Below are 288,358 nucleotides of genomic sequence, written 5' to 3'. Positions count from 1 at the left end.
GTAGGACAGGGCTGAATAGAATCAGACATGCCCGGGGCACACAAGGTGTCCTCGTGCATAAGCCAGTCCAAACCGGTCCTGGGACTTTCCAGACCCAGGCCTTGCGAGGAGCTGGACAAAGGAAAGGGGGTGTAACCACCCCCTTCCTGGTCCCACCCAGAGGAGGGACCTAGCAGGTGATCCACCCCTCAGATTGCGAATAGGAGTGGGAGCAGTGCCATAGCACCTCAGATCATCCTGAATCAACTTGAAACTAAGAAGACGACTGGACTTCGACATTCTGCTGCACAGAAGACTGAAGAGCATCTCCCTTGTGGCCTAGGAGTGGCCACCGTGTGAACACAGGCACCATCAGTAACTCGACGTCTGCTTTGCCGCCGCCTCCCGCCGGAGCCCAGAGCCTGACGAGACCCAGACTCCCAGACTTCTCACAGCCCAATCCACAGTCCTTGCAAAGAAGGGACCCGTGGAGGCACCGAGAGACGTGGGACCGGACATCTCGAAAGACCCCCGAGAAGCTGACTGCGCAGCACCCGAGGTACCCTCAATGCTGTGCTTTGGGGATTGAGAAGCCCCACAACCGAGCAGCCCTTGCACTGAAGATCAGCCCCCCAGCATCTCCACGATCTGCGTGGGGCCCTTTTGCATTGTGCCACTCGACGCGCCATCCCGGCCACTTGAGACGTGGTCAGCGGCCATTTTGGCAACGAAACCTACAATCTACACTGCGGGTCTGGTTGCTCCAGACTTGTCCTCGCTCCTGTAAAAAGGAGCACCCGCTCTGACCTTGCTGGTCCGAGTGATAAGCCTTTTTCACTTCATGCGTGGCTTGCATTAGCCAAGGCCTGTTTGCTTCGATCATGAAGCCGACACCGCCAGCAGCTAGAGCCTTTGTGGGACAGCTCGTGACCGACGCCTGGACGTCCTCGACCTCTTCATGTCCACGTGGCTGCAGAGAGAAGCTACACCTCATCGCCTGTTTGCACCCGACATCGCCTGGTTCCATCCTGGTTCCACCGTAGTCACTGGCTAGTGACTTTGAACATTGTCCCCTCTGCTTTCAGGTCTTCACCACTTCAGATCCACCCTTGGATCCACCGGAACTCTTCCCATCGAGCCGCCTGCAGCCTCTTCAGCTCCAAGCACCATTGACCTGCGTGACGAAACCCGACACTACTTCGCACCTAAGCACCCGCTTCCTGTGGGTGAGGTAACTCAGCAACGCCGGTGTTCCTACACTGGTACACCCTCTAGTGTCTGTGTCTAAAGTTTCACTCCTCTAGGTCACTCGGAAGGTTCCTTAACAACTAACTTTGTAACTTTTACGCACCATTGACTTAACATTGGTATATGCGTGCACTTTCCGCACTGTACCCGAGTCCCGCGGGCCTTTCCCGACTTCATCACTGTTAGTCCCGAACAGCTCCAGCGATGCCCTAGGCCTACTTCATTTCAGCTAGGTGGTTCTTATACCACTATTTTAGTATATGGTTTAGGTGGCCCCTAGGGCTCATCCATATTGTGCAACTTTTGTATATTTAAACTGTGTTTTGTTTTAACGCATTTGCTTCTGTGCTCATAAAGAGTATAGGGGATTTTGTAGTAAATAAATATATATTTATTTTCAATATGTATCTGTGTGGTGTCCTTTCATTTGGTATTCAAGGGGATTGTGTATGGTAAAACAGCTTGCTTCACATGCCTTTACAGAGTTTAGCCTAAGACTGCTTTGTCCACGCTACTAGGATAGCTGGTCTATAAGGTTGACTTACAACCAATCATCATAAGGGTTGCTTGGCATGATACAAGGTGATCACTAGAACTAATGAGCATCATATACCAGGCCAACTTCTCACATTGGTGGGCAGCAGTTGGGATTTGAGCTTGATGTTGTTTTACCATTACAATCTTTGAGAGTATCATTTGAAAGATCATACAGGTACCTGCTAGGTACATATAAAACAAGACTAGTATACTTAAGTTCTACTGAACTTAGTTGTTGTAGAGGATAGGGAGTAGCACACCCTGACTACAACTACTAGATGGGTTTAGTAGGTAAACACCAGTGTAGGTAGATTGCAACATATCCACCCACACTAGAGCAATGTCTGGAGCAGAGGGTTCCACTGGGAATGTCTCTGTTGAGAGTGACCCTCCAAAGGCACCATCCACATTTGCTATATTCTCCTTTAAGGAACCAAGGCAGCTTTCTGCCTTAAGAGGTCTTAGGACAGGGTCAATCCCTACTACAGACCACCTTAGAGAGCTTTTAGACCAGTCTGAAGCTCTAAAGACCTCTAAAGCAGACCCCACAGGGAATGCTGAAGGAGGCTCTCCCACTGAAGATGACAATACTGATACCCCTGTCCCTATAGTCCAGGTAGATGAGGATGGCCAAGTCACTGGAGATATTCAGCCTAATGAGGAGGAAGATGAAGAGGAGACAGAAGGGGGGAGCAGTGACTCTGATGATGGAAGAAATAGTCAGGTGCCAGCCAGCCGGCTTACCCAGGCTAACTTAAGTGTATTTGGAACTGAGTCAGGGATGAACCCACTCAGACCCCCAAGTGGACTTAACCAGAAGCATAGGAGGAGGAGGAATCACTCGGGTGAATCCAATACCTCCCAGGCTTCTAGAGGTTCTCATGGTCACTCCAGAAGGGGGATGACTAGCCCTCAGAGAAGGGAACATGAGGCCAAAATGAGAGAGGCTGAGCTTAGGATCCAGAAGCAAGAATTAGAGGTTGCCCTGGCCCAAGAGAAGCTTGCTAGAGCAAGACAGCCTAGAGAGAGTGGATTAGGATCCACTGGTGGCAGCACTATCCCTAAGGATAAAGACAGGTCTTTTGATAGTAGAAACCTGAGTAAGATTGTGCCCCCCTACAAAGCTGGGGATGATATCCACAAATGGATGACTGCACTTGAGAGGGCCTGCAGAGTACAGCAGATCCCTCAGGAGCAGTGGGCAGCAACCTGTGGCTCTCCTTTGAAGGTAGAGGCCGAGACAGACTCCTCACAGTTAGTGATGGGGATTCTAGAAACTACCTGGTCCTGAAGAGTGCTCTGATTGATGGGTTAGGCTTAACCACTGAACAGTACAGGTTAATGTTCAGAGAAACCCAGAAGACACAGACTCAGGACTGGTCTGAATTTGTTGAATGTGCCACTAAGGCTCTGGAGGGCTGGTTGCTGGGAAGTAAGGTTACAGACTATACAGGATTGTATAATTTAATTATGAGAAAGCAAATCTTAAGTAATTGTGAAAATCAGCTTCTACATCAGCACCTGGTGGACTCTTATCTGACCTCTCCACAAGAATTGGGTAAGAGTGCAGACAAATGGGTCATAACCAGGATCAGGCCTAAGAACCAGGGTGGTGACCAAAAGAAAGAGACTACCAAGCCTCAAGAGAAGGGTGGGGATACATCGAAAGAGAAGACTTCCCCAGGGCCCCAAAACTCCAATGGAAAGGGTGGGCCCCCCAACACTTCCTCTACAGAGAAAAAGCCTTACTGCCATGCCTGTAAACAGGTTGGACATTGGAAATCAGACAGCTGTTGTCCAAAGAATGGTAACAAGGAAAAAATACCTCCAGGTAAAGCTCCAACACCTCCTGTCACTGTCAGCAGTGGTCCCCCGGGTGGTGGGAGCGCCCCCAAGAATTTGGGTGGGTTTACTTTTGGAACTCAGGTGAATTCTGGCCTAACCAGGTCCCCTACCTCAGATACTCTTGTCTATGAAACTGGCATGGGGTTTGCCAATTTCACTGCTTGCCCAAACACTTTGAGCAAGTATAGACAGGAGCCCCTAATCAATGGCTTGAAAGTTGAGGCCTTCAGAGACACAGGGGCTAGCATCACCATGGTGGCTGAATGTCTAGTCCCCTCTAGGCAACTTTTACCTGATGCCACATATCAGGTAACAAACATAGATGGAATAGAAACCAAACATCCCATGGCAGTAGTCAATCTTAGCTGGGGAGATGTCACTGGCCCAAAGAGAGTGGCAGTGTCAGCAAACTTACCTGTAGATTGCCTACTTGGTAATGATTTGGAAATCTCAGCCTGGGCTGAGGTTGAACAGCAAACCCATTCTAGAATGGTAAATCTCCATGGAAAGGTTAGTGGGGCTGAAATGGCTACAGTCCCAATCCAAGATGTCCTTCCTGAAAAGGTTGGTAGGGCTGAGCAAACCTCAGCCCCATCTTTAGCTAACTTCCCTGCTGAAACGATTAGCAGGGCTGTGATGGTAGCAGCCCATACCCAAACTGAGTCTCCTCCTGAAAAGGTTGGTGGGGCTGTGATGGCCACAGCCCAAACTCAAACTGATACCTGTGTTGTGAAGCCTGAAATAATGGATCACTCCACACGAACAGAGAGCATAGAGGAGGAAGAGAAATCTCCCCCTCACCAGACATTAGGACAGGATCAGCCTCCTCAGGGAACTGATCTTACCCCTGATGAAGGAACTGCCCCAGAGGTTGTTAGGCCTAGCCTGACAGAGCCCCTGATGGCAGTGGACCCTTCTCAGGTGGGACCCAGTCTGGAGCAGGTAACCTGCCCCTCTCTACCTTGCCTTAGTCAGCCCAGGGCTGCAGAGGACAAGAAGGACAGTGAGCCCCAAAGGGCCCCCTGTTAAATAGAGCTCCCCCATCAACAGATTAGGGGTACCGAAACTAGTAGCCCTAGTGAGTTGGAAACTTTAAAAACTCCTGAGGGAGCCCCCTTAAAAGTAGTTAGGGACCTCCCCCAGATGGATGTTGTTGGGCACAGCCAAACCTGGGACCCTGAGGGCCTAAACCTGAAATGTCCCTCCAGTAAGCCAAACAAAGGGACCCAGCCTCCAGCTTTAGGTAGCCAGAGGTTGACCCTGAGAGCACAGTGCAACTCAGTCAAAGAAAGAAAGGCACACATGGTGGAGAGTGATTGGAGGAAGTTGAGTCCTACAGAGGAATCTCACTTCAGTACTCCATCCCAACACCAGCCTTTGACTTTGCAAAGACACACCACAGGTAGAGATTCCCTATGGTGGAGACCCTCAGATACCCTTAGGGCGAGGGATTGCTTAATGGACCATGAGACAGGGGGTAACCAAGCCAGAGCTGGTACTTCCTTATATGGACACTTAGGCAATATAGGCTTACCTGGTCAAGGATAGCCTTATCTCCTTTCGTTTGGGGGGGGGGAGGGGGGTTGTGTAGGAAGGTGGATATCTGACTATGGTTACCCCCAAACCTTTTGCCTGGTGTTTAGCTGGTTTTTGACATAGTTGGCCTGGGATCCTGCTATTCAGGGCCCCAGGCTAATTGCTCTCTCCTTAAAATGGACTCCATGTACCTTAGGTGCATACACAATTGGAACTGGTTCACCTTATAGGCCCCTGTAACAGTGTACCATAGGTACCCAGGGCATAGGTGTAGCCAAGGCCTACCAGGGGCTGCAGCAAGTATTGTGCCACCCCTGGCCTGGCCTCTATATTTGACACAACTGGCTGATCACTCAGCTGGGGTAAGTTGGTGTAATCACCTCTTACTTAGGTATAGTATCCCTATATCTAACATTAACTGGACACATGTTAACCTCTAAGCCAATCCTATGGAAGGCCCCTGCAATATTGGGGGCAGAGTGCGTGGTTTCATGTGAGATGGTGCTCTAGCATGAGCTGAGCCTGTCTGCAGCTGTTGGGAACAACTACCTTAGCTGTTCCGGGATATTGCCATACCATATACTCTTAAGTGCATTATAATCCTCGCGGTTATATGCTAACTTTGGTTTGGCTTTATCAAAACATGTCGAGTAAGGTGTCATACAATTCGGAATACTATCCCCTCGACAGTTCTGTCGACGGGGATAGCATTCCACCCTTCTAGAGGGACACGACATGTACATAGCCTTAACCCTGGTTAAAGATAACCAGAGCCTCAGCATCACAAAATGGATGCTGCCACCACAGACACAAGTCTGACCTCCTGCTGCTGGGAGTCCTTCCAGCGAGGGAGGCTTGGACAAAGGGTTTCCTACCTTGGGAGGTGCGAGCACCACCCCAGACAGGATTTTGTGTATTGGGTAGGACAGGGCTGAATAGAATCAGACATGCCCGGGGCAAACAAGGTGTCCTCGTGCATAAGCCAGTCCAGCCCGGTCCTAGGACTTTACAGACCCAGGCCTGGCAAGGGGCTGGACAAAGGAAAGGGGATGTAACCGCCCCCCTTCCTGGTCCCACCCAGAGGAGGGACCTAGCAGGTGATCTACCCCTCAGATTGGGAATAAGAGTGGGAACAGTGCCATAGCACCTCAGATCATCCTGAATCAACTTGAAACTAAGAAGACGACTGGACTTCGACATTCTGCTGCACAGAAGACTGAAGAGCATCTCCCTTGTGGCCTAGGAGTGGCCACCCTGTGAACACAGGCACCACCAAGTAACTCGACGTCTGCTTTCCCGCCGCCTCCCGCCCGAGCCCGAGCCCAGAGCCTGACAAGACCCAGACTCCCAGACTTCTCACAGCCAATCCACAATCCTTGCAAAGAAGGGACCCGTGGAGGCACCGAGAGACGTGGAACCGGACATCTCGAAAGACCCCCGAGAAGCTGACTGCGCAGCACCCGAGGTACCCTCAACGCTGTGCTTTGGGGATTGAGAAGCCCCACAACCAAGCAGCCCTTGGACCGAAGATCAGCCCCCAGCATCTCCACGATCTGCGTGGGGCACTTTTGCATTGTGCCACTCGACGCGCCATCCCGGCCACTTGAGACGTGGTCAGCGGCCATCTTGGCGACGAAACCTACAATCTACACTGCGGGTCTGGTTGCTCCAGACTTGCCCTCGCTCCTGTAAAAAGGAGCACCCGCTCTGACCTTGCTGGTCCGAGTGATAAGCCTTTTTCACTTCCTGCGAGGCTTGCATTAGCCAAGACCTGTTTGCTCCGATCAAGAAGCCGACACCGCCAGCAGCTAGAGCCTTCGTGGGACAGCTCGTGACCGACGCCTGGAAGCCCACGACCTCTTCGTGTCCACGTGGCTGCAGAGAGAAGCTACACCTCATCGCCTATTTGCACCCGACTTCGCCTGGCTCCATCCTGGTTCCACGGTAGTCACTGGCTAGTGACTTTGAACATTGTCCCCTCTGCTTTCAGGTCTTCACCACTTCAGATCCACCCTTGGATCCACCGGAACTCTTCACATCGAGCCGCCTGCAGCCTCTTCAGCTCCAAGCACCATCGACCTGCGTGACGAAACCCGACACTACTTCGCACCTGTGCACCCGCTTCCTGTGGGTGAGGTAACTCAGCAACGCCGGTGTTCCTACGCTGGTACACCCTCTAGTGTCTGTGTCTAAAGTTTCACTCCTCCAGGTCACTCGGAAGGGTCCTTAATAACTAACTTTGTAACTTTTAGGCACCATTGACTTAACATTGGTATATGCGTGCACTTTCCGCACTGTACCCGAGTCCCGCGGGCCTTTCCCGACTTCATCACTGTTAGTCCCAAACAGCTCCAGCGATTCCCCAGGCCCTAGGCCTACTTCCTTTCAGCTAGGTGGTTCTTATACCACTATTTTAGTATATGGTTTAGGTGGCCCCTAGGGCTCATCCATATTGTGCAACTTTTGTATATTTAAACTGTGTTTTGTTTTAACGCATTTGCTTCTGTGCTCATAAAGAGTATAGAGGATTTTGTAGTAAATAAATATATATATATTTTCAATATGTATCTGTGTGGTCCTTTCATTTGGTATTCAAGGGGATTGTGTATGGTAAAACAGCTTGCTTCACATGCCTTTACAGAGTTTAGCCTAAGACTGCTTTGTCCACGCTACTAGGATAGCTGGTCTATAAGGTTGACTTACAACCAATCATCATAATGGTTGCTTGGCATGGTACAAGGTGATCACTAGAACTAGTGAGCATCATATAACAGGCCAACTTCTCACACTGGTAAATATACAATTGCATGCAGATAAGGGCAAGGTGAAATGCCAAATAAAGCTTAGGCTCGAGTATGTAATCAGCAAAACACTAACTCAGAGATTCAATCCGAGATGATAGTATAGCTCTTACGAAGGAATATTAGAAATAATTTGTTCAATTCAATTCGAACCTGTACAACTCTAGTTTGCCATCAAGCCTCTATATAGAAATTAGTATCTAGATTTCATAGCACTGTCTTGGGTGAGTGATGAATATAGGTGGCAACTGTTGGATCCTCAAAATGAAACTCAAATCAAGGGCACCATTGATAGTCTGGCCAACAGGAAGGCCCATGTTTTGTAAAAAGTTTAAGAGTATTTTGGCCACCATCGACTTGATGCCCCTTCGGGAGCGGTGGAGCTCTGGCTGCTTCTTGCTTCTATTAGAGAGGGTGTCGCTACAGTCCTAAAGAAAAAAATGTCAGTGCCACTGTTCATTCTCTTTTGAATTTGGAGAATAAAATATTATTTAGTGTTATTGTAAAGAGGTTTATTTACACATCTGTTGAATAAATTGGACATCTCAGATCAGTCTGGGGTAATCCTGGTAGGGCTACTGTGCATAATTTGTGCACCATGTTGGAAGTCAGGCACCAAATTAGACCCGAGCCGTAAGCAGTCTCTGCGTTTCTAAATGCCAAGAAGGCCTTTGATTCATTGTAGTAGCCCTTCTTGTTGACAGTGGAAAGTTGGGTTCAACAGTTGTGTATTTAATCCTTTTCTGATTGTCTGGGGCACGAGGCGGGATGCCCATTGTCACTGACATACACGACAGCTTCAGCACCCAACCGACGAACGCCACGACCGAACCAACGCCCCCCACCACCACCCTCCGCGCCTGGACCCACATCAGCACCGAAGACACCGTCCGCATGATGAACTCCATCCACTCCGGATCTCCGACCGACCCTTGCCCTCACCACATCTTCAACAAAGCCGACGATGTCATCGCACCCCACCTACGGGACATCATCAACACCTCCTTCACCACCGCCACCTTCCCAGAGAGCTGGAAGCATGCCGAACTCAGTGCTCTACTCAAGAAACCAACAGCGGACCCCACCGAACTCCAGAATTACCGTCCCATCTCGCTGCTCCCGTTTCCGGCCAAAGTCATCGAGAAGACCGTCAACAAGCAGCTGACCACCTTCCTCGAGACGAATGGTTCCCTCGACCCCTCGCAGTCGGGCTTCCGGTTCAACCACAGCACCGAGACCGCCCTCATCGCTGCCACCGATGACATTCGAGCCCTGATGGACAACGGAGAAACAGCGGCCCTCATCCTCCTAGACCTCTCCGCGGCCTTCGACACCGTCTGCCACCGCACCCTAGTGCAGCGCCTCAGCAACGTCGGAATCCAGGAGAAGGCACTGGAAGGATCGTCTCCTTCCTCAGCGGAAGGACACAGAGAGTCCGCCTACCACCGTACAAGTCAGAGGCCACCGAACTCATCTGCGGCGTACCCCAAGGCTCCTCGCTGAGCCCAACCCTCTTCAACGTCTACATGAGCCCCCTCGCGACCATCGCACGCCAACACAACCTTAACATCATCTCCTACGCCGACGACACCCAGCTGATCCTCTCCCTGACCAACGACCCCGCCAGAGCCAACCTTCACGAAGGAATGAAAGAGGTAGCCGAGTGGATGTCGACCAGCCGCCTGAAGCTGAACTCGGACAAAACGGAAGTCCTCATCCTGGGATCCTCGCCCTCCGCCTGGGACGACTCCTGGTGGCCCCCCGCCCTGGGCACCGCACCCAAACCGACAGACCACGCACGCAACCTGGGCTTCATCCTGGACTCCTCCCTCTCCATGACCAGGCAAGTCAACGCCGTATCCTCGTCGTGCTTCAACATCCTGCGCATGCTACGGAAGATCTTCCGGTGGATCCCCACCGAGACCAGGAAGACGGTCACCCAGGCCCTCATCACCAGCCGACTGGACTACGGCAACGCCCTCTACGCCGGAACCACCGCCAGGCTCCAGAAGAGACTCCAACGGATCCAGAACGCCTCAGCCAGACTCATCCTCAACGTCCCACGACACAGCCACATCTCCGAACACCTGAGAGACCTACACTGGCTCCCGGTCAACAAGAGAATCACCTTCCGTCTCCTCACCCACGCTCACAAAGCCCTTCACGACCAAGGCCCGAGCTACCTCAACAACCGCATTAACTACTACGCTCCCAAACGACACCTCCGATCAGCCAGTCACGCCCTCGCCGCCGTCCCCCGCATCCGAAGAGCGACGACAGGAGGAAGGTCCTTCTCCTACCTGGCCGCCAGGACCTGGAACTCCCTCCCGACCGACCTGCGCCTGACCCAGGACCACCTCGCCTTCAGGAAGAAGCTCAAGACCTGGCTGTTCGAGCAGTAGCAGCACCCCCCCCCCCCTAGCGCCTTGAGACCCTCCGGGTAAGTAGTGCGCTCTACAAATGCCTATGATTGATTGATTGATTGACTGTTGCTACTGAAATAAAGACTGCTGGAAAAGGGAATTGCATGCTCAAAGGGGAGCGTCCTTTGCTTCTAAGAAGAAAGCTATATGCTGATGATCTACGTTTATTCAATAATCCAGAACTGAATTTATCACCAATTTTTCGAGAATTTATTCAATTTGGAGAATGCACTGGTATTGGAATTCATAAGGATACATCTAAAATATACTGGTTGACCCAATCTACAAAGGAGCTTCGTCTGGATTACCCCTTATGATCGCTACTGACCCTGTAAATTACTTGTGGAATAATTATGCAGAGAGGTAGAGATTGCTGAAAATTATGGACTAACACTGGATGCTCAAATACAACAAGTGTATATAGATGGCTTAGGTTGCATTTGTCAATTGTTGGTAGAATAGCTCTTATTAAAATTGTAATCTTGCCAGGATTTTTATATTTATTTCGTAACATTCCCATCCCGCCGAATTAAGCCTTGTTTCTAAACTACAGGCTATGCCCACCAAGCTCATTTGGTCTGGGAGACAGCTCGATTAGGATGACACATGTTTGCCTTTTGATGGAAGAGGTCTCAGTCCACAGTCAGAGCAAATATTTTCTTGCTGCTATGGCCCACTTTGCCATATATTGATTCTACCCAGATCCTGATATGCCTTATCTGGTGGTAAAACGTGGTCAAGCTGAACAAGGTACATTACAAATGATGTTAGTCTCTAAGTCACCATAAAACGGCAACACTAATCCAGATGGATCTATGTAATCATTGGGCCTGACAGGAGGTGGATAAAATGGCTGGTCTTCTTTTTATTGTATACACTCTCCTTTCCTTACGACCTTATGTTACTCAGGATAAAGTGGTCATCGAATTGATGCCAAGCAGAACCATAAACCAAGTGGGAAATCTCTTTAGAGATGGCATCTGTCTGTCTCTAGATCAGTTCTGGTGTAATCAAAAGCCAAATCTCCTAGAACTGTTGGCATAGTTTAGGATGCGATAGGCAACATGATCTGCTTTCTTTCTGGAACAATCACCTGAATTTACTCCTTTGATGCAATTGATTTCTATAAATCAAACATTGATATAATATTGGTATAGACTATGCTTATTGTGTTACAACCAGCATCCAGGATATCGAAGAGTGACCTGGACATGAACTTAGGCAGTGGATGTTGGAAGTTACTGCTTCACCTGTAGAGAACATATATTCCTGAATTACCGGCACAGACATATGTTTCAAATTATTACACCAAACAAGAAATGGTATGCAGTTCCTGAGTGGGTCAAGAGTGATTGTAGTAGAGAGAGGTACATATAGGATAATGTAATCCTATATCATGAAGTAGTGGGGGGAATTATCACTTCGGAACTAGGGCCCTCACACACCCAGCCAGCTAGGTGTCATGCTTCATCATCGGGTCTGCTCCTCGTCGGGTCGACGCTGCAATACCCGACGGGCCCCCAATGAGGGGCTCTTTAGTGGCTATCTTTTATTCCTGCCGTTTGGTGAGGTGTGGGTGAGGGGCCTAGGAAAGTGTAGATGTGGTGTAGTGAAAGCGTGAGCTAAAATAGCTTGGGTAGTCCAAAAAACAATATTAATAAGATGGCTCCTACCTGATTACAAGGAGAAAGAATGGCAATTTATCTGAATGTAGTGTTTCAAGATCCTAGCTCTATACTCTAATACGGTCAACATGTTTCTTGCCTTAAGTGTCCTAAGGGCCAGACAGCAATTCATCAGGACCATTTGTGAACTATCTACACCCCGTGGTAGTTGTAGGCCAACCTACCTACCACGTCACAAGGTAAAGAACCTTAACAGTGTTGAAGGAAATCAACAGGCTCGAATAGCCAGGCCTTAACAGTGTACAACGGGGCTGTGACACCTTTAGGTGCAGTGTCATGCACCTCATGCACTTCACTCAGTTGATTTTTATATAAGTTCTAGTTGCTGTAGATGTCGGCAACCAAATTCAGGTTTCATCGATTTGGAGTGGCATTGTCCAGATATTTGAGAGCTTTGGTAGCAGGATATTTCTGGAATATAATTGGGGGATTACTAAAATTGTCCTAAAGCCAACACCTATGGTTATATCACTGGGATATGTTATGGAACTGCTGCATTCATGTGGATGGCTTACTCCATTGCTTCTGGCATGTGATATGTTGCAGTGTCCTTAATGAAAATGACCCCAAGGACTCTTGACCAGATAAAAGATACTCTTTTCTCTAATGACACTATGGAGGCTGCAGGAATATATGTGTAAGAATGAAGCAATGACTTGAAACTTGCAAAATGATCTTGTAATTCATGTGTGTAATCTAAATAATGCACATATTTGTCAAAGCCCTGAAAAGGTATGTTCTACGCTGTTGTATCTTTAGTATAGTTTGTGTTATATCGTGAGCTGGGATAGCTTCTAGTTCAAAAATGTTACCTATGTCATGATAGAATTGTTTGTGCAGGCTCTATGTATAAGTTCCACATAAATCTGTTTGTTTGGCTGTCTGGCTGGGTAGGACTGTATAAGACCGTTTTATCCAGAATAAATATATTCAGTTCCATCTGTATTTGTGGAGCGTTTTAACTACAAGATTTTGGTCCAAGGAACCCAGTTGTATAGAATCCTTCACACTTGAAAAGCCATCTCTAAGCAGCAGACACATGCTAAAAGGGTATTTGACAAGTGTTTTGTCTGGCTGCCCCAAGCACTAGTTATCCACTTTAATAACGTCCCCATGTGCCGATCAACGTTTAGCTGGGCTGTTTCACAGCCCATGAGCTCACCGTGTATTACTGCCGGCAGCACGACTGCGAGCGAGACTAAAGATACGGTCCAGCACAAGACCCACGTTTACTATGAGGGATTACTTCAGGGAGGCAGGGCAGCACGATAATGAGCGGCACAGGAGTTAAGCTTGCGAGCACTGCCTTGCACCAGCAACTAAGTACAATGCGGCATGTGAGCCACGTTTACCAGCCCGGAAATAGAAGTCTGCCTCAGTGTATAATGGAAAGTGACAAAAAGCAGTCAAACACAAGCAGCACTCCCCTGATTACTGATTTCTTAGCCCACATTGAGAATCTCCGCCGCATTGTCCAACAATCTTTGCCTTTGCTTGGGGCTCCTCCTTTCCGAAAATAAAGAGGGGGAATAACTATCGTGAAGGACTAATGGTTGAAAGAATAAAATAAACTATACAAACTGAAATAATACTAGTTCTTGCCTCTAAAGATATAATGATTCAGGCTACTAAAGCATACACCTGTTATTATGGATCTCACAACCTCTTCTGGTATAGTACCTCCACCATTGTTATTAACGCATACAGAGTCTCCAACAATTGAATGGGAAGATTTGATAGACCTATTTGAGAACTACTTGGAAGCAATGGATGGTCAGGGTTTTCGGCCATCGAGGAAAAAGGCAAATCTGTTGAGCACACTACGCAAAGGGGGCCGGAATGTAAAAAAGAACGATGGGACAGAGATGTTAGTAGCTATGAGTTGCTATGGTACCTCTAGTAAAACATCAACTTTTCACACAAATTATATAACAGAATGTGTTCTAGGCGTGGGAGTAACTTTCACAGTTCAGAATATAAAGGGTGCTTCGCTGAGAGAATGGACTGCAGGAAGTGTGGTCGCAATGGTCACTTTGCGGGTATGTGCAAATATAATCCCAAACCTAAAGTTGCTGAGATGCAAGAAGAGTGTAAAGGAAGTGTGAGTGTGATATATGAAAAGGAGTATATAATTGTATGCATTGATGATTCAAATGAGTGTTCAGGGAGACTTATTAGACAAAAAGCAGACTTCTGGCTCAAACACGAAGTTCTTCAGCTCATGGTTGACTCCGGCTCTTCATACACAATTATAACCAAGAGTATGTTTGTGCATGAGTGGCCTAATGTGTGTCTGTTACCGAAGGATAAAACTCCTTGGGGGTACCAGGGAGAAAAGATTGATATTGTTGGGCATATGTTAACTAAAATTGAGTTATAGGGTAGATCTCTGAAAGGTAAAGTATATGTGCCAGAATCCGGCACTCCAATTATATTTTGGCAGCACCACAGTATGATCTTCATATAATTATCAAACTGAGAGCTCCCAACGAGGTTATGGTGGTAAATGACATTTCAATTGATGAAATTATTTAGGGGGCTAAATTGGTATTTGTGATGGATTAGGCAGTGGCGGCTGTTTAGTTATGGCGGAGGAGTGTCCCCCCCCCTGCTGAAAGGCAGCAGAGGCGAGGACATAAATAAAATGTTAATAAAACCTTTTTATTATCATTTAATTTTGCGTCCTGCAGGCTGCCTGCCAGCCGAGCTGAGGGAGGGGCAGGGACAGCCACAGTGACGCTGCAGCACCAGGGAGGAGGGGGGAATGGTGGCCTCTGTTAAATGTGCATGATGGTTTGGCCAGCGCTCTTAGCCTTTCTCCACCTAGCTGTGTTGTACAGCTAGGTGGTAAAACCAACACAGGCTCCCAGTCTATGTCTGAGCACCGAACCGAGGCACTCAGACCAATCTCAATGCTGCTCACATGCTGGGAATGCTATTCCCTGCATGTGATTAACACTGGGATTGGGATCTGGGAGCCTTTGCAGTGTGACCAGGTTCTGACAAGGACACGAGGATCAGAAGGAAGGCGGTGGCCGTCGGAGCAGGTAAGTGCAATTTCATTTATTTTTTAATTGTCTTTTTTGGTGGTACCCTCTTCCCTTGCCCCACCACTTCACACTAGGAGGGGCCACTCCTGGAATTAGGAGAATTAAAGGGATAGGTCCAAATAATTTAGCTAAAAGCTAATGCAGTTCCAGTGCAACATGAATTAAGCAGAGTACCCTTTGTAGTAAGGAGTGAGGTCAAGAAGATGCTTAATGACATGGTGGGTAAGGGAATCATTGAACCTGTTAAGAGCTCTGATTCTCCTGTTGTGACTACTAAGAAGGTAAATGGTGAATTAAGGCTCTGTATTGATGTACGTGTTGTCAATTACAATGTTGTGACTGTTGTTGCTTAAAGGTGGATGTTTTTTTCAGCAAGCTTGACCTTAAAATGTGTAAAGCCAGATCAAATTGCACAAAGATTCAAAAAAACTTACAGCCTTTATAACTATGGAAGACATCTTTCAGTTCACATGGATGCCGTTTGGGCTATCTTTGACTGCAAGTGTCTTTCAGAGAACGACGGCTGAAGTGTTGAAGGGCATGTGTAGTGTGATATTTTCCAGGATAATATCTTGGTGTTTGGAGAGACCATAGCAAGTCACAACCTCACTCTCAAACAAGTGTTAGATGGGCTTACTGAAGCAGGGTTAACCATCAAAAAAGAGTTATGTACATTTCTGGCGGAAGAAGTTGAATATCTTGTACATGCTTTCTAAAGGTGGGGTGAAACCAAAAAAAGATCTTTTGAAAGACATCAAAGATGCTCTGGTTCCATGCAATTAAGATCAGCTTAGATAGTTTTTTGGTCTAATATAATTTTACTCTAAGTTTATAAAAAAACTTCGCTGACAAGACAGAAGATTTGAGGAAGCGCCTGAAGGAAGGCTGTGACCTTGTTTTGAAAAAAAATCAACAAGTAGCTTTTGATGTTGTTAACCCGTTAACCGCGGTGGTAATTCTGCTGCAGTGCGGGCGTTTCCGTGCGCGGGCGGGGCCGCGTCGGCCAATGGCCGACGGCAGCACTGGGAAGGTAGTGCTGCCGTCAGGAAAGGGTTAAGATGAAATGTGAAGAGCTGATGTGCTGGCTCCATTCGACATTGGTCTCAAAACAATTATTACAGTGGATGGCAGTGCAGTAGGAGTAGGTGCGGTATTGTCTAAAGGCCATGCCTGTGGAGAAAGACCAGTGGCCTTTGCTTCGCGGTCTCTCACTCTGTCAAAGGAATTACTTGGTCATTGAGAGGGAGGCTCTAGCTGCAGCATGGGGAATGGAATTTTTCCAGACATATATTTGGGGTATCCAACTTACACTACGTATGGATCATAAACCTCTGGTTAAAGTACTTCTGCCTGGAGGGGCAGGAAAAGGGTCAGCAAGATTGGCGAGGTTGACTTCCCACCTTCATGAATATCATTATTCCATTGAAAATATTCAAGGATGGCTTAACATTTAGGCTGATTGCTTGTTGCATCTACCATTTGAATGACAATTGATGGATAAGGTTAATGTGGAAATGTGGGAGAAAAAAGGTGCGGGGGCAAGTATGGAAGATGTTTTTAATTGCACTCAGGGTCCTGGCTCAAAGGTGGATTGGCACCAAGTAGTAGTGGAAGATACTAATCTAAAGGAAGTGGTGTTAATGATCAAGAAGGGAAGCAGGTGGGAGAGTTCGTGAGTGTGCAGGGGTGACCAGATATAACAATTTTGGATGATCTATCAGTGGTGGGGAAGAAGGTGGTCATGAGAAGGGGCATGTTTATTCCCATGATGAGTCTCCGATTTAGGTTTGTTGGACCCGGCCCTTTTGGCAAGTTCACCCCGAGACTTTTTGCTTTTTCCTAGCCTGTTTCTGTGACCTGGTGTTGGTGATTATAGGCCTCTGCGCACTTTTTCACTGTGGTACAGTGTAAAGTGCGCGAGCGCTCTGTGTATGTGCGGTGAGTGACCTGCCCTCCCATAGGAATGAATGGGGAATATGTATGCCCATGGTAGTTCCTGATGTGTGGGGAGTGCAGGGTGGAGTTTGGTATGTGCAAACTCGTGAGATTGAATGCTGCGCAATGATATATGCGGCATGATTGTGTCTAGTGTAGAAGTGCCACTTTTAGAAGTTGGCATATTTGTGTAATTTGTATCTGGCGTGTGATTGGCTGGAGCCAGGCTCCAGGAGTGAGCCTGGGCCTGCTTGGGGATAAGCCTGTCTGCTCGTGCCAAGCTATCAAGGGGGTGAGCAGGGGTTATCTTGGCGTGTGACTCCCTTGCCCTGACTAGAATGGTGGTTTCTGCCTGGCTTTGGCGTCAGCCTTAGCCATCCAGAAATAGCCAGTTCTAACAAGGTTGTAAGCCTAGCTCATGAGGGCCATTTGGGAGAGACTTTGTGAAACAAAAATGGTTATGTGAGCATATTTTGGTAGCCAGGGATGTATGGAGATGGTGAAGCATGCATGGAATGATGCGAACATTGCAGAGAAAGTAAGAAGAGGTTAAGAGTTGATAGGCATGTGTAGGAGTGATCAATGATCCTCGGATGGAGTGGCACAGTGTGTGCATGGATTTTATAGGAATAATGGGGAGTTTGGCAGGAGAACTCATATTTGCCTTGGTAATGGTCAATGTCCATTCTAAATGGCTAGTATTGAATTTCTTTTGGGAAATCACTGCTAAAACTACCATAAGAACCATGGAGGAAATCTTTATGGAGGAAGGATACCCCTGCTAAGAGATTGCTAATAATGGAGCGCAACTGGTTTCGGAGGAGATGAGGAATTTATGGGGAAGTTGCGGTATCAAATGCTCTCGCACCAGCATATACCACCCACAAACCAATGGTATTGGAGAGAGCTAACCGTATGGTGGAAAGAGCTATTCAAATGGCAGTGGCTAACAGAAAATATATCATATCAACAGTTATGGACTTAGTATGGGCTTACTGTACAACTAAGAATGGTGTTAGGGGAGAAGTTCCCATCAAACTGATGAGGGGCAGGAAAGCTGGTACTAAGATGCTGCCAGCATGGAAGAGATGTTTGTTGAGCGACGAAACTGGAAACCTTACTCTCAGAGGAGAGGGGAAAAAAGGGGTGGGGGAGGAAACATCCGCAGGGCAGATTATGTAATTGTGAGATCGGGCAGGGTGACAGGTGATTTGAAGACATTTTGAGGGCCATTTAAAGCTAAAGATGGGCATAATTATTTTGTGGTATTGGAAAATGGAGAATGGTAAAAATTGTAGGAAGGTGCATGGCTAGTAGTGAATTTCTTTTGAGAAATTACTACTACTATTACTACTACTATTAGATAACTTGGAACCTCCTGAGGCACAGCCGGGTGTAGAAATCGCTCACATTATCACTTTTTAAACTTGTGTGAGAAAGCTGTTTTTAAAATCACTCACCGACCTACTTGGCACCCGATCTATTTGGTGCAGGCATCCCAGCACAGCGGAACCAGCGCTGACGCGGGATAGTCTCTGTCTCTTTTGCCGCCATTCCCCACGCCTAGCCACAAGACACGCCCACTTGTGAGGCCACGCCCACCGCACCAACTATTTAAAGCTCGCTGATTACAAGCGTCGCATTAGATAACTTGGAACCTCCTGAGGCACAGCCGGGAGTAGTAATCGCTCGCAGTATCACTTTTTAAACTTGTGTGAAAAAGCTGTTTTTAAAATCACTCACCGACCTACTTGGCACCCGATCTACTTGGTGCAGGCATCCCCGCACAGCGGAACCAGCACTGACGCGGGACAGTCTCTCTGTCTCTTTTGCCGCCATTCCCCACGCCTAGCCACAAGACACACCCACTTGTGAGGCCACGCCCACCGCACCTACTATTTAAAGCGCGCTGATTACAAGCGTCACATTAGATCGGGTCCATGGAGTGGTGGCCCGACTCGCTTGGTCTGTGCCCCAAACCTACTTCTTCAGCCAAAAACCTTGGGGTGATGATTGACCCTACCCTGGACATGCGCCAGCAAGTCAACAGGACGGTATCGACCTGTTGGGGCATAATTCATGTTCTCAGGAAAATAAGGAACTATCTCTCCCAGCCGGCAAGAAGACAACTTGCTGTCGCCCTTTTGGGATCGCGCCTGGACTACTGCAATGCGCTGTATGCTGGACTGAATAAGAGTCAGATGCAGCGCTTGCAGGTAGTACAGAATGCGGCAGCTAGATTTGTCCTTGATCTTCCCCATCGCTCTTCGGCTACGCTGGCCAGGAAGCAGTTGCATTGGCTTCCGATTAAGGAGCGGATTGTCTTCAAGTCCATGTGTATGGTCTATAAAGCCTTGGCCAAAAGCAGCCCCACAGGGATCAGAGCCATCCTGACATACTACAACCCTGGCAGGAGCCTCCGCTCCTCCAATCACTCTTTCCTCCACATCCCCCGTACTCGGAAAGCCAGATGGGGTGGTAAGGCTTTCTCCCTCCTGGCCCCTAAATGGTGGAACGATCTTCCATTAGAACTTAGGTCCCTCCCCTCCCTCCAAACTTTCAGAGCAGCCCTTAAAACTCGCCTCTTTGTTCAAGCGTACATGTAAGTGCATTACTGCCCGCTTTTTGATCTTTTTTTTGCTAGGCGCCTTGACACCCTCGGGTTTTAGTTTGCGCGGTATAAGTTGCAAAATAAATAGATAACTTGGAACCTCCTGAGGCACAGTCGGGAGTAGAAATCGCTCGCATTATCACTTTTTAAACTTGTGTGAAAAAGCTGTTTTTAAAATCACTCACCGACCTACTTGGCACCCGATCTACTTGGTGCAGGCATCCCGCACAGCGGAGCCAGCGCTGACGCGGGACAATCTTTCTGTCTCTTTTGCCGCCATTCCCCACGCCTAGCCACAAGACACGCCCACTTGTGAGGCCACGCCCACCGCACCAACTATTTAAAGCGCGCTGATTACAAGCGTTGCATTAGATAACTTGGAACCTCCTGAGGCACAGCCGGGAGTAGAAATCGCTCGCATTATCACTTTTTACACTTGTGTGAAAAAGCTGTTTTTAAAATCACTCACCGACCTACTTGGCACCCGATCTACTTGGTGCCGGCATCCCCGCACAGCCGAACCAGCGCTGACGCGGGACAGTTTCTCTGTCTCTTTTGCCGCCATTCCCCACACCTAGCCACAAGACACGCCCACTTGTGAGGCTACGCCCACCGCACCAACTATTTAAAGCGCGCTGATTACAAGCGTCGCATTAGATAACTTGGAACCTCCTGAGGCACAGCCGGGAGTAGAAATCGCTCGCATTATCACTTTTTAAACTTGTGTGAAAAAGCTGTTTTTAAAATCACTGACCGGCCTACTTGGCACCCGATCTACTTGGTGCAGGCATCCCCGCACAGCGGAACCAGCGCTGACGCGGGACAGTCTCTCTGTCTCTGTTGCCGCCATTCCCCACGCCTAGCCACAAGACACGCCCACTTGTGAGGCCACGCCCACCGCATCCTCTCACTGCCCCATAAACATGTGCATCTACCGGAAGCGCAGCGGACGAGCGCAGCGGGCGCGACGATTGCGCGCCGGAGGCGCGCTTAAGGCAAGCTTGTCTACGCTCGTCCGCGCCGAGTCCGGGCCTAAGGCCATACCCCCTACATCATAGTCTCAAAAGACTAGGCATTACAGCGCTGAATCCCTCCACAGTTTGAGGCCCCCTGTTGTGGACTGCCCCCTGCATTCCGATCACGCAGAAGACATCCCACAAACCTGTCCTAAATGCAAATTAAACCTTAAACCTAAGCTGGCCCTAGACTTGACACACGAGTACTGTATGTTTATGTTAAACTGCAGATCCCTGCCTAAACACAGGGCGGAAATTGCACTGTTGTTAGAAGAACGCACGCCAGACATAGTATTCCTGATGGAAACGTGGCTCGCCACAGACTCCGACCCTGCCCTAGTAACTGCTCTCCCGCCAGGCTTCCAAATTACTCGGCAGGACCGACCTGAGGGGAGAGTAGGAGGCTTAGCAATCATTTATAAAGAACAGTTTCACTGCCGAGTTACTCCGGAAACAATCCCTGACTGCGAGAGCTTAGCCTTCAGTCTCGAACTTTCTCCTAATAACTACTTCTCAGGAACACTAATGTATCGCCCCCCAGCCCCCCCTAAGCAGTTCCACAATCATCTCTCTTCGATTTTGGCTGAACGAGTCAGCACTACATCTAACTTCACTCTGTTAGGTGATCTCAACCTTCATTTCGACTCCGCACTGGATCATACAGTTACTACGGTCGTAGATGACCTAGCTGCCTTGCAATTTATCCAACATGTCAGGACCCCTACTCACGTTAAGGGCCATCTGCTGGACCCCGTGTTCAGCAACTGCGTAGACCTGGTAGCTGGACTACCAATTCCCCTCCCGTGGACGGATCATCTACTGGTCCCCTTCACGTGGACCACACTTAAGCCTCCACCCACTAGACCAACGATAAGACTCGCCAGAGCCTGGTTACGCCTCCCAATCGACGAATGGACCCTTAAGCTCGCCAGCAACCAACCCCTCTACAATGAGATCCTTGCCTAGCAAATCAGGCTTATGAAGATTGGATCACACAAACCCTTGAAGATACCCTCCCTAAAAGTAAAATCACGCTGAAACGCTCTCAGAAAACCGCCCCCTGGTACTCAGAGGCTCTCAGGGAAAAGGAACGCCAATGCAGAAGAACAGAAAGACAATGGCGTCTAGATTATTCTCCGGAGGTAAAAATTATTTACCGAGACTCAATCAATGACTACAAAGCAGAAGTCAAAGCCGCCCAAGCTGCATACTACTCTAATAGAATTATTTTAGCCAAATCAAAACCCAAAGAAATGTTTCAAATCGTGAAAAAACTTACCAATCCCCACCTAGCCTGCACGAGACAAAATCAACAGTCCATTGTAACGACATAGCAGAGTTTTTCCACCAAAAAGTCAATAACATCTACTCATCCTTCCCCCCCCTCCCTAGCTACCACCTCTTTAGCTCGTACCAATACAATTATGGCACACCCCCCATTACAGCCTCCACCCACACTGGACCACTTCCCCCTTCTAGATCTTGCATCCCTAGAATCCGTGGCTCGGAATGTAAAATCTGGATCCCCTGACGATCCAGCCCGCCAGACATCATAATGTCAGCATCCCAGTTCACATTGCCAACTATAATGGACCTCCTGAACGTATCCATCACCTCCGGCACTGTCCCTCCTGTCTGGAAACGGGCCATGGTCCGAGCCCTGTTAAAGAAAGCCAATCTGGATCCCTCAGATTTTAGCAATTACCGGCCTATCTCCCTGCTCCCCTGGGGAGTAAAATCCTGGAGAGATACATTAACCTTCAACTGGTGAACTATCAACAGTTAGACCCCACCCAGATGGGTTTTAGACCCAAACACAGTACTGAGTCCGCCCTCCCTCTGGTCACTGAGGAATCCAGAAAAATCCTAGATCAAGGAGGATCAGTGGCAGTGATCCTCCTCGACCTTAGCGCGGCATTCGATACGGTCAGCCACAACATCCTGCTGAACCGTCTGTCTAGTGTCGGAATCAAGGATACAGCATGGCTTTGGTTCAAGTCTTTCTTGAAGGACAGATCCTTTTGAGTATTCGATGGTGAGTCAGTGTCCACTAGCAGACCATTGAGATGCGGGGTCCCACAAGGCTCCTCTTTAAGCCCTGCGCTTTTCAACATCTATATGAGGCCACTGGCTGAGGTTGTTCATCCATTTGGGGTTAAGATTATTTCTTATGCAGACGACACCCAGCTGGTGGTCTCACTGGCGCAGGGGGCCGACATGCCAATGCTAGGCGGGCTTAGAAAGTGTTTAGAGGAGGTAAAGAGCTGGATGTCCTCATCATCCCTCAAACTAAATGGGGACAAAACGGAGCTGATGCTTCTGGGCCCCTCTGACCCCAGTCTCTTCAGCTCTCTGTGGCCCCCCTGTCTAGGCACCCCCCCAGCACCTAAGGATAACATCAAGAGCCTCGGGGTGTGGCTGGACAGATCCCTTTCATTTAACATCCAGGCTACAAAACTCTCGGCTACCTGCTTTGGCCTTCTTAGGATGTTAAAGAAAATTCTCCCCCTTCTACCCATGGAGGCTAAGCAGGTAGCCATCCAGGGTTTGATACAGTCCTGCCTAGACTTTAACAATAACAACGTCCTCTACCTTGGTGCTCCAGAATACACCTTGCGTAGACTTCAGACAGTGCAGAACTGTGCGGCTCGCACACTGCTTCAGCTTCCACGCAGATAATCAGCTAAAGCTGGTCTGACCAGCCTACATTGGCTGCCAGTGCGTCAGAGAATCCTCTTCAAGGCCATGTGCATTGCCCACCAGGCCTTTTGGGACACAGGTCCCATGATCACCCGTGAACTAGTCACCCACTATCAACCCAGCAGAAGTCTTCGCGCGAGCCAGGCCTTCATGGCTACTGCCCCAAGAATATAAAAGACTAGGTCTGGCGGCAGGACGTTCACCTATAATGCCTCCAAGACCTGGAATACACTCTCCCTACTTCTTAGAAGCAACCCCAACCTTTCTTCATTCCGCAAACAGTTAAAGACATTCCTATTCAACCTCCCTCAGTAAATTTCTGTCTAGCAATTCATCCTGGCCACCTCTGTTGGTTTCTAGCGCTTGGACGCCCCCGGGCAGCAATCGCGCTCTATAAATCTACCTTTCATTTCATTTCATTTCACTTCTAAAACTACCATAAGAACCATGGAGGAAATCTTTATGGAGGAAGGATACCCCTGCTAAGCGATTGCTAATGATGGAACACAACTGGTTTCGGAGGAGATGAGGAATTTATGGGGAAGTTGCGGTATCAAATGCTCTCGCACCAGCATATACCACCCACAAACCAATGGTATTGTAGATAGCTAACCGTATGGTGGAAAGAGCTATTCAAATGGCAGTGGCTAACAGAAAATATATCACATCAACAGTTATGGACTTAGTATGGACTTACTGTACAACTAAGAATGGTGTTAGGAGAGAAGTTCCCATCAAACTGATGAGGGGCAGGAAAGCTGGTACTAAGATGCTGCCAGCATGGAAGAGGTGTTTGTTGAGCGACGAAACTGGAAACCTTACTCTCAGAGGAGAGGGGAAAAAAGAGGTGGAGGAGGAAACATCCGCGTGGCAGATTATGTAATTGTGAGATCGGGCAGGGTGACAGGTGATTTGAAGAAATTTCGAGGGCCATTTAAAGCTAAAGATGTGCATCATTTTTTTGTGGTATTGGAAAATGGAGAATGGTGAAATTGGAGGAAGGTGGCATGATGTGGTGAAGCGAGTCTTGTGAATGTGTAAGAGGGGATGGTTGTAGTAGTTTCATATTAATGGATGATGGCGTGATCTTGGACAAGCATGTCTGAGAGATCCTTACGAATGTGGGTGGATGAGAGAATGTAGGGGGTGGAGGTTCTGCACGAATACTGAATATCTGAGAGACCTCTTTAAATAAGGACCATGTATAACCTTGGGTTTTATGGTAAATTAATTTTCTGTACTTTTAATTCATTGTATTGTAGTTTTTACTTTTATTATTGCATTTCATTGCTTTGCAGTTTTATTTTATTATTGCTGTGTGTTTTCAGGTCTGTAAGGGGGAAGATGTGTTATATCTTGATCTGGGGTAGGTTCTAATCCAAGAATATTACCTGTGCCGTGAAAGAATTGTTTGTGAACGCTTTATGTAGAAGTTCCACACAAGTCAGTTGTTTGGCTGGCTGGTGGGGAAGGACTGAATGAGGTCATTTTATCCAGATTAAACTTTTCAAGTTCCATCTTTATTTGTTGAGTGTTTTAACTGCAAGAGTATGCTTATTTCAATATTGACCAAGTACGACTATTAAGACAACAATTTGCAATGAGACAATGCTGTATGGAAGAGATGGGGTTGGTATGATTGTATCCGAAGGATACTGGTGTTCTGTTCCATGTGGGTGTTACTGCCTACCTTGAAGAATGATACATTTTTGTCATTGTTTTTGGTGTATGTTCCGGGAAAGACGCGCAATATTGGAGGGGGCTGACACAGACGCGCCAACATAAATCCCTGTGCCGACAAAAGTGAGCAGAAGTGGTGATTCTCAGATCTGACGAAATAAGTGTTGCCCTCTTTACTGACCAATCTATTACTCTATGTTCTTGTTGATACTCCGGAAGCCTAATGCACACTTCACGCGCACTAGAATGCATGTATCTACAGTTGAACTGTCAATGTACTGTCTTGCTGCTGCTGTTTTTTGTCTCTAATAAAAATTGTTATATAAAAAAACCATAAAATAATAAAAACATTTAAACCCAAATCCCTTATGCCTTTACTCTGGCTTCCTGGCAAAAGTTCCCAGTTTATTGGCACTGCATGTACCACTCCAACATATTGTGCCATGGCATCCGATTTTGCCACCCTCCGCTTTTGCTAAACCTAGTTTTTTTATACACAGTTGAAATGGTGTGGAGGAATATCAATGAAACCATTATTTTTATAACTTTGTTGCAACGTGTTGCATGACTACTTGGGTTGAGAAGAACTTCCTGGTTTTTGCCTATCAAACATGTACATGTAAGTAGGTTATGTGGGCAGCAAATGGTTGTCCTGAGTTGAACAGCCTGAATGTCTCCTGATTTCTCTATGTCCTTAAAATGTTTCCCACTTTCTTCCTTCTAGATATCCATCCCCTTTCCACGCCCTTGCCTCTTGTTCCCTTTATCCCTTTCTACTCATTTCACTATTGTACATCTTGTCCAAATCCATTGCCTCCCTTCCTCTTCATCCTCCCTCCTCTCTTTCTCTCCTCATTCCATCTGTCCCTCGTTTGCTGCTCTCCATACCATTTCATCTCACCCATTACCACTCTCTCCTAAGATTTTGCTTCCCACAGAGTGTTCGATTTGACCAATCAGGTGTGAGTGGCTTATATATTCCTGTTTTTACCTTCTTTCTTGTCTTTGTAGCTTTGTATTTACTCCATAAGCATACCTAACTACAATATAAGAATGTAAAGAAAGTCCGACTGGATGAGCTACACCCAGTCACACTTGACATCGGACAGCTTCAGATCTTTGGTGCATCCACCACCTGCCTATTCCACTGTCACTTTTGATCCAGCGGGTTACCAGCAACAGGTAATCTAATACCACATACTCACCTGGGCCCACAAATTCATTCACAACACAGTGGACAAAGCCGCTGGGGTCATGGTTTTGTAATTCTCTAGATTAGTTATCCTAGTCCCTAACTAATCTTTCACTGATCAAAAAGTTCTTTTCTGTGGTCAATGGACCATTAGTTCGAACGAGTTGATGGTAAAATGACATATTTTTTCAATATACTCACACCTTGGAAATGATCAGAGTCTGGATGTATTTTTAAATTTTATGTCAGATTAAATTCATGTGAACCACTTACACAGTACAGAACAAACTCTGTCTCTCACAGGAAGGAAGATTCAAATAATCAATCAAAATGCATTCATTTACACTTTGCAATGACACTGCATGAAAGGAAGAGGATAGAGAGAAAAAGCATATAAGCGCATACCCAGATATATTTATAATTACCTAGAATGGTGTGAATACCAACTACCAGGCATAGGAATTGGCAGGGGTCCCCCAGGAAAGTTCTGGCAAACAAAGACTTCAGGACAGGACAGATGACGTCTCTATCACTGATGCTTGCGTAGCACCCCTCTGACACTCTTCTTCCTTGAGATTCTTCCGCAATCTTCTTCTAAATTAATTTGCTTAAGATAATTGGCTCTGTAATTCGATTCTTCTTCAGCATCACTCGTCACTCTGACAGCATCCTGGTCTGTACTTCAGCATCTCCTTCTGGAACTAACTAAGAACTACCTTAATTATACCTTTCTGTATGCTAGTACCACCCATTAATGTTTCAAACTTGAGAAAATTCTAACTCTGATTGGACAGGCAAGGGGAGGTGATCATCACACCATGCTTTTTCCCATTATTTTCTTTCAGCTCTTTGTTTAAAATCAAGTTTTATACATCAGTCTTTATTCCCACCCGTATTCACAATGTAATTGTCACATATTAGAAAAAAAACTGTAGTTTCCATCCATTTCAGTGGACTGTCGTTCTGGTTCCCATGAATGTATCCATCAGGGAACCTTGAACGATGTTCAAGTTGACATTGCGTCTTCCAGCTTGGTTGCACTATGCATGTGCGGTACAATGAGCGGAAATAGACTGTGGTTCGTGTTTCTAGGCCCATAATAAGCACTACTGAAAGAGTCAAAAAGACAAATATTAAAATAAAAAATAAATGATTTCACTGTATACCACCTATCTCTACTCTAATCCCATTTACTTATTTTTACTCTCCCCACATTAATAGAATAGCTGGGTTTTAGTTTTTCATCAAGCAGGTGGCAAGCATGTGAGTTTCAAACGACCATTTTGTTAGCTACTGCGCAATTGCAGAAAGTTCCCTCCAAGCGAAAGATACTTCATACTACGTAGATGCAGTAGACGCATGCACAATAAAGATTTTCGCTTGGAGGCCATTTTAGAATCACCCTCGGGTTACTGGTTTATAAGTCACATAGGCAAGCTTCATTCTTATTCATGAATGTTGTGTAATCCATGTTATTTCCACAATACAAGTTTAGTACAGGGTTGGTGGTTACATAAGAAAATTGCATCCAAGCAAGCCTCCTTTTCACGAGTCCTTGCTCATTCACCTTCTTCCGTCTCCTATCTCTTCTCAGGTTCTCAAACCTCTCCCTCTTCATACCTCTCCATCCTTCTGCCATCCTTTACACTTCCCCTTCCTCTTTCACCATGCTAGGTCTTCAGTGCCCAATCTCCAGAGATTGGAGCCCTGCTACTCTTAGCGTAATTAACACACATTCTGAATTAACTTTGCATAGCCCATGCCCAGGTTTTTATAAATGCTAAACCTCAACACGCTCTTTCTAGGACCTCCCTCTATTTATTCCTGGCTTGTTTCAGTGTGTAGGTTAGGATGGAAGTCATCAGCAAGCCCCTGAAGGGTCGCTCTACCCATTCATGATCTGATCTCTGAAACTGGGAAAATGCACCATGGGCGGTGCAAATCCGTACCTCTCATGGCTACCTTCATCACAGGGAGGAACCCTGGTTGTTGGAGCCCAAGTGAACGAGTAACGATTAACAGAGAATGCACATTCTGTCTCCAATGGATCAGCAATTTTATATATATATTTGTGTATGGATGTATGTATTCAGGCATGCAACTGCAATAGGGCTGAAAGGCCTGCAGCCCCACCCCCCTGTCGTGTATGTCAGCCCTGGCTCAAAGAGCTCTCCCTCTCCCTCCCCTCCCCCGTTCTTGAGCTGCTGTGGGCTGGCCGGTCTGATGTCTTATCGCAGCCGCACCTGAGTATTTCACAGATGTTTAAAAGACCATTTACCTGATAACGAGGCTTTTGTTGTTTTTTCACCCGTTCCTAGAGGTCCTCCATCTCCACTCTGCCTATTACTTAAAGGTGCAAATTAATTTTGCTGCCACAGTGTGAGAATGCATTTCCTGAAAAGTAATTGTAGGCTTTGTTTTTTTGCAGTTTTATATAGCTCAAACTCCACCAGAAGGAATTGAAGCACTTTTGCATGAGCACCAGTTACATCATACAAGGACACATTGCTTGAAGTATTGGGGGGGGGGGGAGAGGGAGGGAGGGAGAGGGAGAGAGAGACACACAGAGACGAGGTTTGGCACCCAACCCCTATTTATACAGTATGTTTTGATGTTTGTTTTTTACTCATACTTTTATAAAGGTTAAACCTGCGTGCCTCCCTACTTGTAGGTTTGGCCGTAGTCAAGACTTTTTGATTTTACTGAAAATATTTTTATATATCTCAGCAGGGCCTCTTCATTCATTGGTCTCTTGCATGCTATTCACATATTGCCTCAGCAGACTACAATATACAGTATTAGGCTGTTTTTCAGCCCACTCCAGCCATTGGCTGCCTTCACTGTGAGTGACAGCACTCTGCTCTTTCAGAAGGAGCACACCAGCCTCAAAGTAGTTCCCTTCAGTCCCAGAAACTACTTTGACATTTTTGCTTTTTGGCGCACACAAACATTTTTGCTGTAAGCTATTTATTTCATATTAGTGAGGGTCCGCAGCTCCCCCTACAATCAAATTTGACCCAAAACATTATAAAACAGAACACACAATGACAAACCCTTGAGGCTAGCAACCAGTGCCAGACCGATTGGCTTTGCCAGTTCTTGTTTGAGTGTACTGTTAACCAAGATCTTTTGATTTTAATACAACTATTTGTATAATGTTTTAGTTATAGGGGCTTTCAGTCTGCTCTCTCATCCCATTGGTCTGCCTGTGTACCATTCACATTTTTGTTCTGCATTCTTCAGCATACAGCATGTGGCACAAGGATCACCCACTTAAGCCATTGGCTTACATCTCTGCCAGTGACAGCATTTTGCTATTGTATAATGTACACTTACACATAAAAAGCAGTCCCCTTGAACAGTTTTACAAAAAACATTCATAAATATTGGCAAAGCCAAATGTTAAACCAAAACCATGCCTGTTGGCTTTGTAAATGCTTGTTTGTTATTTAAAAAAAAATATATATATATATGTGTGTGTATATATATATATGTATGTATGTATTTGCAAAACAAATCTACAGCTTCTATACTACCTTATGTTTTATATATTGCCATAACACTATGTTTTTACTTACCTATCAAACATTAAGGCATATGGTATCTGAAAATAGGGGATTCAAAATAAATGTATCCCAAAACTGTGGATCAGTAATTGTGGGTGTATGCTGAAATACAACATGTACATGCTAACCCAGATCTTTTCATCTCTTCGAGAAGGGAGTAGGCTGTGTCTCATAGACCTGCAAGAAATATATTTACACATTCTGTTTGGCAAACTAAACTCTTTCCTTTCATTTTATTATTTTGATTAATTCTAATGTTGTTTTAGGATATTTATTCCACTTACTGTTAAGAAAACTGTACTGCCTCAAAGAACCTATTTGCTCATGACTGATTAAGTACTTCTATGTGCAATAAAATCACCACATTTCTAAAAAAACATTGTTAGAATTATCACAATTAGTGTATCCATTAGACTCCTCAGTGAAATACATTTTTTGATGCAGTGAAGAGTGATTACAGGAGTATTGAAGATCTCTGTCAAGGAGGAAAGAAGAAGAACCACCCGCATAAGAGGGGCCTCCAGAATGTCAGATAAGAGGAACTAAAACATCTCCAAAATTATTTAGTAGTCCTTTAACCTAAACTGTATCCCATATAACTTCGTAATAATGACAGGTGGGCGGTGATCTCAGTACTTCCATACATCTTGTCAACACTACACTAAAATCACCAGGTCGTCATATGTAGTGAGAGTTTAACGTTTGCTTTAATTATACTGTAAGCTTTGTTCTTTGCCCCCAAGTCTAAGAGCAGCACTTGCTTGCTAAGAGCAGAGTTGGAGATTTCTTCAAAATCCTAAAGGCTTGGAAAGTGGTCCAACTTGTCCTCTGTGCCAACATTAAGTAAGTTGTCTAATAGCACAAATCTATTGTACTGTGGATCTTTGTGTGAATCCTCATGGATTACACCCCTGTCCCTTTGTTTTATAAGTGCATTAGTTGATGAAGAAGGTACCCATTGTGGTCTGGTTATCTTGTTTAGGTATTACATTTACTTATCAATACCATAATCTCTCCCATAGCTATTCAGCACATAATAAGACAGGGTGTCTTAACCCTTTAAAGCCTTTCCTCTGTCCACCTTCTGTCATGGGCTTACCCATTAAGGAATGCAATTCACAGAGCCACTAATTCAGGCCTAAATGCTTTAATCCCATGTGAGCAGAGAGTTTCTTGTTCCTGTCTTTCCATTTCTTCAGACGTTTAAAATGAAGGCCAGGCGTCTAGACGACAATGCCTACACTCCTTCTGCCATTGGTATTGCAAGGTATGGTGAACACACTAAGAGGTATACTAGTGGAGTGTCTGCCTAACCAAGGGAGATTGGTCCACTACCTTGTTATATGTTATTTTGGGGCAAATAACACTACAAAGGAAAGGGTGGTAGTGTTTGATACAAAAGTATTTAATCTTTCCACAATATGTGGTGAGACCGCACCCAGCTTGTTAGTGAGACATGCCATTTGGATACCTGATAATGGTCCCCCCACATTCCAGATATGTTTGCAGTTCCCACATGTTGGTAGAAATGTGTCAACACCATTTACATAGTTGAATATTCACTGTCCTCCAATATCTCTCTTTCCATGGTAGAGGTGGCACTCTTGGGAAGAAACCACCAAACCATGTGAGAGTTTCTTAAAATGACATAACTATCCTCCCAAGTAGTACCATTTTGTACTTTCCCCACACTGGTAGTAATGTACCCCACCATAGAAAATCACATTTCCACCTTGCTGAGAAAAATATGCTGGAGAACCATGAATCAATGTATCTTCTTTTCTGCTAAATAACTAGTGGCTAGGGAGAACAGGAATTTTATGTGTCACAACATGATACCCCACACTCCCTCAGAGACCTCCCTTAGCTCAGTTTCGTTCTTGGAGACGAGACCCTTCAAATGGGGTTTTCTTCACTAGACCTTTGCGCCTCTCTGATCAACAGAACGTGTGTGCTTTGATATGGTTTGTAGTATGGGGTAGCACATGTTCAACAAATGTGTGGCCTCTTTGGTGCTGAACTTGTGTAGTATGGAATGAGTGTTGAATCTGTACTGCATGTTTTGTTTGCATGTCCGGCCTTTGTCCAGTTTCTCTCCACATGGCTGATGCTTATTTGTAAGCAACTGGGCACTGCTAATTATTGCGTTGCTCGGAGGGTATTGAGAGCTGACTCTTTCCAATTGTATGCCAGTGCGGTAGCGACATCTTTGGGTTAGAATCGTCATTAAATCTTTGTGATTTTAAGATATGACTCATGGAACCGGACTTTTACCAACTCTTTGGCCTATGCATCAGCATTACTAATGTGAGAAGTGTTGTTTTTGCACTTTTTATCAGATTTACGCTGCTACTGAGATTGTTCTCTTTTTAATTTATTGCATGTTTTAAACAATGGCACATTTCATTGCATTATATTGGAAACCTTTATGGCTTTGCCGAAATAGAGTTCTATATGACTTGACTTGAATAAGTGTTAGGTTTCTCCTGCATTTGGGTTCCATAACAGGGGTGGATCTTTCTGCCTGCTGTCCAAACCTGTTTGAAGTTGGTATATATTTGGGTTGCCTCTGCTGGGTGAACTGAATTGGGTATGAGGAGTTTCTCTCCCCCACCCCAACCTCACCAAGGCAGCCACTAAGGTGTAGATAATTGATTGGGTTCTTCACTCCTCATTTCACAGGTGATGTAATTAGTGAGAAATGAATGGACTCGTTGCACCATGAGTTCGGATACCCTGCCCTCTGTTTGAGCCTTCCTGGTAAGTTTGAGTGGTCTACAGTGACAAAGAAGTTAAGGCGTATCAGACGATGTTTGCGGTCATCCTCTATGGAAAGGAGAACCTCTTCCCCTTTTTTGACAGTGTAGTTTCCGGCCCTCTTGAGGCATGGGATCCAGGCTGTTGGTCCTGGTGAAGGTGGTTAATTTCCATATAATCTTGAAATCCCCTTGTTACTTATCTCTGTATGATTTTGCTGATGAATAATATTTTGGTTAAGCATGTGATTTTTTTTCAGGTAGTGTTGATGACTTATTTTAGGGTGTCATTGACTAAACCAGATATGTGGAAGACATTGATCTGGTTAGTGGTGTCAGACAATAGAATGTTGATTGATACGGAGCTGGCAGTCATTGTTTTCTGATGAATGAAAGTCATTTATTTGTTTAGCATTAGCTTGAAACAGGAAAGCATGGAATTTGCTTCTGACTTTGTGTTCATATCCATGGATTTTGGTGAGAATTGATGTTTGGCACAGTTCTGCTCATTCCTAGAATCAACATAAAAGGCTGCCAACCAGGTGCTCCTACTGTAATGACTAACTAAGGCGACAACTTGGTGCTTCTTATCTTGGAGAAGATCTGCTGGTTTTCCTCTCTTGGATTGAGCTTCTTTTGTAATAACTACCACATACTGCTTTGCAGGGCTTCTAGGTTCTTGGCTTCCCGCACAGTGGTGCGTCCATAAGACCCAATCTGAGACAGCCTACTTTCTGCCTGGTCAACAGGGTAGGTGTAATGCTGCTGAGTAATTCTGGAAACTTCCATTCATTCCTGAACAAAACTTTGGCAAATCAAAGGTTTTTTGTTTGCAATGCAGCTGCAAAATCTGGCTGTGTTCAACATTGTGTCCCACATCTTTAAATTATATAAAGATATCCCGATTCTAAATTGTTATAACAACTTTGTAGGTATGCTATACAGGTGAAACAGCATATCCCTCTATTCTGGTTGTCCTGGTCCCACATTTCTGATAATGGGTCACCATTGAACTTGTACCAAGGTCTGAACTTCTGTTAGCCATTCAAGGAGGTGGCTGTCTTCAAGTGCATTGAAACACATCTTCCAGTCCAGCCCTCCTGCTTCTTAGGCTGCAGGTAAAGGGAATCTGCATCTTTCAAAGATGGTACTTTTAATTCAATAGAAAGAGCCTTTTGATAGAGGTCTGAGAGGAAAATACTAAACTTCTTAGAATTGACTCTTGGGTAGAGGTCTAAGCTATGTTTACATAAACATATTTTAGGTATTTTAAAGGTATATTTTTAAAATACCAGAACTAGCTTTTGTAGTTCTGAATTGTCAGCTGTGTTACAACTCAAATATGTGCACCAGTCTGATTTTGCTTTCAGATTCTTGCTCATGTATTCAGTTAGTAGACACAGAATTCTGGTGAGTAGCTTTTTTTGTTTCTTTTTTTTCAATACAGCTCCATTTCTACAGTAGCGAGGCCCGTAACATATTACAAATCTAAGTGCCATCTTAAACGAGCACCAAGGCAAGTTCTGTTCAATGTGCTGGCTTAAATTTGACTTGTGACATCTGTTCATCTTTCTTAAAATTAAACTGTATTTTGTTGCAACAGGGGTTGTGCTTGAAGGGATTTAACGTTTGTGCTACAGATGCAAAAAAAAAAAGAAAACATAAGAGATTGTCGCTAAAGCAACACCTTTATGACGTGAAGTGTTTCAGATGTTGTATGCATCTTCCCTGAGACAGAACGAAGACATGGAGTCAGCCATGTTGGATTTAGCAACTGACAGTTCCATCTCCAGCACTAAAACTTCCAGTATAGAATAGTATTCGGGAATAGTATTAAAGAAGAGAGCCAAGAAAACAATGAGCTCTCACTGTACAAACCGGTTCATACCACCCCAACTCACTCGTATTTTGAGGGCGCCATTGATGCAGCACTTTGCACCCTGCTAATTTGTGAAGCAAACTCAAGTATCAGCTGCACTCAAACAGAAGGGCCTTTAAGTCCAACTGAGGCTTTCACAACAATCAATACAATTAAGTAATGTGAGGCATATTTGACTCCACAAAGATGACAGAGGATTAGATTTGCAAACCTTGAAGGTTTTATTAAAAGATTAGTTAAGTTACAAATTCATATAATCAAACTAGTTGCAGGTCAATATCCAAAACATGAATGGATTAATTAGAGTAATTCAATGCATTTCAAAATTATGAATGAAAAAATAAACTGTTCTATAGTTGTCTCAAAATAGCACAAAGCAGACTCATTTCCCAAGAAGAGAAATCCCGTTAAACTGAGCTTGCTAAGATAGAGAAAATGTATAAAGTTTGGGAAATATGGAGCAGAAGGTGACAGCGTGAAATGCCTCTGAAAGCAGGGCAAATAAATCAAATAAACCTTCTAGCAAGTGGGGAGGATATCTGCCCATGAGTCAGTTGAACTCCTTCAAGCATGGGAAAAACATCTGCCACAAAGGAAAGGCATCTCTGTCTAAATAAAGCTAGAAGGAGAACTGCACTTAAACACTGCAAACACAGTTGTAAAAACAACGGAGATATAGCAGTTTCATTACCACATAAGCTTTCAGACCAGCCAATCAGGTGGAAACAGGAACGATGCAGTTCCAATCTCATTAAAATATATTAAACATCTGACAAGCAGGCTCCAACTGTGACCTTCAAACTTAGCAGATAAGACATACTGGCTTCTCACAAGTGCTGCTGAAAGGCTATTCAATTAAGACATTCCAAACAATCACAAGGAAGAACACATTCTTCTCTGCATGAAAAACGCGTTATTAATGTTGCTTCCGCTTGTTGACAAAAACATAAATATCCATATTTTACAAGCAGGGTTATCAACTAACATGAGCCCTTTTTAAAATGCAAGTCTACTTTAACCAGAATCAATTTTTACGTGGAAAATTAAATGAAATGTGAAGTTACTGTAAATATATGCACAAAAGATTTATTAATTCAATATTTCTTTCCCCACCCTCCAAAGAATTATTGAACCCCCCTGAAAGGAAAATTCCTCCATAAATGTCAATAAAATAATTCTTTAAGGACTCCTCTATAGCCCTCCCCAAATGTTTCATATAGGTTGACTTCTATGACATACTCCCCCCCCCCCAACCCTCACAGACCCCTGAATCCCCCTCCTTGGTGACAGATGACAGTTTGAAAGGGGTGAGCTTTGGGAAGGACTGGAAGGTAGACAAGGACAGCTGTCATGAACTCTGACATATGGTTGCATTAGTTCTGCACTGCCATTCATTTCTTATGCTGGCAGCAGTGATCCTGTCACAAGCTGTCAGTCGTGGCGCAACGATGCAGTGCTGTCTTACAAGGCGCTTCGGAGTCAGTGACTAGTTAGTCAGTAATGCTTCAGAGATAGAAGAAAAAGCAAAACAGCCCCTGGACGAAGACATTTATTCTCAAACCAGATGAATGACTGTGAAATCTCTCTTTTGTGTCCAGTGCAAATAAAGACTGTTTAATAATAATAATTGATGCAAAACAGCAATAGTGGAAAACGCAGACAAACTGTTTACAGAAGAGAGAGCACTGATTTTTTTCAAGTCAATTTTATCATCTCACTCGTAAGCTTTTTATTAAGCATATGGCAGGTCAAACAATTGGCGTTAGAGCACTGTACAGCACTTGGGAAGAACAAAACCTAAAACACGCATTGGCAAGGACAATAGGCCTGGATTTAAGATGCCAATGCATGCAAACTTACTGTATGAATGCTTGCTTTTCAATATGTTACTATATTAAAGTCAGACCGATTGGCTTTGCCAGTGCTTGTTTTGTTATAAGCGACTGGACTGTGTGCCCTTATATGTGTGTACAAAGATATATGTGTACTGGCGTGAGCGATTCGCAGACAAATCCTGCCAAAAATATTGAAAAGACTGCTTTAGTGAAAAAACAAACAAAAACGACTTCTTTCTGTATGCAGTGTATGAATGAGATGAAAATAAAATGTGTGATGATTTAGTGTACTTTTGAGATATAAAATAGTCTCCTATGTATTTCAATGCCAGCACTCCACAGAAGTCAGAAATATTTATACAAGGGATAATAGTATGAAGTGGAAAATATATACTCCTCTGGAAAGAAACAAAGCCCACTCTGTATTTTAGAGAGTTCATAATAGTAGGTCGTAGCGACAGCTATGCTATCAAGCCAGTTTTAAAGCAGGAGGAGAAGAGTGGAATCAAACCATGTGCAAAACATGTTGTATAAAGCAACCAATAGTGCCAAATGACTAAAACAAGAGAAATACATAGGTCGAGCACCCAGCAGTTACATGCTAATTCAGGAGCTGTCTTTTTAATATAAGTAGCAATTGTCAAGGTGGATTTAAGCAGGGGCGCTAGAGGGCGCGCACACAGAATGGCCGCCTAACGGTGAGGCTCCTGTACCCTGGACCAATTATCCTTCATTATTCCTTACTTGCTGGCGATAGAGCGGGTCCGCAACTCACTCGACTTGCTACAGCACCGCTCCCCCTGACTCGGTCCAAGTTTGGAGCGGATCTGAGCAGCGGCGCCTGCATACTCGCTTCGCTCGCTCCCTCCTAGGTTGCCGCTGGAACTGCTGTGCGGCGGGTGACGTGCCTCCGGGGCCAGGACGGGCCGGGTATCGCCACGAGGCGGTAGGCCTTGACGGACGGACTGCCGACCTCGGCTCTCCTGTCTGCGGCTTTGTTGCCGGCTCCCCCCCTGCTCGCTGAGGACTCCTACCTGCACCTGCTGGCAGTGTCTTATGGTCTTTGCACGGACATCCATCAACCCTTGGATAGGATCGGCGCTGCTGGGGATCGAGAAGCGTCTACGGCCTCTTGCCGCTGGGAAGCGAATCGGAGCCGCCACTGCGACCTGCCGGCGATTCCTACGGAAGGCGCCCGCGGCTGCCGTTCTGTGCCCCCAGGTATCGTGCTGCAACGCCGTGCTCCGTGGAGACGGCCGATCTCGCTGGGGCACTCGGCGCGGCGCCATTGAGAGAGACTTCCGCCATTGCTTGTCGCTGCTCCCTGCGCTTATATACTTTGCTTGCCCAGGGTCCCCTTGACACTTCCTATCAAGGCTGGCTCTGGCCCTGGGCAGAAAGGTCTGCTGCGCGCTGGCGCGTTCAGATGAGCGGAGTGCAGTTGGAGATTATTGCGGGAGATAGCTGGTCTCACCCCTCCGAGATCCTGCATTACTAAGCACGGACTTTGTCAAGGGCCTGGGCACAGCGCCACGCGGCTGGAGTTAACGTCACTGTGGACACCCGGCGGTTCGACTGCAGGTTGCGCCTTGGTGACTTGGCACATGCACACTGTGCTCCAAAGCTTTACCCTGTGGGGGCCCATTGCTTGAGCCCAACCCTGTGTGCTTTTATGGGGCCCTCGTCCCAGAGTTTACCCTACTGAAGAACTGTGCCGCGAGTGGTTCCCTCCGTTCATATAGCTCCTTCCATCAGCATATCGCCTTACCTCCATCAGATACATTGGCGATTTAAATATATTTTAGATGCCATCAGCATCGCAAATTACTGGGGACCTGGGGTGCGTCTCGGTGGTCTGTCCACTGTCTGGGACTCTTTAGTGGTCCTGTAGTTTTCTGGCCAGGAGCGCACCTACCGAGCGCTGTGTGGAGACGCGATGGTTCGACAATACACCCGCCAACAGAAACTCTCCTTTGAGGCTGCAAAGAAAGTACAAAAAGCGTCGGGCAAGAGACCCAGCATGAGGGGCGCGGGAGCAGCCGGCACTGCTCCCCCCCCCTGACGCCCAGGATATGCAACGAATCCTTCAGGAGATGTTATGTTATAACGAGTTTTATTAAGCGCTCAGCTACTCGGACCGGGTGTCCCGGCGCTGTCAGACCCAACACAACAGGTGCAACAGGGTTTTGCCACAGTGGTGGACAAGATGGACAGGATATCGTCGAGGATGGACACCCTTGTGCACAAAGTCGATCGGCATGAGGAGCGGATCGCGGCTACGGAGCAACGTATCTCAGACATCGATGACGCCGCAGCTTCCCATACCACCCAGATTGCCCGGATGGACAATTTGCTGCAGGTCATCGCAGCTAAGAATGAGGATTTGGAGGCCCGCAGGCGCAACAACATTTGCGTCACGGGCATACCAGAATCCACTGCCACGGGTAGGATGGAACTGTATGTGGAGAAGCTGCTACAGACATCCATCGGAGCCGAGGCCTTCTCATCACAATTCATAGTTGAACAGGCGCACAGATCTCTAGACCCGGTGCCCAAACCGGGTACACCACCGAGGCCCATAATAGCCCGCTTGTTGAACTATCGCGATCGCGATGCGGCATTGAGAGCGGCACGCGCCAAGCAGACTCTATCCTATGATGTCATCAACTTCTCCATTTACCATGACTTCACTCCAGTGGTCCAGGAACAGAGACGCAAGTTTATAGAAGTGAAGAAGAAACTACGTGCTGCACAACTGGACTATGCCTTACTATATCCTGTTAAACTCCGGGTCAAGGGAAGCAGCGGTTCTTTACCAATCCGCAGCAGGTGGAGGACTACTTAAAAGTGATCAAGAGGATGCGGAATGGTCCGCGCGACCGAGGCGCGGCACACGGCGACAATCCTCCGGACTCGGATGCAGACGCCTGACCTTTCCCTGATGCGGCTCTGACCGGTCTGGGTGTGGTGCTCTGGGGTCGCTGAGACAGCATTCGCTTTCTTTGATGAACATGTCAGGTCGATTGGACATGGAGCTGCGACCTGCTCCCAGTAGTAATGTACTCCAGGGTTTACTGCCCCTCCTCAGCCCCACCCAAGGGCGGTACTCGATGTGAGGCTTGAGGGGGGTGCTGTGGTTGTGCGTTCTTTTATGTTGTTCCCCCTACGGGTACACCCCACACATGGGTTTTGTTTCTTGAACGCGACTAAACTCTGAGGGAAGGGAGGTGGGTTGGTGTTTGGGGCACTTTTTTGACAAGTTGGGATTGCTGTGTAGGGTAGGGGGGAGGGACGGGGAGGAAGCGGGCGGCTGCTGGCATGATTGCGATGCCGTAGTGGGAGGGGGCAGAGTATTGTTGAGGGAAGGGTTTTTCTTTACAGGGGGGGATGCAGTTGTTTGGACTGTGTGGTGCTTTGCCTCATCTGAGCAGTGTTGGTTCAATGTATACTGCTATGGCATGTTATAATTATACAATGTCTTTTACCTTATGGTGGGGGTAGGGCCTACTGCACAACTGAGTTGTCTGTCATGGAATGTCAGAGGCCCTAATAATGCCAGAAAATGTCGAAATGTGATTGCATACTTGGACCGTCATTGGGTCCAGATCGCCATGCTACAGGAAACGCACCTGTCACCGCAGACACGCACCACCTTCGCAGGCAAATGGGCCAGCGCCTGCACCTTTTCATCTTACTCCACATACGCAAGAGGGGTGGCTATATTGATTAGACGCAACGTGTCATTCCAGGTATGTGGGGAGCTATCAGATGTGGAGGGTCGCTTTGCTATATTGTGGGGATGCCTAGGCAGAGACACTATCACTTTAGTGAACTGTTATGCACCTAACGTAGATCTGCCACATTTTTTCACCACACTGTGGGGTAAGATCCTTGACGTAGGTTCCCGGCATGTTATCTGGGGAGGCGACTTCAACGTGGCATTGTTGCCCCACCTGGATAGTGCAGACAGAGTTGCACATTATAAGCCTCGTCCAGGGAGGCCCTTATGGGTGTGATCACGGAAGGTGACCTGGTGGATGTATGGCGACACTTACACCCTCTTCGGACAGAAGGTACACACTTTACATCACTGATGGGCACATGGGCGCACTTGGATTATCTTTTTCTGTCTAGAGAGATGAGTGCTGGGGTGACTCACTTACCTAGGACATACTCTGATCACAGCCCGGTCTTAATGCTCCTGCGGGTGCCTGGCTGGGACAGCCCCCGGCCACACTGGCGGCTGCAGCCTGCGGCCCAATTGGACAAGGTGTTCCACGCTGAACTCGGTGAGGAGATAGCAGCTTTCTTCCCTCATAACAAGGGGTCTGTAGACTCTGTTGAAAACATTTGGGAGGCATTCAAGGTTACGGTCAGAGGCTACTGCATATCGAAAAGCTTCGGAGTGCTGCGCGATATACAGCGCACAATATGCACCCTTGATCGAGACCTAAAAGACCTAGAGGTTCGTATGGCAGTGGGAGACCATGCTGATGCACATGCGGAGTTCAGAGATAGACCTGGTAGAACCCTAGCGGTACTGACGCGTCCCCCTTACACTCATACTACAATTCTCGAAGTCCTGGATGCACAGGGCCAAACAGTCAGGGACACAAATGACATATTGACCGTTTTCACGTCTCATTATCATGCACTCTACACCACTGCCACGACATATCCTACGATGAGTTCCTCGGAGACGTAGCTCTTTGTTGGATCATTGACGCGGACAGAGCCATTTTAGCCGCCCCTTTTGAATTAGATGAAATCAGAGATGCCATTATGTCACTCAAAAATGGCAAAGCACCTGGCCTCGATGAGATACCTGCCGAGTTCTAGAAAGCATATATAGACATAATGGCCCCTGTCCTCCGAGAGGTCTTTGAGGAGTCATTGGCTGATGGGGTGCTCCCCCGTTCCATGCGGGAGGTCGTGATTACATCACTTCTGAAGCCTGGCAAGAATCCCACTACCTGTGACTCTTACCGTCCACTCTCGTTGTTGAATTGCGATGTAAAGATACTGGCAAAGGTGCTGGCCACCCTGCTGTCCCTCCTTATGACCCAAATTGTATTACCTGACCAATCTGGATTTGTCCCTAATCGCTCCACCTCCCTCAATCTACGCACGCTCTTCTCCCTGATCCGTGCGGTGCACCCCGATGTCCCTGTTGCGGCGGTTTTTATGGATGCCACTAAGGCCTTTGATTCGATCGAATGGCCATACTTGTTCACTGTCCTAACTCGTATGGGATTCCCTAAATTGTTTATCTCCTGGGTCCAATTACTGAATACGCAACCGTCAGTGAAGGTACTGATCAATGGATGCCTCTCTCCTTCAATCGCGATCACGAGAGGTACCAGACAAGGCTGCCCACTGTCCCCCCTCCTGTTTGCGATAGCCATCGAGCCGGTGGCCTGCACACTGCGTCAGTTGCACCGAGAGGGCGCCTTTTGCTGTTTTCAGCGACAAATCAATGTGTCATACGCAGATGACATGACGCTTTATGTCAAAGATCTGGTGCACAACTTGAACCCTCTGTTGAGGGAATTCGTTGTCTTTGGCAGACTTTCCGGTATACGTATCAATTGGGCCAAGTCGCAATTCTACCCCCTTACGAATGCAGTCGCTCACTTCCCGCTTGACTTTCCCTTGGAGTGGTGTCGATCTGATCTCCGCTACCTTGGTATCCAAATCGCTCGTGATAGGGACGAGACATGGCCCCTGAATTACGGTGTCGCGGTCACGAAGCTCGTCGCGTCGGTTGATCGCTGGATCTCCCTCCCCCTTTCCATGGCTGGGAGAGCATCCCTTATCAAAATGGTGGTGCTACCCCACTTTCTGTATCTTTTTCTTAATATTCGTTACCACCCGGGTGCATTCTTTTTTAAGACATTGAGAGCAGCACTATGTCGACTATTCTGGGGGGGGTAAACAGCCCCGGCTGCGGTGGTCGCTGCTGACTCAGCCATATGATAGGGGGGGCTTCGACATTCCTGACTTTGAGGCTTATTATATATGTGTGCAGGTGCACTACGCTTATCACTGGATGATTCCCACACCCTTCATGCCTCAACTGGCGGTCGAGGACTGGATCGCGAATCCCCTTCCACTGAATGGGCTCATACATTGCCCAGTGCTATCCATAGAGACGCCGTTCACCACTGTCACGTGCACTATGGACGCCTGGCGCCGCATGGCAAGGTTACTGGGATGTATCTTTGCATATTCTCCTCGGATGCCTCTGACGTGCCACCCCAAGCTTGTGCTCCTCCAGGAGCAGGGTTTCCAGTCGCTCTGTCGGTGCCTGCAAGTCAGCTGTTGGGGTAACCTCTTCACCAATGGCCAGTTCAACTCTGCGGATCTCTTCTTCAAATCCCATAACCCTACTCCACTCGATTCTTTCTATTATATGAGACTGCGTCAGGGGATGAGGGAAATTCTCCCTGACTTTCCCAATGAACCTGAGAACTTTCCTCCTTTGCACTACATGCTATGCTCACAAGACGGCTCCCACTTGGTATCGGGCATGTATCGTCTTATCCTAGCGTCCAGCCTGGGACTGGAAAACCCGGCCTGGTCACACTGGGCTACCGAAAATTCAGGTTCCGCTTGTCCAGCAATGATAGATGCGAATGCTGTCGCGCGGAACACGTCGGATTCCTTCATCTGTCCTGGGAATGTCCCCCGGTCCATGCCTACTGGCAACGGGTGCATGCTGCCCTCGAGTCCATGACCGGAGAATCGATAAACCCAGACCCATTGCTGATGTTACTGGGGTATACACCACATATCCCTGGGACCTGTAGGAAACTCCTTGACATTGCTCTGCTTCTTGCAAAACGCCATGTGGATGTAGATGGGGTCGTGGCAGGGCCCCAAAGTGTAAGGACTGGATTGCAGATATGACTCATTGTCAGGAACAATCCGCTATTTTTGCTGGGACACTCCCGAACTCCGGCAGACCTAACGACATCTGGGGCCCCCTAGTCGCATATTTGCTAGCCCAGGGATCTGATGATAATGTTTCGAATGGTAGAGAGGCACGGTCTGGTGATGATGTGCAAGTGGCCTCTGCTTGAATTGTCATGTGTGACTTGATGTCAATGGATAATACTTCTAGACACTGTTCTCTCATGTCAATGTATAGATGATTATTACACATGTATTGCTCTTGCCTAGTATCTCTCTGCATGGAAGCCTAGCCGCCGACCACTGTCTGCCTTTGTGGCGAGCTGATCTACGACACCCCTGTAATGTACTGTGCATGAGATGACTGATGTCCCTATTTAACATGCATCGTATCTGACCTAATGCTCCTCTCCTGCCGTATGATATTGCTGTGTTAACATGCTCTGACTGAAATGTATGCTACGGATACTGGCGCAATGTATCACACTGCCACCTTTTTCTTTTCTTTGTTCTGTGTTGAAAACTCAAAAAATAAAGTATTAAAAAAAAGTGGATTTAACCAGGTGAGCAAAGAAAATTGCTAAAATTTAGAGTGACAGAGTTTTTTCTGAATTAAAAGGTTGAATCATGGCAAAGTGGAATGTGAAGCGGATCTCTAAAAAGACTGCACAGACAGAAAACCGATTCCAAAGTACTGTGTGAAACCATCAGACGAATATGTGCTTGCATAGATCGTTTCAATATGTGTGCATGAAAATCAACAGCGTGTTTGAAATACCTGAAACAAGTAGCTGAGCATAACTGCACAAGCTTGTGTGCCAAATGATACAGTGGCGGCTCGTACCCTAAATATTTAGTGGGGCAACCAACGCAAACCCCAAAATCCATTTTCACCCAAAATTACACATTCCTATGATCGATCCTGACCCCTCAACCCCACTCCCACCCACCTGGATCACCCCACAATTGGATCTCCAAAACACGCAATACCTGCAACTTTAGGAACTAGACCCAAAACCAGTGGCGTAGCTACAGGTTTTGCCACCCGGAACGATCCCTGTGCCTGCCTCCCAGTGATGGCTGGAGCAGGTAAGAGCAGGGGTTTGATGGGGAGGTGGGCGGCAGTATGGGGGTGCTGTCGGCAGATGAGGACGAGCTGAGAGGCTGAAGGGAGAATACATAAAGAAAACTTACCTTGCTCTTGCACCCGCCCGCAATCCCCACCCCTCCCCTCCACCCCCCACAGCACAAAACACAACTTTTCATACATAGATGGCTTGAGCTGATAGAATTTTCGGGTGGTTCGGCTGGTCCTTGATTGAAGTGGCTCCTGTCCCCGGTAGCTGGAAATGTCTACTGTGTGTGTGAGAAATTTGGCGAGAATCGAACAACGGGAAGGGTTGTTTCTAGCCGAGTTTGTAAATGTAAAAACGGGTGCATTGGGTACTTTTATCGATTTAGTACGTTTCTGGGCTGAAATTGAAGGGTGTTCCTGCTGGTATTGGAGGGAAAAGGACAGTGTCTGATGCTACACTATATAAATAAGTGACATGATGCTAGTGTGTGAACACTTGTGGCCGAAGGAAAACGGGCAGCGTCATTACACACAAAAGTGACATGCTAGACTGTGCACAAGCACACCTCAAGGAAAACAGGGAGTGCCTTTGCCAGTCAAAACATAAATAAGTGGCATACCAGGCTATGCTTACTTTTCCGTATTGCAAAAATGCAGTCGCAGCCAGCATTAGGGGCGGTGGAAATGGAGTCGGTGCACCCCGGAGGGGATGAGGGGGTAAGCGGGAGGGTTTTAAGGGAAAAAAAATATATAAAATAAAGTAAACTTACCGTCCCAGAGACTCCCGACTCCCGCCGTCCTGGTTTTGAATTCCATAAGTGCACGTCATCAGGAAGGCTGCAGGCAGCCTCCCTCCCATCCACAGCAGCGCTGTGATTGGTGAGGCCGCTGCCCCACCCGGGTCATTTTTTCTCTGTATGCTGCAGCATACAGAGAGAACAGGCTGAGTGGGTGGTGTTGCTCGAGGGCAGGGGGGAGTGGCTTGTCCACTGTTGTTCATACTGACTTTAACTACCATTTGTTTCTGCCTTCTGGCATGGCGAGAAAGCAGGGGGGGCGGCACCCAAACACCCATATAGAGGAGCCGCCACTGCAAATGAACTCTGAAACTAAGGATAAAGAACTGTAAAACCTTATGAAAGACTTAGAGGTCATTAAACTGACAAAGAAGGAACAACTTATATCAGCTCTCACCTCTAATATAGTGAGGTCTGCTGCAAAAAGCCTCAATTAACCGGTTAAGCCTGCTGATGCAGGTGTGATGTCGCAAGTAGTCACTGAAAAACATGAGCACAGTAACTGGCGTGTGTTAATGCTAATGCCAATGTGAGAAATGACCATAGTGCCTTGTTATAAATAAATTGCTCCATCTCACCTCTGCTAAAACGGAATACCGCTTGCTGAATTGCAGGGTGCTCGAGCTGTAAACCATCGACCGTCTGTAAACAGAAAATGTCGGTCTGATGAGAATTTAAAAAAAAAACGCTGTGGAAACACTCACTTCTATCTCCCCCTTACAAAACCCCGAACTTACTTGTATATTGAAAGCAGCGTTCCTAACTGTATCGGGAACTCTTGCTATCTCGCGTCTAAGGTGTGCGCGAAAGTTAGTGAAACCGGCATGTGACGATGAAATAAATGGAAATCAACGAAGGACTCCTGCTGACACCCATGCGCGGCGGCCATTTTGAAATGGAGTCGTGATGTTAGTACAATCTCTGTGCTCTGACCAATGTGTACCTATCCAGCCTCATGCGAAAATCCTAGCAAAAATGTGGTGTCTCTGAAATGCAACTTGTGTGCTTGCTAAGAACCAGCGTATTGTACGGGTGTTGTGTGCATACAATAAAGTTGCGTGTACAAAAACACTGCCTTGAGACACCAAAATATAAACAACAAAACATTGCTACGTATAGACTGAACTGTCACAATATATGTTCTACACTGTATACAATTGAAAGTTTCGTATAAGACATAAAAACATGCTGATGCTAATGGCAACATTATGATGATTGCAATAACTGTTGAGATGCTGGTACCTATTTACAACCATTATGTAGTGCAGATTCTGTCTAGGGCAGGTTGTCCAAGTTTTCATGTTCTTTCAGAATTTGTGGCCGGGAAGATCCACTTCAGAATCAGCACACCGACCATGAAAATTTATGTATAACTGAGACAAGAGAAGATTGTCGTATTTGTGAGTGCATTACCACTGTGTAAACGCACGTCAAAACATTTAGACGTTTCTAGAATCAAAGAGCAAAGGCACAAAGCACCATCTGTGGGTACCTGGCTGCACTTGACTGGGTCAAAGTCAAAAGTTAAGGCTGACTGTGATAGAGTGCAGTTTGGATACAGGGACCATATTCGGTCCGATGGAAAGTTTTGCCAGCTGACTTAGAAAGGTTATTTGAAATTGAGGATCCTGAGTGCAGAAGGCAGCAGGCTGTGGCCAAGTTGGGTTCAACGAGGCTGGATATCCATCAGACAAAGTCCTGGTGAAGCTGTAGTCTTTTGGTGGGAAAGCTCATAGTGGGAGAAATTCCTACTTGGCACCCAGGTATGGTCCCAATGAGGAAATAGAAATTTTTAGGTAACTAATGTGTCCCCCACTCGCACCCCTTCCAAACACAAGTGTCCCATGTATGCCATGTAATTCCTTTTCCGTGCCTGCTAGTAAGACGTATATGCATTTGCGTCCAACGTCAACATGTCAGTTATACAGTTCTCCAAGAAAATCACGTTAATTAGGCTTCTAGGCCTATGGTGCCAACGTCTTTACATGGTACACTTTTGAATCTCGCACACGTTTTCTCCATGTTTTCTGGCCCAGCCGAGCCAGACCCTTAATCGAGGCTCCGAGTTCTTTTCTGCCTCTGAAAGCTACAGTTTAGGTATGCATCCCTGACCTCTGCCTTACTTCCTGCTCGGTGAAGCGGTGCCCGGCTCGGCCTGGCCTGGCCTGCCTGCCAAAATAGTATTTTGCCTACAAGTTATCTGCTCAGCCTCCTCGAAAACACATTCCAGTCTTGTGAAATAGGTAAACATATTCCCGGCTGCAGAGCAAAGGGCCCTGCCTTCCTGTCTCCATGCAAGTAATTTACTGCTCCTGTTACCATGGTAGGCCCATGGCCCCCGCACTACGCATGAAGATCCATATGCACGCACTAGTATTCAATGATGAACGGCCTCTGCCCGAGAGACCTTTTACTTCAGACACTACATCCTCCAAACATAAGATACCAGATATGCTATAAGTACAGGTCGCTCTGACATCCCAGACATTAGTCTCCTCTACTAGTGCTAAAGTCAAAGCCCCCAGCTCTCCCCAGTTACACGTCATGCTCAGTTGCGCGCGCATCTGTAACAAAAGTTTCTGCTGATTCTGCAAACTTTCTCTAAGCATCCACCCACATGTGACGTTTCCTGTGACGTTTCTCTGACATGTTCAGTGCACGCCCACGTGTACGCCTTCTTACACGCCTCCTGTTACGCACATGTGTTCTTATCTTTCTCTTTTCACCTGTTACGCCTACTGTATTCATTTCAATTATACTGTTTCACTATATATATTGTGTGATGTTAATAAAATGTTGAATGTCCCTTCCTGAACCTTAGTGGTGATGGAACCCGATGTCCCATGCCTCGAGGCATTTCATTAAAGCCCGTAAGACTCAGGTACCACGGACTCTGCCTCTCATTTGATTGAGCTATTCTTATTGACATTTAATATAATCAAAACTTGTACGGTATAATTATTTACCACATAATCTGGCGCCCGAACAGGGACCCCCCCTTCCCCACTCGCCGGCGATGTAACGCAGGCCCCTGACCCCTTCCATAGCTGCGACGGATCCAGTGCACACCTGCGGGTCTTCCTGCTATCTCCCTCGGGCCCACGGAGGAGACGGAGACTGCGGTCCGGCATCCAGACGAGGCGGTGAGGAATGCGGAGGATCCCGACCAGAGCCCCTAGTCGAGAGAGCAAGGCCCGAGGTATCCAGAGGCCCACCTGTTCCGAGGCGCATGCGTAGGAGAAACCGTAGCTGACGTAGTCCAATCCAGTCCAGTCCAGTTTCCGAGGCCTTCAGTTTTTGCTTCCCGGTGAGTACCGTTATTGGGAACGCATCTAGACAGGTTCATTAATTTGTGCCCGGTCAAGACAGGTCTGGGTACACAGACCTGGTCCAGACGTGTTCACTTAGGTGAATACGGTAATGACGTGTCTCTTTATGGGACCGGTATTGTCTGTACTGTTTAGCAGTGCATCTAGTGATTCAGTATTCTAGTATTGTATCTCGAGATTTCAGTATTCATGTTTTTCTATGTACCAGGTAAACATCAGTCTTAAATGTTTTAATGTATTTAATGTCGTGGTATGAATGATTGTTTGCTATTCATTACTGTGTTTATGGTGTTCACGTTCAAGTCAGTCCGAAAATGCCACTGTTCTCGAAATTACGTCAGATAGGAACTAGGAAAGGGATACTCGAAGAAGCGGTTCCCGTCCCGCCTAGGGACACTCCAGGACATTTTATGTACCACAAGCATGGCTTAGATGCCATACTGTACCTAGATTTGTGGGTGGATTATACTAAAGATCTGGAAGAGAAGTATAGATGGCCTGTCTCAGGGACATGGGATGCTGATTGCATCATGAGAGTAGAAGAAGCATTATGGAAAAAGAAAGCCAGACAATCCCAGAAAGATGCCATAGAATTATGGCGTAAAGAAGCGCATAGAAGAACAGAGAAAGAACTCAGGAAAGCAGAGAGAAGCAGAGAAGAATCCGAAAAAGCTAGAGAAAGAGAGTTACTAGAAGAAGGAGAACGAGTCAGAATAGAACAACAAGACAGACAAAGAAATGCCCTTATTACAGGCATGTATCCTGTTCTTGCCGAGGGCCTGCCCAAGGCGACCCCGGAAGTACCCCGTAACTTGCCACCACCATTGGTTCCGACTAAATTACGTCATAAACAGACCGCAGCAGACATTTTCCTTTCCTCCTATTTAGATGATGTTGCTCCAGCATATACTAATGTACACGTACCACCTGCTAATAATGTACAGCAGCCTATTCAGTCTGCTCAAGACAGGACCCCTCCACGTCTCCAAGACTCGACTACCGCACCTATTGTCACTTCCCCTACTGCTACTGTTCCTCCTGCTATTGGTCCTACCAATCCTTTTGCGACAGATGCAACCCAGAGTCCGCCTCCATTACATATACCTCCTTTACCCGCTATGACACCAGTAGTTACAACACAGCCAGTTCATGTTTTCGCTTCCGCTTCAGGAGGCGCAGTAGGAGGTCAGCCTGTCACCCCACCTCAAGTAAAACGACTTGACGAAAGAAGCAGCGTCATTCGCAACCCTTAGACAGTACCTTACAGATTGCAGATATGATCCTGTACCAGGCGATGACGAGATGATGCTATTCTCAATACGTTTACGACGAGTCACAAACTATCTGTCTCTTCTACCAGATATGAAACAACATTTAGATAACATATATAATTTCATTAGAATAGGGGAGAGACCTGAATGCATACACGAGGCCATGGCACACAATAAGGTTGAGACACAAAGAATGATCTTACAGTTTTTGATAAATTGTTTGATAAGGGAACGAGATCGGCCAGGTACAAGGCAGGAAGAGATGGACATCCTGATTCAATGGAGTAACAATATAGCTGATGGTAAACATAATAAACAAAGTTGTGTAGAATCCATGTATAGAAAGATCCGTAAAGAAATTGTAGTAATTCACAAAAAAGAAAAAGCAGCCAGAGAAACGGAGAAAGAGGATGAAATCACAGAGGATGAAGATATAGATGATACAGAAGAAAACCGAGAAATGATAGCGTACGTAGGTAGAGCGAGACCTTTTGACAGACCCATACGCCTAGAAAGCAAGAAACGTTTTCTTACTCCTATACCAGAACGATGTTCTCTTGAACATTTATTTCAAAACACTGATAAAGTACTGAAACAACGAATAGGTTACAGTGAGCTTAGTACCATGCGTGAACAAGAACTAGCCCGATCAGCAGTACAGTGGGCTGGAAATAACAGCGTATATAAAGATGATTCAGTAGCACAAACATTTTTGACTCTTTCCCCAGACGAACAGCGACTAGCTGGTATGTACATGATCCAACACCTCATTTCACTATATGAGAGTCAGCATTCTGATCCAGGTCCCCTATATAATATATTGGAAGAATTACTCCTAAAAAGATGGAGAGGCCTAGGTACCGATTTAATTAACATTATTCTAGAACAACGCCATAAATACAGAACTTTCCTGACTCCACATTTCGTTCCTGTTCCACCCCCAGTAAGACAACCTTTTTATATAGACAGACAGAATCCCTTACGAGAAGTTCATCCCGTCCAGGCCCCAGGGGGTGAGCTACAACGAGTATTCGTATACACACCCTTGACTAAAATGGAACTATTGGAAATGAAGAAATTAGTGCCCTGTCATGATAAAGATCCAGCAGGGTTTCACCGTGAATTAAAAGACATGCTACTCATGGGGGATTATACGTATTCCGATATTCTTAAAATGTTAAAGGTATTGTTGCCCGCTGGCATTTATGAAAAACTCAAAGAAAAAGAATGGGAGGTGGGAGATACAAAGATTAGTTGGACTGAATTAGAAGACGAAGAAAATAGACGAGTCCCAGGTACGGGTCTTGGTGACAAAGCTAAAGTACTACCAGGATTATTAGTACAGGTCTTGCCGAGGTTATTGGCAATAAAAAAGGAAGACTGGGATGCAATCTCAGCCTGCAAACAGAAACAAGACGAAGACACTAGTGATTTTTATTCCAGATTCGAGAAATGTTTCATTATTAATAGCGGCCTGAAAACAAGTAGTGAATCATATCCACATCTTTTTGTGACCAAATTAGTCGAGAATTCCTTACCACAAAGTTAAAAATAGAGTACTGAAGGTCGAGAGTACATGGCAAGCAAATACCCCTTCTCAAATGTTACAAATGCTACAGTACCACCAGAACCGAATTAGAGAGGAACATGATCATGAACAGAGACGTATGAAAGACACGAAAATGAAAGTACTAGTTGCTCAGTCTGTTCCAGCTGACGGTCAGAAAAAGGGTACAGCACCACCAGGTCATTCTGCAGCTCCCGTTAAAGGGAATTGCAACTATTGTAAACAGCCAGGTCACTATATAAACGAATGTACCGTTCTGAAATATAATATTGCTACAGGCAGGACGAAAGAAAGACCGCGTCCTCCCAGACAAGAACATGTTCCGCAGAATATTCCACAGAATACGCAACCTCCACAGCATGCACAGCAAACAGTAGCTGTACCCCAACCCCAACCTATTGCTGCCACGCAACATGTCACACAGCAAATGTACCAGTATGCACAGTCAGATTACCCCGATTATCAGCAGTACTCATGAAACAGCCTAGAGAGGGAAGTTGGCTTGCCTCTTATCGAGGTTCCTGTAGATCAAGAGGGTCCCTATGTACATAGTCAGGTATTAGGGAAAGACAGAAAATTTTTGATTGACACAGGGGCGAGCAGAACTACCATCAGTCATGACGAGGTTCCAGGGGCACCCCTCTCAGGCTCACAGAATGTTTCCCTGGGTTTTTCAGGAAAGCCTATTGTTAACGAAGTGTCAAAGCCAGTTTCCCTAGAAGTTGGTCCATTGTCCCGTACTACAGACTTGTTACTTACGAAAGCATGTCCTGAAATTCTGCTTGGTATTAAAACGTTGAAAGCATTAGGAGCAGTGATATGTTGTTCTCCGGAAGGAGTGAGATTATTTTTACGTGATTTCAAAGGTCATTATGTGTTGAGAGATTTTGATCCAAGATTGCAAAATGTACCACAGCATTTATGGGCACAAGGTCCAACTGATGTAGGTTGTATGCACATTACACCTTATCGTGTTACACTCAAGCAAGGAGTTGTACTACCCAGAATCCGACAATACAAATTGCCCCCCGAGGCTGTAGCAGCCTTACTGAAAATTATTGACGAACTGATTGCCCAAGGGGTAGTTATAGAAACTGATTCCAATGTATGTAATTCTCCAATCATTCCGATTCTTAAACGAACTGACCCAAATGCACCACCAGTCTACCGATTGGTGATTGACCTTCGCGAATTAAATAAATGCATCATTCCCCAGTACCCAGTAGTGCCAGACATTTCTTCCTTATTGACTGCCATAGATTCTGAAGCAGCGTTCTTTACTGTAATCGACCTCAAGAACGCCTTCTTTAGTGTCCCCATTCATCCGGAAAGCCAGTATCTCTTCGGATTCTCTTTAAATGGCCGAAGCTTCAAATTTGCACGTGCACCTCAAGGGTTCACGGAAAGTCCTAGTATTTACAGTCAAGCCCTGAAACGACAACTAGACAGTATTCACATGCCTACTGACACTGCTCTGCTGCAATACGTTGATGACTTATTAATAACAGCACGGACCGAACGTGACTGCGAGCGCGCGTCACTGACTGTCTTGTATTTCTTGGCCGAAAAGGGGCATAAAGTGTCCCCTTCGAAGCTACAATTCTGTGCCCAGCAAGTGGTATACCTTGGGCACTTGCTGTCCAAGTGGGGGAGACAGTTGACATCAGACCGTATCCAGTTAATTGCACATCTGCCACAACCCAAGACACAAAAGGAGGTACGGGCCTTCGTTGGCCTCACTTCTTACTGTAGACAATGGATCCCTCAGTATGCATACCTAGCTAAACCACTCATACAGTTGACAACACAGGAGGCAGCGACTTCGACAGTCCTCCCTTGGACTCAGGAACATACACAAGCTTTTGATGACTTAAAGAAAGCCTTATGTCAAGCACCTGTTTTAGCGACACCATGTTACAGCAAACCTTTTACACTTTTTGTTACTGAACGCGATGGCACAGCATTATCTGTGCTTACACAAGATCAAGCAGGACACCATAAGCCTTGTGCTTATTTTTCTAGTACATTGGATCCAGTGGCCCAGGCTCTGCCTGCGTGCCTCAAATCAGTTGCAGCAACAGCCCTAGCAATCAGACAAAGCGACTCAATAGTGTTAGGACATCCCCTGACAGTACAAGTTCCACACTCCGTGGAAATTCTTCTGAACCAAACCCAGACACAACACTTGACCATAGCAAGACTGACAGGATATGAATTGACATTGTTTCAGCCACACATAGAAATCAGACGTTGCAATACATTAAACCCTGCCACATTGTTACCCTCGAGCACAACTGACCCGATACCACATGACTGCGTAGAAGTCATCAATACAGTAACGAAACCTAGACAAGACTTGACAGACATTGCATTACCCGACCCAGACCTGACACTTTATGTGGATGGTTCATGTATGAGAACAAGCACAGGAGAGTTAGTGGCCGCCTATGCAGTGACCACTGAGACTGAAGTCATAGAAACACATCGTATTGACACATTGTCTGCCCAAGCGGCAGAGCTCATTGCTCTGACCCAAGCCTGCATCCGAGCCAAGAACCTGAAAGTAAATATATATACAGATTCAAAGTATGCATTTGGAGTTGTTCACGACTTCGGTATCCTCTGGCAAGAAAGAGGTTTTTTAACTTCTCATGGCGCCAAGATACAGCATGGTCCCCTCATTCAAGCTCTGTTAGAAGCAATACACTTACCTGCATCCATTGCCATCATGAAGTGCAAAGCACATACGAAAGTCACTGACACTATTTCCCAGGGTAACGGCCTGGCAGATCGAACAGCTAAACTCACAGCTCAGACTCAAACAGACATACCGACTGATCCGACAAAGACGGAAGTAACAACACAGACACATTGTATGACAGTGAAGGATCCCACTCTAGATGTACTCGACATACAGACACATGCCACTACAGACGAAATCAAGAAATGGACTGAACAAGGAGGGATCCAGACAGATCAGGGATGGATGACGAAGGGAAGAGCCACATGGTTCCTCCCCGACTCTATGGTTCAAGTTATCATTAATACAGCACATAGTCCAGCACACTTAGGAGAAAAAGCCATGTTAGACAGCATTCAAAACCTCTGGTTCAACAAGCATTTGCGTGCAGCAGCAAAACAGAAAGTGCGTACCTGCATGATCTGTTGTCAGTTCAATCCAGGCAAAGGCATTCCCGTGGAACAAGGGGGATTCCATCCTCCTGACCATCCTTTTGAAGTCCTCCAGATGGATTATATCCAGATGGACCGATGTAGAGGATTCAAATATGTCCTTGTAGTTGTATGTGCCCTTTCCAGATGGACAGAAGCATATCCAGTCCCAGATTACACTGCCGCGACCACTGCCAAGCAGTTGGTTCGTGAATTCTTCCCGCGATACGGCTTGCCCCGTGTCGTGTACTGAGATAATGGACAGCCATTCTCGTCCGAACTTATGAAACAGGTATCACTCCTGTTAGGTTACCAGTGGAAATTTCACTGTGTAAGACACCCCGAAGCAGCTGGTTTAGTTGAACGTCACAACCAGACTCTGAAAACACGATTAGCAAAAATCTGTGCAGAAAAAGGTGTAGATTGGATAGTAGCCCTGCCAGTTGCCCTCTTTTACATGCGTATGGTAGCTCATTCTAGAACCGGACTATCTCCTTATGAGGTAGTTTTCGGCCGACCTCCCAATATGTGGGGAACGCCTATGCCTCGAAAAATAACCGATGTCGACAGTAATATGCTGACAGATTACCTAGCTTCCTTGATGTCTGCACTACTATCTTGTCGTTCACAGGTCGCGGCTGCCTTCCCGGACAACACCCAAGTAAAACCACATGAAATCGTTCCGGGGAATTATGTCTACGTCCGCAACTTCGACCGCACAAGCCCTCTGGAGCCAAGATGGAAACAGCCAAAGCTGGTGTTGATGACGACGAGGACTGCAGTAAAGCTGGAAGGTCGCAAGGGGTGGCTCCACTCTAGCCACGTGAAGCGGTTTTACGGATTGTGTCCAGAGACTGAAATAAAGGACTGCCCCCTTTCAGACACTGACTCTAAACTCCCCCTGTTAGAGAAAACTCCCCAACAGGAGTACCGAGCAAAGTTGAGGTCTAGTAAGTCCCCCTCGGGTGAAGCGGTTAGACAGGTTTCTGACATGAATAAGATAGACCCAAGTAGTCAGAGAGATAGGCGAATCGAAAAGAGAGACAAATATTGCAAACACTTGCATAGCAGGTGCATCATAACGTTAATTTTCATGTTTTTTCTGAGTGTCTTGATTATATGCATAAGCTTGATGCTACATGTTTTCTTTCCTCTTGACTCACATGTACGTACTTTTTCTAATGACACAGTAGAGCACACTTTCAGTGATCTGCCCCCTCATGAATTATCTTATCGATTGGCAATGCGCAACAACACTTTCATTCGTATGTTACACCATTCTCACCAGACCAGCAATGCCACGAATTGCTGGGTATGTGGCCGACTCCCACCTTATCAGAAATACAAGGGAGCTCTGCCTCTCTTTCCCTATCCGTTTTACCCATAATGGTTCATGTGGAGCATGGTTTGCTTTAATGTCTTCTTTAGACAGTAAGTCCAAAGTTTCCCAAGGCAATTGGATATGGGGGAATCTGAATACAGTCATGAATAAAGCATGTTTCCCAGATGCAGACGGTCTTTTCCAAAGGAGAGGGACCGACCTAGAAAATGAAGTGTATGAATTAGGTAACTTTTCCCTCAATCTCATGATTCTGAACGTTCAGTCCGAGACTAATTCGAACTTGCCGTTTATAACAGTTCTGCCAGAGAAAGGCGAATTATGCGTTAAAAAGAATGGTTCAGTACATCTAGGACACAGTGATTGTAATACTGTGGTCGAATTCAGTGATAAAGGAAAGTCTACTTTCAAAGCTTCCCGCCATTCCTATTTTATTTGTGGTCAGACGGCTTATGTACGTCTGCCCTTGGATTGGGATGGAACGTGCTATATTGCGTTCCTATTACCACCTGTTTTTCTAGCCCCACCTGATTATCATAGAAATACACGCCTTATGCATGTCAGACACAGAAGCAGTAGCGGTCGGCAGTAGGTGTTTCTATAGGGCGGTGACGTGGGCAGGAGGAGGGGCAGGGTGGGGGGAAATAATGTATGGATTACGGAGTTTTACAGGTAAGTAAACATTTAAATACATAAAATGAATTTCGTTGCGCACACTGCATCACCAAATGTGATGCAGTGCGCGCAACGAAATTCGTTTTATGTATTTAAATGTTTACTTACCTGTAAAACTCCGTAATCCATACATTATTTCCCCCACCCTACCCCTCCTCCTGCCCACGTCACCGCCCTATAGAAACACCTACTGCCGACCGCTACTGCACAGAAGAGACCTTCCTCCTGTTATTGATGATTCCGAATCAGCATGGGACCAGTATAAGGATTATGTTAAAGGATACTTCTGGTTCATAGGTCCTGTCCAGAACAGTAAAATAATACGCAGGTTAACAAGAACTCTTGAAGTAGTAGTGAACGAAACTACTTTTGCTTTAGGTAACCTGACCGAAGAGCAATCTGCTATGAGAATTGTTGTTCTTCAAAATCGCCTTGTCCTTGACGTCATCCTGGCCGATAGGGGCGGGGCTTGTAGAGTGATCGGATCCAGTTGTTGTATTTTCATTCCTAATAACGCACCATCAGTGTATAAAGCGATTACAAGGCTTCATGAGATAGCTCATCAGATACACCAGAATCCAGGCACCTGGACATGGTCCGGTTGGCTCTGGAGTGTGATATCCGCCTGGGGATGGAAAGTATTGTCATTCCTAGGAATAATACTACTCATAGTATTCAGTTGTTGTCTCTGTCTGCAATGTGGGCCAGCGATTTGCGGCTTGTGCGCCACAGCTTGTATTCCCCGTCCAATTTCACGTTCCCGTTCCCGAATAAAGAAAGAAGAGCAGATGATGTTATATGAACAGATAGATGGTCTCATGAAAATAGACATATCCTAAAGGGTGAAGTAGGGGCCAAGGAGGGAATGAGGAAATAGAAATGTTTAGGTAACTAATGTGTCCCCCACTCGCACCCCTTCCAAACACAAGTGTCCCATGTATGTCATGTAATTCCTTTTCCGTGCCTGCTAGTAAGACGTATATGCATTTGCGTCCAACGTCAACATGTCAGTTATACAGTTCTCCAAGAAAATCACGTTAATTAGGCTTCTAGGCCTATGGTGCCAACGTCTTTACATGGTACACTTTTGAATCTCGCACACGTTTTCTCCATGTTTTCTGGCCCAGCCGAGCCAGACCCTTAATCGAGGCTCCGAGTTCTTTTCTGCCTCTAAAAGCTACAGTTTAGGTATGCATCCCTGACCTCTGCCTTACTTCCTGCTCGGCGAAGCGGTGCCCGGCTCGGCCTGGCCTGCCTGCCAAAATAGTATTTTGCCTACAAGTTATCTGCTCAGCCTCCTCGAAAACCCATTCCAGTCTAGTGAAATAGGTAAACATATTCCCGGCTGCAGAGCAAAGGGCCCTGCCTTCCTGTCTCCATGCAAGTAATTTACTGCTCCTGTTACCATGGTAGGCCCATGGCCCCCGCACTACGCATGAAGATACATATGCACGCACTAGTATTCAATGATGAACGGCCTCTGCCCGAGCGACCTTTTACTTCAGACACTACATCCTCCAAACATAAGATACCAGATATGCTATAAGTACAGGTCGCTCTGACATCCCAGACATTAGTCTCCTCTACTAGTGCTAAAGTCAAAGCCCCCAGCTCTCCCCAGTTACACGTCATGCTCAGTTGCGCGCGCATCTGTAACAAAAGTTTCTGCTGATTCTGCAAACTTTCTCTAAGCATCCTCCCACATGTGACGCTTCCTGTGACGTTTCTCTGACATGTTCAGTGCACGCCCACGTGTACGCCTTCTTACACGCCTCCTGTTACGCACATGTGTTCTTATCTTTCTCTTTTCACCTGTTACGCCTACTGTATTCATTTCAATTATACTGTTTCACTATATATATTGTGTGATGTTAATAAAATGTTGAATGTCCCTTCCTGAACCTTAGTGGTGATGGAACCCGATGTCCCATGCCTCGAGGCATTTCATTAAAGCCCGTAAGACTCAGATACCACGGACTCTGCCTCTCATTTGATTGAGCTATTCTTATTGACATTTAATATAATCAAAAATTGTACGGTATAATTATTTACCACACCTCACTGGCCACTTTCAGCATCTTCTCCCAGTGAAGATTTCTATCTTCAGACTTAGAAACTTTTTTGGAAGTTCTTTCAGTGGGACAAATCTGAGTAGTAAGGCAATGTCAGTGACACCATTTCAGTGGTGGTCCAATGGTAGCCTCTGATTCCTTTGGCAAAAATCCTTGAAAAGTCACAACGTTTTTGGTTAGGCAGGAGGAGTACTCTGACACTTATCCTCAGGGCACTATTTGGGGGTCAGAACACCTTCTGAGGTAAGTCACAAGTGAGGTCCAAGACAAGTTCAGTTGGAAATGGTCATCTGGCTCTTCAGGAAGATGGGCTTCTTGTAGCATTTTCTGACCCCATAGCTTAAAATGAGGCTAGCCAACCAGTCTTTGGTGTCCACCCTTCTCTTTTGAGTACAAGGGTATACAAGTGGGAGATGTCTTCTTCCTGAAGTCAGGATTCAGCAGGTGCACTTTTTCTTCTATCTTCCTCAGGTTCACCAGTATTCAAGGGGTTCCAATTTATGTGTGGTACTAGCTTGTGGCTGGGGGTGACACCCTAACCAATAGGGTAACAGTTCTGTTCTTAGGGGTAGCTCTACCCACTTTCTCACATGCCAGAATATTTCTGCCCTTGGTCAGACCTCTGGGCACACCCCTGTCGTGTATCTAGCAAAATGAGGACCTAACCAAGCAAAACCCGTTCTGGAACAGATTTTCCTCCCACTGGGATTTGTGCCACTCTGGCTGCTTGAGCAATGGCAGGGACCGGGCCTATGTGTGAGTTACATTTCCTGTGACAAGGGCTGACCCCTTGAAGCTTGTACAGTTGGTGGCCACATCCTCAGGCCTTCTGTTAGGAGATGGTCACACCTCCTCCCAGCCAAGGCCCTTTTGCTCCCTTTCCTGTGGAGAGTTGTGGAATATTTTATAAAGTTCAACTGAAGGCTTTAGGCAGGAAAACTTTCTGTAAGGGACATTTTCAAAATAGTAATTTTAAATCTGACATTAGCATCAGATCGGGTTCTAAATTCTATCAATATGAGTCGTTGAATCATGGGTTTAGCTATTCCCAAACCACAGTTATTTATTATGAAGTGTTAAAATGGAACACAGTGCTTTTCTATGGGAGAGCTAGCCTTGCCACAGTCAAAACAACTTTTATATATTTTTCACTGCCAGGATATGTCAAACTTGAACACAGGTCCAGCCTTTTAAATATCATATACCCTGTCATTTGGGCATTTACGCCCTTCCTTAAGGTTGAAATATCAGTATTAGCCAGGTGTATTTCGGCAGGTCACATTTGCAGTTTAAAAACCGCACAGCTAGGCGCAGCAGCAGTCCTTAAGTCATGTTTTCACTTGTCACTTTAGTAATGGCAGAATAATGGCTGCAGTCCATTGGTGACATTTAACTTACAAGGCCTGGGTACACAAAGTCCAATATACGAGGGACTTCCAGGTAAATTCAATATGCTAATCAGGGATTAGCCAATTCAACATGTTTGTAGGGGTGAGAGGACATGCACACAGCACTGGACGGCATCGTCCCAGTGTTTAAAATGTCCGTACAGCAGCAACATTAGTCCAACAACTTGCAAAACGTGACCATTCCTTACAGTGCACATCATGTTTCTTCCTTACATCGAAAATGGAGCTCAAGTATCACTGTGGCTTATTTTTGTGTCATCTTCAGACTCTGTACTTTACATCAAATTAGATTTGTTGTCTCTTTGAGGAAAGAATATTTATGGGTTTATTACCTTAGCACTTTTATGTCTTCTCACTTACCAAGATTTTAGTACCAAAACAATATAAAACTAAACACTGAAAATGTGTTTTATTCCTTTAAAATTACCTTTTTTTAAATGTCCCAACCAGGCCAGGAAATTTGACATGTTCTTTTCACATCTGTATTAGTTGTTATATCTTATGAGAAACCTCTGAGATCCATGCCTTTAAAATTGCAGTCATGTTCCACGGTGCAAATAATGTAACGTATAAAAACTCAAGGCTTCAAACTCTGAGTAAGACCCTGAGTCTATTTGACACGTCATCTCTTATACTGATTTGATGACAGGTGTGTTTGACTGTTTATCGATGCATGCTTTATTGGATAAATGTAGGCTTTTGTATTGCCTCTTTCTTTGCTTCGCAGGTTTAGTTAGAAGGACACGAATATGTGTTATACATTAGGAAACATATCTAATATATCTTTCGAGGGTGTGTGGTTGAGCTGTGATCACGAAAGAAGGTATAATAGCTTGTAATAGCACTCTGATGAAGTGACATAATTACCTCTGTTAACTAGTCCCTCGTCTGTTTTTTCCAGGTACAAGAAAAGACAGCTTGAGTGGCCAGAGTTGGTAGGTTGATACTATTTAAAATTAATATAGGCAGTTTATCCGTCATTCTGTGCTTTCATTCCCAGGTCTATTCTGTGTGCCCTGGGGCACGAGGGTCAGGGCATACTTAGGACTGCACTCTTTGCCTTACTACCATCCCAATGACGCTCCTTATATACCCTGAGCCCCCATCAAAATTTGGTAAACTGGCTCACATATTAATGGTATTCACGAATCACAATAGTGGGCACACCGTGCGATTCACCCCTTCGTAGCATCTCCCCATACCTTCCATTACCGTCCCCCTTTACAAAGTAACACCAGGCAAGTATATGGTCTTCACTGCGTAGTCTTTATTAATTTCAAGTAAACGTAATCCTTACTTGGTTGATGCTCTATCAACCCTTGACCATTTATTAGCTTATTTTTTTAAATTCCACACACATGGTTATAAGGCCATAGGGTTGTGCAATGTATACCATACAGCCAACACTTGATACATTTTGTATTTATAGTAGAACTCTCCAGAAAGGCACACTTGATGCTGGTTGCGCCAGCAGGCCACAACCAATTCTTTGTGGGGTTGCGCGAACAGGCCACAACCAATTCTTCTCAGCTCTCCAGTGGAATAACTACAGCTGCCTATCTCCTAGACGCGCCCACCAAATTTCTCACCACAAGCGCCACCGGCATCTCGGGTAGAGCTGGAGCGTCCAGGACCACCAGCAGGTCAGCCCCCTCTCCCGCCAGCCCGGAGCCCCATCGAACGTCCGCCCTGTTGTTCCAAGATCAGACCATTCCCGCCAACCCGGATTCCCTGCCATTTTTCTTGCCAGGGACACCGCCACAGGGCGAAAAGCTTCCTGGCATACTCTCCCTCCCCCCACCAGCCGCTAACCCTTCTTCCTCCAAAGCTATGGCACCTAAGATGGTTTGTACGAACAATTTCAAACCTGCTTCTTACAGATTCCCTCCATCCACCAAATATATATCCCCTTGTGCTACCTGTATCAATTTATGCCCGATGACTCCTATGGGTGAGACTTTCAAGAGTTTTACCACCTCCTGGTTTAATTTCTTCACTGACCTGTTCACGGCCCCTGCTGGTGCATTATTGGGCCAGACCCTACGTGGGATCATTTCTGACCAAAATATTGTGGCCCTTGGAAAAGCCTTCTGAACCTTCGACAGCGTGTAAAAAAGCTCATCCTTCACCCTTCTCCGGCCAGCTGGGATCATGTCATTCCCCCCTGAGTGTATCGCCAGCACATCTGGGATGGGCATGCCCTTATCCAAGGCCCTTCCCAGCTGCCCAATGACCTCCTTCAAACGCTGCCCCTCTGTCCCTACCCAGTGGTGATCCATACCTTTCCCCTGCTGTGCCCATTTCTCTCTGGCGTTCACCCAAAAATACCCTGCTCTTCATGTATGAGAATGGCCGCACCAGCATACCTGCGTCCGCCGCCCTGAGACCTCTGCAGTTAAATAAAATAAATTGGGAGAAAAGAAAAGATGTCCTCATTAGCCGACTGGCCCTTATCAGGCGCTGTCCCCCACCCCTAACTTAAGTTAGCTGCGGTCTCACGTATCTCTCAAAACAAGACGACTTCCATCTGCCTACCCGCTTGATGGTATCCAAGGGGAGGCCTAATGCGACCGCAGTATTCGCAGCCCCAATACGGAAGGAATGCAACGTGAAATGCACCGTATCCTCACCAAACGTAGCCAACGATTGCTTGCATAGGTTAGTAAACTGAAATCTTGTGAGGGGAGAACCATCCTTGGGAACCAGCAGTCTACCATCACCCTCCCTCGGCAGTACCTGCATGAACTCCTGCCACAGTGTTACAAGTCAATAGACCGTCCCTGGTGCTGCTCGCATTCGGACCAAGAGCCCATTTCCCAAGGAATCTGTCTTTGATCTCCTCACTCTCACCCCGTGATTAGCACATCTGTCCATCTGATCCCTCCCTTTTGATCAACTTTGGAGGCCGGAACCAGCTCCGATATACGGAAAGCCCCAAAGAAGGCCAAGGTGTACGCCAGTCGCAGCAGCCACTTCTCATAGGCGAAGCTGCATACTTGCGGCAATACTTCCAGAATCCTCATCAATCTATTGGTGTCTATAGGCCTCCTGTCATCCGCCGCCACCAGGGCCAACCGCTCTCATCCTTTTACAGCCTGTCTCCCTCTAATGTCTTTCATGGGTTCCACAACCCCTTTCAAACTGGCATAGAAGGCAATTGCAGACAACTGCCTCCTGACCAAAGACAATACTTTTCCATTCTTCCTCTGTTGAACCATAAACCGGAGCACCCCTGCGGGGTAAACTGCTCTGCTATCCCAGCTCCCATCAGTATTGATAAATAAGCCTGCCATGCCCTGGCATACATACTCTGGGTCTTGGGGGCGATGGACGACGCTATCAGCTCATGGGCACCGGGGTACCAAGTTTCCACAGCTGTTCTGGGAAGAACGTCATCTGTCTGTCCGCTTGGGGCCAATGGGTTCTGAATTCTGTCAACTTAAAACGAGACAGGGCGTCAGCTACTGTGTTATCGACCCCTGGCACATGTTTTGCAGTAAAGTAAACATTACGCAGCAAGCAACCCCGCACCAATTCCTACAGTAAACGTAGCACCCACGGACATCTAGCCCTCTGGTTATTCACGGCCATAACTGCTGACATACTGTCCGACCAGAATGTAATGCCACCGGATCCTGCAGTGAAGAGATAAAGAGGGCTTCCCCCTCGAGGCCAAAGCCCTTTATCTCCTTCGTTCAAGGAGGGTCGCTAGCCCCTTAGAGACACCCCTCCAGCATTCCTGTATTCTGTTAACGCCCCTCTTCCCTTCTGCCGCTACCTATGACCCGGATGTTGTCTCCTGCCCAGGGTGCCACTAAGGGCCTCCCATCCCTAGGCGTGGGGGGGGCTGCCATAATGTCTGTTACCTATCACCCCTTGCACACGGTTGACTCATCCCACTGAATGTACATAGTCAGTGTTAGGACATTATAAAAACTTAAACTTACGTTTTGATTTCCTTTTTCTTAACACTTGAACGCATTTTTCTCTGACAGCTACTGTAACTGGTGAAATTACCCTGTTTCCAGCAGTTTTTGTGCATGGATGTGTCGGGTTTAAATTATATACTCGATGAAGACTGGGGAAGAACACTGGTGTGTAAATCTCTATGAAATTGGTACTCAGGTGGTATTCCGTGTGTGTACAATTCATGTGCATGGGGCTTAGCTGGTCACTCATCTGGCACACTCTTTCAACACTGGCAATTGTAAGTTAAGTTTAGTACCGCGTCTGCCTAGTCTATGTGCAAGTGCGGAGTGAATGCAGGCATGTGCCACTGAGCTTTACCTGATTCACTCTGTTATTTAAGAGTTGATTACAATACATTTACTGTTGGAAAACTTATTTTTTTGTGATTTGGCTGAACAATATTTTAACACAGCTTATTTCTGCGATGTATATAAATGTATTAAAACTGGAGACTGGCATGACCCACCACACATCATGATGCCAGTTATCCACTGGTGTGCTACACTTGTGCCTTACTAAATGTACTGAATGACATATTTTGAGCGAATAGCTAGACAAAATCGTAGTATGTATATAAAGCGTTGTGTGTATGTATATATATATATATATATATATATATATATATATAAAGAAAGATTCCTCCCCAGCCTGCTCTGCGCTCGCAGACACCGCCTCCACGCCAGCAAGGAAGAGGACCGGACCAGCAATTCAGCAAAGATGGTAATTTTATTGCAGATTAAAACAGAACCAGCGACGCGTTTCGGGCGGAAAGCCCTTGATCACGCTGCAACATGTTTATAATCAATTATGCTCTTTTTATAGGTGTATGCAGTGAATTGGGCGCCACCCCCTGGTGACGCCCACCATGATCATGTGGTAAATACTAAACAGTGACAATGCACTACCGCTGATACATAGTTGCTATTGCTGAATGGACATACAAGAAATTATAATTGGTTAAATCCAGGAAATCATCAACATATATTCAATTATATACAAATATACCAAGGTACAATCCTTACATGTTGAATTTCATAAAAAAAGAAATATCTCTCATATGTGCAAATAAGCAATCTAATACCTTTAGCAGCAAGATAGTAAAGTGCGTGTGCCTAAAAGTGCATAAGTGATGAGAAAATTGTGATAAAGTGCAAGAATTAGCGGAAAACATATGGAACTACCCCTGAAACAATTGTTAACAATTAGGCATCATTTCTCAATGTTTAAATACAAAAATTCATCATCCTAGTTTCTAATTATTTCTATTTGGAAGGTCAAAATAGAACAAGAAGAACCATTCTATCAAGAAGCTAAAAATTACAGTATGTATAAAAAGATTTCTAATTCATATATATACATACCTATACACATCCCCACTTTTATATCCACCACCCCACAAACCTAGCCCATTTTATAAAGAGTGAATATTTCAATGGATTAAAAAAATCCTATGTGCTTGTATGGAGCAAAACAAAGCAACATAAATGGCAATAACTGTGTATATATACACACCCAACTAAAAAACTATATACACACCCAACTGAAGAACCCTCTCATAATTATTTACAAAGTGCATATCTGTGCAATTCGATATATACATACGCGCTTTCATGTGCAACACTAAGCCCAAGATCAAAATAATATCAATATCAAAATTCTATACATGGTACTCACAAAATGGTAAAAATCACTGTACACTTAAAAGATAATACATCTTGTCCGTCATTAATATATTGTACGTGATATGTGAATAAGAATGTATGAAAATTATGTATATATAATGATGCCTAGTACCTAAAAGTTGCCAAGTAAAGTGCATAGATGTCCCTATGGGTGAAAGTCGATGTGAGTTTCACCAGTTGTAGTTGCAGAATAAGGGACATATATATGGGACTTCTAATAGGGAACCTAACTAGAAGAGCCCTGAATCAGAACACAGATGAAGGTGGAATCAGAGGCTGGCAAGGCCTAATGAATTTATAAAAAGTGATGCATTTCCTCAATATTGTTGAGCCCGTTAGGCCAGCGGCTATCGAGCTCCAATATATATTTACCGCTACCTATGACCCGGATGTTGTCTCCTGCCCAGGGTGCCACTAAGGGCCTCCCATCCCTAGGCGTGGGGGGGGCTGCCATAATGTCTGTTACCTATCACCCCTTGCACACGGTTGACTCATCCCACTGAATGTACATAGTCAGTGTTAGGACATTATAAAAACTTAAACTTACGTTTTGATTTCCTTTTTCTTAACACTTGAACGCATTTTTCTCTGACAGCTACTGTAACTGGTGAAATTACCCTGTTTCCAGCAGTTTTTGTGCATGGATGTGTCGGGTTTAAATTATATACTCGATGAAGACTGGGGAAGAACACTGGTGTGTAAATCTCTATGAAATTGGTACTCAGGTGGTATTCCGTGTGTGTACAATTCATGTGCATGGGGCTTAGCTGGTCACTCATCTGGCACACTCTTTCAACACTGGCAATTGTAAGTTAAGTTTAGTACCGCGTCTGCCTAGTCTATGTGCAAGTGCGGAGTGAATGCAGGCAATGGCATGTGCCACTGAGCTTTACCTGATTCACTCTGTTATTTAAGAGTTGATTACAATACATTTACTGTTGGAAAACTTATTTTTTGTGATTTGGCTGAACAATATTTTAACACAGCTTATTTCTGCGATGTATATAAATGTATTAAAACTGGAGACTGGCATGACCCACCACACATCATGATGCCAGTTATCCACTGGTGTGCTACACTTGTGCCTTACTAAATGTACTGAATGACATATTTTGAGCGAATAGCTAGACAAAATCGTAGTATGTATATAAAGCGTTGTGTGTATGTATATATATATATATATATATATATATATATATATATATATATATCCAAACAGAGAATTTCTGGGTACACAAATAAAGCGATCACTCGGAGGTCTGCAAACACCAGAAATTGAATTTAATCCAGGTCACGCGTTTCGCTTGCACAGCGACCAAGCTCGCTGTGCAAGTGAAATGCGTAGCCTGGATTAAAATCAACTTCTGGTGTTTGCAGACCTCCGAGTGAACGCTTTATTTGTGTACCCAGAAATTATATATATATATAACAAGTTACCTAATAACGCTGCGTGTTTGGGCATTTTGACGTATTTATATGCAAGGACACTACTATAAACATATTGCATAATGGGTGTAGCATCGAAGTGAAAAGCAATTGAAAATCACCCTAATGCAAGACAAACAACATGGAGATGAGAGGAGCAAATTGGCCACTCAACAACATACTTTCCTGTCAAGCCTCCTCGCACGGGGATCCCAGGAAAACTGCTTTGTTGTTTGCGAAAAGCTTGGCTAGAAGAAAACGCCGATAACCTATCATTTATGCAAGGCTGGTGGCAGTGTATCATAATTTGATGCGCGCAGACAGCTGCCATCTAACTGCTGCCGTCTGCTAAAATCACAGCGATGAATTACTTGCATCTGTAAATAATGGCTTGTTTTCACATAAGTGTTTTTCAGATATTTGTTGGCCTGTCTCCTAACAGAAACCTGTCTGAGAGTTTTTCTGTCATTTTACATATGGTGTTGTTCTATTAACCTCCTAAATGCGGATCCTTTTTAGAATGTGTCCAGCACCATCTTCCCAACAAAATCATAATAAAAAGACATTCATTAAGAAGAACGTTTAATTAAAGCACTGTATCCCTTGTTAAGTTCAAATGTCACTCAAATGATGCTTTCTCCTATCACACCCTAGGGTGATGAGACCACTTGCAACAGTGGCTGACTGCATTTTGAGTGACTCTATTTGTTGGTGCACATGTATACATCCACCTAAAAAAATACCGCCCCTAAGTTAAAAGGTTGAAGGTCCATGTATTTGTCAGTAACTACGAGTGCCTAAGTATATTAGGGTATCACCGGTCTTCTATAACTCTACAGACATTTTCTCAACCCTGCAAAATGGACTCATCTTTATAAACCACCTTTTGGCATAGGTACCCATAGAAACAAGCACTGGCATAGCCAATAAGTCTCGCCTTTGGGACCTTATAAGTGTTTAGCCATGCAATAGTTAATGTTGTTGCAGGAAGGATATTGTGCTGCATAACTATATACTTATAAGGTCCCAAAGGCGAGACCTATTGGCTATGCCAATGTTTCTTCAATATTACATTGTTCATACTTGACACCACATAGACTCCATCAAATGTTTCCTTTTGCATCCTCAGAGCGTCCCCATTGCCATGCTAAAGAGGCCTACTTGCTGCACATGTTGTGTTCTCGCCCCAGAGTGTCCAGTCACTGGAAGGGAATCACAGCGATACTGGTGGAACTGACGGGACTGCACACCTGGGATAGCCCTACACAGTGTATGCTGGGATTGCCTTTTGACAGACCCAGGAGCTCTAAGTTATTGACTGGGGCCCGATTCACAGTATTAACTTAAGACAAAATCCTAAACTTGCCACTTTTGGTATTCACAGAATGCACTTACTACTTTTGGTATTCACAGAATGCACTTACTACTTTTGGTATTCACAGAATGGATTTACGACTACTAACTTTACGTCCGCACTCGGGCCGGAGATTCCGGCCTGAAAGGCGGAGCTTCCTGCCCAGAGGTGGAGCTTTCGGGACGGAGGTGGGGATTCCGGCCATTGGAGGAGATTTAGCCATGGCCAAAATCTCCACCTCTGAGCCGGAAGCTCTCGGGGGAGCCGGGGACGCTGCCCACGTAGGGTGGTGTGGGATGGTGTCCGTTACTACCCTGCCAAAACAAAAGTGGCTTGGTGGGACTCCTGTGGTGCAGTGGGGGGTCAGCCGATACTCTCGAGGAAACTAGTAGAGGGCTAGCTCTAGACATTGGCCATCCGCCAAAGCTATCTGGATAGTCTTGTTCAGTGTCCGCATCAGTTGCTCCACCTCCCCGTTTGCTTGGGGCCACCTTGGGGTTATTCGGCGGTGTTTGATTCGGTGGGACAACAGATATTCGTCAAGTTCGGTGCCATTGAAAGGTGGGCCATTGTCGGTTCGCAGTTCGCCAATGAGACCGTGGGTGGCAATTATCTTCTCCAGCTTTGGTATGACTTCCGAGGCTGCGGTGGAGGACAGGATCTCCACTTCTGGATATCGTGAGAAGTCATCCACCACCACAGACATGTACTTTCCGCCTGGAAGGCTACCGAAGTCAGCACTGGCCCATTCCCATGGGGACATCGGACCATCCTCGGTGATCACGGGTGCCGGGCGACTTGGCAGGTTGGTCACCAGACACACGGGGCACCGTTGGACGATAGCTTCTACGATCTGGTCCAGGCCTGGGAACTAGAGTTTGCTCCGAAGACGATTCTTCAACTTCACTATGCCTTGATGCTTGCCGTGCGCAAGGAGAGACGCTTGTTGAGGGAGGCATTCAGGTAGCACGAGGCGAGGGCCTCTCAAGAGACAGCATTCCGTGGAAACTGACAGTTTGTTGCAGACTTGGTATAGTGCCTTCAACGTGGCTTGAACTTAGGGAGTGCGGAATGAGGTCGGACTTTGAAGAGGCTTCCAGTTTCCTGATGCGAGGGCTTGAATGGCGATTTGGAGGCAGTCGTCGTCCTTGGTGGCTCTCGCTACTTCATCTAGGGAAATCGGGAGTGGTCTGGATCTCTCAACAATCATCCGGACATATTCTTATTCTTCTGTGGCGGCAGCCTCCGCTGCTTCCGCCTCGGTGACTAGGCGAGCATGTCGCAACAGGAAGTCGGCGGGGTTACGGGTGCCTGGCCGATACTCAATGGTAAACTGTAATTCCTGGAGCTGGAGTACCCACTTCTCGATTCGGGGGGAGGACGCGTGGAGGAACCATGGAACAGCAGAACTAGAAGTTTGTGGTCCGTTATCACTACGAACGGGTGTCCATACAGGTAGATGTGGAAGTGCTTGCACCCCCACAAGATCGCAATGGCCTCTTTTTTGATCTATGAGTAGCGCTGTTCCGTCGGTGTAAGGGCTCTGCTCGCGTAGGCAATGGGGGCCCATTCCCCACAGGCTTGTTGTTGAGCTAAAACGGCCCCTAGGCCTGTTGGGCTGGCGTCCACCACTAGTTGCGACTCATGCCGGGGGTCGAAGTAGGCCAGGGTCGTGTCCGCGGAGAGTGCGCCTTTGGTTTTCCGGAAGGACTCTTGTTGCTCTGGGCCCCACTTTCAAGCGCTTGTGGATTTGGTGAGGTCGCAAAGGGGGCCAGTTAGGTCTCACAGGTTTTTAATGAACCGCCCGCAGTAGGTGACCATTCCTAAGAAGCTGAGAACGGCGGTCACTGATGTTGGGGCGGGGGCATCGTGGATGACCTTGACCTTGTCTGGATATGGGCCTATCCCTTGGCCAGAGAAGCGAAAGCCAAAGAAGCTAATGTCCTTGGGCAGGAATTCGCATTTCTCGCGGTGGAGGGTGAGGCCTCGGTCTTGAAGTTGGGCAAACACCACCTGGAGGCGTCTGATGTGTTTGTCGAGTGTGGGTGCGTGAAATAGGATATCGTCACTGATGTTCAGGACGCCTTCCAGCCCCTGCAGGTCGTACTGGATGATGTTCTGGAACACCTCCGCAGTGCTTGATATTCTGAAATTGAGCCGGGTGTATTGCCAGAGCCCGGCGTGAGTAGAGAAGGTGGTGATCGGGCGCGAATCCGGGTTGAGGAGGATTTGGTGGTACACCGACTATAGGTCCATCTTTGAGAACCACTTTGAGCCGGACAGCTCCCCAATGATATCATCTATAGTCGGCGTCAGGTGGCGTTCACGCTTGATGGCGAGATTGGGAATGCGCATGTCCACGCAGATGCGGACCGCGTCAGGTTGCCTTGGTTTTTTCGCTACAATGATGGGCGACACCCACGGGGTGGGACCGCTTACTCTCTCAATGATCCCTGCTCGTTCTAGCAAATGGAGTTCCGCTTCAAACTTGGGCCGTAGATGGAACGCGATGCGTCGGTGCCGGAGGGCCACTGGGGCGACTGACTTGTCTATATGAAGGTGAATGGCCGGTCCCTTCAATCGTCCAATACCGTCCAATAGGGTCAAGAACTCTTGCATCAGATGGTCGAGGCTGTGGGCATGGACAGTGAGGGCAAAATGGATTAAACCAAGGTCCTGCGCTGTTCTGCACCCCAATACGAATCCTGAGCCTTCCTGAGACACTTAGACTTTGGTCTGTTGGCGGGCGGTGTCGTGGGATAGGTTCATCCGGAACATTCCGCACAGGCGAAGCGGGCATCTGGTGCCGTAGGCGTACACTTGCACCCTGGTGGGATGGAGTGCTGGGGTGTTCACCAGTGTCCGGTACACGCTGGCCGCCATTAGGTTGATTGTCGCCCCTGTGTCGATCAGGGCTGCTACGGCTTGGTCATGTACGTTGATGGTGCATATGGGCACTGCAGACGGCCCGGCCGCAAGGGTGTTTAGCATCCGGACTACATGGACAGAGGTGGTGTCCGCTTCGTCGTCATCCATGTCGCTGCTGGCGGGGCTGCCGGGGGTGGTTCCACTGTTCTTACTCTCCGGGGTGGGCCATTCTGATTCTTCCTCGGTGTTGACTGGCACACACTCGCGAAGTGATTGACTTTTCCGCAAGCGCTGCAAGTCTTACTCTGTGCTGGGCAGGCTCCATCGTGGGGCCTCCGCACCACGCGCAGGCGCGGCTGTGCGATGACTGGGCAGGCTTGGGAGTCCCTCGCCGGGGAGCTCTTGGGCCGGTGTCTGGGACATCGGTCTGTAAGGCGCACACCGGCTCCGTTTTGACCGTGACGGCGGGCTTGGATTCCATATGACTGACAAAAAGGGACTCGGTTGTTCCTAAAAATAGATGAAGAGTAGTATGGTCAATGAGGGAAGAAAATTAATAAAAGGGTAGTGCTCAGTGGAGGGCTACCCTGGGCATCCCATTAGTTGGAATTAATGGCCTCACACACTCTTGCAAGTGTCATGCTTCATCATCGGCCGTTGCTCCTCGTTGGGCAGGCACTGCAATGTCCAACGGGCTCACCTCTAGGAGGGGCTCTTTATCAGAGATCTTTTTTCCAACAGCCTGTGGGTGAAGTGCAAGTGAGGGGCCAGGTGAAGGGTGGATAGTGTAGGTGGGTGCGTTAAAATATAGCACGAGGTACCGGAGATCAATTTATTCTGGTGGTTCCCATGCTATATGTTAAAATCAGTGGGTAGCCTATGATCGCCAGAAATAAGGTTCCGTATCACGATCTAGGACTACAATGTGTTCTGTGAGGTCGACATGTTTCTCGCTTTTGCAATTATGCTGCGATTCTTCAGGACCTAATATAATTATACATCTATCACAAGGGAAGACCTAGTAAAGTGTCAACCTATAATATATATATTTTCTGTTGTACTACCTGGTTTAGACCGCTCTTGCCTAAAGGTCAAGGAGTACAGGTGTCAACAGTACCCGGTAGGTGTGACTTCAAGGGGGAGAGCCAATAGGGGTTTAATGGTTCTCGAGGCCTTGGTCAGGGCAATTTTGCCTACCCATCGCTACCGGGATCCGGATATTGGATTCCATATGCACAGCTCTGGCCTTAGACAATTCCTTTGAGAGCCCGAGCGTACATGGGCATGTTGTCTTCTTGCAAGACTCTTTCACGCAGCTTTGAGGACGCGCAGCCCTGGATGAATTGGGCGCGGATTTCATTGTCTGCATCAGGGAGGGTGCACGTGCTGGCTAGTCTCTTTAACCTCGCATAGAAAATATCAACGGACTCCTCTGGAAGTTGGCGGGCTTGGCGGAGTAGGAACTGCTCGTAGTCGGTGCTTGCGAAGGGTTCAAAGTATGCGGTAATTGCGTTGCGCATTGTGGCGTAGTTTCTGGGCGGGCCGCCTTCCCATACGTCCTTTGAGATTTCATGGATGTCTGCACCCCCTAGGTGTAGCAGCATGGCACGCCGCAGTGGAGCCGCAATTTCTGCCGCTTCAAAGAAATTCTCAAGCCGCTCTACCCATTTCTTCCACCTTGCAGCCTGTGACGGTGGAGGGCCAGTGATGGTGAAGGGCTCCAAAGGAGGCACAGTGGTCATGGCCACAGAACCTGGGCGTGGGGGATGTGGGTGAGACTTTTATCCACAGGTGGAGTGCACTGGCGTCGGGCCGCAGCAGGCAGAGTGTGCAGAATACTCCTCTGACAAGGGACACGTGAAAAGTACTTAGGATGTACGCTTGGCAGCCCAGGGTGGGGCACACAACCACGCGTGATGCATGAGAAAATGTGGAAGGCCTTTTATTTTTTATTTTTTTTCTGCCCCCGTGATTGGTGTCCAACCTGAGGTCTGGCAGCTGGGGCTGATGTGGGGCCACCGTCGGGCAGGGGGGGCCGGCCAAGATTGTTGGTGCGCGTGGCGCACTCACCTTGAGCAGTGTGGCCCGTCCGCGGGCCGGGAGACAGCGTAGGCCGCAGCCGGGTGCGCGCGCATGCGCGGCCGGCGTACGGGAAGGCAGGCTGCGACGACGGGCAGAATGTGGCCGAGCGCTGACAGTGGGAGAGCAGCGCTCCGTACCGGGGACCCAGGAAGAGCAGGAGGTGCGAAGGGGGGGGGGCCAGGCCCGCAAAGCAGGGCCACAGCACTACGTGGAAGGTGCCGGGGAGACGTGGTAGGCCGCTCGGGGGACCACAGTGGGCCGCTCACTGGATGACATTGTTTGGGTACGAGTGGGCGCGGCGGGGTGTCAAGACCACCTCGTCGCCAGTGTACTGTTTTGGGGGGGCCCAGTAAATAAGCACACACACACGTAAGGTTTGCACTGGTGGCCAGCAACTCACTGACTCACGCCCAGAGCCCTGGGCTATTTATTAACTAGACAGCTTAGATTTCTAACCCAATCTTTACTTTCATCTTAATGCACATTTCTTCATTGATCTTACTATGATAATTTATTTCCTTTTTTCTCTTTCTCCTGGGGGAGGTAGTAGGTTGAGCCTCATGCTGCTCCTTAGGGTGGCTGCCAATTCAGCGGCAGCAGAACATTGAGGGGTGTTCCCTCCCGAGGGTGGTGAGGTAGCAGGGGGAGGGGGTGGGCTCCCTAGGGGGTGGGTGGGTGGGAGGGGTTTCTTTTGAGAAAAGCAACTTGAGAAGGACATCTGGTGGAAGTAGTTGGGAGAGGTTCACTTGTTTTATTTCTGCAGAATGATAAGATTTATATGAGTTTTGTTTTATGTTACGGCTAAGATGTTTGGCTTGAAACGTTGCAGGTCTTAATAATAAGACACCTGGTCCAAGAAGAGTTAGTACTGTATGACCCACATTTTGTTTTTTTATCTGAGACCCATATTGCTTATAAGGACAGAAAGTTATTGGGACAGCTTGGCTATGAGGTTATTATTTGCTCAACTTTCAATGCTTCAATTAGGGGGGTTGCCATTCTTAAAGATAGACTTCTCAGAGTAGAAATTTGTGAAACTGTTTGTGATAAAAGCGGACGATGGGCTATTGTGCAATTATCAATTGAAAAATGTAAATTTGTTTTCTGTGTGGTTTATGGCTCAAACTTTGATGATTCTTTTGTTTTTGATCAATTGAATATGGAACTTTTGGAGTGGGAAGGAGAACTTGTCATTATGGGTGATTTTAATTGTATAATGGATTATCAGCTTGACACCACCAGGCACGGTGCTTTTCAACGCATGCGCAGATCTCGTGCTGCTATCATAGAAATAGGACGCATCCATAATATCAAAGATGTCTGGCGTAGTATTCATCTTAATGTGGCCGGCTATACTTATTATTCTGCACCTCACAAACTCTGCTCTCGCATCGATATGGCTTGGCCGTCTGATAATGTTGTGAAGACTAGTTCTATCGAGCTATGCCCACAAGTCACCTCAGATCACAATCCTATTTTGCTTCTGTTCAATATAGCACAAATCCATACAGGTCCTTTCTTTCCCTAGGCATTTATTTACAAACACAGTGTTTATCTCCCAGCTCAAGTCACATCTTATAGATTTTATTAAAACTAATCTCAACTCTACTTCATGTATTATTGTTTGGGATGCCTGTAAAGCTAGTATCCGGGGGTTCACCCAGCAATTTCTCTTTAGACAAAACTCTGAGCATCGTAAAATAAATAAAACACTGACTAATAATATTCTTTTACTAAAACTTTTATTGGCTGACGCTCTACGCTTACGCTCTTCTAATGTGGTGGAGCAAGGGTTAAAGCTAGGACACTTAAAAGCTACTTTAATCATTATTATTGTACTTTCACTACTTTGATTAAATGGCGACGGAAGGTGTGGACTGGGACACAGCATTGTTTCGACCGGGTGGGTCGGGCTGCAGGGGGATGATCGTTTTTCTGGGCTGCTAAGGGGGAGGGATACCATCGAGGTTGGGTGACTGGGTGTTCTGGCGTGTCGAGTGCTACTTTATGTCGGTGAGTGTTCTGAGTATTCTGCAGCGACGCCATTATAACTGTATACTATGCCGGGGAGGGGGGGGGGCCGGGGGCCTGAACTGGGAACCCCCCACTACGTTTTTCTTTTCTATACTTCCCTTCTCTCCTATATTTCGGGTTCACATTGGGCGACAGGCACGCTGCTAAGGGGGAGGTCGTAGCCGGAGGCAGGGGTGCAGGGTGGGGGGTTTGCGGGGGGTAATATTGTCTTTCCTTTTTCTGTTTCTAGGGCCTCTTTTTTCTCTTCTGCTTCTTTCAGCTTTCTCTTACCTTCTCCTTCTTTTCACCTTTGTTAGGAACCAAGTAACGGGCTACTCTCCGTACGTTCTGGTGATGCGAATTACAAGGGGGGATGTTTTTATAAAGTTTTGTGTTAAGGCGGGCACCTGCTGTATTGGGGGGCGGAATGTATAGTTTATTGTTTATCCTGATAATTGTGCATTGGCGCTATCGTCCTGCCTGCAGTAGTCCTGACCGTTAATATCCTGACTCTTGCTAACCCCTTGCTTTTGTATTATTTGATTGTGCGGCAATAGATCCTGTTTTTCTTTAAAATTCTAAAAGAAACCTCTTTAATCCTGGTGCCAATTTGGTACGGACATTATCCTGAGCTACACCGGGGCATTTGGGTGGCGGAATGTTGCTATGCTAGCTGCTCAATTGTTTTGCTTTGACCGCCTTTGATTTATTGGCCGACTGCGATGGTATCGTGCCTGTGATTGTAACTGTTTTACGTACAATAAAGGTTTACCAAAAATGAAAAAAAAAAAAAGCTACTTTAAAAACAATACTTTGGGAAAAAAGTAGTGTAAAATTACACAAATTTCATATTTCTCAATATGAGAGTGGAGATAAAATTGGGAAACTTTTAGCTTATAAAATTGCTGATGAGAGAGCCAATACTCAGATTAAAAGTCTAAGTGGCCCTAATAATATCATATATGACCAACCACTACAGATATTAGAAAGTTCGCAGAGTTTTACAAAAAACTATACATGCCAGAAAACCACCCCACCTTGGCTAGTATTCAGGATTATCTGGATTGTAATATCTTAGAAAAGCAAGATTTCCCCGGGCTCGATCAATTGTCTGAACATATTAGTCTGTTAGAGATCCGGAAAGCTATTTTTTCCCTGCCATTGGGAAAAGCGGCCGGGGAAGATACTTTACCTGTAGAATTTTAACAATCTGTATCGATGAACTATTACCCATCTTCCATCAGGTCATTAGCTTTATTGGCGACAATGAGAAAGCCCCGAGTTCCTGGAACACTGTTAAACTGGTCTTTTTTCTGAGAAAAGGCAAGCCGGCCGACGAATGCGGGTCATACGACCCATTTCGCTTATAAACACAGATGCCAAGGTACTTGCAAAAGTGCTGGCCACTCGATTGGCTCCATTTATACCAAAAATAGTTAATCCACAGCAGCATGGGTTTGTAATAGGTAGGGATACTACAGCTCATATTAATATGGCCATAACTGCCTATGACATAGCAGAGATAGATTCCACCCCACTTGGTATGATCTTACTGGACGCTGAAAAGACTTTCGACCGAGTGGGGTGGGATTATCTCTGGTCGGTAATGACTACCATTGGTTTTAGTGGTCAATTTGTAAGATGGACCCGTTCCCTATATGATAATCCTACTGCGAGAATCAGCTTTGCGGGTTTGACATCAGCCACTTTTTCTATATCTCGTGGCACCCGTCAGGGGTGTCCCTTGTCACCCCTATTGTTTGCCCTTTCGATGGAACCATTCCTTCATGCTTTACAATTACAATCTTGTATTATTCCTTTTAGTTTGGGCCCTCATTCATTGAAAATAATGGCATATGCCAATGATATTGCCATTTATTCCACTGATGTCGTATAGGCTCTACATGCAATAACTACTGAGGCTAGTAGATTTGGAGATGTTTCCAGATACAAATTAAATCTAAATAAAAATCAAATAATTGCTAATTATAAACCATCAGCTGTATTATCAGGGCTATGTCAGACTGCCATCTACTTGGGGGTTAAAATTTAATCAAAAATTAGTGAGATAGTCACAATCAATTATGACGCTTTAGTTAAAGCTACTGTTTTGATATAAAAAAAATGGCATAAGCTCCCCTTAAATATTATTGGTAGGATCAACCTGATCAAAATGAAAATACTCCCTAAATTTCTTTATTTATTCCGGTCCATTCCCCTTTCACTCAGCAATTTTTTCTTTAAAAAACTGGACGGAATATTTAGTAGTTTTATTTGGGGATATCGGAAAGCTCGTCGGTCCATGGTGTCACTTAAAGGTTCTTTGGATAACGGTGGGCTCAATTTTCCTGATTTTAAATTATATTTTTGGGCAACCTTTCTAGGTCGTTACGGTGTCTACTTAATACAGACAACCAATTTTATTTTCATATTTTTATGTTAAATTCAGATTGTAATATGTTTTTCTTTAGAGTTAATGACCCCAATTATTTTAAAAGGGTTAAATTCAAGACCGCCAGGGATACGGTTAAGATCTGGTTTAATATTCTGGCTTTTTGAAAAATCTCTTTTTTTCATCCCAAACTTTTGTTATGGGTTAATCCTGGACTTCCAGGGATCTTTAGTGACGGTACGGCAAATAAATGGCTCGCACATGGCATAAAGACAGTGGGGGATTTATATGGCATTCACGGTTTTCTGAGCTTTGAGACACTTAAAATCCTGTATACAGTAACAGAATCAATGACGTTCAAATATATGCAAATTTATGCTTTTTTTATTCGCAAGATGAAAATACGTGAAATATTGGACTCTGACATCTGGGATTGTTTTTATTCACTTAAGAATGAATCTTTATTCAGTATAGGTTATAGGTGTCTCAATACTTATAAAATCAGTGATTGTACTAAATTTTCAGACAAATGGAGCACCAAACTGGGGCTTAATATCACCCCAACTATGATCACCTTATCTCTTCGCAACATCAATAATCTAGTTCAATCCTAGAGCTTAAGGCTTCAGCAATTTAAAACCACTTGTATGCTTTATCATGCACCTGAAAGGATATCTAAGTGGTCTACAAATATTTTGTTCAGTGATCGAACTAAATGTCCCAAGTGTGGTCTTATTGCTGCGGATTTGGAACATATGTTGTTTTCTTGCCCAATGCTATCCTAGTTCTGGCCAGCTTTGGACAAGATAATGAAATTAAAATTGGCCTGTTCTCCCCCTCTTACAGTATCTTCTGTATTACTTGATATTCATACCATCTTTATCCCGCAGCAAGCTGTAGTTACTATTGTATTATCATGAGCTAAATTAGTTGTTGCACATGCCTGGATTTCGCCTAATCCCCCACATATCATGGAACGGTGGTCATTGGTCAATGAATTTTATTCTATGGAGCATGCTCTGGCTAAGCTTAGAGGTACACATTCTTTAATGAAATATGATAACATTTGGGGTTCCTTTATCATCTGAATGTTTACTTTAAATTTTGGTATCTATTTTGGGGAAAGTACCTGCAACGCCATATTTTCCCCTATCTTATTCATTTATTGTATTGATTTGTTTTGTAATTGCTCTAATTTTCACTCTGCTAGTGTGTCTTTTCTCTCCCTTGACTGTTTTGTTTTATTAATTTGTATCTCTCTCCTTCGAGTTGTGAATAAAAATTATTTTTTTTTTAAAAAGGTGATGACAGCACAGAGGGACAGAAAGTGCGAGTGGAGGGGGGCGGGGACTGAAAGAGAGGGAAATGGTGGCATCTTAGGAGTCTGAGGACTAAAAGAGAAAACAGGGGCCGGGGTGCACAAGTGATACTTCATCAGGGGGTGGTTTTGCACCGGTCTGTAACACGAGACCCGAAAAGCGGACAGAGGCTATTTACACAATGGACCCTGCTCACTCCTCGCTCCCCCAAGCAGTCGCACTACGCACTGTTTTTTTTCGATCTACACGGATTCTTATATACGAAGGTACTGCACATGATTCTTCACAAAACTCCGTGCAGGCACATCTGTGTGTGCAAATGTGTTGTTCCAGCGCATACTATCTATACAACATACAGTTACATCTTGGAAAAGCCCTCGATGGGTGTGCAGGAGTGGGGACGCCACGGAAAACACTGCAGAAACAGCTAATGAAATGCAATCGGTGAACTTTTTTTGACTATGCTCAAGACGTTGAAAATTCATACTCTAAGTTGCGAATGAAGTCAATCTATCTGTGAAGCACTGACTAAATGTTTGCAACAAAGGAGTGGCATGTCACAATTATCCATGAAATTATTGGTAATGTACTCCAATCAGGGCACAAGTCCTAAACCAGTGTAGACTTCCCAGGCTGCTGCAGACACCGTGCCGCTAATGGCCTGCCATCCGAGTCGGTGATGAGTGGCTGACTCGGAGCGGCATGATAAAGCTGAGCTGTCCGGTAGGGTAACATCGAACGTTGCAGGAATCAAAGCCGCCGACCTGCACTACCATCAGCAAAAGCATAAATACTTGCGGCGCAGCAGGTGAAGATCTAATTTTAATTTAAGTAAACACGATCGGAGTCCGCGAAGGGACAGGGAACTTCAGAACCATTGTGGGAAATAAACAAGTATATGCTGAGAAAGAAAGTACCTGCAAAGTTGAAGCCGGTTGGAAGCCTGAGCGAGTCACTGCAGTCATCAAGGCTCTGTTTGGTGTGCGGCTTAAGTGAAAGAAGCGCAAATTAAAGTAAGACGCGGCGGGGGAGGAGTGTTAAGAAAGGAAAGACAGATGGAGCCTGATTTGGCGCTTTGGCTGGCGGTTGTGCGCGTGCACATAGCGTGAACGCAAACACTAGGCCAGCCAAAGCGTGGGGTAGCACTTTGAAAACCCCCTTACTAAAAGTCGAGCAGCAGCACATGCGCTGCTTTAGGCTCGACCTAAAGAGCACAAATAATTAGAGCAGCAAACCTGTATTTGCATATGCATATGTATCTGTTGAAGCCCTTCCCCCTCAGCTTTGTGAAGGACATTTGAAGCAGTTGCATCTGACTGGAGAGTGCCAGCTGGTAATGACTTGAGGTACTGCAGATTTGTGAAATTTTTCTAAATAGTATTATCTGACTTGAGAGGTACATTAACCCCTTCCGTGCGGGCGGTTTTCCCCGCCCATGCTGACTCCGCCTTGCGCGGGCGGAGTCATGACGGAACGGTTCCGTCATCCGCACAGCTCACCCGTAGTGCATGACGGAACCGTTCCGTCAGCAGCATGGAAGGGGTTAAGTAACCACTGAAAGTACTGTTGTGAAAGACTTTTGAAGCAGATGCATCTGACTCGAGAGGGGCATCTAGGAGTGGCTTGTGGTACTGCAGGGTTGTGAATGTTTTGCCAGCCTCAAATGTCTCAAACATCCTATCCATTTGTCCTTTGCCATCATGTTTCGGATTCAGTAAGATCCCTCATAAGAGGATCAAGGGCTTTCATCAGGGAGGTAAAGGTACCCATTCTGTCTGTCCTTATCCATTGGAAAAGAAGCACAAATGAATAAAGTAGCAAAAGTGTATATGTTGAAACCACACTCAGTCACATTTGTGAAGGACATTTCAAGCAACTGCATCTGACTCAAGGGCAACCATTAGTAACCACTTGAAGTACTTCAGCTTTATGAAATAATTTCCAGGCTGTTGTATCTGACTCAAAAGAGACACCTATTAAAGACTTGAAATACTGCAGCTTTGTGAAGACTTTTCAAGCAGTTGAATCTCGAGTGGGGCAATTAGTTATCATATGAAGTACAGTTGCTTGTTAAATACTTTTCAAGAATTTGCAAAAGAGTCAACAAAGGCATCAAGTAACAGGTTGTGGTAATGCAGGTTTGTGAATGTTTTGCTATCATAGTTTTTCCCATAAAAGACATAATGAAAATGCATGCATACGTACATATAAATGTCGAATGGGTTGTGCATAGCTGTCTTTTCACATTGGTTTTAATAGTTGCCATTAATAGTTTGTTTCTTCCTAACAGAGCATACATCCATGTATCTGCAGAGTTTAACCATAGGCTATCTTCACTATAAGCAACTTCAATTTACTCACGCACATATACACATCCCTCTAAAAAATACCTGAATGTTAGAAATTAGAAGGCACTCGTATTTACTAGTGGTTGTCAATAGCTACGAATAATAAGATGTCATCACATGCTTCTGTAAAAACAAGACATTTATTAAAAGTTGCAGATTGACTCCTCACCATACTCCAGCTTTGGCATATTTATTTAAGCTATGGAAAACGACCATAAATAATTATAGATCCAAACATGTACATGCAAATGTATATGTTGAATCCACAACAAGAAAACTTTTTGAAGGACTTTTAAGCAAGAGGGACACCTAGCAAAAAGTGTCAGCACTGCAGTCTTGTTGCTTTTTTTCAAACAGTTTTCACTGAAGAGGGGCTACAGTAAGGACTTGAAGTAATGCACCTTTGTGGAAACTTTTCAAGCAGTTGGTTCTGAGTCAAGAGATTTATCTAGTAGGGGTTTGAGTTGCTGCAAGCTATTCAAAACACCAGCCCTATTGGCTTTGCCAATGCTTATTTGTAATTTGGAAAAGTTCACATTTAAACTTCATAACTATTTTTGCAAAAAAGGCATCCAGGCCACATCTGTATCCTTTTTTATTATGTTTATTATTCTAAAGGTACCTTGAGTTTGTGGATTCTATTAAAGGAAACAGAAAATAGCCAAAACGTATCAACTTTTTTTCTTTTTTGGAAACAAGGGGAAAAAGTGCTTTGCAAAGAACTGTATGTTTCTTTCTCTAAAAAATGCATCAACAGAAGATTTACTGCATGAAGATATCGGGATCAAGAAGAATTGCATATTTTGCAATTGTCTAATTAGTAAAATGTTCCTATTTTTTTACAATTTATACTTACTTGCAGTTTATATTAGGAAGGAGGTGTGAAATCCATTGGTGTACATTTCTGTAAAGTAGACAAAATCCAGAATTTACAAAGGGGCCATTTGTGTATATTGCTCATGGTTTTCCCAAATAAACTAATTATTGAAATCAAAAACAAAAGAAAATAAGTAGGGAAAACAGAAATAGATGACAATGTTTTCATCTGTAATGTTTTGCCTGAGTGGCTGTTCTGTCTCTCAGACTTTTTCAGTTGCAGGGATATATAGCGTTTGCTGCAGTTTTGCAAACAAGTGTTACCTAGAGCCATCCAACTAGCTATTACTAATATTTCAGTTTCTTTGTGTACTGAGCATGCAACACATTACAAGATAAGCTCTAAGGAATGAAAAAGGGTATGAGGGAAAGTTATACAATTTTCTAATGTGACCAAGAATCTGAGTTTAGGAAGAGGGTTTAGTTGTACAACTCTGAATTTGGGGTTATTCATAACATCATCTGATTGAAAGGGTGATTTACAAAATGTGGCTGACTCACATATAAAAACTAAAAACAGGATTAAAATTGAATATATAATAACAAATGTTCTAAAATTCTGTATTTCCACACTTTTCCCAATTAAAACGGTACCACACTTGTGGGGGAATGCTAATGATAGGAAAGACCACCAAATGCAATGTGGAGACATCAAGATGTTTTCTTTGAACATCTTGTTCATGTTAGCTGCACTATTTGGTCCTGTGATGACCAGCACTCAGGGAACTTAACCTAAGACTGATAACTAGATACTTGGGTCTGGCTAATGTGGATCTAACCATTTTTCCTACACACAATGCACTGCAAACCTTAGCTACAATTACAGATGTTCATGACATTTCTGAGAGGAAAAATTGAATTCTGCAGTGATAAACAAAGGTTCTACTACCCAGCATTCCCACACTTCTCCTTGTAAAAGGCTCATCAACTCTATCAGAAAAGGGCTCTAAATGCAATGTGAACACATTAAGATTTGTCCTTGGAACTTCAAATATCTGGCTATTTGGGTATCTGAGATATTTGGGCCCGTGGTCAGTCAGCACCCAGGGAAACCTACCAACCCAAGACATTTATGAAAACTAGACACCCTGGGAAGTCCAGGCTGGTGTAACTTATATTGCTCTCACAATTGTTTCATTACCAGAGTGCCCTACAAACATAAAACTTTGGTTGTAATAACAGGTTTTCCTCATGTTTCAGGAGGGAAAGTTCTGGATTCTTTGGTAATCTACAAAAGTCCTACCATTCAGGATTCCCATACTCCTCTCTATAAAAATGGTGCATTGCATGTGTGGCTGACCCTGTTATATCAGACAGGTGTGGATTAAAACTGTGAACATATGTTCACTTAACGGTGAATTCATTGTACTACAATGTTGTCTTCACATCATTACTTTATTGATCTGTTCTTGTCTCAGAAAATAAGCCCACCAAAACTTCTGGAATACCTTTTACTTCGGGAGAGGTATAGAAATAAATATTGCTAAGCCTTTTTTATTATGCCTATGTGGTATGGGTTTTTCTGTCACATAAATGTGTGGAATTTGATTTTTTTCATCCATACTTTGATATCTGTGATGCAGGCTGGCTACGAAAACACACATTGATCTGTGCACACCACCCCATACTACCCCAAGTGCCTACTTTTCAGAAACATTTTAGGTTGGTAGGTTTTCATGGGTGCTGGCCAACTCTTGGACAAATATTCCAGGCAAACCTTTTGTGAAATCACCCTTGACTGCACTTGGGTTCGGTGTCAGACCTTTCCTCTTCCACACAGAAAACACATAATCTGATCCTCCGATCCTCTCATCTAGCCCTAGGGAATTTCCTATTATTGTCTGCCATTTGTATAGAATATAAGTGCTTTGAGCATGGAGAACTTACCGACAGGCCTGTATGTGTTGTTGGTTTGTAGTATGAGCTATGTGAGTTGTGGTGGGGGTAGTGATCTGTGTGTCACTCCAAAATTAACCATCTGCATTCTACCTACATGAAATCCCTATGAACATACAACTAGGCTGTGCTCTATCGCTTCATGTTTCTTTCTCATTGTGAGTCCTAACATTGTGAAGGTTTCCATTTGAACATCTGCTAAAGCTTTCCCATGACATAATCTTAGTCTATGGTGGACTTCTCTTTCTTGCTCCTTTACCAAGGTCACTGTGCTTGGCAGTAGATATCTATAGAGTGGAATGTGGCTCCTGTTTGGCATTGTTACTGCCAAAATCCAGTCTACAATTGCCGGTGGGTGGCAGAGGATATCTGGTGAGCCATTCCTCAGACATGGTGAGCATATATACATTTGAAAACTGTGGTAATAAATGCTGGGGGAGGCTTCCCTAAGTTTCCTTAAAAGAATTTCCAGAAAGACTTAGAACAGTTTTTAGAGTAAGGCAGACAGGGTACTCTGTCAAAACATGGCAAATGTTCCATTTTCTATATGTGCAGTCCCCTGACCATCATATACTTGTATTATAGCAGATGAAACATCAACCATGTTTTGAGGGAGGATGACGGTAGCAGCAGTTGACCAATATGGCCAATGTGGGCGAATTCATTAGATTTAGTGATGACACAGTGACTCAAATCTAATTTAGGAAGACTACATTATAGTATGGTTCTCTTTAGATGAGAGCTATTAGAAAGACCGTCCAATTCTAATGGAACAATTTGAAAGGCTGTATACGCAAGTTACATAATGGGCATTGAAGGTATGTATCCGTTCATGGCCATTTACAGTCAAATCCTAAATCTTCGACTGACTGCTCCACTTCAATCAGTTTTCCGACTTCAATTTTGTGTGGTATAAAGTGAAGCAAGTTGGAATGCATAGACCTGGCTTAGATGGATACTGGGTAGATTAGTAACAAATCTCCCACCTCATTTCCTGTCAAATACAAACTACATTTACAATATGATTGACTCATCTTCTCTGTTGCAGGAGAGTGGTCCGAAAAGTGTTGATCCTGCAGCCTTGCAATGTACTCTGCAATAGATGAAGTAGAGGCTATTACTTCTACAGCAGTGAGACTGAAGATAACAGCCAACTCAAAGTCAAGAAATGACACCAGTCTTCCTGTGGTAGTATGACGATAGTCAACAAATACATTGTATATTGGCAAATGGATCGAGTGTAATGCTAACTTCTTGTACCATGTGCGGGTTTTACGAGTTGCATATCACATGGTTAAAGTAGCTGGTCAGTTTTTTTAACTGCCCCAATGTACTTGCTGTAATCAAGAATACCGTTGAACTTGTGCACCTCTGCCAATTGAGCCTAAACCATGACCAGAGAAGTACTCATCATGAGTTGTAGTGAGTGAAATGCACTTTCCATTTATCTGAGAATGTATCAGCCAGAAGCTTGTTGCAATGCGATGCAGTTGGCTGACCTTTTGGAGATTTGTACAAACAAGCTTTTGTGGGAATCCTTTGAGATGACTTTGAATTGTTCCATGTGCCACATTGCCAACATTTATTTATTTGGAGCTTGTATAGCGTGCAGCTACCCCCAACGGGGGGGTCTCAGCGCTTGGACGTCAAAGAGGTGAGTAGACTCAAGTTTATAACTTTATTCGAATGTTTAAAAAACATCATAAAAGTATACAATTTAAAACATTACATATACATTGTACAAAAAAAATGCAGAAACAAAGATAACATTGTCGCATGCTGCGGGGATTGCTGCACATAAAATTACGGAAAAACCATGCTAAGTCTAGCTCTGATAGATTTCAGTATAAAAGTGGCAGTATAAAAACATGAGTAGACTCAGTAAAAAATACCAGCGTGAGAAGAGCCACGTCTGGAGGTCTCGACGGAAGATTGATTCGGAGTTAGCCAGTCGTAGACCCAAAGATAGGCTGTTCCAGACTTTTGCAGCAGCTACCGCAAAGGCTCTTCTGCCCATTCTGGTGCGGCGAAAGCGGGGGGAGATAAGGAGACGTAGGTGGTTGGATCGAAGAGCATGATTAGATTGGGCCTGTCTGAGTCGAGCTTTCAGATAGGCCAGAAGCGTATTTTGAAGTGCTCTGAAGACTAGGATCATAGATTTGAATTGGATACGTTTTGCCACAGGAAACCGGTGAAGCTTCTTCAGGAAAGGGGAAATCGAGTGGCGATAAGGGATATTGAAGATCAGCCTAGCTGCCGCATTCTGGACTATCTGTAAGCATCTAATCAGGAAGGCAGGGGCCCCTGCGTACAGGCTATTAGCGTAGTCCTAATGCAAGGTAATAAGTGCATGAATCACTGTTCCATATGACTCCTGAGGGATGAAGGGGAAGATTTTCCTGATCATGCGGAGTTTCCCAAAGCAGGCTGCAGACACTTGATCAATTTGATTTTTACATGAGAGTTCACTATTGAATCTGACCCCTAAGCTCCTGACTGACGTCACAGGTACGGGAGGAGGAGATAATTCTAGAGGCCACCAGAGGGAGGGAGGGATGGAGGAGGAGGGCTAGGTTGGTTAAAAAATAGCACCTCCGTTTTGTCCAAATTAAGCTTGAGGGCATTGAGAGCCATCCAGGACGAGACGTTGCGTAGGCAGCCTCGGAACTTGGAAAAGGTGGCTTCGGAGAGGTCCCTAAAAGAGAACACTAACTGGGTGTCGTCAGCGTATGAAATCACACGGACTCCGCAGGCTTCGACAATTTGAGCTAGGGGAGATAGGTAAACATTAAAAAGCAAAGGGCTGAGTACGGAGCCCTGTGGGACACCACAATTCAGTGGTTTTTCACCAGAAACAAATGGCCGTAAGGAAACTGATTGAGTGCGATCTGAGCCAGGAAAGGGGGGGGGCCTGGATACCAAGGCTGAGAAGGTGCTCTATCAAGATGTTATGGGAAACCGTATTGAACGCCGCAGACAGGTCAAGGAGCACTAGCATGGCTGCCTCGCCCCTGTCCACGGATTCGTGAATGATTTCCGACACCTCCAGCATGGTGGTCTCGGTGCTAAAACCGGGTCTGAAGCCAGACTGAGAGTCGTGGAGAGGGAGGTTGGTTTCAAGATAGGTGGCGAGTTGTTCCTGGACAATTTTTTCAAGATCCTTCGCCGGTTTAGGTAAAAGGGAGATGAGACGGTAGTTTTTAAAAGCTGAAGGGTTGGCATCAGGTTTTTTTAAGATGGGTTAAAGCATGGCCTGTTTCCAGGCAGAGGGGAAGATTCCGGTCTGTAGTGAAGTATTCCAGATGGTGGTCAGTGGAGAAATAATAAGGGGGGCGACTGAGCTAAAAAGGGAGGCTGGGCAGTAGTCAATGGGTGAGCCAGACTGACAGGAAAGCCATTTTTGAAGAGCAACTTCGTGAAAAATTGGAGAAAACGAAGTAAGTTAGAGGGCAGTGGAGGGTTCAATGATGGGATCAGGGTGGTGCAAGGAGGGGTCGAAGGAACATTGTACATCTCTTCCCAATTCTTGGTTTCAAACAAAGGTAAGGGTGCACAATTAGATGACAATTAACAGCTATTGACATTATGCAGCTTGTGGCTATAAGGCTGATAGCAGCTGTCTCTCTCATTTAATCCTACATATGCAGTCAAATACGCCAATTACCTCCATTTGCTTCATGCTCCTACTTCACACTCATCCTGAACTTAGAATGTAGGAAAACAGCGGTAGTCAGTGTTGGCTTTCTGATGAACGGAGCAACCTCTGCAGTGCATGCAGAGTGCTAAAACAATATTGTAGCCAAGTGGCGAGGGCTAGATTAGGCAAATGTCTTGAGTGTCTAGCCAACGCCCAGATATGGTAATCATGGCAATTTAGTCAGGAGGATGAAACTGTGCTATTAACAATTATCCCAACCTAAGACTACTTTTAGGTGAAGTATTTTGCATACCTCCTCTTGGAAGGTAATATGTATGCAAAGATCAATTTGGTCCATTTTCTCTTCCCAGCTACTGCTTCGATAAATATCATTAAACATGTTTCTTGCTCTAGAAAGCACTCTGTTTTGTTTACTATTAGTAGATTAGCATATCACCTTATTACAGTCCACTTGTGATGTATCTAGTTACCTCCAATAAGTAAATTACAACAGTTGTTCGACTGCATTCTCTTTTTACATTTGAGTTGTGACATCATAATTCCTGCTGCCAGAGCAACAAGCTAAGATAAAATGCATGTCATGGAGCAATAGTGCAGCTACTCTTTACCTGCTTGTGTGCTACGGACGTGCTGGACACATTCTCAGCACCGGCACTCGGATGCTGAGGATATGTCCAGCTTGTCAGCGCTCCCTACATGGGTGAAGCACTGGCACGCTCCCCGTGGACCCCCTTCTTCATGGCCCCACCGGGGATAGCAGGATAAGTGCTTCCGCTGCCATCCCTGACCCCTCCTTAGCGATCTGATGACAACAGCGCATGTACATGCATCAACATCATCAAAAGCTGTCAGGGACGTGCTGGAAGCCATTAACCATTTAGTAGATCCCTTCACAGAGATCTATGTTTCAGGGATAGATATATCTGTGGATGCTCAAAGGACGTTTGATTTCCAGACAATATATTCCCAGCAAGAAAGCATGTTATGGTATTAAGCTGTATATGCTGTGTGAAAGTGCCACTGAATATGCACACACTTTAATGGTGTAAACTGGTAGGGATTCTTCAATTGACCCCTTGGCTGTCCTTCCACTTTTGGAGTCATTGAGGAAATTGCGTGGGAACTTGCCAGAGCACTCTTTCACAAAGGTCACCATTTATATGTGGACAATTTCTACACAGGTGTACAAATATTTAAAGACCTGTTGAGAGTGGGCACTGTGGCATGTGGCACAATCTACTCTAACTGTAAAGGCACCCTAAACAGCTTGTGTGTAAAATAAAAATGGGGACAGAAAAGTGCTTTGCAGGGTGTAAACTTCTTGCTGTGCAATTTTCAGAGTGAAGAGATGTCTACATGCTCACAGCTATCCATGATAAAAGTACTGGGCCTGTGACTGTTTGGGGTCATGTTGCAGAAGTGCATTAACTAGACTGCATTCTAGAATGCATCAAGCACAGGGGAAATGTAGATAGAGTAGATCAAAGGTTGGATCCTTACAGTGTTACTTCAAATTCCTATATCTGGTACAATAAGTTGGCTGCTCATCTATTTCAATTAGCATCTTTCAATGCTTCTATTGTTTTCAAAGATTGTTCTCCAAGATCCAAGATGATTTTTGTACAGCTTCAGTAGTCTGTAATAGGCAGCCTTGTTGCAGTTGAGCAGGCAAGTGTTCCTGGAGTTGAAGTGGTGGAGGATGTGGCTAGATTGCCACTTTCCTGAATACATTCCTCCAACACTCAAAAAGGACACTGCTTGTCGGAGATGTAGAGTCTTTGTCCAAAGAGTATGAAAGGAGAGTCCTATGTACTGCTCTGGGTGTCCTCCTTATCCTGGCGTTTGTGTACCCACATGTTTTAAATTGTACTATACACAACTCAAATATAGGGAGCAACCACCACAGTTTAAGGGACTGACTGTGGTCTGTATTGCTATATTTTTACTGTTTGGATACCTGGTTGGCAGTAGTTTGATGTGCTTAGTTACACCTGTTGTGTATGCTATCCTAGCTGGAATTTCATGTTCTACCAGCAGGTTGGTTCTTTCTATTTGAAAACAAATGTGTTGTTCTTTAGTTGGATGTTTTATTTTTTTCTGTCTGTGCTTTGTGTGTGTAATCTCTTCATTGTGTCAGTGTTTTAGAAATTAAAGTGGTGTGGAGCTTCATGGTGATGTCTGATGGTGTGTGTGAACTGTTGTTTGGCTGACAGTGTTTGTGTGTAGTGACTTGACACTGGTCATGGCACTCACAGTGGCAGTCAAATGCCAGTCCACTCACTCTGCCAACTGCCAGTTGGTGTGATTGCTGTGTCAATCCTGTAGGCCTATGAAAGTGATAGGCCTTTGAATGGTACTGTTTGCTGATGTGAGTGCTGTAATGTGGTGGGCCCATGGCTGGTGATATGAATGGTTTTGTGTATGTGATGCATGCAAGGTGGTGAATGGCCTATAAATCGTTTGGTGCCTTGTCATGATATTTTAGTTCACTAGCTGTGACTCACTGGTTCAGAAGTTATAACTTTAAATGTCCTTATTAGTAGTGATTGCTATATTTTAATTTCATAAAATCTTCTGTTAATGAAATTTGAATTTTGAACTTTTCAGCCCCCCTCGTGCCAAATCCAACCAGGATGTGTGTGCACTTGAGTTGTAGATGGTGGAGCAGTAATACTTGTCTTTCTATCTTACTCTGCCAGGGTGTATACTGTCTCAAGAGAAAATCAACCAACCACAGATATTTTCAATAACTGGGGGGACTCAGAGTGGTGTGTCTCGCATGGTTGCCACACGGTTTCTTATCCAGAGTCTTTTCCAATCCTCAAATATATGATAAAAATAGAAATGTTCTTCATATTTCTGTGACTCGAATTACTGGAGTCTACGGGGAGCTGCAAATTTAATACCACCCACAGTTCCTATATGTATGTCTCCCGATTAAAAAGGGTACTTAACCTATGTGGGTGGGACTAGTGCACGCAAAAGTGTGGGATTCAAGACACAATGTTGCAACAGCAACAAAAGGTGTAGCTACAGGGTTGCGGCCTGGGCTGGGCAGCCACCCAGGGCACCTACAAAACCCAGGCATGTTTGTCTAACATTGCCCATTTTCCTTGCATTTCCATGATATATTCTTCTAGAATCAGACGAAATCCATAGATTTTCTACAACGCAGTGTTCCCCCACTTGTACCAATAAAAATACTGCCCCACTTGTGTGTCTAGGCCTAGTGCTCATGACAGGAACAGTCCTCGCAAAGGCACACTAGTTGACCTTGGTTTGATTTGTTCCTGTCATGGGCACTATGCCCAGCCACACAAGTGAGGTATCATTTTTATTGGGAGAATTGGAGGAGTGGTACATGGTGGGAAATCTGTTGCTCCCTCCAGATTCCAGAACTATCCATCACAGAAATGTGAGATAATTAGTTTTTTTAGTCAAAGTTTGAGGTTTGCAAGAGATTCTGGATAGAAAAACCAGGTGAGAGGCATGCAAGTGGGGAGAGGATGTAGCCTTGCGGCTAAAGCTGCTGACTTTGGAGCTGGGGAACGGGGCTTGAGCCTCGGCGTGGACTCAGCATCCTGTGATTCTGGGCAAATCCATAATCTCCCCGTGCCTACCAAAACTGAATGTGTCCTTGTGTAATGTAATTGGTGCTCATGTACAGCGCTCCAATACATTTGGGTCGAGCTCGTGCTATATAAATCTGCAACAACAACAAAAAAAGTCACCCCACCCTGGATTTCCCTGGGTATCTGGTTTTCAAAAGTGTACAAGTTTGCTAGGTTTCCTTAGATGCCGGCTAAGCTAGGGCTCAAAATCCAGATCTACCCACTTGGCAAAAAAGGTCACTTTTCAGTGGAAAAATGTGATGTGTTCATATTGCGTTTTGGTGCCTTTCCTTTTGCGGCCACTGGCCCTCCCCACACAAGTGAGGTTCCATTTTTATTTGGGAAGCTTGGGGGAATGGTAGGTTGTAGGGAATCTGTTGCTCCCTGCAGATTCCAGAACTTTCCATCACAGAAATGGGAGGAAACTGTGTTTTTTTTTTAAATCAAAGTTTTATGTTTGCTGGAGATTCTTAGCAAGAAAACCTTGTGAGAAGCATGCAAGTCCCCAACCTGGATCTCCCTGGGTGTGTAATTAAAATAAAAATGACAGGTTTTCTAGCTTTCCTTACTTGCAAGCTAAGATAGGGCTCAAAATAGCAGCAAGCCACATTGAAAAAAAAGGATAATGTTTCAGTGGAATAAAATATTATATGTCCAGGAAGCATATTAGGGCCTTTCCTGTCACAGACACTAGACCTACCCACTCAAATGATGTACAATGTTTTTTCAGGAGACTTCGTGGAATGCTGGATGGTAGAAAATGTGTGGCTTCCTTCAGATTCCAGAAGTTTTCCTCACTGAAATGTGAGGATAGTGTGTGTTTGTAGTCAAGCTTTAAGGTTTGCAAGGGCTTCTGGGTAGAAAAACCTGGTGGGAGTCACACATGTTACCAGACCCTGGATACCCCCAAGTGTCTAGTTTTCAACAAAGGGCGGGTTTTCTAGTTTCTTTAGGTGCCAACTCAGCTAGGGCCCAAAATCTACAGCTACCTATATTGCATAAAGGGGTCAGTTTGCCTTGGCAAAATGTGATGTGGCTATGTTGTGTTTTGGCCCTTTCCTATAAAAAGCACTAAGCCTACCCACACAAGTGAAGTACCATTTCTATAGACAGACATGCGGGAATAAGAATAGTAGAATATTTGTTATTATGAATAGTATTTCTCTGCATTTGAGCCTGCCAAATGTAAGCCAGTGTGTGAGAAAGAAGACATTTAAAAAAATGCCCTCTGAGTTACATGATAGTATTGGTACCCACAAATTCCGAGATGTACAAATAACCACTGTTCTTAAACTCTGTATTTAAAACATATATAGGTTTCCTTGATACCCATTTTTCAGTCTTTATATTTTGCCATATGAATTGTTCTATGCCCTGTACACAATGAAAACCCTTTATAAGATGCAATTCAGTTGTTGGCTTCAGGTACCTCAAGTTCTTAGAGAATCTACAAACTCTATATATGCCCACAACCAGAAGGGCATAGCGGGCATAATGGTTCATTGCTTTTGTAAATTGTCCATCGTGAAAGGAAGTTTCAAATGAAAATGTTGTGACAAATAGACGTTTTTTCCTACTCATTTTCAATATTTTTTCATTCAACTGTTTCTTAGAAAAAACCTTTCAGGATCACCACCAATTACCTCTGACTGAACTTAACATGCTGTCTATTTACATAACTGTCTGAGCTCACACATTCACTCCAGTTCTCACCACAAACTAGAAATACGTTGAAAGCACAACATTTAGGAAAAATGGGCTACCTCTGTTAAAAATGCCAATACTATGGTAAAAAAAAAAGAAAATTGGGGGGGGGGGGGGGGAGAATCACCTCTGCCTGCTACTCAAAGCTGGGAAAATAGTGACATTCACACAGCAAGCCTTTCATTGATGCCATTTTTAGAAAAAACTCAAACACTTTTTTGCGGAGCTCTTTTTCCTATTTTTCCCAAATCCCCCCACCATTGAGCTATATTTTGGCTACTTTCTCAGCCCCCTCTGGGAGAATCCACATGCCCTGGATCCCTTTGAAATCCCCAGGATGTTGGAAAAAATGAACGCAATTTTGTGTGGATACCTTATGTGGAAAAAAGTTATGAAGGCCTGAGCGCAAACTACCCGAAACAGACAAAAAAAAAACATGATCTGATGTTTTGATTTTATGATGTTTTTTCTAAAAAATAACACTGATCAGAACAAAGGAGAAATTTATGGTAACTTTATTTGCACAAAAAGGAAAGAAAAACATCTTTGTGTTAATTCTTCAGCGCTACAGTCTTTACTGGAGGCGCTTATTTTGATATGTTTCATTTTGCACTACAGGTTCTGCTGTTATTCTTCATTTCTTCAACCATACTATCTCTTTCATATGAAGGTGCCTGATACCAAAAATGTAAGCTTTCTGTGAGAAGGATGGTGACCATGTTTTGTAAGGAAAAAATAGCTTCTGCTATAATTTATGTGAGGTAAAAATGCCTTCATGGGATTTATTCACGTTTTGTAATTTAGATTATTAATATACTGAGTTGGTAAGGTCAACTGAATGAAAGCCTTGAGTGGTGGTTAATTCTAGTTATTGTATGCCTTAGTCTAGCGATGACAATAAATCAATAGATCATAATTATTTACATATGAATATAAATCATCTATATAGAAATGGATAGAACAGAAAATGAAAAATGAAAACAATGAGAGAGGGTGTATATAGAAAAATATTTCATTATATCTTACTCAAAAAAGGGTAGTTTTTGTGAACATTAAACAAACAATGTAACAGAGAGGTGACATTAATAATTGAAAAAACCTTCACAGTAACATTCGTAACCAACTTTCTTCTTGCTACAGTTTACAACAATTTATAGAAGAAAAATAATTATGATCTCTTGATTTATTGTCATTCCTACACTAAGGCATAAAATAACTGGAATTAACCACCACCCAAGGCTTTCATTTAGTTGACCTTACCAACTCAGTATATTAATATTCTAAATTACAAAACGCGAATAAATCTCTAGAAGGCATTTTTACCCTACCATTTGCTTTGCCCAAGCCCTCAAGAGTTGTTTGGGTTGCCCATTTCATTTTGTATTATACTTTATGTGAGTCACTCTGAAGTTCTATAAGTTTATAAAGGAACTCCTGTGTGACTTGCAATATCCTTGTAATGTATGACTGGGTATTTTAATTCATATATCATGGGAGTCGGGGCTTTCCCAGTCACCTGTGCACATCAGACAATGGGTGGCGCTAAAAGAGCTATTGAAGAGGTACACGTGCCTCCTTGGCAGAGATGCCAAGTGGCAGCTCTTAAGAGAATGTAGTCCACGATTGTTCAGATGAGCAGAAGGAAGACAGAATAAGATCTTTAGATGCTGCCAAGCTTAGCTCCCAGTCTGCTATTGCTTAAAATAATGTCTACAATCCCCCACATGAAAACTAATTTCTATCATTACAGCGTCATACAAGCAGCAGCTTGCGCATCCTTCAGCGCGCTGGAGCCATGCCGGATGAAAGGCTGAATGCTCCTCTTCTGATTAGGGTGCACGTGCACCCACTGGGGATGGGAGGGAAGCCTTTTCACTTTATCTGAAAGTCAGAGGAACAAAGAGCACTAATTGCCTCTTCTGCGCTGCCTCTTTCTTCGGTGAGCACTTAATACGCCTAGCGCAGAGCGACAATTGGCTCCTGAAGAAAACGTCTCAAAGTTATGACAAACCGCCATATTGCGCTCTTGCAATGCCAGCACAATAGTCGTTGACTCAACTGTTCAGCACTGCTACCTACTCGCAGAGCCTGAAGCAGGACTTTGAGCCCTTTCTAAGGAAAATGATTTCTTCAGGTATTTTGACGGTATACACCGGTGTCACATTACCATATATTGTTCCTGAAGTAGTGTGAAATATTTGTAGTCAACTGTTTGATTAAGGAGATTTTTATAACAATAGGAATAAAAGCAGTACAGGTAACAGTACCGAACCAATATGTTTAGCTTGTCACCACAGTTCCATTTAAAGTTATGTTTTGTGTTATGTTACTGGTTATTTGTGTAGGTCTGCACTTGCTTATTGCTTGGCCTCTAGGTATTTATCAAATTTAAAGTGCTGAAGGACTGAGGAGTGCCATGAATGTCCCAAATGCTTTTTGTGATTTAAAAAGCAGGGTTTGGACCTCGTGGTTGAAGCAGTGGGATTTGCTTCACTAACAACCCTTCTGTGTGTTGATAAATGTGTATCTATCCTCTTTGTATGAATAATTGTTCTTTTTTGTTGTCACATCCTCAAAGGTTGTTAGCTGTTTGCCCCAATGTCCCACCGATCAGATCTGCTTTAGCTGTGATGAAACTGTATGCGAAGGACCCCTGTCCTTTGTTTCAGGGGGAGGAGGGTCGAGCCAATGAATCAGATGACTGGAATAGGCTTCTATGAAGAGTCTACTTCCAATTCCTCTGGTCATTCGAGAGGAGTTGCTGAGATCAGAAGGGTCTCTCACACTTAGGAATTCTGGGGCCATATTGCCGGACTGTCGCAAGGGGAGCAATTGCGTTTGCACCTGCTTTGCGCTCTCATTGAGCACTTTGGTATTACAGAAGGGGCAATAGATGCTTGTCCATCCCCCTTCTGTTAAAACCAATAGCGCTGGAGCACATAAAGCATCAGAACTATTAGAGGGTGTCCCCTCATTTGCATGGGGGTGTGACCCCAGGCAAATGAGGGAATAACTTTCCCTCTGTGTCTGCGCTGTATTACAGATGTGGGCGCAGAGACAAAGAAGCTGTCAGGTGGCACACTGTCAGTGCGCACCCTGATAGCAGCCTTCTGGAGGGGCAAAAGGAGGTCCTTTGGACCCCCCATACGTCCCCTTGCAGGTGGGTGCAGTCACTCACTGCACCCGCCTGCAAGGGGATCTCTGATCTCTCTTCAAAGTGCAGGGCAGCTGCTACCTGCACAGTGAAACACGGAGCTGCTTCAAATCAGCCGCTTCATTTTTCACCTGAAAGCGTTGCCCAAGGGCAGCGTGATTTCGAGGCTTGCCTGGGGCAGCGCATTCACTAGTATGTGGCGCCTTTTTCTGGTTAGCGCAGAGCGCACTTTTTTAAAAGTGCGCCCAGCGCTAAGCAGGAAAATGTGCTGCATCCGTAATACGGCCTCAGGCTGTGTTCCTTCAGATATCCAGTTAGATAAAAATGAATATTTTAATTATGTTTACAAGGCTGAATGTATTGCAATCATTTGAGTTTTTTTCCAGTTCACTGTTTTGAATGGTTTCTTATTCTAAACCTTCACCAAGTCATAGAAGTTTCCTAATTTGTTATCTATCACTTCATGTGTGTAAACTCTCGCCTTTGTAATTGGAAACAATTTTTGTTCAGAATGTTTGTTCACTACTTACTGTCTCGGTCTGCTCAGAAGACCATGATGAACCATGAGAGCATAATGTACTGAATCATGTACTGTGTTGTAAACATTATCACTTTTGAGTCAGAATGAGTTGAAATCCCTTCTAACGTAAGCCCAGTCTTGATCGAGCGAGTATTCACCCCACATCCCTTGTAGGTTTCTCTGCATAGCTTTTGGAAAGAGCAGCTATACTGCTGCTTCAGTACTCTGAGGAGAAATATGGTACCTTGGGCCCCTTCCGAGGAGGGATTAGGTGTGGGTAGAATATGCAAAAGGGGTCATCCTCTCTGTCCTTAAGGAAAGTGGATTACAGCTTAGTTGCCACACTGAACCTGATGGCTATCCAACTGTGGCTGAATCCAACACTGCTTCTTTGTCACGAGACAGGAATTGTGGTGTTTTCTTATAATGGCTTTCTTCTTTTCTTGCCTAGCTCCATTTGAGGCATACCCAATACTGGTTATGCAAGGAGCCCCCAGTGCTGAGTCATTTCTCCACTCCTAATTAGTTTTTACGACTGCTAGCCTGATTAATGCATTATTTTGAGATTCATTTTATCATGTGTACTGGCAATACTTAGCCCATCTTAAGCTTTAAAAACCAGTCCGGATTTCCCCATGTAGATCTGGTCTCAGCTCTCGTGATTGTCAAGTCCTCAATGACCTACGACCAGGTCCTGCCCTATGGCTCTGCACCAGAGTTAAGAAATCTGGAATGTTCTTATCTTTGACTCACTTGGGAGTACTTAAATTCTGGTGTTATGCTAAGCTTCTGAGGCACTTTCAGTCTTTTCTCTTTTTGCCCATCCGTGACAGGGCTACGAATGTCTTCTTTCTGACACACTAAACTTTGGGAATGCTTTATGGTTAGCTCTCTCCGAACAAGTTAATACACATTCATATAGGGCATCCAAAATTCTGAAAAACACTGATCACTCCACTGTTTTCCAGTACCTCAACTGATTTTCTTTGTCTCGCATACCATGGCTTAAATACATTAAACGTAGCTTCCACGAGCTGGGGCGCCCGGATATAGGGGCTCATTAGGATCGCGAACGGACTTGAGTCCGTCCGTGACCCCAGAGTAGGAGGGAACGTCCGCATGGGCAGCGGCGCTCCCTCCGTGCAAAATAGGATGTGACCGCCAGGGTGGCGGTCACATCCTCTATCTTTAACATTGCGGCGGGTGCAGCTTCAAGCTGCACCCGCCGCAATGTTAAAAATGCATACATTGCATTTGTATGCAGAAAGCGGCAGGCACCGCGCGGTGCCTGCCGATTTCTGCATACAAATGCAGGGGTGTACCATGGGTACCCCCCATGTGCACCCCCCACCCCCCCTTCACCCAGGGGCCTCGCAACGGGCTCCGAAGTCAAATTCCGTAAGCTTTTCCACGGCGGAAAAGCCGCCGTGGAAAAGCATCTCTTTTACTCTATCCTAATATTGTTATTGTTATTGTTATTTTAATTTTATACCGCGCCTAATCACCTGCAGGTCTCTAAGCGCCAGGAAAAGATGGTACAGGACAACAACATAACGAAGTCAGAGCAAAGAGCAGCATTCCGGTTATGCTATGCTCAGGCTTCTCCTAAACAATAGCGTTTTTAAGCTCTTTCGGAATCTTAGGAGGTTTCCTTCCTCGCGCAACCCTCCAGGCAGACTGTTCCACAACTGGGGAACCAGTACTGAGAAAGCTCTCCCTCCCTTCGTCGCCAGCCTATAGCGAGAGCAGGTCAGCAGCTGCGAGTCCGAGGACCGAAGTGATCTCGTCGGACAGTACAGCTGCAGGCGCTCCTTGATATAGGCTGGAGCCTTACCGTAAATTGCCTTATGAGCTGTACACAAACTCTTAAATTCCACTCTCTCTTTAATTGGAAGCCAATGTAGGCTTTGTAGTAGGGGAGTGGCTCTAGACCTCCTAGGAAGTCTAAAGATCAAACGGGCAGCATCATTCATCAAAACCTGGAGCCTGTTGGTGAGGGTTTTCGGTAAGCCAAGATAGAGAGCATTTCCGTAATCGATTCTGGAAATGATGGTGGCAGCCACTATTGATCGCATCATGGGCTCTGAAAGGATAGGGGATAGCTTCCGCAGTTGCCGAATGATATTAATACAGCTGCCTACCACCGATGCGATCTGAGCAGCCATCGACAGGTCGGCATCCAGTTTAATCCCTAAACTTTTCACAGCCAGGCTTGGTTTTGGGGCAGGGCCCAACTCCATAGGCCAGTAAAGGTCACTCCAAGGTGAAGAAGTGGATGGGATAACCAAGATCTCAGTTTTGTCAGGATTGACTTTTAAAAGGTTATCCGTCATCCATTGCACCGTGAACCTCAGGATGTTCTGGGATTGGAGTTGTGCCTCCGTGGTGTCATTTATACTTAGCAGTAGCTGCGTGTCATCAGCGTAGTTAAAAACTTTACAGTTCATCGCAGCTAGCGAAGCAATCAGTGGTTGCAGGTAAAGGTTAAATAGAAGCGGGGACAGGGCAGACCCCTGCGGTACCCCACACTCCAAGACCCCACCTCTGATGTTTCATCCCCCAGTTGTATCTTTTGGGTCCTTCCTATAAGGAAGGATTCCAACCACTGAAAAGCCAAGCCCTTAATCCCAGAGTTCTTCAATCTATCCAAGAGCAAAGCATGGCTGACAGTGTCGAACGCCGCTGATAGGTCTAATAATATCAGGGCGCTCGCATTCTTACAGTCAGCTCGACCTCTTAGATCATCCAGCACCGAGAGCATCACTAACTCGGTGCTGTGGTGGGCTCGAAACCCTGCCTGTCTATCATGGAGTAGGTGGTGAGATTCCAGATAGCAGGACAGGGACTGAAGAACGTGCTGCTCAAGGACTTTTGAGAGAAAGGGAAGCTGGGAGATGGGTCTGTAGTTTTTTAACACAGCAGGATCCGACCCCAGCTTTTTCAATAGAGGTCTTACCCGCGCCTCCTTAAGTTCATTCGGCAAATATCCCATGCCTAGCGATCTATTGAGGAGAGAGATGATATACTCCTCTAATAAGGGACGTGCGATGCGAAAGATCTCAGGTGGACACGGATCAGCTGGGGAGCCAGATTTAATTTTGCCCATCAGTTGTTCCAAAATTAGTGCATCCATCTCTGGAAACACATCAAAGGAGCAGTCATTCGCATTTTTAGATGTTAGGCTGGTCGCAGTCCCTGTTGCCGCCACACTCTCCATCTCTTGGACAATGATCTTCACCTTCTCCAGGAAGTAGGTCTGGAAGGTGTTGCAGTCAAAAGGGGCCTTAGCATTGTCCGGCTTTTTACTCAGCTCGGCCAATACTTTAAAGGTTTCTTTCTGGATGTTAGTGGCCTTGCTTAGGCGCAACTCAAGGTAGTCCGCTTTAGCTTGGATCATAAGTTTTTTGTATTGGTGGAGGGAGGCCTTATAGATATTCCTATCTACGTCCTGCTTGGATTTCCTCCATAACCTTTCTAGTCTCCTTAGCTTTGTTTTGGTTTCCCTTAAGAGTGGTGTAAACCAGGGAGCTTTCCCTGATCCCTTTATTTGCTGTGTTCTCACTGGCGCTATCTGATCGATCGCTCGAGTCATACATCTCGTTAGGTCGGAGTATTCTCGGTCCAGGTTACAGTCCGACTCAGAGGCCTGGGGAGGTGCCAAATGAGCCTTGGTCAAAGACAGCAGGTTGACTTCAGCCCATTTCCGCGTTTTTCTAGACCCATGTGGGCTGCAAACAGCCCCACTGTTAAGGGGGACCTCACACGAGACCAAATGGTGATCCGACCAAACACAGGGCGCTGCCTCCCTACATATTAGGGCAGCGTCTGTAGTCCACATGAGGTCGAGAGTGTGGCCTTTTACATGCGTTGGAACATCCACCACCTGTTTAAAACCCAGGGCAGACATTAAAGTGTCTAGCTGACGCATGGGTGAGTCCCAGTTGGGTTTGTCCCAGTGTAAATTAAAATCCCCTGTTACCAGGATTTTTGTATATCTTGACCTAAAGTCAGATATGATAGGACAAAAGAGGTCAAAGAATGTTGGGGTTGCCTTGGGCGGGCGATAGACAGACAAAATCACCCAGCACACATTGTTTACAGTGACCTTTACCCCGATCAAATCGGCTAGGTCGATCGTCTCTGTTACTAGCTTTTCCACTGTCATGGTCTTCCTGTAAAGGATAGCTACCCCGCCCCCCCGTGAGCCCCCTGGGCGGTTGTGCCACATTATATCATATCCGCTTGGAACAGCGGCAATGATGTCCGGCAGTGAGTTCTCATCCGTCCAGGTCTCCGAGAGGGTCAGGACATCGATCTCACTGTCCTGAAGCATGTTATATACCTCCAGATGGTGGCAGTGAAGCGAGCGGGTGTTCAGACTAGCTATTTTTAAGATGGAATGTTTCCCCACGGCAGGTGTACACCTACCGTTCCGGGATATACCATAGTGTTTAAGCAGCATTGAGACCGCCTGGTCTACCATGGGCTCACCTCTATTCAAGGATTTCAGCTCCCCGGGGGGGTAAATGTGACGCTGACCAGCCGTCCCAGCCCCTGCGCCCGTCTGTGCGCGGACGGGCGCAGACGGGCTGGACTCTGGCGTGACTCCGGTGGTGCTCCGGCGAGCCCGCCGCGCGTGCCCGCCGCGCGTCAACATGGCCCGTTTAAATACCGGTCTAGCGTCCTTGCGACGACTAGACCGTGTGCAGCTCCTCTGAGCAGCCCCCCCCAACCCAAGATGGCCGCTGCAGTGCTGCTTCGGGGAAAAGGACCCGCTCCAAACGCGGTGATTAACGATTATAGTGCAGGTGAGTGGGTAGTAGTTCAAAGCCAGTAAAAACGGCAGCTATTCACAATTTACACAAACATAAAATCACAATTTTTAAAATTTCGTTTTCCGAGCTCCTGTGAGCGTGCTGCGCTCTGTAGTGCTTCTGCACTGTGTCCTAAAGTTTCCAAAGTGTCTGATAGACACCGCCAGCCATGTTACAGCTTTTCCGTCGCGGTTGTAAGTCAACCGCGGCGGAAAAGCGGCATACTGAAACCAGGATCCACCAGCCATCCTAATGTGGCGGTGGGTCTTTGGTGGGTCCGCAGAGGATTTTCCGCATCCTCCGGGCCGGCGGTGGCTTCCGACGGCCTGGAGGATGCGGAAAATCCTCCATCCTAATCAGCCCCTTAGTCTTGAAGCCTGAATCTATTGTAAAAAAGGATGTGGAGTTAGTCAAGAAAGCCTTCGTTAGTTTAAGGAAACTAGAAAGAGATGAGAGAGAGGTGACAAAACCTAGTGTCCAAAAATACTTGATGTTAAAAACAAGCCCATCTATCGAGCCTTATCTCCTGGGCCCCCTGTCTATACATGAGCGTTTTTTATTGTCCAGATTTCGTCTGGATTTTTTCACCTCCTGCTTGCTGTTCCTAAAGGGTGCAGTAAAGGCCAAGTGTTAGCACCCTGTGGCTGCGACGGAGTGTCTCCACAGGATTTGCTACACTTCATGTTTTTCTACAATTTTTATGAGGTACCCCGGAGATACTTTTTAGTCTCATTATTAAAGACGCTGAACTTTAACCAGGCAAGCCCTGCGCTTCTATTCCTCCAATAGCGGAAGGCAGAGTGTCTCTTTTTTATCGTGGGTTACTTGAAATCTACGGTGAGAACCAGGACCTGTCTGGACACTTAGTGACCCATCTGTGGAGTACATGTGGTGTAGAGGCTCGTGTTATTTATTTTAACGGCGTACGCTCAGTGTAAATGTATCTACTGTGTATGTCACATTTGTTAGATAGCTTACTTCACAGTTAGCTTTTTTAGGCAGGGTTTTTCATCGTGTCCCTCCTTGCCTTCAGGGGCTATGATTGGTTTTATATGTAATTTTATTGTATTATGTTCTTAATGACATTTGAATGCTTTGGAACTTTTATGGTTTTCTGAACGTGAAACCGAATAAAGTTTATTTGACTGATTGATTGATTTTCTTTGTCTCTTTGTAATGTTCACTTCATGAACCATTTGAAATGTTAACTTCTTTGAAAGACCAGTCTTTTTGCTGGGCTTTTGACTGTTTTTAATGGTCTCTTCTGTTGCACTCAATCACTGTCTAGTGCACTGGATAAGTCTGGCATCTCAACCACCACTAATCCAGAACACTCCTGACCCTATGAAGATGCACCACCTGAAGACAAAGCCCCTGCTGGACGAAATAAGTCTGTTGACTCCTGCTGGAAGAAGAGGATTCACTCTAGGATTCTTGCTGGCACCCAAGGACTCTCCAAAGGTAAAGTGATTGTTATCCTTCAGGGACGCAAAAAGCAGAAAGACTCCTGATTTCAAAAAGACTCAGCTGACCAAAGAGGACTGGGCCTTACAGGAAACCTGGCTAGGGAGATAACTGGCACCTAAAAGCCAGATATGAGGACCTAGGGGCTGCAGGACTGACGAGAGGAACTTTCCCAGCAGTTAGAGAAAAGTCAAACGTAGTCATTGTTTCCATCTCCTGTGGACTGGGACAAGATACTGAGGGTTGGAGAGGTGGGAGAGGAAACCAGGTTTTTTTCTGCTTGGATCTTTTTGACTAGCTGAAAACAGGTTCAGCTAGACCTTGTAGTAAAGGTATCAAGCCTAGTGGAGGCCTGCCTGGATACAGCTGCAGGATTTTGACTTTCAAAAAAGTGACAAAATGGCAGTAGTGCTGGAACAATTTTTGAGTAGGGGGGTCCAACATTAATGTTAAATATTTTCCTTAATAACTATTAAAATACAACTTTGCCATTATATTGGATTTTTTATAGCTATTAAAAAGAGTCAATTGTTTCCTAACCGAAATTAGCAATATTAAATTGAATAATGTAACCCAGTGATTTTCTATGGAGCAGCCAGCCTTGCTACAGTGAAAATAGTTTCTGGGACCTTTTCACTGTAAGGAAATGTTTAACATTAAACTTTGAAAACAAGGAGAGGGGGCTCAAACAGTCCAAAGAGACAGAGCGCCTATATATACAAATAAATAAAAAAGTTTCCCTTTGGACTCATCAACTTCCGTTTATTCCATACACTCACAATGCCATCACACAAATGAATTTTATATGTGGAACACCTCCAAAAATACTACTAGAAAACAATAATAAAAAAAATATGAATTTAATGAAACATCCAAATAGAAATCACAATGTCAAGACATTCAATAAAAGTTCATTGCAAAAACATTACACTGATTTCAATGTAATTGTGAGATACAAATTGATACCTCAAAGTATATATCCTATATAAAGCAAAATTAAAAATAGCATGGAAGGATCATAAAGGAGGCAAAAACAACTGTGCCTTTACAAAGTTAATTTGAAATAGCTTTGAACAAGGCACGGGGCAATAGTATCAAGCCTCTGTGTAACATGTCCCAATTCAAATTTAACGGAAAAGTTAAGCGTCAACACGTTTCAGTGGGACCAACATGATAATGCCACCTTCTTCAGGACTTGAAAATGTATTGTTCCTTCCTTAAGTACAAAACGTGTATCTAACAAAACATAAATATAACACAATTAAATTCCCATCATACAACAGCTTAAAAAAGTTATGCTTATTTAGTACAGATAGCCTTATCTAAACATATTGCAAAAGTACACCTAAGTATCATCTATAGCTCATATTAAACTCAAGAATGGCATCATATAGTATAACAAGGCTGCATATCTCATTTACCACATATTGAGTTCAAAATGGGATGATATAGCATCACCAAACTGCATATTTACAGGTGCTCATTGTTTAGAACAACAGTTACATCATAATTCCATATATATCCTATGGAGGTGTTCCTCTACCCCGTAATTGATGGCATCACTCCACCACACCACATCCAGCTTCTCACTCATCACCCATGGTTGTTCATTATATACTATTATGGAAACAACCATTTCTCTTAATGCCAGGTCATGGTCACCAATAAAATTAAAGACCCCCACCCCTGGTGTATGTATATATAAAAATAGGGCAGTGGGACCTGTTATTCAACAGACGCATAGCTCTCCACTCTCTTATAATACTACTGAATTAAAGATCAGTACCTTAGTATAAATCCTGTCGTATGCTGAGATCAGGAAGATCTGATGCCTCGAGGTAAACTGTACTTTAAAAGTGCGCGTGCCTATAAAACACACACATACTACCCTTGATGTCATGCTTCATGGGTCAAAGGATACATTAAAATAATAGTACAGTGGGAGCATCGGGTTAGCCCCTATATGTTGTCCTCACCTAAGTATAAAAGTATAAAAGGGGGTCAATTTCCTTCGTGTTCAATGAATGGGGGTGGTGATGGACGGAGCATCTGAACCAATCAAACACTCACACCCAGTCAACAGATCTGGGTTTAATCCCTCACCGTTCTTCTCACGGTTTCTGGCATTACAGCTGTCTTCAGCCAGGCTTGCTTGAATCCAGTGGCAAAGTGAACAAGCTGGCAGAAGACGGCTGTAATGCCAGAAACCGGTCCTAGGAAGCTTGTTTCCTGTCCAGGGAAGGCATGGCTTGGCAGTTCGGGCTGGACTATTCCCATGAGGCACAGGGTCAGACTGATTTGCATATGGCCATGTCTGAACTGGGGTGGCAGAGTGGGCTAAAGAACGGTGATGGATTAAACCCAGATCTGTTGACTGGGTGTGAGTGTTTGATTGGTTCAGATGCTCCGTCCATCACCACCCCCCTTTGTACCGCTTTGTTCACCATAAGTTGGCAGGGTATGCTCAGACGTGAGTCCCTTGCTCACTTTTCCACTGGATTCAAGCAAGCCTGGCTGAAGACAGCTGTAATGCCAGAAACCGGTCCTAGGAAGCTTGTTTCCGGTCCAGGGAAGGCATGGCTTGGCAGTTAGGGCTGAACTGTTCCCATGAGGCACAGGGTCAGACTGATTTGCATATGGCCATGTCTGAACCGGGGTGGCAGAGTGGGCTAAAGAACGGTGATGGATTAAACCCAGATCTGTTGACTGGGCGTGAGTGTTTGATTGGTTCAGATACTCCGTCCATCACCACCCCCTTTTGCACCGCTTTGTTCGCCATAAGTTGGCAGGGTATGCTCAGACGTGAGTCCCTTGCTCACTTTACCACTGGATTCAAGCAAGCCTGGCTGAAGACAGCTGTAATGCCAGAAACCGGTCCTAGGAAGCTTGTTTCCGGTCCAGGGAAGGCATGGCTTGGCAGTTAGGGCTGGACTGTTCCCATGAGGCACAGGGTCAGACTGATTTGCATATGGCCATGTCTGAACTGGGGTGGCAGAGTGGGCTAAAGAACGGTGATGGATTAAACCCAGATCTGTTGACTGGGTGTGAGTGTTTGATTGGTTCAGATGCTCCATCCATCACCACCCCCTTTTGTACCGCACCTTATTTTTGTGGCGCTATTGGGCTTGTCAGCCGCGTCTCAATGATTCAGGGATTAGCTTGTTGTAGATGCACCTCTTATAAAATGAAAACGCTGGGCTCTAATGAGAACATAAAGAGACCGAGCTATTGTATAGCTATTCATATGTACCATGTCTTCTACTTCAGTCCCCATATTATTAATAAACGTGATGCATCTGGTATATCACTGAGTTAGGATTCACTTATTTTTAAAAAGGGAGCTTTGCTGAATACTGCTACACTCAAGTTTTACACCTTATATTTTGAATCCATCTCCCTCACTCAAATTTGGTTACTTAAGCCTACCCTGTGTCAGAGATGGCGGTATCTTTTCTTTCTAAAATGTCGACCCAACTAGTACGCACCACTTAACTAAACAAAACCCTACAGCAAATACTGGAATTTATATATTAATATACTCGTACTATCTTAATTTGATGCCCGGCGATATGGCTACCCCCATACTTAAGCACAGGACTCAATGCATGGCGGCTATAGGGGTCTCGGTAAGGCTACAACACCCATCTGTTATTTAGCCGTCCATGAAACCAAGTGAAGCTGTCACACTAGTAAACGGCATACTTACCTTGTTTCTGCTTGCTGTGCAAGCTCCAGAAGTGTTGAAGAGAAGCCTTCCGTATACCGCGTATCTTCGCCGGTGATCAAACAATCACTCAGCGTACCCGGCCCTTTTAAATATGTCACCCTTTGCGCCCATAGTAAAAAAAAGCAAACAGGGTACCCGGGTCAATGCGGCGCGTACACACAAAATGGGCGCCATCTTAGAATGGAATATTTACAGCGCTCCTAGTGCAAACGGTCATATTGAACACCACATACCAGCATCACCCTGGGTTCCATCGGTATGTTCATGATTCTTTTTTAATTTTTTTATTAAATTTTTTTTAGGAAAGGTAAATGCTCCGCAAGTTATGCAATTCACACCTCCACATCAGTGCAAAAATAACAGCAGATCAACTACTCAGTAATTGAAAACTACTGATTGCTGGACAATCTCCAGCGCGATTTCGTGTGTTGATAACTGCTAATGAAAGAGCAAGCACGATTGGGTATACGCACTATAACAGATGGATCCAACACATTGCTCTACAGCATATTGATTACATTAATGAGAAGAGATAATAGTATGGACTATCCTTCAAGCCTCATCCAGTCTTCTTTAGAGTTTAGTCCCTTTTCAATGGTATTAAGGCAGGAAAGGTACCATTGTTCAGGATTCTTTCTTTTCATTTCCATGTTGCCACCTCTTGCATAACCTGTGATTTTTTCAATTATGTACCACTCAAATTCCGTGAATTTGTGCTTAACTGACCTGTAGTGTTCCACAAGAGGGGCATTCTGTTTATTGGTTTTCAGAGCCTACCTTTGCTCAAGCATAGGTAAACTTACTTCCCTACCCGTCTCACCCACGTACGCGAACCACAGGGGCAGCGCACCAGGTAGACAACATTACTGCTTCTGCAGTTATGTATGCTCTTGGCTGTCATGGTGAAGCCATTGTGGGTAACTGATTTAGCGACCTAACAGTGGTCACACACACACTGCACGTGCCTGCTCTTATGGTTCCCTAATGCTTTTCCCATTTGCAGTGTAAGCTGCATTTGGGGTCTGTCTTTTCTATATGTGTGCACTAGGTTCTTTCTAAAGTTGTCATTCCTCTTGAACGCGAACAGGGGTTTGGGAAGTTTAATATCTTCACCTTCGTTAAGGATGCTCCAGTTCGCATTGACTGCATTCTTCACTTTATTACTAATGCTTGAGAATTGTGTCACAAACACTAACCTATTCTTATTAGTATCTTCTTTTTTCTTTACTTCTTGGTGATTACCTTCAAGCATGCTTTCACGGTGACAGAACCGAGCCCGTTTGAAGGACTGTTTTATGAGTTTTTTTGGATAGCCACGATCCAAAATTTTGCTTTTAAGGTTTTCTGCATGCTTATAAAATTCTTCCAGGGAGGTGCAATTTCACCGCAAGCGGATAAAATTGACAAAAGGATTATTGTCCCTTTGTGCTCAAGGATGGTAACTCCTGTAGTGCAAGAGTATGCTCTTGTCTGTGGGTTTGGTGTAAAGCTCCACGGCAAGGATACCACCAGTGTTCTTGATCGAAATATCTAGAAAATTAACCACCTCATTGTCATATTGGGCTTTAAACTTGAGGTTGGGATCCCACAGGTTTAGCCACTCCAAGAATTCGAGAAGTACAGTCTCTTCTCCAGCCCAGATAAAGAAAATATCATCAATGAAGCGGCGCCACATCAAGATGCTTTCATAAAATGGCGCTGCCTCATTGTGAATATGTTTATCCTCAAAACTCCCCACATACAAACATGCCAGGCTCGGCGCACAGGTGGCCCCTATGATCGTGCCTTTGCATTGTAGATAGAGATCTTCTTCCAACAGAAAACTATTGTTTTTAAGTACAAGAGTTATGCATTCGTTGATAAAATGTGTATTGGCACCTCTCACCACCTCTTGTGTCAATAGTTCACTCACCACTCTAATCGTATCGTCCTGGGGGATGTTGGTGTAGAGTGCTTCTATGTCAAGGGTCACCAGCCATTTTTAAGGTTTTGTACATTCTTGTTTAGCTTTATATAGGATATATGCTTTGAGGTATCGATTTGTTTCTCACAATTACATTGAAATCAGTGTAATGTTTTTACAATGAACTTTTATTGAATGTCTTGACATTGTGATTTCTATTTGGATGTTTCATTAAAAGCATATTTATTTAATTCTTGTTTTCTAGTAGTATTTTTGGAGGTGTTCCACATATAAAATTCATTTGTGTGATGGCATTGTGAGTGTATGGAATAAACAGAAGTTGATGAGTCCAAAGGGAAACTTTTTTATTTACTTGTAACATTAAACTTTACCATGTACTGCTTTTAAATATCATGAACCCTGCCTTATGGGCAATCAGGCATAATATGGGGTGACTTCAAAGTATTTAAAAGGAAGGGTTTGACCTGCTAAAGGGTTTTTTTTGACAGTAAAATTTGAAGTTTTAAAAGTACACAGTCAGGCTACAATGGTAGGCCAGAAGCCATACTTGCATTGTCATTGTAGAAGATAGCACAATAGGTGTTGCAGATTGCTAGTGGCATTTACGTTACAAGCCTTGGGTACACTTTGTACCAAATATTAGAGAGTTGAAGGTTAGGTATATACTAATTTCATTATTTTGAAAGGGCAGCACACGCACCAATCCTGCAGCCAGCAAAACAGTTACTGCAAAAATTTGGGGATATACCAAACACATGATGATCATATTTTACAAACGCCACATCCAGAGATTTTTTCCCCTGGATTTGGTAGTTATTATTATTATTTTTCTTTCCTTCGCTGCCAGGATATACCTGGTGGCGATAGACAGAAAAAAAAACATCATACCGTCTACCCTAAAGAGCATAGGTGGTGTAATGATCTTTCGTCTGAAGGCCCCAACTACATTGGGCTGTTAGTGGAAGCCTTTCATCGATGCGGCCAACATCGTCTACAGTGAGGTAAAGGTGGTGGTACTTCCAGCCCTAAATAAACCAGGTGGATCATCGGTTCAGTGGACAAGGTACTCTGTCATGTTTGTAGTAGAGCACCTTGTCTGCCAAACTCTAAATTTGAAGCTGTGTCAAAAGGTTAAAACTTTGACCGGCATGACCTGCTTGGTGAATTGGTGAATTTGACCTCTGCTCTAGCATGGTCAGCCTGAAACTTCGCGCAGGTTCCAGTAAGGTGCAAACTGTTATTTGTCTTTGGCGCTCTACTTATTCCAGGAACGATTTATATTTAAAATGTTAAAAATTAATATCTCCTCTTTCCCTTATCCTGTTTAATGATCACTTTTTTAAATTGGCTGGGTAATCTTATTGTGTTGTGTTCTTTGCTTAATAATTGTTGATTCTGCTTCAAGTTAACATACACTTATCTGTGACATATGCTGCAGGCATATGATAGCTGTGACATATGCCTGCAGCATATGTCACAGCTATCAAAGGTTGAGCAGAGAGCTTCTCAGCACTTGACATGCCCTAACCAGGTTGTGTTTAATAAATTGGTAGTGATCAACCCCACCATATTATTAACATAATTTGTGATGGCCACTTTATTAGTGGTAAAAATTAAATAGGGCTAATGATGCAGAAGATCCAACATTTTGCACAAGTATTTATCTATTTACAGTGACAGCTCCTCTAAAGAGGAGGAGCGTCGTCCCACTGCACATGGAGCAATGTAAAAGAAAAAAGCAAATGATAATAACTGCATGTTCTCCACCAAGGCTGCATTACAGACTTGGTGGAGAACATGCTAAGGCTTCAAGGCCCTGTCTGAGCGCCGAACCACAGAGCTGAGACCAATCTCAACGCTGCATTGCAGCGTTGTGATTGGCTTTGGAGAGCCTGGGTTCTTACCTATCACAATCCTGCATTGCAGCATTGTGATTGGCTGTGGTAAGCCTGGGTGCTTCCTGGAAGAGAGACAGAGGAGAGACACGGCAAGATCAATTACATTGTGTGCTGCGTCGCCGATTTGGCTTTGCAGCACGTGCAAAGTAATTTGCTTTAGTTATTTATTGATATACACAACTGCATTGGGCCGCATTCCGGAGTTTACTACCCCACAACCTGCCCCTTCCCCAACACCACCTTCCGGTGTCCTGATCCCTAGATGAAGCCTGTAGTCAGGGTTCGGAGCTCTCAAAACTGCTTCCCCGGGATCCACAGGGGAAGTGTGGTAAAGAAATAGAGGAAGCGGGGCAGGGCCACATCTATCTTTCCCATTACTGACGGCGGTAGCGTCTTCTAAAAACCCATGGAGGCCTTCAGGGATCCAACCGTGTTGCCCATATTTCCCTCTAGCAGGTCAGCCCCAGTGTGCGTTATCCTCACCTCCAGGTAAGTCAAATAACTTAACTTCAATTACTCAGCTGCCAGGTGTCCCGGGGTGTCTTTCTTCCGCACTATTAGTAAGAGCCTAGACTTTTGCCAATTAACTTGCTTTCTTAACTTTTTTAACTTTCTTTAGGTTTAGGTGGAGGTGTGCTGCAGCACCCCAAAAAACCCATGCGGAAGTTCAGAAGGTGAATAAGCAATAAAGATGCATTTGAAGTTCATGTTTATGTTGTCACTTTGGTGTGCTTTCAAAGACAAATCTCGAATGTCAGGCTATGTGTTCGAATACATTGCTGTTTATTTTAACTAGGAAACTGGTGTTTACATTTCTTTCTCTGACTACAAAGTGAGAAGATTTTGTAAAAGTGATCAAGGTGATAATCCTTCTTGGATGGAAGGAGAAAAAGCAAAGGCTATGGTATGTCCCTTTTTTCAAACACACAGTAGAATTTAAAACCAGTAAATGAATTTCACACATATTTCAAAATGTATCAGCAATTAGGAAAGCCCAAATGCTGCACATTTTTTGTAATTCTGAAGTGTGATTGAGACAAACATTTCAATAAGATCAAAACAAATGTAAACTCTTTACTAGGTGATCTGATAATGATAAATATTAGCTGAAATCCGATTTCTACGCATTTTCATTTCTGCACCAAATAGTTTTTTCAGTAAAACTGCACGTCTATGCAAATTCAGTGTCCATTTCAACGGAAAATGTGCTGTCTATAAATGAAAGAGTGCTAAAGCAACAGTGCCCCTAAATGCACCACCACTTACATACCACACCCTACCACTCTCCTCCTGAATGGACATGCCACATTTGCTACACTTAATTTTTGTGTGACGCTTTGATATTTAAAAAATCCCCATGACTTCAGTGATGTAACATTGATGACAGCACCTCTACTCTGTAAATTGTTCCAGCACGACTGCCTGTCTGTGCACTTGCCGGGTAAAGGGCAGGATATGTTGTCTGTTTCTATTTCCAGTCATATGAGGTAAGCAGTATACCAAAAGCCCTTCGTAGTTCAGTCATTCAATTAAGTCTTTTGCTCATTTCCAAAGGTGATTAAAGCTCCATCTCGTTTGCAGTCACAACTTTCTTCTTGCAGATCATCACTTATAGTTATGTGTACTTTAATTAACTCCAAGTCGCTGGGGAAGATGTCAAAGTAATACATGATCTCATTAATGAGCACAGTTTACATTATCTATGTACAACGGGAAAGTGGTTCAGATCAGATCACTCTGGTCCTGATATTAACCCCTTGCATACTGATGACGGCCCATCCGGCATGCACTACGGCGCTCATGTGCTGATGACGGCTGGGGGCCACCATAAACCCGCCCACTCGCGATTTTGCCGCACAGGCGCGGAATCGCGGCAGCATGCAAGAGATTAAAGAAGTCACTCATGCAGGCCGCAAGATCATTCATGTGGATCGGCATGAGCATCGCAGGGTGGGGTTGTAATTATCTATATAAATGTTAAAATACCTCTAGGATCGAAATGAAATCGATAACAATGTAAAAAAATACTTGCTCTTAACATCTTTCTTGATGCTACTTCAAACTTTAGAGGAATAATAATCTATAGACTCCGGAGATATTAAGGGAATTATGTACAAGTCCCTATTAGCCGTTGCGTCGCTTTCTATGACGCAAGCGTGACTCAAACCACCAAATAATTTTTATGATGCCACCCAAAACCACTTTGCTTGGCTATAAATGACCTTATAGATATGGAGTAAGGCAACACAGTGCAAATCTCTGAGGTATCTTACTATGCGTTAAAGAGACATTCCATAGATGCTGCGGTGGGTGTTTCCATGCAACACCCATGAATTTTGACGCATCCTCAGATTAAAAAAACCATGTATGCACCAAAACCTTACACCACCCCCACAGGAGGTGCAACAAGGAGAAATATCTTTATTTCTCCTTGTTGTTTCCTCTTTTAAGTAAGCTGCATTCTGCATCACACATAGAAAGAGGAAAAAGCCTCCCAGGATTGTTTTTGTGCAAGGGTGCCTGCCATAGATATGGCCCATTCTTGAGTCTTGCCCTTCCACTTTGATACAGGGCAGCGCAATAAGGTAACTTGCTGTGCTGCCCCGCGCCAAATCCCCATAATTATGCCCCTAAATTCCTTTGTGGATTATTTGATCGACACCATCACATATTTCAAATTCTTTCTAGAGAAGTAATTAAAGTTGGAGATTTTAATGTGTGGATCAATGTAGTGCTTAATTTGCAGAAGAATAAGTGCTGGGCCCAGATCCTTTCTTAGAAGGCCCCAGCTGGCTCTATTGAAGGCATATATGTCATTTAGGGGTCGGCGCTGTAACCCATGACTTGACCATTTCAATCTCTGGAAATGCCTTTGCGACCCCTGTCCTCAGAGGTAGCAAAATCAGTGGCAAAAGTCTGCAGCAGCTAGTCCGTATGGGTGTTGGTGCTCCACCCTTGTTTTCTGCCCTTTTTTTAATTATGGTAATTGTGAAAAATAGTGTAAAATTCACAATTAGTCTAATAAAAAATGGAGCACCACGGGCTGGAACAAGATCTCAGTGGCAAAGGGTGTAAGTAAAAAACATTTTTTAAATGTTTGTTGTGTGCATGCTTATGGCCGAGTGTGTTGGTGTGAAAGAGAGTGAAGGTGAGTGAGAATCAGTGACAAAGAGTGAGTAAGAATCAGTGACAGGTAGTGAGTGAGATTGAGTGTCAGTGAGTGTAAGTGAATCAGTGAGTGAGTAACAGTGCGTGCAAGGTAATGACTAGAAGTGAATGAGTGCAAATAAGAAAGAAAGAGGGAGTAAGTGAGACTGAGTGAGTGAATATAAGTGAGCATGGGTAAGAACGTGGAGTTTTGCATGTGAATCAGCAGTTTGCCCTGGCATAATAATGGAAATTCTTGGTTTATAGAGGCACCCATGGAAGATTACTGCTGCTGGCATACTGAAGCCATTTGTTAGCATGAAATTACTGACTGTGGCATGCTGGAGTTAATTCTTGGAACAAGTCACCCTTGGTCAAATACTGGCACTGGCAATGTTATGGCATATGGTGCAGCCATGGGAGACTGGCATACTTGAGGACACTTTTGGAAAAATGCTGGTACTAGTTCATTGGATATACCTTTTGACATAAGGTAGGAAAACCATGGTATATGGGAGGAGGCATCCATGACAAAATACTGGCCCTGGCATACTAGAGGTCATTTTGACACATGTAATATGGATGGCATTAATTATAAACGTCGGCACTGCCACATAGAGTGTATTTTTGGGCATAGGTGAGCACCCTTGGTATATAAGAGGCACACAATATAATATGTGGGCCCTGGCACAAGAGAGGTGATTTTGTTTTACATATTGGGGCAACCATAGCACATTCTGAAAGCAATGGGCTCAACTTCTCTGGCAAGTCAAGTTTTATTGGCTTGGCACACCATCAAAGGACTTTAATATGAAAGTATTTGTTGTACAATGATGATGTCTGGTTCCAAGGTATATTGGATAAGTAGGCTTATTAGGTAAGATGGTATGAAGAGCCCCACGACGAGCAGCCCCACCAGGAGCTGCCTTGCTGCTGCTCAGCCCATCCTCCAACTGACTCCCTCACTTACCAACATTCCACAGCATTCTCACACACCAGCATTCCACCACCACAGTCACACTGGCTGAGCAGCAGGTGCCTGTGACTTTTTAGCAAATTTATGTGAAAATTGTGGTTTTAAATACACTATTTGAGCCCATTTTGTTTAATATTTCCTCTGGGGAAATACCCCTCTGATCCCTCCTAGTAGAGGTCCAGCTAGTTACAAGTCAGGGCTAGTATTACAACTCACCTCTTTAAAAGATCATGTGTGTGCCCTAATGTAGGTGGTTTCTAAAATTGACATTTTTCTGTGCTACGTTATAGTAATCATGCAGTTACAGAACTTTAGTGATGCCACTTATTCTGATATCTCCAGGGTCTAGGCCATGTGACACCACTTTCTGGGGATATTCAGGGTCAACTGTCATATGATGTCACTTCATGTGATGGTATTAAGGTCAAAGGATGTATCATGCCCCTTCTGCTACCCCAGGTATTTTGATGAATCAACACCCACAATGGAAGGTCAGTCTGACGAATAACAAGACTGCATGGTCTTGATGTCCCCGCATGACTCTTTAATCCACCACCAAACACTCCCTTCCCCTTCATCTGACACTTGCTGGCTTCTTCCTTTGTTATGGTCTCTCCATCTTTCTCTTTCTCCTTTTTCCCTCCTTTTGTGTTTCCTCTCTCATGTCCTGGATTAAAGTCTGCTGAGTTGAAATACCCTTGCAACCACCAGCTCAATTTAAGCACTAGGTCAATGACTTGGACATGAAAGATACCCAGAAGTTTGTAGACAGTTGCAAAGGGTTAGAATTTCGACTCACAAATGTAGTCACAGTCGTCATTTTTACTAATTAAAAATACTGTAACTTCACAAATTCACTCGAAGCCCGCTATTTTCTACCGTTGTGGCCCTTGTCCAAACCATGCACTCCACAGCTCTAGGTTCAAGCATTTCGGTAGGGCACTGGGTACGTTTAAACACAAGCAAATACAATCTTGGAAAACAACTCCCTAATCATACTGAAAATGAGGCACTTACTGTTGGCTGGATTACCTGAGCGCTACATGCTAATATTCAGTTTAAACCATTGTTCATGGTCATGAGACCATTCTAGCCAAACAAATGATACACTCCAGAACTGGCTGACGCAAAGCGAAGATGTAAAAAAAGTAGAAATTGCATGGAGGGAAACGTCCTCATTCACATCAAACTAAATGACAAAGCAATCTTTAATCCTACAAGTGACGTGTTCAACATTGTTTGTATTGGTTATTATTCTAGTAAAATTGATAAATCTTTAAAAAAATGCATTTTCCATTACAAAAGATGTTGCTTCTCCTGAGAGAGGCGCACTTCAAATTCTGCCCTCACGATCGCCCTACAATTATTTCTCAAATTTCTTTCATGACAACATTTTAACTATTAGGTTCACCTTGGATTAAAGCAAAAGGAACTAAAACAAACACGGTCTTTGGCAATGACCATTTTTATCACCATCCAATATCTAATAACTCTCTTTCAGGGGCGGCTCTAGGCTCATGGTGGCCCAGGGCAGGGAACGTAGGTAGAGGCCCCGGCCGGGGCTCCCGCACCATTTCTTAAGAGCCTCAGGGACCCCAGCCGGGGCCCCCGCACCATTTCTTAAGAGCCTCAGGGGCCCCAGCCGGGGCCTGTGCACCATTTATAAGTTCCTCAGGCCTAGCGTGGTGGCCCCTGGGGTTTGGGGGCCCTGTGCAGGTGCACAGCTTGCACATGCCTAAGGCCGCCCCTGTCTCTTTTGATACTGTAACAGCTGGCCAGATCTATTTAAAATCCACAATATCATTCCTGCTGGACTCCTGTCCTGTTAATTATTTCAGGCTACTTTCTGGCTCTTTGATACATAATTTGAACCCTTCGGATAATCTTCATTTAAATTTGAGATGGTTCCACCTCCATGGAAACGAGCAATGGCTACCCCATTACTGAAAAACCTCATTTGTATCCAGTGAGAACTGCCAACTATTTATTTATTTATTATTTATTTATAAAGTTTAGTTCGATATCCTTATTTCTTTTCCTAGCTAACATCACATTATGTATTGTCAATAATCAGCTTTCTAAATTTATCAAAGAGAATAATGTTCTAAGTGACAATCAGTCTGGTTTTCATGGCTCTACTACAGACATCCTATTGGTCTCAGGAGGAGACGGTATTAGTGGCTTCACTGCTTTAATCTTTCTAGATTTGTCCGCGGCTTTTGGCACTTTGTCTCACTCTCTACTTATACATCGTCTTAGGGACATTGGTGACATAGACAAAGATCACAGGTGTTTCACTTCTTTTTACTGGATAGTTTTCAAGGGATGTACGTTGTTACAACGCATGCTTTTACCACGCATGCTTTTACAAAGCAGGTTTTTCAACGCAAGTCATTACAACGACTTGCGTTGGGGGGTGCTGGATAGTGAATAGTTTAATTTACTATTCCAACTCCAGTCCCCGTGGATAGTAGGGAAGGTGTTGGATAGTAAATTAAACTATTACCTATCCTAGAGCGCCCCCCAGCGCAATTCGTTGTAATGACTTGCGTTGAAAAACCTGCATTGTAAAGGCACTGCGTGGTAAAAGTTGCGTCGTAAAGGATGTTTCCCGTTTTCAAGCAGTATCCCCGAGGCCTTACATTTCATATTTCTTTTTGTAATGATTTGCGGAGTCCTTTAGGACTTGGCATGGCGCCCTACCGTCTTCAACGTATATGGGACTCTTTTGACAGCCTTGATCCACTCCTATCTGTCATGATTTGGTTGACTACAGACTTTTTCTGCCTTAGTACAGAAAAAACAGCGGTTAGGTTGTTTGGGGACATTTCATACTGGTCTACTGACGGGTAGCATGATTAATTAGAATTACCCTTGTGCCTTCTGAGTTGGCAAAAAGCATAGGAGTACACTTTATTTTAAGCTTTTCTTTAAAACACACATCACTGAACTATCAGCTAGTTGCTTTCCTGCTTCATGGACCTTAAGGAAAATTCTTCTTTTGCTGCCAGAAATCAGCAGGAAGATAGTAGTGCAGGAATTAGTGCTTTGCCTACTAGATTACTGTCAATCTCTTTATTTGGGACTTCCTCCAAATATAATGTCAAAACTACAACGTAACCAAAATGAAGCCATTCTACTATGATTAGGTAAAAATATCCACATCTCAAGTAATTTTAGGACCATTTGAACATAGCCTTTTTAGGTCTCGCCTACGCAGCGTGCATGAGCTGTATAGGAGGACCTTTAGCCGTCGTTCTGGTCATTTTTAATCACACACTCGTGCTTGTGGCAGCATCCACCTTGCGGGAGCGAGCAGGTGCACGCTACAAGCACGAGTGCAGTGCTTGAAAATTACCATACTGCTCTCCCAGCTCAACATCCTTGCGCTTTCACTTTCGTTCGCTGCAAGCAAGCACGCGCGCACCACTCGCAGGTTCACCTCCTGCTCCCTACCTCATCTCCCTCTCTCTCCTCACCAACACGTCCCTCTCTCTACTCGCCCACTCGCTCTGCCCTCTCTGTCTCCTTTTTGAAGACCACTTGTTCTTTCTTACAGCGTGGCACATCGGCAATGGTGCCAGCGCCTCAACTTTTTAAAATGCAGGTTAATTTAACAAAAAATATATATATATATTTATGTTTGCAATGCGGGACACTGTAAGAATAGTGTCCCGCGCCTTGCTTTTGTTAGGTCTTTTTTTGATGAACATACTAGGATCCCGTTCTTTTCAGGCAGCCCACGCTGCCTGACAACCCCTCTCCATGCCGATTTCACAACAGCAGGGCGCGAGGCATAGGGTGGAACTTGTGTGCATGTGGCACAGGGTGGAGCACGCGTGCATGTAGCTCTGAGCAAGCCCTCCCCTGCAAATGCTTGTGACTATGGGTAGATAGGGGCTCTCAGCCCACCGTAATCACAGTTAAGGCAGAGCCTGCCTCCCATCACCTCTTTGAACCAGTTTCTTCTATTTGAATAGAGCTGAAAGCATACTCATTACGCCACCCCCCCCACAACCCCCTTTCACAAGCCAGCCAACTTAGGTTGGCTGGCTCCTACCTCCAACAGCATCTTTACTGTGTGCCCATGTGACAAACACCTATTCCGTGTGATACGCTTTGTCAAGGAATTTGGCACTATACACATTCCGTGTAATACACAGCAGTGTTTTGTGTACTGGAAAGATTTTTTTAATTTTAAGATGCTAAAAATAGAATAAAGAAAAATTCTCCTCGCAGTGGCACCCTTCCAGATCTCACAGGCTCAGCTCGTCATATTCTGCAGGGGACCCGATCATTTTGCTTAGGCCATGGAGGAATCCTGAAGCCCCCACTATGCTGCAGTGTGTGATCTTGTGCTGACAGGGGAGCAACTCGGGGATGAAATCTAGGGGCTGAATTAACGGCTTAAAAACCTGTGTTTGTTGGGATCTAACCCTAGAACCCCCACTAACCACACTTGAGTGTGTGATCTTCGCACATTTAAGCTCCCTGTGTGCCTCAGTACCCACATCCGTCAATACTGTAAGCGTCTACAAAAGGCTACAAGCTAGTATGAAGTACTACAAAATACAACCTGTCTCAAATTCACATCACTTTTAGAGACCTCTTTGAAAATTGGCGCACACATTTTCCTGACCATGTCACCTTAATCAAAGGCGTCAAAGGCGTTAGACAAAAATATATAATTTTAGCTTATTTCTTGTATGTGTTGATCACTTAGCCATTTAGGAAGAGTTGAGTTGTGACGTCTTGAATGGGAAAAGTAGCAATACTAATATTAGGTTATAGAACTATAGCTGGCCAACACGTTTTTTATTATGCTGTGCATAAGAAGTGTTGTTAATACTAAATTCTGAACTTGTGCGTTATCGTCGTTGGGAGGATGAAAGGCCGAGTCCACCTGTCGAGATTCCTACGTTTGATCAAAACCATATCTGCATGAAGTGAAAAAGCCTACTGGGTTTATGATTTTTGGAGCGCAGCCAGCATAAAAACCTTATCCTTTCAACATGCTCTTGTCTTATTTACCCAATGTAAAGGCAATGAAATGCTTAAAAAGGAAGATTATATGATGCCGCCAGGATCACACAGTTTGGTACGGATAAGCCTGGAACAAAGTTTATTTATTTTTTATCTGGATACCGTTTTCGTGTCATTATTTCATGTTGGCTTGCTTTTCACGAAAAGCAAAATGAAACACAAAGGCTGGGGTTGAACGAGGAGCTGTGGGGGGAGTCGGTAGGGTTTGCGGGGAATAGTATACTAGGAAGAAAACAACATGGGGATTGGGAGATAAATGCATGGTGAGAAGCACACGATGAAGTCAGGGTCGCACTTGGACAAAAAATAGGCCTAGGCAGCAAAACAAACAAGCATTTGCAATGCAGTGGGACTTTTCCGCAAGTTTGAGCTATTGGCATCCTAAATGACAATGCTTTTTATTTATGATTTGGTTTTTAAAACATAAATAAAAGGCATTCTCATTTGCAATGCCAATAGAGTAAACTAGTGTAAATGCGAGACCCATTGCATTGCAAATACTTGTGTCCGTTGTCAAAGGTCTGATTTGCAGAATCGGGCTTTTGGGGGGCATAATTTTACTTTTCTGTATGTGCAAACATCAAACTGCGATTTAGTGAAATGTTACCAAATCGCAATTTAGGTTTGTGACTAAAGTCCGAATCGATATTTAGAAGGGGTGTATTAAAAACGTTCTTTCCAAATACCGAAGCTGCCACCACATTGAAGTCCAACCACTCAGGGGCCCCATAAGACCCCTGCCCCCACCACGCCTACTCCAGGAAACTGCAATCCATCAGCGCAATGCTCACACACATTCCGAATGCCTCCACTTCTTCTGTGACCATCCCAGATACTTGGAAACACGCAACTGCGCTCCCATTGCTGAAGAAACCCTCCACGCACCCTTCATTGCTCACAAACGACAGGCCGATCTCCCTGTTACCATTCCCGACCAAGGTCTTAGAGAAAATCATCAACAGATAATCTCCCTGAAAGCTAACTAAACAATTGCTTGGTGAAATAATACATATAAATAACTTAAGCATCATTTGGGTGAGTAAAGGAAAGTTCAGTCTTTTTTACTTTCTCCTTAACAAACTGAGTCAATTCTGTTACTTTTCTCAGATGTTCTCTTTGACCGAGGAAAGAGGACACCTGATCTGAACTGTCAAACAGTGTTTTTTGGGGTTCAATTTCTGCCTAGTTTAAACTGTGTTGCTTTTGAGTTCACAAGAATTTCTAATCTTCTCTGTTTTCAAAAAAGACTGAAAACATATGACTTCTGTAACCTATAAATTATTTGATGAGTTTATTGATGGTCTCTGCTCCAGTAAACCCTACGGGGAGTTCCTATGGTTTATAAAACAAAATAAATTACGTAAATTATAAACAAAAATATTCATTTTGAGGCAACGGAAATACTACACAACGACAGTACTTTCAGAGAAAAGATATAGCCTCGCTACATTGAGCACATTGTTATTATTTGGATAGCGGTGGGTTAACGCTACAGGCGACATTAACCTATCACCATTCCTACGGACAAGAATTAGCTTCCCTTCCTTGATTTACTCATCAAAATCAAAGATGGGAGATTCGAAATGGCCTTCATACTTTAAACCTACAGGTAAGAATTCTCCCCTAAGCATTTTGGGTATATGTATGAAACTGATTTTTAGTCACAAGCGCTACGATTCGCAAAAAAGCAGTGTTTGCGACAAAAAATTTGCAAAACGCGATGTATAAGGAAAATCACATCGCAAAATGAAGGAATTGCAAAATTTGCGATTCCTTAATTTTGCGTAAGCATTTAAGGTTATATTGCGATTCCTTAAATGCTATGTATCAAGCACCCAAGTTGTGCGATTTTTCCCTAAGAAATCGCAAATTACCACCAACTTCAAGTTGGTGGTAATTTGCGATTCCTGTCAATAATGCACTTTTTGGCATGTTTCAAAGTGCCATGTGGCGCACATACATGCCCTAAGGGCATGTATGTGCGCCATATGCACACACATGCTCATTTCAGTGGTGCATCTGGGTGTCCTTATGACACCCTTGCATCCTTGAAATTATTTTCAATTTGCGATTCTCAAATTGCGAATCGCAAATTGAGAATGATTTCCCAATCATTCCTATGGGCCTCCTGTCCCATAGGAATGAATAGGAAGGTATTCCTTAATTGTGATTTCGCAATTTGCTAATCGCAATTAAGGAATACTAAGAAATCGCTAAAAATTTGCAATTTTTTTTAATACATTCCGTTTTGCAATTCTCAAATAGTGATTCCCCAAAAATCGCTATTTGAGAATCGCAAACACGGATGTTGAGTCTAGAAGCAATTTCTGAGAGCACGAAGTATTCGCATTATTTATCCACCTATGGCGCACAAGCGATGCAGCTAAGAACATTCGAGACACCTGGTTACATAAACATCTGATGAGGATCGCATGTAAGAGAAAAAGATTAATAACAGAAGACTCTCTTGGGAAGTCATTATAGGAAAGAAACAGCAGATTAACTTGCGTTGCTAGTTTTTCTACACTATGAAACCACAAATAATGCTTTGATTGCCTTTAAAAAGGAAAAAGTATTAGAGACATCATTAGCCCTACAAGCTCAAGGGACAATATCCAGGCTGTTCAAGAAAGACATTCATAGGGACTTCCTCTCATCAAGAGACACTTCCTTTGTGCTGCATGAAGTTTACACAAAAACACATAATACAAGAGCCTGGATCTAGAGGTGAGCAGCCCAAATGTAATCTTTCTCCTCAAATGCCCTTGTAAATTTAAGTAGCTAGGAAAGAAATCAGAGAAAATCAAGAACCAAGTTCTAGAACACAAAAGTAGTGTCAAATGTGTTACACGGACAGCAGAAACTCATTTTATTAATGACTAACACTCTGAAAATGATTTTAAGATCAAAGTATTAACTCTTGCAAGCTATTACGTATAGAGCACAGGTGGGTTTTCTTAATTTCCACAGTCAAGATAGTCTTGAGCAATGAGATAACTTAGAATCGCATGCAAAATCACTTGCCTATTACTGATCACAGTTTAGGCCCAGTGCTCTCTTGGAAGTTAACAGCCTTTGTAATTCTCTCTACTTTCTTCTTACGTGAAAACAAAGCAAAACTCACGAATGGAGCCCAGTGCCCGTTTCCTTCACTATGTTCCCTATTAGGCATCCAGGGAAGTACAGCTTCCATCATTCCTTAGGATATCCACAAGGGATACTTCTTCTGCTTCTGCTTACCTTTAACATAATAAGTAATTCTTCTAAAGAGTTATAATTTTTGAAGTTTATAGGATAGCCTCCATTTGAAATATCTATCACTAGACACTTTCACTTTGAAATCTTTCCGTTTGTAATTTTGCGATGTCACACTACAGATTAATATTCGCACTAGCCTACATTCCCCATAATCTTGTTCTTGGGACAATCAGCATAACCAAGTACCACCCATTAGGCTCACTTGGTGCCTACAGGGTTCTATCTTTAATATACCAACAGGAGCCTTTTGGCCAAGAATAAACACGTTGAAGCTCTCGGGCCTACATTACCAACAAACCCAAGTGTAGGAACTTATGGAATGACATCACGTCCATTCAGTGCGTAATGTACTGCCCTTCTAGGCTTGCAACACTTCTTAGAAACACGCCATACACCAGGTGTCATACTAGGAAGGAGCTGTGAGCTGATGCGACAATCTGTCTACAAAGGCATAGTCTTAATGTATTTGACAATCAAAGTAGGAGTAGTTCCTCATAGGCCAAGTGGTCACAAAGTGGTCATTTGACACACTTTTGCAGAGCCCCTCTAAAGCGTTCACCTAAACGGCTAATTCGGATCAAAAGATCTCCGACAAAGACCCCCCAGGCCAGTTAGGCATTGCAGTGCCGGCCAGACGAGGAGCGCCCAATGATGAAACATGTCACCCTAATAGGTGTGTGAGGGCATTAAGATCTGACCTTGTAGTCTCCCTGCGACAGCAGTACTAGCCATGTGGTCTCACCACCAGAGACGGCCCGTGTAGGGCGTTCCACCGGGCGATGACGTGGGGCGGGGGAGTGGCAGGGTGGGGGGTGTAAAATATGGTAAACGGACGATTACAGGTAAGTAACGTAAAAAAGAAATTAAACGTGTTTTATTGCGCGCGCTGCAAAGCCAAATGCGATGCAGCGCGCTCATCAACATTAGTTTTATTTATTTTTTACATTACTTACCTGTAATCATCCGTTTACCGTATTTTACACCACCCCACCCTGCCCCTCCCCCACCCCACATCACCGCCTGGTGGAACGCCCTACACGGGCCTTCGCTGCTCACCAATTTGTGACCACTCGGCCTAAGAGGAATTACTCCTACTTTGATGGTCAAATAGTTTACTTCTGGGAGGAGCATAGATGTAGGATCTCTTTAAATAGTGAGCTCTTTATCCCCCTTTGATATAATAAAGTCTTAATTGATACACCACTGATTCTTTGTCCAACCTACTAAATAATTCATAGCTACTCACAGAGTTTACAAACCAATTAGAATGCCAGACATTCTTTTGCAACATATTGTACAAAGGTCTCATGGGACTCAATTATAGTTTTAACATTTGGAGCAATCCCTGGTAATGAACTCAATCAACATAAACTTGCATGATAAAAATTAAAATCGTTAATTAAGTACACATATAGTTGCACGAGCCTCCCTTTTCTTCTTCACAGATATATATTTATCTTATCAAATAATATAGTGCTATACCATAAGTGATAACGGTCCATACGGCGCAGAGCGCAGAAAAAAGTGAATTTTATATACAGAATTACATAAATACACTCTAAGCACCCAGGGTTCTTGTGTATGTTCCAAACACGAATTCTGCTGAAAGTTTCCATGAGGTTTTAAATATGAATCGATCAGATTACAACCAGAGGTGCACTGTCAACATTTTGACGAGTCTCTTTAAGACTAGGGCCTTCTGTCTATGCCCCTCTGTGTTAATTCTGAAGCCATTGTGAGCATGATGAAGGGACGCCACTGCTACGTCTTCCTATGCATCTAGCCATCGTAAATGTAGTGGTATGTAAGGACACTCTAAAGCGTTAAAACACTTGGGGGTATGTATTTGAAGACAAGCGGTAATTGCATGTTTTAATGGGGCCAGCACAAGTTTAAACGCTCAGAGGATAACATTTTTGTCTCAGATTGCAAAAAACACTCAAGGAACTATTCCACCCAGATGAATTTAATAGCACTAAACTGACCGCTCTTTGAGTAAATTCTATAAGCGATCAGGCACTTTATGCCCATTGTGTTGCAAAAATATATTCATATGACCGATTCAGTTTTAAGGTTTATCAACCTGTAAAGATCCAATTTCCCGTCAATTTGATGTAGATCAAATAGCTTTATTTGAGAATCAAGGCAGATACCTCCAGCACAGCTTCTCAGCTCAAAGATCAACTCCTATAATCAAAAGCTAACATTCTATCCTAGCAAAATAGCTAACATTCTAATGATGACATGCAGATGCACTCAACTCAACATCTCCCTACTTAACATACACTAAATAAATTATACATTTTTTTCTTCATATAAATCATATTTAAGAATATAATAAATTTCCATTTTTTACATTCAAAAGACATCAATATTTAGAAACATGAACCGGAGCACGACATTTGCATATGTTTCCAGTACTCCAAGCTGATCCATCGGATAGGGTAACAACATTTCTTTTTATAGACTTCACTTGAATCGGTGCAGAAAATTTGCTGTCACCCTTTGTAGTTACACCACCACGTTTTATAGTCACCCAATCACCAATCTCAAATCTAATATCGTTCACACTCTTCCTATCATTATAATATCTAGCTTGCATTTTAACTACTTTATCTTCCACAGCAGTTCTGTCCACCCACACACAATCTTTCACTTTCAACCAACCAGGAACCTCTTCGACACCAGATTCACATCCCTTTAAAGATATAAATGGAGAAACCCCTAATATTGAATGCAGCGTAATCCTGTAAGACCACACCAACTTTTTTAATTCTTCACGCCAAGACAATCCATTAGACAGAGACAACTGAATATTATCCATAATCAATCGGTTAATTCGTTCCACTAAACCCTTAGCTTGTGGCCTAAATAGAGCAACCCTCTCATGAATGATCCCAAATTTGGAAAGAAATTCCTGCATTTCGTTCGACACCAATTGCACACCATTATCTGACACTAGTGTCTTGGGTATCCCTTCATTCATAAACACCCTTTCCATAAAATTAACAACTCTTTGAGTATTTATAAATTCTGTGCTTTCCACCACAAACCATTTAGAATGGTAGTCAACAATGACCATCAAAAACTTGCTACGAGTACCAAGCTTAACAATTGGCCCAAGAAAATCAATTGCCACTCTTTCCCATGGACGTTTGGGAAAAGTTGTAAACACCAATGAAGGCTGCCTTACAACTTTAGTTTTATCCGCTTGAGCACAAGCGTAACACTCTCTTACTGCATCCTCAATATCTCTATCCACTTCAGGCCGCCAATACGAATGTCGGACCCTTCTCCTAGTCATATTCCTGCCTAAGTGTCCCTCATGAACAATATTTATAATTTTCCCTCTCAGACTTGCTGGTGATACAAATTGATATCTCCTCAATAGTTTTCCTTCACTTACACTCAGTTCAGCCACAAGATGGTAGAAACTTCTGAATCTTACATCTTCAATAATGTTTTGATGCCACCCATGAGAAACACAAGTAATCACTTGTTGTAAATTTCATTTGACATTGCATTTGTCCATTCCTCCTTGCTGAAAGCATGTTCAACTCCTTTAACATCATGCACTACATCAATCATGTCGTCTATATTATTTTACACACCCTCAACTGGCATTCTAGATAAATAGTCTGCTACTACATTCCTGAGACCCTTAACATATTCAACAACAAAATTGAAATCAAGTACAGACAAGATCCACCTTGAAATCCTAGGGGTAACATTTCCTTCTAATCCTCTGCCTACTTTTAAAAGATGAACTAACAGTTATGATCAGTTCGCACATGAAAAGGAAGACCCCATACAAAGTACTTAAAGTGCTTAATCCCCCAAGAACACGCTAAGGCCTCTCTCTCTATCACAGAATATGATAGTTCCGCATCTTGCAATCTTCTGGAAGCAAATCCAATGATCTTTTCCTCACCATTACTCAACTGAGTCAAAACAGCTCCAACCCCTACTGCACTTGCATCAGTAGTAACAAAACTCTAATCCTTAACATTAAAACGCCCAAGAGTAGGAGCACTAATGAAGCTCATTCTCATTCCAAGTAAAAATAACTTATTTCTTCATCTGCAGTCTCAGTGGTTCAACAATTTCTGTAAAACCCTTGACAAATTTTGAGCAATACTCCGCAAGTCCTAAAAACGACTTAAGCTGATCCTTATTTTTTGGAATGGGAGAGTCTCTATCTGCAGCAATGATACATTTTTTAGGCTTAATACCCTCTTTGCAAATTTCATGTCCAAGATACGTCACACTATCTTTTCTTAACTGACCTTTTTCTTTCTTTATGGTCAGTCCATTATCATCCATTCTTTTCAATACCTCATTCAGAACAAAATTATGGTGTACACTGTCTTTTTCTACAATTAAAACATCATCCTGAAAACACAGAACATCATTAATGTCTCCAAAAATCCTCTCCATCACTCTCTGAAATACCGCAGAGGCGGATGCTAAGCCAAAAGGCATCCTACAATACCGATATGCCCCTAACGGCGTCACAAAAGAGGTAAGATGTCTTGATCCACTTTCCAAATCTATCTGATGATACACCGAAGACATATCGGTTCACACTAAAAACAGTACCACCACCCATAGCTGTTAGCATTTCAGAAATATTTGGCAAAGGTTGTCTATCTACCCAAATATTTCGGTTTAAATCACGTAAGTTCACACACAAACAAATTTTGTTTCCATCCTTTGGCGCTACGACAATCGGCGCCAACCACTCGGAGGCCTCAATTGGTTCAATAATTCCTTGAGCAAGGAGTTTTTTAAGTTCACATCACAATGGTTCTCTCATTAAATGGGGTACATTTCTAACTTCGTGTACTACTGGGATAGCATTTCTCTTTAAATAATTTTGTGCAAGACGTTTTTCAATTTCCCAAGGTAATCAGAGAACACTCTTGAGTACTTTTCGAATAAATCATTTTGATAGATAGAATTAATATCGTGCACAACAGCAGACATAACAGGTTCTTCAGCTTTAGAGTTGAGGATAATATTTGAATCCTTTTGATGGCGCCAGCCCAACAAATTCAAACCTTGTTTGGTTAAATACACCCTTCCATATACTTTCTTTCCTTTAAAGAATATTAACATCCATTTGAGGCCAATTATATCAATCGTTTTCCCTCCATACCCGACAGCTCTGATGTCAGGCTCATTCCATGAGTTAACATCAGATTTACTTTTCCATACTTCATTATACGTTTCCATGGATAACAAATTGTAAAGACTCCCTGAATCAACTAGCATATTAACATCAGATGAGTCTAATTTTATGATGCAGAGAGGCTTGGTCAACAATTATGTGCTTTCTCTAACCACATCACAATCCAAAACTGAATTTTCAGAATGTGATTCTAAATCATCACAGTACACTTGATCATATTTAGTAGAGTCACTGTAACCTTCAACACATAACATAAGCTCCCGCATATTATCAGTAACATCACCCACTTCATGTACTTGATCTGATTGCATCTGTCCCGACTGGATCTTGGTCCTACACTCTTTGGCAAGATGTCCCCTTTTCCCACAAATTCTACACAAGGCATTCCTCGCAGCACAATTGGGACTAGAAGCAATGTGAGCAGGTGCCCCACAACGGTAACACTTAACAGTCCTCATGTCAAATTTTGGAATATTATTGTTACCTACAGATCTACCAATTTTGACAGGATTTTTTATAGGATATTTCTCTATTTGCTTAACTAATTTAGTTTCATCAACATAGGCTTGAGTTTCACATTTCCTATTATTCTGATCTCTACTTAATGAATCACTACACACTTCCATTGCATTAATCCATATCGGAGTATGTTCTAGAATTTTAGAGATTTGAATTGCCTCTTATAGAGACGAATCTTTAATGAGAAGTTTTTCTTGTATTCTCTTATTGTTAGTACATCTTACTATCTGGTCTCGAATTAGAGAATCTGCTATGTTTTCAAATTGGCATGTACGAGATAGACCCCTTAATGCAGCAACATAGGTAACAATATCCTCATCAACTTTCTGTTTGTGACTAAAAAATGTATGCCTCTCAAGGACTACATTCACTTTAGTAGTAAAGCGTAACTCTAACATTTTCATTGACATTTCATATAGATTAATGGGTTGACCAGGTCCCATTCCTAGAGAGATCTCAGGTAGATCTTCATATAATCGACGCCATTCAACTCCAAGATGATGGAGTAATATAGCTTGTTTTCTTATGGGTCCATATTTATCTGCCCAGTAGCCAAAATGTAAGTCAAAAATATTTTTTTCCAATCCTTCCAAGGGATTGCCGGATCACCTGGAGTAGGAAGGAAACTTGGAGGAACAGACATGGATTGATCACCCATAATGATAAAAAAGAATAGAATTAGAATATATTTAATACAAGGTACCTGGAAGGAAAGTGTTGGTTAAGAAAACAACAAATCAAAACAATAAGTTAATATAAAAAGATAAAACAATAGTTTAAAATAACAAACCAGAATATTTGATGTCTTCTATTTATAATTCCTTTCCAGTCCTTCTATTTATAATTCCAAAGACTTCTAAACTGTTGTAGTGTTTTCCAGTTCAATACTTCCAAACTGTAGAAATCTGGTCTCCTCTTTTCTTCAAATTCAAATATTCCTCAAGATAGATGCAGTTTTCTAAAGTCGCGATCGTATTTTGATAAAAATGATCGTAAAGTAATGTTTTTCTAATGAAAATCCGCCCAATCTCTTAAAATGGCCACCAAAAGAATCACTCGGTCCTCTTTTCAAGGGAAATAGGGCTTGCTTCGAAGAAAATCCAGTATGGCCGCAAAAAGAAACACATGGTCCTCTTTTCAAGGAAGGTAGAGCTTGCTTCGAAGAAAATCCAATATGGCCACCAAAAGAAACACTCGGTTCTCTTTTCAAGGGAGTTAGAGCTTGCTTCAAAGAAAATCCAATATGGCCGCCGAAAGAAACACTCAGTCCTCTTTTTGAAGAAAGGTAGGGCTTGCTTAGAAGAAAATCCAATATGGCCACAATCACCATATACCAGTTAGGAAGCCGTTCAAAGACTGCAGTCTTTAACACCCTTGATATTTCTCAGGCAAGCATGTAAATCCTTAAAGTTTCAGTATTAAAACATCCAGGTTCTATATTTAAACAAATCTTCAGAAGTTTTAGTAAATATTAAGGAAAATAAACGTTTCCTTTCTTTATTGGAAATCCAGATTTTCCAATTTCGAATTAAATCTTGGAAAGTCTAGTAAATATTCTTTCATCCAACAAATTTTACTCACAGTATATCCAAAGGAGGTAGGAAACGATTTCAGCAGTTGTAGGTTCCAACTAAATCTCAACAGGTAGATAAATCTCCAATAAGTCCATAAATCCAGGGGTGAAGGTATCAATGTCTCTGCCCCCTCCGCAGAGAACACCACCACGTTGCCAATGTAAAGATCCAATTTCCAGTCAATTTGATGAAGATCAAATAGCTTTATTTGAGAATCAAGGCCGATACCTCCAGCACAGCTTCATAGCTCAAAGATCAACTCCTATAATCAAAAGCTAACATTCTATCCTAGCAACATAGCAAACATTCTAATGGTGACATACAGATGCACTCAACTCTACACAACCTTTTTAATACATCTTTTAAACAGTGCATTTTTATGCAATGGTTTTTACTAACTAAGCATATAATAAAAATGTATATTTTAAATTTTTGAATTTTTCGCTGTGTGCTACTGCATTAACGAGAATGGAGCACTGTCTCTAGATGCTCTCTGTAGCCCTTCCGTGGTTGCCAATACTTTGTGTTCTTGTCCAGGAGAATCAGTCTGCCATGGACTGTCAGAGCAGGACTCAGTCCCAGCAGCATCTCATCAAGTTATTACACTTTTCTGAGCACTGCGCCGTCTTCACTATCACTTATGGTGTAGCACTATTTTGTTTGACGAGATAAAATATTTTTTTGTGAAGAAGTAAAGAGAAGCTCACACAACTTTGCGTGCATTTAACGAATGATTGTTATATCACTGATGTAAGTTTATGTTAATTGATTCTATTACCACGTATTGCCCCGAATCATAAAACTAAAAATGAGTCCCATGTAAAACTTGTTAAATATACTGAGACTATCCTGGTACTGGTGAGTTTGTCCTTGTTAATGCATAATAGACATTTTTTCACTGCACCTATGTTAAAATAGATACATTGATCCACTGACATGGTGGGTTAAGAGTATTTGATTTTAACACCTCTCTGCCCTGTTTAAAATCATATATGCTGGCTCTTGTTTTTGTGTTACTTTGATAAAAGGGAATGATAGAGTGGACCATAGCATCTGGATACCCTCATTTGTGACAAAAATCGCTCTACAAGTCTTCGATTGATTGATTGAGAGTGTGAAAATATCCAACCCACCTCACCACAACATTTATGGTGTTTCATCCCTTGTATATTATTTTTATTGCTACCATTTCCATAGGTTGTAGACCAAGCAGTCCAGTTTTTATTGGAAATAGGTCTCTACCGCATTGCTTCCCTACAAACACATAGTTAAAAGTACATCAGACTTGAGGGCGAACAAACATGTAGGAATAACACTTGGGTACCATAATCCTGATGAATGCACCCGACACGGCAGTGTTTAGTGATGCCAGAAACATGTTAACGCACATGATAGAGACATGATGGCTTTAAGGGTCCTAATAGCCAATGAGTCATACTTTTTAAACTTGGCTAATGAGGCAACAAATAAATAATTTAGCTGCCCACTTCTACACAATTTAGATCTGCCATGAGACTTTCACATAGGATAACAAAATATCCCTACATTACTAATTCTCTGCAAAAAAGTAGAGCTTACGTTGCTGATGAGGAGCAATCCCTTGCGAGGAGCAATGCAAACCAAATGTGAGTGAAGTGTTCACATACTTTTTAGGTTTTAGATCTTTTTTATTATTGTTAAGACAAAACATAAGATACATCAACACAGCCCACCTACATCCACTGGCCGGTGGTGATTCATCCAACTATAAGGCATGGGCGTATCAATCGAGTAGGGTAACACAAAAATAATAATGTCAAGGATAAAACAGTATGTGTGCAGTGGAAAGGGAGGGGATATGATACCATTCAGGACATGTGTTGGCTGAGATGAATGAAATTGCTGGTGCATTGGCGACGATCATGAGGAAGGGTCAACTGCTGAAGTTAGTTGGAGAAACCGCAGATTGAATGGACAAGAAAACTCGCGATATTCCTCCGACAGGTATTGAATACATGGTTGCCACATCTTATCAAATAGGGGAAGGGTGTGCATGATGACTGCTGTTAACTTCTCCATTCCCAGTATCTCCCAAAGTTTATGTAGCCAATCTAAATGTACCATAATGACCTTGGTACCCCATTTAGAAAGAAGAACCTGTTTAGTGGCACCCAGTGGCAAGGCGATAACCTTGCCTCTACATTATTTCAATGGATATGTTAGAGAATTGGGGAGACCTAGGAGCACAGTCAGTCAGTATTAAATATAACCTTCACTGCCACCAGTACTCCATCCCAAATGGTTTCCAATTCAGGACACTGCCATAGCAAGTGTGTAAGGGTGCCCTACTGCTCACACTGGTGCCAACAATTTCCATCTTTGCTCGGATCCCAGTGGGCGATCCTAGCTGAAGTGAAATACCAGTAGTGGGCTATCATCAGAAACATCAAGTTACTAGTAGTGTGTCATGGTGCACTCCGGGGGTCCCACTTGAACACTGCCGAGACTCACAGCCCTGTGCAGACGGAAGCGGTAGAGACAGAACTACATATCCCATGATGCCAAGTGGACGTTCCATTCATGACTTCATACGCCACGCTGAAGCCGGGTTGAAGGCTTCATGGAGTTCTAGTCCGGTAGCGATAATTCCAGGAGTTCCAGTTGAAAGGCGGCTCAAGATACTGGTAGGGGTGCGGTGTGCACCACAACTTTCACTGATATCTCATTGCATTTAGATCCGTTCCAGAGTGGATTGGCCTCATACAGGCCCTTTTGACGAGTCTGTTCTGACACTTGCAGAGGCTGTAACCTGTGACCTTTTGTTGTTCCCTGAGAGCGCCTTGCTCACGCGCTAAATTACTTTCCTGATAAAGGCTTGTAGCCCCGTTGGTTGAGACGGGTCTGGTTCTTGCGGGGTTACAAAGAAGCCATTTCTCGTGTCTACAGCCCTCTTTGTCAGAGGGGACTTGTGGCCAAGCAGCAGCGCTGCTGCGCGACTGCCAAATTACCATTTCCTGAATACCATATTTGTGTCTATTTTTTTGGCATGTATGAAGTCAATACAGCAAGTTAATATGAGAGACTAGTGGGTTTATTCTATAGAATTTGGAGCCAAATATTTGTTTCTTTATTGATGGAAGTACATTCTTCATATGTAATTCTGCATACTCAGTATTCTTTATTTCTGGACCAAGCTTAATTAAGCCGTTGTTTGCTTGTTATCTTTCATAGCAGGGGCAGGTTGATCTCCGTGGAAGATAGCTCATTTTCCCCTGTTCTATATTCCACTTATCGTCTCTAGATATACACGGACACCATATTGCCATACTTTGTCTGACTTGATTTTGTGGGTACATCTACATATAGTAATATCATTCTTCTATCTAGATGTGGTAGAGGCAGTTGCTTATCTGGTTCAATACCTTGGAACAAAGCACAGTTATTTTCCTTCACAGATAGATAGAAGGGAAACCTAGCCCGTGATGTATGCATATGTTTTCTGTCACATTAGAAGCAGCAGCATGGGGTTATGATCATTGTGTGTTTTCTTGTTACAGATCTCCTTCCCTGCTGATCCCTCCCTTTCCTTCCCTCGCCTGATCTCTCGAAAGAGTCTGTGGCTATAATCAGACCTTTGAGCTATCAGGAGGTGGGCCCCATATAGCATTGTACGTCTCTGAGGATTACAGGACCTGCCATTGTGTTAAAGGTAGAGGTAGAGGTAAGGGCGCGGTGCAAAATGTAATTCTTTGTCCATAAAAGAATGCCCACATTCCCCCTCCCATCTATTGCTCAGCAGATTTCAATGGATTCAGAGGTGAGAGAAGAAAAGTGTAAATGTCAGAAATGCTCTTGTCAGAGAGATGAGTAAGAAGCCATCTCTCAAATGGTGTAACCACCTGGATAGGATTAGGACGAAGCCAAGGCTGCATCACCCAGTAAAAAATGGTTATATATTGCCACTGAGCCGTGGCAGAGAGACCAATTGCTGATTGAAGTCCATCAGACCATCCACATCAAAAAGGTCGCCTATTCACTTGCAGTTAGACTCCTGACAGTCTGTGAATGCACTCCTCTTTAGTGCTGGGGGAACGTCTGCATTGCCTATTATCCAGGTTTGTGGGGACAGAGGGGTAGAAAAGCCTTTTTCCAATTGTACTCTATCCCAAACCCCCACCATGGATCACACCACTGGGGAGATATAAACTCCAGCCGGTCTATGGGGCTTTGGCAGCCAGGGCGCCTTCCAAATGTGGATGCCAGCGACAGCCTGGTAAATGAAGCACCAGTGTTTCTCAGTGCAGGGTCAAAAGCACGCCACCATATACCACAGCTGTGCAGCCTGATAATAGCTTTGCAGGTTCAGGAACCGAAGACCACCAGCCGATTATGGAAGATACGCATGGACCTTGACCATCGGTGCACACTTGCTCTCCCAGATATAGTCCCAGATAAGGGATTGCAGCTTATCTAATATTCATGGGGGATGGTTTGTAGGGGAAGAGTTTGAATTATATAACAGATTTTGGCAGGATTGTCATCTTGACTGCCACCAGGCGTCCCAACTAAGGTAGGCCATGGCACTTCAACCTAGTAAGATTCTATTTCTTAGTCACCAGAAGACTGCCATTGGTATGCCAGGCCATGCTTTTGGGATGTTGAGTATATCGGCAAACCTAGATACGATAGTCCCTGATCTGCCCATCTAAAGGGAAACTAGGAGGCAAGGGTAACCTGCACTGTGGTAGGGATGGTGAGATTAAGAATGGAAGATTTCTGTAAGTTAGTTTTAAAATCGGACACATCACCAAATGCTTCCAGTTCTGCCATTACTGCCCTCAGCGAAGTATGAGGATCTGTTAGAGTCAGGAGAATGTCATCTGCGTATAACATAATTTTATGCTCTCTACCTTCCATTCGAATGCATGTAATCTGGGAGATGCCGCAGATCCGTTCCGCAAAAGGCTCCATACATAGAGTGAAGAGCAGGGGCGATAGGGGACAGCCCTGCCTAATTCCATGAGTGATGGCAAAGGGTGCAGAGAACAACCCATTCCCCTCACCCAAGCCCTAGGGGAATTGTAGCAGCAATGGACCCATTGACGAAATCGGGGGCCAAAGCCCATATGCTAAAGGACAGTATGAAGGTAGGGCCAATGGACCAGATCAAAAGCCTTTTCGGCATCAATTGACAAAAAGAGTGCTGGTACTTGTGAACATAGCACCTTATCCAATAAGCGCAACACCCGTTTTTTACTGTCACTATATCTCCGCTCCGGAACAAAGCTAGTTTGATCGGGATCAGCCAACCCCTGAACGTAAGGGGCCAATCTGTGCATCAGAATACTTGTAAAACGTTTTGTTTCGATATTCAAGCGTGAGATCAGATGATATGACACGCAGTGCAAAGGGCCCTTGCATGCCTGGGGAATTGCAGAGATAGTGGCCAGGCGCAGCAATTCTGGCAGCTCCCCACAGGTGCTAAGCATGCTGAAGAGGCTTGCTAATACAGGTTCCAAATGTGTGCCAAAAGCCTTATAAAATTCAGCACCATAGTCATCTGGCCCAGGAGCCTTACCTTGTTTTAAATGCTGGATGGCCAACGAGACCTCCTGTGTGGTAATATCTTTGTTAAGGGAGGTGATCCCGGCTTCTGGGATCGTAGAGAGGGGAAACCTCGACAGATAAGCTACAGTGTCAGAATTCGACGGGGTGTCCGCCTCATATAAGGCGCATAGAAGGCCTCAAAATCATGGGCAATGTCCTCATCTCGAGACCGTGGGGAGCCGTTGGGCCCTTCACAGTTCAGTGATCCTCCGATCCACAGCTTGTGCTTGGAGGCGGTGTGCTAGCATGCAACCTGCCCTATTAACCCCAGCATAATATTTCTGTTTTACCTCAAGGAGTGCGTATTACACCCTACCCATGTCCAATGCCCCCAAGGTTGCTGTCAGCTGATGATGAACCGCTAGCAAGACGGATTGGGTGTGTGAGATTTCCAAATTCTTGACTTGCTTTTCTAGCTGAAGCACCTATCCCTATTGTAGCATGTTGCTTTCGCAATAAAGTGGCCACGCATAACCACTTATAGAGTTTCTAACAGACTCAAGGAAGAGGTGCCTGGTGTATTGTTAGTCTTTAAGAATGAAATTAAGGCTGGCGAAATGTCAGTGAGTATATGGCCATAGGTGAGGAGTGTTGCGTTGAGCCACCAGATTTTGGGGGCCGGTGAATCTCTATATGGTGTATATCATAGTATTATGGGAGAGTGATCAGAGAGTGCCGTAACTCTAATATCCATGGATACCGACTCCGGCATTATATGCGGAGAGGTGAGAAAGTAGTCAGTTTGGGCATATGTTGGGTGTGCGGCAGAGAAAAAAGTGTTTTCAGTGGTCATGGAGTGAGTGTACCTCTTTATATCTGTGAGACCAGCTTTCCTCAGCCACTGCCTAGCAACCAATGTAAAGCCTCCACCCTGACCCATCCGAGGTGTGGGACTATCACTCGGAGCATTCATTACTATATATATTTTTAAGAGTTTTATATAGCGTACTAGACCCGACGATATCAGGTATCAGAGCGATTTACATGAGCACCATTCATTTTTGTTAGGCATGGGGAGATTAAGTGATTTGCCCAGAATCACAGGATGTTGAGTGTCGTTGCTGAGACCCGAACCCAGTTCCTCAGCTTCGAAGTCGACCGCTCTAGCTGGGAGGCTACATCCTCTCCCAAGTACATATATTTGCCCACCCACAGTTACCTCCATATTCGACGTAGCTAGCATCTGAACCAGGGCATCCCTAATGAATGATTCTTGGTGGTCTTTGGGTGCAAATATTGTAGCCAAAGTGAACCCAATCCCTTTCACGTCTATACACAAGGAAACAAATCTGCCTGGTATCTAAGTATAAGCCTGTACCACCCGTTCTGGGAAATGTGTGGCTAGAAGAGTCACAACTCCAGCCTTCTTGACCGTCCCAGATGAAAAATATTGGCTATCAAACCAGAAGGAGCACATCTGCCGCAAGTCCACCTGAAGCAGGTGAGTCTCCTGCAGAAGATATATGTCACATTTGTAGTCTTTGATAAAAGAGAGGAGCGCCAGGTGCTTTACTGGTGCATTAAGTCGTCTAACATTAAGGCTTAGTATAGATATCACCATTGGTGTGTGTGAGTGATAAGGCATGCTTGAAACAAAATGAAGCCAGTTCGAATGACACATACAGTAAAAGGCTTCTTGGACAGAATAGGGGATACAACAGAAAAAAGAAGGGAGGAGATATAGAGTAGAGGTGTAAGGCAACAAGTCAAGTGCACCCTCAGCTTGGGGACAACAATAACTGGTGAATGAGGGTCCATGTCGTGGGCGATCCACAGCTCCATCGAGTTGTGGAGCTCTGCCATTAAAAATTGTAAAATTGTAGGCTTGGAACAAGGGGAAGTCACTGCAAACCTAGATGAGATCTTGACCTAAGAAGTAAGTTGGGGGCGGGGGCTCCCGTGAAAGTTAAACAGGTGCATGACCACAGTAGAAGTTAATGATTACTGTCTACTTTTAGTGACATTGTTTCGGTGTAGTTGCCTGAATAGCCTAGCATTTGCCCTGTGACTATCAGCCTTGAAGGGCTTTCTCACTGGCTTCTTCCTGTGATGGGTAAGGTGTTGAGAGTCAGGGCCAGCAGCCGCTAGGTCCCGGTATGGTGAGATGGTCCACAAATCAGACAGAAAGGTGGCCATAGCTGTGAGTGACCAGGCATCTTCAAGATTGCAGACTGTACAAACCTTGTCCTGCCAAATATATTGAAGGCGTAAAGGGTGACACCATTTGTATCTGATGTTCTTCTCCTATAGAATGTCCGTCAAAGGTTGGGGGGCCTTACCACTTGTATGGTAAGCATGGAGCAGTCTTACTAAAGCCATAACCTCCAGCCCTCAAATTCAATAGCCGCCTTGTCATGGCCTGCATTTCTAATAGTGTCCTTCTGGCAATAGTAGTGTAGACAAGTGAGTATGTCCTGGGGCTAACCCGGTGCGCTGGCTGGGTATCCGACCCGGTGAGTGCGTTCAAGAACGATCTCCTGTTCCTGAAGCAATGGCACCTCAAGTCTGAGGAGACGGACGACAAAGTCTTCAAGGTTACCTGAAACTGCCTGCCATGATACACCCTTAATGCATATATTCGAGCACTGGGACCTATTTTCAAGGTCCTCGAGCTGATAGTGTAGCTCCTGGTTCTGGTCCCGCAGATCCAATAGCTCATGACAGTGGCCATCCATATCCTCCTCACGGCGTCCTGTCCCTGCTCTAGTCACCCTCTGGTCCAGCTCCTCCCAACGTCTTTAATCTCTGTGGCCAAATCCTTTTTGAGGCCCGCAAAGCTGCTCCAGAAAGGCTTTTGTAATGGGGGCATCCCCAAGAGTCCTCTTGTCTGCCTGATTACCTTCAGCGGGTGACGCAGAAGCGATCATCTCAGGTGTCTGGTTTGCCTTGTTCGCCGAGTTCTTGGCAAAGAGATCTTCAAGAATGGTCTTTCTTTGTGCTGCGCTAATAGGACATAGTGGACCCTTAATAGAAACGGGGTGACCCAAACAAGTCAAAAGGACCTGGGTAACAATTGGTACAGGAAACAAATGGTCCTAGACAATATTTAATGTAATCAATTAATGAAAACGTATACTAAATAATCATGTGTGATTAAATCCTGCAAGAGAAAATGAGAAAGAAATACAAGTCAAATGTATTCACAATATAAACCAGTACCCAATGATAAGTTTCGGCCAAAAGCACACAACGTTAGCTTAATGGCAATTTATTCATAAATATTACAGAACAAAAAAGAACTCCCACTTGGATTGTGGAGAGGAGGTAGTTACTGCCAAGCAGTGTGTGGAAAAGTGATACTTCATTGTTTCCACCCGCCCCTTGAAGACCTTCACAGATGAAGTATCACTGTGAAAAGAAGAAATAATAACAATGAATATGTCCTGAATGACTTTAGGGGCAGGCTTTCCTCATTGCTTAGGATAGTTAACCGTAGCACGGTAAAAACTTAGCAGAATCATTTCTGAATGTGTGTTGTGCTGGGGCCCATGGCCCCACCACCACACACAAAGTTCCACAGCAGCGGTAGGCTGCAGCCGCAAATCCCTACCTGCTGCCTCGGGCCCACAAAGCAAGCACGCCGGCCGGAACGGAGGCCGAAAGGGCACTGGTAGTGGAAGCAGGGGGATATGTCACCCCGGTATTCAGGGAGAGGGTGAGGCTGATGTTTTACTCCTTCCGCTCGTCTCCACCACACGGTAGCCGCCATCTTCCCTTCAGCCGCATCGCTTCCGCTGGAACTGATGGCTTCTCGGGCTGTTCACGGCATCCAGTAACCCAGTCCATGTATTTAAAGTTTTATAGAGCGCAAACTAGACCCGAAGGTATCAGAGCACTTTACATGAGCATCAATTGCATTACAGACTGAAACATTCTTTTTTTATATAAGTTTTTGATAGGCACGGGGAGATTCAGTGCTTTGCCCAGAATCACGGGATGTTGTGCGACCCTGCTGAGACTCGAAACCGGTTCCCCAGCTCTGAGGTCAACCGCTCTAGCCGTAAGTCCACATCCTCACTTAGTCAGGCACCAGGCGAGATGGGGCTACAAGATCCAGCTATAAGGCTCCCATGCCCAGCAGTTTCATCCCTTCAGTAGAATATGTCTGGTGGAGCCCTGGGAAGTGCGACTTACTCGTCTGCCATTTTCGGCAGACTCTCCTCTTCATGTACACTACATAAGTGTTTTAACTCTTCATTTCCTTGGACATTAATCAAGATTGAGTGTAGGTCTACAATCCATTTTAGTGAAAATGTAAATGAAGGTCAAACATTTTAAAAGATTTGTGGCAGCATACCTACTGTAAGATTTTAGGTATGTCCTGTCCCTAAAGTAATCAGTAGGCACTTGTTAATAACTGTGGTGGGTATTTTGAATTACTAATGATAATCTATGTTTCAGGAAGCTATTGCATTCCATTTTGAAAGGGTAAACCCCTCATTGTTTACGTGAATATCAAAGAGTTGCAATCAAAAAACTGGTTTAGACAGTGGATGTAGACTTGGAAAATCTCTTATGGGATGGTACAGAATAAAACTAATTTCCAGTCTTCTCTATTATATACGAATAACATTCTATTTTAAATAGTGAAAACGTAGACAATCCCTAAAAATAAAAAGCCTTATCCCCCAATTGGGGCTGAGATATGACAGCAAACATTATTTTACCTCTCAGATAGGTAGGCTCCATCTGCTCTTTGTCCAAGGTTTTTATTTGCCAGGTTTGACGGAGGATAGCTCAGTGAATCTGAGACAACACAAAACACAGCAAACTCAAAAGTGCACTAGAATGGATGATACTCGATGGCAAGGGGAATGCAGTAGAGTGTCATAGAGTGGGGAGCAATAGAGTGCAGTGGTATAGAGTGGCATATAGTGGAGTGGCATGGACTGGAATGAAGTAGAGTGTCATAGAGTGGATGGGCATAGAGTGGAGTACAGTAGAGTGGTATGGAGTGGAGTGACATAGACTCTAGTCCCATAGAGTGAACTAAAGTGTAATAGAGTAGAGTGGCATGGAGTGGTGTACAAAGGAGTTGTAAAGTGACATGGAGTGGCATAGAGTGGAGTAGCGTAGAGTGGAATGTTAGGAACTGCAGTAGAGTGAAGTGGAGTAACGTAGAGTGGAGTCGAGAGTCATACAATCGAATGATGCGGAATGGAGTAGAGTGGCATAACGTGTTGTAGAATGGAGGGGCTTGGAGTGTCATAGAGTGCAGTAGAGTGTTGTAGAGTGTAGCAGCATGGAGTGGAGGGGAGTGGCATAGAGTGAAGCAGTGTCGTAGAGTGGAGTGATGTAGAGTGTTGTAGTGTGGAATGGTGTAGAGTCAATTAAAGGGGGGTAAAGTGTGCTTTTAGCAGTGGATGGACTCAGGGGTTTTCTGATGTTCAGCCTGTCAAACAGCTTTGAGGGAACGCGCACATTTTTTAATGAAGACTTATATTTTTTCACCCCGTTTTCCAATGTTGCCGAAGTTGATTAGACTTGTTTGTTATATTTTTCAGAACGGCCTTTAACTTCTAATACACCACTTCTAGGCGATTCCTACATTTGACGTGAATTTAGACCATTCTTATAAAAAGGCTGTGTGGTGTAAGTAGAAACTTAAACTGGATGTGCTCTGTGACCAGCAGCCATCACTGAGACATGGCCGAACAAAGTGAAGCCATGCAGCAGTATGATGGGCAGGTTTTAGCAGTGGATGTCAAAATATATTTCTGATATTTATATAGCAGTTGTCAGAGACTTGATGTTTCATAAAGTGTTACACAACAAAGCCGTTATTTACTAATTGATGGTAATTGTTTTATTGAACTCGGTAGGATAAAAAGAGGACTAGTCTCCTTTGGGGTGAGCACCTTAGGCCTCTAGGCTATCCTGAGCTTTCTGCAACAGGTGCATTAAAACACTAGGCTGCTTAGTGGCTACGCATGGAAAGAAGGGGGTCCCCTCCACTGAGTCAGTCAGTTCGGTTCAGTTCATAAGCTTTATTCGATTATTCAATAAACAATCATAAAAACACACAGAATATTAAAAGCGTCACATTAAAATTGTTAAAAAGAAAAAAGAATTACAGTATATTACAAGAATTAGAACAGTTCGATTGGAAACAATACCATGGACATAGCAGCAGTTAATTATACAAAAGGCAATATTAAAATTCCAGGCTTTTTCTAATGGACACTGATTTTAGAATAAAGGTTGCAGTAAAAAAACAGATATCCGAGGAATCAAGTGCAAATAATAGTCTCAAGGCATTAGCAGCTGTAAACACAGTATTTCTTAAAAAGAGGTTTGAGATAACAAATACGGAGGTGCAAATACAGGGGGCAAATTAGCATAAAGTGCATTGTGCTCTGTTTGGTGGTTCCATCACACGGGCATGGAGTTGAAGTATAGGTTTTCATCCGAGGGAATGCCACCAGGTTATGAACAATGCCTAATCTCAGCCTTGTAAGAACAAACTGATGTGACTGTTTGGTAATTACTTTTAAATACTTAGGCATGCCATAACCCTCCTCATTATTAGATAGATAAAATACATGAGTTGTAAAATGGCTACATTGATCTTTATGCATATTAGATTTGTTCCCCAAAAAACACTTTTGACCTCCTGTTTAGGTATATTGATAGCACATAAGGGGTAACTGAGAACATCCAAATCAAAAATTACCTTATAAGATGTTAAAACATATTTTAACCAGGGGATCTGGCGGACTTTGTCCAAGCGAAGACAGTCTTGTATTATTCGCCTGGTAAATCCAGTTTCGTCCTTAGCCAAGATTGACCTCCAGACCATAAGGGGTCTCAATCCTGTTAGGTCAGTCAGGTATTCCAACCCCACCTCTTTATGAATCAGTTCGGTGGATGCCGAGGGAGGGAGACAGAGGAGTCTCTTGAGGAATGTATTTTCAGCTACTTGCAAGTCCCCTTGATTCCAATGTCCCCACACTCCCGAACCGTAAAGAGCAATTGAAGCACATCTGTGCCGGTAGACATTCAACATATCAGGAATGCGACGACTGCCTAATTTAGAAGCAAAACGAAATACTCCTGAGGACCCCTTGCCCATCTTGGCCTTGATATTAAGTAACTCTGGGGCACACGACCCCCTGTTGCTAAAAGTTATACCTAGATAGCAAAATTTATCCACAACCTCAATTCTATGTTCCTTGAACTGGAATGATTTAAGTTGATTCACCTTTTTCCCGCAAGCCATGATAAAAATTTTAGAATTATTGATTTTTAATTTCCTCCCCTGAATAAAATCATAAAAGTGATTCATTACTTTTTGCAGACCTATTGGAGTTCTCGAACGTAGGACAGTATCGTCTGCATAAAGCAGTACCGGTATTGATTGGCCCTCAACTTGAGGAGCATCAGCTTGGACCTTCTTCAAGTCGGACTCCATAGAATTTATAAAAAGGGAGAAAAGTAGCGGGGCCAAGACACAACCTTGCCTGATGCCGGATTTAACCTTGATGTTCTTCGTGCATTCCCCCGCTTGCCCAAAGCGAATCTGTGCTGACAACTTGTTGTATAGTCTGGCCAGGAAGTAAATTATTGCAGCCGGGGCTCCCATTTCGAGTAAGGTGGACCACAAAAGAGTATGATCCACCAGATCAAAGGCACTGGAGAGGTCTGCAAAGCAGAGAAATAAAGAGCCCTGTTTAGCTTTGGTGTATTTCCCTATGATGAGATCTAAATTAATACACTGCTCGATAGTGCTGAGACCCTTCCGAAAACCAAATTGGGAGTCCGCAAGGATATTATTGGCTTCAGCCCATTCCTCCAGTCGTAACAGTAGGACCCTGCTCATCTCCTCTATCTCCCTTCTTATAAATCGGCAAAATTATGGATTCGCTCCATGTAGAAGGTGTGCTATCGTTAACGGAGGCATTAAAAACCTGGGTCAGGAGGGGGCTCCATAGCGCCAGATCAGTCTTATACAGGTCGACCGGAACTCCGTCCGGTCCTGGGGCCTTCCCCCCCTTGCTGTTACAGATAGCATTATCAACTTCTGGTAGTGTAATCCCCAGAGGTTGTTTAAATCCTATAATATCGGCAAAACTATCATGGTCCTCCCTGGCCGGATCGAAAATTCCTGTAAAATATTGGACCCAGTTATCCTCACTAACCTGGGCTGTTAAAACTGGGAATTCCTCCTTTTGGAGGAATGGGCTGTTGACAGTACTCCAGAATAACTTGCTGTCTCGCAGCTCCGCCGCTTTAGTCAAGTTATCCCACGCTTGCTCCCTAAGCTCCTGTTTTCTACGGGTCAACTGGTGTTTATAGGTTGCCCTGAGAAGTGTAACGGCTTCCCTGTCTCTAGGGTGGCTTGACAATGCCTTCTTTAGTTCTTGTAATGAATTTGTGCAGGCTCTATCGAACCAACCTACCGCTGCCCTCTTTGATTTACCCTTAGTAATGGTGAGGGACCTTTTAATTATATTGCCGAGTTTTTCAAGATCGGCGATAATGCACCATGGGGCAGCATCATCGTCAAGACAGCGGAGTAGCTCTTCAGAACCAGCTCCCACTATTTTCCACAGCAATTTATCAGAGTTGTCCCCACACGATTTGATCCTAATACCATTTTGCCTGCAAGGGGTAATTTCATCAACAATCCTACGCTTAAAAGTAGACATAGTCCCCCAAATAGAAGTCGACATAGTGATGGCATTGTGATCCTAAGACCAAAATCAACAATAATAGGAACCGCACAGAGTGGGGCAATTTGTACCGAAATCAACAAGTGATCGATAACGGAGGCTGAGTTCCTCCCAACAAAAGTCGGTACAATATTACCCTCTTTATCCACAGCAGGTTGAAGGATTAACAAATCAATATTTAACAAAAGGGTATTAAGGGAGTCGCCGTAAGGTGTATGGATAAAATGGGCCCGGTTCTCTCCGTTAACCCCGTCAAACCCACATACATTTCTAAATGAGTAGGGACAAGTCCGAATATTGAAATCCCCTCCCCAGATAATGTCATAAGGCTTATGAGTATCTCTACAAATTTTCTTAACAGCTGTCTCAAGTTCATCTACAACACAGGTACTCTTGGGGTCAAACATATTGTTATAATGATTAATTAACAGGGTATCACGGCCCCCTCTTTGTTCCAACCATAGTATTTGCGAATGAGATCCTACAGTAGAATGGGATTTCACACGTACTGGGAAGTTAACAGACAATAAAATTACGAGGCCACCTTTTGCCCTACCCATAGTGGACTCTTGCGCTAGACAGTTGTGGGACACAACGCCATCAAAGTGAATGTCTATCGTAGGTCTCCTGTAAGCAGAGGATATCAAACTTGGAAATGGATTCCCTCCAACCGAGAGACGACACCTTCTGTCGCCAACTGGCAATATTCCAGCTCATAATTTTGAAACCAAGGACACAAGGCTCTGCGAACCCAGGATCACTTGGGAGTACTGAGATTGATAATGGCTCCTCTAAATTGACCACAGAGGCTAATGGGTGGGGGGTGTCCACTTGGTCTACATCCTGCGATTGCTCCAAGGGATTAGTGGTGGTAGGGGAAGATAACTTCATAGGGGCTACAGCCGCTGACAAGCACTCTACAAGGGGGTTTTCATTTAGCTCAACCTCTCCAACCAATAAACCTTTACAAGGGTCGGGGATGGGAAATCGTGACGTAGGAGATGACTCATGGGCTGGGGATAGTAAGTCAACTCCATCCAAACAACTGAACCGATTAAAGTCACAAAAGGGAGCATTTGGGGGCAGGATAGCCGGTCTTACATCGTATCTTCTTTGTCTACCCCTCCGCTCAACCCTGGTCCAGTCATCTCTACCTCTACCATGGTTCATATACTTAGGTGGAAAAAAGAAGGACACTGGGAGGGTCTGGATGGTGGAGTCAAAGGATCTATTAAAACCCGCACAGATATGCGAAACGGTTCTAGGGTCTCTAAAATTAACCGTTATGCAATCCCCATTTATGGTCTTAACAGTTTTACCCAGCCAAGGCACCCTTCTTACCATGATAATTTCATTGTGGAGGTGGTCCGGCAGCGGTCTATTCCAATTGAGCCACCTAACAACTTTACTTTTTAAGGAATTGAAGGTTTCAGCTTCTCCGGCTTCCAAGGTAGGGGCTCCCGCTAAGACTACCATAAAGCGATTTAATTCCAGTGGAAGGTCTGGCAAACGTGGTCTAGGGACTCTAAGCTCTTTAACTGGGGAACCTGTTTGACCATCAACCGTTAACCCATTTGCTTTAACATTACTCGGTTGTGGCCCAGATATTTTCTGAGAGGGTACATTATTTACCTGGATAGGGACCTGAGGGGCTATGGGGGGGCAGGTTAGTTTTTGGGCCTCGTTAACTAGTGGGGGACCGGGGATAGTAAGGGTAGTTGGCATGGTACTCGGGTTACAGGGCTTGTTGGAATTAGCTAGTATGGCAGCTGTGGCTTTCTCTATATTTGAGAGTCTGAGTTCTATTCGCTCCATTTTGGCTTCTAGGGGGAATAAGATCGATTTGAATAGGGCACCCAAACTTTCAATTGATACATCATTACTAAGCAGGGGTTGAGTTAAATTAATTGGAGGGGAGATGGTGTCATGTTGTAACTTCGCTGATTTTGACTTACTTCCGGCTTTCTTATTGTAAGCCCTCTTACGTTTTGAGGTAGCTCCTTCTTTAACCCCCTGAGACAGAATGTTACTGACAGTATCATCATGTTCAGAAGTAATGGATACATGATTATCAAGGACTAAATCAATTTCGGGAAGTATTTCATTAACCAAGATGTTCAAGTCCTGTGTAGCCTGTTCGTCAACTTCAGATATAGAAGCTTGGCCAGCCACATCGGGGGTAGCAGTAACGATGGACCTTTCTTGTGTTTTAGCATTAGCGATTGTTCCCAGGGAGGGTCTCTTAATAGCCGATAGTTCTTTGGACAGGCGTTTTTCAAGGACAGTAATTTCAGTGTCAATGATAGAGTTGGCTCTAATGAGGAATTTTTCCATACCTCCGACTGTAGAACCTCCAGCTAACGAGGTCTTACTCCTAGTTTCACGTCCAGCCATGTGGTGCCGGTGTAGCTGACAAGGGTAAGGCTCAAATGCAAGAGGGGAGGCCCGGTCCGGTCAAGACCGGGCATAAAGGGGCCCACCCTTGGCCCGGGCTTCGCCCAGCGCCGTCCCGCGCACGTCCCGCGTGCGCGGGCAGAGTCACAACTATATGCGAGTGGGAGGGGCGGGAAGAGTCGCAGGTGCGCCTGCTGGTGAACGCGCTCCGCCTGCTGGGACTCGCTGTCCCGCACCCTCTGTCGAGTGAGTGGCAGTATCAATGGGACTCCAACAGCGTGAGCCTTACGAGACTCTGGGACGCCTTTCTCCCTTACACAAAGGTAACTGGATCAAATTATGCCTCCACACGGCTGAGTCAGTCTAAAAAGACACTGAACACTTCAGATCATCCCCCTGAACTTGGGCAAAACGTAAACCGATGAATGTAGCAGAGAGTTTGGGGGCAATAAGGGCTCAAAAATGCAGAGCATTACTCTACAGACAACAGCAAACAGGTAACGCATGTTATCACAAGCACCTGCATTCTGCAGAGATTAATTTAGTATACCCCTAATTTCGCCTTTTTGCTCCCTAGTACCATTGACTTGGATAAATAAGGGTAAATAAGGGTAGCAAGCAGTGTAAGGCCGAGTAAGCAATTGTATGCATGCGTTTAACAATATACAGTATTTATAAAGTGAAGCAAAATACACTTCTAAAATATTTTAATGTGCATCAGTCAAAAATACAATGAATCTGGACGTTCTTTTGGAAGTTTTTTTTGTTAGCATTCTTCATACTGTTGGTTTTGAGTACCCCATCTAGCACTAGCTGCTGCGGCGCCTTTGCATCTCCTCATGGGCTGAACGTGCTGGCGGGGATCAGGGAGAAAGATACTGCCTGCTCCCGACTTGCGATGGGGGGGGGGCGGTGATTGTGAAATTGGTCCACCTGGCCTCTATCGATGATCTACAGGGAGGCCGCCGTCCACATTTTCACAAACCCACTCCTCTCCAGGCCCAGTTTGCACACATTAGTGTGTCTGCATGCTACCCAAGCCAATCCCATATCTCGATGGGATGGCCACTGGAGCACGCGGAAGGACATCTGTGGCCCCTGAAGAGAATAGTTAGACAAAAGCCCACCTAGCCCCTGCTTCTGGTCTCCAATGGTGCCTCTCAAACCTCCTCAACCCATGGGCTGGACATGCACAGTCAAATATAGATCCAGAACTGACCAACAACATCTACCTTGGAAACCAAAAGATCCAACCTACAGTTGGCTGGCAGACATTGGCACACCCCCTGGTGCCCGCCTGACCAATCAAATGATGACTACAAATCGCTGGAAGTGCCTTTCTTTGGGTTCAAACGGATATTTCTGCTTTCGAAAGGATGGTACTTTCAAGATATTTGTCTCTGCATGCCCTATTTTTCAAGAGCAGTGATGTGCACCGGGCAGCATCGCCTCTGTGTTTTGTCTTCCAATATAAAATCGGGTCAGCGATGCTAAATATATATGTATTTTTGGAGCGATTATTAAAATTGCATACATGTTATTGCATTCACAATCTGTTGAGACGCACGTTCATTGCCTGGAGCATGCAGAGCAAACTGTCAGTACAAATACAAATGATATATGCTGCAGAAGCTAATTAAATTGTGGTTGATTTTACAAAGTTGTTAATTTCAAGATACAAACGGTGGGTATCGGTCACTAGGAAAGAAAAACTGACATATTCCTAAATGCATCGTTCAATCAGACACATTTTGGAAAATATTTTAGAACTAAACTGACCTTACGTGTCTTCTTACTCAGAAACTACGATTTCAATGCTAAGTGCATCCAAGGAGCTGATGTGTGAAGAAGTGAAGCAGAAATGTTCCAGGCAGTCCCATTTTGTCCTTATTTCACTCGCTTTACTTGCCTGCCATTCTGCGTGCTCTTTTAAAGCTATATTCTTGTTTCACAGCATGTCCCAGTTAGAAAGCTTAAAGTCATTGGAAAATCTTTTTTTAAGCACATTAAACTGGTTTATCTGTCTTTTTGGATGCTTAGGTTCGGTTTCTTTTTTCTGTTTTGGGGGTGTTCAGCTTCTGTTTGTATCACAGCGCCTCTGCAATATTAGTCTATTTGTATGTGTTTTCTTATTACATGCCAATAAAGATTTTATTGAACAAAAAAAAATATAAAATTGTATATAACTGCGGGTCAAACAAGATCAGCAATATTTTGAGGGCAGGATTTGGATTTGTCAGACAATTTAATTATCAGATAGTTTGCTGTGGGCAGTATCTGATTTTCTTGACAGTAATATGCAGATCATGTAACAATTTTGTGTTGGTTTATTTAAACTTGTAGAGCAGGGGTCTCTACCCTCTTCTTTAATAGGAGCTACTGATGTTCAATGAAAATCATCCTGAGCAACTAATATTAGTGTTGTAAAAGTGACCACCTCAGACAAGATTACATTAGTGGCTACCATATGCAAGATTACCAGGCGAGATCACTTCACAGCATCAGACACGGTTGCCAGCAGTAATGTAAAAACGTTTTTTTCTCTATATGGAATGCCTCTATGTGGGTAATTCATAGCAACCAAAGCTGCAGTGCCCCTAGCACCAAGGAAATAATATGAGTAATTCACAAAAAAAAACAAAGGTTACAGGGACCTTATAGTTAGGAACTAAAAAAAAAGAAAAACATTGAAATTAGCTTATTTTCTTTTCTCCTGTTGCATGGGCCCCTGATATTATTCAACTTTTACACAAAATGTTGACAAGACGTTAAGGGCCAGATGTAGGAGACCAAATAACGGTCAGTAATGTCCGTTACCGACCGGTATTTGGTGTTTCACATGTAAGGGGCTTGAGATTTACAGAATCAGTAAATTTACCGATTCGGTAAATTTACCGAATCGGTGAAATACCGAATTGGTAAATTTACCGATTCTGTAAATCCAGATGTAGGTGGCACAGTAAACAGTGCCACAGGCCCTTAAGAATTAGTTATTTGGAGGAGGAGCTACGTCACCAACCAAGATGGCCGCATAGTCTCCCGGCTCCGCCGACCTCCGTCTTTCGGTCTGTTATCCTGTTGACTATCCTGATTTCCCGCACCGGATCCGTGTGTGTGATCTGATCTGCTTTCTGGTGGTGCAGTCCCGGAGTTTCTCTGCAGTTGTGGAGCGGAGATACGTCGATGGTTGTGTGAGGCCTAACCCAGCGGGGACGCCGGGGTCTCGAGTGCAAGCTCTGCCGGGTCCAAGTTGAACAACAACGGACTGCCGAATGTGGTAGGGTCCGCTCTCCGGAACATTCGGACTTTTGATTGGTATGCTACTGCCAACTGCCTGGTGTTTTGATAGTAGGTGAGGAGACGAGTGATGCACGGTGATGTGTCGCGGGGGTCCCTGACCGGGGGTTCGGCAATCGCTCGTCGATCCCCCCGGGTCGGTGCCTCGCTGCGTATTGATGGTTGCTAAACTTCAGTCCCTCATGGCTTACTCCTGCTCCGTCTAATTTTGCCCCGGAGAAGGCGCCACTCCGTGGGGACTATCATGCTGGAGGAAGAAATGCAGCTAGCGGAGCAGGCTAGACCTGGCCCGTCATTGCGAACGGTGCTGGAGGCACTCATGGCACTCAGGGGAACCATTGCAGTCCGTGCAGTTTGTTGTCTGCGACTGATGGCCTCACAGTTCTGAGAGCGGACCCTGACTTGATACCCACGCCCCAGCAAACAGCCTGCATTCTAATATCTTCCTCGGAGACTTGTTTTGACCCGGCGCTGGAAGCGGTGCTTGCTCCTACTATACTGGACCTACCTGACTGTACTGTGCCCGATCGCCCTATGGAGCCGTTGAAACCCCCGATTGTGTATCCCCTGGAACATTTGCAAGATATCCCCATTCTGGAATTGTCTACTTTTTATCCTTTGCTGTTTTGGACCTTGTTTTCTCCCCTCCCCTGTCGGTCTCTCAAGATGGCGGATGGGCTACAACTTGGCTTCAGAGACGGGGAGGGGCGCCATTGTCACCAATCATCCATGTTGAGAATTGCCGTACCTTTTTCAGCTTCGTGGACATGGCTTTCTTTAATCAATGACTTTAGTGCATTTGATAGACGGGGCCAGGGTTGAGATTGTTATTTGGGTCTCTCACTGTCACATAGGTTTACCGGGACTGTGTCTTTTTTGATCTAACGGAGTCCGGGGCGGGGTTAGTCATGACGTGGGAAGGAGACCGGGAGTCCGTAGTAACATGCCCTCCTCCGATTTCCCTCACAAGTAGGGTCTTTTGCATTTCTTTCTCTCTCCCTTCTATATTTCGGGTTCTATTATTGGGCGACAGGCACGCTGCGAGGGGGGTGGCCGTAGTCATCAGCAGGGGTGCAGGGTGGGGGGGTGTGGGGATGGGTGTTCGTTTTTGTTTTTGTTCTATGGCCTCGTCTCTTCCCTCTCTTTTCTTGTCCTTTTTTCCTTTCTTTTTCGGGTTAGTGTAGTGGGTTCGGCTTTCTTGCATCCTGGTCTCTATACCTGCACCTTGATTATTCGGGGTTTTGGTGCTCTGGGGCGGTCAGTACTGATGGAGTCGGCGAACAAAATGTGCTAGTTTATCCTGATGACTCATGTCTCAACTTCGTTGACTCAGTGGATAGCGAGTTTCTTTAGAACACGTTGTTTCTCTGCTCGCCCTCCTCTGTGTCCCGAGACCCTGTGCGATACCCGACCCTTCTACTTATTATTTAAAAATGAAAACCTCCTATCCTGTGTTTAAATCGATTTATCTTTGCAACTGGTACGCTTTGAATTGAGATCCTATGATTAGCGGCCAGCCCTGGGGGTTGTAGGCCCTTGTCTATATTTGATTGCAAATGTACAATAAAGGTTTTCACAAAAGAAAAAATAATTTGTTATTTACCACCCAATACTATTGGGTGGTAAATAACGAATTCCTGTGTACATGTACATCTGTGCATGTATACCTGTGCCATGTGGCACACATACATGCCCTTAGGGCATGTATGTGTGCCACATGGCACACAAGCCAGAAACAGGGGTGCTACAGGGTGTCAAAGTGACACCCTGTCCCCCTTGGCAATTCGGTATTTTTACCGATTCGGTAATTACCGAATCGGTATTTGCCATTGATTCCTATGGGCTTTAAGGCACATAGGAATCAATGGCAAATACCGATTCTGTAATTACCGAATCAGTAAATTCCAGTTCCTACTGATTCGGTATTTGATACCGAATGATTACCTACATTAGATTTACCGAGTCATGAATACCGAATCGGTAAAATTCGGTATTTATGAATCAGTAAATCTAATTTACCTGTATCTAGCCCTGAGTGCGGCTACTTTGAGGTTACTATGGTTAATCATTAAGGGCCATATGTATGAACACATTTTCTCATAGACACAGAATGAGTAAAACCCTTTGATACATCTGGCCCTGAGGCATTTAGGTGCCCATGGAATGACTTGCGTAGTATGGAAACTCTAATTTCCCATTAAAGGGATTTGATTTGTAAAGACCTAGGACGAAGCAAGTTGTAATCCCCTTAGGATCCTTCTTAGTGGCATCTTTACAAAAGTCTCCTTATTAGACACTGGAAGATGTGCTAGAAAAGTTCTTTACTATGAATTTGTGCTTACGGTTTGCCATAAGTGCAAGCAAAAGATTAGGGATATTAGGAGCTTTCCTTTGTCACGACTTTTACTTAAAAATTATTGAGAATAGAATTGTTCTCAGAGTGTGTCCTAGAGGATGAAATAATCAGAGTAACGAGGATTTCTGGTAAATAATCCACACATACATACTCAGAAATGTACACAAACATATTCATATAAGCTCACTAGTAGACATACAGATGCGCATGTAACATGGTTTAATGTACACAGCTGTTTACTTCCTGACCCCAGAGGCCTAAATTAAAAAGATGTACACGACTGTATTATAGATATGTGCAGTCTGTCACACTCACTCACCTTGGGTCAAACATAGAACCAATATCTTCTCTTTCTCGTTTCCACTATATTGCCCTCTTTCTCTCTCTCTCAAACACAGACATGATCAAACAGGCACCCATGAGCTCCATAGCAGTCAGTTAAACTTGCTGATACTCTCTCTGAGTTGCCTCAATTTTTTCTGCTCAGTTGGGTGTGATGTGAGAACCAAGCCTTACATCCCGTCACACAGACAATGGAAACACAATAACTGAATTTAATCACACTTGGCTAAAGAGAATGCTGAATTTTGCCCACACTGAGGATATAACAAAAACTTTGAAGGTTATATTTGAAATGAAAGTTGCGGTGAAATACATTGAGTCATTAACATATATATGTGTTTTAAAAATACAACGATATATCAAATAAAGGAAAACAAACAGATAACTTAACAACTAGTGAGTTACTAACTAAAATGCTAATTTAATTTGCTGCAATAGCACCAAAGTAGTGGAGTGTCACCATTCAGTCTAATTCGTCTTTAAATCTTCCGTCCACATTGTAGTGGCATGCCACTGTGGCATGTTATTTGTCAGCCTGTTTTATGATCTACTGGTGTGTTTTTTACGGTTGATTTCCCTGATAGTACCACAAACATTGCAGCAGCAACCTGCAAGCACATATTCATGCAGTCTCCCATACCTTACAAACTACCTTTATAACATGTCTTCAAAAGTTCAAAACTGCTCAGGAGCAGTCCGTGCAGATAAGAGCGGTGGGGCGGGGTGGGAAGGGGGGACTTGACAGACGACGACGAGGGAAAATTAATTATTTATTTTTCCCTCTTTGTTGTCTGTAGAATCCCCCACCCTCCCCGCCTCACCGCTATTACCTGCACGGGCCGCTCCTGAAACTGCCCTAATAGGAAAATGTTGGGCACATTTTTAGTTATCTGATTCGCTAATGGAGGGCTGAAACATTCAGCGTGCTAGTTGTTGTTTACGAGTGCACGCTCCGGAAGCCGACATCGTGTAGCGTGTAGCTATAAATAAACATGGGTGGAGCTGCGCTAGGCAGTGCACGCCTAATCTCTAACACTGTGTGGACTCCCCGTCATTGCTGCGGCGCGCGATAGTGCTTTGCCCGCCCCGATCAGCGCAGAAGGGCAGATCTTCACACAAGCGACAAGGAGCACCACAGGGGTTTGCAGCACGCCCCTACGCCCAAGCAACCAGCATAGCCAGCAATCCCACAGTGCCACGTGCAGCACGCACGGCGCCGCAAGACAACACAAAGCCCAGACCCATCGGAGACAGCGGAAAGCAGACAACGCCCACACGAGTAGGCCGCACAGGATGTGCCGAGGCCACACCCACAGGCGGCGTTCACTCGGCTAGGCCCAGCCTCGGGCAGCAAGGCCACAAACACAAAGGGGTACTGCGCAAGGACCCAGCGACGCCAACCGCACTATGCACAGCGCCACAAAGACATTGCAAGGGCACATCGTCCCTGTGGAAGCACCCATCCATTTCCTTGCCACTTCATGGGGGATCAGGAGAGCAACACCCAACCACCGGTTAGGGCTGTGCCACAGCACCCTGCCCCGGTGGGGTCCTGCCCCCCTTCAGCGAAGCAGCGGACCCAGCTACAGCGGCGCCAAGATGGCAAGTCTGGCTAGGCTGCATAGAATACTACTTTATTGCCATGAGGGAGATTGACAGTGCAGTGAAGCGCTCGCTTCTTCTCCACTACGCAGGGGAGGAGATATACATGGTTTTCAAACACCTCCCTAACACCGGACCCCCTGAGGATTATTCAGCGGCAGTCACTGTGCTGAATGTGCACTTTGACCCACCACTTTACCAAGATTTTGAACATTTTAAGCTGTGGCAAGCAAAACAGAGAGAAGGAGAATCCATCGACTCCTTTCACGTGAGTTAGAGAGCTCGCCAGCACCCACCTGGCAGGGGACAGAGCAGCAAAAGAAATCAGAGCGCAGACAATCCTTGGCATCCACAGCAAAGTCCTATGAGGCCTGATCCTCAGACAGCTGAATATACCCATGAACGATATATTACTGCTGGCACGATCACACGACCTCTCAGCAGCGCAAGCAGAGGAGATGGACCTGGCGCTCATGCAAGGCAGTGACAAGGGCGTCCCCATCAAGACCAAACGGGCCAACGCTGTCAGAATGCGCAAAAAGGCCCTCAAAGCAAGAGATCGCCCACCACCTACCGCTAAGAACCGATGCGGATACTGTGGGTATGACAAACACCTCCCGCAGTCATGCCCAGCACAAGGGAAGACATGCACCAACTACAGGATTGCAAATCACTTCGCCTCGGTGTGAAGGACAAAGACACAACGGAAGGAAGGGGCACAATCAGGTATGAAGATGGTCCGCCAGCTGTCAAGTGCCTCACTGGCGTCCTCGCCAGAGAGGAAAAGAAAGGAACAGACCACTTATCAAGAGAATGAGTAGTCATCTGATGAGGAAGTGGAGACATACCAAGTCTCATTCACCCCAGCCCTGAAGAGACGAAGACGACCTCAACCTAGATGCATGGTGCAGATAGCTGGGTCAGAAGTAAATGCAGTGATTGACACAGGCACGTCAGTCACCGTCATGGGCATCCAACAATACAACAAGCTAAGACCCAGGCCAGAACTCCGACCATCCAAGACAAGAATCCTCGCATACGGGAGTGACACACCATTGCCCCTCTGAGGGAAAATGACTGTGCCAGTGTGGTCAGGAGACAGCAAGATCGCAGTAGACATCCACGTCATCAACCAGGAGGCCGACACATTGCTAAGCAGCCACGCAGCAGAAGAGCTGGGACTGGTGACATTCGCTAGAAGCGTTTAAGAGGACCAGACCAATGGCCTGCTCAACCAATTTGAGGGCCTGTTCCAGGGGCTACAGCGGATAAAGAAGGCCCCCATAAGACTGCACATAGGCCCGACTGTCAAGCAGACGGCCCTGAGGCACAGGAGGATTCCCTTCCACCTTTGACTGCTGGTGTAAGAAGAGCTGCAGAAGCTTGAAGACCAAGGGGTCATGGAAAAGATCTCTGGGCCCACGCCTTGGATGGCCCCCATGGTGATCGCCGAGAAACCGGGGAAGATAATACTCTGCATTGACATGCGCCTCCCCAATAAAGTCATTTGGCGCGAATGTCACCTAACGCCAACCATGGACGAACACGAGCAGACGCCAGGTAGCAGTGGGGCCCGGAGGATGAGTCAGCATTCCGGGCAGTCAAGAACGCTCTCCTCAACCACACCACGCTGGTGTACTTTGACCCCACCAGACAGACTGAGATACTCGTAGATGCCAGCCCCGTAGGGCTAGGGGCCTTTCTCACCCAGGAGCAGGAGCCCGGGCGATGGGCCGCCTTAGCATATGCCAGCAAAGCACTCTCTCCAACAGAAAAGCAATATACCCAAATCGAGAGGGAGGCCATAGCAATCTGCTGGGCGTGTCAACATTTTTACCTGTCTATATCTTGACACTCGTTCAAAATCATCACGGACCAACAACCCCTGATACCGCTATTTAAAGGCTTAGCACCCCTGCCACGCATCAAGAGGTGGGCCATTGGACTCCAACAATACGAGATGGACGTAGCATACCGGCCTGGTGCCAAGAATTCTGCTGATTTACTCTCGAGACACCCAACCTTAACAGCGGACGGAGGTGACGGAACAAATGATGAATTCACCGAAGCTCACCTGAACATGATATCAGCACTCATGTGCCCGCAAGCCCTAACTCTAGAGGAATTCACAGAAGCGGCTGAAACGGACACTGTGATTGCCATGGTCCAAACCACAGTGCAAGGGGGACACTGGAGTTAATTCCTACAGTCAGGCCCTGAGAAGGAGGGCCTCATACACATGTGGAGAGTCAGAAACGAACTTTGCGTCACCCAAGGAGGGATCCTGCTAAGAGGGTCTTGCGTTGTAATCCCAATGGCTTTCCAAGCACGAGCGACACAACTGGCCCACGGAGGGCACCAATAGGTGGAGAAAATAAAGCCTGCATGCGGGAAAAGGTCTGGTTCCCGGGCCTGGACGCGCGTGTCAACGAGATAGTCTGGAGATGCCCCTCAGCCAAGTGACTAGCGGCCCTGAAAGACCTGCGCCAATCCACACCGAAGGACATAGGGGGGGCCATGGGAGAAGCTGAGTGCGGATTTTGAAAGTTTTCCAGACGGCCAAGTGACCCTAAACGTGGTTAACAGCTTCTCAAAATACCCTATCGTGGATGTTATCAGTTCAAAAGAATTCTCACATGTGGGCCCCGCCCTAGACAAGATCTTTGCCATGTTTGGGTGCCCGAAAGAACTCAGAACTGACAATGGACCCCCTTTCCAAGGGCACGAGTTCCGGGAGTTCATGCAGCATCATGGCATTCGACACAGGTGCATCACACAACAATGGCCTCAGGCAAACGGTGAGGTTGAATATTTTATGAGAACCATCAACAAGGCGCTCCGCATCACTGTAGCTAAACAAACAGACCCGAAACAACACCTCCAGAAGTTATTGAGGGAATACCGAAGCACCCCCCAAAGCTCCACGGGCCAAGCACCCTGGGGGCTAATGTTCAACGGCAATCACTGGTATGGCCTCCCCACTGCCCCTGGGTGGACACCCCCTCCCTTTGACGAAGACAGCGCCCTCAGGGAGAAACGCAACAACACCACCAGCAGAGCCAGGAGAGCAGTGTCTCGCCAACTGCAATAAAGGGGACACTGTCATCATAAGAGACCAGAGACCCGGAGAGAAGTTACGTACTCGCTACGAACAAGGATATTGGACAGTGGTCGCCATGAAAGGAACCATGGTGACAGTCAGCAAGGAAGGAGAGACTGTGACATGCAACATTTCATGGTTTAGGCGAGTGACCATCCCGACCCCCCTACTGACATGTACAGCGACCCCGGCAGACCAAGCGGTAGCCAAACGGAGCCCCAAAAGACAAAAGGCTGTCACCCAGAATCTGTCTAACCACCAAGGGTTCTCGAGGCCACCCAAGAGCCCACTGAGACGGCCTTCTTTCCCGGTGTGCCAACATCTGAACCAAGCTCCAGCCGGGGCCAGTCCATGTATGCGCTGAGGGGCAACCCCCAGCCGAGCATTTGTTTGAAGGACTTTGCCTGCCAAGTAAGTGGACTGCAATATACATGGGGTCAGTCAAGGACTGAGCTGGGATAGAATGCAACATTCAGTGTGCTAGTCGTTGTTTACTGGCACACACTCCGGAAACCAACATCCCCTGCGCTCAAGCCGAAAGGCGTAGCGCATAGCTATAAATAAACATGGGCGGAGCTGCGCTAGGCAGTCCATGCCTAATCTCTAACACTGTGTGGTCTCCCCGTCTTTGCGCGGCACTCAATAGTGGTCTGCCTGCTCTGATCAGCGCGGGAGGGCAGATCTTCACAGGGGCCACATTTATGTTGATGCCTGTGTCTAATTTCTGTCCCAGTTGAACCCAGTTTATAGTTCTTACAGCAGGCAAAAATGAGCTATACCACTGTTAAAATAATTTCTTATGCTGGAATACAGCCTGCTATGCCAGTGATGTAGCTAGCCCTATGGGCGCCCGTGGCGGTCTCAGCCTTTGCCGCCCCGCGGAGGCTGCAGTAAAGCCCTGGGGCAGGTGGGGGTTATGGGGGTGCTGGCGAGTAGTCTCTCCTTTTAATGCCTACGGCAATCGCATTGAGGAGCGGGGGTGTTTGCGTTGCCGCCCGAGACGGCAGGTGATAGCTGGGGGAGGCCACCACCCCAACAACTCATGCCGCCTGGAGTGGACCCCCCCTAAGCTACCCCACTGTGCTATGCTTAACAGCAGTTCCCATCTCTTGCTAGTCCCTAGTGTTGCCAGTCAAGTTAAAAAATAATCTATATTTTTTAGCATGTTTAGACTCGTTGTGTCCACTGACACTGAAACTCACCTGGTACACATACAAAGTTAACATTTTTCAAACAGTTTGAAGATACAGACACACTAGTTTCCCTGCTCCCCATGACTTTGCATTGTCTATGATGTGGACATTTTGGGTATCTGTGAAAAGTCATGACTATGTTTTTATTTTCCTTCATACACAAAAATCCCCCATTTTCACAGCGGTTCTTCAAAAGTTATTTTCTATGAAAATAGAACATGCAACATCAAAAACATACTTTTAAACTCCTCTAACTTCCCAGCCATTTACTTCTGTGACTCAGGCCCTGGGTGCCTAGAATTCTGCATGCCCACGAGTGCATATGCACCAGTCGGTTACTCATTGTCATGTATTCGCCTAGTTTAGTTTGTCCCCAGATTGCACGTCTATCACTCAACGCTGTGCTGGAAATGATTTTCCCTTCGCTGCCGAGCACATATGGCGCTGCACAAGGGAGTCGTGGCCTATTTAGAGTTGACAAAGTTGTGCACAAAGGACAACATGTTCAGGGCATTTTCCATCTGTGCTACTCACCCCCTGTGCATAAAATCACCACTGAACTCAGGCAGTTAGTTCACGTTGAGTGAGGAGGCTTTGGAAGTTATAGCTTCCTCTTTCATGCATACTTTTATAGACATTTTACAACAAGTTAGTTTTAAGGGTTTAACATTTCGAAACTTTTTTGAACGCTAATTTATACACCGCAATTTTGTCGCTAATGAATTTATGAAGACCAATGTGTTTGCCCATAATTAAAAAATAATAAATTGTAAAATAAAACAAAACGTACAGTAAGATGCAAAATAATGTTTCTTTTTGTATGCTTCCACTTATTTAAAATTGAAAAGTTTTCTACTACTTTTTCTAATTGCAGCATTTTAAGTTTTGCACCATGTAGTCCATGGTAAATCCAGCAATGGAAAATTTCCTTGGTGCCCCCTTTCCCTTGATGCCCTATTTTGCTTAATGGTTAATCCAGCCTTGTATATAAGGAGGAAACCACAATGTAGGAAGCGGAGGTGGCCGCTGAAATACCTAAGCAAATAAAGCAGACACCGTACACATACATGCCTGGCACACTTGATCGTACCAAAAAAGGGTTGGGGTACCACAGAAGAAAATAAATATAGTGGCTATGGTTTAAGAAAAAAACATGAAAAATGACTTTCAAAAAAAGGGAAGTATTGTAAAAAGCACAAATAGACAACTGGTAGAAGAGCAACTCACCAGTAGTTGATATATACAAAAGAGTCTATGTTGTGTACAAGAATGTTGTATCTTGATGTTGCTGGACAAATATTTACAACCATAATGTCTTTGGCTCTAATGAGGTCACATTCCATTGTTCCCTTTTGTGCATAAATAAAGTCACCTATGCAGTGATCATACTGATCCATACTTTGCTAGTATCGAGCCTCTCTAGGATGGCTTCACGATCTGTGGAATGCATTTACCCTTCAGGACTCAGCTGGCGAGAGAGCTCAATACTCTGAATTGGCACGTCTTGCATGCATTCAAAGGAAGGCAAGTCAGTCGGTGGTGGGAGTGTGTGTGCTGTGTGGAAAGAGACTTCATGACTTTCAAGGACATGGTCCACCAGGGACCTGAGTCTAATCCAGGAAACAGCATGTTCCATGAAGCCACGAAACTCCCACAATGTTTGCCAATGGCCATTTTGAAGTTATCACTTATAAGTCCTCATGGTCCAAAGCATCTTTGCTAGGTTAACAAGATGCATTGTTGCTGCCGTTGGCACCTGATTGCTAGAATATTTGAAAAAACCTGGAGATCGTTTGTTAGTGTTTTTGCAAACGATTGAAGTGTGAACCAAATACAGAGAAGTATTCCTAGGAAGCCAATCATATTGTGGGTATTCAAGCCATTTGTCTAAGAACAGTTTCAAAGATTTGCTTAAAGGAGTGAAACATTTATATTTCCTTTTGCAAATCTATGCTTATCTACATGATGAATTGGAAGAATCCTCATCTCTTTAAAATCACTTTGGCCCATATGTACTAAGGTTGTGTTCCCATAAACATAAAGTGGAGAAATTCCTTCATATATCAGGCCCTTTGATACTTTCTTGTGAGGCCTATATATTCTCTTAAGGTAGTTGTAGTAAATACCTCAAGGAGTCCAAGTAGAGGTTGAGGAGTTTATTGAGAGAGACAGCTTGAACAACCACCTTCAGCAGAATACCAGTAGAGACTGTTCAGATCAGCACACAGAGAATGTTACAGTGAGAATGTACAATAACAATTCCAACATGGAATACCACACACCTTCCCCCCCAAAAAAACAAAAGATAAACAGAATAAAATAAAATAGTAAACAAAACAGAAAGAAAAGAAAAAAAAACTTCAACACAAGTAATCTTCCTCATAACTAAGTCAGGAACATCATTGTCTCGGGAAACAGGATTTTGAGAAATGGAAACAGTTTTTTGGACAATGGAGTCACTAACATTACCTTCATTAGCAAGTGTGGGAGAAACATCTTGAGGAGAGATATCAACCACAGGAACAGGAACATTTAAATCTTGACTCTCTTGCATAAAAGTGTCTAACATAGCAGAGTAAGGGACATGGTTTTCAACAACAGAATTCTTTGGTATGTTATCTGAAGTGGAATCATGGGTACTAGAGGAAGATGATGAACATTGATTTCCTTCCAAACTCAAATTTTTACACAGAGACACTCTTCTGAAATTCCATACTTCCCCCCCTCAATACGAACTGCTTTAGCGAAAATTTCTATAACCTTGCAAGAATCAGACCATTTGTTCCATTTATTCCCAACAGACCTTCCAAACTTGACACGTACAAAGTCACCAACTCTGATCTTCCTACTACGGTTGTTTAAGGATAAGAAATTGCTTTTCATTTTTTCTTGGTATTTCAAAACTCTATCTTTAACTTTATCACTGTCAAAAGAAGTTTCACCAGGGAATTTAATTTTCATTCACCAAGGAAGAAGTTTTGAACCAAGCTTTCTACCTCTAAGCATCTCAAAAGGAGACAACCCTGGGACCGAGTTGGGTGAGGTTCGATAAGACAATAACGTAGCACGCAAAGCTTTTCTCCAATCCAAATCACTCTTAATGGCCTATTGGATGGAAGCGTTCCGTTTGACCATTGGCCTGGGGATTGTAATTAGACACCCTTTTATGCACAATGCCACATCTTTCAAGAAAAGACACAAATTCTCTGCTGACAAATTGTGGACCATTATGAGACACAACTTCAGCTGGAATCCCTTCCCTACAAAAAACTTCATCCAGGAACTGAATAACCTGTGTAGAACCAACTTTATCCACGATCTTGAGTTCAGGCCATTTAGAAAAGTAGTCGATTAAGACTAAAGCAAACACCTCTTTGTTAGGAGAGAAAGAAAGAGGTCCAATAATATCAATGCCTAATTTTTTCCAGGGACAGGTGACAAACTCAATGGGAGAAATATCTGTGGACAAAGGTTTGACAGTCTTGTCACTTTTGGCACACGGAGAACAAGAACTAACCCACTTATCAACCATTTTATCAATCCCGGGCCACCAGTAAAATTCACGGATACGTCTCTTGGTACTGGACATTCCCATATGGCCTTCATGTGCCATAGAAACAATCTTTTCTCTCAAAGTAAAAGGAGGAATAATCTTATCACTTCTAATTACGAATCCTTGGTCAAACATAAGTTCATCCTTAACTTTAAAGAAAGAAAGAACATCACCAGAAAGATACCTTTCTTGGGGCCAACCATGCTGCAAATAATCCACAACAGCAGATAAACAAGTATCATTACACATTGCTTCCCTCCAAGCAATCTCAGATATGCCATCAGACAGACCTGCACTGTTGCATTCATTGACATCATCAATGTTGAAAACTACATCAGAATCAGATTGGTCAGGGCAAATGGAATTGACTAACGGTAACCTGGACATGCAATCGGCATGTACATTCAAACGACCAGGGATATACTCCACAATACACTGAAATTCTTGCAGTTTTGCAGCTAGGCGGGCCAAACGCGCAGTTAAAGTTCTGCCACCACCGGCTGCCAACATATTTATCAAAGGCTTGTGGTCGGTCCTTAATCGAAACCTAGTTCCCCAAATAAACTGTCTAAAATGCTCACAGGCCCAAGTACATGCTAAAAGCTCTTTTTCTATGGTGGAGTAATTATATTCAGCACCACGCAATGTCCTGGAAGCATATGAAACTACATGTTCATCCCCTTTACCTTTCTGGATTAGCACAGCACCCAAACCTACATTGCTTGCATCCACACATACTATGCATTCATTACCCAGGTCAAACGGTCTAAGAAAAGGAGCATTCGCCACTTCTTGCTTCATCAAATCGAAAGCAGATTGTTGGTCGTTGCACCAAACAAATTTTACATCTTTTTTTAACAGAGATCTCAAAGGGTGAACTTTTGAAGCGTAGTTCTGAACAAACTTACTGTAAAATTCAGTCAGACCTAAAAATGACACCAACTGTTCCTTGGTCGACGGTGCCGGTGCTTTTACAATGCTCTGTATGTGATTGAATTTAGGTTTGATACCTTCTGAGGAGATCTCGTGACCAAGATATTCGACCTTGCTTTGTCTGAATTTACATTTTGACAATTTTAATGTTAAACCGTTTTCTTGAACACACTTTAAAACTTTCTCAAGATTCTCATCATGTTCCTCATAATTCTTACCATAAATAAGAATATCATCTTGAAAGGCGATGGCACCCAAACAACCCTCCAAAACAGTCTTCATGAGCCTTTGGAAGACAGAAGCCGCACTGGCTAAGCCAAAAGGCATTCGGCAATATTGAAACATACCTTCTGATGTGATGAAGGTCGTTAGAAACTTTGACTCTTCATGCAACAATACTTGATGATATGCACTAGTTAAATCTAGAGTAGAGAATACAGATGCACCTGACAGGGTAGATATGAGCTCATGAATATGAGGCAAAGGATGTCTGTCTATCCAAATCTCCTTGTTTAAACTTCGAAGGTCAACACACAGACGAAGTTCGCCATTGCTCTTAAGGGACAAAACTACTGGCGAAACCCATGGGGAGGATTCAACAGGTTCTATGATTTCCTTATCAACCAAATCAGATAAAATCCCCCTCAATTTTTCACGATAAGCCAAGGGAACATTTCTTACTTTATGCCGGACGGGGATAGCTGATTCTTTGAGAATAATACGGTGTTTAAAGTTTACAAAAACTCCCAAATTATCAGAAAAAATGGATGAAAACTTGTGCTTCAATTGAACAATAAAATCATTCTCAGGAGGGACGACATATACAAGAGGAGAGGCATTAGGATCAAGTTTAATGCCTAGATCATGTTAATGAGGCCAACATAATATGGATGCCCCTTTGGTGGCAACATAAACTTTTCCTTTGGTCGTCCTGTCTTTAAACTTAATATCTGCCAACATGTACCCTACAATATCAATTTTCTTACCAGTATACCCGCCAGGATGTACGTCTGGTGGTAATAATTTGGTCGAGTTCCAATATCGGTTAAAAACATTTTTGCCAATTATGGTGTACCATGCACAGGAATCAATGAGCATGGGAATTTCCTTACCATTGATAATGATAATATCAGTGGGAAACCCTTTACATTTTGAATCACTCACACACAACAAGGTATTGATTTCAGAAGGTTGTTCTGTGTCCTCACATTCTTCGTAAGATAAGAAATTTACTTTTTGAGAAGATTTACACATTTTGCTAAAGTGACCGGATCTTTTACACTTTATGCAAATCTTGTTCCAAGCAGGACAACCTCTGTAGTTACCTACGTGATCATTTGCACCACATCTATAACAAATAATTTGAGATTTTTTTACAGGAAATTTACTTTCTCTTCCAGAAAAATCCTTTCTGGAAGGAACAGAAGTCTTCCTGAAATTATTGAAATTTTTTACTAATGAAACTTCGGGATAACCACCTTACTTTTGGCATCCTGACTTCTGATTTCGTTCACAAACAGTTCAGATTGCTCAATACCTATGGCAATGTTTAACACGGCACTGAGGGAAGACTCAGTGCCCATCCACAGACGTTCTTGGATTTTTTAACTTTTTGTGCGCATCATAATTTGATCCCTCAGGACCTGTTCAAAATTTATAGTTTCAAAAGCACAAGACCCAGCCAAAGTGCGCAAAGCGGCTACATAGTTTTCTATAGATTCATCTTCTTTTTGTACTCTAGAATAGAATTTAAATCTTTCCATTACAGTATTGATCTTTCTTCCAAATCTAGTGCTTAATTGCTTTATGACAATTTCAAAAATATTTAAATCACCAGCACCAACATTTTCAACAGGAGGTAAGTTTTCTAATTCTTTGAGTCCTGCACCACCTAAACAGTTCTTTAGTAACGCTAACTTTCTTTTTGGAGAACAACCATCCTCCTCAATAACTTCTACATAAGCTAAAAATGTGGGATACCAAAGATCCCATTCTACTTTCGGATCTCCAGCTGTAGGTAGAAAAAGTGCAGGAGAGGTAATGTTATTTGACATTGTAAATCAATTAAACTTGTAATTTTTACAAAAATGTCAAGATTTAAACAGAAAATACTAAGAAAAGGTTACCCAAAATAATAAAAGTAGTCACCGTTGTCTGTAGAGAAGAGCAGGAAACACAGCAAGTAATATCCAATAAAAAAGTCTTTTCTTCTTTTTTTTTTAAAAAAAACGATGTGGTTAAAGTTATGTGTTAAATAAATGGGAAAGTAGCGCTGTAAAAATACAGTAACCTGCGATGAAAACGAGGGGAAATAAGGTTTTTTTTTTTTAGTTATTTTCCCAAGAAACGATCATAGTTGTTGCTGTGGAAACGGTGAATAACAAAGATGGCCGCTGAAACGCACAAGCAAAGGGCGTGATGCGTGAGGACGCTGTGGAGATGACGCGTATATTGACTCTTCACTCCGAATTCGTGTAGATGAAGCACGGGCAGCAGCGCGCGTTCGGTGAGTTTTTTAAATGATGCAAAGAGAGTTAGTCGATCGATGCAGAATGACAAAGGATTGAAACAAAATGCGTTAGCAGAAACTAAACGCGTTGGTCAATTAGTGTTAGGTAGTTAGCGTTAGCCAGTTTAGAGGGAATCAGGAACGCTCCTCCGATTGAAGAAAATCAAAATAAAAAAAAATCAAATGGAGATAAAGTACAACTCCCGCTGGTGCGATCAAAGCACGAAAACAAGACAAACTGCCGCTGGTGCAATCTCCATACACATATAAAGAGAGAGAAAAAAAAATACCTTACATTTTCTTGAGCTGTAAAAGTGAACGCTGTCTCTATCTCTTGACTTCTTCAAAATAAGTCTTTGAAAATGCAAGGTTCTCTTCTAGACCTTAGATCATAGATCCCGATCGTCGCCAAATTTATGTAGTAAGTACCTCAAGGAGTCCAAGTAGAGGTTGAGGAGTTTATTGAGAGAGACAGCTTGAACAACCACCTTCAGCAGAATACCAGTAGAGACTGTTCAGATCAGCACACAGAGAATGTTACAGTGAGAATGTACAATAACAATTCCAACATGGAATACCACAGTAGTCATATGAGATTATTTATACATTGCAATTTTAGAAAACAATGTTGAATATATATTTGAACAAGAAAGCTTGTTTTTGCTTTATAAATGGCAGAAGGAAGATATACTAAACCATTATGCACACTGTATCAGTAGCAATTAAAGAGTCTGAGGTGTAGAGATATTTTAAAGGTGTATATTATGTAACAGCATCTGGTAGACACTGTAATCTATACTAATATAATAAAGAGAGAGCCCAAACCTTTGAGGCGGGTAATCCCAGGAACCACAGCACCAATTACAACACCCAATACAGCGTTGGAAACAGCAGTTTCATTTGAAAGTCATAGGCTATGCAGGTGCCCACCATATACATTTAAAAGGTAAAAGAACCGTGCCAGCACAGTAGTCCCTTGTGGGCGTGTCTGCGTTGTGCTGTGGGCGTGTGCTGGGGACGTGTGGTACGTTCCGCCCTTCATGCTAGGTCTCCTATCGTGTGTTGTGGGAGTGTGCCGGGGGCGTGGACGTGTGCGGGGTGGAATTACGGAAAAAAAAGCGAGTGTTGTGCCCAATATTTCATTGTTTTTCTTCCCAGGTTCTGTACATTCCAGCTCCGGGTGTCCACCCTGCTCCCTTTAAATACCCCTGCACCCCATAATCATAACCCACCCTTACTCCTTATAATACCCCACTAACCCATCTTAATCCTATAAATATACCCTGTACCCCAAAACCCAAACCTATCCCTAAACCCTAAAAATACCCCTGTACCCCAAAACCCAAACCTGGCCCTGAACCCTAAAAATACCCCTGTACCTCAAATTCAAACCTACCCCTGAACCCTAAAAATACACCTGTACCCCAAAACCCAAACCTAGCCCTGAACCCTAAAAATACCCCAGTACCCCAAAACCTAAACCTACCCCTGAACCCTAAAATACCCCTGTACCCCAAAACCCAAACCTAGCCCTGAACCCTAAATATACCCCTGTACCCCAAAACCCAAACCTACCCCTGAACCCTAAAAAGGCCCCTGTACCCCAAAACCCAAACCTAACCCTGGACCATAAAAATAACCCTGTACCCAAAAACCCAAACCTACCCCTGAACCCTAAAATACCCCTGTACCCCAAAACCCAAACCTAGCCCTGAACCCTAAAAATACCCCTGTACCCCAAAACCCATACCTATCCCTAAACCCTAAAACTGGCCTTGTACCCCATAACCCAAAACTATATCTGAATCCTTTAAAATACTCAAACACCCCAAAACATATACCTCGGCACCCCAAAACATATACCCCTATACCCATACTTACCTTATCCAAACATTAAAAAAAACATGCTTTTACCATTCATGCATTTACAACGAATTTCGTTGTAAATGTATGCGTGGTAAAAGCATATAAAATGTAATGCCATGCGTTATAATGGCATTGCGGAGCCATGGTACTTTCGTAATGAAAGTATGCGGAGTGATGGTATGCGTAAAGAAAATTGCGGAATAATGGGTGTTTACCCTCCCCCGGTAAGTACATTGGTGGCACGGCGGTCCACATCTCGAGCAACATACTCATATTTTTCACCACCAATTTGAAAAATGCACAGGTCTCTCTCATTGATGGCCAGCACCGACATACACTTTTAGACACCACTCCCGCCACAAGTTCTAGAATTCCGAACTTTAGAGCTGGGGAGCTACGTTCGAATCTCGGCATCAGCTCAACATCCTGTGATTCCAGGCAAATCGCTTTGTCTCCCCGTGCCTACCACAAATGAATGTGTTTTCTATAATGTAAATTGTGCTCATGCCATGTTGTCGAGTTCGCTCTATATAATATTGCAAGGAAAAATAAAGTAGGGAAACTCGAGTTCACACACTACTGAACGCGCACTCTTAAGTGCATCAGCAGTGCACTGTGAATCGGAGCGTTTCACAGGCCTATCACAGAAAAGAAATGCTATCAAAACAAAATCCTACAAAACAATATACTACTGGCCGGCAGCAATTCATACCCGGACAATGTCGGGACGGGCTGCTAGAACGTTTATAAGATGCCAACGATCATATTTTCTTTAAATAGCTACTATGACATTGCAGAAGTTAGTGTCTTGCAGAGTGATGTGTTAGAGTGAAGATATTCAGTGTGAGCAACTAAAGATCACCTATAGATTTAAGCATTACTAATGACAAAAGCTGCCTTGAGCTACAGACATAAAACTGCATTTAAAAAGTGGCCATAGACATTTGGTGCTGGAAAAGTGAAAACATGAGGCCTGGCCAGATGCTTTCAGTTTAATGTATCATGTAAAACCATGCACAATTCATTCATGGTTGACTTAAATGTGTTTAGTTTAGATTTGAACTCACTATAGAATGTAGATTTAATTTACAAAATGTGTTTTGAACTTTTAAAGTAGCATATATTTGTACTGAATTAACATGCATTTTAAAGTGTACAGAAAAGCTCAAATACAGCTCTGATTTAGTTTGCTTTTGGAAGCATTAGCACTGTCCTTGAGATAAGAACGGGATGTTTGCCTCCCTTTGTCTCCCTGAAAGAAAGAAGCTTCTTATAATTTACAGCCTGTAGCTTGCTTTTATCAGTATTCAGTTGTTTAAACATAGCCTCAAAGCACACATTTTTCTTATTATTATTATAAAATGTATTCACAGTTCCCGGTCTAAAAAAGCATATTCACGTTAGAATAAATGTTTTCTGTTTAGTTAAAAATTAAATTATTTCTTTAGCAGGAACTGCAGATGAAATCATTTAGAGCAAAATTCAAATGTGTTACAAGAACTCGCTTGATTGAGGACGTGAGCAGTCAGTCAAGGGTGTCTTTTCTGCACTTTAATCAAAAGACCAATGTCACATGTTTTGAATGGTTTTTGCTGAATTATATATGCGTTCCTAGGTGAGAGGTGGGGGTTCTTTTTAGAAGGATTTTGAGTTCTGCAAGGGAGGAGGTGCTGTGGGCAGCGTCTGGGAGAGAGAGAGAGAGACAAGCAGATGGATATGTAGCTGAAGGAGAGGAGAGGAAATCAGCTATAAGGGAACGAGGGACAGATTTAGATGCACGTTTTTTGCTAAGAACCTCAAGCTTTATGCTTTGACTCACTCCACAGGCCACGCCCACTGTCGGGAGGCCACGCCTCCTGCGACTGGCATCTACATTAGTCGCGCTGACTTCTAGTGCGCGGTAGAAGTACTTTGCTCCTGAGGCGGAAGCCGGGAGATAACGCTCGTGTATATTCTTTTAAAAAACTTGCAAAATTGTATTTTTAACTGTGTTTCACTCACCCTGCTCTTCTGTATTCGGGCATTTCACCCCTGAATTCTTTGTGTTAGCTACCCCCACGCAGCGGATCCTAGCGCTGCTGCGGGATTTAAAACCTCTTTCGCTGCCATTCCCCACGAGACCACAGGCCACGCCCTCTGTCGGGAGGCCACGCTCCCTGCTCCTGGCATCTACATAAGTCGCGCTGACTTCTAGTGCGCGGTAGAAGTACTTTGCTCCTGAGGCAGAAGCCGGGAGATAACGCTTGTGTATATTCTTTTAAAAAAAAACTTGCACAATTGTATTTTTAACTGTGTTTCACTCACCCTGCTCTTCTGTATTCGGGCATTTTCCCCCTGAATTCTTTGTGTTAGCTACCCCCGCGCAGCGGATCTTATCGCTGCTGCGGGATTGAAAACCTCTTTCGCTGCCATTCCCCACGAGACCACAGGCCACGCCCACTGCCGGGAGGCCACGCCCCCTGCTCCTGGCATCTACATTAGTTGCGCTGACTTCTAGTGCGCGGTAGAAGTACTTTGCTCCTGAGGCGGAAGCCGGGAGATAACGCTCGTGTATATTCTTTTAAAAAACTTGCAAAATTGTATTTTTAACTGTGTTTCACTCACCCTGCTCTTCTGTATTCGGGCATTTCACCCCTGAATTTTTTGTGTTAGCTACCCCCACGCAGCGGATCTTAGCGCTGCTGCGGGATTGAAAACCTCTTTAGCCGCCATTCCCCACGAGACCACAGGCCACGCCCACTGTCAGGAGGCCACGCCCCCTGCTCCTGGCATCTACATAAGTCGCGCTGACTTTTAGTGCGCAGTAGAAGTACTTTGCTCCTGAGGCAGAATCCGGGAGATAACGCTCGTGTATATTCTTTTTAAAAAAAACTTGCAAAATTGTATTTTTTACTGTGTTTCACTCACCCTGCTCTTCTGTATTCGGGCATTTCACCCCTGAATTCTTTGTGTTAGCTACCCCCGCGCAGCGGATCTTAGCACTGCTGCGGGATTGAAAACCTCTTTCGCCGCCATTCCCCACGAGACCACAGGCCACGGCCACTGTCGGGAGGCCACGCCCCCTGCTCCTGGCATCTACATTAGTTGCGCTGACTTCTAGTGCGCGGTAGAAGTACTTTGCTCCTGAGGCGGAAGCCGGGAGATAACGCTTGTGTATATTCTTTTTAAAAACTTGCAAAATTGTATTTTTAACTGTGTTTCACTCACCCTGCTCTTCTGTATTCGGACATTTCACCCCTAAATTTTTTGTGTTAGCTACCCCCACGCAGCGGATCTTAGCGCTGCTGCGGGATTGAAAACCTCTTTCGCCGCCATTCCCCACGAGACCACAGGCCACGCCCACTGTCGGGAGGCCACGCCCCCTGCTCCTGGCATCTACATAAGTCGCGCTGACTTCTAGTGCGCGGTAGAAGTACTTTGCTCCTGAGGCGTAAGCCGGGAGATAACGCTTGTGTATATTCTTTTTAAAAAAAACTTGCAAAATTGTATTTTTTACTGTGTTTCACTCACCCTGCTCTTCTGTATTCGGGCATTTCACCCCTGAAATCTTTGTGTTAGCTACCCCCGCGCAGCGGATCTTAGCGCTGCTGCGGGATTGAAAACCTCTTTCGCCGCCATTCCCCACGAGACGACAGGCCACGGCCACTGTCGGGAGGCCACGCCCACCTCCCCATAACTATGAGCATTCCTCATGCGCGCAGCGGGCGCGCCGCCAGCGCGCCAAAGGCAAGCCCATCTGTGCCCGTCCGCGACCGGCCGGGACCAGGGGCCACGCACCCTGCCCCAGCTTTAAATTATACCTCAGCTCAGTTACTTTCATTTAATAAGATTCAATCCATCGCCCCCTCCCTGCTTCAGCGCACAATCGCCCTGGGTATCTCTGTCCCTTCACCCTCCTCATCCAGATCCACGTTGCTCACTCCCCGGCCACACGTTCCTCCCCCTCCTGCCCCTCCTCCCCTCTCTCCCCCCACTACGGCCTCTGCCTACCTGCTAAACACCAGATCGGCTGGTAGGCACCAGCTCGAGCTGTTTAACTTACTGGACAACAAGGCCCCTGACTTTCTGTTTCTTACAGAAACTTGGTTCTCGGCCGATTCCCTCCCTGACCTACTGTCCACTCTCCCCGACTCTTACTACGCCCTTCGGGCGGACCGCCCAGCCGGTAAAGCCGGTGGGGGGGTGGCGATGATAACTCGCTCCAATTTTCAGTTCCAGCCTCTTCCCCACCTTCCCATACTTGGCGTTGATTTTTTAGTTGCCCTCTGAGTTAACCTTTTGGCCTCCCTCACAATAGTCCTCATGTACCGACCCCCACTGAACATGCCTTCTTTTGTGCCTGCTTTACGGGAACTCTTGGCTACGCTTGTGGTCAACAACTCATCTGTGCTCCTTTTGGGAGACTTTAACTACTGGCCGGACGACCTCAGGGAAGACCAATTCTCCAAGGACTTCTCGGCTACTCTTCAGTGCCTTAACTTCCTTCCCCACGTTCACTCCCCTACTCACGTCCAATGTCATATATTAGACCAAATATGGTCAGCTAGCTGTACCATCCTTTCCTCCACTGTCCTCCCATGCACCTGGTCTGATCACTTTTTGATTTCTTTCTCCATTGAGCTTGAAGCACCAGAGAAACTCCTCTTGCCCAAGAACATCTCGGCTCGCAGTTGGAATCGGGTTGATCTCAATTCTCTCGGTGCCTCTCTCGCTTCCTCCCCCCGATCTTCTTAACCTTTCCCTTGATCTTCAAGTAGGCGCCGTGAATCATTGCCTGTCCTCTTCTTGTGACCTGGTTGCCCCCCTCAGGAAAGTCAAGGCTTGTCGCCCCCATGATGCCCAAAAGTGGTTTACGGACGAATTGAAAACTCTTAAACTGGACCTTCAGCGCTCTGACGGCCATTGGAGGCGCAACTACTGTCCTCTCCTGCGAGCTAAATATAAGTCTCTTCTAGCTAACTATAAGAGGGCTATCCTCTCAGCTAAAACCATTTATTTCTCGGAGAAAATCACCTCATCAGCCAACAAACACAAGGAGATTTTCTCCATAATTCGCAATTTAGTTGCTTCTGATAGGGCCAACCCTAACCTTATCTCTTCCCAAGCTCTTTGTTCATCCCTGAATGATTTTTTTCTGGAGAAGATTGCAAAGATCAAATCTAACATCCCTTCAATATCTTCGCCACCCCCTTCCCCTGCTCTCCCCCCACTATCTTCCTCTCTTGACCAGTCCCCCCCCATCTTTCTGGATTCCTTCCTTGAGCTTCTCCAGAAAGTGAAGTCAGGCTCCCCGGCTGACTGTGTTCCAGCTCGCATTCTGAGAGAGCTCTTCACTCACTGCCCCAATCCCCCCCTTTCCCTTCTTAATGCTTCTATCTCCTCTGGCCTAGTCCCGAAATCCTTTAAATCGGCCATAGTCTTCCCCATCCTAAAAAAGCCCGGCTTAGACCCCTCCCTCCCGTCCAACTTCAGACCCATTTCCCTTCTTCCATACCTTGGGAAGATCTTAGAGAGCTATATTACAACATGTCTCTCCACTTTCATCGAGGACAACCATCTTTTGGCCTCACACCAAGCGGGATTCCGCCCGGCCCACTCCACTGAGTCAGTGGTCCTGTCCGTTCTAGATGAACTAAAGAGCAAGGCTGACTCAAATCTACCCCAAGCCTTGGTGCTCCTTGATTTGTCCGCTGCGTTTGACACGGTTGACCACTCCATTCTTCTCGACTGTGTCCGCGCAGCGGGCGTTCGGGGCACTGCTCTCTCTTGGCTCGCCTCTTTTCTTACAGAACGGACTCAGGTAGTCCATCTTTCCGGTTTCACTGCCCCCACCCGCTTGGTTCCATGCAGGGTCCCCCAAGGTTCCTCCCTGTCCCCCTTCTCTTTAATCTCTACATTCACCCCCTCATTCTCTCTCTTCTTGACATGGGGGTCTCCGTGTATAATTATGCGGACGACCTCCAGTTAGTATTTGATCTTTCCTCTCCCTTAGATTCCCTACCTAAATTCCATTCTTCCCTAGCTTTTATCTCTGAGTGGATGAACTACAACCAACTCAAACTCAATCTGGACAAGACGGAGTTGGTCCTGACTGTCCCTACCACCTCCCCTTGGTCTGCTGCCTTTTGGCCCTCCACCTTTGGCCCCCCGCCCATACCAGCGGCTTCTGCTAAGACCTTGGGCATTAAAGTCAGTCGGGACCTCTCCATGCATGCCCATATTAGTTCAGTTGTCTCCTCCTGTTTCCTTTCCCTCTGGATTATTCGGAAAGTGTCCCGTTTCTATTCTTCTGATGCTCTTAAACTTATTATTTTGGCAATGATTCTTTCTCGTCTCTATTACGGGAATAGCCTCTACGTGGGCAATCCGGCCTACGAACTACGCCGCCTTCAGGCTATTCAGAATCAGGCCGCCCGTCTTATCCTTCACCTTCCCAAGTCCCTCCACATCACTCCTGTTTTGAAATCCCTTCACTGGCTCCCCGTTTGCCAGAGATCCCTTTTCAAGATGGGTTGTCTGGCCTTCATGGCTCATGCCCGCATTGCCCCGGCTTTCATTAATTCCCTCATCAGTCCCTACACTCCCAACCGTGCCCTCCATTCCTCCAATCAAGCCCTTCTCAGTGTTCCGCGCTTCCGCAGATCCAAGACTGGAGGCACTAGATTCTCTGCAATTATTAATTATCGATTGAGCTTCATGCTACACTCACTCTTGTTTTGTGTTTTATTGACCTCTTCATGAGTTCTGACTCACATAATTTATGTCTCATTTTTTCTTAGAATAGGGATTCCTTCCTTTATGGAACGTGCTGTATTGCAATCTATAATCTGCTCTGTATGATTCTATTTTCTCTATTTTCAATTCTGTAACCTGATTGATATCTGACTAGTGAATGAAGAGCCAGAGAAACTCAATTTTTTATTGGAAAATAAATCTCTTCAAAACCACTCACAACTCTCATTATTGTCTGAAATATTTATTTGCATTTTATTTGCTCATATTAATTTTGGTGTCCTGTTGGTCATCACACGGTGGAAAAGATCTATCGCTTTGTGCGGAAAACAAGGGTGGTGGTGTTTTTGCAAGGAGAGATTACCGTGAGATTTCCGCTCCATTATGACACTGTAGAAGTTAGTGTCTTGCAGAGTGATGTGCTAGAGTTGAGATATGCAGTGTCTCTGTTTTCTTTCTTATCCAATTTTCCTTTCCCAACACTAACCAACATATTCCTCTTGTATATGGTTGGCTGTGAATGTGTAGACGTGTGAAAACATTAATTGCTCCTATGTGATCCAGACTACAAGGTTAGAGCTTTCTTACATTCAAATTCACATCTGTTGATGATTTTGCCTAGATTGCTGAACCTAGATTTCTTAGCATCAGTGCTCACAACTTGCCATCTCATGTATTCTTCATTGTGACAGGAGTCATGTATTGTGAGACTACTGGTGTGGAGATGGTTGATATCTGATTCAGCTCCTGTGGTATATAATGGGCTGATTTAAGTTTTTTGTGCGGTCTGTCCAATATATATCTAATCACGCTGACCCGCATTGCGTGTTTAAACTTGCTGCTGGGACGTAGTTTGTTGGCCGGACCTCAACGATACTGCTATGGGTTGCATCCTGACTGACTAGAATCCAGGGGTAAGCTGTTGGGTCCTGTGACCGCAGAGGACTAGACATCCCAGAATCCCCTCTACCAGCCTCACCTGTGGCCTCTCATCACTACATAAGCGTGCAGCAGCCCTGCTGGATGCTGGCAGCACTGACCTGCACTGTGTGTGTGTAAACCTGCTGCTGGGGTGCATTTTGTTGGTCGAACCTCAACAATACTACTGGGGGTTGCATCCTGACTGCCTGGGATCCAGAAGAGAGTCGTCGTGTCCTTTGGCTGTAGAGGAATACACGTCCCAGAATCCCCTCTACCACCTTCACCTGTGGCCACTCAGCGTTACATAAGCGCGCTGCAGCCCGCTGCATGGGACGTGTGAGGGATGCGCCCGGTAAAAGCCTGGGCTAAGGGCAGGCACATCCTGCACCCGTCAGCATCAGGAAGAGACAGGGCAGGGCCACCCGCCGGCCTGCTCATTGGAGCACAGGTGTTAACACTGGTAAGCGCATTGGCAATCTTTGATTTCTACTGCTAGCCTCAACCCTCTATAGTATAAGCAGGTGGAGGACACTATAAGGTAGCTTGTACATAGTAGACATTGTTAAGCAGAACCTTGTTGCTTGCCCTACATGTATGTCGCTTAAACTACCCTTTCTGATTCATTTGGGAGAAACATTGGGAAAAGGAAAGCACGGAACAGCCTACAAGGAATGGCAAAAAGTAAAAGGACTGTCCAACATGCTGCTGGAAACTGTGTGATTGATGAAATTGATAACCTTATTGAAGAAGTAGAAACAATGAGAAAAAGGCGGACATTAACAATAGTGGACCAAAGATCGCGGAGGTATTTAAAAAAGGGACAAAATCGGTTAAGCCTAAGAATGACAAAGTGAGCAAAGTTCCCGGCCATCAAAACCAAACACTGAGTGCTATCAATGAGTTGGGACAGGCTATAACAAGTATGGAATGAAAAAATTAACCTGGAACTAATTACTTTTTTGAGTTGCCCTGTACAAGTCGATATAGTTCACTTGCTAGTAGGGCCAGTGACAATAATGATAGAAAAAGTCAACAGGATGAAGGGGCCCATAGGGATAAAAGATCATGTATGGTAAGAGGTAGTGATTCTATACAGGAACTGAGAGATCTTGTTCAGCAACTAAGGGGTAAAATTAATAACCTGAGATCCCAATTAACTCAAATATATTCTGGATTAGAGAAGATGGGTGCGACTACACTCGTAGGCAAAGGGAACGCACAGACAGGGCCCAAGAGTTGCAAGGGAGCAAACAGATCCACAATAAGAGGCCAAATGTGGGGACCAAGCCTGCAGGAGAATACCCCTTCTGAGAAGGTTCACACAACTATGCAGGACAGGCTACTAGTGTTATGCAAAATGGTAGAATTATAGGGGAAATAAGGTTTGCTGGCGACCCCAAAGTTTTACACATAAGTCTCAGAATTGTGCCCAAGAAGCTAATCAATTCCTATTTACTGAGGTCAGTTCTAACAGAAGAATAGTACATCCCCGAGACCCTATGACCACAGGTGGAACTCAAGCATTTGGTTACCCAGAAAGAGAAAAAACTTGTCAGCTCAGGTCAATCCAAAAGTGAACACATCAAGGAGTTTGTATATGATCAAGGTCCTCAAACTCCCTATAGGAATGCAAGAAAATAGTGAGTCCCTCAAAAGCGAAGTGATCCCTTGGGTTAGGAGTCACAGATATTGCTTTTCCCTGATTAGAGTTGATTTATTGGAAGTGAAACATTGCTCACGGCCCTAGACTTAAGTAGAAGAATACGCCATGGGACCAGTGAATATGGAATGGTCACTAGTCCACCAAGGGGATCCCAAATTCATTTAAAGCATAATTTACTCCGGGCCCATAAAAAACAAACTAATAGCACACAGAGTCCTATTGATGCAAATCAGAATAGGGGCCTAACTAAGAGAGGTTGATTGACTCATGAATTATATTGCATCAACAAACAGGTCAACACTTTTTCCTTTACACATATACAGTGCTGTTCATTTAAGGGGTTATGTACCACTGCTGCCACACACATTCAATACCCCGCTCCAGAATCAGGTCAAATGCATTCCAACCCCTGGGGAGAACAGGGTCATCGGATAGAAGGTAGGATAATCAAATGCTGCTACGGCTTCATGATAAGGTTGACTGCTCACATATTAGGCTGATATAATTTAATCTAGTAGTAATTAAATTGAAATTGATAGACCCTGAATAGGGAACCTTTATTGATAAGTACCACTAATATATATTTCAAGACACATGGGCCCCACAATATAAGTCAGGATGCATTAATTTTAGTGTAGGAGCCAGACCTCCAGCTGTGGTTGTCAGGCTGGTGGATTAATGGTGTGGAATAAGACCTCACTCGCCTGCAGGATCAAAAGATTAAAATGTAATTTTGCGGATATCCTGGGCTTAGATATCAATTCAATGAAGGAACATTTTGGAATAAGGCTGTTTAACCTGTCTTATCGTCCTGGTAACCCAAACTATGATTCATAAACACAAGGAGTACTCTCAGACTGTTTAGCAAATGGAAATACAAAGAATCATTTGGGGATAGCAGGAGATATGAACACAACTTTTTAATTCATACAGTTTATACAAAAACTGACATTAGAAGAGGGTCATTCCAAGATTGCTGAATCCAACATTGAAGAGATGTATTAACATTGCTTTGTAACTGGCTTCACCTATTCTTACGAATGTGCTAAGAGCTTTCAATGGGCACACTAAATCGATAGAGGGGCTAAGTATACATTTAAAAGGGCAAACACCAAAAGTAGGATAGATTACATAATAGTTTATCTAAATTAATGGCAAGATATGGATGAAATAGTGGTCATTGACAGGAATGACATTTATCACAATGGTCTGATTCTTGACCTGAAACTAGGGGGCCGATTACGATGGAGGATTCTCTGCATCCTCCGGGCCGGCGGAAGCCACCGCCGTCCCGGAGGATGCGGAGAATCCTCTGCGGAGCCTCAAAAGACCCACCGCCAGATTAGGATGGCGGTGGGTCTGTGATTCCGTCTGCAGCTTTTTCGCTGCGGTCGGCTTCCGACCGCGGCGGAAAAGCAATAACATGGCTGGCGGTGTCTATCAGACACCGCCAGCCATATTAGGATGTTGTAAATGTCATGCTTTTCCGCCCATTGTGGGCCCCCTGGGTGAAGGGGGTTGGGGGTGCACATGGGGCCTGCCGCTTTGTGCACGCAAATGCGATGCATGCATTTTTAACATTGCGGCGGGTGCAGCTTGAAGCTGCACCCGCCGCAATGTTAAAGATAGGGGATGTGACAGCCACCCTGGTGGTCACATCCTAATCTGCACGGAGGGAACGCCGCAGCCCCTGCAGACGTTCCCTCCTCCTCAGGTGTCGCCGACGGACTCAAGTCCGTCCGAGATTCTAATGACCCCCATAATCTGCATGCATTAAGTAACTGTAATCCGTTTATGATGGATCTGCCAATTATAACAACTAATGATGGTAGAAGATGAAAATAGCCTCAGGTCCAAATAAAGTGGGATACTATTGCCCAACTGTATAACGCAGTTGCCAAAGCCCTCAATCAGATTGGGGATACCGTGTAAAATGAACTGGCAGTAATGGATACACTTAATGATCTAATTATATAAATTAGAAGTATTTTGTACTGAACATTTAAAATAAACACTGTCAGACGTAAAAAGGCAAAATGGTTTAACAAAGACTGTAAATTAGCTAAAGCACACTTAGTAACTGTAGTAAAAATGGGGATAGACTAGCCATAACTAAAAGTAAGAAGCTTTACAAAAAATCACAGAAGATAGCCAAGAGAAGCTGGGAAGAAGAATACTGGTGAGAATTGCCAGGGTATCCTCATTAAAATATAGTTGATCATTCTGGCATCTTCTTGCAAAAGGAGTACCTTTTCTTGTAAATGAAGATGATTTCCATATACAGCCAAATAGTTTGGACTAGCACTTCACCAAATTATATTCAGTACAAACAGAAAGCTTTCCACAAGAACGTAGTAAGGATAACCCAAACCTAGCTTGGACATAGTATAGTATGATCCCAGTCACATTTACCATGGTGGAACCTTTTCAGCAATTACAAGTATGAGAAAGGGGAAGGCACCAGGACTGAACAAAATCCCACGAGATTTATGTAGTTCAGAACATGTCCTCTGGGGCTCTCTATTATAGGATCGCAAATGCGCTAATGCCAGATACATGGAAAGAGGTGAAATTAACCCAATATATAAAAAAAGGGGATTAATGGAACCCAGCTAATTACAGACCCATTAGCTCAATAGATATAGCACAAAATCTTTTTAGCAAACAGTTACGGTTAAAAATTCAGGCATGGATGGAAGAGAAACAGATTTTATCTCACCTACAAGCAGGGTTTAGGGCTCACACAAGCCCATTGATCAGGTGTTTTGTTTTTTACAGACTTTATGGAAATGGGTTTTAATTAACAAAGGACACCTTCATGGAGTATTTGTAGACCTCAAATCTACTTTTTACCTGATTCCCCAAGAAAAATTGTGGACTGTAGTAAAAGAAATGGGAATGCCCATGGAGCTGCTTAATTTAGTATTTCGCCTGCACAATGGGAATTATGCCCAAGTAAGATGGAGTGGAGAAGGCAAACTAACTGAACGTATTGCAGTCTCCTGTGGGGTTCATCAAGGCTGTGTATTAGCCCTCCACATTATTTACATTATACATGAATGGGCTTACAAACAAGCTGTTTGATTGTAATGGAGATCCCCCCAAACTGGCAGGTCAACAAATTCCTGCTCTATTTGCAGACAACATGTTGCTTATTTCAAAGCACCTATGGGCTGACAAAATATCCTACACCGGTTTACAGAGTCGTGAGAGGTATTTGGCTTAGAAATACATTTACTTAAAACAAATTTTATGACTTTTCGCCTCCATAAGTCATTTAAAGGGAAAATTAAGATTGGTTCATGAAACCTAGACGAGGTCAAGGAAGTTTATTATTTAGGTGCAAAGTTGTCAAATAATCTATCATGGTCTGCTCAGGTCCTGAAGTGCCAAATAACTTTTCAGCACATGGAGTTGACAGTCATAAAGAAAATAAAGCACTCAATCTACCACCTGATCACCCCTGCCCTAGAAATATATGGCACCAGGGACCTTGGAACTGCCTTTATGGTGCAGAATTGTGGGGGACAGACCAAACAAAAGGTTTGGAAAAATCTGAAAACAAATTTATGAGAGCTTTATTATCCATGCCACAGAGTACTCCACCTGTCCACCTGCGCCTTGATCTAGGACTTAAGAACATATCACATGTTGCTGCACTAAAACCTCTAATTTATTGGGTTAAAATTTTGATGTGGAAATCCCAGATCTCCATTAAACAGGCTGTGTTAGAGGTTAAAGCTATGAGTAAAGAGCGAGTAAATCCCTGATTTAGATATGTCAAGAGCTGGCTACCCAAATTGGGCCTAAAAGAACTGTGGAATAATCCAAGTGAACAGAATAAGGAAAGCGTAACTAAATTGACGTCAAGATTTTGGGCCTATACTATGGACAACTGGTTATTTACAACGGCAAATGGCAATTCAAAAATTCATTTTAATGACATTAAAAGCACTTTAATATTTGAAATATTTATGGATCGCATAGAACCCCCCCAGGCAAGATCCTTGTTTTTATCACTTAAATACAGGGTTTTACCGGTGAATTCTGTAAAAGCTAAATGGAAGCAACACCTTACTATATTGGCATAACCAGTGTGCAATTTTTCCTCTGAGACTGTGGAGCACTTTTAGTTTTTTTGCCTTGTCCATGTGAAAACCAGGAGGAAGAGGTTAATCCCAGTATGTCGGTTACTATCTGTCTCCTGATTAGTTGATGTAGTTTGCGTCCTATAATCAGATAACACTGAATGGCTTGTGTTTGCAGTATCACTGTATTTAATATATGGCACATTTATTGTAAAATGCTGATGCTTACTGACAGTTGACAACTCTTCTATTTGTGTATCTATGCTTCGTTTGTAAAATAATTTCTAACTGGCTCTTATTTTATGAATGGGTTTCTGTTGTCCAAGGTTTATGTACCAATTATTTAAATCTACAATAAGCAAGACCTTTCGCCTCTTTAAGACGTTGGGTTCTACAATTTTCCCTAGCAGTCTTGAATGAATTCTTGTAATATTATGAATTGCTTTTTATCTTTTAAATTAATTAGCAATGGGAATGTCATTATTAATTTGGTTATTTCACCTTACCCTATCCTGTTTCCTTATCTCCGTCATAACAAGTGTACTGTATAATCCAAAATGATGTAATATACTTTTATTATAAATGTTTTATTGTTATTGTTTTATGTGTATATATGATCATATATGATCGAATAAAATACTACTATTGTACTATATCTAATCACAAAGGCACCAAATTGTGTGTAATACATTTGTGAAATTGCAATTGAAAAGTGCTGTATTGTATGTAAGGTCCTTCCATGTTTAAATACTTTTGCGTTGTATGTTTGATCACAGACATAACAGAAACTGCATATAAATTGCCTGATAATATTGGGCAACCGCCAAACGTTGATAATGCAAAGAATATTATATTTCTAATCACAAGCCTGGACCATGTTGCCCCATCTGTTTCTTTCTATATAGAATGTGAATAATGGTAGGTTTGACGCAAGCCGCCCCGTTTTATCACAGTACAGTTTTGATGACCTTTAGCACAGCATTCTTTGCTGGACTGAATGTTGTGACCTAGGCAATATTCTCTGTTTCTTTTTAGGCTCTTGAGGTGTTGATTCATCTCTTGGGTAGTCAGCCTAGGGGTGTACGGCTATCAAAAATCCCTACTAATTCAGTCAGCAAAATGACAATTTTGGAAATGCTAGAGCTAAATCTCCAAAACACCTTTTACACTCATAATGGTCTTAATAAATCTAAGCCACAAGTCCCTACAATGTGAGCCAAATATGATCCACTTATGCTTGCCTCTGAGTGAGGCAGATATAGAGGCATTGGATCTAGAGTAAGGACTCTTCTGACTACATGTCCTTTGTAACATATTGGAAAGCTACAAACATAAAAAATACACTGAGAAGCTGAACATAAACAACTATACTCTCAAGCTCACATACCATACCTCGAGGAATCAGGTCGAATATCTGTACTGAATACTCTACATGAAGAACAAGACTTCATAAATGAAACTACACAAAAAGAACACCTTTGCAAACTCCATACTGAAAGGATAAGGCATTCACTCAAGATGCACAATCAAAAACATTTGCAGGGAATAACTACAGCAGATAAAACAGTAGTGATGAAGAATCTTTTGAAGACGAATCTTAAACCCAAGAAAAACCTAAAAAAAAATGTTCAACATATAATAATGTTGATGCACCCAATGAGCAAAGCAAATGACCCATTGTAATACTAGGAATCTATAATACATTCTCTGCTTTACAGGTAATAAAGTTCTACCATTAACAAATTCTTTGGACATAACCTTTTTCAATTTTTTTTTACAGTGTCTGCTTTTTATTTTTTAGGTCTGATTTGCCAGTGTATCACTTAAGTCGCTTATGTTACAATAACTAAACATGTATAAAAATAAATGCATAATATAATCTTTACCTATAGTTCAAAAGTTCTTTTTTATGGGCGTCAAAAGGGTCTTGTCTCTCCTGGAAAAAGTTAAGGAGGAAAGCTAGTAAGGGGGGTCTGGCGGCCCCTGATTTTCAATATACTCGTGGGCCTTTTTGTTAAAAAATTGTAGGATGTTGTTAGGTACCCCGACCTCGTCAACGATCGGAGAACTTTTTGGTGTAATGCTCAAAAGCAGTAACTGTAATGAACATGGATTTCTTTATAAGTTTGGGGACCCTAAATTCTTCAAGAAGGTCAGACTAAAGGTTCTACGGGATTTGGCAGAGCTTTGGTTTAAAATTAGGAGGCTACTAAAAATTCCATATTATAGCTATATGGCCTCGATTTGGGATGCCTCAGGGTCACCACCGTGGACGAAAGATGCTCTGGCTCTTCCATTAAAGGCGGCGGGTCTTCAGATGTGAAAAGATGTATTTCCGGATGGTAAATTGATTTCTTGGGGACAATGTCAGCAGGAGTGGGGGCGAAGCTTTTCAAAATTCAAATACTTGCAGATTCTGAGTTGGGCTAGTAATACAAACAATATAGTTGGAGTTCAAAATGACTTTGAAGAGAAACTTTCTCTGGATGGCTCCTTCAAAAAAGAGGTGGCCCTATGGTATTGACTGATATTGGAGATGGATAACGGTCCCTTCTTGCTTCCTGAGGTTCTATGGGGTGAATGCTTGCCAAAGATAACGACGGAGAACCAATGGCAAGTAACAATGGCTATGTTATATAAAATAGTCAAATCTGCTAACTTAAGATGAAATCATTTGTTTACGATCCATAGGGCGTACTGGTCACCCCGCAGACTATCGAAATTTAGAGCTGGTGGTGTTGTGAACTGTCCCAAGTGCAAGAGCTCCAACGAAGATGATCTGCACATGTTTGTGTTCTGTCCGAACATAAGGCAATTCTGGCTGGACGTGAGTAGCTGCTTGTCCCAAGCTCTAGACTTGCAGATCGAGGTTAGCCATGAACTAGTAATTACTGGGAGACATGACCTGCAAGGTAAGGGCACAGATGACAATGTCAAACTTATTTTTTATGCCATCTTGCTAGCCGAAAGAGAACTATGTAAATTGTGGGTTTCACCGATATCTCCTGTAATATTGGACTGGTTACGAGCTATGAGACACATTGCTAAATTAGACACCTCCGATCATACAAAGAAAAAGCGAAGATTTTGGGTACCTTTTCTTCTACGTTGTGGGTGAAGGAGCAGCTTTGGGGATAGGAGGAGCCATTTAAATAATATAAATTCCGATGAGTAAGCCTTCGCCTATCTCGCTGGTAGTCACTTCTTACCCAGGACGAGACTAGAGGATGAGGTGGCGGTACTTTTTGAGAAAGACATATTTGGCTCTGTGGTCCACCGAAAGAGGAGAAGTCTGACTCAAGAATAGGTGCGGCATATGCCACTTTCCTCTTACTGGCACAATGAGATAAAAAGCCCAAGGGCGGTTTTCGGTTAGTAATGGGTGGTGAGAAGGCTAATGAGGGAATTACAAAAAATGTTTTTAAAAGTGTACCTCGGGCAGTTTTAGGATTTGGCAAGGGGAATCAGAAACCAGACATAGACTAATCGGGGTTGTATTTTTCTGGTGGATCGTGCCAAGATCGTACACCAATCTATAATCAGTATCAGACCTAGGATTGCATGTTCTCAATAAGCAAACAATTTTAAGTGTTAGGGTGGGAAAAAAGGTTCTTTAATATTCCATCCTAATAATATGCAAATTTCTGTCTGAACATTACTTCTCTGAAATATTTAACACAAGTTAGAACCAAAAGCACAGCTATTCCTCAAAACAATTCCCTGCGTTTTAAGTGATGTGTCTGATAGCAAATTAATACAAAGGTATGAGGACATGCGCCATGGGGTAGGTAGAAAAAAGATTTCTGACACATTTGTATCATATAAATAAATATTGATTTTATCAATAAGTAACAAAAAGCACATCGGCATAACTGAACAATGGATCTTTTTCATTGTTGCATAAAGTCTGTGCTTTTAAATAAACAAAAAACAATTATAAACAATCTCAGATCAACTGGCTTCAGTGTTTCATTAATACAATGTCGGAATGCAGTTTAGTGGAGTTTGCAATTCCATATTGTGTGACTGGGTGGCCACTCTATGCATCTCAGGTCATTTCTGTTGGGAGAAATCAGTATCTCCCAGGGCTTGGTGGCTACTCTCATTGTCATGTCCGATTTCCCACCTTGTTCTCTTAAGTGATAGTTTTTGGGGTTAGGGCTTACACTCATCCAACCAACTGAGTATCAATAATGTTGGATTGCAGTAAAAATCGGAGTCAGGTAATGGCTTATAGGGGTTTTCCCCATTCCCTCTGCTAATGGAACCACTGTGGTGTAAAACACAATATTGGCTCTGGGGCCAGATACTATTTCGTTTTTTTTCTTAGTCTATGCAAAACTCCAAATAGTGTCTTGCTCTTTGCCGATGATGGAGCGAGGTCAGAAACAAAATTTTGTATACCCCTCGTAAAATCCCTCTCTCATAACAGTAACATGAACTAATTTGAGTAGTTTGAAATACTGATCAACCTAGAGTAAATTTGCACCTACACAAGTACACGTGGGAAATTAATTTTGCCTATGTTGCAACCATAATTAACTAATAAAGTGATTTCGTCATGTCCTAAACTAATAAGCAGCTTTAAATTAATCCAGAAGTGGCATGAATGTGCTTTCTGTTTGTCTATTTGTGGCAGAAACTGGAAGATGGGTAAGAAAATCACGCATAATTGTGGCTTTAATTGCTAGGTAACAACTAACAGGGATACCTTAGTAAAGGTGGAGGTAAACAGAATGGGTTTTAATTCAATAATTAATAGCTATCTGTGTTTGTTTCTATAATAGTTCCCGTATGGGCCTTTGCGGCCTGTATAAAAATGGAAGTTTACATGAAATCGAGCTTGAGGTGTACCACGCATGTGCAGAGCTGTGAATGAAAACTGCAGACAAAGCTTGCAAAGCCTCTAGCTGAATGAGATGGGTCAAGGACAATATGCCCTGAAACACCGAATGACTGCCAACAAGATGGAAGTCCGTAGTGAAATCATGGGAACTAAAGCAAACATTGAATTTGAGGACACGAGTGACATGAACATTTACAGAGACAATGGCTATATTAAATTTTGCTGATGTCGCGGAAGCTGAGATGAGGTTATGCTCATCCACCCCTTGAAAGGACCAATCAGATGTATTTGACACCCCAAATGTTTCAGAAAATTAGATAGTTTAGCTAGTAAAAAGGGTATAAAAGAGGGCGTTCCGATGAAGTAAAAAACTTTCTTGCCTGATGTATCTTGACATGCTCCCAGAATGCTGATTGAATCCTGATGCGTAAGAACTTTGCTGTTTTTCTTGAAATTTTGAACTTAGCCTGAATGGGAAGGGAATCTTTAGGTGAGGTTGATAGTTAGGGAAATAGAATGATGAGCTTGGGAACTATTATGTTTTCTTTAAATAACAGTGTCCTTTGAATTTAAATAAATGTCCATTTCTAAACTTTATTAATAAAATTAAATGTTTGAGACGTACAATTAATAAACCTGAATTCAGTATAATTTAAATTGCATGGATAAAAATGATTCCTGGCTAAGAATCTTTGCTAAATAAAAATTTGATAAATGAAGAATTAAGCTGGTCTTGTTCATCCTTAGACTAATTTTTACTAGCATGATCCATTGAAATTAATGGTGGTGTGTCTGAATAAATCGATTAAATATCAGAGCCATGGTAAAAGAATTTGAAGTGCAGATGTATATTTTGTAAATAGGATAGTTTAATTTAGACACTCCACCTTGATCCAGCCACTCTCCTTTGAATCTCACCAATCCATGAAGTAGAGAGAAAGTGCGTAAGTGAAGTCAGTGTTATGGGCCCCACTGACGAGTAAATGTAATAATTGTGACTTCAGAGAAAGGTGATGAGGATTTTAGAAATTATTTCCGGAGAGGCGCTGCATCACTGACGCACAGAGTTGTGGGGAAAAAAGAGCAATGAGTTAGAAAATATTCATCTCTAAATTTTTGTGCAGAAGGCACATCTGTAAAAATATTTTACCATTACATACTCTTCCTGTTGCAGACATGCACAGTGTTTGTAGTTTGATAAAAATCCTATGATACCCAGAGCCAGCAACCGAGCAGTGATTTGAAATGATTTTCACTATGTACATGCATCATTTGCTAACAAAAAATATGATGAATAGAAATTGAAAGCTATATTTGTCTGAACTGTACCCAAAGGAACTTAGATTAGGGCTAGTGGATAATGGTGCCACCTGAAATTCTGGATTAAGCATTATGCCAATGGATTTCAAATAAGCTATTACAAAAGTGTTTTTGTGTAACTACAATAGGAAGAAAAATTCATTAGATAACAGCAAATGTACTACCATGCTGCATTCCAAAAGTCTACCTATTAAAATGGTAGTGCACAACTGTATTGCACAGAACAGTAAAAACTCTAGAACAAGAGTGTGTAAAGTGCATGAAACATGCTTCTAATTAACTTGATTGTTGGGGTGTAGGCAGCCCCCCCACTTGGGCCTGAGGTTGGCTTAAAACTAGAGAATGCTACCAACCCAAGACATTTCATAAAACTAGACACCAGGAGGCGTTCTAGTTGGTTTGATTGCCACCACCTTTTCCTACTTGGAATGTCTGCAAACTTAAAAGTTCAAACATTGGTTGAAAAATATTTCTGAGACAGAGTGTTTTTAAGTGTGTGGGTGTTTTAAGTGGCCCTTTTTGCAGGGTTACCCTAAACTTTATGCTTTCCTCCTCCTTTTTGTCTGACCTTTTTCGTTGGCTTTTGGACTGCGTAACAGTGCTAACGTGCATGTGCTCACTTCCCTAAATGTGTGGGTAATTGGTGTATTCCTGTTTAGCTTATTTAGTTTACTTGTAGGTCCATTGTAAAGTTGTATACCCAGGTCCTGTGAATTAAAAACTACTAGTGGGCCTGCAGCACTGATTGTACCACCCACACTAGTAGCCTTTCAAGTCCGTCTCTGGCCTGCCATTGCAGGGCCCGTTTGTGCAGTTTGCTGCCACTTCGACTTGGCATTTAGAACCACTTGCCAAGTCATAAACTCCCCTTTTATTACACGTAGGTCACCCCTAAGGTAGGCTCTAGGTAGCTCTATGGGCAAGGTGCTGTGGACCTAAAAGGTAGGACATGTACTTTTATGTTTTAAATGCCCAGTCAGTGACAAACTGCTAAAATTGTTTTTCACTGCTGTGAGGCCTACTTCTCTCATAGGCTAGCATTGGGAATGCCTTAAAACACTGTAAAGCTGTACATCCTTATTAGAAAGGAGTACCTAAATCACGTTTCATATCTTTGAAATGGTAATGATAAATCCTTTTTAGTGGCAAAGTTGAATTCGACATTACTATTTTAGAAATACCACTTTTAGAAAGAGGACATCTCTCTGCTCTAAACATTGCTCTGTGTGCCTGCAGCCTGTCTTGAAATACACTTTGTACATTCCCTCTAAACAGCCACAAACACAGGAAGGTGAGGCTCATGTGCATTCTGAACACTCATATGCATTCTGATGGGTCTTCCTGGGCAGTGAGGAATGTGAAGGGCTGACACCTACACTTCAATACGTAGTGTACTATCCAGACATAAAGCACGGATATACCCCCCCCCCCCCCCCCCAGGGTTAGCCTGGCAGACAGGACTGGGTATGAAAGCTATCCTTGTGCACTTCAGAGAGTTCTTTTGGAGTCACCACAAACAGCAAAGGCAGTTATGGGTACAAGTACTGGGTCTCTATCCCCCTAAAATCACACTTCTGGATCTTCAACTTAACCTCTGTCAGAAGGATTGGTATGTTGCTTAAAGGTCTCAACTGGACTGCTTTTCTGGAAGGACTGCTTTTCTGCTTGTTGCCCAGCTGTCTGCTTCTCCCTCCCTTCAAGTGATCTCCAAAGGCTTGCTGGCTTGCCTCCTATGTTCTGAAGTCTCAGGGACACAAAAAACTTTCTACAATTCTACTGGTGCTACTGGACTCTGCCTTCTGTGAGTCCTACCCTTTCCTGAGGGGCCTCTTCCAAGCTCTTTTCATCAAAACGGATGCATTGCATCGAATGTGTGAGAAATTCTACTGCATCGCCCTACTATCCCGATGCAGAGGCTGCCCAATGACAGAGTCAGAGTCAGAGTCAAAAATACTTTATTCGATTATTTTAAAATCATAAAAGTATACTACACACACATTTATAAAAGAATACACATACATACACAAATCAATGATACAATACAATTACAGGCAATTGTTAAAAACGGTTAAAAATGGTTAAGAACAATTGTGTGGGAAAAAGTCAGAAACAATTAAAGCATTAGAAATAATTCATGTACCCAAAAAACCATCAGATTAGATATATAGGTAGTTTCATTACCATGTTACTTCATCCTGAAAGCCTGAACACAACAGGGAGCAAAAATGAACAATACATGATGGAAAAAGTTAATCTAAACCTTGGCTATTCCATAATACATTCCGTCATTGAAGTATTCAGTAATCTATGCCGTTTGGCGCGCATCGCTGCTACCAAAAAGTTGGCAACCCCAAACATCACGATAGGGGTCTCCATGAGTTGTAGGAACAACAATGCGGGTTTCACTTGCTTAAATCCCTTGTCCCTCAGGAGTGGTAAAATATATTTTTTCCTTCCCTCAACAAAAAAGGGACAAAAAAATACAAAGTGTGTCAAGTCTTGATCAGTGAAGGCATCACATTTACAAGGAGCATTATCCCTAGGCTTATTCCATTTCAGATATTCACCCAATAGGAGATGCATCTGGTTAAAACGGAATTTCGTCAGTAGCCACCGATGATATGGCCTATTCACTACCATTAAATAAGGCTGAATGGTCATGGTTGATATTACTGTGTAGTGTGCCCTTACTGTAGTTTTCTCGATTTCCTGGGCTTCACGATGGGTGTTTCTATAGTTCATAAATTGGACTTTAATCCATGTGACATCGTCTTTACACAGCCTTTCCGGGTTACAATACAATTCCGGACGGCCCAATTGTGTAACTACGGATTTGATGTGTTTCAGCCATTTTATGTCTTTGACTCTATCTCTCCCCATACAGTCGCTGATAATTTTACGATTTAAAGTCAGACTAGGATTCATCCATAATTTCACCCAGAGGAGTAGTGGGGTCAGGTTAAGGGCATCCTCGATATGTCCTTGCCCTAATTCCAAAAGGACAGAAAAAGAGGGTGTGGACTGTGGTAGACCCAGTAGAGAACGCATGGACTTGTTCTCTTCTTTCTGTATTGGGACAAGATCCTTATATCCCCAAATCCCAGCCCCATATCTAGCCAGAGCCAGGGTTTTGGCTCTATACAGGGAAAGTATGGCTTCAGTAGGTTTCCCTCCCAGTCTCTTTGCGAAGTTCAATATGGCTGCAAATGACCTTCGTACCGCCATCGCTTTATTAGCAATCTGGGGGGTCCAGGTGCCCAAGTCATCGAAAATTACACCAAGGTATGTAAATGTTTTAACTTTAGACAATATCACACCATTACATCGCAAGGTTTTTGTAGTTTTCTTTCCTTTCCCAATTGACATAACGTGAGACTTTTCCATATTTACTACCAGATCTAATTTCTGCATAAAGGCCCCAAAAGAGTCAAGGAGCAACTCTAATCCAATTGGGGTTCTGGAAATGAGGACCGTGTCGTCGGCATACATCAGTACGGGCAGAGGGGACCCACCCATGCTAGGTATATCTGGTGTAGCAGTTGATACAACTGAATACAGTGAATTGATATACAATGAAAACAACATGGGGGCTAAAATGCACCCCTGTCTAACCCCTCTAGCTGATCTAAACCCAGCGGTGCATTTACCATCTATTGTCATACGCACTGATGCAGTCAGATCACTGTGCAGGTAGGCTAGGAAATTTACCAGTGCAGGGTCCAAACCCATCTCCAGAAGAATTGTCCAGAGCTTCGACCTATTAACTAGGTCGAAAGCTGTGGACAAGTCCATAAAAGCCAGATGGATTGACCCCCTAGCAGCAACAGTATATTTACAAATAGTCATATACAGATTAAGACACTGTTCCTCAGTACCCCTCCCCGTTCTGAACCCATATTGGGTATTGCATAAAATTTCATTTTCTTTTTCCCACTTATTAATTTTGTTTAAAATGACTTTGCCTAGAATCTTAAATGACGAGTCGAGCAACGATATCGGTCTGTAACACCTAGGGTCACCCCTTTGGCCCTTCTTAAAAATTGGGATAATGATAGAGTGTGACCAAGAGGTAGGTATATTAGATTTATCCATACAAGCTAGATTAAAAACATTAGCAAGGACTACGGACCACACATGAGAGTGTGCCTTGTACATATCAGCGGGAACCCCGTCCGGGCCGGGGGCTTTACCGCCAGCTGTGTTCTCTATGGCATTTTGTACTTCTTTCACCGTAATTCTCAATGGGGTGTCTGTGATTATAGAGCCTATGGGGGTGAAAGGAGTTGTGGTGATCTTACTACCATAGATGATTTCAAAATGGTCCAGCCATTGTTTCTCAGTGATGTTAACCTTCAATACTTCAATTTCTCTGCCATAAAAGAGAGGTGAGTTCACTATAGACCAAAACTTGGCACTGTCCCTCAATGTTAGTTTATCATATAATGATTCCCAAGCCTTGTCCTTAATTTCACTCTTACGTGCCTCAGTAGTTATTTTATATTCCTTCCTGAGTTTTGACACTTCTACTGTATTACGCGGTATACATTTCAAGGCTTCTAGTAGGTTTTTATGTGCCTTGGAACATTCGGCGTTAAACCACCCCTGCGCTTTGCGTGGCTTGTTATTAGATTTACACGTAAGTGTCTGGGCAACATTTTTGCATATTACTTCAAAGGCTTTTATAACATTCCCTCCAGAAGTCAATGGGTCTCTGCAAATGTTTAATTCTAGACTTACTTTGTCACACAAGTCATTAAAAAAGTCATCAGCGATGATCCTAGACCATTTAACTCGTCTGCCCTGGTCATGAGCCCGGATTGCTGTGGGGTAAATTGGTTGTTGACCAGTGTTTATTATGGTAGGGTTACTGTTAATTAGTTCCATAATAACCGGGTTGTGGTCACTAAATGCCGTCTGAGTTGCATTATAGGAAATGACATTTTTAAGGATACTGGGTGACCCAAAAATAAAATCAATGATAGTGTTACTACCCCTGGCACTATATGTTGCCACTCTGTCTTTAGGATTCACAAAAACGGGTTCTGATATATCAAGATTTATCAGCAGTTCTTCTAAGGCACCCCCTTTTACGGAGTGTTCAAAGTGCGGGTGAGTCAAATAATCATCTTCCAGGCAAACTCCGTAATAACAGTTTAGATCACATAGATGTGTATTAAAATCACCTAAAAGTATATAATGAACACATGTAGATTGACTCTTTTTATAATAGTTTAAAAAATCAGCCAACCTGAGAATATTTTCACTACCTTGTGAACCTTCTGCTGAATTATAAAAATTTACATAGAGGATTTTTTCCCCCGTATTCATCAAAACCTCTAATACTAAGCAGTTAGGAGAGTTAGCATTTATAATTTTCATCACCCCCGTGTGGCTTACAGAGATTAAGAGCGCTAGGCCTCCCTTGCTTCTACCCCTATGCGACTTTTGTGCAGCTGCGAAAAAGGATACATAGCCTTCTACCCAGAAGTTACATTCGGTATCCCAAGTTTCTTGTAATGCAACCACATCATGTTGCTTTATTATTTCCAGCCAAAGTGTGTCGTCCCTTTTGGCTTGAAGACCAGAGATGTTCCATGTCATTAGTTTCAAATTTGTGGTGTCAGTGATGTTTTCGGGCTGGTCCTCCACCCCCTCCTGTGGGGACAGTCAAACATTAGCATCAAGATCTGTTAGGACATCAAAACTGTTTCTTAGTTCCAGAATTGGAGTCGAGGCCACAGGGTGTTTGTTGTTTTGGATCAGTTGGGAGCTTAGTGATTGAGTTGCCCAGTTAGCTAGATGCACATTGGGTCGTGGGGTGTTTTTCCTTGTATTCTTAGACAACAGGGGAGTTTGTTGTACTGGGCAGGGATAGAAAAAACCTAATGGGACCGCACGAATTTGCCCATGAGTAATATTTGTGGCGTCCCAAAATAGCCTTGTGCAAACATGTGGGTTCCTAAAATTAATAATGACACAGTCATCAGAAAAGCGTTTGGCGGTCGGACCCAACCAAGTTACTCTTCTTGCCAAGCTTATGGATGCAGAAATGTCACTAGGGCCTGAGCAATTTGTATCGCACCAGCTCTTTACATTTTCCATAAGGGTTAGCTGAGTTTCTGTTTCTCCTGGTTTAAGCCTTGGTACATTAACAAGTACCGCCACAAACGGAGTTGCCTCTGGGGGTAAATTTACCATAGGTTTAGGGTATTGTCCATTGCCCGTTCTATGGCAAAATGTTTTTGCGGCATCCTCTTCATTTGAGATGGGTCTATGGTTATTTTTAGGGTCAGAGATGTGCTGTCGAATTGAGTGCAATGTTTTATCAACGGTTTTAGAATTATTTGTGGAGCTCGAGGTGGGAATAAGTGGCAAATGTACTGGATTAGGCATAATCTCTGCACTAATGGACTCCTCCATAGGTTGGCTTTGTTGTTTCAAAGTCTGTTGTGGGTCTAGAGCAAGGCGCTCCGTTACCTTTTGGAGTAACAGTGAATTCATTCTCTCACATTTGCTTGGAATACCAGATATGCAATCTTTTAGGGTTTCTACTATGTCACTGAGATCTTTATCAACATAGTTTCGATGGTGTCTGTTAGAACCCTTTCTAACATGTCTTTAATTGAGCCTTGGAGCTTAGTTGAGGGTTGTTGTGATTTTGTGTTGGCTCTATACCGTAAGGCTTGCGTCTTGTGAGATCTCGCTCTTTTTCTGTTTTTACATGTTTTAAATTCCCCTTCCAGAATTTGGGCGCACTCAAGAGTCTCGGAAACCACTATTGGATCCTCGTGATGCACTGTGTTTTGAAGGTCAGGTACGATATCATGGACAGTGGTAATGATAATATTAGGTTCTAGGGGTATCCTTGACTCTTTGGGGTCAACAGATACACCTTCCAGCCCAAGTTCTCGTTCTTTCTCGGCAATTTCTTTATTTAACTTCCCCACCGCTGATGTTAGATACGTCAAGATGCTTTCAGAGGCATTTGTTTTACGGGCAATTTTAACTTTACTAGTGCCCCCTGTATTCGAGGTCTGTAGTTTTCTCTTACCCATTCTCGTGCAGTAGTTGTTAGGGGTCCGGCCTGTCCTGTCCTCTGTCATCCTCTGACGGCCACAGATGGCCCGCCCTCTGCCCGGGCTCCGCCCGGCGCCACCCGCTCGCGTCCCGCGATGCGGAGGAAGCCTCCCGCTGATGTACCGGCAAACCGGAAGTCACCGCTAGGCTCCCTGGGAGCTGTAGTCTCCAGCCGTGGGCCGCGAGATGGAGCAATGCGGCGCGGCGAGACTGCAGCGTTAGGAACCCAGGAGCCTTTGTCTGGCAGGTAGCGTGTCTCTCCTCTCTCCTCTGCTCCTCAGCGTTGGTATGCCTCTCCCCCGCTCCACTGAGGAAGCCTCCCGCTGATGTACCGGCAAACCGGAAGTCACCGCTAGGCTCCCTGGGAGCTGTAGTCTCCAGCCGCGGGCCGCGAGATGGAGCAATGTGGCGCGGCGAGACTGCAGCGTTAGGAACCCAGGAGCCTTTGTCTGGCAGGTAGCGTGTCTCTCCTCTCTCCTCTGCACCTCAGCGTTGGTATGCCTCTCCCCCGCTCCACCGAGGAAGCCTCCCGCTGATGTACCGGCAAACCGGAAGTCAACGCTAGGCTCCCTGGGAGCTGTAGTCTCCAGCCGCGGGCCGCGAGATGGAGCAATGCGGCGCGGCGAGACTGCAGCGTTAGGAACCCAGGAGCCTTTGTCTGGCAGGTAGCGTGTCTCTCCTCTCTCCTCTGCGCCTCAGCGTTGGTATGCCTCTCCCCCGCTCCACCGAGGAAGCCTCCCGCTGATGTACCGGCCAACCGGAAGTCACCGCTAGGCTCCCTGGGAGCTGTAGTCTCCAGCCGCGGGCCGCGAGATGGAGCAATGCGGCGCGGCGAGACTGCAGCGTTAGGAACCCAGGAGCCTTTGTCTGGCAGGTAGCGTGTCTCTCCTCTCTCCTCTGCGCCTCAGCGTTGGTATGCCTCTCCCCCGCTCCACCGAGGAAGCCTCCCGCTGATGTACCGGCAAACCGGAAGTCACCGCTAGGCTTCCTGGGAGCTGTAGTCTCCAGCCGCGGGCCGCGAGATGGAGCAATGCGGCGCGGCGAGACTGCAGCGTTAGGAACCCAGGAGCCTTTGTATGGCAGGTAGCGTGTCTCTCCTCTCTCCTCTGCGCCTCAGCGTTGGTATGCCTCTCCCCCCTTCACTAGAGAATCAAGAGGGGGAAAAAGTCATGTAATGACAGAAAAAAAAACGTATTTCAAGTAAGAGGATTCATGAATCACCAGAAATAGGTAAATAGGAATAGAAACTCGAACAAAGGGGAGCGGAGCACCAAAGCAAATTCTCTGCTCCGTTCTGACCACAGGCGCCGAAAGCGCCCAAATCGGCACAACGATGATGAGTGACTGCAAAAGATGCAGAAGCTGGACATGCAGTTCAAACGCACAGCCTTGCGTTAATCCGGTAGATTACGAAGAGTTGCAATCCTTTATTTCATGAAGCAAAAGGAGGGTACTGGAGCCCCAGAACCCCCAACAAATACTAGGCAATGGCCCAGAAGTGAACAATGTCCCGAACAAAGCACACGGGGAAGTGCAGGTATCCACTTGAGTCCACGAGTAAAGACAGGGAGGAAGGAGGAAAAAACGATGCAAAAAGACACGGGGCAAAGAACAGGGGAAGGATTAACCAAGAGTGCTTATTAGCCCATAAAGCACAAACTTCTCCTGACCAAACTGGAAAACACCCACGACCTGGAACCCAAACCTAGAAAAAGATACCAAGCCCAATGACAGCGGATCCATAGCCTGCATGGCTCGACAACAACGCTCTGTGCAGCTCGATGACAGTGCATTGCATTCACTTCAATGGAGCTCGACGATGACATGGAACCCCCTTTGTGTGGCACGACGAGGATGCAATAGGCTTTTGAAGCTGACTCTTGCTCCAACCAAGGTATATTAACAGTGGGGTCTGTCTTAGCCCTGAAGCCTGCCTGCCCTCCCTCACAGTCAGCCTGAACTTTGGGTTTGCACTGGTCTCTCTCAACCTCAAGTAAACTTGTGACCGCTAGTTACTTCTAAGCACTATTTTTTTATTTAATCCTTAAAAAGTCATATCTCGACTTCTACTGATTGGATTATTGTCATTTTGGTCCTATGTTGCTCAGATAAATATTTTCTATCTTTCTAAACCTATGTGGAGTGTTTTTGTAGTGTATTCATTGTGTTACTGTGTGTGTGGTGCACACATTCTTTACACATTGCCTTTGTAGATAAGCTTTGCTGCTCTGTGCCAAGCTACCACAAGGTGAGCAGAGGTTATCTTATTGTGTATCTGCCTTACCTTGACTAGAGTGGTGGTTCCTGTCTGGCCTGGGTGCATACCTCAGTCAACCAAGAATCCCATTTCTGAGAATTCATTTCTATTGGGAAACAGCAAAACCCCACCACTTAGGGCCTGATTAAGAGTCTAGCAGTCCAACTCGTGGGGGAGTGGTGGTCTCCCAACCGCCCTATTACAATTAGGGCAGTCAGACCGCCATTGCCCTGCCACAGCTGCCAGGGAACTGCCATTCCCTGGAGGCATTGCAGCGGTCAGAAGGCAGCAATATGTTTGGTGGTACCGCAGCAGTCTTGCCAAGCATATTACAAGTTTCCTCTCTGCCATGGTTTTCATGGTGGTTCCTCCCCCATGAAAACAATGGCAGAGATGAAACAGAGGGGTTTTGCTTCTGCGCCATGGAGTGCATGTCCCCCCCTGTGTGCATGCACTCCAGTACCTGCACAGTATGACCTTTATAGGCTTTGCATTGCAGGAACTGTTTTTGGCGTTCCCATTGCGGTGCCCATTTTCTGAGGCAATGCCATAGGAACATAAAAAAACACTCGAAATTTGGCAGGTTGCCTGACCACTGGGTTGGCGGTGCGGTGGTGGGGCGAACCCAGGGCTGCACCACCAAACACGTATTCAGGCCCTTTGTTTTCCCATACTTCTAGTAAAACCAATATCTCACATTGGTGGTTGGGACTATCATTAATGACAGAAACAGTCCAAACATGTGACTGTGAGGTCAATATAATGTAAATGTGGTCTTCACATGTTCACAGTTTTGGCCTATTCATGCACTGTGCAATATACCCACCGACATGTGTTGGACACTGTTGTTTATTGGTAGAGGTGTGACAACATTGAATAATATGACGTATGCCATTTTCCTCAAGTTATGGAGATTTCTGTCACAGACAACTGAAAAAAACTGTTTATTTTTTAGCTATTCTTTGACATTACCATGGGATTTTATTGTCTGTCATTTTTAGAAATGTCTGTGATTAGTAGGTTCCCCGGGGCACTAGCCGACCGTAGGCAATAATACTGCAGATGTCTCTTGTGGGCTCTGCACCAATAAAACATTCCCTGACAGAGTGCAATCCGTGCTCAAACCCATGGAAAGGCCACACGTCTAAAAACTCTACAGTCAGAAGACCCATGGGAACACAATGAGGGTCAGCTCTTGGTAGGGATATGCTCCTGTGTGACGAATAGCTAAGGAAGCAACCTTGTTTTGGGGGTAAAAATGCTGAAAATCTCACAAACAACCTCAGACTCTTTTTCTTGTTTCCATTACCTCGGCCTTTAGACTGGGCGAGTTGAGAGCTTTGACCGCTTTTCACCCTATCTTTGTTTTTTTACTGATTGGGATGTGTTGAGACCAGATCTTAAGTTAATCACCAATGGTGTATCCTCTTCTCATTCATCACAGAAGGTGGTGTTGCCACTTTTGCATGATGACTTTGTTAGTTCTATTGCAGCTCTGGTTATTTATTTGGACCATACAAAGTCTTTCCAAAATTCAAATTCTCTGTGTGTGGCTCATGGTTCATTGGCCAAGAGCAAAGGGGTTTCCAAAGCTACTCTGAACTGGTGGAATTGTCAGGCGATCACTCAAGCATATTCTATTGAGGGAAAGTTGCTTCCTAGTAAAATTCAGGTCCGATCTACCAAGGTTATTGCCTCTTGGGTGGAAGCTGATGGTGTCTCTTTGTTAGAGATCTGGAAGGACACAACTTGGTAATTGTATCACACCTTCATCAAGCACTATCTATCGTATTGATTTGCCTGTGTCTACGAATGACAATTTTGGATCGGCTGTACTCTGTTCAGCATTAAAGTGTTAGTTGGATGGAGAAAAATATTTTTTTCTGCATTCAAATGACGACTCCATGAGGGGGTAATGTATCATTCACTTACAGATAATCTTCTTTACACCAATTAGGAGTCCTCCTAGTCGCAGTCCAATTTCCCAATTTCCCTCCCTCACCCCGTTGTTGTACCTGCATTTGTATTTACCTGTTACTGCGAAAGGAGGAGGATTGGGGGGGCTATTTATGTCATGGTATATTAGACATAGAGACAGGACTGTTGAGAGTCTGATTTCGCTCTAAAATGTTTAATAAATGTCTACGGGCTGTCTGGGAGGGCGCCTCAGAGAGAGGAGTCCTCCTAATTGGGGTAATGAAGTTTACAGGTCATAAAAGGTCCCTTAGCATATTTACTCTTCTGCTTGAAAGAGATGATGATAGTAATTCATTCTTTCTGAAAAGTGCTGTTACTCCGTCAAACAAAATAACTACAAGTACTCACAGCACCGCCCTAACACTGCAGACCCATTTTAAGCATAATTGACATAATACATGTTGGGAAAAAAGGCTAAACAGACACATGTATTACTGAAATGTAAGCAAGTCAAAAGGCGTGCATGTTCCTTAGATTTGCTCTGCTCCATATCTGTATAATACTGTCTCGTGTTTTTTTTTTTAAAAAAGGTGACATTTAAATCTGAGAATTCTTGTTTTTTTCGGGCAGGACAGGGAGGAGCCCTTTAAGGACAAATTGCTTCTGTATTATCCCTTCTTGCCTGTGAGGAAAGTAAGTGTTACTGGGATGGATATCCATGTATATACAGTACGACTTCAAGGCACATATAACTATTTGTAAAAAAGAAAACTACATTTTGAAGAAAACAATTGGTGCTCGACTCCCTTTGTTTGCGAGGAAATAATTTGCCTGCATTGGGGTTTTTGTTCTCGCTACATTTTGCTTGTGAAAACTAAAAAGAGATTTCATGTTTCCCATAGGTTTAATTCTGTGCAACAAAAGATACTGCAACGAACTGAATATGAGGCGCAGAGGGAGAGAACCTTCTGGCACCAAGACGGTGGGGGATCTAGCGGGCACCCTGCAGTCTGTCACATGGGATACTCTTTGAAGTTAAACTTGAAAGTTTCACCTTTGAGGAAAAGTGATTTTTTGCAGTGGGCTATCAGAGCCGAACACAATCAAAGTCTGGGAAAGGTTATAAACACCGAGTCTTGCTCTTCCTCATCACAGTCCTTAATAGTAGGTCCAGTCATTTTCAGCAGGACAGGAGAACAGCAGGCAGGCAGAAGCATAGCTTGAGATTGGAGGGGTGTGAGATTTAGATTTTCCAACAATCATGCTGGCATATAATGTTAAAATACAATAAAGGATAAGTGGGCGCTTGAGTGGGGCCCATGGGGCAGTGGAAATCGAGATGTATAAGGACTGATAAGAGTACTAAGAGATGGAAAACAGAATATTTTGTAAAATAATCAACATGTTTGAGGACTTTAAAAACATAGAGTGATAAATTCTCGGTGAAATCCAATAGACTCCTCACAATACCTGATTGAAAGCATGTGTACCTAACTATTTATCAGAATTTCTTTTTTTTAGGGGGCAGCACAGCAAGCCAAGGATCTAGCAACGCAGCACTCCAGAAAAGTGGCAGTGCTTTCAGTTGCAAAGCAGTCCTTCTACCTGGCAGCGTAGTCACAGGTCCAGAAGTGTACTTAAGTGGTGGTATCAGAGGCCCAGTACTTATACCCAGTTGGGTCTTTGAAGTGGGGGAGGCTTCAAAGACAGGCCTTTTGAGCTCACAGTGGTCCTGACCTGGCTGCAGACTCACTACACTGGGGTATGCAGCCCTTTGTATGGAGAGAAGACACAGCCTATACACGTGTAAGTGAGGCAGGTTCCGGCTCTTTCCCCATCTTCTCAGGATAGCTCATCAAGTCACATCTAAGCTCCCATTGTGTGTGGCCGTCTAGGAGGAATACAAAAAGCCCAGCTGTCACCGATCCCAGACAAGTGATCAGAGGCAGAGAGCAGGAACAAAATGGCTAAAGTAAGAACCTGCCGATTTACTAAAAGGTGCAGTTTCATAATGTCAATTGAAAAACTGTCTCCACCATAAGTTGTGATTTTAAATTGTGATTTCAGAGACACCACACTTGAAAAGAATATCTCTTCAGGCTTGTGAATTACACTTATAAGATTTAATACATTAATTCCAATATTTCCCTAATGGAGAGATAGGCCTTTCAGTAGGGAAAATGACTTTAGAAGGTTTTCAATACCAGGACTTATAAAGTTTGAAAGTATATGTCCTGCCTTTTGAATACACCGAACCCTGCCCTCTGGGTTGTCCAGGGTTGACCATGGATGATTTATTTGTATAAAAAGGAACAGTATGAACCTGGCAAAAAGGTTTATCTTGCCAGGTCGACATGGCATCCTAAACTGTGCACACAATCTCTGCAATGGCAGGCCTGAGCCATGGTTAGAGAGCATTAAGTGCTGTACACTCACTAGTAGCATTTAATTTACAGCCTGGACTTATAAGTAAATTAAATATGACAATTAGTGATGTGCCAATATTACCATGTTTAGAAGAGAGAGCACAAGCACTTTAGCTCTGGTTAGCAGTGGTAAAGTGCACAGAGTCCTAAAGCCAACACAAACAATGTCAGAAAATGAAGGGGTAGGCAAAAGGTTGGAGAGAAGACCACCCTAAGACTGTCAGGTCTAACAATACGCGTAACTGTTTTCATAGGCTGAGATATACTGTAATCTAAACCTCTTTAATCACTGACAATCTTTAGAACACAATGTATCTTTACAATAATGTGGAAATGTTAATGTAGCATATCCTGTAATGAGCTATTCAGTTTGTGTTTCCCACATACTTTACATCAGCCTGCAAGCTATAGTCAGGAACTTTTAACTTCTTGAAGCGGTTTTCCTTTAATCGAGTAAATTATTTGTCTGACCAAATTTCCTACTCACATATTTTCTTCTGAAGTCATGCATGTAATAGAAAGCACAACCCTCGAGTTCATCGCATTTCTTCAGTTTTGTCCAATGTAATCCAACCATTAATTCAGGTTCCGAGTATTCCAGTCGAAAGAAATACAATTATGATTCCTCATCTGCTTTATATGTGGCAGCAATTTGGCCCAGATCTAGCAGAAAGCAAGGCCTGTGGGGTGTACTTCCTTAGATTAAACAATCTATGTTATGCTTCAGATTATATCAGATTGACTTTAATTCCCATTATGGATTGATACACAAATGCTGCATAGATTACTGTTGCAGTGAATTTGCGTGAAAATGCACATACCCAAGGGTTTGAGGACAAACAGTAACCTGATGGTTAAACAGTGTCGAACAGCTACAGTCTGAATACATCTTAGCTGGAAAGGTTTTTATGTGAATTTCTCCAATGCATGGTTGATGTAAATGTAATCTCTAGGTAATTATTTTCACCTTTTCTATTTAACCAATTGATGAACCAATGAAAACTATATTTGTTTATATCCAAGCATCACAATCCTAGATGTTTGCAGATTCTTTGTCTAGAATTTCTCTTCATACACAATCAGCATAGATCTCAAGGATAGATGTGGTTGATGTAGCTTTAGGGGAAAACCACCTAGCCTTACTTTTATAGTATTTATTGCTAGCAGAACCTTTAAGAAATCTGGGTCAATGCCTATAGTATTCCACCTTTTACTGGAGGCTTCACCACAACCTGCAGTTCAAAGGGGGATTCGAAATTTCTCGATAGGCGGCTGGACTGAATGTCTGGACCCACTAACAAAGAGATTCCTAGAGGTTCAATGGGTCATCCGTGCCACCTTTCAGGAGGGGCAATCTTGCACTTTCTGTGTGCCACCTCTCTCTGGCACTAGGTCTGTGCATCTCTGGACAGCATCTTTTGACATGGTGCCTGTGATTTTAATATGGTGCAAATGATTCCTTCATTTGCATTGTGCAGACCTCCAACAAATAAGAGTATGCTCCCTTGGGATCATGCTGGCTCTGAATGTGCTAAATAAAACAGAGACGAAAAAATGTCCAAAAGTAAGTTACGACTAGCGTGCATTATCTCTACAGGTTGCAGAACGTCTAGTCAGTAATCATTCTACAGGGTTCAGTCAATCTGTCATATCTCCATTTCTCCTCGCCAGATTCTCTCAAACCACTCCCATTTCTTCTCCTTACACATGCAACATTGGTGTCCAATTCCACAAATACCTCACCTTTATTCCACAAATGAACTTAGTAGCTAAACGTGCTTTATAGCATTTGTGACTGCTTCTTAACATGGTCTCCCTTTTTTGTGCCACGACTTTGGTAGCATTGATCAAACACTTGGAATATTTTAACAGTCAGCACATATATGCATTGTAACAGGCAACACTACAGTCTCCCCATGCCCACTTTTAAAAGCTGCTGATAGTTCAGGAACACAGTGACTCTTTTTCTTTTGATTTCCTACACTAAAACTTTGGGCCATCTGCATTAGCAGACTATAAAAACTTGCTGGCACCTGAGATAAAATCACTATTTTCTAAAGACGGGCGCAAAGACCTGTCTCTTCTATTTGTCCAGTGGTAGGGATTAAATCACTTGGCATCTCATTTTAACGCTTCCTGTGCCCAACCTCAACTCACACTCATTTGTCAATCATTTGTCTAGACTGATCTTCTTAATTTGGACAAATGCTCTGAAATGTAAACTCAAAAATTGAATTCTCCATACTTTCATTCCCTGAGATGCTTGCGTGCCACTTGTATGTATAGATTTCAGTTGTAAAATTATTTCTAGCTGTCATTGTAGACCTTCCCCACAGTGTTCTGAGGTGAGTGATACATGTAGGGTACTGTTCCTGAATAGAAAGGAGTCATGGGTACTTCAAGGGTACTTTGCTATGTTGTCAGTGTTGAGATGCTTGGCATTTGCTACTAACTGGAAAGTCAATTAATGCTCCTATTTCTGTTATTGTGAATGCATGCAGTTTATCATTTTGGTATAAAATGTTGCAGCTCTCCTTCTACTGCACACATCACATTACAGAATTCAGCTAGGGCAAATAAATATTCCTTGACATGCTAGATCTCAGCTTGTGTCTGCTTGAAGTATTTGTTTATTTCTGTGAAATGATATAATTAAGGAATTAGTTGAATACCAATGCTCCATTCTTTGAACAACACCACTTGGCAAGGCCACCGTGAACACAAAAGTTCCAGAAGAAAAAGCTGGAATTGGAAGACCAACATGTGGATGTTTATTGGTGATGCTTGACATTTGGGCCTGGTCCTTTCTGCAGGGTCACCGCTAAACCTTTTGCCTTTACCATCCACATTTTACTGAATTTGTTTTGCTGGCCTTAGGACTATGTGCACTTTACCACTGCTAACTAGTGTTCAGGTGATTGTGCTTTTCCTCTAAATATGGTAACATTGGCTTATATTCAATTGGCATATTTAATTTGCTTATACGTCCCTAGTAAAGTGGTACTACATGTACCCAGGGCCTTTAAACTACATGCTACTAGTGGGCCTGCATCACTGATAGTGCCACCCACTTAAGGTGCACTTTAAATATGTCTCAGGCCTGCTATGCAGCATGTGTGGGTGCTGCTTTAAACTGTCATTTCAACCTGGCAAACTAAACCTTTTATTAGGCCCAAACCTCCCTTTTTATTACATATACATCACCCCTAGCATACGCCCTGGACAGCCCGAGGGAAGGGTGAAATGTATCTAAAATGTTGGACATGTACTTATAAGTTTTCCATTTCCTGGTAGTGTATAACTCTTTAATTCGTTTTTTCCCACAGCAAGGCCTATCTCTCCCATAGGATAACATTGGAGTTGGCTTTTTTCATTTTATAAGTATCATTTCCAAATGTGACGAGATCACCAGTTCAAGTTAGATGTTTCATGAATCCCAATTTAAAATTCTCACTTATTTTGAAGTCATATTTAAATTGCAATTCTGAAAATTCCACTTATAGTAATTTGGCATTGTTTTGCCTTAATCATTTAGTTCCTGTAGCCTGTCTCTGGTCACATGACTGAGTGTAGCTGAAAGCTGAGCTTTGTGTATTTCTTCTAGACAGCCACACACAATACAGAGCTTTTGTGTGCCTGGATGAGCCATTACTGGCACAGTGAGAGAGAGGAGCTGGACAGAGACCACTTACAACTGAATAGGCTGTGTCCTGCCTCCACACAAATGATGACATACCCCCATAGTAAGTCTGGATGCCTAGGAACTTCAAAGGTAAACCTCTAGAAACTTCTCCCCCTCTTCAAAGGCACAACTGGGTATAAATACCAGCCCTCAGACACCCACTTTTCAGTAAACTTCTAGACATGTGGATACTCTGCCAGGGTGAAGGACTGCTGTGCTGCTACAAGGACTGCTATTCTGCTGGACTGATGCTCTAAAGTAACTGCTGCCCTGCTGTGCTGACCTGCTGCCTGCTGCTCACTTTCCTGTGTCAGAAGAACTGGACCGGCATCTTCATCTTTATCTTGAACCCAGGACCCTAGAGTGACTCAAGGGCTAGTCTGCTGGCCTCCTGATCTGAGTCGCTGGGACAACAAAACAAACGGCCCCCCTCCAGCTCCTGGACCCACCTGCAGGAAGTTCCTAGCCTCTAATTGATGCTTCTCAGGTCCTGGACCCTTGCTTGGTGTGGCTCATGGGTTCTTGAAATCATGTTCTTGGGCTCTTTGTGAAACTGCAACTGCGAACTGGCCCGTTCACACAGTAACTGCATCGCTTGCACTGAAGTTTAGAATGAGCCTCCTCTAGCCCATCTCTTCGCACAGCAAGCATCGATCACCCTTGGAGGCCTGCTCTTCGTGCCACTCCAACCACTGTCCGCGACTTTCTCCTTGCTATCTGCGACCCTCTCCAACATGAACTGGTCTTTGGCACAAAAGGTGAGAAGGTAAAACTTCTCCAGGACTAATCTTGGACTGGATCCCACCCACGCTCCATTGCATTCAGCCTCAGCTTTTTACTTTGACATGGTCGAACGCGGCCAGAGAGTCACAGTTGACGCCAGTTGACGCTTTATGTTTCTAGGTGCTGTATGGCAGTATATTCTTTAAAAACTCATAACTCCGGTTCTACTCCTTGTATTTTTGTCATTTAGCTCTTGTTTTATTTATTAAATTCTGCTCAAAATCTATTTCTGGCCTTGTTTGGGATCATTTTGTGTGTTGCTCGGGACATCACTAATCCTGTTAAAAACAGTTACAGAGTGAGCAGTTCTACCGGCTATAACGTGAGGCTATTAGTTGCTCAATTTTTACTTCTCCGAAGTGTCTCCATGGCATTGATTGGAGGTTCCATTTTCTATTGTACACAACTGTACGCTGCAAAAGAAAGTAAGATTAATTACTACAAAGCACACCCTGAAGCTAAGGAGTTATTCTTGAATTGTATTCAGCCCTGTCTATTTTTTATTCCAAAATGGGAGGGAGGTCTCAGAAGCTGCATAGTCTATAGAGCCCTCAATAACCTAACCATAAAAAAACAATACCTTTGCCACTGATACAATCTCTACATGATTTGGTTAAAGACACCCGTATCTTTACCAAGCTTGACTTAAGAGGAGCTTATCACCTAATAAGGGTACAAGAGGGGGATGAGTGGAAAACAGCATTCCACATTAAGTATCTGGTGATTCCTTTTTGCCTCTGCAATGCTCCTGCAGCCTTTTTGTTCTTAGTAATGAGGCTGTATGAGACATGTTGGATATCTATGCAAATAGCATACATTGCTGACATCTTGATATATTCCTACTCAACTACTGAACGTGTGAATCATGTAGAAGCAGTTTTAGAATGACCAGTTATACGTAAAGTTGGATAAGTGTGAATTCCACACATCAACAGTAACCTTTTTGGGGTTTGTGCTATCTCCAGAGGGGGTGTGTATGGATCCTCAAAAAACAAATGCTATGACCAGATTGCAGCCCCTTCATTCTATAAAGGGAGTACACGTTTTTTTGGGGCTGGGCAATTTTTATAGGCAGTTCATTGCTGATTGAGCGGGTTTGGCAACTCCTATAACAGCAATGTTGAAGAAAAGGGTTACCTTCAGCTGCTCTTTTGCTGCAGATAAAGTTTTTATGAAACTAAAACATGCCTTTGTCATGGCACCTGTTTTGAAACATCCTGACTCATCTTGGCCTTTCATAGTATAGGCTGACTCCTCCCAACTATCCATGGGAGATATGGTCACACAGGGATCAAGAGACAGGTTATTTACATCCTGTGGCTTTTGATTCACTAAAAATTGACTCCCACAGAACAAAAATATTCAGTAGGAGAAAGAGAGCTCCTTGCCATTAAAAGAGCTTTAAAGAATGGCATCAGTACTTGATGGGTGCACTATATACCATTACAGTCTTCACTGATCATAGGAATTTACAGTTTTTAAAGTAAGCTAGAGCTCTGTCCATGAGATATTTATGTTGGACTCACTATTTCAGTGATTTTGACTTTGTGATACTGTTTCAAGAAGGCAAGAACAAGAAGCATATTCCTTTTCAAGATTGGGTTATGATTATGAAGAGGTAGAAATGTCTCAAGACTACCCCTCTATTATAGCTCAAGAACGCAATCTAGGGGCCATTTGTTCAGAAGAACACTATTTACATTGAGTATTGTAGGTTCAGGATTTCAATGAAATCAAAGAACTAGAGCAAAAACACATGGGTCACAGAAAACAAAATCTGCTATACAGTCAAGGAGATCTGGTCTTACCTACACTACCATTACAGCAACAAGCATTAGAATGGTGACATGCACAACTGTTGTCAGGGCATCTAGGATATAAAATGACCATGTAACTCCCCAAAATATAAATTTTGGTGGCCCACAACACAAAAACATTCTTACAAAAATGTAACATCTACGCTCAGAGTAAGAGCTTTCATCAAGTCCCCTCTGGTATATTAATCCCAATGCCCACACCTCCTACAGCATGGCATTCCATCTCTTTGGATTTCATAGTGGAGCTACCACAAACTACTCAGGGTTACACAGTTATTCTAGTGGTGTAAGATATATTGACAATGATGTCTCACTTCATTCCATTATGAACACTACCTGCATCCACAGATATAGCCACCATCTTTTTACAAAACATAGTGAGATTGCATGGTCTTCCTTCTGTGATGGTATCTGATAGGGGTCCCCAATTTGTATCTACGTTCTGGAGAGGGTTGGGTATTTTGTTACGTATTGATGTTCGTCTGTTCTCTAGACTCCATCCTCAAACCGATGGTCAGAGAAAAAGGTTTAACCAAAGTCTTGAGCAATATTCGCGATGTCTGTTGTTACAATCCTCTGACAAATGGAAAACCTTTTGGTGGACAGCTGAGTTTGCATTTAAAAATGGAATGCACTCTTTAATTGGCCTTTCCCCTTCTTATTGCAACTATGGATTTCATCCTCGATCTCTGCTTTTACCTCCCTCTGATTCTACCCCCACTCGTGCAGCCCAGGGGTTAGGGAACACATACATGACATACAGAAATCTGCCCATGTCAAATTGGACAATGTTAAAATTGTGTATAAGGGAAACGAGGATCTTCACTGACAACTCTCTCCTAAGTACGTGGTGGGAGACAAAGTGTGTTTGTCCACACGCAATATAGCTGTGAAAAGAACCTGTAAGTTCAAGCCAGGGTTCATTGGTCCTTTCACGATTGTAAAGGTAGTTAATGCAGCAGCCATGAAATTGGACTTGACCTCCACACTGAAAATCCGTCCTGTGTTTCATGTTTCCCTTTTGAAACCGGTGGCATCTGGTGCCCCTGTGATGTTGGTTGACAATGAGCCTGAATAAGAAGTGGAATCAAAATTCAAAATTCAAAAAGACTTTAGTTCACATTTGTATAAAATGCCTACAAGAACATAGACAAAAAGCAATTAATTACATACAGAAGACAGTCTTCATAAAAATAATTACAGTGCAAGTACAATTTTAAAAAGCCTTTAAGATTCATATTAAGAGAAAAAAACGTGATGTGTGCAAAACAAGCGATACCACTGGGGTAATCAATAGTTTCGAGGGGTAACGATTATAGATTTTAAAACATGAGTTTGGACAATCAAGTATAAGGTAAGACTGGTGTGAGGCTAAGAGCCTTATGAGTTTTTGTGGCAGCCAGCAAGAAAGAAGCCAATACATAACAAACAAACATGGTTTTTAGTCGATATAATAAAAAAAGAGCTAATGATGGGGAACAAAGGGTAAGTTCTTTCAGCAGAGGGATAATAACTTTTTCCTCTCTGCTGCATAAAAAGAGCAGTAAAATAAAATATGCAAGGTCGATTGAATCGACTTATCATCGCATGAGCAAAACGGTAAATTGCTTAAGAATAAGTTCATTGGGTGCTCCAACATTAATGGAATGTAATTTGAACGGAATGTAAGAATGCTGTTTATTCTCTACAAATGCAAGGTAAGAGCGGGGACCTTGGGGTAACTGAGGTAGCCTTTCATGGACCTTTACAGATTGTTTCCCTCTGCATCTTTCCCACCTGTCTAGAGACGCTTTCTTGTATGAAATCTCTTTTCATCTTGATTTGAGAAATTATTCAAAGAGGGTAGGTGTATCATATAAGTACAAAAGTCCCAGCGATGTAAGAGTTTTTCTGACTTAGAGCAACCAGGGAATTTTATGTGCCTGGTCTAAATTCATTATGTCTTTTAAAATGTTTTGCTTCAGATCAACGGTGCTCCTTGTCCACACTGACACCACAGGGATAGCGGGGCCAATTTAATCACAGCAGTGATAAAGGGCAGGTTTACTTCCTTGTGTACATTTAAATTATTGCATGTAGTGGGAATAACAATAATCTTTTAATGAATTTGCCTTCTATGACTTGGAGTACCTTCACATCTGTTGTCCCCCAGATTGCTTCCCCTTAAGTGCTAATTGATGTCGAAGTGGAATCTATTGTGTATTCACATAGAGTTAGACGGAGATTATAATACTTGATCCATTTGAAAGGATATGGTCCTGAGGACAGTACATGGAAACCTGCTGGCCATGTTCATGATCCTAAGCTACTTCGATTGTTCCACAGATTTTATCTTCGAAATCCCAAACCAGTAGGGGGGCTTTGTAGGGTGGTGTACTTTTAGGATTGCTCTGTGACCAACCACATATGCGGGTGGGACGGAACATGTTTACAATAAAGAGGGCGGGTGAAAAGGGAAGGTTCTTCATGTTCTTGTGTGCACATGCGTGCCTTCAGTCCTTGCCCTTTGAATCTACCTTTCACTTTTGGGTCCCGTCAACAGTCAGAGTCAGCATTCAGCGTTGGGTTGATCCTCGTGGAGTTGCTTCATCCAGGAGGGTTTTCCACATCACAGCCAGCCCCACTTCCCCCCGGGTCCTCACCGAACCTGTAAAAAACAACAAAAAGAAAGATAACAGTTACAGAGCCAGCAGTTTTACCGGCTATCATGTGAGGGTATTATTAGCTCCGGTTTTACTTATCTGAAGTGTTTCCATGGCGTTGGAGGTTCTGTTTTCGATTGTATACAACTGTAAGCTGTAAAAGAAAGTAAGAATTATTACTACCAAGCACATCCTGAAGCTAAGGAGTAAGAACTGCCAAATGTATGTTCCACTTATATTTTTTATCAATAAAAAAATTTATTAAATCAAAAAAAAAAGAAAATATGTTTTTTTCCAGTGGGATTATTCCTATATTTTGGGGCCATTTTCCTGAGGTCATATTTCTCTGCAAAGTTAGTACATTGAATATTCACTTAGACATATTTTCCCTATTATATTGGCACCACCTAATATGTATATTCTTTTATGTAGGAAGAAAAGTGCTTCTCAGTCTCTGATATTTACACCATTAAACGGAAGAGGGGAAATTCACAGGTAGTTATGGCATAATAATGAAAACACTTTCTTTCTGGGGAACGGTTGGGATTCATGCTTTGTATTAGTTCTCTCAAATTATACTCATACCTCTTGTCTTGTTGCAGGCATTTCTGTGATCCTGAAGATTCCTGTGCAGCCCTGAATATATTGGACGTTTGTCTTTTGTTCCCTTGTTTTCCCCTCTTCCATGTTTCACCATTGTAGACTTTGACCTTTATTGGGCCTCTGTGGTGATAAGGGGGAGCTGGGACCTTGATACTGGTTTCTATCTCGCCCCTGTGGAAACACCCAAGGTGAGAATTTCAGCTTGTGAATTACCCTGACTAGGATTGTGGTTGCTATTTGACCAGGATTCGCACTCCAGTCAACCAGTAACTCAATTTCCAACATTGACTATTCTCTGTGTCAATCAAAAGCTAAATGAAGTTATTGTAATACATCATAAATATTATGCCTCCTCACCATGCACTCCTCCTCTGCTTTAAGGATTTCTGGGCTTCTATAAATTGCATCCTTCATATGATGAAAGAAAAGACTATCTGCATGAGAGTTTTTGTGTGTTATCAAACTCTGCTTATGTTTTAAGGGAGGGGGAGAGAGGAGCAAGATTTATTGATTGCAGGTGCAATATTTAGTGTTTTAATGTAGAGGTTCAGACAGAATACGTTTGCTAAATTGCGATATAAGGCTGTAGATGAAACTGTGCATATTGTCTGCTCTGTGGGAATATAAATACCTTGTTTTCATAAACCACGTTTTTTACGTATTGTACCTAAAACGTGCTGCCATTAGCCAATCTAATGATTCAGAAAAGGGGGTGGTGATGAACAGAGTGTCTGAATTAAGCAGACCACTCTTACCCGGTCCAAAGATCAGGGCTTGATCCATCACCGTTATTTATCTCACTGCACCATCCCAGCTCAGAACCTGGCTATATGCAAATCAGTCTGTCCCTGGCCCAGTGCATCATGGGAACAGGGCAGACTAAACTACCAAGCCAATTCTTCACCAGAAAGGAGACAAGCTACCGGGGACCGGTTTCTGGCATTTCAGCCATCTTCGGCCCGGCTTGCTTGAATCCTGATGGTGCAGTGAGAAAGGGACTCATGTCTGAGTATACCCTGCCACACCTATAGTGGCCAAAAACGATTCAGAAAAGGGGTTGGTGATGAACAGAGTGTCTAAATTAAGCAGACCCCTCTTACCCAGTCCAAAGATCAGTGCTTGATCCATCACCGTTATTTATCTCACTGCACCATCCCAGCTCAGAACCTGGCTATATGCAAATCAGTCTGTCCCTGGCCCAGTGCATCATGGGAACAGGGCAGACTAAACTACCAAGCCAATTCTTCACCAGAAAGGAGACAAGCTACCGGGGACCGGTTTCTGGCATTTCAGCCGTCTTCGGCCCGGCTTGCTTGAATCCTGATGGTGCAGTGAGAAAGGGACTCATGTCTGAGTATACCCTGCCACACCTATAGTGGCCAAAAACGATTCAGAAAAGGGGGTGGTGATGAACAGAGTGTCTGAATTAAGCAGACCACTCTTACCCAGTCCAAAGATCAGGGCTTGATCCATCACCGTTATTTATCTCACTGCACCATCCCAGCTCAGAACCTGGCTATATGCAAATCAGTCTGTCCCTGGCCCAGTGCATCATGGGAACAGGGCAGACTAAACTACCAAGCCAATTCTTCACCAGAACGGAGACAAGCTACCGGGGACCGGTTTCTGGCATTTCAGCCGTCTTCGGCCCGGCTTGCTTGAATCCTGGTGGTGCAGTGAGAAAGGGACTCATGTCTGAGTATACCCTGCCACACCTATAGTGGCCACAAACGATTCAGAAAAGGGGGTGGTGATGAACAGTGTCTGAATTAAGCAGACCACTCTTACCCAGTCCAAAGATCAGGGCTTGATCCATCACCGTTATTTATCTCACTGCACCATCCCAGCTCAGAACCTGGCTATATGCAAATCAGTCTGTCCCTGGCCCAGTGCATCATGGGAACAGGGCAGACTAAACTACCAAGCCAATTCTTCACCAGAAAGGAGACAAGCTACCGGGGACCGGTTTCTGGCATTTCAGCCATCTTCGGCCCGGCTTGCTTGAATCCTGATGGTGCAGTGAGAAAAGGACTCATGTCTGAGTATACCCTGCCACACCTATAGTGGCCAAAAATGATTCAGAAAAGGGGGTGGTGATGAACAGAGTGTCTGAATTAAGCAGACCACTCTTACCCAGTCCAAAGATCAGGGCTTGATCCATCACCGTTATTTATCTCACTGCACCATCCCAGCTCAGAACCTGGCTATATGCAAATCAGTCTGTCCCTGGCCCAGTGCATCATGGGAACAGGGCAGACTAAACTACCAAGCCAATTCTTCACCAGAAAGGAGACAAGCTACCGGGGACCGGTTTCTGGCATTTCAGCCCTCTTCGGCCCGGCTTGCTTGAATCCTAATGGTGCAGTGAGAAAGGGACTCATGTCTGAGTATACCCTGCCACACCTATAGTGGCCAAAAACGATTCAGAAAAGGGGGTGGTGATGAACAGAGTGTCTGAATTAAGCAGACCACTCTTACCCAGTCCAAAGATCAGTGCTTGATCCATCACCGTTATTTATCTCACTGCACCATCCCAGCTCAGAACCTGGCTATATGCAAATCAGTCTGTCCCTGGCCCAGTGCATCATGGGAACAGGGCAGACTAAACTACCAAGCCAATTCTTCACCAGAAAGGAGACAAGCTACCGGGGACCGGTTTCTGGCATTTCAGCCGTCTTCGGCCCGGCTTGCTTGAATCCTGATGGTGCAGTGAGAAAGGGACTCATGTCTGAGTATACCCTGCCACACCTATAGTGGCCAAAAACGATTCAGAAAAGGGGGTGGTGATGAACAGAGTGTCTGAATTAAGCAGACCACTCTTACCCAGTCCAAAGATCAGGGCTTGATCCATCACCGTTATTTATCTCACTGCACCATCCCAGCTCAGAACCTGGCTATATGCAAATCAGTCTGTCCCTGGCCCAGTGCATCATGGGAACAGGGCAGACTAAACTACCAAGCCAATTCTTCACCAGAACGGAGACAAGCTACCGGGGACCGGTTTCTGGCATTTCAGCCGTCTTCGGCCCGGCTTGCTTGAATCCTGGTGGTGCAGTGAGAAAGGGACTCATGTCTGAGTATACCCTGCCACACCTATAGTGGCCACAAACGATTCAGAAAAGGGGGTGGTGATGAACAGTGTCTGAATTAAGCAGACCACTCTTACCCAGTCCAAAGATCAGGGCTTGATCCATCACCGTTATTTATCTCACTGCACCATCCCAGCTCAGAACCTGGCTATATGCAAATCAGTCTGTCCCTGGCCCAGTGCATCATGGGAACAGGGCAGACTAAACTACCAAGCCAATTCTTCACCAGAAAGGAGACAAGCTACCGGGGACCGGTTTCTGGCATTTCAGCCATCTTCGGCCCGGCTTGCTTGAATCCTGATGGTGCAGTGAGAAAAGGACTCATGTCTGAGTATACCCTGCCACACCTATAGTGGCCAAAAATGATTCAGAAAAGGGGGTGGTGATGAACAGAGTGTCTGAATTAAGCAGACCACTCTTACCCAGTCCAAAGATCAGGGCTTGATCCATCACCGTTATTTATCTCACTGCACCATCCCAGCTCAGAACCTGGCTATATGCAAATCAGTCTGTCCCTGGCCCAGTGCATCATGGGAACAGGGCAGACTAAACTACCAAGCCAATTCTTCACCAGAACGGAGACAAGCTACCGGGGACCGGTTTCTGGCATTTCAGCCGTCTTCGGCCCGGCTTGCTTGAATCCTGGTGGTGCAGTGAGAAAGGGACTCATGTCTGAGTATACCCTGCCACACCTATAGTGGCCACAAACGATTCAGAAAAGGGGGTGGTGATGAACAGTGTCTGAATTAAGCAGACCACTCTTACCCAGTCCAAAGATCAGGGCTTGATCCATCACCGTTATTTATCTCACTGCACCATCCCAGCTCAGAACCTGGCTATATGCAAATCAGTCTGTCCCTGGCCCAGTGCATCATGGGAACAGGGCAGACTAAACTACCAAGCCAATTCTTCACCAGAAAGGAGACAAGCTACCGGGGACCGGTTTCTGGCATTTCAGCCATCTTCGGCCCGGCTTGCTTGAATCCTGATGGTGCAGTGAGAAAAGGACTCATGTCTGAGTATACCCTGCCACACCTATAGTGGCCAAAAATGATTCAGAAAAGGGGGTGGTGATGAACAGAGTGTCTAAATTAAGCAGACCACTCTTACCCAGTCCAAAGATCAGGGCTTGATCCATCACCGTTATTTATCTCACTGCACCATCCCAGCTCAGAACCTGGCTATATGCAAATCAGTCTGTCCCTGGCCCAGTGCATCATGGGAACAGGGCAGACTAAACTACCAAGCCAATTCTTCACCAGAAAGGAGACAAGCTACCGGGGACCGGTTTCTGGCATTTCAGCCCTCTTCGGCCCGGCTTGCTTGAATCCTAATGGTGCAGTGAGAAAGGGACTCATGTCTGAGTATACCCTGCCACACCTATAGTGGCCAAAAACGATTCAGAAAAGGGGGTGGTGATGAACAGAGTGTCTGAATTAAGCAGACCACTCTTACCCAGTCCAAAGATCAGTGCTTGATCCATCACCGTTATTTATCTCACTGCACCATCCCAGCTCAGAACCTGGCTATATGCAAATCAGTCTGTCCCTGGCCCAGTGCATCATGGGAACAGGGCAGACTAAACTACCAAGCCAATTCTTCACCAGAAAGGAGACAAGCTACCGGGGACCGGTTTCTGGCATTTCAGCCGTCTTCGGCCCGGCTTGCTTGAATCCTGATGGTGCAGTGAGAAAGGGACTCATGTCTGAGTATACCCTGCCACACCTATAGTGGCCAAAAACGATTCAGAAAAGGGGGTGGTGATGAACAGAGTGTCTGAATTAAGCAGACCACTCTTACCCAGTCCAAAGATCAGGGCTTGATCCATCACCGTTATTTATCTCACTGCACCATCCCAGCTCAGAACCTGGCTATATGCAAATCAGTCTGTCCCTGGCCCAGTGCATCATGGGAACAGGGCAGACTAAACTACCAAGCCAATTCTTCACCAGAACGGAGACAAGCTACCGGGGACCGGTTTCTGGCATTTCAGCCGTCTTCGGCCCGGCTTGCTTGAATCCTGGTGGTGCAGTGAGAAAGGGACTCATGTCTGAGTATACCCTGCCACACCTATAGTGGCCACAAACGATTCAGAAAAGGGGGTGGTGATGAACAGTGTCTGAATTAAGCAGACCACTCTTACCCAGTCCAAAGATCAGGGCTTGATCCATCACCGTTATTTATCTCACTGCACCATCCCAGCTCAGAACCTGGCTATATGCAAATCAGTCTGTCCCTGGCCCAGTGCATCATGGGAACAGGGCAGACTAAACTACCAAGCCAATTCTTCACCAGAAAGGAGACAAGCTACCGGGGACCGGTTTCTGGCATTTCAGCCATCTTCGGCCCGGCTTGCTTGAATCCTGATGGTGCAGTGAGAAAAGGACTCATGTCTGAGTATACCCTGCCACACCTATAGTGGCCAAAAATGATTCAGAAAAGGGGGTGGTGATGAACAGAGTGTCTGAATTAAGCAGACCACTCTTACCCAGTCCAAAGATCAGGGCTTGATCCATCACCGTTATTTATCTCACTGCACCATCCCAGCTCAGAACCTGGCTATATGCAAATCAGTCTGTCCCTGGCCCAGTGCATCATGGGAACAGGGCAGACTAAACTACCAAGCCAATTCTTCACCAGAAAGGAGACAAGCTACCGGGGACCGGTTTCTGGCATTTCAGCCCTCTTCGGCCCGGCTTGCTTGAATCCTAATGGTGCAGTGAGAAAGGGACTCATGTCTGAGTATACCCTGCCACACCTATAGTGGCCAAAAACGATTCAGAAAAGGGGGTGGTGATGAACAGAGTGTCTGAATTAAGCAGACCACTCTTACCCAGTCCAAAGATCAGGGCTTGATCCATCACCGTTATTTATCTCACTGCACCATCCCAGCTCAGAACCTGGCTATATGCAAATCAGTCTGTCCGTGGCCCAGTGCATCATGGGAACAGGGCAGACTAAACTACCTAGTCAATTCTTCACCAGAAAGGAGACAAGCTACCGGGGACCGGTTTCTGGCATTTCAGCCGTCTTCGGCCCGGCTTGCTTGAATCCTGATGGTGCAGTGAGAAAGGGACTCATGTCTGAGTATACCCTGCCACACCTATAGTGGCCAAAAACGATTCAGAAAAGGGGGTGGTGATGAACACTCACTCATTGCACCATCAGGATTCAAGCAAGCCGGGCCGACAACGGCTGAAATGCCAGAAACCGGTCCCCGGAAGTTTGTTTCCTTCCCAGTGTAAGAATTGGCTTGGTAGTTTGGTTTGCCCTGTTCCAATCATGCACTGGGACAGGAACATACTAATTTGCATATAGCCAGGTTCTGAGCTGGGATGGTGCAGTGAGCTAAAAAAACGGTGTTGGATCTAGCCCTGATCTCTTGACTGGGTGAGAGTATTCTGCTTAATTCAGAAACTCTGTCCATCACCACCCCTTGTTGTTAAATATTTTGTCCACCATAAGCGTGGAAGGGTAGACTCAGATGTGAGTCCCTTGCTCATTGCACCATCAGGATTCAAGCAAGCCGGGCCGACGACGGCTGAAATGCCAGAAACCGGTCCCCGGAAGTTTGTTTCCTTCCCAGTGTAAGAATTAGCTTGGTAGTTTGGTTTGCCCTGTTCCCATCATGCACTGGGACAGGAACAGACTAATTTGCATATAGCCAGGTTCTGAGCTGGGATGGTGCAGTGAGCCAAAAAACGGTGTTGGATCTAGCCCTGATCTCTTGATTGGGTGAGAGTATTCTGCTTAATTCAGAAACTCTGTCCATCACCACCCCTTGTTGTTAAATATTTTGTCCACCATAAGCGTGGAAGGGTATACTCAGATGTGAGTCCCTTGCTCATTGCACCATCAGGATTCAAGCAAGCCGTTCCGACGACGGCTGAAATGCCAGAAACCGGTCCCCGGAAGTTTGTTTTCTTCCCAGTGTAAGAATTGGCTTGGTAGTTTGGTTTGCCCTGTTCCCATCATGCACTGGGACAGGAACAGACTAATTTGCATATAGCCAGGTTCTGAGCTGGGATTGTGCAGTGAGCTAAAAAAGGGTGTTGGGTCTAGCCCTGATCTCTTGACTGGGTGAGAGTATTCTGCTTAATTCAGAAACTCTGTCCATCACCACCCCTTGTTGTTAAATATTAGCCAATCTAATGGCACCTAGTTTGCTAAACTTGGAAGGAGACACGACTCAGACAGTCTTTTGGGGAACTCACTCTCAAGACCTAGAGATCATATCATACAAAACTGATTCGGACATCTTGCTGGCTTAATGTGTCCACTTAATGGGGCAGTGTTTAGGCAGATTTTTTGAGCACACTACTTCATGTGCTGCATTTGAGTCCTGTCTCTATTCAGTGTATTAGAATGTGCTCATCCCACATTTTCCCGGAGTAAAAATTTCTAAAGTGAACTGACATTTTAAAGGTAAACTCATATAAGTCTGTGTGTTGGGGTTCAACCGTTATCGGTTCTTTTTTCAACTATGGCATTAATTCAAGAAACAAATGCTTATTGTGACACATAAGTGTACAGACCGTAGACTGTTAAAGTGAAAATTATAAGTGTTTGAGTATGTTGATATATTTACACCTTGTGTGAGGTTGTGTATCTGTGAAATGAGCTTCATTGTATTCTACAGTGTGTATGATTGTGACTGTGAAGTGAGTATTTCTGTGAGCGTGCGCAAGAGTTCTAGGGCCATATGTATCAAGTATTTTTCCCATTTGCAAATCGGCCCGTTTGAAATTGGAAAAAGCCTTTTGGGATGTATCATCCCAAAAGGTCATCACTATATAGAGAATTGCTAAATTTGGGATTCGCTATTTTGCGAATGCAATTAAGGAATTGAAATTGCTATTCCTTAAATGCAATTCTAGAAGCTCCAAAAATTTGCTATTTGGCCTTAAGGAATTGCAAATGGCCAACAACTTCAAGTTGGTGGTAATTTGCGATTTTCTTTAAAAAAGCACTTTTTTGATTTGTTAAAAGTGCCATTTGTCGCAAAATGTGCACACGTGCATATTTTAGGGGTGCAACGGGTGTCCTTTTGGCATCCTTGCAACCTGGAAATTGCATTCTCAATTTGCGATTTTCTAATTGGTAATCGCAAATTGAGAATGTCTTCCCATTCATTCCTATGGGCCTCCTAGCCCATAGGACTGAATGGGAAGGTATTCCTTAATTGCGAACCTCAATTTGCGATTCACAAATAAGGAATATGTAGGATTCGCAACATTTTTAGAAAATCCTATATACATTGTATTTTGCGATTCTCTAATTGCGATTCGCTAAAAATCGCAATTTGAGAATCGCAAAACTCTTTTTTGATACATATGGCCCCTAGTTCCTATGTGCGTTTCTATCCAAAAGGGTTAGTGTCTATTTGTGTTCAGCATGTGTGTTTGTTTTCACAATTTGTGTATGTGTGAGGGTCAGTGTTTGACTGCGTGTCTGATCCTGCCTCCTCGCTGCACCTGTACACTCACCCTTGTACCAAACACTGTCCAACTCTTACATACTGAACCGCACAGCACCTGGCACTTCCTACTGTCTCTCACCCTGGACCCCCACTGCAAACACCCCTTTATTCCAACCTATTCCACACAGTGCTTTCCAGCCAAGGACAGATGGGCCCCCTACACCCTTTGCATCCTGTGTGCTCCACCCTTTGTGGTCTACCTGTCTGAACTCTTGTGCTCTCCACACCTTTGCACTTCTAACACCTCGCAACGTATGGTCTAACCCACTTGCAATCCATACTCCCCACTCACTTTCACTCTAACCTACCCACTACTTTTCAAATGTAGCTTTCTCCTCCCTTTTACCCTTACCTCCTCAGTGCCTTATTTCCTTCACACCACTCCACCTTACACTGTGCCCTCCTCCCTTAGCCTCTACGCTCCCTCCATCGGGTCACTCTATGCTCCTACATTGCTTCCTGATCCCCTATTGTGTTCTCAACTCCCCACCACATTGATTTTCATGCTACCAACCCCATGCATCCACAGCTCCTCACCGTTTGTACTTCCTTCTACACCTTATGCCTGGTCGTACACCTGGAGCTTCCACCTTGCACCAACCCCTCCTTGGCATCCCGAACTCCCCCATTACAACCTGCAATCCACACCATTCTGCACCCTGCACCCTCCATCCCTGGAATCCTGCACTACCAGCCACTTGCGTCTGCTGCTGCCTACTAAATCCAGACCTTGTTCCCCACGATTTTCACTTTGCGCTCAACATTCCTGACACCATATACTCCTCACCACTTGCACTCCCCACCCCATGCACAGCCCAATCGCTTACATCTTGACATTCTTATTTCTGTGCAGCCCATTTTGCCAAGAGCTTCACACGTGTAGCCTACCTCCGTTGATGCACCGATTCTCTCCTTGGCACTCCACATGGCCAACAACCTAGAACCCTGTACTGTCAACCCTCTGAACCTTGCACTATCCACCCCATTTCTTCACCCACTACCACAACTTTCCAATATGTGCTTCCTATGACCAAAAGATCCCTAATACAAAGAACAGTTATATGACAAAATTGCACCAGTGTGTGCCTCCTCACACCTAGAACAAGTATAACGTGCTGCAACATTGTAGGCTTCCTTAACACAGGGAACTGTTGCAGAACCGGTGGCAGCAACTTGTAGGCATGTACACATGTTTTGCTCGCATACATAAATACACACACAAATACATACAGAAACAGTGTATCAGAAATGCATGTTTCACTGTGCGTGGGAAATTGAAATAACTTCTGCTAGCTACGTCTACTTGTGAGCATCGTTTCAGTACAATAAAAAAACAAAATAACCACCATTAGGAAAAATTGCTCCTTATCTCTCTGTCTCTTACTGCCCATTTGGGAGCAATATGGCATGCCATTTGCTCTCCAGCAAGCACTAGCTTGAGGTTTCCCTCCGGTATGTAAATTACTCTAGCCCACGCAACCCACACCAATCAATTTACAGTCGTCATCGGCTTCACAAAGACAGCAATTTACTACGGGGAAAATGCAGACAACTCTCGTATACTCAGAGGCTAAAATTATGGAGAGCGGCACCATTTCCAAAGCCGTTCAATTATCTACAAAGCATTTTAAGAAATAAAAAAAAAGCTCATGTAAGGATTCCGAGAAACCATTTTGTTTTCACTCTAAACCAAAAAGGCAATGTGTGCTACAGAGAAAAGACACGATTATATCACGTTTCACTCTTTATTGCTTTTAGAGTTTGTTTTTTAAATTTCATTATCAATATCTGGACCATTGTTTATGATTCCATTGAGCACCGAGACAGCTGCCTAGCTGGGAATATATATCATATTTTGCTCTAAGTTTCCAGCTTCACAGTAAATGTTTCATACGTTCTGTTCTTCTGTATTACTGACCTTGCACCCAAATTGTTTCTACCGGCATCCTGTGCAGTGAAGTATCGTTGGGGCCCTATTGTTAGTAGACAGTGCAACACCGAAAGCATTTGTGGTTCATGAGGCAGGCACACATCCAGCTGTGTACGTTGTGATTCATGTACTTCAAAGACTTGTGAAACCTTCTCCCGGGGTCTTGGAGCACTTAGAGCATATGCGCTGGAAGTAGGGATGAGTAGGATGCTGCAGCACCCCCAAAATAACCAGGCTGGAGTTCCCATGGTGAATGAGCATTAAACATAACTTTGAATTTAGTTTTTACTCTTGTCACTTTTGCTGTGCATTAAAAGATAAAGGACAAATGTCAGTCTAGTCTTCTAACGAATTGCTGCTTATTCTTTCTACATAGAGACTGATGTTTACTGCAAACTTTCAGGAGTTTGAAATGTGAAATATGTGACAATTTGGCTGAAGAAATATTTCAAAATAAATAAACAGTTAGGAAAGCACAAAGGAAGATTTTTTTTATTTAAAGTGTAATGGAAAAAAAGATTTAATGGCATCCAAACAAATCAAGACACTTGACTTGGTGATGCACAAATGAAGAATATATGCACCAGCTACATACTACACCCTTAAAACTCTTCTGCCAAACGGTTTTGGCCCATTTGTGACACTTGTTCTTTGTGAGAGAGCGCAAACTGAACCAAATGTATGAGTGCACCAAAGTTACAAGTAGCACGCACAAATCATAATAGAAATGCTATAAGTGCTGAAAATATATTCACCTATACTTAGAAATGTGTAGTTAATCTAGAGATTTCATATAGAAGTGGAACTAATGCAAAAATGTGTGGAAACGTATAACCTTATTAGACGTGATTAATCATGATCCATGTTATGTAGCTGCTAATGGAAGAACGTCATGCTGCAAAGCACAGAACGGAACAGGCCTCATGGCCAGAGCTGAAAGTGTTGGGAAAGGTATTCATTTGCATAAACATGGATTGCACTAAATGTTATAATGATTTTTTTTATTCGTTAGATTTATATTCCATAGATGTGTTTTCTCATTAAATAAGAATAAGATGCTAACATGTTATTTTAGTTTAGCCTCTGCGAGAAATGTTGTAGGCCTGAAGTGATCAAAAGGTTTCTGATTTGCACAGACTGGTACAGGTCGAGCTGCGTTGAGAAATAAGTTGCAAACTTCTGTTAGAAGTTTATGAGAATTGGGATCCTAGATGCGGATGTCTGTCTGCAGGTGCGAGGGGGTTTTGATTAAAAGTTCAATGAATAGAGCTTTGTTCGAGTAGACTGGTACAGACATGGAGGAGGATTCAGGAATGTTTTAGGGGGTATCAGCGGGCCGGAGAAGAGTCTGAGAAGCAAGGTCAACGCGAAGCACGAGGCCCAGAGGAAGATCATCATGGAAAAAGCCAGAATCGACACCACGTGAGGGGCGTCTCGCGAGGGGCGTCTCAAAGGATTACTGTGTTTTTGTATTAGGAACAGCACCCCTGGGTGGAGTTAGAGCAGATGCCTGAGGACCCTTCAGAGAGCGGATGGGTAGGCAGAGAGGGGTCATGGTTGGAGATCATAGGTTTTTCACCTAGAGACTAAGAGTGGGTGATCTTCTTAGGAAGACATTCACAGCTGACACCTTTGCGAGGTTGAGATTCTGTTAAGTAGGGATACCATCCAGAGCAGGGTAGGGACAGCCTAAACTGAACCTTCCCTCCTGCTGTAAATGACGGAGAGATCACAATTCGTGTCAATGCTTGCAGCCCTTTTGATTTTGGAACTAGTCCTAGTAGTGTTCTTTGCTCGCCTGAGGGCTTTTAGAGAGCACATGTATGTAGTGGTACCCGTATACCTTTTGAATCTCATTTTGAGATGTCTGTATTTGCAGTTATCCTTGACTCTGTAATAAACCTCTAAAACTTAGAAGTAGTCTGTGGTTTTTCCGAGTCGAGCCCATTATTGATTGAACTAACCTGGTAAGAGATGCACTTTCTTTCCTCAACGACAGGCAATAAAGATTCAGTCGGCCAGAACGGGGTTTAGATCTAGAGTGATAAGATAGGGATCAAAATCCCGCCCCGCATTTGTGTAACAGAAACCCTATGAGTTCAGTGATAGAACACTAATGGCAGCACCTCCAGTTTGACAATTCTTCCATCACAACTGACTTAGGGGTTATTGAACATTACCATGTGTGGGTAATGCTGTTAAGCATGATATCCCAAGACCACAATGCTGCACTGCAGACAGGATGGTAGAGAGACTCCAATTGGTAATAGTCTCTCTCAGGGTACCAAGAACAAACATTTAAAGCTTTCTCCAGGAGAGGGAGGTGTCTAGACATCAAAACCAGGAATAAACAATAAATTATGCTCCATAACTTCAATGTTTAGACCTCACTTTATTGTATAACAAATGTATTATTAGGTAAGAAAATAGTGCAGTTTAAAGCGCCATAAGCAAAGCAAACCAGAAAGTCTTAACACCCCTGGGCCCAAGCTGGAACCACAAATGAGAACATTATTTATTATCTTCAACGTTTTTATAGTAACGCGTCAGCTCGCGTTCGTTACGGCCTGAAGGGGGAACGCACGGACAAAATCCTAATTAGGAGTGGAGTCAGGCAGGGATGTGTCCTGGCCCCGTTCCTTTCTAATTTGTATATAAATGATCTGGAGGGAGCCCTGTGCAGTGACAGCTTTGATTCCCCATATCTAGCCGGTCGGCCAATCCCGGCACTTTTGTACGCAGACGATGCAGTGCTTATGTCTCGTACTCAAGTGGGACTACAGCGCGTGGTGGATAGGTTTGCCCTCTTCATGAAAGATCTGGGGTTAAGGGTAAACACGTCTAAAACCTTCATCATGCGATGTGGTAAGGATTGTAAGACTAAAAGGGCGATTTTTATTGCAGGGCAAAAGCTTGAGGCAACTAAGCAATTCTCCTACCTGGGTATTTTATTTACCCAGAATGAGTCTAGGGCTCCGGCAGTAGCAGCTAAAAAACCTGCGATGGTCCGTTCTACTGCTGCACTGAAGACCTTTGCTAAAAAATTAGGTAGGAGACCGCCTATTAAGCTAATTAATATATATAAAGCTAAATGTGTATCCGGCGCTACCTATGGGAATGGGATATGGTGTTTTACTGACTCTAATCCCATTCAGGTAGCCGAAAACTCTTTCCTGAAATATATCCTTGCAGTTCCCAAGAGTATTCCTACATATAATTGCCATGCAGAATTAGGACTTTCATTTATATTTGATTTAATCAAGCTTGAGCCTGTGCTTTTATGGCACAGGCTGTGGACCAAGGAAGAAACCAAGCTGAATAGGGACATTTTGTCAGATATTTTGAAATTAGAAAGAGCAATGAGGATACCATCGTTGAGTTATGTGTTTACGTTTTTCACTGATATGGGAAAACCTGAATACTTTTTAAACCCACTTACTATCTCAGCCATTCCAAGAAAAGAGCTGAGGAAGGACGGTTTGATTTTCTTGGATTCCTTAAGGATAACAACAGAGATTTTAAAACCAACTGTCCTGCAACATCAATTGTTATCAACTTCTTTTAAAATTCAACCCTTTTTGGTATATGTTCCTGGCAACCATGATAGATTTTTACTATCTCGCTTTAGATTTGGAATTTTCCATAGACTGGTTAGTTTTCCTACTGTAAATGACTGGTCACATGATTTACAGCCTTGGCCTTGTGATGATGTGTCGCCTCAAAGTACCATTCATGTTCTTTTATTTTGTAAATTTTATGATTCTCTTAGGCGCAATATTTTAATACCTATGTTGAGACAGATGGGCCTACGCCAATGTTGTCCGGCTATGTTAAGCATACAATATTTGGATAATGAGCGATATGTAGCAACAATCACAACGTTCCTGAAACGAGTGATATATTATAGTAAAACACTGATTACGTAATGTATTTTTTATTGTAGGAAGGATGATGATTACTGGAATTCCGTCACTAATGAATTATTTTTAATGACATTGTGTTTTTGTAAAATGTATAGAAATGTGAAAAAATATTTAAACGTATGCTTTTATGATTGCTTTTAACAATCGAATAAAGCTATATATTGATTGATTGATAGAACCACAAATGCCTTTGTAGGGCCCTCACAATAGGCTCTAGTTTTTTAGTTCACATTGAGCCCTACAGCTATTGTTATTCTGTGTGAGATGATTTGGCAGGTCTCGGATCTTTTCAGAAGTGTTTGGTTCTCCAGGAAAATACACACATTGATTGACAGGACACAGGGCGGTCCTGGTGGTGTCTCCATTTGTCTATCTTCAAAAGAAGGTGCACCAGGAAAGGAAAGAAGTTCAATGTCGCATGATTGAGCCCATCACATCATTTATTGTTCCTTAGTATTGTACAAAAATATTCTTAAAATTCAGCCAACACATTTTGTACATTGATACATAGGAACTTCATCAGGGCTTAGAGTGTAATGTGTCGTTTCACATTACTTGAGAATATTGGTTGCTGTACTACCCTAGGACAACCATTAAATCAAGGGGTAATGTTCATCCCATCCACAGAGGGTATTCAGGGACCATGTCTTGCCCCAATCCGAGACCAGGGTTTGATCAGCAGCACAAATATTATGCGGTCTGTGTTCCTTTCCTGGTGCACCTTCCTTTTGAAGATTTTCCTGTTTCTGGTCTCCAGTGGCACTGAAGGGCAGCAAGTGTCGGAAGTGTTATGCACAGGACACTAAATTTCATTGTACTGGATTGAGGTGCAATACCTATGGCCCACCGCTGTTAGCACTTGTGTCTTCAGTTGAGTTACACAGTCTACTCAGTCTTGGGACCATATGCACACCCAACTGGTTCCTTTAGCTAGTGACTGGCACACTTAGAAATAGTGGCCTAGTTTTTACTCTTATCCTGATGCCAAGTAAAGAGTTAAATTCTGATCAGGTCATAAACGGCACTTCTCTCGGAACTGGAATTCCAAGTTGTGTGAATCATTATTGTTTTCCCTTGAAATATTTCAAAGCTGCCATATTTTATTACGGAAAAGGCAAGAAAAAAGGGCAACTTTTTTTAATCAGTACATTAAATTCAGATTCTGCATTTCAAGTAAAAAACATGGACTAGGAAGTCTTTACTGCATCCAACAAATATCATTACCCCAGTATGAGGTATTCTCCACGTGTAGTAAATTCCCAGTAAATAAAAAGTATTTCTACTTTACGAGGCATAGCAAAAAACATAAGAATGAGTTTTTTGCAACCTAATTAATAATTGATTTACAAAAGGGGGTGGTGATGAACAGAGTGTCTGAATTGAGCAGACCACTCTTACCCAGTCCAAAGATCAGGGCTTGATCCATCACCGTTATTTATCTCACTGCCCCATCCCAGCTCAGAACCTGGCTATATGCAAATCAGTCTGTCCCTGGCCCAGTGCATCATGGGAACAGGGCAGACTAAACTACCAAGCCAATTCTTTACCAGAAAGGAGACAAGCTACCGGGGACCGGTTTCTGGCATTTCAGCCTCTTCGGCCCGGCTTGCTTGAATCCTGATGGAGCAGTGAGAAAGGGACTCATGTCTGAGTATACCCTGCCACACCTATAGTGGCCAAAATCGATTTACAAAAGGGGGTGGTGATGAACAGAGTGTCTGAATTGAGCAGACCACTCTTACCCAGTCCAAAGATCAGGGCTTGATCCATCACCGTTATTTATCTCACTGCCCCATCCCAGCTCAGAACCTGGCTATATGCAAATCAGTCTGTCCCTGGCCCAGTGCATCATGGGAACAGGGCAGACTAAACTACCAAGCCAATTCTTTACCAGAAAGGAGACAAGCTACCGGGGACCGGTTTCTGGCATTTCAGCCTCTTCGGCCCGGCTTGCTTGAATCCTGATGGAGCAGTGAGAAAGGGACTCATGTCTGAGTATACCCTGCCACACCTATAGTGGCCAAAATCGATTTACAAAAGGGGGTGGTGATGAACAGAGTGTCTGAATTGAGCAGACCACTCTTACCCAGTCCAAAGATCAGGGCTTGATCCATCACCGTTATTTATCTCACTGCCCCATCCCAGCTCAGAACCTGGCTATATGCAAATCAGTCTGTCCCTGGCCCAGTGCATCATGGGAACAGGGCAGACTAAACTACCAAGCCAATTCTTTACCAGAAAGGAGACAAGCTACCGGGGACCGGTTTCTGGCATTTCAGCCTCTTCGGCCCGGCTTGCTTGAATCCTGATGGAGCAGTGAGAAAGGGACTCATGTCTGAGTATACCCTGCCACACCTATAGTGGCCAAAATCGATTTACAAAAGGGGGTGGTGATGAACAGAGTGTCTGAATTGAGCAGACCACTCTTACCCAGTCCAAAGATCAGGGCTTGATCCATCACCGTTATTTATCTCACTGCCCCATCCCAGCTCAGAACCTGGCTATATGCAAATCAGTCTGTCCCTGGCCCAGTGCATCATGGGAACAGGGCAGACTAAACTACCAAGCCAATTCTTTACCAGAAAGGAGACAAGCTACCGGGGACCGGTTTCTGGCATTTCAGCCTCTTCGGCCCGGCTTGCTTGAATCCTGATGGAGCAGTGAGAAAGGGACTCATGTCTGAGTATACCCTGCCACACCTATAGTGGCCAAAATCGATTTACAAAAGGGGGTGGTGATGAACAGAGTGTCTGAATTGAGCAGACCACTCTTACCCAGTCCAAAGATCAGGGCTTGATCCATCACCGTTATTTATCTCACTGCCCCATCCCAGCTCAGAACCTGGCTATATGCAAATCAGTCTGTCCCTGGCCCAGTGCATCATGGGAACAGGGCAGACTAAACTACCAAGCCAATTCTTTACCAGAAAGGAGACAAGCTACCGGGGACCGGTTTCTGGCATTTCAGCCTCTTCGGCCCGGCTTGCTTGAATCCTGATGGAGCAGTGAGAAAGGGACTCATGTCTGAGTATACCCTGCCACACCTATAGTGGCCAAAATCGATTTACAAAAGGGGGTGGTGATGAACAGAGTGTCTGAATTGAGCAGACCACTCTTACCCAGTCCAAAGATCAGGGCTTGATCCATCACCGTTATTTATCTCACTGCCCCATCCCAGCTCAGAACCTGGCTATATGCAAATCAGTCTGTCCCTGGCCCAGTGCATCATGGGAACAGGGCAGACTAAACTACCAAGCCAATTCTTTACCAGAAAGGAGACAAGCTACCGGGGACCGGTTTCTGGCATTTCAGCCTCTTCGGCCCGGCTTGCTTGAATCCTGATGGAGCAGTGAGAAAGGGACTCATGTCTGAGTATACCCTGCCACACCTATAGTGGCCAAAATCGATTTACAAAAGGGGGTGGTGATGAACAGAGTGTCTGAATTGAGCAGACCACTCTTACCCAGTCCAAAGATCAGGGCTTGATCCATCACCGTTATTTATCTCACTGCCCCATCCCAGCTCAGAACCTGGCTATATGCAAATCAGTCTGTCCCTGGCCCAGTGCATCATGGGAACAGGGCAGACTAAACTACCAAGCCAATTCTTTACCAGAAAGGAGACAAGCTACCGGGGACCGGTTTCTGGCATTTCAGCCTCTTCGGCTCGGCTTGCTTGAATCCTGATGGAGCAGTGAGAAAGGGACTCATGTCTGAGTATACCCTGCCACACCTATAGTGGCCAAAATCGATTTACAAAAGGGGGTGGTGATGAACAGAGTGTCTGAATTGAGCAGACCACTCTTACCCAGTCCAAAGATCAGGGCTTGATCCATCACCGTTATTTATCTCACTGCCCCATCCCAGCTCAGAACCTGGCTATATGCAAATCAGTCTGTCCCTGGCCCAGTGCATCATGGGAACAGGGCAGACTAAACTACCAAGCCAATTCTTTACCAGAAAGGAGACAAGCTACCGGGGACCGGTTTCTGGCATTTCAGCCTCTTCGGCCCGGCTTGCTTGAATCCTGATGGAGCAGTGAGAAAGGGACTCATGTCTGAGTATACCCTGCCACACCTATAGTGGCCAAAATCGATTTACAAAAGGGGGTGGTGATGAACAGAGTGTCTGAATTGAGCAGACCACTCTTACCCAGTCCAAAGATCAGGGCTTGATCCATCACCGTTATTTATCTCACTGCCCCATCCCAGCTCAGAACCTGGCTATATGCAAATCAGTCTGTCCCTGGTCCAGTGCATCATGGGAACAGGGCAGACTAAACTACCAAGCCAATTCTTTACCAGAAAGGAGACAAGCTACCGGGGACCGGTTTCTGGCATTTCAGCCTCTTCGGCTCGGCTTGCTTGAATCCTGATGGAGCAGTGAGAAAGGGACTCATGTCTGAGTATACCCTGCCACACCTATAGTGGCCAAAATCGATTTACAAAAGGGGGTGGTGATGAACAGAGTGTCTGAATTGAGCAGACCACTCTTACCCAGTCCAAAGATCAGGGCTTGATCCATCACCGTTATTTATCTCACTGCCCCATCCCAGCTCAGAACCTGGCTATATGCAAATCAGTCTGTCCCTGGCCCAGTGCATCATGGGAACAGGGCAGACTAAACTACCAAGCCAATTCTTTACCAGAAAGGAGACAAGCTACCGGGGACCGGTTTCTGGCATTTCAGCCTCTTCGGCCCGGCTTGCTTGAATCCTGATGGAGCAGTGAGAAAGGGACTCATGTCTGAGTATACCCTGCCACACCTATAGTGGCCAAAATCGATTTACAAAAGGGGGTGGTGATGAACAGAGTGTCTGAATTGAGCAGACCACTCTTACCCAGTCCAAAGATCAGGGCTTGATCCATCACCGTTATTTATCTCACTGCCCCATCCCAGCTCAGAACCTGGCTATATGCAAATCAGTCTGTCCCTGGCCCAGTGCATCATGGGAACAGGGCAGACTAAACTACCAAGCCAATTCTTTACCAGAAAGGAGACAAGCTACCGGGGACCGGTTTCTGGCATTTCAGCCTCTTCGGCCCGGCTTGCTTGAATCCTGATGGAGCAGTGAGAAAGGGACTCATGTCTGAGTATACCCTGCCACACCTATAGTGGCCAAAATCGATTTACAAAAGGGGGTGGTGATGAACAGAGTGTCTGAATTGAGCAGACCACTCTTACCCAGTCCAAAGATCAGGGCTTGATCCATCACCGTTATTTATCTCACTGCCCCATCCCAGCTCAGAACCTGGCTATATGCAAATCAGTCTGTCCCTGGCCCAGTGCATTATGGGAACAGGGCAGACTAAACTACCAAGCCAATTCTTTACCAGAAAGGAGACAAGCTACCGGGGACCGGTTTCTGGCATTTCAGCCTCTTCGGCCCGGCTTGCTTGAATCCTGATGGAGCAGTGAGAAAGGGACTCATGTCTGAGTATACCCTGCCACACCTATAGTGGCCAAAATCGATTTACAAAAGGGGGTGGTGATGAACAGAGTGTCTGAATTGAGCAGACCACTCTTACCCAGTCCAAAGATCAGGGCTTGATCCATCACCGTTATTTATCTCACTGCCCCATCCCAGCTCAGAACCTGGCTATATGCAAATCAGTCTGTCCCTGGCCCAGTGCATCATGGGAACAGGGCAGACTAAACTACCAAGCCAATTCTTTACCAGAAAGGAGACAAGCTACCGGGGACCGGTTTCTGGCATTTCAGCCTCTTCGGCCCGGCTTGCTTGAATCCTGATGGAGCAGTGAGAAAGGGACTCATGTCTGAGTATGCCCTGCCACACCTATAGTGGCCAAAATCGATTTACAAAAGGGGGTGGTGATGAACAGAGTGTCTGAATTGAGCAGACCACTCTTACCCAGTCCAAAGATCAGGGCTTGATCCATCACCGTTATTTATCTCACTGCCCCATCCCAGCTCAGAACCTGGCTATATGCAAATCAGTCTGTCCCTGGCCCAGTGCATCATGGGAACAGGGCAGACTAAACTACCAAGCCAATTCTTTACCAGAAAGGAGACAAGCTACCGGGGACCGGTTTCTGGCATTTCAGCCTCTTCGGCCCGGCTGGCTTGAATCCTGATGGAGCAGTGAGAAAGGGACTCATGTCTGAGTATACCCTGCCACACCTATAGTGGCCAAAATCGATTTACAAAAGGGGGTGGTGATGAACAGAGTGTCTGAATTGAGCAGACCACTCTTACCCAGTCCAAAGATCAGGGCTTGATCCATCACCGTTATTTATCTCACTGCCCCATCCCAGCTCAGAACCTGGCTATATGCAAATCAGTCTGTCCCTGGCCCAGTGCATCATGGGAACAGGGCAGACTAAACTACCAAGCCAATTCTTTACCAGAAAGGAGACAAGCTACCGGGGACCGGTTTCTGGCATTTCAGCCTCTTCGGCCCGGCTTGCTTGAATCCTGATGGAGCAGTGAGAAAGGGACTCATGTCTGAGTATACCCTGCCACACCTATAGTGGCCAAAATCGATTTACAAAAGGGGGTGGTGATGAACAGAGTGTCTGAATTGAGCAGACCACTCTTACCCAGTCCAAAGATCAGGGCTTGATCCATCACCGTTATTTATCTCACTGCCCCATCCCAGCTCAGAACCTGGCTATATGCAAATCAGTCTGTCCCTGGCCCAGTGTATCATGGGAACAGGGCAGACTAAACTACCAAGCCAATTCTTTACCAGAAAGGAGACAAGCTACCGGGGACCGGTTTCTGGCATTTCAGCCTCTTCGGCTCGGCTTGCTTGAATCCTGATGGAGCAGTGAGAAAGGGACTCATGTCTGAGTATACCCTGCCACACCTATAGTGGCCAAAATCGATTTACAAAAGGGGGTGGTGATGAACAGAGTGTCTGAATTGAGCAGACCACTCTTACCCAGTCCAAAGATCAGGGCTTGATCCATCACCGTTATTTATCTCACTGCCCCATCCCAGCTCAGAACCTGGCTATATGCAAATCAGTCTGTCCCTGGCCCAGTGCATCATGGGAACAGGGCAGACTAAACTACCAAGCCAATTCTTTACCAGAAAGGAGACAAGCTACCGGGGACCGGTTTCTGGCATTTCAGCCTCTTCGGCCCGGCTTGCTTGAATCCTGATGGAGCAGTGAGAAAGGGACTCATGTCTGAGTATACCCTGCCACACCTATAGTGGCCAAAATCGATTTACAAAAGGGGGTGGTGATGAACAGAGTGTCTGAATTGAGCAGACCACTCTTACCCAGTCCAAAGATCAGGGCTTGATCCATCACCGTTATTTATCTCACTGCCCCATCCCAGCTCAGAACCTGGCTATATGCAAATCAGTCTGTCCCTGGCCCAGTGCATCATGGGAACAGGGCAGACTAAACTACCAAGCCAATTCTTTACCAGAAAGGAGACAAGCTACCGGGGACCGGTTTCTGGCATTTCAGCCTCTTCGGCCCGGCTTGCTTGAATCCTGATGGAGCAGTGAGAAAGGGACTCATGTCTGAGTATATCCTGCCACACCTATAGTGGCCAAAATCGATTTACAAAAGGGGGTGGTGATGAACAGAGTGTCTGAATTGAGCAGACCACTCTTACCCAGTCCAAAGATCAGGGCTTGATCCATCACCGTTATTTATCTCACTGCCCCATCCCAGCTCAGAACCTGGCTATATGCAAATCAGTCTGTCCCTGGCCCAGTGCATCATGGGAACAGGGCAGACTAAACTACCAAGCCAATTCTTTACCAGAAAGGAGACAAGCTACCGGGGACCGGTTTCTGGCATTTCAGCCTCTTCGGCCCGGCTTGCTTGAATCCTGATGGAGCAGTGAGAAAGGGACTCATGTCTGAGTATACCCTGCCACACCTATAGTGGCCAAAATCGATTTACAAAAGGGGGTGGTGATGAACAGAGTGTCTGAATTGAGCAGACCACTCTTACCCAGTCCAAAGATCAGGGCTTGATCCATCACCGTTATTTATCTCACTGCCCCATCCCAGCTCAGAACCTGGCTATATGCAAATCAGTCTGTCCCTGGCCCAGTGCATCATGGGAACAGGGCAGACTAAACTACCAAGCCAATTCTTTACCAGAAAGGAGACAAGCTACCGGGGACCGGTTTCTGGCATTTCAGCCTCTTCGGCCCTGGGATGGTGCAGTGAGCTAAAAAACGGTGTTGGATCTAGCCCTGATCTCTTGACTGGGTGAGAGTATTCTGTTTAATTCAGAGACTCTGTCCCTCACCACCCCTTGTTGTAAATATTTTTGTCCACCCTAAGCGTGGAAGGGTATGCTCAGATGTGAGTCCCTTGCTCATTGCACCATCAGGATTCAAGCAAGCCGGGCCGAAGAGGCTGAAATGCCAGAAACCGGTCCCCGGTAGCTTGTTTCCTTCCCAGTGTAAGAATTGGCTTTTGTAGTTTGGTTTGCCCTGTTCCCATCATGCACTGGGACAGGAACAGACTAATTTGCATACAGCCAGGTTCTGAAACTGGGATGGTGCAGTGAGCTAAAAAACGGTGTTGGATCTAGCCCTGATCTCTTGACTGGGTGAGAGTATTCTGTTTAATTCAGAGACTCTGTCCCTCACCACCCCTTGTTGTAAATATAATTAATAATTGAGGCGTTTAAATAGAATACACCACAAAAAGCTACACACAATCACAGCTATTACCAACCTACCTGTGGAGAGAGAACATTACACTGCCCAATTGAAGCAAGTACAAGTCAAACGGAGGTAAGTGCACATTTATGTATTTATTTATTTAGGTTTATGAAATATTTAAGTCTAGCAACTCAAAATAAACTCCTGAATTTAATGTTTATTTATCTTTATACTTTAAAATCCTTTATTACTTTACCACTAGAGATGCATCAACTGAATATCTTTTTTTCCGCATAGGCTGTGAAAGAAGATATATATATATAAACTTTTGAATTCAAACTAAATTGGCATGAATTAAGAATAAAACAACAATTAGATAATTGATTGTAAAAACTAATGAATGGTAGCAGCTCATTACAAAAAACAATAAGCATTTGTTTAAAATTGGGTTTCTGGTTGGCTGAGGTATACACCCAGGTCAGGCAGAATCCACCACTCTAGTCAGGGTAAACCAGCTATACAACTGAGATAACCTGTGCTCACCCTCTGGTAGTCACATTCCTGGGCTGCTTCTTGGCAGTCAGCTCAGTCAAGTGGGCAACAATGGTGCCATATCCCTTTACAAATCCACTTTAGTACCTCGTGAGGCCTAGGGATGCTCTGACCTCCATCTGGGTCTTGGGGGTAGCCAGGCCAGAATATTTCTATCTTGGCTTGAAGGTGGTGCACCTTACCCCTGCCCACCAGGTGTCCCAAGCACATCACAGACCCCTGCCCTATCTGGCACTTGCTTGCTTTGATAGTCAGGCAGAGCTGGAAGAACTTCCTGGAGGTGAACAAGGTAGTCCTTCCAGCTGCTTCAGGAGACAGCTATGCCATCCAGATAAGCATCAGAGAAGGTCTCCATACCAGCAAGGACTTTGTTCACCAACCTCTTGAAGCTGGCAGGTGCATTCTTTAATTCAAAGGACATCACCCTAAACTAATAGTGTCCCTCTGTAGAGTAGAAGGCTGAGTTCTCCTTTGCTCCCTTTGCTTGTGATCTGGCAGCACTGTGATGTAAGTTCAAAGGTACTGTGATAATGGGCAGCCCCTGACTGATCAAACATCCCATCAGCCTGGGAGATGGAGGAGCATCAGTCTTAGTCACAAAATGTAGCCCTCTGCAATCCACATAGAACTTCAGTTCAGTTGTGGTGTCTTGTGGGGCAGCTTTTGGTACCAGAACCACAGGACTGAAATGGGCTACTGAAAGGGGCCTATCACCACCACCTCCAGCATGTTGGGCACTTCAGCCTTAACTGCTGGACCTCACCTGATCAACAACTTGTAAGACTTGCTCTTAACAGGGAGGTTGGCCCCAGTATCCACATCATGGCAACAAGAGTGGATAGTTCCTGGAATAAGCGAGAACAGAGAAGAGTACTGTCCCAAAACTTGGTGATAGTCTCTCTGCTGATCAGAAGTTAGAGTGTGGGAAAGGAATACTCCTTCCACAGACCCATCTTTCTCCTTACAGGCTAAGAGGTCAGGGAGAGGTTCACTCTCCTCTTCTCCCTCACCATCTATCACCAACAGCCTTGTGACATCAGACATCTCCAAGTGGGGTTTGAGGCAATTGACATGCAGCACCCGGTGGGGTTGCCTAGGGGTCTTGACATCCACAAGGTAGGTGGTTTCCCCCTTTTTCTTAATCACGTGCTATGGGCCAGTCCAAGGGTCCTGGAGAACTCTGAGCTCCACTTGGCTCCATTGCCTACACTTTCTTACCAGGCTGAAAATCCAGAGTGGTAGACGTTTTGTCAAACTACTCTTTTATGACAACTTGGCTGGATTCTAGGTCGTTGGAAGCTAACTTCCACAAATTAGCTGTTTGACTCCTGAAGGCCAACATGCAGTGTAGCTCACTACATCTTGGGGAGATTTACTGGGAGATTGCTCTAAGCCTTCCTTGAGCAAACTCAGGAGTCCTCTAACAGGGTGCCTAAATAGAAGTGTAAATGGGCTAAAGCCCACTCCCGTCTGCTGTACTTCACTCTAGGCAAACAACATCCCACTTTTTCTTCAAGGCCTCAGGTAGGCCTTTATTCATGCCTTTCAGGGTCTTGTTGGACCTCTCAACAAGCCCATTGGTTTGTGGACGGTAAGGGGTGGAGAACTTGTATGTAACTCTGCACTCCTACCACATTGACTGTATATACACAGACATGAAGTTTGTGCCGCTTTAAGACACAATGTCCTTGGGGTAAGCAACTGGAATAAAACCCCATCAGGGCATTTGTCACTGCGGGTGCAGTAGCAGTCCTCAGAGGTATTGCTTCAGGGTACCTAGTGGCATGATCCAGCAGAACCAGGACAAACCTGTGGCCTGAACCAGTCTAGGCATCCATAGGTCCTATCATGTCAATGCCCACCTTCTCAACGGGTGTGCCAATGACAGACAGCGGTTTAAGGGAGGCTTTAAGCCTCTACCTTGTCTTCCCACTAGCCTGGCAGGCCACTCAAGTCCTACAGAACATATAAGAGGAAGTCTTGTGCCTGGGCCAGTAAAAGTATGGGACAAGCCTAGCAAAAGTATTGCCTTGACCCAAGTGTCCTGCCAGGGGAATCTTATGCATCAGCTCCAGTAGGAAGGCCCTGTAGCATTGGGGAAATACCAGGGCCCCTACTGTCCCAGGGCACAGGAACATTAGGCTCACTGTAAAGGAGGCTGTCTTCCCAGTAAATGTGGTGACTACCAGAGGCATCACCTGCTGCTTGTGCTTCAGCCTCAGTCCCTCAAGGGTTGGACACTTTCTTTGTGCCCTACAAAACTCCTTCTTGGTGGTTCTCCCTTTTACTTTCCACCCAGCAATGACAGGAAGGTCACCAAGGGGAGCAATGCCCCGTTCTGTAGACTCCGGGGCGGCTATCACAGGTGCCCCATCCATCTCACGAGAGCTACATTCAGGGGTTGGTTTCCCATGCCGCCTGCCTTTCCTCTTCTTAACAGCTGACTGGGCCATTTTTCCAGGCTCCAGCCCTTTTTGACTCCTATCCTGGGCATCCATAGCCAGATCCAATCAGGTAACCCTTACATCTCCACATGAGCCTTGAGCTCCACCTTCTTCTAGGTAGTGTGCTCAAGGTCATTGTCCAAAATAAAAACAGTCCCAGGGCAATGCAGGGCTTACAGCAACTTTCAAAAAACCTGACCCCCCTTGAAATGGAACCAGGGCCACAGGATAGTGACCCTCTCTGTTGGCCAACACATCCTGGTGGAATGCATTAAGAATTACCTGCTCTGTGGAAACCGGCTGACTCCTTAGCCTAGACATACTAGCTGCTGTACCCCAGAGAGCCTCCACACCTTGCTCAATGATGGTGCTCCATTGCCTATACTTTGGAGTATGTGAGGGCACATGGATCCTAGGAACAATCTCACTATCACCCAGGGACACTAGAGTAGCCCCACTAACCCCCCGATTAACTGGGACACATTCCTCCCCCAGACCTACACTAGCCACCCCTAGAACCTTTCCTTCAGTGGGAGGTGATGCTCCTTTTGGACACTTGGAATCTCCCTTGTAGTGTCCACACTTGAAGCACTCATAGCACTCAGCAGACTTGGGCTTGTGACCTTTGTCAGGGTAGTTTTTCTTCTGCTGGCCAGATTGGTAATGAAAACCAGACCCATTCCCCGGTGAGTCGTTTTGGAGGCCTTTAGAGAACTCAGTCCACTTATCTCCTCCCCCCTCCTTCTTCTGGCTGGAACCCTGACCACCCTTTTGGAAGTCCCCACAGAAGTGTTTTCTTGGACACTCTGGGGCTGACCCAGATGTCCGCCTCCTCAGCAAAGCTTCATAGGGTCATAAAAAGTACTATCTACTAGGTGCTGGTGTAGGTCTGTAACGCAAATATCAAGCATGAGCTACTTCAAAAATAAATTATACAGCAGTTCATAATCATTTACTTTGCTGCCCCTCACCCAGCCCTTCAGTGCTACAGCGGCATAGTCTAAGCAATCAACCCCGCTCTATGTGGATAGCTTGTGATTGGTTCTAAACCATTGTCTGTACTTCTCAGGTGTCATCCCAAACTTGCTGGTCAAAATGGTCTTCAATGCAGTGTAGCATGTCTTTTGTATGAACACATTAAGACCAAAATGACCAAAATCCAATGAGTAAGTTTCAAGTTATGAATACTTTACAACCATTGAAATAAACACAGTGCTAGCATCACTAAAGATCACATCATTCATGGGTATGTTCAAGTGTTACTTTAACATAGGTGCGGGGGCCATATTGGGCTCAAGGAGACACCATGCAGGACTTTCGGGGGTCAATCATGACCGTAGAATTTAATTACTCCTGCCCACCCGTGTCATGCAGGTCTGACAGTGGGACGTTGCACCAACTATAATAGCGGGAGGGACCAAACAGACTGGGCAGCTTAAGTGAAACACAGGGGTATCAGATGTGGTGATCTCACTCTCAGTAGTGTGATGAGCGCTGACATCGATGTGTAGGGTGACCTCTTCTGACATGGGCAGGCTGGTCCGATGCAATGTCACAGGGGGATCTATGGTCACCAAGGCAATGCAGTGGTCTGCATTTGAAGGCTTCCCTTGGTGGGGAGGTGCTGGATTGAACACAGAGACAGTGATCTCGATCGGCGCAGATCGGATTAACTTGAACATACAGGTCAAAAGCAAATGCTGGACCTTTTAGAGAGAAGCACTTAGTCTGGTTGGAAAGTGCATGTCAAAAGCAAATGCTGAACTTTTGCAGAGTGTAGCGCTCAGTCTTTCCGAAGTGAAGCCTTTGATGGCCCTGAGACTTCAAGAACAGGGGGCAAGCCAGCAAGCAAATGGTTTAGGTCAGCAGAGCACAAAGGTAGCAGGCAGTAGGGCAGCACAACACGACTGGCAGAAAAGTGGCAGTCCCTCCTGCAGCTCAACAAGCAACAGGCCAACACAGAAGAGCAGTTAGCAGAGTGGCAGTCCCTTCTGGCAGCACAGCAGTCCTTCTGGCAGTGTTGGATGTAGAGCCAGCAGTGTCTGGTTACAAGTCCAAGAAATGTCCGATATATGAAGGTGTCAGACCCCAGTAGTAATATCAAAAGTGCCTTTAATGAAGAGAGTGACTTCAAAGAAGCCCTTTGAAGTGTGCCAGGATCCCTTTCAACCCATTCCAGTCTGCCAGGCTATTTGTGGGGGGGGGGGGTGATAACCATTTTGTGTGTGGACAGGACACTACCTAAGTGGAGCGTGAGCCCCTCATATGCCTCACAGCTCAGGAAGACCCATCACAATGCAGATGATTGCAGATGCAGGTGAATGTCCTCTGTTGTGGTTGTCTAGGGGGAATACACACATATAGCTGTCACCAAGCCCTGTCCAGACATGCATTGGAGATGGACTGTCAGGCACATACAGCAGTAAATGCAGAGAAATGCCCACTTTCTAAAAGTGGCATTTCTAAATAGTAAGGTCAAATTCACCTTCACCAGTAAGGAAAATGTATCAGTAACAATCCAAATATATAAAACATGAAAAAAGCTACTCCTCTCTGATGAGGACTAACAACTTAAAAAGGTAAAGGGAATTCCCATATTAGAGGGGTAAGTCTCACAGTAGTAAAAAAACAAATTTAGCTGTTTGTCACTACTAGGAAATGCAAAACATAACAGTACATGTTCTACCTTTCACTGACATAGGACCCTGCACTTTGGCCTACCTAGGGCCTACCTTAGGGATGACTTATATGTAATAAAAGCAGACTTTAAGACTTGGCAGGTAGTTTTAAACGTCAAGTCAAATTGGCAGTAAATTGCCCACACTTGCACTGCAGTGGGAAGTCTAGCGGAGATGAAGACGTATTAAGACCGGCGGACGCCGAAGAGTTGACATACTGGTCTCAACTTACCAGGTAACTACCATAAGGATACCTAGCACCATTATTTTCGATCGAATAAGAGGCGAAATATATTAACCATACAGGACGGATTTCCTTTACTAAAGATTACGCTTCTTTAAAATACAAAATTATTTGTGAGGAAACTAAGCATTTTTCGTTTCCCGATTTCTGTTACAGACTGCAAGTTAATAAAATAGTCAAAGACAAAATCAAACTAGAAGACAGAAAATGATACACATGGCTTCTTTCTAATCAACACCACTAAATATTGAAATTGGAAAATAAAAACGCCTCGAATACAACTGCTGCGCCCTGAAGAAGTTCTGGTCTCAGAACGAAACGCGTTGGCTGATGTTTTGTCTATTAAATGGATCATTAAATGAATATTGCAATCACACATCACGACTCAGCGTCTATATATGAGGACATTTGAGGACATTTGAAAAAAAGTTGAATAGTCTCTGTTAACCGGAGGAGACCAACTTGTATAGCGGTGCTTTTCCATACAGGACAAACATGTAATAAAAGCAGACTTTAAGACTTGGCAGGTAGTTTTAAACGTCAAGTCAAATTGGCAGTAAATTGCCCACACTTGCACTGCAGTGGGAGGTCTAAAACAGGTTTGAAAGGCTACATCTGTGTGTGGCACAAACAGAAAGGCAGTCCACTAGTAGCATTTCACTTCCAGGCCCTGGGTATATGATATACAGATTTACAAGGGACTTACAAGTAAACTAAATATGCCAAACAACTATACACCAATTACACGCATGTTTAGGGAAGAAGCACATGCACTTAAGCACTGATTAGCTAATGTAAAGAGCTCAGAGTCCTAAGGTCAACAAAAAGATACAGCAAAATGTGGCAGTAAAAAGTAAAAAGACTGGGGGAAGACCACCCTAAGAATGCCATGTATAACAGCATTGTTCAAATAAAAGTTTTCTTATTTAACTTTATACCATTTTCAGATTCCAAAATGTCAACTAAACCAATATATATAGCCTTACAAAAGGGGACACCATGTTGACTTTTATGAACTATACCCATTGTAAAGAAACCACTGTAATTGAATGAACACATTGAAGAGTGCTAAATACTATTCCAATGGTTGCTATGGGTAAGCACTACTAATAAAGCAAGAGAAAGCATCAGAGACCACTATAGTTCAATAGTTGAAATAGAAATATGAGGCATATTAATTGAGTCATTTTACATAACATGTAATAGGCTGCCATTTTTGTTTCATATTTCCCCTCTTTTACCGACCTTTATAATCCAATTTAATTGTGACTCTATATATATGTCCCTTTCCTCCCTTATTCTCCCCTTTCTTATTCCTTGGATTATTGCATTTTATATTCGCAATTTCATCATTTACGCATATGAAAATTATTCTTTTGTATTGTATTTGTCTAATTTTTCTGTTTGCATATTATTTCAATAAAATCATTTTGAACACGAGAAATATGAGGCATAGTACACAAGGTAAACATGGTGGCATCCACTGCTCAGTTTCTACAGGTTCTATGTTAAAAGATTATGGTCTTCCAAATTTCATCACAATATGCTGTTCAAATAGCACTAGCACAAAACTTCAAGAGAACCCTCAAAAGAAAAAAAGGAGAAACACACTCTAACAATAATAATGACAAAGGAAAACTATGTTCAGCTCTGCAAATGATAGACACATATTAACTCAATCACTAATTTGGCTAATTGACAAGACTTTTAAGTAATGCCCCCACCCACCCCCAGCCAGATCTACACTATAGATAAACAGTACCTGACTATAATATTCCCTTAGCTACTGCCCTTCAACCACTCAAAGGAGCTTCAAACCACCAAGATTGTATCCCAGTAATACATCGAAAAAGCAATATTCAACTGTCAAAATGCTAATACCTTTTAATGGGAAACACTAAGATCAAATTGTAGTGCAATTGTATGTGTGTGATGTCTAACACAGGTTTAAATATTTTTGTACTGTAGAGCAGATGCTCTAAACATTATATATTTAATAAAACGAAAATGGCAGCCTATTACATGTTATGTAAAATGACTCAATTAATTAATCACACTGATGAACACTTTTTTAACAATCACTTGAAAAACAGAATGTCTAGTAAAGTACCTAAAACAATACACAAAACACATGTTATATTGCCACTTAAACACCCGGGGCCAGGTGTATGACCTGTTTTTGCATGCGCAAATGGCTTTGCAAACCAGTTTACATATGCAAAAACATCATAGGCCATGTACAAAGCCTATTTAGCGAGTCGCAATTTATTTGCAACTCGCTAAATAGGTTTTGCGACTCGCTATTTGGAAGGGGCGTTCCCTTCCAAATAGCGAGTCTCAAAACCATGTACTAATGTTTTTCGACTGCAATTGTGGTTGCAAAACACTCGTAATTACCACCTACTTCAAGTAGGTGGTAATGCATTCACAAATGGGAATGAGTCCCCTGGAGACCCCTTCCCCTTTGCAAATACATGCAAAAATATTTTTTAAGGGCAGGCAGTGGTTCCAGGGACCACTGCCTACCCTTAAAAAATGAAACGAAAATGTTTCATTTTTTTTTTTTTAAATGCATCCCGTTCCATTTCCATTCCTTTAAGGAAAATGGGCTGCATTTTAAAACAAGCATTTACAATGCAACGGTTTCGCCTTTGTAAAGGTTTGAGCTATTGGCATTGTAAATGACAAATTTTGTATTTATGTGTTGGTTTTGAAAGCAGATAAATAAATGGCATTGTCATTTACAATGCCAATAGCTTAATCTCACAAATGCGAGACCTATTGCAGCTGCATCAGACCCCACTACACATCTATCCAGCACTACAACACACGTGCAGCTGTGTCACCATTAAAGTGTTACAAAGCACCATAGACAACTGCACCAGCCATCGCACCCTGAAGGAGCCCCAGCAATGGATTATGCGCAATGGGACAGATAATAAAAAACACTATTAATTAAGCAATATTGACAGGAATGGGACAAATTAAAAACACCATTAAAATATTGGCAGGCTGTGTTTCTCGGGAGATTCCCACGAGGGTTATTTTTCCACTTCACAGATTTCTTCATTGTTAGTTTATAGAATGGAGTCGTTCTTTGAACCCTGTGCTCTTCTGGCATGTGCACCCTCCCTGCCTATGACTTTCTGTCATGTACCCCCACTTCCGGGATCCTCACCCTGCCTCAGTAAGCCGTCAAGTGAGCGCATAGCACATTTGACATTCTGTCGTACATGCCACTTGAGACCCACTGCTTGGCGGATGTGTCAACCCGCTGCAACATCTCACATCGTGCAAAGGTGACATCTCGTTTTGGATGTGAACAGTGCGCGCATGTGAAGTGGTGGGAGTGAGGAGGAAGACGCTTGTAACTGAGCAGAGGTGGAAAGAGGGGTGGATATCATAACAGAAAGAAACTGGCTACAAATAGCTCACCTTCCCGCTTTTCTGAGAAAAAAATACCTAAGTGCACACTCTTTAAATAGAAAAAAAACTATGTATTATCACTGTACCGTGCAAAATGTAAAACTTCTTAATGATTCTTCTACCCGCACTTTCATTGATTCTGTCTGCTTGCAGCTGCAAAAGTGTTAACACAAGATTTTTATGGCAGTCTTTTTTGACATAGGTATTCGCAAACTTGAAGTGACACTCTTTCACCATATTTGTGTATGCACGGCGGGCTTAGGCGATTTGCCCACAATCATATGATGCTGAGCAGAGGAAGATTCGAACCTGGGTACCCAGCTCTAGCCGCTAGGGCACATCTCCTCCCAGACTGGAGAAATTAGCCGTCCTCAAACGTGTTTTAAACACGTACACAGCTCAGTCAGTCATAGAGCTGCTCTGTTCCTAAGAACACGGAAAACCATTTGTGATTTTTCGCCGGGAACTGTTCATTATTACCTGCAGACAAACCCCGGGCGCATCTATTTCTCGACAGGCCCAGCTTGCATAGGGGGCCAAGCAAAAGAGGTGCGCGGGCTGAAAGCGCACCGGCAAGAATACCTCCCCTGTCTCGCTGAACATGAAAGAAATTGGAATTCTCCATACACACACACACACACACACCAAACCCCCCCACGAACAGCCGATCACACCAATACGCGACAGACCTAGTTAGCAGAGGAGGCCAAGGAAACAAGCACCTACGAGCACACGTACAGCGGGAGGGGGGGCGGGAAGACGGACAGCGGGAGGGGGGGCAGAACGGGCACACGGACAGCGGGAGGAGGGGCAGGAACGGGCACACGGAAAGCGGGAGGTGGGGCGGGAACGGACAGCGGGACATCGCGCAACCCACCCCTGCAAAGGACACTTCCAAAATGGTGGAAAACAAAGCTGTAAAAAAATAAAAATAAACACCGCCCACCGCCGCATGACAATCGCAAGGGGGCGGGATGAGTAAAAATGGCTGGAACGCCCACAAATCTGCTTCGCCCATGACGGACAGATCTCTGTTCCAATGGCTAGCCTCCATTTATGGAGCTAGCCAATGGAACAGAGGGGCGGGACATGAGTACACATTTCTAGGCATAAGCTTTCGCCTTGTGCGGAAAGTCTGCTGCGCAGCCTTTTGGCGAGGCGAAACCCAAAAAGGATATTTTTAAGTAAAACCGAATGTGTTTTTGTGACATGATACAATGTACGTTTTTTTTTTTTTTTAGTGTAGTGCCCTGAAGGACAGGATCTGTCGCACAAGCTACAAGAATGTTATGGGAAGTGATTTCCTCCGTGGATGGTTCAGTGACGGATGCAGATTGGCTGGCGTTGTGTGATCCTCCATAATCCCTAATGGACTGTTTGGCTTGTACCTGTTGAATCGTAGCTTGATATGAGTGTGTTTCGAAGTCACTTCTGTGCTTGTTTATGCGCTTTGTGAATGTGTTGTCTCAGATGTATTGGAGCGAGTCACGGATTTGAGAACTGGCTTCTTTGAGAACTTCTGGTTTCGGCTCCGAGTGGTTTAGCTTTGACTTTTAGGTCGACTACCTGTCTTTATTATTAGGGTCTGATTGGAGACGCTTGCTACACTGTCTTCAGTGTCTGAAGCAGTTCATTTGCTGGATCATCTATTTTTTTTTTTTACTTCTCCCTATTTGTTGAGAATCTACATTTCTCTGATCATCTGCTTGTGGACCAAAGGATCGAAGACTCTGGGCCTCTATAACCACAGTCAGTTACAAGCTGTGGAAAGGGACACATTACTCTCTTAATCTTACCCAGACTAGATGGGACTTGGGCAGTGGCAATTTCTTAGAAATGTAGTTAATCTTCATTGTGAGGAGAGAGCACTTCAATGCAATGAATGGAGGTGGCACTAGTAGGTAGTGTGAGGAGCTGCTACGGGTGTGCTGAAAAATAAGTTGGCGGTGTGAGAAGCCTGTCTTGGTGAGCAGTGTGCGGAAACGATTAGTAAACAGTGTGAGGCACTCACTGGTCAGTCATACGTGGCACTTGCAGGGTTGTCATTGTGAGGCCTTGGAATTACTAGGTAGTGTGACAAGCAAGCATGCAGCGGCTACTGGTAGGAAGGTTAGAGGATGGTTGGGAAGTGAGAAGCTGGCGGACACTGTGAGCAGTTGCCCCTGGTGTCCAAAATAAGAAGTGGGCATGGATGCGAATCGTCAGATGGTGACACTCCCGTCAAGGACTTTCCAGCATTCTGGGTTCATACACATTTCACAAGCCCAAAATTCCATCTCTTACCCAGGCTATTAATAATTCCCCTCTACTTAGAGCTTCAAGACGTTTCCTCCTGAGAATATTAACTGATAAAATGTAGTAAACTCAGCCACTTTGTATGTGTTTTCTATTATTTACATTCAGTACTGCATTTTGCTTGTACATTATGGGTTATCAGCATCTGCTGTTGGTCTGTTTCAACTCGGCTTACTTACTCTACAAGAATACCAAAGTAAAGTTTTTCGTGTTGTGTTAGTATTGGTTTTGGATCAAAAGGATTAGTGAATCGTGCTTTCACCAGTGTGCACTAGGCGTTCTACAGCATAATGAAAGTGCACATTTATAGAGGCAGGATATTTGATTGGGGTGGTCATTTCCTTCCAAATGCCCACTCATATTACAGTACCAGTGCAATAATTTGAACACCAAAACTATTAAACATTGACAAAGCCAGTATTTTGGCTACCTGGGGCAATGGTTATATTTTTTTAATGCAAGCATATGCTGCAAAAGTAAAAAGAATATAAAAAACATAGCACTCACAAAACATAACGTCTGCAGGCTTGCATTAAAAAGAAATCTAAGTTAAAAAGAAATTGAGGCGGGGCTGGGAAGACAACTAAGATGGCCGGTAATTAGAGGAGCTCCTGGCTGCCAAATAAAATCTACCATCACCTTGAAGTATCCGGAAGGGAAGTGGATAGCTTAACTATCCCCTGGTTTTGTTTCCCTTGCACACGGTTATGGAGTGGTGGGTGAGGGAATACAAGCGTTTTATTTTGTATGTTTTATTGGGATTTTAGTTATGAAGACCGGGTGAATTATGTGACATGCAGCAGCAAAATATATGCAGGTTATCCAGTGGTGGGAGACAAAACAAAGTAAGAAACTTCAAATGACGACTTTAAAAGTTAACCCTTAAGTATTTACATGGATCGTGTAATGCATTGGGTGGTAAGATTAAGAGGAGAGGTAGTGTATCAAACTCTGCCGAGGTACAACCATATGTGGTATTACATCTGGAAAACCACTTAGTTGGCAATAGAATCAGTTTATTGGGCATAGCAGATCTACTTTATTAGCACATAAAAGATACAAGTCTGACTCAAGAGGAGTGCCAGTCCTCCTTAGAAAGTCCGTCCAGGTCATTCTTCAGGATAAGTAGATGGATCTGGGAGGATGTTCTGTAGCGATAATGGGTTCATGGGGAGTAGAAAAACATTTGTTAATTCTATATTCCCCGTAGACATTTAGCAATTACATTGGAAAGGGTGGCTAAAATACCACTATGGCTTTCAGAAGCTGTATTAAAAATCAAATTTACCATTGCATGTAATTTTAATAGAACAAACAGTACAGGTGATTCCCAGCAGGCTGCTGGGATTAGAACAGGTAACAATAAATATTTTATTTTTAATACATATCACAGGATAATATGATTCTCTTTGGTGCAAATAAACTGTACTATTGACTTTGAAATGCAGTAAACTGGTGGCATAATTCAAACACAAAGATACGTTTTTAAAAAATCAGCAACCATTGGTAAAACCAATAGCTATCTGTATTTGTGAGCTACTACTTTTACCAATGCCTTTTGGCAATTCTGTACAGCAAGGCCAGATGAAGAAGAAGAAAAAACAAAACAGTGCGATGACACAGGTTCAGCAGCTGCATCAATTTGTAGGTGTGCAAATGCTTGATGACCTGTGCATGCACTATTTTGCATGTATGTGCCAACCAAATGATGCAGGCAGCATTTTTTTAATTAACCAATCAGAGATGGATCGGAGAATAATAAATTGGACTAAAGGCAGCGCAGTAGTGCTTTTTTTAAATGCTGAACAAAAAGCTGTAATCTGCTTCCTGATCCGTCTTTAAAAATAAATTGATTGAAAATAAAATATATATTTTTTAAAAGTGGTGGTATGATGCACGATCGCGAGGGTAAGCTATACTGGGGTTGGGAGTTGGTGGAGTTTGGTAGGGGAGAGAAGCACACGAAGGAGAGTTTGCAACACGAGGGAGACGGCAACCCAGAGTTCGGGGCGTGGGGGGGGGGGGAGCCCACGTGGGAGAGAGCTGGAAAACAAGTACTCATGGATTGTTTAGGCAAAAAAGCGAGCAGTGAAAGGATACAAGTCGGCCAAGCCAAAGCATGGTAAGGAGGCAATAGCCCAGAGCAGAAACAAACCCAGGATGATATTACATGTTTAAAGAAAGCCAGCAAACGAGAGCGACAAAGCCAGCCAGTAATAAGCAGAGGAGGGGCAGTAAGCCCACAATAGGTCTTCTCCATCCAGCTTACGGTGTCTGGTAGGCGAAACCTACAAATGGATAAAGAATGGAAAGGCTCTGGCACTGAGTCCCACTTCTTTTAAGGAAGATGTGAAAGCACGTGCAGTAGAAAGAGCAATCTCACACATTGTTAAACAAGTGGCAGTCGGTATTAGCCTCCACTCCACCCCTCCTCTCCAGAATACGCCTTAGGTGTAAGAAGCTCCTAGCTGACGAGTCACTGCGACGGTAATGTGAGCCACACACCTGGCAGGCAAGCAAACACCCGGCCAGACCTGCAGAGCTATCAAAGGGTGGGGAGGTGTCACAACATCAACCCCTTCCCTCCCATCTCCGGTTTAAAAAAATAAACATTGCCAGGCTATCTGGGTCATAAGAGGAGGCGGAGACGCATCACTACATCTAGCCCCTCTACCCTCCCCAGTTTAAACAGCTCATGCCCTGGCTATATCGGTTATCACAGAAGGGCGGGGAGGTGTCACTACCCACCCCCCAGCCAACTATAAACAACATATGCCCAGACTGCCTGGGTTATCACCACAGAGGGCGGGTAGGTATCTCTTCATCTACCCCCTCGCCAGGTTTACAATACACATTCCCAGACTGCCTGTGTTATCACAGGGAGCGGGGGTATCTCTACATCCGCCCCCCCCCCCAAGTTCACACTAAACATGCCCAAGTTGTCTCGGTTGTCACAGGGGGCAGGGCGTATAACTACACCCCCACTCCTACAGGCACAGCACTGTCATCACAACAATATACCTGGGAAGTGAGGCCACGCCCACCCTGGTGCACCGGTGCGTGCCGGCCCGAATGGGAATGAGACCCACGTTCATTACAGCACAATGAAGCTTCACCGGCGTGACTAAGCACCCCCCATCACCACAGCTTGGGAGGGAGCCACACTCCCCCACGAGCATACCTGTCGGGAAGGGAGGGCGGCCCAGGTAGACTGCACTGCGTGGTGCGGGTGGGCACAGAAGGAGGGGGAGGGGTGTGTAAAGATGGGGGAGCAGGGAGTCAATAGGGAATACGCTATGGTGAAGAGAAAATTACTACGGCTCAACGGCAATCATTGTAAGAATGTATTTATATTTACTACAGCACGGACATCGCTGCAGCGTTTCGAGGTGCTTTATATAGGCAGGTATGATAAAAACACCAGGTAGAAGTCGGCCATTAGTTGACTTAAGACATAAAGCACATGTTTCCAATACATCGTGCTATACGAACCCACTGGATTTGAGTACAGTAATGTGTGTTGAGCAGTGGGGACGGTGCATTGATGAATTATAGAGGATTTATCGACATTGGGAGGCGATGAACCGAGCGGGCCCGCACAGATTGGAGCCGGTGACCATGGGGTCTAACAAAGATCCCCGCAGTCAGCACCACTGGAGGTAGAAGGAAGGAAAAGGGTGACTGGCTGATGGATCGAGAAGGGGGGTGCAGACGGCCTTGCAGAGGAAGGGGAGACTGGAGGGAGGTGAGAGCGGTGCTGCAGTGGAAGGAAGCACGGAGAGAGATAGTTATTATCCACGGAGGGAATGACGGAGCCAAGAGAAGGGGATGTGGGAAGTTACAGTAATGACTGAAGGTGAAGAGTGATTGCCCTGGCTTCAGAGGGGCAGTGTTAACCCCAGTTCATGCCAAACCACCCAGGCTGCCCAGCATTCATTAAGCCCATGCTTCTTGCACAACGCAGTGCGTCACCTCACGACCGCCTCACAGGCCTTTATTTCTATTTGTTTTGCTAGGGGTATTTATAGCGCCCAGAGGTACCACTTCTTGGAAGCATAGCAACGCCGGCGGATTCTAGGCACTGTGCAAGAGATCGTCGAGTGGCTTTCAAAAGAGGAACAGAGGGGGAAACGATAGAGAAAGACTTAACAGCAGCAGCCCCATCCATTTCTGAAAACGCAAGGCTTCTTCCTTTCTTGCATCACGCAGCTTTCCTAGTGCTGCCTGTAATGCCTCTCCGCACTGCGCTCAATATTATTTAATTGCACAGACATCTAACGCTAGCTCTCGAGAGCTGGGGCTAACCTCATACTCCATTTAGGACAAAACCACGGTGCACCTGGGTACTCTTACCGATGGGCCCGGGGACTTTCCAGCCCCTCTGACGGCTCCCGGCACTCACCTCTTTTACCGGTGGGAGGCTTCCGGGTGTTGTGAATACCTCTCTCCTGAAGGTAGTGTCCGTGATTCACTCTTAGCCCCGCCCAGTCCAATGCCGCCCGGTGCGGTGGACCTGCTCCGTTCACAGGGCAGGCGAGTGTGGGAGGAGCGCTCCTCGGAGAAAGGGTGCGAGTAGGGCAGAAACACGAGCGCAGGACAGTGCCGCCTCTGCCCCAGGCTCACGACCTGGGACGGGCTCACGACCTGTGACGGGCCCGTCCCTCCCCCTTCCTGTCTCTGATTCAAATGAACTTTATTGCCACGACAGGGCAAACGGGGTTGCCGAAGTTAACCGGAACGGCAAGTTAGCCCTTCCTTCAATATACAACATTAGTTCGGTGGTCACGGCTGTGCATTTTACAAGTTAGACAAGCTGTGGCAAAGAAAATTTGTACAATAGGCAAACCACCTACATCTGTTGCCAGGCGATGCTGTGCATTTCTCCACACCTTATCGCTTCTGGCCCATGTGATGAGGAGACAAATGTTACACAAGTCAGGTCCCGGGCCGGCAGCCAATCACAGCGCGGCCCGGGAATGACGTCAGGGGGGGTGTCCCGGGCCGGCAGCAAATGACAGCGCGGCCCGGGACAAAGGGGCGGGGCTTAAAAAAAGTCCCAGAAACGCCCCCGAATCGCGTTTTCACCAGAAAGCGTGATTGCCAGCCTCTGTCTCCCAATGGCTAGCCTCCATTTATGGAGCTAGCCAATGGGAGAAGGGGAGTGTTCAAGTCCCCCATAGTGTAAACAAAAGCTTTCGCCCTGTGCGTAGCACCTGCTTCGCAGGTGCTACGCCAGGTCGAAACCTAAAAAACCTTCTTTATTTCAAAACAGTCCCAGACATGGTGGTCTGCTGAGCCCAGCAGCCACCATCCCTGGGAGGGCCTGTTATTCTCAATGGACTTGCAAATTGTGAGAGGTTCATTAATAATAATGAGCCTCGCATTTTGCGATCCCATTGGGAATCGCAAACAGTGTTAAAGACACTGTTGTACATTTTATTTTGCGCCTCACAATTTGCGCCTCGCAATAAGTTGCAAAGTGCGAGGAGAAAAATAAAATAGTCGTACATTTGGCCCCCATCTTTAACATACAAATTTGAACACATTACTAATAACATATTTAAAAAAATAAACACACACAAAACGTATTTCTCCAAGTAAACACATAAAGGAAAACCCTCACAGGTCTGAAGCTGTAGAAACAGGACAATCATCCACCTTAGAAGATATTACCAATGACATATCACAAAAATGCAAAAATTAATTTTCCATAAAAAATATGAAAATAAGGTTCCTTATCACATTCATCAATACCTTCCAAAAGCCTGAAAAACTATTTTAAAAGTCCTATACGCTGAGCAATGGAAACACAATAAATAAACTCTTTGGAAATAAGACATTCCAGCATGTTTCCTATTTGGATTCAACAGTGCCCAAAATGACAATGTTCTAGAATGCAAATAGGCAAGATGGCGTCCGAGTAGGCTGTGTGAGTGAGGAGCTCCAGCGTCGTTTCCCCTTCCAACAGTTGTACGGCCGAGGGGGCATCGAGATTTAGCTAAGGAGGAGCGAGGATAAAGGCAGAAAGATCTACTTACATATCACTTGACGATCACCGGATTGGTGGCAGGCAGCTCAGCAAGGGTGTGGAGGCTGAGAAGCCGCAGAGTCTCCAGTGTGTTCAGCGTGTTCAGTGTGTGCAGCGGGTTCCGTATTCCAGTGTGTGAGCGCTGCAGCTGCGAGCAGTGGCGGCGGCTTGAATTTTCTAGTATTGCTGAAAGGAATGCTGCGGGGGAAGGGAGATTGCGATGGTTTGGAGATTCGACAGAAGCAGCAATAACTCCCGGAGGACACCCGGTAAGCGCGTTTGAAGAGGACAAAGTGCTGAATCGGCTATGGTGACTGTTTTCCGGCAACAACGTTAATTGTAACAGTGGGCTGCTACATTGTCTCATCTAAACTGCCTTAACCGCCTGAACTTTCGTTTGGTTTGTCAAGAGAGGTAAATGTAACAGCAAGTTGCTACACTGTTCCACCCTAAACTGCCCCAACCTCCTGAGACTTTTTTTGGTGAATAGTCGTGGTTGTGAAGATCATGGCAGTGAGTGCGGTTGGTGGTTTTCGTGAGACAGGCTGTCTGTGAGGGAAAAAAAACTTTTCGATATCAGTGGGCATCTGGAAAAGGCGGTTAATATATCTAGTCAACTGTAGCAACTGTAGCAGTAATAACGTTTTAAAGGGAGTTTTATTTTGATCTACCTCTCAGAGAATCTAGAACATTTAAGACACTGTTATAAAATAAGGTGCTTTTGCTCTAATATATTTAACAACATGCCTCCAAAATTCTGGTCGCGGGGGTAAAACTAAGCCAATAAGAGATGCAGTGAGTAGGTCCGCTCTCTAAGCTAGTTGTACAAAAGGTCGGGTAGATGAAGATGGTGTAGAGACTGTGGTACAAGAGCTCAGCAATTGGAAGCTAGCGCAGGCACCCCAGATACATAAAATATTTGTGCCAACAAAAAAACAACTTACTGTGGTATATACTCGGAGTCTGGCTAAGGAAATAAATGAAAACGATGGAATATCTATGAGTGAGCATTCAGAGGGAGCACAGAGGAAGGAGCACCATAACGACCGGTTCATTAAAAAAAGGTATTGATCAGGAGACAATACCTCCTATTCCTGCGATATATGAGGGACTGTGAATATGATTAATTCTGCAGCAGCACAAACAGGGCAGCAAGAGGAGACTACTACATCAGACGCAATAGTTGATCTGGGCCTTGAAGGTGCTAATAGGGAGAGAAACTCAGTAGAAAGAAATTTCTTCTCTTTGTCGGATCATTCATCTGATGATGATGGGGATGAGGAATCAGGCTTGAAAACTTTTTTCGGAAAGAACTGGGATTAGTTCTGATAGAGAGCTTAATACTTAAAATCCGGATGGGGACAATCTCAAAACGACCATGGTACAAGAACAAAGGGCTTGCAAGGAGGTTCAAGCTGAAGGTCAGGTCAACATAAGGGATTGTCTCTCTAGTTCAATTGCAATTGAACCACCCCTAGCAATGGCAAAGGGGGGTGAAGGAGATGAATGATCTCAAGCATCAAATCAGCGAGGGGAGATTTCATTAGAATCAATTTACCAATGCATTACAGAGCATAGAGCTGAGACTCTTACGGAAAGCACTAAAACACATGCTGCTGTCAAAAATTACAGAATGCCGTTAGGCGGATAGCGAAATCTTTCACGGAACGGTTGAATGAGGCGAAGGCAAGAATTTCCACACTAGAAGACGACATTTCGAAACAAAAGACATTGGTGGATAATTCACAGCAATACAAAGAGGATGTGCAAACCAAACTTGTAGATTTGGAAAATCGTATTCGGAGGAATAACATGCGGATTTTAGGAATTCCTGAGGGTATCGAAAGACAAGATATTTGCAAATTTGTTGTGGAATTATTCACTGAAGCCTTCCCAGAATTAAAAGACTGGAATTGGTCCAACGAAGTTCAGAGGACGCACAGGTTCACATTTAAACAGAGGCTCATAAAATCCGGTAATAAGGATGTCAGACCAAGAGCAATCTTGATTTGTCTGGTAATTTTCTGGCAAGCCAGGTGATATACGACCTGGCACAGCCAGATAAAAAGCGGGCTGCGAAGGGAACTCAATTTTTTATGCGACGGACTTCTGCCACTAAACTGTAGAGAAAAGGTGGCAGTTACGTCAGTTAATACCTCCTTTTCAGGGGAAAGGAGCGCAAGTGTTCTTGTTAAATCCTGCCACCCTTAAAGTGATGGTGAAAAGTCAAACACTCTTCTTTACCACAGAATCGACAGTGAAGGAATACTTGGCCTCAATATAAATGTTTACTTTTGTATCTCTGTTTTTTACTGCCTTCATAGCCGTGTATAAGAGTTTAGAATTCTATAGCTGGTACAACCTGATGGTGTTAGAATTATGTTTGGGCTATGTGCATGGTTATCGGATTTAGTATGTGGTTATTTATGGGAAACCCAAGCAATGTATTTCATTTAGTTTTGTGCTAGCCAGACTGCGATGGGGAGGATGGGGGAACACACAGGGGGGAGTACTCACTCTACATCAATAGGGCCATGGGTCTGTTTGCCTGAAAACTGGGGAGAGGGAGTGTGGGGGGTGTGGCACGTGGAGGGTCGGGGTTGTGGGCACTGTGGGGGGGTGAGGGGGTGGTGCGAGGGGATGGTGGGGGTGCATTTCACAAAAATCAATCCATGTGCAAATGTTTCCGATTTTTCAGGATGGTCAATAAGTATCAGACTAAGATTAAGACGAAGACTAAGAATGTGTCAGTTATCATTGGTCTACTTTGTGAGATATGGGAGATATGGCAGCTAAGGGAATTCGTATATGTTCTTTTAACGTTTGTGGTCTAAATAATAGTAATGAAAGGCGTAGGATAGCCGCAGAATTACATATTATAAAACCAGACATTTTGTGTATCCAGGAAACACATATACCGTGGACTAAACACAAATTGTTGGAAGAATTAGGATACACACTTCTGGCTGCAACCAGGCAGACCTCCACCATTGGCGGAGTCGCTATTTTGGTACATGGTGGCATCACTGGGACAGGGAGGGTAAAGATGGATAATTATGGGAGATGGGCGATTGTTGAATGTTAAGTCTACTATTTGCTCTGTTTATGGGTCAAATGTGGATGAAGCTGGTATATTGGAAGATCTAGATGTTGAATCGGCATCTTGGCCCACTCCGCTAATTTTATGCAGTGATTTTAAGATCCATCTAGAGGGGCACATTTTAAGTCCCAAATATAAGCATGTGGGCTGCAAACCTAAAGTTTTTAAGGCCCTAGTTCAAGTATTGAGAGATCATGGGCTACAGGATACATGGAGAACATTACCTCAGGCAGTGTTAGGGTTTGTACTAAGAACATAGCCAGCCCCATACTGTGTAATGAGGATTGGCCCTGTGTGTCTTTTGTTTTTACTTTGTCATGAATAATGTTCCTTATTTATATTTTACTAAGAGGGGTTTTCAAGTTGTCTCCTTTTGCACAAGCATAGGCCAAAGTAACATTTTTGTACAATCTGATGCAGGAATAAACTGGATATTCAGTTTGATCTCAGGGGCTTATTGGCATACTCAGCACATTGCCCTAATGGCAGTTGAAGCATGCTTCCCATGTTTTTCTAACCACACCCTAATTGAAGAACCCGACCCAAAGAAACAGTATAAAATGCCCCTCATTACAACAGAACTCACTTGTGCTCGTTGAATCCTCTTCCTCACCTGATTTCCAGAGCAGCTCCAGTCCCGTGTGTTCCTCTGCAGTCTTCAAGGCACCTCTCCAGTGCAAGAAGTGTTTCGGTGGTTATCCAGCTTCGGCAGGGTTTCCATGGTGACACCAACACTGCGAATCTTCCTTTCCGGTCCCGAGGGGCAACCTGTCCTGTCTGCAACAAAAGAAATAGAAATCATAAATCAAGTAAGATCTTTGAAAAAGCTTACATAGAGAGAAGCGCGCATAAAGGAAAAAAGGTAATTAACAACTCCATTTGTTTTTGCGAGTGTGTATTCTTTGATTTTCCGAACATTGTTTACAGACTCAAGACTTTGGTAATAACAAAGGAGCTACAAAACTGAAAGAACAGATATTTGTGCTTAATGAAACTTCCAATCACTTACCTTTGAATCCCTGAGCATAATCCGGGACTCTTCTGTCGCCACGATCACACATCTGAGCATACAAAGAAAACAACTGAGTTGTACATCCAATTGGGCTAGTATAGGTTTTTAGGGGGCGGAAGAGAATTAGCGTCTCATCTCTCAAGTTGAACAACCTGGATTTCAGGTGAGTAAGGTTAACAGGCAGATCCTGGATTTATGTTTTACTCACATCTACATCAAAAATATATTATAAATTATTTATGCCTAGGGAACTCATAGCTGGTGCAAAAATGCAGTCTGGCCCTGAATCACCGCGGATCATGGTCCTCTTTTGCTGGACTTATATATGATTAGGCAGAGGAAGGACGGAAGGAAATTCTCTTTTAACAGGAAACTATTGCATGATAAGGCCTTTAGAGATCACCTGATTAGGTGGACAAAGGATATTCTTGATATAAATAGGGGATCTGCCTCGGGTCCTATTGTGTGGGACACTCTTAAAGCTGGAATACATGGCGAGGCACTTAGTTTTGGGCTAGCTAAACTCAAACAAGAGCAAACAATAACTTACCAGTTGTTGGATGTGCTTCGGGAAGCGGAACTGGAATTGATGAAGATCCTTAGACAGGGGCTAGATGTTAAAGCTATAAACAGTAAGTTAACGTCTGTCAAAGCAAAAATCAATGCGATTTGGTGCAAGGAAATCGCCATTCAATATAATACCTCTAAACAAAGTAGATATGACTTTGGAGAGTCGACCGGGCGGCATCTTGCACAGAGACTTAGAGCTAGACAGTCCTCTCAAAGAATTTTGGCCGTGACTGATGTCGAAATAGAGGAGGGCATTATGGGGGATTTTCATGAGTTTTATCAAGAACTATATAAACAACACAATCTTGAGGAATTAGATATTGAACATTATTGTCAAAAATTAGTATTGAATCGGATAAGTGTTGAGGAGCAAGCAGTATTGGAAGAATTAATAACTATTGAGGAAATGGAGGCAGCGTTAGGACAGCTATCACAGGGGAAAGCTGCCGGTCCAGATAAACTACCATTGGAAATCTATCAGTTGCTTATTCCAGACGTGAAAACTGATATGTTGGGTGTTTTTCAGGAAGCACAGCTGGCGAATGCGCCCCGTCCTGGGATGAGGCTAATATTGCTGTGTTTAAAAAAAGGGATAAACCCCCTAATATACCAGGGTCATATAGACCGATACATTTGCTAAATGTGAATGGGAAAATCTATGCCAAGATTTTAGCTAATAGGCTAATGCGGGTCATTACACCCTTGGTTTCAACGTCCCAACTTGGATTCATTCCTGGTAGAAGCACTATTTCAATTCAATTCAAAAGACCTTTATTCGAATTTCATAAAATTCATAAAAGTAACATATACAAAAAAACAGTTCCACAATCTTTTTACAAATCTATTTACAATACACAGAATTTAGAATTATTACAGCTCTCATACATTTAGTTTTCACCGATTTTCCATCATTTTGCGGGCACGCATTATCAGTTTCCGAAAAGTGCTGGTGTGAAAAACCAATTCATCAGTGTCCAGGGAAAGTAACATTAGATAAGAATCCTTTAAGGAAAGTGTTCTTCGTTTTCTAAAATATGATGATAAAAACCATTTAATATATTTTAAATTAAATGTACAGAAAAATAGGAAATGCAAGTCATTTTGTGTGCTTATTCCATCACAAGGGCAAGGTTTAAGATGTGATGTCTGATGAAAACCCATGGGAAAACACAGCAAAAATTTTACAGTACTAGCCCTTAGGCGAAACAGCAACGATCTTTCCCAGTTGGTCATAGGGAGGGTAAGATATAATGGAAGTGGTTGCCTAATCAATTCATTGCCCATATAAGTCACAACTGATGTTTTAAGTGTTTCCTTTTCCATTCTTTCAGAGTTGTAAAGTGCGTATAGTGCGTATTTTAACTCATGTTTGTCTTTAGGCTCTATTTTGGATGGATCAGAAAAGAGGTCACCCCTGCCCACGGAACACATAGGGGTCCATTATGATGTCGGGTGGATTGCCTCCGCCAGGCTGGCGGTAGCCACCGCCGGCCTGGCGGAGGCAATCCGCCCGACATCCATTGCCAAATTCCCCCCCGCCATATTAGGATGGCGGGGGAGACCGCTGCGGTAAAAAACACCGCCTGGCTGTTTTCCGCCCCGGTCGCCTTGCGGCCGGGGCGGAATATGTTCAATATGGTGGCGTTGTCTGTGAGACACCGCCAGCCATATTACAATTGGCATTCTGTGGAGCCTTTCCGTGGCGGCAATGCCGCCGCGGAAAGGCAGGCGGTCCTAGGTTTGGGGGCCCACTGCGGGCCCCCCTGGTGATGGCCGACGTCTACGGTGCAATGGGGGGGTACCTATGGTACCCCCCCGCATATGCATACACCAAGCAGCAGGCACCGCGGGGTGCCTGCCGATTCGTGTATGCAAATGCGTGCATTTGCTTTGCAGATTGTGGCGGGCGGTGCAGTGAGCACCGCCCGCCACAATGATAAAATGAGGATTGCGCCCGCCACTGTGGTGGGCGCATCCTAATGCACATTTCGGGACCCCCGCCCTCGAGGCGGGTGGTCCCGTTTCCCGAGCCCGCCATCCTAATGGCCCCCAAAGTCTTAAGGACTCCCGCGAGCCAGGGGATTACTAAACCTTTTTCGCAACCAATGCAATAAGTTATAATATCCTGCGTTAAGGCGGCCAAGTTGTTCTTCCATATCCTGAGCCAGAATAAAGCTGGTCTAGTCCTAATAAAATCACATATATAGGGCAAATTTACTTCCTTGTGGCAAATGAACTCAGATGATGAGATTGGAGCGCCCAAAATCTTTCTACAAAAACGATTTTCTTCTCGATGGATACTAGTGTTTTTACCCAAATCCCAAACCTCTGCCCCATATGTGGCTACTGGTACGCACCTTAATTTAAAAAAATGTAAAATAGCTTTAGTGGCATCTATTTTCTTTGGACGGGGTAAGCTCAAGATGGAATTGATGGCTTTTGAGAACTTGCCCGTGGCGTGGGCCAAATGCCCACTCCACGAGCCGTTCGCAGCAAAAACCATCCCCAAGTATGGGAATGTGCTCACAGAGTCTAGCTTATCAGTCCCCACATATATGGTATTGAGCTTCAGTTTCCCTGGGCCACATGCCATTATAAAAGATATCTTAAAATTCACTCGCAGATCTAATGCCTCCATATATTCTGCGAAAGTTTTAACAAGTGAGCGTAACGCATTTGGGGTGCGGCCCATTAGGACCGCATTGTCTGCGGATAAGACAACCGGTAACGTTGACCCTTAATTATTGGGACGTCTGGAGTCACCTGTTTTAGAGAATTGGTTAGCCCATTGATATAAATGATAAAAATCAGGGGTGCTAAAGAGCACCCCTGTCTAACCCCTCTTCCTACTTTGATAGCCCCGGAGACTTCCCCACCCATCCCAATTCTAACTTGCGCTTTTAGGTCAGTGTGGAGATAAGCCAAAAAGTTTACAAGGGCCTCATCTAGCCCATAATCCAAGAGAATAGACCAGAGTTTAGATCTATTGACTAGGTCGAATGCGGATAAAAGGTCCATGAATGCAAGATAGATCGGGGACGATCGAGCAATGTTATACTTGTCAATCACTAGTTTCAAGTTTAAACATTGCTCCACTGTACCCATCCTGCTTCTAAATCCCATCTGACAGGGGTCCAGCAATCCACAGTCTTCCGTCCACTCCAACACCCTATTATAGAGAACACGCCCCAGGATCTTTAAAGTGTTGTCTAATAGCAAGATTGGTCTGTAATTGATCGGATCTGACCTGTCGCCCTTTTTAAATATTGGGACGATGGTGCTAGTAGACCAAGTGTTGGGCATCGGAACTAGGGGCAAACTATTAAAAACGTTGAGTAGGATCGGTGCCCATAAATCCATGCTCCACTTGATGACATCTATTGGGAGTCCGTCAGGACCAGGGGCCTTGTTTCCAGGCTCTGTCTGATGGCTACTTCTACCTCCTGAAGACCAACCTTCAAACAGCACAATTTCCCAGGTGCAAAGCTTATTGTTTCCTCGATTGGGGTGGCATATACTTTGGAAAAATGGGCCTCCCAAGCACTACTGGTTACGGTGCAGCTGATTGTAGTTAGTTGTTTACCCATATCTCGCATTTTTCTGACGGCGGACCAAAAGGAGTTACTGCTCTTGTGGGTTGCACTTCCGACCAGTGCTTCCCACTGCTCTATCAGTAATGTGGCTTTTCGCTCAGCAATTTTAGATTTATAGATTTTCCTTGCTGCCTGTACCTCTGGTGTGCATCTGGGTTTTGTAGTTAGAGCCCTACGCAGTGCCCTATTCGCTGTCGAGCAGGCGGAATCGAACCACCTTGGATCTTTCTCTATCTTAGGTAGAGGAACTTACAGGGAGTTTTTATGACTAAGCATAATTTGACAAAATCCGTAATTATCCTTAAACCGTTCCCGCCAGGGGATAGGCAGGAATTGATCAGGTGGGGATGTTCCTTTTTCCCAGTTTCTAGTATTGCACCACTATCAACTCCCCTCCATTTCAGTCGTAAACCATCTCCTGAGGTGGTAATGTCTCTAGCTCCATGGGATTTAACATATGCAGGTCTGGAGCCTAAGCGTAAAACAACTATAAGGGGGTTGTGGTCTCCATATGATATTTCCAAAACTTTAGTCATTGTTATAAGATCTATTAAATGAGGGGACATAAAAATAAAGTCAATGGTCGAGGAACAACCTCTACCTCTAAAAGTAGGAACGTAGCAATTACTGGGGGTATGTCCTGCTTCCATTGCGTTGCTAAGAATGTGCTTGGTTAACAGTTTATCTAGTTCTAAACCCCTTCTCTCAGTTCGGTCCAAGTGAGTTTTTTCCTTGGTCCAATGGTTCTTTGGGATTTTTACGTTAAAATCCCCCTCAACGAGGAACCCTATCTCCTCCTCTGTAACTGTGTTTTGTTCCAAATTTAATAAAACATTAGAGAGCTCTATAAAATTCTTATTTGGGACAGAGAAAAAAATCATTATTATAGAAATTTATTATGTAAATCTGAGTCTGTCTCTTGTATTCTAAGACCTCTATGTTCAGGTTCATAGTTGGTAAGTCCCTGATGGTGCCACCCGCTGATATTCTAATTCCGATAAATAGGCCGCCTACCGCACGAACAAAGTCAGGCTAGGGTGCTGTCACACTAAAACAGTGATAACCCTCTATATACACATTATCTGTGGCCCATGTCTCTTGGAACATGATAATATCTTTGCCATTCAATAACTGTACCCACTGTGGTTCTGACAGTCTTGATTCTAACCCAGCAATATTCCAACTAAGAATTGTCAGGTCGGCTAACCCTGGGGGTTGTTCCATATGTGGCTCTTCAATATATCCCAGAGTTCCAGGCGCTTTAATACCTAATGGTAGTTCTTCTGTCATAGCGCATTCGTTTTCTGCCTTACAGTGGATTGTCGGTCTATGTAGAGTGGGATTCAGCCTGATTGCCATCCTTTAAGTTATCTTTTTGGTTTTGTAGGTTTACTAATTGCTTTGAAACGTGGTGGGCCCCGGACTCTTGGATAGAGAGTCAGTCGACTCCTTCCAGCCCAGCGAGCAAGGATAGGTGGTTATATATTGGAACATTAAAATCAAAATCAAGGCCATGTAAACCGTGGTTTTTGGTAGTATGCCCGTAAAGGGCCCTAGATCTTGAGGGACATGCCAGTAGGGATTGAGGGTAAAAATAACTAAGATTACAAGTGGAGATTTCTTCCCCTCTTCTCTCAGAGTACCAGTCACTTGTGTGTCTGGTTGCTCTGCGGTCCCTGAAATTTATTATAATGACGTCCCCTCTAATGTCCTTTGGTTTGGGGCCTACCCATCCAAGTCTTCTGACATGAAGAATTTCCCCATTTATATTGGGTGTTAATGGCCTGTTATTCCTCAGCCAAAATATAACTTTGTTTTTAAGTTCCTGGTAGCCCTCAGTTTTTCCCGCTATTAATTCCGGTACCCCAGCTAAGACTACGACATAGGGTGCCGCCTCTGGTGGTAAGTCAATTTTGTGCTGGTGTGACATTTGGACTTTGGCTGGGAGAAACTTCCTAGATGCACTGGTCTGGTGATTATCAGTTTTGTTAGTCTGTTCATCCGATCTGTCGTCCCTATTCGGTATATGGGGTTTAGCTGGAAAGGGACTCATAGGAACAGTCGTCTGGGGATTATCTTTAGCTTTTTCATGGCTCTCTGTGCTATCTTTGTGGTGTCTAGGCTGTCCTTTATCTGTTGTCGGGGAAGCCATTATATTCTTAGCTTGAGATATTCGTGGATTCTTGCTAGGTGATTTTTCGGCTACTGTTGACCCTAAATGTGTTTTGTGATTTTGTTGGTTGTCCCTTGCCTTGGCAATTTCTTTAATCAATTCTGTATTGGATGAACTGGCTTTTTCTATTCTCCCTAGTTGTTCAGACATTCTTTTTATTCGTTCTGCTAACGGGAGTATTAGTGATTTAACTAGTTTTTCCATGCTACCCATTAAATCACTAGTAAAGTGGGTAGGTAAAGTATGGCAATCCTGAATGTACTTGCCCACATTTTTCTCGGCGTTCTTTGCACAGTTCCTGGGTGATTTAGGTATGTTTGCATTTCTACTGTTATGATGTGTGACCCCACATTTCCTGTTTCTTATTGTTTGACTGTGAGCTGTTATTTATCATACATTTCATTGGATGAGGAATCCCTAGAGGAGATGGTAGATATTTGCTCCTCTGAAATGATCTCTAAATGTAAGTCAGTAGATGACTCATTTGTATGTGCTGACGACAGGGATGTTTGGTCTTGAAGTAGTATTGGAATGCTAATACCTACATCTTGGGATTTTTGAGGAATTTGAGTTGGTGGGGTGGTTGCTAGCTGTATTTTGCCCAAAGATGAACGTTTACTGTACAATTGTTCTATTGATAGACGCCTTTCCGTCATTTCGATCTCTCGTTCGAGCGCAGAGGCAGCCCTTGTGATAAAGAGATCTAGGGTTCCTTGGACTGAGCCTCCCACCAGAGATTTCCTAGACCTACTTGGGCGGCCACTCATGTTCCTATAATGTTTGATATGTGTACGAACTTTGTGTACAGAGACAAAAGAAGGGGATAGACAGTAGCCCAATTAAACTAATTAAAGTCAAATGATGTGATAAACTAACCACAACATTCACCAAGCATCAAGAATTTCTGGAGTCAGGAAGTATTTTACAGTCTTACATTTGTATGCTCCAAGGTAAGGGGGGTGGCCCAGCCCAGCCTCGTCCTGCCCCGGATGGCCACAGACGGCCCGCTCTTTGCCCGTGCTTAGCCCGGCACGTCCCGCGCACGTCCTCGCGGGACGAGGGACCTAACGCGGCTTTATGCGCCTCCAGGCGCGGTCACTCGTGATGTCAGCGTTGCCCCAAAGGCTCCTGGGGGTTGTAGGCAGGAGGAAACAGGTGGACCGGCGGAGCGAAGCCCGGCCGGTCGTTCCCAGTGCAGGGGGGGGGCGGAGCCAAGCCCGGCCGTGAGGGAAGAAACAGCGGTCACCGCAAACAACAGGTAAAGCCCCAAAATCAGCATGAAGATAGCACCAGAGGGCTCAGCCCCTGCGGCTTTATGCGCCTCCAGGCGCCGTCACTCGTGATGTCAGCGTTGCCCCAAAAGCTCCTGGGGGTTGTTGGCAGGAGGAAACAGGTGGACCGGCGGAGCGAAGCCCGGCCGGTCGTTCCCAGTGCAGGGGGGTGGAGCCAAGCCCGGCCGTGAGGGAAGAAACAGCGGCCACAACAAACAACAGGTAAAGCCCCAAAATCAGCATGAAGATAGCACTATTAATCATATTCATAGAGTTATTACTCGCATCGATTTTGCTAATGTGTATCATAAAAAGCTGGGCTTAATATTTCCCGATGCCGAGGAGAAGGCGTTCGATCGTGTATCTTGGGCTTTCTTGTGGGGTATTATGCGTGGGATGGGGCTTGGGCCAGATTTTATTAAGTCGATTCAAAGTATGCATAAATCTCCGAGAGCTAGAATCTGTGTCATGGTCAGGGAATTCTAGCAAGTTTGTATTAACAGGGGAACAAGGCAGGGATGTCCCTGCTCCCCATTACTCTTTGCGCCATATATTGGCCCATTTGTGCAGATGCTAGAACAAAGCAGTATGATAAGAGGAATGCGGGCTTTACCAGATACGTGTTCTAGCATATGCTGACAAAATCATTGTTGCTTCTGCTGATCCTGCACAGGCCATGAGGGAGCTAGAAAAGTTGACTGAAGAATTTGGGGTGGTGTCGGAATACAAACTTAATGCAGCCAAAACTCAGATACTATGCACCCACCTGGCTTGTCCAGGGGAGAGTCGGGTAACGGATAAAGCTCAATATCTTGGTATAAAAATCAGAATGTACCTACAAGAACTCATTGAGGTTAATAAGGGTACTATTACCTCAGCGGTTAAGCAGCAGCTAGATGTCTGGAGTGTTTGCATTTGACGTTAGTTGGAAGACGAAATGTTTTAAAAATGACTGTCCTTCCTAAAGTACTCTATTACTTTAGAGCAGTGCCATTCGAGTTAACAAATAAACAGCTGCAAGGGCTTCAATCTATATGTGACAGATTTATCTGGGGCCAATGGAAAGCTAGGAATGCTTTTAAATACATGATGCTACTACTAGACTGGGGAGGTTGGTCTGTTCTGAATTTTTGTTTTTACTATTATGTTTGTTTATTGCAAAACATACATATTCTATTGACAGGGGAAGACGCGGTAGAAGCAGAAGCTCCTTCAATATATCAATTAATGCTAGGGGAAGAAGCTAGAAACGTGGTACTGAAATTTTCCAAGCCTAGCTACTATGAAAAAACTAGGTTTAAGATTATGATTTCTGCCTATAAGGCTTGGAAAAGGGTATGTAAGTGGCTGAATATTCCACAAATTAACTACTATACTCCACTCGATTCAGCTGTCAGGTTTCCGGAAATATTTTGGGATTTTAAGATGCTGTGTTGGAAGATGCAGGGGATTCGATATTTGGGTAACTACTACAAGGGAGTGGTGATATGCTCATTCAAGGAATTAGTTGAAAACTATCATCTGCAATATCATGATTTTTTAAGCACCTGCAACGGCGTGATTATCTTGTTAGACATCACCTGTATGAGGGAATTACAACGCTTCCAATGGTAGAGGCTATTAGAAGGAAGTCCAAGATAGGGGTATTATACCATATGCTAATTGAATCTCAAAAGGATGATTTAGTTGCTTATGACCTTAAATGGGCTGCATGTTTAGGGGTTGAGGGAGAGATGATGCAGACTTCCATAGATATAGCAGAAAAAATTATGGTAAATGTTTTAGATGTCATTTTGATCGAGCAGATAGTGTGCACTTTTTTTAATGCACAGCACTGTCGCAATTAAAGCAACAAATAGAAATGTTTCTGCAAGAAGTCACAGGTATCTCCATATCAATAACGAAGGCAATGATGTTATTAGGGACATGGAGGAATACCTCAGATGAGCAACCAATGTACAAATTTAAATACGTATTATTTATTGCTGTAGCTGTGGCTCGTTTTTGTATATCCTCATGTTGGCTTCAAAGAGAGGCTCCCACATTTGAGATGTGGCGGGCAAAACTTTATCATGTCTTTAATATGGAATATAGTTTATATGCTTTAAAATCAGCCAAACAGCAAAAACAGGCGATTTAGATATGAGAGTCTATGATACAGTATATGAAATAGATAATTGATTTAGGTTTCTTAATGACCATATTATTATAATCTGTCTCGTTGCTGCTTCCTTCGCAAATTTATCTTATGATTGTTAACGGCACTTATAGATAATTTTGTTAGTATTGATTACAATTGCTATGTTATATGCTTGTGACATGAATTGAATCAATAAAAAAATAATTTAAAAAAGTTCAAGAACGCAAAAAACAAAGTACTAAAATTGGTATAAAATATACAATTAAAAACATGCAATGCTATGTTAACTTGTATAAACAAATCTACTATTGTAGAATATAGCATTTTATTTGTAAAACAAATTAACATTGAAGATTTTTGCTTGTAAAGTAAAAAAAAAGCCACAAATAAAACAATCATAATCCTGTACTTGTTATTGATTTTATATTATATATTTATATGAGGATTAAAGAAAATGAATATTTTTCATTTACTACTCAAAGAGATTGTTACTTTTGTAATGCTGCTGCACACCGTTATCTATAAACTAATGCATTAATATGGCATCAAGAAATTGCTCTTGTATTGAAAATTCCACAAACAATGTGGAAATTCCATTATTTGGAATGGGTTTAAATTTATTATTCTAACCCCTGTTCTACAAACATTTGGTATAGTGCATTTTTTGGCGGGGTTAGATTTACTATTCTAACTCCAATACATAACACATTGTGAAGAGCCTATGAATAGGGCCACATATAATATTCTAATTCCAATTGCTCAAACACGAAAAAGTCCATAATAATGGGGGTTTCACTATTCTAACTCCAGTTTTGCAAATATTAGGAAAGTGTACAAATGGGGCATGGGCAACTATCCTAGTCTAACTACAAACCAAAAAATCGAGCAAAGTACATTATTTTGAGAGGTAAGCTTTATTATTCTAACTACTGTCTTGGGACAGAATATAAATATGTGTGCCTTTGAAGGGACAATATACTTTTCTAGAACTTTTCTCTCAAGCCTACTGAAAACATCAGAAAAATGGATAATATAAATAAAATATTTTCTGTAAATCATCTTCTACAGAAATTGTGTGCACATTGAGTATAATTTTACTTAAAAATGTATAATCCCTAAATATATATCAAAATAATTTGAATTACCAAAAAACACAAACCCCACAAAAAATCTTGAAGTGATACAACACATAAAAGAAACTAAAACCTGAAGCTTTTATGTTTAAATATGTATTAAAGTATAACCCCCTAAAAAGTGCCTCTTTTTAAATTAGAACCAACAAACACAATAACTGTAATCACCTAGCAGTAAAAAACTACCTACCCAGCTTTTCCACTAATCCCTGTAACTAGTAAAATAGAAAAATAACAATGTACACCTCAAAATACATGAACAAACAACAGTTTTGAAAAATCACATATTAAAATTAGGTTCATTTAAAAATACATTATTAATGAAAATGATTTTTTATTTAGTTATGAATATACCAGTAACCACCCAAATCCCAAAACAACCCTCATACCATTAAAAAATGAATCCAATAAAAGATAACAATAAACAAAAATATACGCATCAAAAATGTAAATCTAACAAAACACATCTTTATAAAAAAGAATAATAAAAAATCATATTATGACATTAATGCTAACTATACTAAATACCACAATATTTTTGTAAATAACATTTTGGCATTTATAATATTAAACCCTTGAGTGCGAGTGTTGGCCAATGGCTACCTCCCCAGTTCGTCTAATGGGACAGTAATTGACCAACACTGGGGAGGCATATAATGGCATCTCTGTTGCACTGCATCAGAGGTATTCCTTTATTTAAGTTTAATCTCAGACTGCTCGGGAAAAAGCTGCCAGAGTCTTTTTTTCTTCTTTAATGTAATGATAATCAGCACATAGGGCATGCTGATGTTTTTACACTAAAGTCAAAGTAAAATGAGCCAATGGGCTTGTTTTACTTTCACTAAATCAATGTTTTGGAGGCATATCTCAATCCCCCTGAACACTAATTGAGATGGGAAAGTCATAGTTGGAAAGGGAGAATCTCCCCTTTCCAATAATATTTCTGCCCAGTGGATCCCTGCTTGAAGATGGCGTTTGAAGAGCAATCCCCAAGCAGGGATCTATCCACTAGACACCAGGGATTTTGGGGAATCAGCCCCTCAGTCAAGGGCTGGTGCTCTCCCACCCCTTGATATATCATTCTTTAGGTCCTCCAGGGGCTGTGTGAGTGGTAATTACCCCTCATCTGCTCCTCAGGAGGAAAGAAAGCCAACTAGACACCAGAGCTTAGTTAAATAAAGAAATTAGGAGTGGGGGCTGCTCATCATGGGCATGGCCATGCCCCCAGCCTCAGCAAAATATACTGTTAGTCTTTTAGCCAGCCTGGGGGCAGATGGGGTAATTACCGCCAATCTGTCCCACTGAGGTGGGGGCAGAAAACCCACAAGACACCTGTGATATATAAATACAATATATGGGTGGGGGCTGCTCCATCTTGGGCATGGCATTGGCCAACCCTCCAATAATATGCTGTCAGTCTTGCTGCCACCCTGGGAGCAGATGAGTGTGATTACCCCCAATCTTCCCCAAGGGCCAGAAAGGCCACTAGACCACAGAGACATATAAAAATAGGGGTGGGTGCTGCCCATCATGGGCATTACCATTCCCTCACCTCCACCCTCCCAAACAGATATGCTACCACTATTGCTGTCCTCTGAAGGGTAAGATGGGGTGATTATCCCCAGTCTGCCGCCCCAGAAGGCAGAACGCCCACTAGACCCCAGGGACATATAAAAAACACAATATATAGGGGTGGAGGCTGCCCATCACAGGCATAGCCATGCCTGCCCAACTAAACAACATATCCTGACAGTCTCTCTGTGTCCCCTTGGGGGAAAATAGGGGTGATTACCTTAATAAGCCCCCTGAGAGGGTCAGAAAGCTCACTAAACACCAGAGAAATTGTTTTGAAAATAAAACATATAGGGGTGGTGGCTGCCCACCATGGGAATGGCCATGCTCCACCCCACAAAGCATGTGCAGACAGGCTGGGGATGATATCCCAAATGTGCTCTAGTGGGAGCCAGCAAGCCCACTAGACATCAAAGACTGTGTCTGGGTTTAAAAGCCGGTTACGCACTGACTGTCAAACACACGTTAACCAGGAAACGAAAAACACTTATGCAAGCTACAGTTCCCGGCATGCCCCGCAAATCACATTGCACGTGATCTGGACGTCATGCAGGAAACTGAGTAAAGGGCAGCCGGAAACCACCATGGCTGCCGATTATGAAGAACAAACCTCGGACGACTCCTACAGTCTACTGTTACCTACAGGCGGTAAGAGTGCGGTGAGAACATTCTCCTCATTCCGCATCTCGGAAGAGGCTGCAGGGTTCATTGAAACCTTGCAACACTCCTCAGTGTGTATCTTCCCCGTTGGCTGAGAACGGCAGTACGCAGTCTCTTGCGGGGGAGGTTTCCTATTTTCACGGACTCCTTAGTTTCCTTTGGGGCATCTCCTCCATTGGTTGAGGCTGACATTACACAGTCTCTTGCGGGGGAGGTTTCCATTATTGTCATTAGTTACACCGTTGAGTTGTTTGGGTTACTCACAGTAGAGAGCTATCCTAGCTTGAAAGACATTGTGATAAATAACAGTGCTGGAAATTAGGGCAGAAGAATATTGCTGTCCTCCTTCGTGTCATGTGGAAGATAGAACGCTGATAAAGGCATTGCCCATTGAACAGTTGCTATACTGGGCTAGGTTAAGATTGTTATTAACCTAGCCAGTGATTACCTTATTTCACTAATGGTTGTTCTTTCTCTTCTTTCCCAGGAGAGAGATATCAAAAAGGGGTGTCCAGTCTGTTATGTTCATGCATCTACATTTGCCTCCACATGCATTCTTAGGTATATGTGAGAAGGAATCATTGCAAGTATAATTGAGTGTTAAACAGGGTAGGATTTATTTCATATGTATACTCTCTTTCTTTCTTCATAGTTAATGTGGAAACTTTGCATCCACCATACTCTCTTCTGGCATCAAACGCTTACCTTTTTCCTTTGCAGGTAGGGTATATGAGGTTTAGCAGTTTTGGAATGTGGTGATTTCTCTTGTTAAGATACTGGTCTACTGATACACGGTTAGCTTGTGTTTCTATGTCTGTCCCAGATCTCCCTCCCAGCTGTTCCTACTCTTTCCTTCCCTCGCTTGACTATCCCAACAGTCTGTGTGTGCTCACATTCCAGACTTGGGGCCGTCAAGAGGTGGACCCCTTTGAGCATTAGCACAATCCTGAGGATTCTGGAAGGAGGAGTCTGGCAGACTTCCTCTATATCCTCTGGGCATGGATCCGTGGTCTCCCCCACCTATCAGCCCAATAGACTTTCTACTCCCCTGGGGATAGGTAAGGGTATTCAATCCCAATCTGCCCCCCACCCAACCAGAGGACAGAAAGTTCCCTGAACACTATGGATTTCAGAACAGCTTCAAAATAAACAAAAGGAGGAAGTGGCCAACCCTGGTATCGAGCCATACTCCCACCCAAGAAGGGTCAATAGTGCCTTTCTGCCTCCCTGGTGGCAGATGGGTGCTCCCAATTGGGCAGTTGCCTCAGTCCACCCAACACCTGGGATTTTTCATTTGGTGCAAAAGAAAGTGGTGTGGGTGTTGGACTCTGGCACTGGTTACACACCCACCCCAAAAAAGGACATACCATTCTTTTGTCCACCCTCTCTGGGAAGAAAGGAGGTTTGCCTCCAATCTGCCCAGGAGAGGGGGAGAGGCAAAAAGCCCATTGTATTGCAGGAATAATATTTTGTTCATAAAATATTGGGGTAGGTATAGCCCATCGTACCATCAGGTCCCACCCTCACCCCAAAGCATCAGTCTTTCTGTTCCTCTGCAGACTAAATAATCCTTTCCCAATGCAAGCACGAGGACATTTGATTCTTTTGGGTGTCGTCTATAGGTATGGGTCAGGACAGTGTGTCTAACTCCCAGTATTGTCCCACTTGTAATGGTGAATGACTTCACTTTTTGGGCTTGGGTTGACAGCCACCTGGAAAAACATACCAGACCCAGACAGTTCAAAATCCAGGGTGGTACGCTTCACGTGGATCGAACAACTTTTTCTTAAACACAATCCCCTTCAACTTTGACTAAAAACACACATTTTCCTCACATTTCTGTGAGGACAACATTTGGAATCCACTGGGTGCCTCAAATTTCCTACCACTCTGAGTTCCCACACGTCTCCAGATAAGAGCGTTACCCCACTTGTGTAGATGGGCCAAGAGACCAGGGCACAAAAGCCCCTAAAGCACTGCATGAAGAGATTAGCAAAAGGGGTAGCTGCAGTATTTGGAGCCATGCTCAGCCGCCATTCATGGAAACCTACCAACCGCAAATGTTTTTGAAAACTAGATGCTTAAAGGTTGATGAGAGGCAATACAGATAAATACAATAATGAGACGATAAGCAATAAGAGTTCTTTCTCAGGTACTGTTGGTTGTGCGTTGTAAGTCCTTTATTTCATATATCCTTTAAACATTAAGATACAGCCAAAGTGTTTCACCCTTGAATGGGCTTCTTAAGGGCAAACAATTATTTATATTCATGAGTAGGTAAAATTCACGTGTCCAGATTAAGAAACGCCAATGCAGAGAAGCGTCATGAAACGTCACTTGTTCAGTCTGATACCTCTAGAATCCCAAAGGCCTTAACATGTTCGGTATGTCACCAAAGCCTCAACAATACTCTTAGTCTCCGGCGTTTCCAAAACATCTGTAAAAGGTGTCTGTTAAATCTGATAACCCCTGATTATCGGATTTAACAGAGACACCTCAGCAGGTATGCATGTATGGTTCCGCACTTCCTGTTTTTCATGTGCATTAGCTGTCAACAAATAGGAATTAAATACCTGCAGTGATTTTTTTTTATAAACTCTTTTTTATCAATACACAGTTGCATTAAATAGAAGTAGATATCAGAGTGACAGAACACATAGTTTACAGTTAGCATTACATTCATGGATTATATCCTATAACATGTTGTTACAGGTTCGCCGTATGTCCTCTTCTTCTTTTCCTCCCAGGGGTCATTCTGTTTCTCAGTGTAGCTCAGGCGCACAACTGTCCCCTATGCATATTCCACTTATTCCAGATCTGATCCCATTTCTTGAAGCAACCTCTATTCTTGTCTTTTCTGCCACCATCAACCAGTCCATGTCTCATTCCCATTCCGTACGTGTGGGCGATTCACTTACTTACTTATTTACATTTCCATACTTTTTTTAGTTTAGCAATGGCAAAACCCACAGTCACCAAGATTCGTTCCTTACTGTTCCTTACTGTTGAGGTCTATCTGTCCCCATATAGTGAGGAGGCATAATGTTGGCGTCTGTTTTTTTACCACATACTATACATAACAGTGTCACTACCAACCCCCAGTACATTTGGATCGCAGGACTTTCCCATAATATGTGGTAGAATGTACCCTACGCCTTACACTGTCTTCTGTATGTGGTATACTCTTTTCTTTTCATTCTTATCAGTGTGTTGCTGGAGAGATAGGTTCTGTGAAGCATTTTAAGATGGATTAGGTTTAGTATAGATGTTATGGCCACTTCTCTGGGGGAAGCTAGGGCCTGCGGATGTATGTCATTACATCGCATAGTAATACCACGCATTACAATGATGGTATTACTACGTGATGTCAATGACAATGACATGCCATTACATACTTTTACCACGAGTATGCCTGTACCACGAATGCCATTACAACGCAAAGGCATGCGTAGTAAAGCTATACTCGTAGTTAAAGTTTGCAAGGTAAGTGACAACCCTACACCTATACCTACACAATTCTATTCTATTCTGGGTTTGGTAAAGCGCAACAGCTACCCCAGCAATGGGGAGTCCCGGCGCTGAAAGACAAACACACACCCTACCAGACGGGGGAGAGGGGGGGATCTGAGAGATACTCTAGGGGGCAGGGAAAAGGAGGGTCTTGATTGCCTTACGGAAGACAGAGAGGCACTCTATGGAACGTATGTGGAGAGGAAGATCGTTCCATAGCTTGGGACCAAGAACCTTGAAGGAGCGGCCTCCAGTACGACAGAGCTTTATTTTGGGTACTTTCAGAAGAAGTTGGTTGGAGGAGCGTAGCTCACGGCTAGGAACATAGGGGCAGGTCAGGTTTCGTAGCAGAGGGGGGTTTCCCTGTTTGACAATTTTAAAGATCGTAATGAGAGCTTTAAATTTAACTCTGTTTTCCACGGGCAGCCAGTGGAGTTTGCGGATGGTGGATCTGGCTGAGCATCTGCGGGGAAGACCGACCAGCGTTCTAGCCGCCGCATTTTGGACTCGTTGGAACCTAGCAGTTTCTGCTTTGTTTGCGCCTAGGAGGAGGACGTTCGCATAGTCCAGGGGTGATAAGATGGTTGCCTGGACAATCAGCTGGCGAACCTTCGAATCAAAAAAGCCGAGTATAGGCCTGAGATTTCTCAGAAGACCTATACAGGTGGCTGCCACCTTTTTGGTGTGTGTCTGGAAGCTGAGATTGGCTACCATCCAAAGTCCCAGATTTTTAGGGAGTGGGGTGGTACCAATGCTCGTTCCATTGGCTGGTGTTTTTGCCAAGGAGGAGCACCTCGGTTTTCCCGGCGTTCAGTTGGAGATAATTGTCCGTCATCCATTGTGCCACTGCTGCCAGGCCCTCTCTGAACTTGGACGCCGCGCTGGAAGGGCTTTCAGTGAGGGTGACGACCAGCTGGGTGTCGTCGGCGTACGATACCAGCGTGAGCCCCCACTCTTTGGCCACTTTCGCAAGAGGCTAAACATAAAAGTTGAAAAGGGAGGGGCTCAGCACCGAACCCTGGGGGACTCCCTGTGCTATCGGATAAGGTTTTGAGAGGAAAGGGGGGCTGATACCCTTAAGGATCTGTCCTTAAGAAAGGAGCGGAACCAGGTTAGAGCAAGGCCAGACACACCGGCCATCTCAGACGCTTCAGAAGAATGTCATGAGATACCATATCAAAGGCTGCGCTGAGATCAAGAAGAATCAGCGCAGCACTTTGACCGGAGTCTAGAATCGTCCGGAGATATTGGGTGGTGGCCAATAGGGCAGATTCGGTGCTGTGGCCCGGTCTGAAGCCATTTTGGGATGGGTCCTGAATTCCATTTAGGTCCACATGTTTGGAGAGAATGCCGTTGACGTGGGCTTCTGCTATTTTAGATATCCAGGGGAGAAGGGATATGGGTCGGAAGTTTTCTGGCTTCGAAGGGTCCAGTGTGGGTTTTTTGATTATGGGTGATACCCAAGCTTGCTTCCAGGCTATAGGTACAGTGGCAGATGTGAAAGAAAGATTGAGGATGTCGATCATGGGGGGTAGGAAGAAGTCAAGCGAGTCCAGGAAGTGAGAAGGGCTCATAGGGTCCCCAGGGGAGCCAGATTTCACTTTCTTGCAGAGTTTATTCAGGTCAGTAGCCGTGATGTCAGGGATTTGGGTAAGAGGGGTGATGGTGGAGGTTGGGTTCTTGGGTTCCCCAGAGTGAGGAGAGTTCTGCGAAAAAGTTTTGTAGATGTTCTGGACTTTCTCTACAAAGTATGTAGCCAGCTGTTCGCATTGTTCATTGGATGCAATTTTGGGAGAGGGTGACCTGGGATTTTGAAGTTCTTTGACAAGTTTGAAAATCATTTTAGATGGGTTCGGGTTGGAATTGATTTTGTCAGCATAGAAAACTGCGCGGGCAGTGCTGATGGATTTGTGATATATTTTAAGCTTGGATAGATAGTTAGCTTTATCCTGACCGTCAAAGTTTTTTCTCCATTGACGCTCGGCTCTTTTGCAGTCCTTGCGCATGGCTTTAAGGGTGTCATCATACCAGGGATTAGAAGGTGTAGCTCGTCCTTTGGTTAGTTTGGCTGGAATGAGAGTGTCAAGTCCACCTGTGATCCAGTTAGTGAAGGAGGTATAGGTCGTGTCTATATCCTGATTGGCTTCCCAACGGAATCCTCCTAGGGTTTCATGAAAAATAGGGGTGGAAAGTTTGTGCCATGGTCTTTTGAGGCGACGGTTGGATTCAGTTTTATACTGCCGTCCTGGAGCTGGGACAGTTAGCTTGATGAGGTAGTGGTCCGTCCATCCCATAGGAGTGGGGACTTCTGTGACTGCCTCTTGGATGTTGGTGAAAACCGGGTCTAGAGTATGGCCGGCTAAATGGGTGGGAGCGTGAATGAGATAGTTAAGCTGCAAAGCCGAGAGATCGGTGAGGAGATTAGCAATAGTGTGATCATTGGTTAGGTCAAAATGCAGGTTGAGGTCGCCCAGAATAGTGAAGTTGGCGGATTTGGTAATGAGCGCAGTAGACGTCTCGAGGAGGGCGTCAATGAACCTGGAAGCAGGGCCAGGTGGGCGGTAGATATATAGACCCGACATTGTGAATTGAGGGCTAGTGCTAATTTTAAATTGGGCGCATTCACAATCAGGGAGAGTTTCTTTAGTAAAAGAGCAGGTGAAGTGCTTCTTATAAATTACTGCGATGCCACCGCCTCGAGTTTCGCGGTTTAGGGTGGCCAGGTGATACTCATCTGGGAGCGTAAGGTTGGGGATGGTAGATGCGCCATCTCGTAACCATGTTTCGCAGAGGAAGAGGATGTCTGGGTTTTCATCCAATATGAGCGAGTTTACCTCTAGATGGTGTTTGGAGAGTGACCTGACATTAAGTTGAAGTATCGTCAGGGGCGGGGTGGTGGTTATGCCACGGTATCCCCGAACGCGGGTTGGATTGTCGGTAGAAAAATGGCAGGAGTTGCATTGGAGTTGCGAGTGGCCAAGGACACCTGTAGCATCAGGACATCTTTGACTAAGATTCATGGCAAGGAGTTCCTCACGTTCGTACCGTATGAGCATGTGGGGCACGGTTAGACCAGGGGGACTGGCGACTGGCGATGTCGTGGCGATGACGGGCGCAGACGGGCTTGCCTTAGGCGTGCCTTTGGCGCGCAAACGGCGCTCCCGCTGCGCTCGTCCGCTGCGCTTCCGGTGACAGCACATGATGTAGGGGATAGGGGGGTGTGGCCTTCAGGGGGCGTGGCTTCAGTCCTCGCCGAGTTGGCGTTTTTGTCAGAGAATTGTTCGACTACGAGTCAGCGCTAGTTCCGCTACTCGCTGTGCTTTTTGGTGAAGGTGAGTGCCCTGGCGCTTTGCTAGCGCGTGGTGAGTTAAAAACAACAAGTTATTCAGGTGACACAAACAAGTTTTAACAGTTCTAAAAGCTCCCGGCTTCCGCCTCAGGAGTGCCCGATAGTCTGACTTAGGCGCTTGTGATCAGCGCTTTAAGTACTGCGACAGGGGGGCGTGGCCTTCAGGGGGCGTGGCCTCAGTCTACTCCGACCCTTACACTACCCCTAACCCAAAAACACTACGACACTACAACGCTACCCACACTACTCCCACCCCTACACTACCCTAAACCCTAAAATACTACTACACTACAACACTACCCACACTACTCCCACCTATACACTACCCTAAACCCTAAAACACTACTACACTACAACACTACCCACAGTACTCCCACCCCCACACTACCTTAAACCCTAACACACTACAACACTACCCACACTACTCCCACCCGTACACTACACCTAACCCTAAAACACTACTACACTACAATATTACCCACACTACTCCCATCCCTACACTACCCCTAACCCTAAAACACTACTACCCTACCCTAAATCACTACCCACACTACTCCCACCCCTACACTACCCTAAACCCTAAACACTACTACACTACAACACTACCCAAACTACTCCCACCCCCACACTACCCTAAACCCTAAAACACTATGACACTACAACACTACACACACTACTCCCACCCCGACACTACACCTAACCCTAAAATACTACTACACTACAACACTACCCACACTACTCCCACCCTACACTACCCCTAACCCTAAAACACTACTACCCTACCCTAAACCACTACCCACACTACTCCCTACCCTACACTACCCTAAACCCTAAAACACTACTACATTACAACACTACCCACACTACTCCCACCCCTACACTACCCTAAAACACTACAACACTACTGTTAGACCTGGCACCATTGGCGTGGGTCTTCGTTCCATTTTTGCTGTTGTTCATGTATTTCTGCTGGTGTTAGATGCTTTGGGCACTGTGCCACTGCTATCCAGTGCCACAGTGCAAGTGCTCCCTATTGTAAATTGATGTATTAATCAGTGGTTCCATGTTTGGCTATTTGGTTTACTTGTCAGACCCTAGTCTAGTGCACTGAGTGTGCTCAGGGCATGTAAATCCAAATGCTGCTGGTGGGCCTGCAGCACTGGTTGTGCCACCCACAGAAGCAGCCTTGTAAAATGTGTCTAAGGTCTGCCATTGCAGAGCCTGCGTGCAGTCTGGTACTATCATGCTGAATGGGCAAGTGCAACCACTTGCCAGTCCCTAAACCTTCCCTTTTCTTCATATCAGTCACCCCGATGGTAGGCCCAAGAGCAGGGTGCATGGTAAGTATAAGGTAGGACAAGCCCTGGTGTAGGTGGCATGTCCTAATAGTGAATTACAGCCATTTTCGTTTTTCACTATTGCAAGGCTAACTGTTCTCCATAGGCCAGAATGGGCTGTTAGAGTTATTACATTTTACAATCCTAACTGTCTCAGAGAACATGGTGGAAATTCGAGTTTAGTATGCCAGAACTCAGAATAATAAAATACATATTTTAGTAAAGTTTATTTTAATATTCTGTGTTTGCAAATACCACTTTTAGAAAGTAGATATTTGCTTGTCTAACCATTCAAACCTGCCTCTGCTAGGTTGTGTATTCCTATGTCTGGTTTTGTGAGTGACAGGGCTGGGGAATTCCAGGAGACAGGCTGAGTCACCCAGTGGTGAATAGAGAGATCTGCATCTAGATGGGAGGGAGGAGTTGGACCTGAACCTTGAATAGGGCTGTGCCTGCCTCCCACAATGCTGGCTCCACCCCCTGGGGAGCGTCTGATGTCTCTGCCCTGCACACCGAAAGAAGAGAAGGAGTCCTGTAAACAAAGTGCTCCAGGACTGTTACAAAGAGGGGTGGGGTCGCACACTACTCACACACCGGCGGAAGTTGCCCCTGAGGACTTTGGTCATTGTAGTAGAGTGTTCGCGATGCATCATCTTTCGATCTTGCTATCTTCGCTGTCTTCGCCATCCCTGGACACGTGTTTCGGGTTATCAACCCTCGTCAGCAGGGATAGGCAGTGTTCTGGGGTCACCGATGGCTGCCAATATCTGCCAGGTATAGTACCACTCCGGCGCGTAGGTGCGGGATCCCAGGCTCGTCAGCCCGCTGCTCAAGGGAGCTTTAAGTTACAAAGAGGGGTGGGGTCGCACACTACTCACACACCGGCGGAAGTTGCCCCTGAGGACTTTGGTCATTGTAGTAGAGTGTTCGCGATGCATCATCTTTCGATCTTGCTATCTTCGCTGTCTGCGACCCCACCCCCTTTTGAAATGTTTAAAGCTCCCTCGAGCTGTCGGGCTGACGAGCCTGGGACCCCGCACCTGCGCGCCTGTGTGGTACTAGACCTGGCAATATTTGGCAGCCACTGGCAACCCCAGAAGATAAGAAGATGGCCTATTCCCTGCTGATGAGGGGTAAATACCCCGAAACACGTGTCCAGGGATGGCGAAGAAGGATACATCGCGGAATACTTAACTACACTGACCATAGTCCTTAGGGGCGATCCCGCTGGTGAGTGAGTGGTGTGCGACCCCACCCCCTTTTGAAATGTTTAAAGCTCCCTCGAGCTGTCGGGCTGACAAGCCTGGAACCCCGCACCTGCGTGCCTGTGTGGTACTAGACCTGGCAATATTTGGCAGCCACTGGCAACCCCAGAAGATAAGAAGATGGCCTATTCCCTGCTGATGAGGGGTAAATACCCCGAAACACGTGTCCAGGGATGGCGAAGAAGGATACATCGCGGAATACTTAACTACACTGACCATAGTCCTTAGGGGCGATCCCGCTGGTGAGTGAGTGGTGTGCGACCCCACCCCCTTTTGAAATGTTTAAAGCTCCCTTGAGCTGTCGGGCTGACGAGCCTGGGACCCCGCACCTGCGCGCCTGTGTGGTACTAGACCTGGCAATATTTGGCAGCCACTGGCAATCCCAGAAGATAAGAAGATGGCCTATTCCCTGCTGATGAAGGGTAAATACCCCGAAACACGTGTCCAGGGATGGCGAAGAAGGATACATCGCGGAATACTTAACTACACTGACCATAGTCCTTAGGGGCGATCCCGCTGGTGAGTGAGTGGTGTGCGACCCCACCCCCTTTTGAAATGTTTAAAGCTCCCTCGAGCTGTCGGGCTGACGAGCCTGGGACCCCGCACCTGCGCGCCTGTGTGGTACTAGACCTGGCAATATTTGGCAGCCACTGGCAACCCCAGAAGATAAGAAGATGGCCTATTCCCTGCTGATGAGGGGTAAATACCCCGAAACACGTGTCCAGGGATGGCGAAGAAGGATACATCGCGGAATACTTAACTACATTGACCATAGTCCTTAGGGGCGATCCCGCTGGTGAGTGAGTGGTGTGCGACCCCACCCCCTTTTGAAATGTTTAAAGCTCCCTCGAGCTGTCGGGCTGACGAGCCTGGGACCCCGCACCTGCGCGCCTGTGTGGTACTAGACCTGGCAATATTTGGCAGCCACTGGCAACCCCAGAAGATAAGAAGATGGCCTATTCCCTGCTGATGAGGGGTAAATACCCCGAAACACGTGTCCAGGGATGGCGAAGAAGGATACATCGCGGAATACTTAACTACACTGACCATAGTCCTTAGGGGCGATCCCGCTGGTGAGTGAGTGGTGTGCGACCCCACCCCCTTTTGAAATGCTCCAGGACTGTACTTGCCTTCCACAATGCTGGCTCCACCTCCTGTGGGGCGTCTGATGTGCATGCCCTACCCTGTGAAATGAAAGGAGAAGTCTGGTATACAGAGTGCTTCAGAACTGGTTTGGACTGGGCAAAGGCTCCTCTCTCCTCAGAGAACAAAGGATTTTGGGGTATAAATATTGGGACCTGATCCCATGAAATTAGATCACTTTGGACTACAAGAAGAACCCTTTACTGAGGAGAGGAACCTGAAGAAGCGTGGGAGAGACTATTCCCAAGCTGAAGTGCTGCTTGGGGGATTGGCCTGCAGTGGTTGTCTTACTACCAAATGAAGGAGAAAGTTACTTTGTGTACTTTGCTTTCAACTTGTGAAGGGTCTCCAAGGGCTTGGAAAAGAGCTTGCCTCCTGCTGAAGTCTCAGGGACAACAGACTATACCCCCCAGCTCCCCAGAGTTCTTTTGGAAGTGCCTGCTGCTGTTTTGGGCCTTCTGAGGAACTGCGTGTCACAAGGAGCTGGAAGCGCGACTCAACGAGAAGAAGCGTGTCGCCGTTGTTGTGCCTGCTGTCACAACTCCGAAGGATGGTGTCGCTGCTGGAACTGTCGCACTGCACTGCATCGGAGAGAAGCATGCCGCAACAAAGAGGAAGCATGTCGCCATCGCTGCTTCTGCCGTCGCAACTCCGAAGGAGGGTGTCGCCGCTGGAACTGTCGCACTGCACCCCATCGAAGAAGAGAACCTCACATCCCTGAGAAGCACGCGCCGTCGGAGTTGTTGCCGTCGCATCGTGGATGTCGCTGCTGTAGTTGTCACATCGAGCGGAAGCTTCACGCATTGTGGGAGAAGAGTGTCGCCGCTGGAGCTGTTGCCGTCGCATCGTTAGGGTGTCGCCGCTGCAGTCCACGCATTGAACCGAGAACTTCTCGCATCCCCGAGAAGCGTGCACATCTGGAAGATCTTCACGTCTTTATTTCTTTGTATCGGAACTTTGCCGCATTCCCATTGCTGCGACATTGCTATTCGTGGAAGCGCAACGCAACCTAAGGTACATTGACGCAAAGGGTCGCATCTAAGAACTGAACTAAGCTTCATCTACCATCTTAAAGTAACAGTATTGTGTATTTTTGTCGTTTATGGTCTTGTGGTAAATCTATATAAAGTCTACGTATTTTTTATATAAAACATGTGTGGTGTCCATTTGTAGTTTTGTCACTGGGTTACTGTATGTGGTCAAAATTGCTTAACTTACAACGCCTCTGAAATAAAGCCTTTCTTCTCGTGCCAAGCTACCAAGGGGGTGAGCAGGGGTTATTTTAGGAGTGTAATCCTGACTAGAGGAGAGGGTCCCTATTTGTCACAAGTACCAACCTGTGCCAACTAGAGACCCCCAAATCTAACAACTACCCACACTACTCTCACCCCTACACTACCCCTAATCCTAAAACACTATGACACTACAACACTACCCCCTCTACTCCCACCCCTACACTACCCCTAACCCTAAAACACTACTACATTATACTACCCACACTACTTCGATCCCAACACTTGCCCTAACCCTAAAACACTACTACCCTACCCTAAACCATACCCACCTACTCCTACCCCTACACTACCCTAAACCCTAAAACACTACTACACTACAACACTACCCACACTTCTCCCACCCCTACACTACCCTAAACCCCAAACCACTACAATACTAAACACTAAAACACTACACTACACAAACACTACTATACTACACTAAAACCTAAAACACTAACTACCCTACACTAAAACACTACACGACACAAACACTACTACACTACCCTAAACCCTAAAACACTACACAAACACTACTACACTACCCTAAAATACTACACAAACACTACTATAATACAATAAACCCTAAAACACGACACTACCCTAAACCCTAAAACACTACACTACACAAACACTACAACACTACCCTAAACCATAAAACACTACACTACATAAACACTGCTACATTACCCTAAACTCTAAAACACTACACTACCCAAACCCTAAAACACTACACTACATAAAACCTACTACACTACCCTAAACCCTAAAACACAACACCACCCTAAACCCTAAAACACTACACTACCTTAAAACCTAAATCACTACACTACACAAATACTACTACACTACCCTAAAACCTAAATCACTACAACAGTACCCTAAACCATAATACAGTACACTAAACAAACACTACAACACTACACTACACTACAAGAAGAATACACACTAAAACGTTAAAAAAACACACAAACGTTAGAACACTACTTTCACACTACCCTAAACCCTACAAAAGTAATCCCTACCCCAAGCTCAAACCCCCTTACCTCTCTCCTCTCCAGCGTTGCTGTCTCTCTTCCCAGTTCCTGCTTTCTCCTTCCTGCACGTTGTTGTGAGGAAACAGCCTAAGTTTCCTCACAACGACTTGGATAGCAGCCGCCATTACACATTACATTGCATGTGTTGTAAAAGCGCATGAGATGTAATGGTATGAGTGGTTTTTACCACGCATTGTAACATCGCATGCGTTGCCCAGGCCTGCTGCCAGTCTTCTTCTTCCAACTCTCCCAACTTGTCCTGCCATCGCACGCGTAGCTTTAGAAGGGCATCGGGGATATGGTTTAGTTGTTTCCTAGAAGTCATGGATATTGCTTTGCAATCTATACTGTTATTTAGCAGTTTGTCCTCTAGTGGTGACAATTTTGCGAGTTCTGAACCTGGTGGGATGGCCGCCAATAACGCATGTCTAATTTGTAAGTATCTATACGTCTCAGATTCTACCATTTCATATTCAGTATGAATGTCGTCAAATGGTTTAACCATTACTTTAGACTAAAGGTCTCCCACTCTTGAGATACCAATCATATCCCATTTATCAAACCCCGGACATGTAATCAATGTACTATGTCTTTCTGCATCCCATAGCGGCATGGACTGAGTCACTTTATTTCGCCATCCCAAACGTTTTCTCACTTCATGCCAGAGATTGACAGTTTGCCATGTTGGGTCCGTTAGTGACTGAAGTGTGGAGTTCGTGAATAGTACATATCTGTAGCCCCTGGGGCCCATGAGTAGTTTATCCATTTGGTATGCCGGGTCGGTATGTGAGCCATGCACCTACTTGTTGACCACCGCTAATTGGCCCGCCCAGTAGTACATTCGGATATTTGGGAGGGCTATTCCTCCATCGTACCACCTCTTCACAAGTTTATGTGTGACAATCCGTGGGGGTTTTCCATCCCACATCAGTGAATTGCGTGTCTTGGACAGGGAAAGGTGTGTTTTGCATGACTTACAGGAATCGTGGCTGTGCCATCATTCAAAGTTTGCCCAGATGTGAGTCCTGTGCTCTCCATGCCGCTGGAGTCAAGCTATCCTGGCTAATGAGGGCTGAAAGCCCGAAAACGGTCCTAGGATGCTTGGTACCAGTCCAGGGAGGACCTGGCCTGGCAGTTCGGGCTGGACTGTTCCCATTAGCCTCAGGGTCAAGACTGATTTGCATATGGCTGGGTCCAGGATGTGGTTAGTCACCTCACTGTCTGAAATAGCAGTTTGCGCTTCTTTCTCTAGGATTTCCTTTTCTAATTCTACCAGCGATATCTACCTGTCTTTTTTTATATCTTTATTAACTAGAGTCCTTTGACAACTGTTTTGTATGCTTCCCAAAGGATCTGCGGAGATGCTACAGAGCCCTAGTTTTAGTTAAAGTAGTGGTCTGTGGTCTGGATTACCTCGTCCCGTATGTGAGGGAGTCTAGGGTGATTGTTTTCCATATTGGTGTTGTGACACATGTGTAATGGACCCATATGGGCGAGTGGTCTGATATTCCCTGCGGGAGATGTCACATTTCCTTAAAATAGGGTACTTGGTCTGCTAGTAGTAGGACTTAGTCTATACGTGACTGACTATTGTGGGCTCCAGAGTATTAAGTGAATTGTGAAATGTCGGAGTTGCATGCTCTCCAGATGTTTGCTAGGCCCATTACCATAAGATAGTCTGCTAAGCTGCAGCTGCTCCCTGGTGGTTTACTATCTTTTGCCCGCATAGAGCCATGTTTAAATCTCTGCCTAGTATCACATCCCCCTCTGGTAATTCAATAATTAATTTACTCAAGCCTTCTGTGGTGCTAGTGGGATATATACAGAAAGCATATTAGGTGGCTTACCTTTCCATGTACCTGTGGTTGCTGCAAATCTACCCAGTGGGTCTATGATCTTCCCATCATAAATTAGAAGCGACTGCATAGGAATATTCCTGTCCCTCTGGAGCCCTTTTTGAAGCCTGCATGTGTTACTAATGTATATCCCCATTTATTTAACACTTCACATGTGTTACCTACAAGGTGGTCCTCTTGTTGTAAAACTACATCTGGTGCTTGTCGTTTGATAAATTTGAGGGCTATCCCCCTTTTCAGCTTGTCACCTAGCTCATTAACGTTTCCATGAGAGTAGTAAGAGAGTAGGTTTTCTAGTGTCAGGCATTTTCAGAGGTGTGTTTGTGAGTGTTGCTCTTTCCATTTCTCTCAGTGTAGTGAGGAGTATGACGGTAAAGATAATAACGTTGTGTATGCTGTTTCACTACTGTGGTCGGAAATTCACTTTGCATTTAGTCATGTCTGTGTACAATGCGCCTTAACAACTGAACAAAAAATAAAACAAATACTTACCCAACTTGTGTAAGTAGTACATATTGTAATTCCGTTTTAATTTGAAGAGTCCCTTCCCCCCCCTCCCTGCCTCCCTTCAGGACCATTTGAGAACTGCCCGCCTTCCCAACATTGCAAAGTGCCTGTCGTCAGTCCCCAGCAGAAACGGAGGGGAGCTAGGTCTCCCGAAAACCCTCTGCCCCCCCATCCCTTTTCCCTTGTGTAGTATGTTGGTGCGGTGCCAGTGCTGTATACGCCTTCTCTGGCATCTTTACCTCAGTTTCTTCCTAATCCAGAGGGAGGAGTAGGAGTTTAATGTTTGTGGTTATAAAACCGAGTTTTAGACCTTGTCCAAACCTGGTGTTCACTCAGTTATACAGTCTCGGGAGACCTCTAGATGTGACAGCGGATCACAGATGTTAATAATAGCAAGCATTGTAGTAGGGGGTGTTTCGCATGGTTTTTCTTCTTATCTGGTTCTTCATTTGTACGTGTGTTCTTTTCTTGAGTAGTTTCTACGTGTTTCTGCCACTTCTCGATGCGTCTTGACCCTTTTCCTGGAGGGGCTTATATTTTCCATAGATTGCCTTCCGTCTAACCCACGTGTCTTCAGAGTTAGAGAAGAACCAGGTCTTCCGCTAGGCCTCCACCCTCAGTTTAGCGAGGAATAGCATGCGTACTAAAGTTCTTAATCTCTGAGCACTTTTTGACCTCCAGAAAACTACGTCTCTGCCTTTGCATATTTATGGTAAAGTCTGGGAAGAATGTAATTGTACTATTATCGAATTGGACCTGTGGGGCACTGCGCGCCATCTGTAGGATGACTTGGTCCCAGCAATGAAAGCCCTGGGCCACGAACAGTCTTGGTGGGGCCCCTGGCCTGGGTTGACAATCAACGGGGTTATAGCAGCCGTGGCCGCTGCAGGTAATATCGGTGGGCCTGGTTGGGGGATTGCGAGAGATGACCACGAGGGGAAATGTATTATTTATTTAAATTTTCCTCGTAGTCATCTCTCGAAATCCCCCCACCCGGCCCCGCCACCCCACCCCTCTTACCTGCAGTAGCCACGGCTCATTTGTAGGTGTTTTATAATTAGTTCCTCAACAAAGAGATCAGTTGCTGGTCCCTCTGCTCGTTTAGGTACTCCAATAATTCGTACTTAGTTTCTCCTAGAACAACCTTCATACTCATCCAACTTCGTTTCGAATGCTTTTGTCGTAGTTTGTAAGACCTTTACTTGTTATTGGAGGAGCAGAGTTTCTACTTGTAGAGATGTTGTCATACCTTCCACTTCTTGCACTCCGTCCCCCAGTTTAGGTAGATCTGCTCTCATGAGGGAGACCTCCATTAAGACTGTGTCTATTCGTGACTCTAAGGAGAAGTGGACTTTGTTTAAAGCAGCCATAATGTATTTCAGTGTTAGTTCCTCTTTATCAGTCGCCGGTTCAGTCGGAGTAATTCCATCCTCCAGACCTTTTTGTAGTGTGTATTTATCTAGTTTGGTCTGGTGTGTCCCTCACCCACCTTTGCTGCCTGACATGTTGTGCTTCTCTATGGGGGTTGATTGTGTGCCAATCTTCTTCGAGCACGTTCACCTGGGTATTCATCGCCACCTGGACAGGGGAGTTCCACCTCGCTGCCTGCCAGTTTTCTCTCAGGTGCGATTTCCCACATTTATTTTTGACTGCACCGTTCTGATGTAGAACTTATTTGGCACGGTGTTGAGATAAGGTGTGTCTCTATTGGAGTGGTCCCAGTAGATCTATGTAGCACACTTGTCCCAAAGAGGATCCAGTCCTTTTAAGTATGTGGCACTGATCACTTTTAACAGTTCCGGGGTTGCGTTACTATTGAGGTGCTATATCTGCCGTTGTGATCTGTTATTGCAGAGCTGCGGGAGGGCACCACTCGCACCCCGCTGCATGGAAAAACCACTTTCCTCCACATTCACTCACTGTTCATCTGGTGCGAGGTAATCGCCTCAAGGAGAGCACCCTCTTGAGGCTTTCTCACTGATGTAGGCCTTTCAATGATGGTTCCAGTTCTCAGTGCGAGGTGAGCGGATTCCTCATGAGCTTCCACTTGAGCGCTAGCGTTTCCAGCAGGATCCTGTACGTTGCCCACCTGAGGGAAGAATAACTTCCTTCCATTGCAGATCGTGATGGCGCCTTCCCTGCCAGCACTGAGCCACGCCCACTCTTGGATGATATTGGTTTAGTCCTCCACTGTGGCCCCCGGCTTGTGCACATCCATGGGCCTCACTTTGGTTTCATGCCGCAACGTCTGAAAAACACACTGCCGCACTCTGGAGGTGAGCCCCCGTCGATCGGACACACACAACGCCTTGTGTGCACCGCGCAGTCAGGTTTTATTTCGGATATCGGGGTTAATGGGCTCAGCTCTTAGGAGCTCAGCTTGTATGTAGCATTTCCTATCGGTTCTGGCCACGCCCCTACCTGCAGTGATTTAAATCACAATAACTAGGTCTTGAGAGCATTAATCAAGTTCTCTAAAAGTGGTGCTTGAATGAAATATGAGGCAGTAAGCAGTGTTTTCTGTGAGGGGGCTCAGCTACTCAGTTGAAACAACATTCAATTTGACCATTGCAATCTGGTGATAAATGTGTAAACCTGTGTGCTGGGACACATGTTCATTATAACATGGATTTTTGGGCCACATTTAGTCTCACTGGTATCACATAAATATATTTCTGCATCACTGAAGAAAATGAATATGGACGCACTGGACAAGTTCACAGTGGACAGTGTAAGTGGCCTACAGTGCCTCATTGTGCCTTGTCATGATCTTTTTTTCAGAGTGGACAGTGTGCTGTGTCCTTGTGCCATTTCTCTATATCAGCAATATTAGTCTGCACTTTTGGGGCCTTATTTACAAAGCTGCTGCAATACCGGAATGTCACTTTTAGTGATGCTCCAGTGGTGCACAATGCAGGGCCATATCTGCATGGCCGTGCAAAGCCACCCTGTGTGACTTTTCATAGTCTTATCAATATGGCCTGAAGCCGACTCACACTACGATGAGGAGGTATGCTATGGGCATTATGGTGGATATTGCCACATAACACCCATGGTATTTGACATATTCCAAGATTTACGAGATTTTGTAAACCTGGAAATGCATCAAAAGCCTACACCTCCCCAGGGTTGGTGTAGGGGAGGCGCAAAATGGAAAATAATACCAGGATTTCTCCTTGTTTTTTCCTCTTTCTATGTGTGTTGCTTTCAGCAACACACATAGAAGGAGGAAATCACCTTCTTTGATTGTTTTTGTGCAGGAAGGTGTCCCTTCTTGCACAAATACAATCATTCCCACAACGCAGAGGTGCCTGCATTGGTGCTTGGCAACCAATTGAGCACCAGCACAGAAAAAGAGGACAGGAATGCGCCATAGCTGATAGATACTGCACATTCCTGCTCTTTTCTTTTGCCATAGGGCATTGCAGCAAGAAGCATTGCTGTGCTGCCCTATGACAAAATATTGTAAATGAGGCCCTTGGTGTTAGTTGAATCCGTGGGAACTATCAGAGTGTTTAGAGTGAGGTGTGTAGTGTATGGCTGGAGAGTTTTGAAGTGAGCAGTGTCTCTATGGGCATTGGTAATGCTAGCTGTGTCAGGATTGCAGTGGCAGGGTGGCCTGGTCCAGGGTTTGCAATATCAAGGGGAATTGGTAAAATGAACGGGCCCGATTCACAAAAGTAATCTGAGACAAATTCCTAACTTTACGACTTTCGGTATTCACAAAATGCATTCAAGAGTAATAAAGTTAGGAATACTAACTTTAGTACTCATAAATGTCCTTTGTGAATACCGAAAGTATTCACAAAGGGCATTTAGGAGTACTAAAGTTAGGATTCCTAACTTTACTACTCTTTAATGGGTTTTGGTCTTCTGAAGACCAAAACTTAAGTTTAACTGAGACAAAATCCTAACTTTACGACTTTCGCTATTCGCTAAGGGCATTTAGGAATACTAAAGACATTGCACACCTGTGCATGAGAGTACGACCTGTGCAAATGAAAAATGTTTTTATAAACATTTGATTTCAACAAGTTTAGCAGGACCACTTCTGTCTCATGGATGACTTTCAAGCCATATGCTATCGACAGTAGGAGCTGAATGGCCATGATTGAAAGCAAGTGATGGGCAACTAAGCTTCTTTACAGCTGGTTAAATGCAAGGGTTAATGTGTATGATTTTGCTTGTATCGTGGCAAAGTGTTGTTTGACAGTCAGCTGGTATTCAATAAAGTTCCAAGAAACTTGTAGGAAGTGGCAACTTCTATATGTTTGTTCTTAACAAACCAATTGGGAGACTATTCCTTGGGTTTGACCAGACGGACCACCTTTGATCTGCTTAGGTTCAGCTCTAGACCTTGCTGCTCGATGTTACCCACCAGTGCATTTTGTAACCCAACTGGTGTCTGACTTAAGATGCCTATATCGTCTGCATATTGCAGATGCCAATGTGGGAGGGTATCCCTCAACTACAGCCAAATGACGACTAAGGTCGGACAAATATAGATTGAATAGGCAGGAGGCTAGAACACACCCCTACTCAAGGACGTTTTTGTTGGGATCTTAGAAGTGACTCAGCTGCCATTACCGATTTTAACCTACACCCAGGTGCCACTCTACAGGGCAATGATTACGTTTATCAATTTTTCTGGGAGCCCCTAATCTGCAGGTTTTGCCCAAAGTCGGGCACAGGGAGC

The sequence above is a fragment of the Lissotriton vulgaris genome, chromosome 1_1 (genome assembly GCF_964263255.1).
Source record: "Lissotriton vulgaris chromosome 1_1, aLisVul1.2, whole genome shotgun sequence".
In the NCBI taxonomy this organism is placed as follows: domain Eukaryota; kingdom Metazoa; phylum Chordata; class Amphibia; order Caudata; family Salamandridae; genus Lissotriton; species Lissotriton vulgaris.
Note: the sequence above shows the minus strand (reverse complement) of the source record.